The 288,358-nt window shown below is 36.7% G+C and overlaps 1 protein-coding gene across 1 annotated transcript; it reads right to left on the bottom strand.

Moving 5' to 3' along the window:
* Positions 1 to 146,550: 146,550 nt before the first annotated feature.
* Positions 146,551 to 287,991, bottom strand: LOC146441689 (ATP-binding cassette sub-family A member 13-like). The gene is made up of 44 exons (XM_085052185.1): positions 287,889 to 287,991; positions 285,954 to 286,072; positions 284,490 to 284,662; positions 283,257 to 283,333; positions 282,911 to 283,032; positions 279,928 to 280,122; positions 277,970 to 278,134; positions 272,198 to 272,375; positions 269,809 to 269,948; positions 265,050 to 265,163; positions 264,320 to 264,410; positions 258,659 to 258,835; positions 256,354 to 256,654; positions 255,502 to 255,616; positions 253,956 to 254,285; positions 252,961 to 253,030; positions 251,799 to 251,933; positions 250,276 to 250,413; positions 247,542 to 247,728; positions 246,461 to 246,679; positions 245,015 to 245,211; positions 244,112 to 244,269; positions 243,481 to 243,711; positions 237,826 to 237,916; positions 219,182 to 219,428; positions 218,198 to 218,287; positions 217,540 to 217,612; positions 215,886 to 216,004; positions 214,834 to 214,921; positions 208,367 to 208,475; positions 198,573 to 198,627; positions 197,995 to 198,172; positions 195,287 to 195,402; positions 191,175 to 191,331; positions 189,998 to 190,251; positions 189,446 to 189,638; positions 188,065 to 188,174; positions 177,992 to 178,142; positions 167,845 to 167,979; positions 165,455 to 165,558; positions 162,800 to 162,892; positions 150,451 to 150,556; positions 149,506 to 149,643; positions 146,551 to 147,983 (listed from the first exon to the last, which is right to left on the bottom strand). The coding sequence occupies exons 2-44, from the start codon at positions 286,011 to 286,013 to the stop codon at positions 147,894 to 147,896; spliced, it is 6,270 nt and encodes a 2,089-aa protein (XP_084908311.1). The 5' UTR covers positions 286,014 to 286,072; positions 287,889 to 287,991; the 3' UTR covers positions 146,551 to 147,893.
* Between the last annotated feature and the right edge of the window lie 367 nt (positions 287,992 to 288,358).

Genomic DNA, 288,358 nt, shown 5'->3' with positions numbered 1-288,358 from the left:
GGTTTATGTTTTTTTTTCCAGGACAGGAAAGGTCATGAGAAACACTTTTTTCTCATCTGCCTCCTCCTTACTAGAGGCAGCAATATAAAAAGTGAGAATAATCTGTGAAAAGTCTTGTGATTAAAAACAAAAGTAAGTTTTTATGCCTCCCACAACTTAGAAACAAAATATGGGAGCCTGTGACGAGCTAATTTAGTTTTAGTTTGTCTCAACAGCAATTGTCAGAGGCATGTGGGGGGAGAGTTGCACACGTGCCACTCGCAGGATTCAAGATGGGAGAAGGCCCTGTCTCTGGGGAGACTTTGCCTGGCAACCATTTCATGTCTAACCTGGGACAGGCAGTCACCAGGGGACCACCAGAGACCTTGTACCCTCCAGAGACATTCTCCTATCCAATGGTGAAAGGTTTCTGCCAATGGACTGCAGTAGAACTCTGGACTGGACCAAGGGCCTCCTGTCAGCAGGCAGACCAAGGGAGGGGCTGCGGACATAAAAAGTAACTATAAAAAGTAACTGTGTCACTGGCTCTGGACTTGGTGACTCTGGGGCTTTTAGAATCTTGGCTCTTTTTAGTTGGGTCTTTGGAGCTACATCTTTTTGCTTGGGGCTTTTTTGAGTCGGGGCTTGTTTTTGAGTCTTGTCCTTTTGGTCTTTTGAGTCTTGTGTATCTACTTTGGCTCCAGCCTGCTGAGGTCCGCTTCTTGCCCTGGCTCCAGCCTGCTTTTTGCCCTTTTTGCCCTGGCTCCAGCCTGCCTTTTGGTTCCTCTGCCCCTCGCTGGCCCTTGCTCGCCCTCACATCTGTCCTGCCTCCCTGTGTCCCGATTGACACCCTGCCAGCTTTATCCCTGCGTTCCTGCCTGAGCCACCTGGGTCCAACCCTTTCTGCCTCCGAGCCGTCACGATCCCCGCTGTGACTCTGTCCAGGGTCCTGCATCTCTCCAGGGTCCTGAACCTCTCCACGGTCCTGCAACTCTCGCCCGATCCCCATTCCCCGCGTGTCCCCTGCCTGTGGGGCTGTGTCTGTGGGGATGTATCTGTGGGGTTGTGTCTGTGGGGCTGTGTCTGTGGGGCTGTGTCTGTGAGGCTGTGTCTGTGAGGCTGTGTCTGTGGGGCTGCCTCTGTGGGGCTGTGCCTCTGTGGGGCTGTGCCTCTCCTGGAGCTGAGCAGGCTCCCTGGCAGGCAACATGCACACACCATGCCCTCTGCCGCTGGGACATTGACTTCAGTCCCCAGCCCTCTGGTGATAACGCCTGCCTTTTTCTGTCTCCTCTCTCTCTCTCTCTCTCCCTCCTTATCCTTTTTCATTTTCCTTCCTCCTTTTCTGTTCTTTCTAGCCGTCTTTACTAGGGCAATTACTTCTTTCTTGCTTTGTGTTCATTACCAATAAACGGTTCTCAGATACAGTGTTGTCTCAGCTGACTTAATTTTGTCCCAGATCATCTGTTTTTAAAAGAACTCTCCGCAGTTCACCACAGTGGAAAGCGACAGAGCCAAAGGAGAGAGATCGAAGTGCTTCACAACTATGACAGACTTTATTCTCCTTTACATCTAATATCTGCTAATTCTGGTTGAGAACAGACACAACTTAGGCATAGTCACAGTTGCATTTGGGATCTTCTAATGCTTAACACATGCTGCCTACAGCTGGAGAACTGGCATACCAGTGTAGATTTCTTTCATAACTTCTTTGCCCAGAATAAGGTAGTGTTTTAGTAACCAAAATACCCCCCAAATACCCAAACAAGACTACCACCCCCCACCAAACCCCAGCAAACCATTTGATTTGCTCACCTTTATTTCAGATGAAATACTATCATGTAAAGTAAATGTTTCCAACACATACTCTAGAATCAGCCTGACTTTGGTCAGTCAAGTGTCTTTTTGAAGACAAATTATCTTTTATATTAAAAAAGATTAGAAATTTCTACACAACCCTTCTGAACAAATATCATTACAGCAACCTTTATCAAAAATCAGCAATTACTTAAAGATCCATTAAATACTCCAAATTACTAGACTGTATGCTAACAATTTTGAAACCTAAGACATATTTTGGTGTATGTAAACTGAAGTAATTTTAACCCATGAATAAGTGACCTAATTAGCTCACTGGAAAACATTAAATGTTTGGAAAATTTTGAAACTGGCACACTTTTAGCAAAGGTGGTACAGTAAAGACATGCAACACAAGATCATAGGGATGACGGTCATTTGCTTCCTCTTGAACTTAAATTGTTAGCTATGAATAGGTATACTTTAAAAGAATCTGAGAAAACAAATTTCCCAAACACTTATTATTACCAAATATCAATATCCACAGTTTGTACTCTCATACAGACCAGCATCATTATCTGTGTTAGAAGTGGATGTAAGGGAGCAGTGGCTGCATCTTTCTGTACCACTGTGCTTGTAATGCAAAGAAGGATGACAATATTTTGGGTAAACCACTGGAAATGTCAATGCTTTTTGAAAGTTATCTGAGCATGTTTATTTTGGAAAATATCTGTAGCTGTATAGACATATAAATTACTAAAAAGATGTGGAGCAGGACTCTTACAATGACTGCTGGGCAGCTACTCAAAGCAGTCTTGACTGAGGACCATATACTACAGCTATACCTAAATGTTATTTATAATATCTAACATAAAATTAAATTGCTTTTTTCTTTATGAGCCAACATTTTCTGAAAGCATAAGAAAGGATGTAGCAAGACTGCAAGAATGCAGAATGAAGTTTAGAAAAATGTAGAGTAAATCCTGCCTGTGGTCTCCTCACTGGCTTTCAAAACTATCTAGGTGCTGAGGGGGACTGTCTTGCCCTCTCCTAAGGATCTGAATATCGTGGTGTATGTAACATCCAGGAGCAGGATGTAATATTCCTGGAATCTCCTAGAAAATCCATAATGTGAAGCAACTCTGATCTGCCTCTTACACTATGATTTAACCAGTCATAATGAGACCCCTGACCTTGGTTTGAGTTTCTGTATTTCACTGAAGTGTAAATAATTACTAGGAATAATAATAATAAGCAACTTGCTTATTGCTTCTCATGACAAAGAAAGAATTTGAATTTAGGTGAAAAAATAATATGCCAGCAGCCCATAGGAGTGTAATACACATCTCACTTTCAAATTTTAAGACATGATTGCTTACACTGCCTTATTTATAAAATCAACTATTAATCAGTATTTGAAGTGACTAATGTAGGAGCAGAAAAGAATGCTTATTTGTAGAAGTGTCTTGCAAATTTAAGATTTACCAACAATTCAGAATCGTGAACACAAGGAAAATTAGTGAGCAGCCATGATGAGCTATCTCTGTATGGACTGACAATTACATAGAGGTTTCAGCAGATGTTCCTGAGCTCTTAAAAATATTTTATGAGGTAGCACAACTCGTTTTGGTTTTTTTGTTGTTCTCTTTCTCCAAAACTGGGCAGAACGCTGTTCATAAACCCCATATTTTAACTATAAACATGGCATGTTCTCGGTACGAATTGGAGGAATTACAATGATCAATTACCTTGGAGTAATCTACATCCTGAAGCCCAACAGATAGCATTAATCTTGACTGGTTGGCTCAGTTAGAGACTGTGACTCCAAAACTTATTACCTTCCCTCCCTTCAAGGAGGGATGAAGTCATTTTGCATCAATTTTGAGCTTATGGCATAAGTTTTCTGTATAGCCAGTGAGATTTGGCAGCTGTTTTATGCTTTTTTTCTCCTCTTGAAGAAGAATAGTTATAAGACAGTCATGTAATTAATTTAGAATACACCAAGGAAGCTGGAGAGGAAACCTGTGAATTGAGAAGGCAAAACTATACTTCTGTAAAACAGTTTAAAATGCTGCAGCTGGGGCTTTAAAATCTTTCTCTCTGAGGTGTGACACATTTAGATCTTCAAAACTAAGGAAGTGTATTATTACATTTTGCTGATTTTTATGGCACCTAATCACAGCACTCTGACACTCTGGCATGGTGGGTAAACAACACAGAGATATTTCTTCCTTTCCACAGTTCCTTAACAGCTTCAGCATCCATGAGAAAATATCTCAATGAATATTGGTAGGACAGGATCTGTCTAAATTCTAGGATCTCTATAGAGAGGCAGGACAGGCTCCTGTCAAACATGGCATGAGCTAGGAATAGCACATTCTGTATATGGGCAAAGGATGAGGACTTGATGACTCATTTCCAAGAGCCTCTGGCTAGTATGGTGCTGTTGATTGGATAGTATGATCTGTCTTCACTGTTTATTCCTTAGGCTTTTGATAATGATATATACCAGTAGGACTTTCTAAGTGGAATTTGTTATGCCTGTCTTCCTCAAGAAAGATATAGCAGTTCTCATACATTAATGATGTAAGGAAAATAAGGAAAGCCTGAAGATGTATATTAGGTGAACTACCGTCATTGCACATTAGATAGTTCATGAGAGGTGGGCAAAGTTTAGATCTCAGAAAAAGAAAAAAAAATCTGAGTACTCCAGATTCACAGGTTAGGTAGCAACTGGTGTGCATTTAATTAATACCTAGCTGCTGGAACTGGCTGTGGTTAGAGGCATTAAAGAACATGGCACTAAAAATATCTTTTTAAGCTCTCAACATCTTTTAGTAGAATAATTCTGTCAATGTCTATCAGTTGCAGTTATTCCGATCACAATGTTTCCGGCTACATGAACTCTGTGTCTAGGCTTGACAGGCTTCTTTGAATAATTGCCAATTTACACATTTCATCATTATTATTTCCATCATTGTAAATTCTAGCATAGAGGTGACGTGCAGAGCTGCTGTTATTGTTTTCAAGCTTTTTTCCCCCATAACTTGTCAAATGTGGCCTGATTTTGCAAAAAAGCTGGATGTCATACATAGCCTCTGAGGTTTGAAAACTCCTTCTAGGCATCCAGTTGCATCCTACTGAACATGGCTTAGCCAGCCGCAGATTGACCTAGAAGCAAATTACTATAAATCATAGCATAGTAAACCACTGAAGATGTTAATTGATAGCTGGGTAATTGTAAAACATCATCTAAGTTTAGATACAGAATTAATCTCTAAACATAACTTGGATAGTCTCCTAGAAAAAAAACCAAACCAAAACAAACAAACAAAAAATAAAAAGGGATTCAAGACACCTTGATATGACATTGAGAATATCTACTATATATTTATAAAACAAATTATTTATATCTCATGTAAAACAATTAAGGCATCCAGGATGAATTGTAACACAGCAGTACATCTTATACTCATATTTAGCTTTTCCCTGACTTATTGCCCTCCTAAAGACAATGTTTTATTTCCCCTTATACATGTATGGTGCCATTCCTGCATGTTTGTTCTCTCCTTCATTGCAACCAACTTCTTGCAGCCTAAGCATCAAGTGATAACTACCTGAGGCAGAGATTTTCAGTCTCCTCCGTTACCAAGTTCTGTGGCTGCTCTCATAAACTTCCCTATTGTGTGCACCCCAGATAATTTCTCTGGGTTTCACTGATTTATGTAAATAAGTCAGACACTAAAATTAACCATCATTCATGTATTATTCTGTACATATACCTGCATAAATACATATTCCTAGGCCTAAAATATATCAGTTACTTCATTAATATAACTGACAGCATAACGGAGATCCATCACTCATTTTGAGCTCATTGATTTAGCTTGCCTCAATTTAAAGTAATTATTTTTGCCCTTTCTGTTCTACCCTGGTATTATCTATTCATTGGAGAGAACCTTGTACATTTGTTAGTATTGGAAATGTGTACCCTTTCCATGTAATTTCCATTTGCTGCATATACACCAGAAAAAGACCTTCTCTGCTTTTTCTCTTCCTTTTCTTCTTCTACTGGGTTTTGATCCTGCCTCTTCCTGTCAGTTTTAGGGCTTAATGGACCCTTCATCTCTGAAAAGCAGACTAGATAAAGCCATGAGTAACCAAGTGTGAGATGACCCCTGATCCTGCTTTGAGCAGGTGTTTAAATGAGATGACTTCAAGAGATCCCTTCCACCCTGAGTTATCCTGTGATCCTATGATCTGAGTCACTTCAGTCCTTCATGCAAAGCAAGTCATCCTTTTCCAATTATAGCATTCAAGAACACATGAGCCAAATGGCAGTAGCAGCAGGGTCTGGAGGAGGTCTCCTCTGTGTCTCTTGCCAGATGGGCTCTCTGCACCTTGTGGAATTGCAGTGTGATGTGCAACTATGCTAGGATACAGGATGTCATTCTTGATCTCGTTTTGATATATCTCCTGTCTCATTCAGGGCCCTGCACAAAGAGGCCTCTCTGCACCTTTTTTGTCTTCCCATTATGAGGCATGTGACTCTATCCACAGTCCAAGGCTTACTCTGGAGACAAAAATTATTGTCTAAGCTTAAGATTTCTTATTGTGCTCAAAAGTACACTATGTGCTAGAGACTGTGATGTAGCCTTAGAGTAAATCCTATATGTGCATTTCTATAGAATTCAACAACACCCAGCATGGTAAAGGCAGACTTGATGCAATCTTCAGGGACAAACATGATTTCTGTGAAGCATTCAACACTACGTTGTGCCTTAACTCCCTCAGAAGAGAGTGTTCTGGAATAAATTTGTCTTCTGTCTAGGAAGAGAATACAGACATGTAAATTTTTTAATGAGCATAGACACACACTGTGTCTACCATCATCCTGCGAAGCTCTGCTCTGTGCCAACTACACAGAGGAAGAGAGGTGCCCTCCGCCTCCTCAACCCATACCCCAGGCCTCTTGTATTCCCCAGTGTTTTCTAGGAGACTGGCATGTCCTTTTCTCCTCACCCTTATGCTATGAAGAGCCATGTCACCCAGGCAGCATGCTCTTTAGTCTCTTAGAAGACCCATCCCTTATACACCCTTATACAGAAAAGGGGTCCTTTCTCTTCTTTCCTCAGACATGAGCTGAAAATCAAATGGGAAAAGGGAACCAAAACAAGGGAACAATCCATCCAATCCCTGTAGTTACAGTTAAAGATTCCATATGTGTCCTGGTGACTGCAGCTACTTTATCGTATGACACAATGCCTAAAAATACTTTTCTTAACTGCCACAGTTCAATTTCATTAGTTACCAGTACTTAGAAATCTCTAGGAAAATTTCTTTACTATAAAGCTGAAAAGTCTTCAATCATTCTCATATTTTACAGACCACTGTTTTACAATTCTAAGGTTCTAACTTTAAAATACTGGCCTACAGGACTTCGACACTAACACTTTTAAGACCCGCTGGAAACTCTAAAAGGAGCAACACTTTCACAAGTAAAAAGGGTGTTACCAAAATGCTGTATTTTTATAATACTTTATGACCAACTTAAAAGCTGACTGTGCTAGAAGAACTGTGCACTATAGCATATCTTTTGCCTTTGGCAGGAGAACTGGAACTTCTACATCAAAGAGTGGAACCTCAATAGATTTGGTTACACTTAGATAATGATCATCTTAGTGATTCAATGGCTGCTCTACTTCAACGATGACCAAACATCTGGTCCCTTTGTTCTATTCTTTTATTTTTTCAGAAGGTGAGTTGAAAGAACCACTTCCTCCACTTTTAGAAACTCCCCCTGTTTGGGTTGTGGGGTATTTTTCTTGTTTGGTTTTGGGATTTTGTGTTTTTTGCTTTTTTTTTTTTTTTAGGGTGAAAGAATTAGCTGATTAGTAACCTACTGATTTTCAGGTAAACCTTTATGAGATATATTTCCCAGAGTAGATCTGTTAGAATTTGTTTAAGTAAATTGAACATCTGCACATCAGAAAGTAAATAAGCCCTGAGTTAACACTTTCTTGTAAAAATCAAGGCAAGCATTGTTACAAAGAAGCTCTCATTACCTTTTTTACTTGGTAAGAATAATTATTTAAAGGAAATCATCTTGGGAGGAAGCAGTTCTTCAAACATCTATTCATATCTACTTCACATACTCATTTTTTCAGCTCAGGTTAGCCTAACACAATTCAAAAGTTTTAGTCTACTGTTAAATATTAGTTCTATAAAATGACATCAAATATACTCCAGAATTATTGTTTTTATTGTGTTATTAATACAGTTCATCTTCCCAGGTCCCATATACAGACACACGTTGTCCAGTCCATATGCATGCCAACTGAGAAAGCCAAAAAAACCCCATATTTTCTTTTCACAGTCTAGCATAAAGCAATACTTTTGCTTCTTTGATTAACATAATGTTATAGTAACATCTTATAGTCAAAGAAAAGCTCCTATATGTAAGGTTTTTTCCACCCTCAATGGGCTGAGTCCGGAGAAGCGGGGGACCACTGCCGGATGGGCAGTGCAGGACAGGTGGAGTTCCTGAGAAAGACGGAGCGCTTGGAAATCGGTTCGCGTCCAAACAAGAAATGCATTCTGTTTGGTCAGCGTTCCAGAGAGTTTAGTAGGAAGTAAAGGGGAGGAATGACAGGATGGAGGGAGACTGGAAACAGCAACAAAATGGCCCCGAATCTCTTCAGGTGCTGGCTTTTAAGGGAGGAGGTAGAAGGGAGGAGAAACTCGAGGGAACAAATGAGGGCAGTGAGATTAGGAAGTGGCATCAGTCTCATACAATCAGGTATAGGGGAAGGAGGGATAACTCTTTCAAGTAACAAATCAGGGAACAACAGGGGTACAGACAAAGGTGAACAATCTAGAACATAACCATAAATGCAACAGGGGAGGGGAGAAGAGCAGAACCAATCAGTGGCAGTCTGGATGAATTCATGACTCTGGGAGCAAGGCAGCTTGGGAGAGTCACTTTTCACTCCCATGACTCTGTCCCTGGGTCACTGTCTGCCCATGGGTCAGGGGCGCTCAAGTGCGCCAGGGCGACTGCAACACCTATAAATCTTATACATGTTTAATAAATATTGCAAATTACATGTCTTGCACATGAACTATGTAGCATGTGTGCTTTCAGACATGGCTGTGTAGCTTGCTTGTTAAAGTGATTCAGGGAATAGACTGGAAGATATTGTAAACATCCTTGTTGCTATGCACTGGTTTTCTTTTCATAAAAACTGTAAGTGCTTGTGTCTGAAGAGATAAGACCACCAGTGTGCATCACTGGAATCTCCTTCCAGGAAGACCCTGAGTATTGTCAGAAAGTTAGGAATTTGGGAAAAGTCTCTGGGTGCATGATGTGGGATGTAGTTCCTGTTCTCCCTCTGGTTAAAAATTTAGAAGAGGAAAATGTTTCTACATTTTAGCATGCTTTTCCTGACCTCTGGTCGTACTGCTTAAAAGAAATCAAAATAATTGACTAAGGATAGGGAGTAGGTGTGTGGCTGTAAATCTTAATTAGATTTGATCCTGTCCACGAACTGAAATGGTCACCTTGGTCTGAAATCAGATAAAAGATGAGTTTTTCCTGCTTAAACAGTATAAATTTTTGAGAAGTTCTTCCTGGGGATATTTCCTTAGAAATTCAATCAGATGTACTTAATCACTGATTCAGATGTACTTAATAAGGCAGAGAGAATATGGTTTTTATAAGAGCATGAATGACAGGACAAGGGGGAATGGATTCAAACTAAAAAGGAGTAAATTTAGATTGGGTATTAAGAGGATGTTCTTTGTTATGAGGGTGGTAAGGGACTTGAACAGGTTGCCCAGAGAAACTGTGGATGCCCCATCCCTGTGGGTGCTCAAGGCCAAGCCTGGATGAAGCTCTAAGCAACCTGGCCTAGTGGAAGGTGTCCCTGCACATGAGAGAGAGGTAGGAACTAGATGATCTTTAAAGTTCCTTCCAATCCAAACATTCTATGATCTCTGAAAAAAATTATTTGTAAATATATATTGTTTATTTGTAAGTGTGTTAAAAAAAGGCAACCTCCAGGTTTTGTTTTCTTGGAAGAAAAACTGAAATGCAGAATTATAAGAACTGATCTGTGAGTGATGAAGTCTTACCAGGGTTGCTATTGAACTTGTGTCCAGCTACTGAAATCAATAGGAAAAAAAATCTTTTATTTGCACATAGCAGCAAATAGTCCAAGGGTTAGGAATCGTTTGCAGAACTCAACAACCTTTCAAATAAGGATACAAACCTGTAATGTGATTGAAGAAAAGGTTCAATAATGTTAAAGATCCTTTGCCCAGGGTTATCAGATCTAATGGGGGTGATCAGATCTAATAAATGCTAATAGTTCAAAGTCTAGCTGGGCCTGAAGAGTCCAAGAAATTTCCATAATGAAACAAGAGACATCCCTAGACCTACGCTACAGTTGCTGCTCATGTATCTAGCTCAAAATTTCAGCTAAATTCCATGTAAAAGACAACCCCATAAACAATCTGAACTAAGAGAAAATAGTTAAAATCTGATAAATGTAGATAATTTACGGTAACTGTAATAGGTTTGCATGGCTAAGCTTTGGTAGTGGGGTGGGCTACAAGGATGGCTTCTGTGAGAAGCTGCCAGAAACTTCTTCCATGTCCAGCAGAGCCAATCCCTGGCAACTCCAAAGACAGATGTGCTTCTGGTCAAGGCTGGACCAAATAGAAATGGTGGTAACGTCTCTGTGATAATATATTTATGAAGAAGATTAAAAAAAAATATTGCACAATTGAAATTGCAGAGAGAGACCAGAGTGAGAACATGTGAGATAAACAGCTCTGCAGACACCAAGGTCAGTGCAGAAGGAGGAGGAGGAGGTGCTCCAGGTGCCAGAGCAGAGATTCCCCTGCAGACTGTGGTGCAGACCATGGTGAAGCAGCCCATGGAGATCCATGGGAATGCAGAGATCCACCTGCCGCCCATGGAGGAGACCCATGCCAGAGCAAGAGGATCACTGAGAGGAGTCTGTGATCCTACAGAAGACCTCTAAGAGAGGAGCCCTGTTTCCACACTGGAGCAGCCTGTGCTTGAAAGACTGCACCCTGTGAAGAGTGATCCATGCTGCAGCAGTTTGGGGAGGACTGTTGCCTGCAGGATGGACTCACATTGCCGCAGTTTGCAGAGAGCTCTCACTCATGAGATGGACTCACATTGGAGGAGTTCATGGAGAGCTGTCTCCTGTGGGAGGGACCCCACTATGCAGCAGGGGAATGACTCCTCTCCCTAAGCAGTGGGAGAAACGACATATGATGATCTGACCATACCCCCCATTCCCTGTCTCTCTGTGCCACTGGGGGAGGAGGTAAAGATGGGAAGGAGGAAGGAGTGGGTGGAAGGTGTTAATAAGGTTTTATTTTATTTCTCACGATCCTGCTCTGATTTTGTGAGTAATAAATTTAATTAATATCTCTAATTCAAGCCTGTTTTCCTGTGATGGTATTTGGTGGGTGATCTCTCCCGGTCCTTAGCCCATGAACCTTTTGTTGTCCTTTTTCTCCCACGCCCAGCTGCAAAGGAGAGTGATAGAGAGGCTTTGATGTGTGCCTGTAATCCAGCAAGGATCAACCCACCATAATAACAAACAAACAAACTCAAAAGAAAAATTTAGTAACTTTTTTCGGCCTTGATTGTCTGTGGGCTGTTGATGGGGTAGGACTTTCCACTGTGATTCAAATGACAAATTAGATTCCATGGAACAGTTCCTCCTAATATTATGATTTTAAATTTGTAGCTTAACTTCTCATCAACCTTCTCAAGATGCTCTTGTGCCCTGCTCATATGCAAAAGGCAGGAATTAAAAGCCATGTGTTTGGTCAAACCCACAGAATTCTTCACACTCCTACATTATACATGGTTTCCTCCAATATATGTCCAGGTGGCTGCATCAGTATGCAGCACAGAAGGATTGGTAGGAGTGACAGAAAAGATCATTCTCTCTTTCACACTTTCTTTCAGCCCAAGAACCAAAGCAGTGCAGGTTACTGCAGGCTGCCTCCACAGGGATTTCTGCATCTTGCCCCCACTCCAGGAACTGCAGAAGTTCTGACACACCATCTTGCAAAATAGTTACTTAAGCTAATTGTCAGGGTAAATCAAGAGAAAGCTGATGCATCACAGAAGGAATTAAAGTTACTTATATATCTTATAACACTTTTTTGTGTTCAGTAGTCATTGATATCCTAGTCCTTATATAACAAAATTAAGGTTGGTCCTTATTCAGGTATACAGCTATGGTTTATTTCAAGACATGACAGAGTAATTTGAATTTGTTTCCTAAAATTATTTTCCTATTTTCCAGGTGTAAGTAATTCAAGAAACTCTGCTACTTGGTTTTTAGCATGCACAATGTACATTTCTTTTGCTCTTCTTGAAGAAGGGAACTGAAAAATAGCTTACATCCACTGTCATCCCTTGCTTGGTATAATTTAGCACTGTTTCACATGCATGACATATTCCATTTTTGCTTCCTTTTTTGGAATACATCAACAAAAATATTCATGTGTATAACAAATATCAGGTACTGCTGTCATGCAATTTCTTACAGATATGAAAACCAGAATTTTGAAAAAAACCCCACAAACTCCCCCTAAATTTAAAGCATATTTTAACACTCTTGCCTCCTCATCTGAAAGTTTAAAGTCTCTCAAGACTACCACACTAGGGGTAAAATATTTCTTCTATTAAACCTGATACAAGGGGCAAAACAACAAAGAGCTCTTCACAATGCACTTCTATCCCTAACTGAAGTTTAAATACATATGTATAATCATGAATTATCCTGAGACAGTGAACAGTAATACTTACACGTGCCAAGAAGCAAAACCTTCCTCTCACGTGCCCCTTTTTATTGAAAAGCAGTTTGTAGTAATTAGCACTTGAAAATTACAAATGTCAATCATTAGATTTCAGCCTAAATTATTTTGGTAGGTGAGGTTATTCTAGTCCTGTGGGGTCAACAACAGCCGGTGAAAATCATTTAGTAAAAGAACATTCTGTCTCTGATCCCTGAAGGAAACCCTAAAGGGAAAAAAGCAACATCCAAAATGTAGGCACCAAATGCAACGAGAATAACAATTCTCTCTTACGAATTAATGTTTCTGGGACTTCTGAATATTAATATACTAAAGAAACAGTGTTTATTAATAAAATCTGGTCACCAACTCTTTTTTACTTATGTATTTAAGAAAGCTAATGCTATCTCTTTGTTATCACTCAGTACAGGGAAGTGCCAATGACAGTTCCAGACGGCTGTTGCTTCTTGACTTGTATTCTACTGCATGAAGCCAAAGCAGGTCAGGAAAAAATCAGGAAAGAAAAAAAAGGTCAGCCAAGCAAGAAGCAATTTTGGTACCTCTGAAGTAATTTTCCATTGTGAAAATCTAAACTTGTCCCAGTCAACATTTCCCTTCTTTGAAATGAAGCTGGTGTTGGCAGACATGAATAAAAGGTCAACAGAAACCACAAGTCCAGAAAAATCAAAGATATTGCAGCCTGGAGTGAAGCAGGCCACGTAAAGATGAAAAAGCATAGGCTACCATAGTTGGAGTTCCCACTCCTAGTTCTTTAGTCCAAAGTAAGAAATAACTTTACTGATTGTGCCACTAGAGATTGTTTCTTTATCTCCATGGAGTCAACTGCACAGTACCACTCTTACCTGCATAAAGGAGGAAAAACAACCTCATTCAACCAGCTTACACTTTATTGCACAACCTAATAATCAGTAGGCTTAAATATGAGGAATGTTGACAATTGCTTGTCTCAGTAAGCCTGAAAGAACAATCTGGGGGACTCAATACGGCACAAAACAGCAGAGCTTCTAAAACCAGCCATGAGAAATACTAGTCATAGACATAAATGGAATTTTTGTGAACTGGGTAGCCCAAGTTATCTGTTCCCATATCTTATCACAATAGATCACATTTTCAAATCTGACTTTGGCTCTTCTGTGCTTTTCTTAGACTCATGCATCTGTGAATATTTAGAAGATTATTTAAGTAGAAGTTTGAGAGCTTGAATTTCTGTTTAAAATATTTTCTTGATTAGTAAGTTTTAATATGTGAGTTGTGGAAATGTTGAATTTTGCATGACATCATTTCTGTAACTCCAAGATAGACAGGACTTATTTGAAGTTGAAAAGACTGTTATTTCATTTGGGAAAAGATAAATACCCAAGAAAGTGCTGAGCTATCAAAACAATTCTGAGATACAAATTACATCCTGAGCTAATCATTCGCATTCACTGCCAAAAGCATCTTCCTTCCTTGCTTGCTTACAGTATTAGAAGTAGCAGCTGCTGTTGAAATCTCCCCTGGAGATTGTTAGGATCTCCATGAGGAAGAGCTTTACACTGGAGGCCAATTTCAATAAATAACAACTGCAACTTTATTGTTCGTGATAATTTTTAGATAACGATCCAAAAAGTAGGTACCTATTTTCATACATGTCAGCTGATGGATATCTTTCAAAGTACTTTGTAACTACCCACCTAGGGAGGCAAATCCTTATGCTTCTGCATTAATGGAGGCTCCATGTCTCCTGCTCTCGCAGCTTAGTACATAAGGTGCTCCCTGCAAGACATAAGGTGTAAATTGATAAGGCATTATCCTTACAGTGATATTGCTGAGGTCAAATACCATTCTAGATGACTTTCAGAGATCTTTGGTTCCCAGAAAAGTAAATTAACAACTTTTTTAACTCTGGTCAATTTATGTCATTGTTTATGAAAACACATTGCCTTTCCCAAGTCCACAAACCCTGTGAAAATAGATTGCTACGCAATGAATATAATCCTTGTACTGCAGGGGTTGAAGAAATGACTTTTATTACTGTAAGATCTTGAAACCAACCTTCACTCACTGAATTAAATGGGAAACACATTTTAGATACAATAATAGCACAAAAAATAAAGGAAGTGCTGAGGTTTCCACTGAAGGCTGTTTTATGGCATCATGGTTGATCTCTAAATTCAGACACTTGATCAACAATTTTGGAAAATGCTGCTCATATTTAATTTGGTGCAATTAAGGTCAGAGCTACTCTAACCATTGTTTGCTTTAAGCAGAATCTCTAAATAAAATTCTCTATAATAAATTAAATATTGACAAAGAAGAAAGTATTTCTGAGCAGGCATCAGTAATAATAAGAAAAGTGTGTTTAAACAATAAAATTAAAGTGTGCCCAAAAGAACAGCTTGAAGGAATGTGTTGTCTTTTAAAACGAGGTTATTTATTGAAGTTCCTTTGCCTTCTCTATTGACCCTTATTTTCTCATATTGGCAAGTTTAATGAAGACTAATGACCAGTTCAACATTTCTTATGCTACTGATTTAAAATTTTAAAAAGGACAAAAAAATTGGTGTCACCAAACTATTATCTTGGGAAACCACACTGTATTCTAAGAACAGTTTATAGTTTTATCAATTTTTAATAAAGTAATTATTAATATATTGGTTTTTTTCTTGCTTGTACCTTGATTATTATGTATTCTACCTGGTCATCAAGTCTTAAATTAGTGTATTGAGAAGAGGTAATAAAAATCTCTGAATTATGGACTACTTATGAAAATGTAGCATACTAATACTATTATATAAAGGGAAAATATTCATTACTGGCATTTTGGCGTACTATTCAACGCATGGAGTAACTTTTCACTTTTGTATTTATTCTTAGTACTATATTTTGTAATAAAAAATAGAAAAAAAATATACCATTATGAATATAATTACAGTGAAATATTTAAAAAAAACCAAATATAATCAGTTACCTAAACCTAGATATTAAAGCACTGGAGAATCTATTGCAGATATGAGATGGAAAAAATAACTTTTTCTTTTCCAGTTACTATATATTTTCTTTTACATGAGAAATGTTTGGATGAGATGGTGAGCATCTGAAACTTCTCTTAGGGTATGAATTCAGTTCAGTTCAGTTAGTGTTGCCCTCTTATGCCATGCATCTCATGAAGGAGAACAGAAGTGTCCATCTGGGAATTAAGCTATTCTATTCAGATCACTGTCCATTGGCATTCAAAATTTTCTACTCCACTTTCACCCTCCTAGTATGTTATTTGAAAAATGTAGTGTCAGGAGTCAGGTGTTGATGAAGAACAACCTAAGTGCTCTGCCTGGGTTCTTTGCTTATACTGACTTAGTGAAAATATTCACTTTCCATCCAGACAATCCCTGCTTAGTTGTTAGCATAGCCTTCCCCATATTAATAACATCTTGTTTGAGTCTGCTGCTCGGCTCACAGTAGTCAAAACCTGGATCAAAGCCAAATGAAGTTAACAGATTTACTCTGGTGTAAATCCAGTGCAAAATAAATTATTTTTGCATGCAGATTGACTTGTCTTGCTTTTCAGATTTCTTTGCCCATGCATGTAAAGCAAACCACTTTATATGCTACTCAAGGATAAAAAACTATCATGCAGAAATTGAAATTTACATCCAATTTCTTTTTGCCCAGTAGATCCTGTGTAGAAGAAAGTAAAACATAAACAGTTGGTATTTCTTCCCAGATAGATATTTAACTCTATTTCTTCTATGTCTGAAATTGTTTTTGCATCTACTCCTCCATGTGTCACCTTACTTGAAATTTTAGCTATATTTTTGTTACAAATATAATGTCTTATCATGCAGAATAATAGGTCAACTTCTGTGTTTTCGCAAGTTGTGCTTTTGCAGTAAACAATGTCATCTGATACAAGAAATTAAAAGAAAACAAATGCTTTCCAATCTCCTGCATAACTGTTTCACACAAATCTGACCTGTGAAGTCTTGGGATCCAAAAAACCTGAAATAGTGTCACTTTTCAGATTCCACTTCATGACAGTCTATGCATTTCTCTTACCAGTTATCTTGAAGCCAAGTATGGTACAGAATATGCAGTTTCCATAGACATTGTAACTTATTGTACATGATATGACACAAAAAAAGTAGGATAAAGCAGAAGGACTGAGAAAAAATAGCATTTTATATCTGATTTAATAAAAATGTCCTTGCTTTTCTGCCTGTAGCTGATCTACTTAAAATCAGAGATGATATATTATAAAATAGAGAAGAAATTTCAGACTGCAAAAAAAGTTGGATGTTGTGAAAATAAAGAAACAAGAAGAAGAAAAAAGTGAAGCTAACAAACCCTTACAACTTGAAACTGAGAACTGAAAATTCCAATTGTGCCAATTTCCAATAACTAGTTTTGCAAACTTATCAGTGTAAGACAGGTGATGCAACACTTAAATAGCCTGGACAGTTGCTCAAACAATGTAAAGAGAAAGTTATTGATACCAAATGAAGGTTCTGCAGACCATTTCCCTGATGCTAATGCCTGTTTATGCTATTGCACTGATTGTTCAGTGCTACTCTTGCTCACTGCTATCAGGCTCGCAGCGTTCCTGTAGTTCTTTCATATCGCTGTAGAAGATCATCAACAGCACTGTGCAACACTGCTGCTAATGAGGCCTGCTTCACATAAAATAAAATGAAGTTGTTTGTAGTTCAGATCAGTTCCTCTATTCAACCTCTTGTGCACCACCATGAAAAAAACAAATTGAAAAACCCAGCTGGGATGAGAAGAACAGAGATGGCAGGGTGGCAACAGATGACTGACAAAGATGAGGAGACAGGTGTGAATTGCTTTAATCCAGAATCGCTTCAAAGGAAATGGTTCTGCTCTCCTAGACTGCAAGAAATGGTAAATGACACAAAACCTCTGAAGCATAAGAAAAGAGAAAGTCAGGACTGGGGAGATCAGAGGCAGAGTGGATTTGTAAACGGAAATAGTAAGTTTTGTGAGGAGGTAAAGCAATATCAGGAGTACAGAGCACTGTTCTTTCACAGTTCATCTGCTGCATGTGACTCAGGGAGAAGAGCAAAGTCTGCAGCAACTCTGCAGAAGGAGTGTGGGATGAGTAAGCAGCTTATACAACTCAGAGGAGCAGATGCAAATTAGGTCTGCAGGACAAATAAAAAAATAGCCAGTCAAAGATCATAACCATAAATCACAGAGCAAGCCAAAGATTACAGCGTTAGTGGTTAGAATTAAACTCAACACAATGTGTAAAGGCAATAAGGCAAGGAAAATATAATTCCAGGAAGTGAGAAGAGAAATGCTGAGCCACTTGCTGGATATTTATTCTTGACACTAAACAAGGGCACTAATGAGGCCATATTTGAAATGTTGCATTGATTTTCTGTCTGATTCATTATCCTATAGATAAATGTGACTTTATGGAAAGAGTACAGCTTTGGCAGACAGCTGGCTACATACATATCTGCGAAGTAAACACCAAGAAAGGGGCTGCAGCCTATTGCATGAATATCCACACTTTAACCCTTTGCTTGCTTTCTGGACTGTACTGGCCAGGAGTTTGGCTCACTAATTAAGGCCTGACTTGACATATCATGGCTGTGGGACTTTGCCTCTGTTTCACTGAGCAAACTGGTACAGAACCGGGAGAGAGTCCATAACTTAAAACAATGTAGAACAGAAATGCAAAAATGTAGAAGTGAAATACTTCAGGCAGTGATTCTCATTGTCCTTTCTGAGGATCCATTTCAGCTTCTACTCATGCCAACTTATTTGCTCTCTCCCAGTCTACATCTACCCCGATTTCCTGCGCAGTCTTCTATGTACAAGTTCCTTTCTGAGACCCCAGGTTCCTGTGAATCCTTTACAAATCTTGCAAACAAATCCATGGGAAGCGTGTCGTTAGCCTTGATGCATCAGAAGTGAAGATGCTCGAGCATCTGACAACCATGCTGTGAATACATGTACTGGCATAAATTCCTGAGCTACTGGTCCCATAGTCATCAAGAAATGACTGCAAAATGTACAGATATGCTTTTAGAGAAAGAAATGGTTTTGGAAGGATACCTTTTAAGTTCTGTGCTTGCACCATGTATAAGAAGCCTGACAGGAACTAACTAGAGAAACTTTGCAATTGTATCAAATGACAGACCATAATAAATAGATTACCTTTATGATCTCGACACATAAAGAAAGGACATATAAAAGTTTATGAATGGACATATTAAAATATCAGTTCTCTCTTCAGTATATATACATAAATAATATTTCATATATATCGTTATTCTGAGAAAAAAGAAAAAACAAACTGTTTTTTGAAAATGTGACAGTCTGTGTGATAGCACTGTAATATAGATCTTAAGCAAATGACAGGGACTAGCTGTAGTAATACTGAAATGGATAAAATGTTTGTCCATGGACCATTCAACAGTGGACAGGTGTTTTTAAATGCCTTGTGACACTGAGGGTAGGAATAATGTGGAAGGGACAAAAAAAAAAGAAAAAAAACCTAAAACCACACTCTGGAAGCTCTGCTTAGGAATTCTTCAGCACAAAATAAAGACCAATGACATTTGATTTTATGAAAACTGCTTTCATGAAGGCAACTACACATTCCAGGTAAATTCTAATTAAATTCCACTTACACATGCGTGAACTAATTCCCTGTACCAGGATGAATATGACGAAAATATATTCTGATGATTCCATGCCTGAAATGGTTGGTTTTCTATGGCTGTCCCTGAATTCACTGTCCATATCTGGATGATCCATATAGGAATGGCATAGAACTTTTATTAGTAGAAGATGAATTGAGTCTCTTTAATAAGAATATTAGTGATTTCTAGAAAAGAAAAGCTAATGCAGAAGACACCTTAAAAAATTTGAGATTCCCATTTTTTACTACACAACAGCTCCTCTGGTAATTTAATGTGAATCTTGTTAATCCTTGAGAAGCTGACAAACCATGAAATTCAGCATTATTGCCATGGTAAAGCCGTGAAATCCTTCATCTGCTACCATGATCTATGCAAGCCAGGGTAAGGAAGCCAAGAGTATAAATAGTAGAGAGTTATTTGAATCCCTGCCAGATTCATTCCGGCATGCACACATAGGAGAAGACCAAGTTTATTCACATTGTGTCCCCAAAGGATGTGTCATAAGGTCCCTGCACACAGTTTTTAGCTAACTTTCTGTATGGCTCTCACAGATGATGGTAGGCAAATTGATTGTTTCAGTCAAGCACCAGCTGAGGTTTCTGGATCAAATGAACCATTTGAAGCTGCCATCTACCTCCTTGGCCCCAAAGTGTTTAACAGAGCAACATACCTGGCATATAGCCACACTTTTTGTGGGTACAATTCACATCTGTAAAATAATGTCTGATAATAAGTTACCATGCAAATTATACTACCTGTGGTCAAAACAAGGAAGACCTCAGTTTCCAGCTCCCCTGCTTCCACCTCCACAGCATCAGAAGCAGTAGGGTGATGTGGGCTGTGTGATAACTCACTCCCACCACCTGTGCTTTTAAATAGGGCCATTTCATAGAAGTTAAAAGGACTAGAAGGGTATAGTGTAGCGCAAACTGACAATCTTAATTTCTTTTACATTCTTACCATAAATTTGGTGGAAAAGAGAAAGAATCTCCTAAAGGAAAAGAAAAAGCCTCTATTAAAAAATACATGATTCTTTGAAAGAGATTTATATAGAAATACATTTCTAAAATAGAATGTTTTATCTGCTTTTCCTCAAGAATGAAAGACCTGGCTCAACTTTTGTAGTTTTTTCTTCTTCACAAGAGAAATCCTACATATGCGCTAGTTTTTATACAAGAATTCCTTTGAGGCTAACAAATTCTGAAAGCTTCATGACCTTTCTGCAGAAGTTTGATTTTTCACCTATGACATTCATAAGCAAATGCAGGCTTCTGCTCTGAAAGAGATATAATCAAAGATGGCTGTTGTGGTTTAACCCCAGCCAGCAACCAAGTACCACATAGCCTCTCACTCACTCACTCCCCCACCAACAGGATCAGAATCAGAAAAGTGTTAAATTTGTGGGTTGGGATAAAGACAGTTTAATAGGGAAAGAAACAGCCACGTAAGAAAGCAAAGCAAAATGAGGAATTAATTAACTGCTTCCCATGGGCAGACTGGTGTTCAGCCATCTCCAGGAAAGCAAGGCTCTATCACATGTAGTAGTGACTTGGGAAAATAAATGTCATAACTCTGAATGTGCCCCCCACACCCCCACTTTATATACTGAGCATGATGTCATATGGTCTGGAATATCCTTTGGGCCAGCTGCAGTCACCTGTCCCAGGGTGTCTCCTCCCAGTTGCCCACACACCCCCAGCTCCCTCATGGCATGGCCATATGAAAAGCAGAAAATATTTTGGGTCTGTGTAAAACCTGCTCAGCAATAACAAAAACATCTCTAAATTATCAACACTGTTTCCAGCACAAATCCAAAACCCAGCCCAAAACTGCCACTGTGAAAAAAATTCTACCCCAGCCAAAAGCAGCACAATGGCCCACAGTGTTACTAGCTTTTTTATTTTAAAATCACAGATATCATGGATAGTTTTTCAGGAGGGATAGTGGTTCTTTGTCAGGTAATGGGGGTTTAAACTTTAATTCGTTTATGTGCATAAGAGGGCCTATATCTTCACTTGCAGTGTGCTGCAGGGCTATGAAGCAGTATTACTAAGCATATTACAACAGCCACGAGTCACGTAAATATATTTAAGTTCACAAGCTAAACCAGCTGAACATAAGTTTTATCTGGTAGAAATAAAAACACCACCTGGCTCTTTCTCACTGTTAAATGCATTGCAGGAATAGACATATCATAAGATATCTGACAAACCCATTTTTGCAGCTTTTGAATTTATTGCTTGGTGTCCTTTATTCCATTACGAAGTGGTTTAAAGGCATATGACTAAAGGCATATGATAAAGCAACATCTGAAGTATTATTATACTTCAATCAAGAAGAATACAGAGGTTTGACATTTGCTGGTCTAAACTACAATACTGATTTAATAGTGAAGTCCTGCCCCAATTTAAGACTAGGTAATCCTTGGGGTAGCTTGTGATTCTCTGCCTGCCTGCAACCACATTTCCCACTCTTTATGAGCTACCAGCAGCCTTTCTCATTTATTTAATTCCATTCATGACCCCAGAAGAGGTCACTGGTCACAGACTGACTGCCACCCTTTGGGCCCCACATACTACTCTCCAGCTTCCCTAAGACCATTAGATTGGCTAGTGTTAGAAATGAGGAATCCATTATCAACAGCATGTGCAATCCCTGCTTGCCAGGGAAATAAACAAGGAAGCAAGTCCTCTTCAGTGTGAGTGACCTGCAACAATAAAAGGCGCATAAAAATAGGTTTTCCTGAAAACAAAGAAAGAAAAGTTACAGCTAACTATCTCATCTAGTAATTAAATTAGAGAAAGGGAGGTGGAGGGGATGGAATCCTAACTATTGCTCTTCCTTAATTCAAAGTTAGTTTAGACATCTGCATGACTTATTCATATCAGACCAAAGAGGCTAAACTAATGTCAATTCCCAAAATTCAGATACTACACAAATGTACATTTTTATTTAACTCTTTTTGAAAAAGGTGCTATGACATTTTATAACCACAAACTGGGTGATTTCAGTATCTGCTTGCTTGTATCAATCCTAGATATCTCTGATCCCAAGATGCTGGTGGTGTTGAGAACATTAGCTTTCACAAAAAACCACTAATTTTTAATTTTTTTTTTTATAATTAGTATTTTACAAATATGTACAGATACTTAGATTAACTTTTTTTCATTTAATTTAAGAATAATAGCACAAATTCTAAACCAAGCACATCTCCACAGCTCCAAGTGATTAAAATTAGTCATGCAATGCCAGAAGGACTAATTTATCAGTACAACTACTTCAGCCACACTAGAACAGCTAATGCTTTTTCTAATATGCTATTACTGTTATAAAAATGCAAGCCACTCATTAACTGTCTGTAAAAATTTTTATGGATTTATTGCTTAATTAGGTTTGTATCTTTATTTGACAGGGGTTATTAAATACAGCATATACTTCTCTCAAGTCCATGTAAAAGTCCAAGTCAGTTTTTATGGGAGTCTACATTAAAGCAGAATTCATTGAAAAATAAAATCTCTTAATTCACTGCAAGGAGTCCATTTTTATGGCATATTATAACAAATAGCTATTTATTTACATGCTTTCAAAATTTTTTTCCGAATCTTTTTTCTGGTTAAAAAAAGCTGTGTCTCCGAACACTAAATGATGCTTTTTCTCCCTCAAATACCCATCTGCTCCTTCTCTGTGCTGCTGTGCTAAGTAGTAATGTTGAATTTATGGTACCCTCCACATGGAAAGACAGTGGGCACCATGAATGTAACAATCCCGTTTCTCTTCTGCCCAGAGAAGCTGTGGATGCCCCATCCCTGGAAGTGTTCGAGGCCAGGCTGGATAGGGCTTTGAGCAAACTAGTCTGTGAAACGTGAAATGTCTCCCTTCCCATGGCAGGTGAGTTGGAACAGGGTTATCTGTAAGGTCCCTTCCAACCCAAACCATTCTATAATTCTTTGATTCTTCAGAGCCAATCAGAAAGGGAACACTCTTTATCAGCTGGTGTCTAATCCAACCTCTGACTTCGGAGGCTAGACCTTATGGCCCAAAAGAAATATTTTCTTAAATACATACAAAAGAGGAGAAAGAATCATCCAGACAACCATCTGGAGAAGAGCAAAACTATCCCTAATTAGTTGTGCTGTCTTTTTCTTGTGTGGAATTTAAATATGTCTTGATAATTGAACGTCAAGCAGAATTAATAGTTAGACATGGAACCCAATTCTGCCTGTCATGCTCAACACGTATTATTACACTGAAGTAAACAGTGCAGATTTAACCTCCAATAATGGCAGTCTTGTCCCACCTGGGCAAATTACCACTTGCTATGTGAGACAAGACCCTATTATTCAATCTGTCCAAAGAGCCTGCAGCTAGTTTAGTGTCAAACCAGTGTTTTGCCATGGGAGAGTTGCTGGCATTTCTCACTCAACAGACATGCCTGCAATGTGAGCAGGCACGAGACAGAGGTCTCATAAGCATTTCCAAGTCTCATAGAATTATCCTGGCCAATATGATATTTCTGGCTGGTAAAATAGTGTACTTCTCACATGAAATTTATTGACCCTGGCATGTAGAAGGAGAAACATGGATAATAAAGTTACTGAGGATATGAAAACTATGAGGCAGAAACACGAGGATTAATGACAAACTGGCAAGTCTTCAAAGTGCTCTGAGGTCTCTGGTGCTTAGAATGAAATCCAGTCCTGCTGAGGGCACAACAAAATGCTTATGCCTCACTGCAGCTTTGGTTAGAAAGCTTAAAACAGTTTCTTATGCTTCCCTTAGCATGGACATGAATTTCCAACTTCAATGCATAGTCTGAAAAGACTTTCTTTTAAAGATGAGTGAGAAAAAAGAACTAAAGAAACAAATTTAAATAATTTTGCACTTTAAAAAAACTCACTGAAAGTGCTTTGAAATTTCCAGCCTAAAAGAAAAGGCTTATATAAAGCCAACAAAAGTAATGAGCAGTTTCAGGGCAAAACAAATATGCAGAGTTTTCATCACAGATCTAATATTTAGGAATAAGAATAGCTAAAAAGAGGAATGAATTGTCATAACTACACCAAACAAATACTTGTGGGCTGCTGACAAAATAAGGTAATAAGGATGAAAACTCATCAAATTTTAAGCTGATTGGTTTTTGAATTTCTTTACTTAGAGAGAGGCCTTTGGGAAGCAGAAGCATCAAGAAAATTGCTATTAATGTGAACACATTGGAGCTTGCAAAGCACTAAGGAAGCAAGAATGAAAGAAGTCATATATTTCACGTCAGAAACTGTAAGTAAATGGAAAGATGGATAAAAATTTGCTGGTCACAATAACTTCAGAAGAACCTGCGACTGGCTAACAATAGGCAAACTCACCTACAACAGGACAAAAATGTTTCCATTTTTGTCCTGCTGGACTGAGTGTTATAAATTGGTACTTGATTGAAATTGTGACACTTGGATAGACTGTTTCTCGCCTTGGAAATCAGGTTTTGAGCAATATTTTCACTAATCTTTTACTAACATTTTTCCAAATGTAATCCAGAGCAATATGACAACAGTCTGTTAGGGTCTAAGCTGTATTCTGTCTCCACACAGAAAGGATGCCGGAATTACAAATGCAAAACCTGGCGGTTTCACACTGTTGTAAGCTCCCCTCCTCAATGCTTCTGTCTCTCTTCTACAATTGTACATAGTGGGCAAGATATTTTTTTCTCCCCCATCAGAGCCACTGTTCTCTCCATACCTGCCATGCTCTGTTTTCTCTTATCCACCTCTGACACAGACAAGAAAGCATAAAGAAAGGCGAGGTGTTGGACAACACATGGACAGCAGCACCCCTGTATGCACATGGGGTTTAGGGACAGAGATTATTGCCTATCCTTCCTCCTTTAGCATGAGATGTGCTGTAATATAAACTGTTATTTACATTTAGTGAGATTACTCTAGCATTAATAGCATGAATTTACTGATATGAATATTGGTTGTCATGGAAGTATGAAGGTGTTGCATATTGTATAAAGATGGCAAAAAGATAGTAAAAGTTAGTATAAAGATGGTAAAAAACGTGAAGAGCCTAGAGTTGTTACTCTTAAAGGAGACTAACCAACACTTTGATTTTATCAGTAATTTTTTCATATTTTTTTATAATTTTATGTGAAGCCCTTTGAAGATACAATAGATGTCAGAGCCTAAAAATCCACCATGTCAACTAAGTTTACATTTCTGAAAATAAATTTCCAAATGCTTTGTTTTCTTTATATTTCAGTTTCATTCGAAATCTTGAATTTCTCAATGTTGCTTGGTAATTATAAATGCTTTTACACAGAAGTTTTTAAGGTTTTGTCCTGTATAAGGACATTAGAAAGGGATAATACCTAGAGCTTTCTTCTATCAGAAGTGTCCACTGATAGGGCATGGACTTGTAAGTCTATATCCATAGGACAGGATCACATCAAAATGAGCATCCTAATAAAATAAGATTTTAGACAACTTTAACGAGAGAATGGTAGCAATTTCTGAATAGGTGGAGCTTGCTTACTACCCATTCAATCACAGAAACACTGAACAATTTTCAAACCACATCTTAGATGCTTATGAAGGTATTCCTCATGTTATTTGAAGCACAGAGGGGAAAAACATATATATGGGAATGATTAGTGACATTAGCATGTCTAGTTACAATGTCCACAAGCAACTAGTTATTCCTTAGAACCTGTTTGTTGGTACATACATAGCACAATTTTTATTTTTAATTTGAAGAATTACGGTTTTATATGACATCAGCCCATCACAATTTCTCAGGTAGATATATAAAACTGTGTGGCAATATTTCTAGTTCTTGACTGGACAAATGTAAATATAAAGCTGATGAAACACTGAAACCTTTAAATGGAGAAAACTGATAAATGACAGTACAAACTAAAAAAAAAAAAGTCTCTTCCCCATTGAGTTCATGGTTTGAGGCAAGATTCCTTGAAAAATGAGACTATCGCAAAATTTATTGACTAACCTAGTGTTTTAAATTTAATTTTGTCTCATCATATTCATATAAAGTATTTCTTCATATCTTAACAGCAACAATGAGGCTAGGTGCTTTTGTGACTTATCCAGCTGTCTAAACTCCAGCATAGAGAACAAGGTCTTTGGAGCCCTTGTGATCCACATGTTTTATATTTGTTCAGTATGCACGAGTTTAAAATAAAACATCAATTGCACATGAAAGTTTAATATTTACCCTCCATGGTCTTATCATTGTTCAAAATTTATTGGGAGGCGTATATAACTTTGGAACAAATATTCCTAAAGCACATGGAACATTTTTTTGAATTCTCCCAGAGCAGTTTTTATGTTAGGAGCTCAACACTGATTTATTCTTTCAAAGATACCCTTTCTGACCTGTCAGACCCCAGCACTCTGCTTTCAAAACTCCCTCAGGATCTATCCTACACGTTTGACCCAGCTTATTTGGGAAGCCATAATGTTTTATGCTCAACTCCTAGAGCTCTTTAAGCCAGAAGGGACCTCTCTGGCTGTTTCATCTGTCTGCCTACATAACACAAGCACGGAATCCTCCACCCATAATTTCTGCCTTAAGCCCATCACTTTCGTCTGAATGGTAGCTTCCCTTTTATAGAAGACACATAATCCTGAAAGCCAAAATAGACTGTAAAAGCAGGCATTTGTCAATGGTGGTTATAGTTCCCAGCTCCCTTAGGCCTTGGGCAAATTATTTGATCAGAGGATCCCAGAACTGCAGCTGTTCTCTAAGAACAACTTTATTTTCTGTCACATACTACAAAATCTGGAATTTGCTGTTCCTTATCTAACACTGCTTGAATACTTTCTACTGGATACAGTTTAATTCATCTCACAGCAGGCAAATAAATGCCTTTGTACCTCTTTGTACCTTTTGAATCCACCCCTCATGGTGGGTTCTCAATATTGTGGCAGGAAGTAATGTATATCAAGAACCTTCCTTCACAATACCCAGCACATTCTTACAGGACAGAAAGCCTCCCCTGATCTTCAAATATTCCCGTCAGACTCAGGGTGGAAAGGGATGGATAACTAGCAGCTGTGACCAGTATATTTATGCGGTGTATCTCCATACTGTATGATTACGGGTTTACTTTTTCTTTTGCTGGCTGGAATCAGCCTTTGTTTTGCTGTATGAAGCATGTCAGAATGACTGGAAAGAGCAATGCCACCAGGGAAAAGTGGTGGAATTGCAGTTAGGTAAGTGTGACTGGTTTGTCTATACTGTCAAGGAGCTGCGGCTGCAACAGACAGGTTTTACTCTGCCATGTACTGAGTGCTCTAGCTATTCTCCCAGCTTACTTTTAGACATGTTAATCACCACCACAGCCTTCAAAAGGATAATGGCTGTCCTATAACTTCACCTTCCTTTTTTCCTCTCATGAGGTTATTTATTTGATTATGCCATTTAGCATTTGATCCATTTATAGACTAAGGGTACATGTCTTTGCTGCGTAATAGGAGCAGAGAGAACACAGAGCAGTCTAGAGAAGATTTTGCACTTGCAAGAATGTGAGCACATGTAAGCCAGATAATGTGAATCTTACTTACTCCATAGGTTGGGTTTATCTCATAGCTTTTGTACAGCATACTGCAGCCACACCTGTGACTCTCCCACTCCATCTCTATAGACTTGTAAGGTATCAAAGACAGTACTGTGTAAGAGATTTCTCTCCAGTTTGTATTTCTCATTGACTTTATGCACAAATTTTCCTTCTAGAAAGGACAATTGTTTTCTATAAGGATGACTGTATAATGATAAGGATGATAAACATGTATTGCATAAATTTCATCCATTTTGTCATGAACTAAGGCCATCTGCAATTCATAAAACTGTACAAGATTCAACCTGGAAGAAAGACCTTCCTGTACTATGTTCCTTAAATGTATCCAGCAAGCCCCTATCTCCAAAGAGCTCATGGATAAAACAAGTTATAAATCTAAAAACAGCAGGAATAAGAACTGCTATGAAATAGAGGACCAGTGGGTAAAATAGTGAAGTGTGCTTGTAATATGTGCACAAGTAGATGTGATGTTAGGCTCCACTAATTAATTACTTCATTTTGAAATACTTCTAGGTTTTTTTATCAAAGAGCTATATCTTTAAAGAATGTTCCTTGTTGGGTGTTAAAAACCCATAAGGAGTAAAAAATAACGTCATCTACAAGATAAGCACTTTTATCCCTCATTAAAGAGAAGGAAGGTGAACATACAAGAGTAGAACAGATGTCTATTTTATTCTGTGCCTTAGAAAGGTTCTTTGATAAATGATACAACCAGGAACACCATATCTTAGTGTTTACATTGCCTGTTATAAGTCCTGCACTGATATTATCATTCCTTGCTTACAGCTGTTGACATGTTTACACATTTCATTGTGATATTCTGGACAATCTCTCAAAAAGCAAACTGAAGAGCTTAAACAAACACACTTCAGAGTCAAGGAAATTAGAGAACATTTTCTGGTTGTGTTTTGGGGGCTTGGGTGTTACTTTTCTGCAGGAGAAATCATCTGCTTTTTGTCAGATATGTAATGAGCAGATTCACAGTAAGAATAAGATAAAAATCTTTCTAATCTAACAACTAAAGGATACCCTCGGTAATAGCTGAACAACTTTTAATGAATTCATTAGCATAGAACAAAAGGAAATAATAGCCTCATTTAGCAATTTCACACATTATTTCTATGCAGTTTCAGCAACCTTTTAAAATGTGTGAAAATGAAAATAAGCAAATCTTGGATTTTTAGTAATATATTAATAATCCACATTACATTAAAAAGTATTAAAATCTTTTTCAAAGATGCATCCAGCTAGTTTCTAGGTGTGTTACTGAATAAATCAACTGTGATAGAAGGGGAGTCCCAAAGAGTCCAACGTTGGCATTTGGAATGCATTTTTTAAAGTCCAATTTTGTACTTGAAATGGCTCTTTTTAGGTCATGACATGGATGGTATAGAAAGGTTCTGTTAAGATAGAAGACTAAGGCCCTCTTGCGATTAGAATAGAGAATGTAATGATGGTGCAATGGTATTTCATTTAAGGGAATCAGGTACTCTAGGCTAAATAATGCTGTATTGCGAGGATACCACTCACCCATTCAAGTTTGTCTAAGCAGAGAACTACAGAATCCCATTCCACTTACTTCACATAGCAATGAGGTGTGAGTGGAAAATTCTGCCATTTGTATCATACAGCAAATGCATTTCACTGCCACTTACTTTGTTTATCTTTCTCAAATTCTGTCACACATTTCCTTTTTGCTTTTAATGGAGTACTTATGAGAGGTAGGACTGCAGTTATCTTGAGTAGAGCATGAAAGTACTTTTCCTTTCAAGTGTCTTGAGATGTGCCATTTTGTTGATGTTATAAAGGAAGTCCCAGTTTGTTCCTGATAACCTTATTAGCAACATCCTATCAGTAGACACAATTATTTGTGATCTTTCCCCAGCCCTCAAGCTGGGAGCATCAATGTCATGATTTTCCTAAATGCAGCAGCCAGTCACTATGATCAATAAAGAAAAAAGAAAAATCGACTGTCTGTGAACAGCATATCTGAGCAATCTATGCCAAGGTTTAGAAGGTAAATAGAAGATAAAGTAGCAGGATTATGACAAAGAAGACCAGAAAATGTTTACACTTCACCTTTTACTCTGCTCCATGAGCTATAAAAGGTCAGCAGCCTGTTTAAATGGGGGAAGCACTTCTGTTCTGTGGATATCCATGAAATGTTGCAGACACCTAAAGTTCCTTTTTCCTATCAGTAAGCTGCTATTTTCCTTTTCCAATAAAGGACAAAATATCTAAAATTTTAGATTTAATTAGAATTTAAACTCTAGGGGAAAACATGCTTCTCCTTTTGAATATGTGCTAATTAGGGCTGACATTTCAGTAGAAATTATAAATGGTTTTGTATATGCACACATTTATACATATAAAATATACAAATATGCACTCCAGACACAGGCACTATGCAAATCAAATTATGTTCTCATATAAGTATTCACGGATGAACACAACTTTGCTTTGCTCAACTAAAAATATTACAGAGATAAAGGTGTAAAAAGTGAAGGAGTGTATGTAATCATCTGGTAGCCAACACACTTCCATTTTTCCATAATTCAAAGATTAAAAAATACCCCAAGATTATTTTTTCCTCCAGAAGTAGCAATATTATTGGCCTGTCTTTAATGCAGAAGCTTCTCAACACAAGGAAGCTATAAAGGATGTATTTACTCTTCCAAAGGAGTACAAAGGTCAGAGAGATAGTAACTTCATTTGAATCAGACAGTGGCTAGGAAATGTGATCTTAGACTGGCCTTAAGTGAAGCAAGCTGCCATTTATAAAACCACCCATGCTTCACTGAGGTGTGTGCTTGTACGTAACAAGCAAGGCATAAAATTAAGTGACAAACATTATTTTTTTCCTAACAACATAATTATTGTCTCATCTACTCTCTGGCATCCAGTGACAGGACCCAAGGGAATGGCATGAAGCTGTGTCAGGGGAAGTTTAGATTGAATATCAGGAAAAGGTTCTTCCCCCAGAGGGTGGCTGGACACTGGAACAGCTCCCCAGGGAAGTGGTCACAGCACCAGCCTGACAGAGTTCAAGAAGAGTTTGGACAATGCTGTCAGACACAAGGTGTGACTCTTGGGGTGTGCTGTGCAGGACCAGGAGTTGGACTTTGATAATCCTTGTGAGTCCCTTCCAACTCAGGATATTCTATGATTCTATGGTTCTATAAATTGTGTCCCTTTTATGAACTCCTGTTTTTTCCTATGCTGGACTGGCATTTGAAAGATTTTCATGAAGAAAGTTTTCCAGGGGAAAGTATTAGCCTTTTTTAACCTTTCCTAAGCTTAAATTGTGTTTCAGAAGTGATTATTCTGAAAGGCAAGTTTCTATGAGAAAAACAAACTTTTACCACATTTGACCTTAGGATAATGGATGTGAAGGGTGGAAATAAGAAAAATTACTATGGCATACTGCTGCCACCGAAATAAACAGTGGTTTTAGCTCTGACACTGCAAGAGGAAATTCAGACTACTTCCACTGACTTTGGAAAATCTCACCCAAAGTGCAGATTCCTGTAAAACAAACCAGAGGTCAAATAAGTGAGAAGATACTAATTCCCTTGTGCCACTGAAAGACTTCAATGCAATTTTGAAGCAAATTGCTACTCATGAATCAGGCAGATTAATTATATGTGTGTGTACACACTGAACTTACTGGCTGGAGAAAAAGAACTAACAAATTACTTGAAACACATTCGTTTCCTTTGTGTCTGTGTGAAATACAGGTCTTCATTGGAACTAAAATTTTGGGTGTAAACTGCCAGAATTCTTCACGTAAATTATTCACAGCTGCTAATTTCACTGGCTCCAATACCAAGAACAAATGACACTCTTGAAATACCCAATATGAGCCAAAAGAGTGGCATTTCCAGCAACATAATCACTGACAGTTGTCTAAATACTGTTTGGCCTATACCCTTAATACCATTCCCACCAGAACATCCTCTGAGAGGGAGTGATGCCAACTTTGACTGGTCAGCTTACCTGGCTGGTGACAAATCACAGCAGTTCTGCACCATTTGAGGATTTGCATTCAACTCCATTTTTAGCAGCCTTATCCAGAAGGCCAATGCTGACATCCAACATGTGCAATGAAGCAAAGGATAAACGGATGGTATGACTGGACTGAGTGATGAGTAGAGGTCAATTTGTACTGATGGACAGTATTTGTGCAGCCACTGGAAGCTTGTCTCCATCTCATTCACCTCAGGGAATGGTAATAGATGGCTGGAGGAAAAAAATTAAATTCTCAAAACAAAGTTCCTAGAAACAGTGAAAAGGACAGTCTTTTCCTCCAGTAGTTACTTTTTTCTGTGTTTCCTACAGTTCTTAAGATTTATGTTCAGAGTGTACTTCCAAACATTCCCACAAGCAGTGCTTCTGATTTGCTCTCCTGCTATCGTTAGAAAGGAGTGCCAGTTTGCAGCCATGTCATAGCAGAGGCCACAAATGGGGGTTTGGCCAGTAATTGGTCTTTTTATTACTATTTTTTTAACACCAGGTATACTTCAGGTCAAGAACAGAAGCCTATCTTACCCTGTCATCTCTTCAAGATCGTCTCCTGGTGAAGTAAAGTCTTGAAGTCAGTAATAAAACTCACACTTATCGTAATGGGACTGTGATTTCACTATCAGTGCTGAAAGCAACAGAACTAAATACCCTTTACTAAGGTTTCCCATCAACTCATCAGCACAGGAGTGTTAATCAGCGCAGATAAGTATTCAAATGGAGCTGGCTGCCTAGCTGGATCAAATCTGAATGTTAATACTCTGCAGGAAAAAAAAATATAATAGGTTAAGTTTATACACTTGTGTCTAGATTAAATTAGGTAAAACACTATGATGAGATATTTAATAGCAATTGAAACCCCACTCCTATGGGGTGCAAGGATAACAAAGATTGGTGAGGTGATTCTGCTGTACAGATATATGTGATAAAGGAATTCAGGTGAAATGCATATATTCCTTATTAGAGCACATATTAATTTCTATGTTTTTGGGGGGAAATACTAACTGTATTTTGGGGGGAAAATACTAACTCTACTGGATGTCAAAAAAACTAACTAAATAAAAATGAAACAGAAGCAACTGCTCAGTGAACTTTCAAAGACTGATTTGCACAGTATTTATATTTGGCAGATCACCAGACAGCTACAGCCATCAACAAATACTGAGAAACTGCCAACATCAAGCTTAAAGAATTAAGCCCAAATGCACAAAACTGTTCTTTGAAGGTTTATTAAACTTTAAATAAGTTCACTGGAAATTAGAAATCCCATTTATTCTGAGCCTTTTTGTGTCATGTTCCCAGGCAAATGCAACGCTCAATCTTTTAAAGGCAGATTTACTAAACAGCCCTGCTTCTCAAATTTAGTTGCACAAATCTCACTGTACCATGTGTCCTTGCAGCAATCCTGACTGTATTTGGCCCTGAAGAGCCCACCTACTCTTAAATGCAGCTGCATATCAGGGAGTTTGAACATGCTTTGTATCTCACAGCATCAGTCCTTCTCTAGCTGTCTCTCTATAACTTGACCATCTCTAGATCTTTGTAAGCTCACTCAGTGAAATGGATAACCTCAAACAAGAGTTAATATCCTCTGTTGAATCTGTTTGTGTATATTTATGATGTGTTGTCCTGTGTTCCTCCTCAAGAGAAAAAAAACCCAACATTGAAAAGCTAACTGGTTTATGAATCTAACATGCTGAAATGAAAGCCTGTCGTGGCAGGTCTCATCAAAGAATGCTCATCCCACTGAAGTGAGAAAGAGTATGCCCTGAACTACAAGAAGAAAATCATAAAGGGTGTGTTTTAGGTCTGTGCAGAAAGCATCTCTTCCTGCTGAGTTACAGCTGGGTTTACCTTAAGGCAGGGCTACCTGCAGATAACCTGTGTTCAGCCTGATAAAGCACCAGCAATACTGAAGGTTGTTGCACAGCTGAAGAACCTCCTGTGCTTCTGTTCTCTTTCCTGTGAACTGTCAGGCTGCAGTTGCAGGGCACTCGTGCTGCATTTCATGAATGAAAAGAGAGCACACAGAATTAACCTGGCAGAGCTAGAGGTGGCATCTTGCTTCCTACTGATCAGACTTCAGTAGAACTACCAGATCTCCATCAAAGCACTCAGTGCCCTCAGTAAAAGTTAATTGCAAATCCTTGTAAAATGTGCAGATTATATCCCAATGCTATTGCAATGGACTTGTTTTGGCATTTAAAATTAATGACAATTTATCATGTTCAGTGCCAGAAAAATTTAGTATTACCTTGGTAAGAGTTAGAGGCCTTCTCAGAGCCACTAATTGCTACATCTTCAGTGTTTATTGTTTACTCCCTTGAAATTTTTTTTCAGCATCTTCTAAACAGATCTTGAGATCTGATTGAACTGCAAAATATTCTTTTCTGCATGTTCAGTCATTGAGAAGTCCCTCCTTTTACTCCAGATAAAATCTCGTCTCTGTATAAGTCAGTGTCAAAATTAATGTTAAGTTAATTTTGACTTTGAATTTCATTGCAAGTTTAATTATGCACAGAATGCTGGCATTTATAAAATATGATGTAAACTGCAGAGCTAAAAAGATTTTGCACGAGGGAAAAACAAAACACAAATTATCAGAAAGCAAATACAGTGCTTTGGAAGTTTATTTGTTTGATCACTATCACCCAGAATTTATTTAATCCCTTGCACCTTTATATATGTTGGTTATGCTGAAAAAATTAAGACTGTTGGCTGCTTCTCAAATGAAAAGGGAATGTTCCAGTATCCATTTTCAGCCAACCTGGTCTGGGTCTCTTGTTGATACAGAGGTTATCCAGGACTGTAAAATCTGGTTCACTGAAGTAATATTCATGTAAATGGGAATCAGTTGAATCTGACTGGAGAAAATATTTAAAAAATGTGCAGTTTGGTACTATGAATTTCAGTAATGGCAAAGTAATACTGAAATACTTTCCTTAAGAAAAAAAAAAGTTGAATCTCATTAGCAAAATTAAGACTCTGTTAAGACGTGTCTGCATAGTGTAACCAACATTTAATCTGTATTACCAGATATATGAACAACTTCACCTACAAAAATTACCCTCTAAGGTGCTGCTCCACCAAGCAGTTCAGATGTATAAGTGTATTAGAAATTTTAGACTTGTTGGCCTCAAGCTATTGTTTTCAATAAATTAGATAGAAACAGATAGCAGTTTCATCTTTCACTGACCTTCTACACTGTTTCTTGCCCTCTCTTGCAACATCAGAAGATGAGCCTTCAGCTGGTTGCTGCAAATCATCCAGCTTTCTGCATTCATGTTCAGAAGAATTCTTAAATGTCATACCTTTCATCAACCAGGGCATCACCACATTTTATTTCGGTGATTATAACAGTTACGAACCAGGACATGTTAGTAAAGGCCTTCAGATCATTTAGAAAGTGAGTAATTTGAAGGAAATCTATAATAAGGTTTATATTATTATTATTATTATTATTATAAAAATAATATAATAAATATAATAAAATAATTATAAAATATAATTATAAATAAATTGTTAATTATTTATTGATAAATAAATTATAATAAAACCTTATTATAATAAGGTTTATTACATTATTATTGTTACTCCACTCAATGAAGGATTTTATTAATTTAATTATTAAATTCCCTTATTTTGCATGTGTTTGGGGTGCAGAAATCAGATTCTGTTTGAAAACAAGTAAGTAATAATGTAAGTGAAGTGACAAAGCAGAAATAAAAACAAAGTATTTCTAGTCAAAATAGGCAATTTTATCAGGTTATTAGACCTATGGTTCTTATTACAGGTTAGATTTCTAACCACCATTATAGTCTTTATAGTGAGATGGGCTTGTTTCATTGTTCTGTACTCTGGCTATAATGGTTTACAATTTTCTTTTTAAATGGAGTCTCAGATTTTATCAACATGTACAATCATTACTCTCCTGATTTCATACTTTTTTTCCTAAGGGCTTCCAGCACAGTCATATAGCTTTCTATGAAGCTCAAACTTCTTAATTAGATTCATATTTAGAAAAACTTTTTTGCTTTTTCACCTTTATAACAGTGTTATGATTTCATAAAGATAGAATATGCTGATACAAAAATAAAAGATGGAAATTAGCCTGTTAGATGCTGATACTGGCAAAGAGAAGGTATCTTTTATAGATATTAAATACTTAACTTTTCCTCTCATTCTCATTAAATGGCCTACATCTTCTGCAAAAATTTTAATAAATAAAACGGGAAATATGTAACTTCAATGTTTTATAGCTGTGCATTACCACAAATGATTATTTTTATACACTACTTAATCAATTAATTATTAATAAAACTACTGTTAAATGGTGTTGCTACTTTGAGAGATGAGATGGAAAGTGAGAGAAGGTATGAAATTAAATGAAACCTATGAAGCAACCCTTAGAGTACACATGGAATCAAAATGCAGGGTGAAAAAAGCACTGTGAACAAACTAAAAAAATTGAAGGTATTCAGCCAAAGATAAGGATAGACACTGTTTGACATATGAAAACAAAAAGGACATTAAATACAATTAGAAAAAGGGAAACAGTTTTTGAAGGGACTCACTTTGATGTCTAGAAGGTGCTGCTGAAGGACTAGTACTTTTATGTTATTTGAAATATGTTTGAGAAACTACAAATTGACATTTTCATCTCCACTCCATCTCATAGATTTCTTCCTGTTGGTTCATATATCTGCACCTTTTTCCTTCCTTTTGGTTTCCCTCCTATTTCCTTTTGGCCTTGGAAACATTAATGAATGCAAATGCTTCAAAGAGGAGCACCCAGCACCAGACACTTCAGTATGATCACCCCTTGACAGAACAAGTTTTTCCTTTTCTCCCCTCAAAATCATAATGGACATCCTAGCCCTCAGGCAATCTAGTCCACCACAATAGTGTGCACAGAGGTTGTATACAATATATTAAAATGTATTAAATATATTAAATATATATTCAATTTGGTGTTTAAAAATCACAAAATGTTATTATTAAGTTAACTTATGTCATGCACCAGCATGTGAGTTCTGCCTGTCTTCCGTCCTGTGGAAGAGTAGGTTTTTCTGCTTGGTCAACAACTTTGCAGAGAGTTGTAAGATTTCTAACCTTTCGTCAAATTTGATTAAAAATAGCAAATAGCTCCCAAAGTTTTTGGAAAGAGAGGGAATATTCATGAAACAGGCTAGTGGACATCCTGCCAGCACTACCACAATAAATATTACTCCTCTAGGAAACGAGGTTAAAAGTACAAAAGGACATGAAATATTACAGAGAGAAATCTCCCCCGGGTTTTCCTGCACCTGGTTTAAGGTTGTATTGCTGACTTTGTTTAATGGATGGGGAACATGGAGCTGAAGAGAAAAACTCCTCACACACCCAGTTATCAGTCAGAATAACCTTAATGCTGAGTATGGCATTTTTTTCTTTACAGCTGCAATTTCTATTCCTGTTGGGTTAATTTGTTGTTTGGAAATGTCTTTTGCATGAACGAGCATTTTGCTAGTAGAGAATGATTGTGCCCTAGAGCTCTGCCTCTCTGCATTTCATCATGTTATGTAACTACTTCATGTCTATAAAAGCTATCTTCCTGTGCACTGTGTACATCCCTCATCCCCACACAGACACAACTCCCTCCTTTTCTGACAGCTTTTTACCATTTGCACCATGCTTCCTTCCCTCTTTTCCATTTAAGCCAGAAACTAGACTTGCATTATCCTTCTAGTCTTGACACCCCTTCAGAAGGTGGGCAGGCCTACTTAGAAAATTTCCTTGAATTCATTAGGTTGTTCTGTTGCTTCTATTGCCTTATAAAGAGAAAGAGATTTTTTTGGCAAGACAAGTATTTTGTGGACTAGAGATGAGCCATGAAGTTAATGAGCAAAGACAGCATTAGGTTCAGCACTTATTTTAAGGCACTATAGATAAAACAATGGTCATCCTTCAGAACTTCAAGAAAATATAGAAAAAAAACCTATTTTTCTTTCTCTCAAATTTAGAAGCCAAGATGTCAGAAAAGTGGATGTAAGAAGTTGATAAAATATACCATTCAAAAGCAAGGGGAGATGCATATTCATTAAGAAAATGGCATTGCCTGAAACAATCTAGGAACTGCACCATGATTCTCCTTACATTATTGTCTCACAAATACATAAAGGCAGTTAATGAATGGATTAGCTGTCTGGTTTCAGGACATTTTTAACCACTAACTATTTGCTAATAACTCTCTACTGGAAGAGATAACATTGCCAGTGGCATAAATCAAAGTCTAGTTAGGAAGAATACTTCCAATATGTTACCCTTTATGTGAAACTAAAAATTTTACTCTGCTTTCCTTAGACTAAAGCTTGGTATTCAGCTGCAAAACAGAAACACAATCCATAATAAATGTATTGGACTGCAAACTTCCTATTTATGAGGACAACTTTGACCAACGTGATGAGAAGGAACAGCACCTGGGGCTTTTGCCACAGTTAGATTTCTTTTCAGCCAAGGGAGAAGAATGTGGAAGCAAAAACAATACTGTTCTGTGAGTTTAATTCCTAAGAGATGATTTTTTTCTTTCACAAACAGGGGTGGTGTTTGGATAAGAAAGGTAGTTTGCAGTAGCAGACTGGTAATGTATGGCTGAAACAGTATCTCCTCTGGGATGCGGAAGGCAGAATGCAATTTTAAGAGATTCTTACAGGTGGCCTTAGGAAGAAAGCTCCTCTTAGCTCCTGGGATTTAAACAGTCTTACACACAAATCTAAGTCTTTCATTTGTGTGCTTTCCAGGGGATAGAGCAGTCATACACACTGATGTTTTCCCATGCCTTTTGTAATTGGTCATTAAGACAGCAAATTTGTTTATTTCCCTCCTTCCCCTCCACAGCCATAGATAGGTCACAGTCTGAGGAAAATGTACAGGGTGTGAAGACATCCACTTATATGAGATTTTGCCTGCGCAGGGGAAAAAAATCTGAGCTTTATGTAATCCATACAGGGAGCAAAAGTCTTTTGCTTTATGAATAATATTTGTGAAGAACTCTAAAGTCTCCTGAATTAACTGGCAGTCTTATGACACTATGTCTCTGCAGGAAAGCTTCATCATGAAAATCCTGAAAGTAAAGTCTATGTGGAACACCAGTTGAGAGGGAAGAGGTTTATTGAAATGGAGATGGGCACACCTCAGCTGTCAGACTAGATCAGGACTGCAGCTAGTCCAGGAACATGCCTGCAGGGATAATCAACATTGGTGGCCTCCCATCACTCCCCCGACAACTATCCCTAGAAGATACCTCTTGGCAATGTGCAGCAGTTCCTGTTTGTCCTAGAACCCAGCTGTCATTATTTTTGAAGGCACTCAATTGCAAAGAATCCCAACAGGCTCCTTTTGTCATGCTGGCACTGCAGCCCAAGCACTGGCCTTCAAGCATCAAGATGCCTCCTAGCTGTGTCATTAGGAGTTCTTCTCATGCTTTCAGAATGAATAATTTTAAGGTCAAGAAAACAAGAATAAAGAGTTAAAATGTTTTCCTCTTCTCTGGCATTTTAGTGACTGCATCTTTACTTCTCTGTCTCCTCCTGGTCTCCCCAGTCCAGGACAGACACCACTGTGTGGGGTGAGAAGCCAGGGCACAGGAGGACCAGAGGCCAGGCTGAGCAAGCTGCCTCTGCTCATGAGGGGAGTGAGACAGGTTGCTCAGAAAAGCTATGGATGCCCCATCCCTGGAAGTGTTCAAAGGTGAATGGAGGTTTGAGCAACCTAGACTAGTGGGAGGTGTCCCTAAATGACCTTTAGGGTCCATTTCAACCCAAACCATTTTATGATGCTATGATTTTATGTCAGTAAGAGATATTTTTTTCCAACCTCATTTGTAATATCAGGAAATTACTTCTGATGCTAATAGTCACATAATACTAATCTTTGCTTTGTGACAATATTTCTAGATGAAGCTAAAGAAGGTTATTAGCCCCTTTCCAAAGCTCTCCTGTGAAAAGAAGCTTTTGAGGCAGTAGATTGGGACTGATGCGTAACCTAATGCGATTAATGTGCTCTGCTCTGGATGCATTAGTGAGCGTGGCACAAAGGGCAATGTGTGCTGAAATCTTGTGAACTATCAGTCAGATTTGTTCAAGTTTCTCACTTCTATGGCACTGCCTGAAATTGTCACGCTTCAGTCAGGCATGGTAAAGGCTAAGGGAGTTGTGCTGTAATGTTTTGAAGAGCTGACATGAGTAATGGCCTTCAATATAATGGCATGAGGTAGAGCACTTGCAGCTCTCTGTGATGTGATGTTATGGTATTGCTCTGCATTTCATTTATCCACGGCTAGCCAGGCTGTTTACTGGGAGCATTGCACTGCTGGCTCTTGACTTGAGAACCTCACAAGAACCCATTTTCACGTATATAAGCTTGTGCCATACATTATCATGCAATATGTAAAGTATTGGTCACAGGTTTACGCACAGAGTCTTTCTAACGAAAGCCCTGGGATCGCATTGCTATTTCTCTTTTTATTTTATTAAAGAAAACAAATAGAAGGCCCTCTTCATGAACTCAAATGAGCTAAAACTGCATTTTTCTCATTGTGCAAGAAGTAAACAGTATCCTAATAAAGATCCTTTCATCTAGTTATCAAACAAGTAATGCTTAGTACGTCTGACCATTGTATTTCACAAGGATGATTCAAAATAGAAGAGTCTCAGTGGAAAAAGCCAACTATAGAAAGGCCAATTTTCAATAAACGTTCAGTGGAAATTTGAATCTCTTGCAAAATCAATGAGTTTGAAAAATATTTAACAGAGGGTTAGAATTAGGTTTCTGTAAAAAAAATCTAGGGGTGACTATAAAAATTATGATGAAAATGGGATTTTGATATTAGGGTAAAATGTTATATAGCTTTGGTTTTAACTGTTATGACTCATGCCTGAGCTCTCTTTTACAGATCAGCTGCTCAGCATGCTACAAGCACCAAGAGCATGATTCTGATGCATTTATTTTTCTAATTGTAATCCACACATTATAATTGATTCCTCTTCTTTTTAACCAACTCCCCTGCAGGTTTCACAGATTCCCACACAGTTTATACTTAAATATCTTGTTTGATTTATTTGCCAATGGTCGTTACACATTCAGTTAAAGTAGAATAAAATAAATAGAATAGAATAGAATAGAATAGAACAGAAGTGATCTCTTGTATTGTTTATACTGGCATCATGTTGATTTTATTTTTGCATTTCTAATGAAGCTATAATACAATGAATAAATGTCTTTTTTGCTCTCTTAAATTTCTTATATCCTTAAATATAGGTATTCTTAATAAGGCCCATTATTTAATATAGCAATAACCTCTTTTGTCTAAAAATATTACTGACCCAATGGTGCTATGATAGAATTTTGTAGCTTTAAACAATACATGGCAAAATTAAATCAATAAGTTAATTCAGAAAATCCTCATTAAATATTTAATATGTCATAAAAGAGCTGATAGAAGGTGAATATGAGGAAAATGTGATAAATGAACTTGAGAATATATCTCAAGATTTTTTAGGGGAGAGAGGTTGATATATTTTAAGCTTTATGAAATTTGTTCTCTCATTTTGCACTGCAATCAAACCAACTCCTTAAGAAAAATATTTCTACCCTCTCACTATGTCAAAACTACTATTTTCCAAAGCTTAATATTTTCTAAATACTAATACTTAAATTCTTAGATATCTAATAAAGAAGGCATCGGTTTCATCTATTAGATGTACTTAAGATAAGTCTCAGTTTTAATTCCTTCCTTTATTGAGAGCAGATACCACAGATTCAAACTTGGTTATTCCATATGTCAAGGCAGTGTTCATGTAATTCAGCTGTTTTGTCTTTAAACTTTGACCAGAGACAGCATCTTAAATCCTAGAAACTTTTATCTTTTAAATGGCTAGGGTTTTTTTCACAGTTAATTTTGACTGCAATAATTCAGCATTCAATGGAAAAAGACGCTAAAATTTCAAAATAAATATTTTTTAGTAGTGTAACTAGTCAGGGTTCATTTGGGTTTCTTTTGGTTTGTTTTTTCCCCCTGTTCCTTTGTGCAATTCTGTGGTCATGTGCATAGTGTCCCATAATGATATGTTGGGGTTTGTTCTCAATAATGACCAAAAGAAATGTTGTCTAATACATAATTTATATGGCTTTTTGTTTAGCCCTGGATCTATTTCAGGAACCCTTCATTCCTGGGGTGAATGTACACATCAGGCATAGATTTTCAGTTTCTGAAATGCAACACTACCATGCCTAGGGCAGTCTCAGGAGTTGTAAAGCATTCTTTGAAGATGAAAGCATTTTCCAGCTCAAGAAAGGATCAGACGTTTTCTTAACAAATTTGAAAATCACATTCCTTTGACTGTTTGACTGCTATTATCAAAGCCTACCTCTTGAAATGTGTTACAGCACATGACTCATGACATGCTTGCCATCTGGGCCCAAGAAATTTAAATAAATGATTGAATTTACTAACACACATTTAAAAATTTGAAGGAAAAAAGTTTTCTGAATATTTATCCAGATTACAGTTAGTAGGATTTATCTGAAGGGAGCTTTTTGAGGCATGTTTGCTCATTTCTTGTTTTAGAAATTACTATCTCAAAGAGAAATTTTTTGCTGAACTTGCATTACACTATCTCCTCAGTTGAAGAGTGAAATTTCTGGTCAATTGAGAGGACAGTGCTTATTGTATCTGTATGATGGTAAAAAAAAAGATCTCAGTTCCCAAAAATCCCAGGAAGGACCTGTGGCCATTGTGCTGTAGAACTGGCTTTATACAATGTTCTGTGTTGGAATAGATCCTTGTTATGCTAACAATTAAGTATGAATTGATAGCAACATCAAGAAGAAAAACTTAGAAGAAAAGCTTCACTGGATTCTCACTCAAGACATAAAAACACCCTAATCTCTTGGTGCTTATCTATTTCACAGTTTGGAAGAGGCTCTGTCTGTGCAGTTTGGTGGGGCAGAAGAACTGGAAAAGTCTCATTTACAGATTGATGTGGAACTAAAAAATAACACAGAAACACTAAGACCTTTGCAAGTGGAATTCAGAGAAATGTTTGGCTTCATTTGGCTTCTGTGGAGTAGAAAATGATGATAACAGAAAACTAATAAAAAACCAAACAAAACTAACCCAGCTTTCCCTCCAGCAAAAAGAAGGAGAACCTCTAGCTTGTGTCCTTGCAAAGTTTGCATGTTCTCATACAAAGACTACTTCATACTTTAAAAACTGCTCCCCTAACAAACAAATTACATACTGTTATGCTTTTGCTGTTGTTAACATTCTCAAAGCAATGTAGACACAGATAATTTTCTTTTCCTGCAGCTTTTGTTTCTCCATGACATTTGTGGATGATTGTTTACTAAATCTCTCTGAGAAGATATAAAAACATCCCAAGAACCATATAGTGCTTCAACACTCCTTTCAGACATATTAGTTTCAAATGCCATAAAATTCCCCTATAGTTAGTATTCAGATGTCCTTGCCTCTGTTAACATTCCTTGATGGCCTGGTGTCCTGACCTTGCAATGTTTTGTCTGATAATTTTCAGCTCTTCTCTCTTTCAATCTTAATTGCCTCTGCTCTGTGAGTTTTCTTGCACACCACTTCTTATAGCACTCGAGGCAGAACTGGCAGAGATGTCACTGCTACACAATAGGGGTTTCAGCTGCTTCTAATTTGCTCTCTCATATACACAAGTGTTTTCCAGAGGCACTATTTCTCGCAATTATGCAAAAATATGACTTGTCTAGTGGAAATAAGGGAATGACAGACATGAATTTCCAACACTAGAAAAGATAACTTTTAATAGAAAAATAATTAATCCCTTCATACTATGTAACATCTTATTTCTATATTCCAATTATAATGTTAAAAGCAATCAAGGCTCAGCAGTCATTTTACATTTAAAATAGAATTATGAAGTAATAGTTGATGTTCTCTTGAGCTGAGCTTTGGGATACATGGACACTGATGGCTGTCTTATCTCCAAGTTATGGCACTTACAGATCCAAATGAAACAATTGTCTCACTGAACTAATAAAAAAACAAACCCTTTTAAGAAAATGCAGGATCTCCTGGTGGGGGGGAAAAAAATCTCAGAAAACTATTAAATTAGAGTAATGTTCAATTCTTAGTCCCTCTAACTGTGTATTATGTTACCATGTCTATTAAGAGTATAGCATTTTATTTTTCAGAGTATTTTTAATTGCATTTGGTTGACATTAAAGGTGTTATTGGTAGATATCTTCAACAATTTGATAATCAGCAAAAATCACTGATTTTTCCTCCTGTTTTTATTTTGTACAGAAATGGGCGGGGTTTTTTCCACACCATTATTAATTTTAAAAAAGGAAAACCAGGCTCCTTGTTACAAAGTTGTGTATCAAATATAGCAATATTTTCTTCCATAGTTATTATTTGCATCTCTAATCTATACATTACAACAATCAAAACTACTATTGCCATCAATAATAACACTGTTTACAATATATTGGATTTAAGAACATTGCTGAAATCTCATAAATAAATCAGATTGCCAGGAAAGCTCTAAAGAGAAAATCAGAACACACTGCATAAGAGTAGCTGCCAGTTTAATGTTGAAATGTGGATGGGGTATGAAAACCTTAGGCCAGAGAGATAAGATCAGGACAGGCCAGGAACCATAGCCAGAATACTGAGTATTCCATCAAAGGAGAGGTTTGTTAGGCATGTAATCAGGTCTGGGCTCTGGGAAAACTGAGAGAGTCTACATGAGCTACTGGGAGGATTAGTTGAAGCCAAATGTCATGTCAGGCTAAAGGTTGGAGAGCCAGAGGAACTAAGGAGTAGAGAATATTTTTGGAAGAAAAACAAGGCCACAAACAAGAGGCAGTGCAGGGCCCTTGGACAGGTGCAAGGAATTGTAATAAGGTCAGAGCTGGAATCCAAGCTAAGACCAGAGCACAGAAACCACTACGAACAGGAATCTGACAAAACTGCAGCACTTGAAAGAGTAGAATTCCATAAGTTCTAGCTAAAAAGTGAAGGGAATTATCCCTGTACTAAAAAAACACCATGGAAACAGACTGGCAGACTATTTCCAAGGTGGGCCTGAGTTGACAACCACGGCTCTGAAGTCTTTACTTCCAAAAAACTAAGGAGCAGCCATTATATTTTTGTTGAAATTGCCATTTTTTGCTCCACTTCTTGTAAAAGGATGCAGATATTCATTGCCATTCAGTTAGCAAATACTCTTCTAAATATACCTAGTTACTAACATATGTAAACTTTCTTCAATGCACAGGCATTCTTTAGGATGAAAATGATCTCACCTTTTTAATAGCACTTCAAGGAGCTCCAACTTTCAGAAACCTTCAACAAGAGACACAAAAGGGCAAGTCAAAAAAATGGATGATTAATACATAGTCTCCATTAACATTTGTAGCCCAGCTCTTTCCAAGTTCTGAAAAGATTATTAAACCAACAGAAAATAACAAGCAGCAAATCAACTGAAGCTGGGTTGCATACTCATTTTGTTTTTTGCTTTATCTATGAGCATCACTGTGGCAATTCCAACTCTCTGAGTACTTTTGAAACCCTTCTATTTTGTTAACCCCTCCCTGGAGGTGGCATGTGCCTGAGATGTAGTAACCAGCTGGGGAAGAGGTGCTGTGTGTCGTGACCATGCCAGAGAGTTGAATGATGCTAATCTCTCTCCTTTATCCACCACCAATTTTCAGTTGATTTTAAGGAATTCAGTGTCATTGATCCTGGTTGAACTTGGCCAGCAGGCATAAGCATCCCTGCAGGAGAAGGGGAAGACTGAAAAGCTGGCAGATGGACAATGCAATTCCATATGCCACATTTCCTTAGAAAAACAGGCCAAAAAGTATTCCAAACCCACATCATATATGTTAAACATGCAAACAAAATCTACTTTTCACAGGCTTAATGTAGCTTGCTGTATTAATTAAAAACACATAACAAAGCACCACCCCCCCAAAATTCCAAAATAATGCTTCTTGCCCTCTTCCCTTTATTCCACTTTAGCTGTCATAACCCGCTCTCCTTGGGATAACATTTTGTACACATCAAAAGAAAAATTTCTCTTCAATTCCATCTTGGGCCAGCACCTGCAGCAGGTCTAACAGTAGCTGCACAACAGGAAAACAGCGATTGAGTGGAAGAAAACAACTGCAATTGCAGAATATCTGTGTATTTGTTTTCAACATTTTATGTAAGACTCATGCAATACAGAGAATCATTTGCACACATAGCCTTCTATTTCTAGACTCCTGATGGGGAAACTCCTTGACATTTCTTGCAATGCAATGCACCATTTGTCCTATCCTATAATTATCAATGGTGCTATGCACATCCTCTTTGAGACACAGGTTGATGTGGGCAGAGAAGGTTTGTCACACACATACAAAAAGCCACATTTGTTTACAAACGATAATGGCATAAGATAATTTTCTTTATCCTATTCATAATGATTGCTTCTTTTCTAAATTAAGAGCAGAGTAAAAGGGAAATACTTGAGAGTTCATTCCTTAGGTTAGCAGAAAGTTTACATTATGCTGTTAATTTATCTAAGTGATATTCAAAATGGCTATCTATCTGCAGGATTGTATGATTTTTCTAACCATAAAAAGAGACCTGTGGTTCTATCCTAAGCTGTGGAAAAGTCATCAGAAGCAGACAGACATTATTTGCCCTGATATCATCCCCATCTGTTATTTGCTCAAATATTACTACAGCTTGGAGGATATAGGACAATCTGCCAGATTTCAAGAGAAAATGACTGCCACAAACAATTTCAAAGATTGTGTTTTTCCAACTGGCAAGTTCAATACTTTCCTTTAGAAAATAAATAAAATTTTGTTCATGATAGAGAAAAGTCAAATATATAGACAAAGAATATCCTGAAATAAAGTTTCAAAGAAGTTTGTACAAAAATCCAAATGAACAAAAAAATTCTCCTCTAAGAAAAAAAATGTTCAAACACACTTTTTTTTCCAGGTGGCAGGTACATTTTTCTAGAACTCATGCAGTAAAAAACTGGTAAAACCCAGAGATGTCTAGTATGTCAATCTGCAGAAATGCTGCTATAACAAAATTCCAGGTTGCTGCTATAGCTTGGTTGCTTCTAGTTTTATGAGTGCAGAGTCAAACTGAGTCCTGTCTTGTTTATGCCTCCCATACACAGGAGCTATGCCCCACTAAAGAACACAAACATGCAACATTCAAGCTGCTCTCCACTGTCTGCAAGATGATTCTGCACACTCAAAGTGCAAACTACAGTTCCTCTCCTCCCAAGTAGCACCAGTGTGCTTTCAGAAGTAGAACCACTGGTGTGCTGTGGAGTTCCCTTACCTGTTATCAGAGTCTTAGCCTACTTTGGAAGAAAGGTGGGTATGCAGATGCTGCTTTGCAACTAGAACATTGTACAGAGGTCACAGAACCACTGTTTATCAGGACATGAGGCAAGTATGCCTAAACAGGTGATGTTAGTGGAGAAAAGTGAAGGGGGAAAGAAGTGGGTTATAGTGTCTTTTGTGCCCCTTAATAATGTCCAAATCTGGAGATACAAGCTCATCAAATCTGTCTTTAAATACTTTATTGTCAAGATATTTATCTCATACTTGGTATTCATATCCCAGTCTGACCCCACTTTTTCGTAAACTGTGAAGGCAGATAGAGGAGGATTTCACATAGTGTTTGTGTATGTGCATTATATATTTTGCATGAATAATGGCAGAATCGTTGGAGTGCTGTCTGGGATTTGGCCCATTCCAGGGAGTGCTCTCTCAGCATGCAAACAACCCTCCCCTATTGTCTATGCCACAGAGAGACAACATTCCAAACTGTGACAGGAATTCTTTCTCTTCTCTTGTACATAAGAGAGTTGAATAAGGCAGAGTCTGCCCAAAAGTGTGTTACCATCTATTAAACAACAAGTTGGTGTAAGAGCCACTGGCATCCTGGCACTTTCAGGAAAGGTTTAATTAAGGCTGCTATAATCATGTACGGAGTGATCATTTCTCCACACCTTGAATTCTGATTGATGAAGCATGTTAGCCACCAACCAGCTTCCACAATCTTAGTCCCTCATGGCCAAAAATAGGTCTCCATAGGCTTCATGCAGTTGTGTATCTCAGGACTTAGTTCCACCTCAACTAAGATTAACCCCTAGTCTTTTTGAAAATACCAGTGGCTAGAACCTCTGGGACCACTGTTTTCTTTAAAAGAATTGATGGCTAAAATGGGATATGATAACGATAACGATTATTTTGTGTTGATTATGTCCTCTCAAAATTTTACAACAGTGACTGCGTACTCATCCCAAAGAAGTCACCCTGAAAAGAAGCCACCCTGCCAATGTCAGGAATTTAACCTGCAGGATAAAAAATGTAGAGTTAGTCCTGCAGTGTCTCAGAATCCTTTATATGCCTGGATAAGATTTTACAAGCCACTTTGTTAAATTATTGGTATTACACTTTCCTATTCAAAGTGAGTAAATGTCAATAATGTAGAGACAAAACATTATAAGGGAGTAGACTGAAAGGGCTTCTAATGGGACCGAGGCTGTCACTCATCATACAAAATCAGTTGTTCAGCTGAAAGTAGTTTTCAATCTAGCAAGTGTCTCTGAGATTAGAGAGATGACTTCTATCCACTGGGATAAACCTCATAGCACTGAGATGTATTTCTATTTCTTGTTCTGCTCACATTCTCATCTCTTATTAAGATTCCTTCAGGGTCTGGATAAAATAGATATAATAGCAAACTAAGCTATATTTGCACTCTGGAAAAAAACTGTCCCCTCATAATGTCAATTCTTCCATGTTTGAACTTTCCAGCTTTTTCCTCACTCTGCTGTCTAGTCCTTCATCTGCCTACTCTTTCCCTTGTAGATCCTTACAAATGTTACCTCGTATCTGACAGATGCTTCATTAATCTCCCAGAAGGAAAGCAGGGAAAATCAGAAGCATTTATAAAGAAGTGGTCTAGATGCATTGTTTTAGCTGTGAAAATATTCCATAACCAAACATTCCACACATCACTAAAAAAAACAAACTTCAATGACATTTCCTGGAACAGAGAGGAGAGTGGCTAAAACAGGCAGTCCATTATTTGGGAAATCTATTTCCGAGCAAGGTCAGAGAGTTTTTCCCCCAGTCTTGTCCAAAGACCTCAAAATTAAATGGAATTAATACCTACTGAACAACAAGGCCTTTAAGCAATGTAGAGCCCAGGCTCTATTATGGACTTAGCTATCATTTAGCACATGTATAATGTGTAAATGCCATCACACAATGTAGATTTATGAAAAGTCTAAATCACTCTGTGAAAACAGTTTTATGACACTCATCAGTAGCTTATTGGCAATTTGTTTCTATTAAGCACATGTTAATGGAGAACAGTAGACACCTGGTTCCTTGAAAACAGATGTATTTATCCACAAATATCTGAAAGGCATCTACCAAGCTTAGGTAAGTGCTAGTAATAAATGAAATTAATTTCTCATATTCCTGCAGCAGTCCTGAGAAATTAGGGATCACAAGACCAAGCTTTTAGAAATGCACATTTTTAAAGTGCCTGCACACTCTTGAATCAAACTGGCCTAATCATGCAATTATTTCAGTAAAACTCTGGCCCTATAAAGGTACAACCGAGCCCTAATGATAGTGATTTTTCATTTGCTATATTCACTTGTCATCAAACTTGGCAATTTTCTGGAAGCAATATATTTTCAGGAAACAATATATTTGTTCAATCAAATATAAACTCCTAAACTTCCATTGGCACTAAAAGGGGGTTGTCAACAACTAAGCTAACTTTGGCATTATAAACGGTTTTAGTGTTTATACCATTATCACTCTGTAAATGAGTGAAAATAGCTGTTCTGTGATCCCAGGAGTTACTAAAAAGAAAAATAAAATTAATGAAGAATATGCAGATAATTGGGACCCATTGTTTTATCTACGTTTAGCATTTAACATCACCGTATACACTACAATAGATGACTTTTTTTGCTGACTTGGGTCTCAAAATTGCATGATGAGCAAATAATAAAATAAGAAGTCATCATCTTCCCAGTAGGACAGAGGAGAGAAAATAATATCGAAAACATCTTGTAGGTTGAGATAAGGCAGTTTACTAAAGTAAAAGCAAAAGTTTCAGAAAAAAAATAGTTTTATTCTCTGCTTGCCATTAACAGGCCATGTCCACCACTTCCCAGGAAGCAGGGCTTCAGCACATGTTGCTCCAGAAAGCAAACATTTTAAATAAAAAATGCTTCTCTTTTCCTTAGTGATTAGATCTAAGCTGACATCATAGAGTACGAAATATCCCTTTGGTTAATTTGGGTCAGCTGGCCTTGTTGTGTCCTTTCCCAGGATCTTGCCCACCCCCAGCCCCTGATGGAGGGAATGTTGAGAGACAGTGCTGATGCTGTGCCAGCCCTGCTCAGCAGTAGCCAAAGCACTGCTGTGTTAACACTTTTATAGATACCAATGCAAAACACAGTACTGTGAGGGCTGCTGGGAGAAAATGAACTCCTTCTCAGTCAGAACCAATACATAATGTCGAAAAAATGATAAATGCCTATCAGTTTTTTCTTCATTATTTGTAATAAAGTCATTCTGTCTGAGACATCACAGTCAAAACTATCTGGCTAATTTATCACCCACTGAACCAGGATCAAGGAACCATATAACTGTCTGTCTGGGCTCCTCATGGAGCTTATTCCATATTGTATGGACACACTAGCACATACAAAATCACAGTTGCAGACTTCATTTTAAAAATCCTGGAGGAGGATTTTCTTCCCTCTCCTCAAGGGTACTCATTAAGGAAGACTGAGACTGGTTTTAGTCTTCCCAAGGAAATAAACCTTAGCTCTTTTCTCTACCTGCAAAGAGGCAAATTAGTACCTCCTTCAGCCCAACAGGGTGAAATAATAATCCAATTGAAGGTTATATTAGATTTTGTGGCGTTTTTTCTCCAAAAGTACTCTTCCAATATGTGGCAAATGGCTGAAAACTGAACGAGAAAGACAATGCAATAGAAGACTTAGCTCCATGGAGACAGAGAAATCCTCTTGCCAAAACATACAGTTTCTGCAAATTTTCTCATGACCTAATTTGTTCATAATATCTTCTTGCAGAAGAAGAGTGAAACATTTTTTACTGTTTCCTGATTCAGTGCTGCAACTTATAGACTACAGCATACTAACAGAAATGCAGATCAGATTCCTGCTCCAGTGGCCATTCTTCCTACTCCAGTAGAATCAATTCAAGCCAAAAAAAAAAAAAAAAAAAGGAAAGATAATACCCTAGCCTTGGGCTTTTATGTTATCTCACACCATATATCTCTGTATACCATGATATACCAAGTGAGCTGACCAGTGGAGATAGATTCTTCTGCTTGAGTCACACATTTCAGAGTGGCTGTGTTATCCAACTTTCACATTTAGCATTGTCCTCCATGCCTGACCCAAAGGCTATAGAGTGCTCCCTCTCTCAACAGGTGCAAAGACAAGAGAGTTATGCTCTAATTTTACTACACCCCATAAAATCTTCCCAGAATTTAATCTGTGAGCATCCAGAATTTTCTGTCAAAGTAATAAAATGAAACATTATTTTTCAGTTGCAAAGTGATTGTGGTTCCATTTGGACAGGAGAGGGAAAGGAAACAGCTGCTTAAAAGCATTTGATTGCTGTCTATCCCATTATATGAAAAAGAAAAGGGCTAATGACTTCTTCTAAGCTGCAATATTTGTATTGATTATTAGTTTCTGGATGGGTTATTGAACTCCACTGACATTGAACTGTGTTGCAGCAACATAGAGCTAGGAAATTAGGATTCATGGGTGTTAGAAACTGTTCTGATGTAACTCATCATGTTCCTAGCAAATACAGTTTTACATATAGTTGGAGAGCTTTTAACAGTCACTTTCTCTTGGTAGTCATTAATGAAATTGAGGACAGGCCCTCAATAAAACAGAATTTTCTGTCTAAAGGAAAAAAGAAATGTTTTGCATGAAGTTGCATTGGTGACCATTTCTGACCTGCTCTAGTTCTGAAAGGATTACCAGAAATGTGAAATTACAATGCCAAACAGAGCTCCTTGAGAGTTCAGAAAGGCAAAAGAAAAAAATTTAATCACAAGGTTTAAATATGCCAGTATCTCCAAAAGACACCATTTTGACAGTGCTGTCTCAAAGAGTAAACAAAAGTGATTAAAACTAGAGCAAATTGATAAACATGCTCCCATTTTTGTCTGAGTGTGTGTGTGTGTGTGTGTGTGTGTGTGTGTGTGTGTGTGTGTGTCCTTCTGGTTGAATTAGTAGGACTCTTAATTCTAACACTTGACAAGCAATTTTTCTTGTCGAGAAAATGTTAGTTTGAATATAGCATTAAACTGGTGGCTGGAAGCTGTATTTTCAACAACCCTCACCTAGCTAGAGAGAGGTTCCATACTTCCTAAGGCTAATTTGACTTTTTCTTTGCTAGCAACCTCATAGATTCTGGGCCCTTATGGAAGATAGGAGTGAATAAAAATGGGCACTTTCCCATCAAAATCCCAAAGCTAACCCTGGATAAATCCAGAGGATTAAGAGAACAGCATTCCACTTCTACAATATCTTTTTCCCCAAAAGGAAAAATGATACAGACCAACTGAAGGTTTAAAAATGCTAGGCTGAATATGCATAATAGAAAATCCCATAAGGATGCCAGCTGTGCATTTATGGATGGATGAAAAGTACAGGCTGTGAGTTGTGCAGTCATTTTCTTAGAGATATTAAGATCTGCTGCTAAAGAGCAGGAAAATGCAGTTACAGAGCCCACAGCTGACAAGCTTTATTGATGAAGGGCTTGTTTTTGTTCAGAGGCTTGTTTTCCAGACATCTGAAGAAGCAGAAAGGAGGGAAGAGATTGACATGATGGGTGAGTTAGAGTGGAACAAAATCATATCAGGGGTTTTGTTTTAGAGGGGGTGGATGGCGGTGAAGAAATAACCAAGTTTATGATCATGAGGAGAGCACGAGTCAGTAGAACTGCCTGAGCTCTTTCTGGGTCAGTGTGGGGGCCAGAGCAGGCTGCATGTCAGGCAGCAAAGGGATCCACAGGGAGCTGGGTGTTATAACTGTTGCTGGATGAAGTTGTGATAGATATGTCAATGTGATGAAATGATTTAATTCTAGTTGTGTTTTGAGCCAAGACAGAGGGGAGGGAGGCAAAAATTTCAGTACAGTCCCTTCTTGCATTCACACAAGCTCTTGGGGCAATCACATCACACATCACAGCTTCCATTCCCTCTGCCATTCCCTCTGCTGGCTGAGACACTGGCTGCACTCCCTCGGGAAACTATAGCAGCACATTCTGTGGTAAACAGGGTGTCAAAAACAAGGCCTTGGAGAAATGAAGGAAATCTTCACTGCTGTGTTAGACCTGTTCTCTTCCTGTCAAAAAATTGTTTCCTTGGATACTTCAAAAACTCAGGGGAGCAGATAGCAGCTGGTTAGATTTTAGCTGAGTGCAACTCAGTGTGAACAGCTGGAAGGACAGGAGAAACCCTAAGCTGGGAGAGTCTTACATCCCCTGGACAAAGAACTCCTCATTCTGTGCCTCACATTTTCCCCCTCGAAAGTGAGCTCACTTTGCTCTCCTGCTCAGTGTCTGTCAGAACTTTAGATTTAATTTAGCCTATAATAGCTCAAGGAAGGCTTCAAAGTATTTGGGAAGCATTCATTGATTAACCCAAAACCAAAATGTCACACTATTTAATTCATAATCCATGGACAGACCTGTCTGTTACTGGTGTAATTTAAATTTTCATTTAGTGTGACAGCACTTGGTCATACTCTCATTAAATTTACTTTCAATTAGGATGTTATTATAATTAAATTCCATCAGAAGTATTGGATCTCAGCTGAAGGCAGTGAGGGATTTATACAGCTTTATTTTTCCAATATTAGAAGGAAAAAAAATCTAAATAATTCACTTCACTTCTTTGCTTAAAAAAATAACAAATGAATAGTTTTGGCACAGGCACACATCACATCTCTAGGGAAGTACACATACACACAGAAATCATCATTGACTGAGGCTGCTGACAGTTCAGAAAGTACTGGCTGAATCTCATTTGACATCTTCACATCCATATTTGCTTCCTTCTCAGGTTTAACCACCTGGGGTAGCTTTTCAGCAGAAAGGTAAAATAAGAAGGTTAGTTAATATACTACTGGTGGCCACTGTTTGTTTTGCCTTGTGAACAATTTTTTGGATAACCGAAATATGCCTAAGTGGGGTGTCACTCAGGTACAGAATTATTACTTGGTCTTTCACTGTTTCATTTTGATTATGATATTCTTTCAGAGTACATTTTGTTTTAATCATTAATGGTCTGGTACAACAAATTCTGCTCATTAATACCTAGCAATTTCTGGAATTAATATAATCAGCTGGCTCTTGCGGGGACAGGTGATCTGATTATCCAGAGAATCTCACTGCTGCAGAATCATCAGAGATTAAAAAATTCTCATTAAATTAGCATGGACTTTTAATTACTCTTTTGTTTTTGGCTATATTACATGGATGTTGCTGTTGAACCCCTAGCGGAGTGAAGAACCAGGCCAGATCAAATGTGGCAAAATTCTGATTTTATTATTTAATTCTGAAAACTTATATAGACGTTCAAAGGTCGTCTGGATTGGGTCAATTCAAAACCTCCCCCTAAGCCAATTGGCCAGGCTTGAACAGCCTATCTTTCCAGAGACTGTTTCAATAACATCCAAACTTTATCTATTTATAAAAAACACAGGAAAAAGAAGAGAAAATTCCCATGGGAAAGAGTCTGTGCTTGCCACACGTGGACACAGGCAATTTTCCTACTGTGGGATTCAAACAAATGTGTCTTTAACCACCAGGATATGCCCTTTACCAAAGCGAAGTGGAGCCTGCTTAATATGATATAACTTGTTAAAAAATGAGCATAAGACAAGAAAAACTGTAATTTTTAAGTAAGTACCAGGATTTCAGTATGGTGTTCCCATATGCCCATATGCAAGATCTCAATATTATTCTCATACATTTATCTTCCAGAAATATGAGGGACTGATTTTAAAAGGTATAATGGGAACAGTATTGTAAAATGAACCACACCCATCTTTTTTCTGTTACAAAGCACTGCCAGGAGAAAACACAAATGTAATGTGACTGCAAAATTATTAACAAAGCAAATTTCTAACTCACTACAGGATGAAACACAGAAGATCTTTTCAAATAATATAAATTATATGTATGTGGTATCTATGGCATCTTTGAATTGATTAATTTGGAAAAAAAACCCATAAGTAAGGAACAGCAAGGTAAGTCATGAAGCAACAACCTAGTGCCAATGATATATAGCCTCCTGTAAATTGGAATGGTGTTTTCATGATCCAGTGGAAACTTTCAGGGTTAGGTTTTTATGTGAAGGAAGTAGAAGTATTTTCCCCTCAATATCATCCTGCTATGTTCAATAATTTGTTAAATTTTGTGATTTTGTCCAACACGTGAAAATTATTGCCACCAAGTTTTTTAAATACAGGGTTTTTTGGAAGGTGTGTCTAATATGGTGTGGAAGGTATTCTATAAGTCAAAAAAATTATATTGGTCTTTTTTACTGCATAGAATCAAAGACACTATGTTTTTGTTAGATAGAATATTCTCATTGCTTGCTAGAATTGCTTTTTTAGTAATCCATCTGTAAGACTAATTTTTAATAAAATTATGACTCTGTTTTTATGGTAAATAAGTGCTTGTATAAATTTGATGTAAATATAAAGACTTATTTTTTAGGAAATTTACTGCAGATTCCAAAGGTCTGGTTAAGAAATGCTTCATGTCTGAAAATGTACAGCAGATTAAGTATAGAAAGTGTATTTAAGTTACAGTTCTTTAGAGTGCCCCAACAATATCTCAGTCACCAGGCCACCAAAAAAAAAAAAATGTATAGCAGGTAACAGCCAAACCAAACCGTTCTCCACTTTTTTTTTTGGTTTTCACTAACTAAGAAACTCAAACCTGGCTTTTATTTTACAAATAATTGGTATAGGCTTAGATTGTACTTAGAATAACAGATTCACGTAAAATGGAATAAAATACTGAAACATATTTGCTAAGTCCTATTCAAATTAAGCTCCTCTGGTAGATGTGGAGATGTGTGAGCTGCATGTGCCAATGAGAAACCTCAAGTTTTTTTGGCAGACCCCACTTCTGCATGCTGTCTGAAAATACAGACCTACAGATTCACAGAATCAATCATCACACTGCCAAAGACCCTTTTCTCTCACCCAACTTTTGAAATCAAAAAGAACAAATTTGACACAGGAAAGAAATCACACTTCAGTCATAAGTCATATATTTTTTCCTAATTCAAAGGTTTGTTTATAGCTTTAATAAGATTTATCAGAATATGGTGGTATAAGAATATATGGCATATTTATTTGCTATACTAATACTAGAGTTTCATAGCCATAAATATCACACTTACTATTGACGATCCTAATTATACATTCTGATGATACTTCTTTAAGGTAAAAGTGATAACTATTTTGGTCTACTTTGTCATTTGGACATTCACCTAGAGGCTAGCTCTAAGTAATAGCAGATTTAGCAGATTCTTTTCATTGCTTGTGGAAAAATATGGATATTTGATCAGATAAAACCACTTTTCTTTCTGTATCCAAAGAATTTGTAGTGGGACTTACAATGTGCCAAAGATAATTTTATACCATTCATATTTGATAGTGTGTTAGCTTGAGTGGGAAAGGAAAACATCTGCTGGTTGCCAAAGTCCATTCCCTTTGAACCATACTTGGATAAAACTCACAGCCGAAGCAGTTTACATAATGAGAAAAAAACACTATTGTCTTGCACATAGAACAGTTTTTTGTACCTTTCATAGTTTGTGTTGTGCTTAAAACTGAAGCAGATATTAGATTTCTCTCTGAAAATCAAGCTCTTACTGTTTTAATATTAATTTTGTAATTGTAAGTTAATATTCCATATATGTGAAAAATAATAGCATAGGATGCCAACACAGGTGCCTGAACACTGTGTATGGCTCAACATCACAGGAAAGTCAGCTCTCTCCAAACGGAGCAAAACCCCTGCCTACAACACAGTCTGTCTGTGGGACACTCTTTCAGTAAGCATTGAAGATCATGGAAGCTTAGGACTATTTGTTTATCTTCTTGATGAATAAATTGAGGACCTTCATTACTGTGCACTGCTTGTGTCACTTTGTGACTGCTGTGTCCCCATCTCAGACCTGCCTGCACTTGGACTGCACCTGCCTGACCCAAACCTTGATGACTGTAACACCCTGAAAGATCAGCCCATAGCTGTGAAGTGCTTCAGGGTGAAACAACACAGACCACCACAGTGTTGGCAGCTCTAAAAGAAAGGGACTAGAAAGAAAAAGTGATCAAGAAGCCACATCAAATGAGAAAATTATACTCCAGGATTCAGCATTTTAGATCCCATATGATAAACAATGAATGGTTATAAACTGATATCAATGTAATCTATTTTGTGAAATCAGCTTTAGCCATTGTGAATTAAATGTATTTTGATTCTACTGGGTTTGGCATTTCCATTTATGAATTTGGGTTTGCATAAACTGCTTGTGGTCCTGTAACTGTGGTCAACATAGGTCACATTACCACTGTTATAAGTTAATTTTTTTTTTCTTTAAAAATAACTGAAATGTTGAAACAAATCATTAGGTAGACTAAAAAGGTGTGGCTTCTGAATAGTGGATTTTTAAAATTTATTTCCTATATGAACTCACAAGGTTTTATCCCATTTCTTTATGAATTATGACTTAAATATTTCTTAAAGAACATTGCAGTTATTCATGCTAATGTGCATGCAGGGTGGGACAACACTGGGAAAATATACACCCACTCCTTCAGTGTTATTCCACCTTGTCTATTAGCTTTGTCTCAACTCACCAGCACAGCAACAGGAATAATTGCTGGACATCTCAGTTTCATTTTTTAGCCAACACTGCCTCTTACACAGAACTGGAGACAAAGGCAAAGGATGAACCTGCTTTTACAAAAGTGCTGATGGGACCATTTTCTCCCCAGAATATATACATGCCATTCTTGCTCATAAACTGAAAGAACAAAAGCATTCTGATGAGATATGGTAAAGGAAATGTATGCATTTTCAACTGATTTCCTTGGGCTCTTTAACTTCATGACTTTAGACACAAGGGCTGAAGCCCAGTGACCTTGGGGCTGAAGCCCAGTGTCCTAGGTCTTGACAATGGCACTGAATTTTTTAGAAATGGGCAGGAGAGCTTGATTCATTACTTCCTCCTTACCGTGTTTTTTTTCATGGATACCTGAGTGACCCTCTGATAGTTATTGCTGATAAATGGTGAAAGCACATTTGATCTTTATGAGAGGAATTACCCTGTTATTACAGGTCAGGTCTTCTACACTCTGCTCCTGATGTGGAGTCCTCCTTAGAATCCCCACTTATGGACAGTTACTTTCCTGAAAGATATCTCATTGCTTTTTCTCCAAAAATATAGAAACCAGGGCAGACAGCTTTTGTTTGTCAGCAGGCCCTCTGCAAGAAAATTAAGTAACAAAGGGGCCTTAAGTAGTTGTTAATTTTATATTTCTAACAATATATTCTTAAATTCCAGCTAATATAAACAAATTAATTTCCCTAGACCTACCTTTCATTTGCAAATAGGAAATCCCTTATTAGTTATCTGTGGTAATATATTTATATGTTCAGTTAGAAACATTTACTCCATTCTCAGAAGTATTAATAGGACTGAGTGTTATTAAACTTGATATTAATTTCATACATTTCATCAAGTAGTGCCTTTAGACTATGTGGTTTGGCCTCTTCCCTACTCCCACATTTTCTTCCATTATGTTGCCAATAAAGATGGCTACAGACAGCAGCAAAATTATACTAGAGAGAGCCATAATATGATATAGAGATTCTTACCTTTAAATAATTCAGGTACTGCTGACTGTGAACAAAATTCATAGCCATCTGTCAGCAAGTAAATTTAATTTAGTTAAACATGGCAATCCCTTTCTACTAGACAGCTGGCCACATAAACCATGCCACCACACTTTGGAAAATCTCAGCAGAAAGATCACTAAGTGAATGAACATGGAGTTTTATCCCTATCCTCAACCAAACAAGAATGCATACATTTCGATTTTTATGTGTATATATTTACATATAGGTAATTTATATATATGCATATTGAACAAAAATATTTTCTCATATTTTAGGAGCATATACTTTGTGGAAAATATGGTTTAATAATAATGACCTAGTTTCTTCTTATGTCAATATCTCAAACTGCATACTTCAAACATAACTAGATCAATAAAAATGTCAAAACTTTGCATCCCCCTAAAATTACCAGAACTTTTAAATTTTCCATTCAAAACCAAGTTTTTTGTATAGTACTGTGGGACCTTCACAAACCAATTGGTGGAATTGTAGACACTATAATACCACATTCAGTTCATGCTTGCTTTTGGCAGTTTAACTTAGCAGGAAGAGGATGACCCTCCCTCTGCAAGGAACTGATCAAAACTGTTAGAACCTATGTAAGTATAATTGGATGGATACAACACAAATATTGACTAAAATAAAAATTTATTTATCCTAGCAACCTTTCAAGATACCTTTTAAATTTACACCAAATTTGTTATCACCCTTGTGCCTTGAAATCTCTGATCTGCAGAAGCAGAGCAATCTGTACCCAGTGGATAAAACAGGGTACTTTCCTGAATGCATAAAAGTAACAAATGCATAAAATGTACTGAATGCAAAAAATGCATCTAAACAGAGAGAACAAAAATCTTTGTTGCTGGTGGTTGATGAGAAGAGAAACTCATGTCACTGTTATAAATCACCATGATCACCAGAGCAACCTCTTCTCTTTAACAATATCAGCTTCATGTTTGTACTAAGGGATTTGGTAAATACCCATGCTTAACTTGAAAAAAATGCCTTCCTTCTAGCAGCTAAAAGCCCTGAAGTTCACTGAATCATAAAGTCACAGAATGGTTTGTATTGGAAAGGACCTTAGAGATTATCTAGTTCCAAGCCGCCTGCCACCAGCAGGGACAACTTCCACTAGACCAATGCTAAATGCCCCATCCAACCTGACCTTGAACACTTCTAGAAACACTTCCAGGGATGGGGCAAAGTTTTTGCAGTTGACTAAAAGTTCATGTCATTAAATCAGCTTCTGTTTTCACACATAGCCTGATGAATTTCATTACTCATACCACTCACTTTGGAGTAATCTGTAAAATATTGAAAGATAATGGTGTAAGTTTTAACTAGCCAGCTCTTTATCAGGTGCAGTTAAAGGAAGACACAGACAGATCAGCCTGACAGGCTCTTACATGAAAGTAGCAAAGGAGGGAGGAAAAGAGCACACTGAAACTAGATTTCTTATTTCCTTTGACTTCTCAAGTTATGATCAATAAACATCTATGTTTGGCCTTGATCTTTACAAGGAAATAGACCTTGAACTGAACAGCAACATAAGTAAAAGTATGTTAGGATCATTGTCATTAGGAGGTGTTTTAAGGTGAAAAATATTTAAGTTGTTGATGCTGACTGGTAACAGATTATTTCATGTATGCGGGTGAATGCACATGTGGATAAAAGAGAAGTGCCATGATCCCACTCTGTCAATTGATATGAGACAAAAACCATCAACCATGAGGCTGCTCATTCATTCTGCTTCTGCACAGGGACTATTTAGACTTGGAGGTCAGGGGCTTTAATTCTGGAAAAAAAGAGCAGGTGTGAAAAAGAAGGGTTCCCAAAAAAAGGGAATAGTTTTGGAAAGATGAAGGTCCATATCTTTCAGATTTTGGAGATCAGATTTTTGGTGGGAATCAAGGTCAATAAGCATCCATGACCTTGCCCAGTACCACCCAGAACAGGTGACTGAACAGTGACAGAGCAAGAGCTAGCATGACTTTCTGTCCATCCTGCCTGGACTTCACTCTTCTCTGTGAGGAAGGAAACTCAAGACATGGGAATAAAGCCCAGGGTAAAGTGAGGGAATGAGTGTGGAATGAACAAGCAGGATAAGAGATCTAATTCTGCTGATCCTTAAATAAACACCAGCATGCAGGCCCACTATGAGTTGCAATTTACTTTGTTTCATTGGCAATAGAAGAAAAATAATTTCTATAATTCATTTCTGGAAATGGCTTTTTATTACCCCAAGATGATGTAACTTCTGGTGTAGGGAGGAAAAAATAAATTGCAGACATAACTTGTTAGAAAATGTGACGCTTTGAGACTGACCCTCTCCTTCCTCACCCCTAAATGGCAAATTAATTAGATTAACAAGGAAAGACCTTGGAATAGAAGTGCAGAAGGCATAAAAATGAAGCTTGCACTGAGCTACTTTTTTAAAATTGTTGTTACACTCTTTTTGTAATGGGAAATTGTTTTTGCCTGGCTGTGCTTCAAGTGCTTTGGGGAATAAGATGGATTTCTCAGCAGAAAAAAATCTCAAGTGCTGCACCATAAAGTCACTTGGTAGCAACCAAAATTTGCATTGTTTCTGGAGCAACCACAGAAGCCTCCACAACCCAGAACAGGTTTCTGAGCAGGGCATATACTGCCTGCATGCAGCCACCTAACCCAGGGCTCTGAGCCATCTCTGATAGATCCCAATTCCCATCATTTGCTATGTAGGTAATGAATAACACCAAAGTTAGATACCTAATAAACCTGACACGGATAGCTTGGAAAACTCTGTGCTTCCCTCCTGCCCCTTAGAAACAGTAGGACATGGTTCACCTTTCCTCACAGGCACTGTGACCAAGGTCCAAACTACAGATATCCCAGCAGAACAAGGAAAGGAGCTTCCCTTCCCTAGTCTGACTCCCATCCATGTACGCCAGCTCAAGAACTAACCCCATCCACAGAAAGAGTATATGGAAGGATTTATTTAGCCATCTTGGCCCATCTGTGCTGATTTTAGAGCTTGTGTAGGAGATTTAAATAGCACAGTTGCCTCAAACACTCTCAAGGCCACAGAACAGCAGGAACTGGAGATAAGCACAGAAGAGAGGAATTGGAAAGAGCAAGGTGGTAATTCCAGACCAAGTGGAGCTGAGGTTTGGTTAGCACCTCCTAGTTAATGCATCTGGACAAAAAATCCCACTGTGGCAAACTGTGGGAAATGAAGCAACTGCTTACACACATGCCATCCCAAGTTATGGGAACATCTGAAACCACCCTGTGCATACTTGGAACTTGGACAGGATAAAGGTGCTGCCTCCAGAAGAAGGACTCTGAGACCCCCAGAACCAAGAAGAGTGCCAACTGATTCTACAGATGTTGACATCTTTCTGCTTAATCGGTCTCTCTTTAACTGTCTCTCCCCTGCCTCCCTTTGTTTCCCATTTCTTTCTATCTCTCTCTATGTCACATTTACTGTCAAATAAAATCCATACAATTCACTTTGGCATATGGTCTCCTTTCGCACCTTAATTCAGGCAGAGACACCTCTCAATAATTGGATCATAAAAGCTTGGGGCATCAGCAGCATGCCCCATATAAATATTTTGGCTACAGAAATATACCAAGTGGATAAACTTTGTAACTTTACACCTCCTAACACATGTAGGGTATAAAATTAGGACCTGTAACTGCAACTGCTATATGATCAAACCCAGCAAAATTAAATAAAGAAAAAGCCATGGTTTTCCTCAGCATTTATCTCTCACAAGAGGAGAGAACATGAACTGAATTCCTTTCTGAGGATAAACAATCTTGACAGTCAAGTTTTACTGAGGATAATTCTTTATGCTGTTAAAATAATGTGAATTCTTTCATGGATAAGTAGAAAAACAGTGGTTCCTTTGTTAAATTATTTTGATAGAGATTTCATTCACTTAATTCCCTGTGTCTTGCAAGCATAAGAAAGCAATTGCTACACATAAGTCATAGCCTGAGAGGCAAAAATTGCTGTGTCCTTCTGTCAGGTATACAGGTAGTTCAGGACAGTCTTATACACATCAACAAATAGCTATAAATGTGCTTTCCTGCCCACACTCTGTAAAACTAGGCCATAGACCTTCAGAGACAAGAAGGGTGATTATGGTTTAGAAACACTGCATTTAGAGTATAAAGAACAGAAGAGGTTTAGTGCTTGGTGCAAATTTCACGAGGATAAGAGGGTCACGTCCAAAAATCCGAGGTAACTCTTTGGAGCTTGCTGAATCTCCTCCCCACACATTGATGGGCAGATGCTGACATGAGTGTTTGCTGGGGATGTTGCTGAAGCTCTTCCAGTGGGAGCAAACATGGGCAAGGAAACCAGCCAATGCTCCATGAGACCCTGGTGATCGCTGAAGTGAATGTATGGAATAGGAAAGGCCTGGAATAGTTTACATTTCCAAAGCCTTGTTTAGGCATCATAGCAATAAAGCATTTAAAATTTGAGAAGGCAAAGGTTAAAAGGTACTTCTATTTAGCATGCAGGCATATCTGAGACCACTGTGTCCCTATTGTGCTACTGTGACATTCTCAGGCAGTGTAGTTTGGTTTGATTTAACACACACCACCTTTTCCAGGTAAGTCCACTTCACCTTTTTTTTCTAAAATTGCAAGGGTAAGCTCATAGGGCATACACAGAAAAACAGTGTGCTCAACCTTCATTGTAAGGCAGAAAATATTTTTCACCAATAACAGAATTCTAGTTAAGACTCCATGTTTTCCCTGAGGTTTTCCTTAGGAGCAGAGGAAACTGTCAAAATATTTATTAAAAAACCTCAACAAACCCACCACATTTTAGTGCTTTTTAAGTAGTAATTCCTGCCAGCCTTTTATCTTAAGCTCTTTCAGCTCTCAGTATGTAAAGCCAGTCATAGGCTTGGAACACAAATTTCTGTGTGTATACAAGCTCTTTGTATAAAATGCAGATAAGCATTGTTGCAGCTGTATGCCTACGCTTATTTAAAAAAAAATCCTCAAACTGCTTTAGCATTCACTAGTCAACTCATATATTAATGTAAGTATACATGAGATTGTATGTATACTTTTATAAAAGATTACTTACAATGTTGGTACTGAAATAGGCATAGAAAAACTATATTAGAGATGAGACACTATATTAAGAGCCTTAAAAGTGTTTTTCATTTAGCATTAGAGATGGAAAAATTAATATTCTAAAAGTTATTACAGGAATATTTTATAACAGACATTAATAAATTTACTCCATAGCATTGCCTTCCAAGAATAAGTGGATTTATGCAAAACTAAAATAAAAACTTCCCCTCCTTTTTGATTAACTTAAGGAACAAGAAAAGCATTTATGCACCTGCACTTGTCTTGAACAGAGCTTGCCTGGGGCTTTAATAATTTAAATTTCAAAGCACAAAGCTTAATTTTCAGTAAAAACAAATGAAAAATATTTAGAATGACATAACTTACCAAGAACTTGATGATTAAATCATGCCTACCTCTTCTGGGGCCTTTGGAACAATGCTCAGTCTTGGGAAACATCAAAGGAGGGAGTTAGACCTTTTTTCAGATTTATCAAGCAATTCATGGAAGTTTCATATCCCTGGACATTGCTGTTACTTTTAGTTGGAAAACAGAAAGTAAATCAATGTGGTTGAAAATTTCCCTACAGGATAAGAACAAAGAGGATGCCTAGTAAGCAGAACATTTAGTACTTTCAAAGAGATCATGAAGAATGGGCATCAGACTGAAAGGACCTCGGGCCTTGCTCTTCTAGAACAGCATTGTCAATGCCTCCTCATCATGCTAGGTGAGAAATACACAATACATGACTCTCTTACTCCTAGCATTGGACTTATTATGCAGCCAGGCTAGCCTATCTTTTTCTTTTTTTTTTAAATGAATCACGATGAATATAATGTCCTTTTCTATATATTTACCAAGTCCAAGGTTACTTGTAAAATAAAAAAACAACCAAAACCAACCAACCCAAACAAATAGAAAACAAAAAAAGCCCAAAACAACAGTGTTCCTTTACACTGTAAGTTGTGCAGCTCTGAGCCAAATCAAGGTGCAGGTCAAGCAATCTATTTTTCAGTGAAAATCCCTATCCACAGCTCTAAGGTTTTCTATAGGAAAAAAAAATCAATTCTTGACTATAGCCCAAGATTCTACTCAATAACTTGTGCTGGGTACTGTAACCTGAGACATTATTATTAAGAAAATGTGGCTGTTGCTTTCACAGGTTGCAGATCCTCTGTGAGGAGATGTTAGATAAAGTGCACAAATGAAAAAATGAAAAAAAGGATTTTAGAATTTTCAGTTAGAAGTTAGAAGACATCTGACTGGTTTAAATTAACAAAACTGTGCTTGTGATGCTGGGCCTGACATCAGCTGAGGATTGAAGCTGTGAAAAGGAGAGATGTTTTTCCTGCACTGTGGACTGCTGAAATAATATTCCCACTGTGTCTATCCAGTTTTGTGACATTATAATGTCCATGCCCTGATGCTGCAGCATAAAAATTGAATGGCTTTTTAACTACAAAATTAATTGGACTTTCGTCTCACATAGTACATCCTCATTAATACTAAATAGGTTAATTATGATAAAAATATTACCATAAATAATATAGGGATTAAAAATTTAACACCTATAAAAGTATTGCCATTTTTCATAAAATCTAATGTATAAAGCTTTCCTAATCACCATTTGGATTGCCCAGAAAATTCCATGCACAGTAGCCCAAGGTTTGCTCTGTCACTGTTTTTCACATTGAAAGCTCCTGTTACACTAATTTAGGTTCTAAGAATGTGAACAACTTTACTTGTCATAGCTCTGCACCTGGGAATTACATAAGCATTGAGGAGGTCCCACTTTAGGAACTGGCTCTATAGCAGATTCCCAATCTTTAAGTAAGTGCTATGTCTCCAAGTCAGAATACAGGTTTCAACCCTGAATCTAGTCCAAGTCTAACTGTATGAGTGACTACATGCATAAGAAAAGATTTTTTTTTTTTTTTACATAAACATCAGATATTGTCTGACTGATACCTTGCCACTTACTGGGAAAAACCTGAGACAAATGAGCCCAGTTATTGGTTTGGATGCATGGGTAAAATTGTACATCCCATTTATTCCTCATCTTGTCATTGCCTGTGAAAAAATAGCAATTAATTTTTCTTCCAGTCATCATCTGCCTTCACTATTTAGAAATAAACTGAGAGCTGAGAAGGTAATGGGGAGGGATCTAGATGTGCCCTGTTCTCATACTCTCCCCTAAGCATCCTTTTCTGTCTGCTATCATTGGGTGCAGCATTCTGTATACCTTTGGTCTATCTAGCTTGACTTTAAACTGAAAAGGTGTAAGTTTAGATTAGATATTAGGAATAATTTTTTACTCTCAAGGTGGTGAAGCATTGGAACAGACTGCCCAGTGAAGTCGTGAATGTTCCCTTCCTAGAAATGTTCACGGCCGAGTTGGATGGGGCTTTGAGCAACCCAGTCTACTGGAAGTTGTTCCTGTCCAATTCAGGGGAGTGGGAACTAGAAAATCTTTAAGATCACTTCCAACTCAGAAATCCTATGGTTCTGTGGTTCTAGTACAAAGCTCAATGGCTGAAAAGCATAAACTAAATATTGCCTTTACAAGCAAGGAAAGAAATGAAGGGGGAAAAAGGACTTGAAAAATGAAGATCTGGGACCTTGTGCCACTCGGGATAAAAGGAAAACAAACCTGACAGAAATCAGAAATTAATTTTCCTCTCTATTGTACACAACATAGAGCTATTAGTTATAACAACATAGTTTTCCAGCAGTACATTCACACAAAACCAGCAGGACTGGAGCGCGAGATAACACATGCACAAAATCCATTAGCAATTTGTAAGAGCTGAACCATGCTGACAGACTAATTCCTCTGAACAGCAGTTCTGGGCTGAGCTGTGCAGCACTAGCCACAGCACTTCACTGCACAGCCCTGGCAGGCCTGGCACTGCCTGCCATGAGCACCTCTAGAAATGTCAGTAAATAACACCCTGTTTTCCACTGCTGCTGACAGAATGCCCAAAGAGCTCCGGGGGAACAGGTCCTGTGTGTATTACACAGGCATACAGAGAAATTTAAGGTGCCTAAGGGCAAGGGAGGCAATGAATCCCTCTCTCTTTCCTTCTCTCTGGAGGGAATAATGCTCTTCACCTAGTGGCTTTGTCCCCACTGAAGGGAACACCAAAGGCTGGAGACAGATGTCCTGAGCTTCCTGCAGCTGGGACAGCAGTCTGCCCTCCCTGCTCCACAGCATGCTGGAGTAGGGAATAACAAGGCTGCAGGGCCCATGAGTCAAATATCCTTTTTGTGCTTTTGACAGAAACTCAACATAATTTTCTGACAAAAAATAACATACACTCGAGCCAGCTGAAATATACTGGTAATATCTCTGCAGGTCTACATTACGAAAACAGTATAAATTCCTTGTAGACATCTGACAAGCAGTTTAGCTGAACATCTCCAGTTCCTGGTAATGAGTTTGAAGGAAAACCCCCAGATCTCAGAAACTGGGGAAATTGACATGGTGGCCAACACTTTCACAATCAAGGCACACTTTGTGTGCTTTGCTATCAGGCAGTCAAGCTGTGATAAGGGATTTTGATTTCATGATGTGCCGAGCATGTCTGAAATTCAAGCTCCTCCATGGTACTTTAGGCTGGTCAGTAAGAACCAGAAGGCCCTAAAGTCAACCTAAACATAATTAATATCAAATTTTCACCTCTTTATCTTAGCTCCTACCTAATTCATACAACTACCACTTGCAGTACATACACTTAGAGACAAGAAAAATGAATTTAAAATACAGCAGCATAATCTTTCTGTTTTGCTTTATTAGCCTCATAAATTAATACTATTTTTTTACTATTCTAATATAAAAATCCAAAGGCTTTCTGTTACAAAGAGAGCTGGCTTTTCAAATCACAGATTATACTCCAATTAATAAGGAATTACTATATTCTGATAAAATATGTGATGCACAATATGTAATAAAAGAGGCTTATTAAAAGGATAAGAGCAATACCATACAATCTGTCACAGTATTTTCCATTATTCCAAAAGAGTTGTTTTAGCTATTTCTTCAATATTTAAAGCAAACCTTCAGAGACAGGCAAAAAGAATGTGACGACAGTTACACTGTTCTTGTTTGTGCAGACACATTAATTCATTATTGCTGAATTGTGGTGACCAATGGATTTGTAACACTACATATTTGCTTTCAATAAAGGAAAATTGGAACATTTCATTTAAGTGTCCTATATGTCCAAATAATTTTTCAAATACTGTGACAAGATGTAGGCTCTGGATACAGAGTCTAAGACAAGAACAATGTTTTAAATGCAAAAGACTAATAAAATTTTCTGTAACCTTGATATCACTGTAGTTAAATCTTCAATGAATGATGCAGCCACCATGTAAGACAGAGTAAAACAAAGATCTCATACTGGTGTGTGTGACAGAAAAAGAAAAAAAGGAACAAAGAAAAAAAACTGACATGCTTTACAAAGGGATATCCAAACCCTTAATAATGTTTCTATCAAATCTTTGAGCTTTTTCCCCCAAAATCTCAGATGTAGCTGTGTTCTCTGCAGCTGGGATATGAAGAAGGAACAGAAGACAGAGTTTGGGAACAGATACAAGACATGTTCCTTTTGTCACATGCAATGTAGGATTTGGGAGCAAATACTTCTACCACCACCAACAGAAGAAGAGCTATATTAAAAGAAAAAAGCAGGTTACGTTACATGTCTCATTTTGTCAAATTGTCTGTATTGAAAATTAGTAAAATGAACTTGGAGGGCCAAAAAGATATTTCATTCAAGTTTTTTTTTTTTTTTTGTTTGTTTTGTTTGTTTAAGATCTCTGAGGAAATTATTTCTTCATAAAATGTCATAAATAACTTTTCAACTCAATGGTACATTCACTTCATTATTTATTTTGTTTCAGCTTCAATTTTAATTCTGGTTTTGTAGTTCCTTTTTCTTCTCTTTCTCTCTCTTCTGGATAAGACTTTACTTTTATCTATCAAATATTCATCCAGGTTAGGAAAACAGCTTCTCAAGTTTACTCTATTTACTGTTGAAAATATTTGTTTCACTTTTAATTTCAGGGTACCAGAAAAAGTGGGAAATAAACCTCTTGTGAAAGAGACATTTCTCCACATTTTCTCACTAAATCTTTAAACAATGTAGTGTAAAAAAAGTATCTGTGCTCAGACAAGAATTTTTTAGCCATTTTCTCACCATTTCATAACTTATAGCTGAGGAAAACACTACCATGTATATAGCAGAGCAAATGAGCTGTAACTCTTGTCTAGCAATTCAAGGATATCTATTTCATCTATAGGGAATGCAGACAACATTTTGAAGTCCTCAGAATTCAGAGTATAGCAGTGTAAATACAAATAGCAGGCAGGTGTCCACTGCACAGTTTTTGGAGAAGGTCATGAGCATAAACAGACATGATGCTTACCTGTGCACAACTGCTGAAGTAGAAAGGGGACTTTTTTCCTATGGACTGTATTTAGTTTGTGTGGAAAGTTTTTGGTAATGGGAGCCCTGAAGCTGAGGTTCCCCTGCAGCCTGTGGTGATGGCCATGGGGAGGCAGCTGTGTCCCTGCAGCCCTTGGAGGTCCACAGGGGAGCAGAGATCCACCTGCAGCACCTGGAGAACCCCATGCCAGAGTAGGGGCGTGCCCAAAGGAGGCTGTGATCCTGTGGGAAGCCCATGCTGGAGCAGACTACTGGAAAGACCTGTTGACCCACAGAGAGAAGAGCTGGGCTGGAGCAAGTTTTCTGGTAAAGCTTTTGACCCTGCAGGAGATCCATGCTGGAGCAGCCTGTTCCTGAAGGACTGCACCCCATGGAAGGGACCCTGCTGGAGCAGTTCATTGGGATTTATTTTCACAGCTTCATTTGGGTTTTCTATTTTGTCTCAGTAATATGTTTTATATCCTAATAAACCAACCTTTAATAATTAGAAGCATTTTGGTGTGTTTGGTTGGCTCACTTTAGAAAAGCATTAGTTTCAAGTCAAGACAAGAGCTGACTCCTGGCCCCTTTAAACAAACAAACAACCTCAGTCCATCTCCAGGGAGAGAGATATATACTAAAGAGGGGCTTGTGGTTGTTTAGAACAAAACTAGAATTGAATGGAATATGTTACCTAGGCAACAAAACATCTGAGCAGAGGTAAATAATAGAAAAAGCTGGCCAGCAGGGAATGAGTCTGGTGACAATGTCAGAGAGAGAAGCAAGACTTCCCCTGTAATAGAAAGAGAATAAAACAGAATAGTCCAGAACTGAGGAAGCCTTTTAGAAAAAAAACCCTGCTAATTTTACCTAGAGATAAAAAGGTATAAAACTTACTTAACCATGTTGATTTACAGCTTGGTCTCTAGTGGTGTGAGGCCACTTTTGAAGGATACTCTTCCCTGTGCTTGTTTTCAGCAACTCACAGCCCTTCTAGCATACTCACCAGTGTTACACAGAGCTTCTAATAAAGAGGGAGAGGTGTGCAGAAATAGCATCATCTAAATGTTTGGGGTTTTTTAATTGTGTTTCTGATAAAGTCAATGCCAAAGTTAGCACTGACTTTAATTAGGAGAAGATATCAGTACTTTAAGACCAAATTCAAAGTACTAAGCTCTGGGGAAGGGTTCTATTTAGGAAGGCTGTCTTTGCCATTATTGATTTAGGCCATGGCTGAGAATAAATTCCTTCCTGTAATATGCTTTTATATTATCAAGAGGGGTTAAATTAACACTACTTTCAACTTTTGAATATTTTCTTACTTCATACCTTTCAAATGAGTACAAAAAAGCAGTTTTAAAAAAACAACAACAAAGCATCTCATTATGGAGTAAAAAAGGAGTTTCTATGACTAAGAAATGAAAAGATTTCATACATCAAGTCACTTGCACATATAATGAGACTGACGAAAATAAAAAGACAAAATTTATTTTATCTTGCCATTGAAGCTAAAGATCTATTTGAATAGAGGAGTGATGACATATTTAGTGTCACATCTGTTTATCTGCATGTGGTAATCTAAGGAGCCTGTCAGTGCTGTGTGTCAAGACTTTCTACGTGTGTGCTCGTGGGTGTGTGGGCGAGATGTGTGTATATATACAATAAAAATGATAACGGGAACAAAAGGAGAGAATCGGAGAGCTTCAGATACGTAACATGGATAATGTGAGTGACAAAGAATAGGATAAACAAAGGCTAGAGAAATCAAATTGACATCATTTTTCTATTTACCACATTAAAAAATAACCCATTTTCATGTGAGAGTGAGATTAGACATGGAGACAGATAAAAAAACAGCCTGTCAGTTAATGGCATAGCCAGGTAAGTTAAGACCTTATGAATTTTAATAAGTTTGTTGGCCCTGTACAAATTCTTTTTAAGATAGTGACAAACTTTCTGAAAGGAAATAAGATGACATTTTTCATACTGATTATATTGCTTAGGATTATGCCAACCCACCCCTTCCTCAAGCCCCCTCACAAAGCCCCACTCAAAACAAAATGAAATCTGGAATTATTGTGCATATAAAGAATATTCATCATTAGCAGGTAGGCAGAGATTACACATGACTCTTTTGTCCTTTATGTCCACTGATGGTACTTGTTGTTAGGCTAGAGAGACCTTTCTGAGGTGGTGCACAGAGGCAGCTGAAAGGCTGTTAGTCACACTGAGCTCTTTGGTTCAATTTTTTGCAATAGTAGTATGGAAGAAAAATTGGTGCTGTGTCAGCTCACTGAATGTAAATCATACTGAAAGAAGGAAAATGTTGTTATAATGCAGCCCTTGGGAACAGAGAAGGTCAGAGATGAAGCAAAAAAAAATCTAACAAGTATGTGATGAGCAAACTTTTGAATCTTATGCAATCCAAATCTGGCCTCCCTAATAAGTAACTCCTTCTGTACTGTGCCATTCTTGGAGAGTCCAGCTGGCCTGACTCTGCAGACAGCAAGGACATTTAGTTATTGGGGAGACTCTTTTTTCCCCCCATGTCTCACTTTTCCAAGAGAGGGCTTGGGCTTGGAGAAGGTGAAGAAGAAGGGGTTGATGGACAAAAGCAAAATCATGAAGATCTGCCTTTCTTTTTTTTTTTTTTTCTTTTTTTTTCTTTTTTTTTTTTTTTTAATTGGACAGATGGTATCTTTGCGAATGAATTTCCCTGTTACTTTTTGACCCAATGACAGAAAACTAAATTAATTCCTTAGCCATTTCCAATCCTACACGTTTCCTATTCAGGAAAGCAACTAAGGGTCAAAATCTGGATACTAAACTCAGCTCAAAGCTTGTTAAATTCAGCATAGCACTTTCTGTTGAATCAGAGCTCTCCATATCTGCCTTGCATGACATCACTAAATAAGTATTAAAAACTAAATGCAATAAATATGCCGAAGAAACAGTAGTCTAAGTATCTACTTTATTGTTTGTGAATGTTATGTCATTCTTAAGGTCTTGACCTCAATGGGAAACCTGCTTTCAAGGAAATGTGTGTGATAAAGGATATTGAATGAAGTGATTGCAAATACGTTATTCATTTCTAGTCATTACTGATGACCTTATGTGTAACTTGTGAGTGACAGAGCATAGCACAGCTATGAATGATTGTTGTGAGGTCATCAATCAAGGGCAGGAATTAATTCTGCATCTACAAGTGCCTCATTGCAAGTCTTGTGTAGTATAACCATGCTCTTTCAATATTTATGATTTTTGTAATTCAGTATTTTTTTAAATTTAAGTATAGTGCCTTGAGCAATGGAAGACAAAAATATGTCAACAGGTTTTAATCTAAAAATGTCTTTTTACCCAGAACCCTGAGACATCAGAGTATTGTTGGGCTTTTCTGGGAAGGGACAGATTATGCCTATAGCAAGTCGTATTTATGTTAATAGGAGTTGTGTCATTGAATTTTCAATAAGGACAGTGTCTCTGAATTTAGAATAATCCATGTATTTGGAAGCAGCTTTTTTTTTTAAAGTAATGAAAAGAAGATCTTATTTTTAATTTCCAGAGGAAACACTATTAATGAATTAAAATTATTATAGTATTTGATAATTTTAATATACTAATATAAAACTTAATGTACTAACTTAAATACTTTCACAGCGCACCACAGCAGTAAATTAACTCCATCTTAAGAAGTACATGTGTATCTCTTGAGTATTAAGAAAAATCTGCTCTAATATTAATAATGAATTCCTAATGGAAGAAACATGTTTGCCCTTGAAAACTGCCTCAACCACAGATGCAGATTTGTCTGTACTAAGTATTCAGAGAAGTTATTAAAAATAAAAAAAGGCTCAATTGGTTAGATAAATAAGTAGATAGACAGACAGACAGAAAGAAACATTCAGAATTAATGCAATTAATTATCACTATGGAAGCAAGTTGAATCCCCTGCAAATAGAAAGACTTCAAAAACTTAATTATATTACCTAAAATAAGCCATACTGCTAAGCATACAGAATTAGACTGTTTCAATCAAGTTGCACAAATATGAGTACTCTAGGTAAGAATCAATGTGGCTAGTGGCAATATATTGAAGCCTAGTTCTGACTAAAAGTGTTTAAGGAGCATCCAATACAGATCCACTAATCAAGTACAAGTATTTTATTTTCAATATATTTTCCTGAGAGTCTTCCTAAAGACAAGCCTCCAAGTAAACTGTATTTTGATCAAATTTTCCTTAAAATGCAATGGATGTCCTCTATAATCTAACCTGAACTGGATAGTATGCAAGAAGGCTTTAAGGTCCAGCCTGTTTAAAGTCTGGTTCCACAATGAGGCATTGTGCAGATCTTTCTTCTGACAGTGTTACTCTGATGCCCTTGTGGAACTCGTATACATCTCAGGAATTTTTTCAACTGAAGCTACAGATTCAAATAGGTCATAATATCCTGCACAGATTTCAAGTTACAAATTCCTGGAAAAGCAAAACACAGACTGTCTGAGGCTTTATTAGGGAACTTGAAATTAAGAACAACTTACCAAAAGATTTTCAAATGAACTTAAGCCAAATAATGTAGAGACAGGAAAGCATTTCCCTTTCATACTGGTAGCTGTGCAAAGCAGTGTTCATCTGAAATGAGAACTTGCTTGGAAACAGACATTCCAAAAATCGTAACGAGAGACAATACTCAGCCAAGCACTGGTGAAGAGAAGCTGCTGCAAACCAAGCACCTTGAATTACCAGCTGTGGGCCCAGCTGACCACTGCAGTGCCAAGAGCAAACTTCCCCTCACCTTTTACATGACCAAGGTTAGACACAGAACGACTCCTTACTGGGATTATTAAAAAAAATAAAAGTTTGGCTTTATATCTTGGCACTTTTCTGGATAAACCGAAATATATCAACCTAAAAATAGGCAAAAAACCCCTAAGAAAACTCATTTCAGTATTTCAGTACATATAGGGCTGCTACAAAGAGGACAGAAGCACTCTCTTCCTTCACAGGGAGTCAGTCAGAGAGGGCAGACAAGGGGCAACAGGTACAAGTTGCATGAGGAGAAGTTTCATCTTGGTTTAAGAAAGAAGATTTCAAAGAGAGCAATCACCCACTGGAGCAACATTCCCAGGGACATGGTGGAGTCCCCTTCAGGAGGCTGTCAAGATGCAACTGGACAGGCTGCCAGACAAGCTTCTCGTGGCTTCCTTTCCCACAAAAAGTTGGACTAGATGATCTTTTAAGGTCCTTCCAACCTGAGCTGAAACATTTTATGATTTTATCACTATTTCAGCTCATCAGACAGAACTTTTTCAGCCAATTTGCCTCAACATTTAAGAACAGACATAATTCCCCAAAGTCTGTAGCTTTTCAGGAAACTATATGATCACTGTAATTGGGGTTAAATACTGACCAAAACCCCCACTCTCTATCTCCCTATGATGTTGGAGGGAAGGAGGGAGGGACTGGGGAAAAAATAAAAGTGGCTTTACAGGCTTATTTTACTTCTTATTACCTTGCTCTGAGTTTTTTAGTAATAAGTTCACTTAATATCTTTAAATCAAGCCTGTTTTGCCCTTGGAGCATTTTGTCTCGGTGCTTATCTCCACTCATGAACCCTCCACTGAACTTTCTCTCCTCTGTCTAGCTGTGGAGAGGAGTGAGCAAGAGGCTTCTGTGGGTACTTGGTATTTGGCCAGGATCAAACCTTGCAACTAGGGCATTCTATGATTCTATCAGTAAATTAAAAATCATAAAAAATTCAACAACAGATGATGAGATCTCATGAGAAATATACTTAGGCAAAACAAGTAGTCATTTCAAATACCATCCTGTTGCAAAGAAGAATCTAAAAGAAATTAAAAAGCAAAAAGCAGACAAATTCCTGGATTGGATTACTCAGAAGATAGGAAATAATTACAGCAGCAGCATGTAAAACTGATTCTCTTCCTGAAGAAGTTTATGAAAGATTCTCTTCAAAATCAACTTTAAATTAAAGAAAAATCAATGTGAACTTTCTTAACCAGGTTCCTGCACAAGTTCCCTGTAACATCATTGGGATCACTCCTCTCTGCCCTGCTGCAAGTAGCTAGAATGATTTAGGTAGATCAGCTTGCCAATTAGGATTGTGGCTTGGCTTATAGTAACCAGACTTGTCTGGAAATGTTTCATTAGCACTCATTTAATTCTCCATATATATTTTTAGATGGAAAAGAAAAAACTGACATTGCCAAAAAGACGTATTTTAAAGTAGGCAAAAAAATCACCCTGAAATAACAAAATTCCCTGTAAAACAAAAGCACAGCTGTAACAGTGAGCAAGAATATTTACCAAAACATCCTTGTAATTTGTATATCTTTTTTATCTCCTCTTTAATGCTTTCTTTCATGTTTTTACTATTATTTTTTAAGAACAATACATAGAGTGATTTCTATATCTGTTGCATTTCATTTTATTGAAAACTAATTGTTTTGTTTCTCTGTATTTACAGAGAGCCAAGCATCCATTCAAATTCAAATCTTGGCACAACTTATTATCAACTAGCAAATGCATATTGTACTGCATCTCTCAATAGACAGACTTTTCAGTGTCAATTCAAAGAGAAGACTGTGGCCTTTCCTCACTGAAACCCTAATGAGAAAAATCTTTTCTTTATATGCCACTGTAACAGCTGCAGCAACAGCAGCAGTGAAGATGTGCATTCATTCATACTCCACCTTCAAAACTTTGAGATTTCAATTGTTCAGAAGCTTCACAGAGAGTTCTTGTGTTTGGATTAATCTGTGGAGACCATCTCTGTGGACGAAAAGCAATCTCATCTTGAAATCCAGAGGGTGCCACAACATAAAGGGTAAGCAAACAAACAAATTGAAAACAGAATAAAGAGAGGAAAAGATGTAAACTTCTGGAGATAAATCTGGCATTACACCAAAGGACTGAGTTTCAACATGAAATAGATCTACACAGTGAAGTAGAGATTGCTTTTTTTAACAATGTCCTCCAATTTTCAGGTTGAATATACCTTCTGGAAAGTAAATTCCTCTTCCTACCCTTTTGCTACACTGAAGAACTCTACATTGTTCAACTGTAGTTAAATTAAAATGGGTCAGGCCTATATATAGCAAACTGTGGCTCTATATATAATGCCCATGTGGTCAAAATATACATACAGTTTTCTTATATTCTTATGAAATATAAATAAGGGCTAATAACAAAATATCTATGGCCAGATATTCAAATAGAATAACACATAGACCTCCACCAAATTCAATATGAGACAAGATGGGGAGCTACTCTGGCTTCTCAGGGTTCAGTAGAAACAGAAGGTAGGAGTAGTGAGTGGAATTCACTACAGAAGTTACTATGACTACATCTCAGTAATGGATGTTGTGCACAATATTACATAGCTCTTAATATTTTCTCATGTTAAAAACAAAACAAAACCAAAAACCAAAAAACAAACAAATAAAAAAACCCACCAAAAAACCCCAAACCAAAACAAAACCAAAAACAATTACCCCAAACCCCACACTTATAAGCAAACTCAACCACCCCCACCCACCCCCAAACAACAAAGCCAGGAAGATACTTTTTGTTCTAGTACAAAAACATCCAAAGATTCTGAAATTACTAAAGTCCTCTCTATAAAATCTAGGCTTGAGGTTTTTTAGTTTCTGCATTGAAAATCTCAATCAGAAGTGGTACTAACTTGTGTACTCACATACAACCTTTCTCCGACTTGTAACTGAATTTCCAGATGTGAACTCTGGGGGTTAACAGCCTTCCTTGGCTTTTTTGGAAAGCTGAGCAAATTGCTCAGAGTGCAAGCTTCATTTGGAAGTCAGTTGCTTGTGTAGGAACACAGTGGCCATGACTTTGCACAGCTACTGAATAAGTCAACATACACAACTGAGGCTATAAAGTTCAGGACTAATGCCTTTTACCTGTACCACTTCTGCTTCATATGAATATTCTAGAATACTAACTTCTTTTTAAGGCATGCTTCAAATAAAACTATAACAATAGTCCCAGACATTCCTGTTTACACGCAAACTTCGTCAATTTTGTCTTCTACATGCATGAGTGCTGTTGATACTCAATAAAATCGGCAGTATTAAAGCACCTTGATACCCTTCTAATACAAATATTTACTTATTTGACAGAGGCAAAGGTAGAAAAACAAACAGCACCCTTACAAAAGATGGTACATCCATTACACATGGAGACATGTGATTAGAGTACAGGTATTCTGTTGTTCAGTGTTTTGCTCTTAACCAACAGTCCCTCCTATCACTCTCCGTGATCCACTAATTTTTAGTATAATTTAATCATTCCAAAGTACTCATACAATTAGAGACTTTTAATTTCATTATTACTGACGGAATTTGGACTAATTAATAATTCCCAAAAGAACACTTAGCATAATCTACATTTTGACAATAGAGCATGAAAATTAAAAGAACAAATGTATGCACATTTCCAGCTGCCTTTGAATTATGATGGTGACATTAATAATTTGTTATATTCATTGCTCAGCATTTATCGAAACTGCTCATAGAGCAAGATAAACATAATTAAAATTAATGAAACCTAAAAAATACACAGAGGATCAGAAGTCAATGTCAATTGTATTTGCTGCTTCCAGACCACTCTGAAGTTGAAGGTTTGCTTTTGAGTTTTATGTGATTGATAGCTGACTGGTGTATGATTAATTGACACAAGTCAGATTTCTTATTTTACTGATACTGAAATGCTAGTAAGAGGTTACAAAAATGAAAGCAATTATTTATGAAACAATTCTGTGGTAACTTTGCATGTACTCCAAAGTAGTTCTTGTAGTGATGGAACTTATAAAACTTTAATATCTTGCAATGAAATTCTCCTGACTGTTCTGACAATACTAGGCCTTCAATTTTAGTTTAAAGCAGAAAAGTTGGCATGTATCTAATACATGTCCATTTTAGCTGTATGTTTATTATGTGGTCTCTACCTAAAATCAACCTTTGGTCCCTGTCTTAGATATTTCAAACTTTTTTTTCTACATTGCCTTCTGTAACTTCAGCAAAATCTTTCGATAGAGGCTTTGAGTCCCAAGCTTAGAACAATAAGCTTTAAACTTCTGCTTTGCACATAGCTGTGAAATAGAAGGTTGTCATCCAAGAGTTTGCAGCCCAATAGTATTTTCTCAGGCTATAAAATGTATCATAAGGCTTTGACTTCACTTGAATTAATTTTTTCCAGGGATGGGTTTGTTAAGTGCTATGGAAACCTTATACTGTTTACAGGCAAGTCTTATATTTATGAAAAACATTAGTTGCAAATAATGCATCATAAGATTTAAACATAATTATGCAGTGGAACTATGTCAAATCACTTTAACTGAGGATATAGCCTGAATTCATTGTTGGAGGCAAAGAATCATGGCTACTGGAGTTTCACTACCAAGTCTGACAGTACTTTGCCTTATATCTACCTACTGTCTGGAGAAGCAATTGAGCTGTTACCTAAAACACACCTCAGTGAATATAAGAAATATTTGGCTGATGTGAAATAGTTTACCTCTCTCCCTATGTTGTCCTTAACAAACACCAGGATATCGATGAACAAGGTTCTATAGAGTATCTAGCCCAGCAAATGCTTAATTGTACATTCTTCTGCAAAAAGCATGTCCAGGTAATTTTTCAGTTTGTATGAAGATATATGGCTACTCATTGGTAATTCAGAAGGTGTTATCCAGCAGGACCTACGTCCCTTTATGCCACATCAAGAGCTTTAACTGATATTTTTCATTAAAATATTTTGTTGCAATTTCAAGTCTTTTGTTGCAACTTCAAAGATCTAATGATGTCACAATAAAAAGACACCATATTTAAAACTTCAACTGCCCACAGAGGCTTCTAAAATAATGAATCTTGAATAGTTTTCATCTTGTTCCCCACTAGAACTTCTGATTTCTTCATATGAAATTACACAAGCAAAATTAAACATTTTTTTCCTCAACTGACCTCAGCAACCAAGCAGCAAACAAAGAGGATTATGTATCTCATGTGTTTCTTGGCTGATAAAATCCACCAAGCTGTAGTACACCATCCTGGCTGGCAACTTGAGATGATATGAACACTCCCAAGCCTGTTCACTGGTAGTGGAGGTCACCAATTCAATGCTATCTACTCTACACTGTTTTCTGAGATGTGCACTTGCCTTTTGGACTCCGTGTCGCCTGTGGTTTGAGAGCATCACACTGACCCTAACTCATGCCTGACCTGAGTTAGGCTAGCCCTGCATGATGCCCAGCAATCAAGTTGTTTTCTGTTTTCATCACTGTGTGGTAGAAACAGCAAATAAAATGGAGAATATCTCCACCAGGGACTTCAGAAGTCTAGCTGACCTGGATGTAAGTGACCACATTCTAAATGGAAATAGTTACAAGAGACTTAAAGTACCCCAAACTTCAATTTGACATTAACTTGGATTCAGTTTGTATAGTATTTATGAAGAATGCAGAGAGAGAGAATTTTTTTGAAAGATAAATATGCATACTCATATATACGTAGAAAAATAACTAACTACTGCTAAGCAAAGCTTTGGAAGATAGAAAACAAGGATGTAAAGAAGAAATTATATCAGTATAGCAGAGCTTTGGTTTTTATCTCTCATTTTCAAAGTTTTCAACTGGGATGTCCTTTTCAGACTGTTTTGTCTCTCGGCATGTATGTATGGCAGAATTTTATATAGCTGTGCAAAAGAACTATGAAGTCAGAAAAAGTGGCTCCAAAAATAATCCACAAGTGCCTCCAAAAAAAGATTATCTTCCCATTTAGGAAATGAGTACATTAAGAATCATTTAAACTATGGCCTATTATTAAATTCGACTTTCATCTGAAGGGCTTGATTGCTCTCATTGGCAACTTTTGAAATTACAATCCCGTGTACAAAATTACATTTGCAGAAGACTTGCTGTTTTATTTTTGAATACTTCCTTCCCCAAAGCTGAGTACAAATCAAAAGTGCTTTTTACCCAAATTCTGCTTTTTTTTTCTTTTTTATGAGTAAGCATAAAACAACAACGCATGCAGATAAATCCAGAAACTTCACATGTAGCCTTCTAAAATTTGGCTTACAAGTACAGACAAGTAACATGTATTGATCTACATCAACACTGTATTTCTCTTGGCTGTTAGCTGGTATTTCTGTCTTGAAATCTCACAGATTTATCACATCAAACTGTGTGAGAAAGAGACTTACTTCTGTTGAAGGATGGTTCAAAACCAGCTGACATGCAGTCCTATGAGACCTGTGATGTTCATGGCAAGTATCACTCTCAAGATGAATGGAAATGTAACTTCAATCAACCTGTGTACCCAGCTTCAATAAAGATATCACCATAGTTCAGATCACTGAATAAATAGAGGTAATTTCTGTGATTCTACAGCTCCATACAATTCACTTATTTCTCACAAATTTATGTAGCCTTGACTCAAATTGTCAATAATTATTTTGCTTAATTGCCCAATGTAAAGGATTGTCTTCATCTGGCTACCAGAACTTTCATAGCCAATGCCATGCTGGTTTTTTCTAATCAATGATGAAGTTGTGCAATCCTAGATTTCAGTGAAATGGAAATTATCTTCTGGAAGCTGCTTTGCCTCATTTTTTCAAGCCAGTGAAGAGACTAATTACTCTATCTTATTAACTGCATACCTTCACAAATGATTTTGTAAGCCCTCACATTGACAAGCTTGCTTTTCAAACTGGTTTCCCTGCAGCACTACTCATCCTGTAAAACATCATCTGCTTCACGCCACCTGAAATCCTACAATTCTGAGTACAGCCCCTGACTGATTATAGAACCTGCTGGAAAAACAAATCCTAACAAAAATCTTAACAAAAATAAAGCAATGAATGTCTCCTAGATTCATAAATATTCAACAAACTCAAAAAGAAAAATAAAAGCAAATTCTGTCATTGTTACTCTAAAGGTTTTCAAATGAAAAGAAACACCAGAGAGAATGAGGGTAGAGAGGAGAGAGGAAGGGACAGATGAAGAATGGAGGCTGTGGATGAGAAGAGAAAGGCAAAAAGAGAAAGAAAAATTGTGCAGATAAAACTTGATCCAATGTTCTCCTTCTTGAGCTGGGGTTCTCTGATCCTCTACTTGTTTTTAAATGCTTTTTAAATGCTTTGTGAGAACAAATACTGCTGTGCTCGTTAGAATGGCATTTTGTTTGTTAGTGATTCAGATGTTGTGCCAGAACGTCAAGGTACACAGAGACAGCAGCATTCAGACGGCACTTCTCTTGACAAAGCAGTCACAGACAGATGCTTTTCTTGATGTTTTACTGTCAATCAATATAATGAATGAGCTAACCATCAATGGTTTCTAGAGTAAGCCTTAATGCATATTAAGCCACTAACACAAGTACAAAGAGGACACTTAGTTCTGAATTAGGTCATCCAGTCGTCTTGTTTTCAAAATAACTTTGAGGGAAAAAAATACTAATTTCATTGCCTAGAGATGCAGAGATGCTTGAAACAGAATACCTGTTGTTATGAGTGCATGTATAAATTAGGAGTGATCTGCTCTGAAGGTGTTACTTATTGAGCTACTAAAAAAACCAGCCTAACTTCTGCCAGAGGCAATGCATTACCCACAACAGAGCTGAATATGGGATTCTGTGCTTTGCTCATTCCCTCTAATGCTTCATCCTGTGCATATCACCTCTCAGAACTTACACCACAAAACGTGTGGTTTCTTTGCATGTATTGAACCTCACGCAGCAAGAGAGTGACCAGCATTTTTTGTGGTGCTCAGAGGAGAAAAATACTTCAGTGGAGAGGTATACTTCTGTAACCAAGACCCTGAACAATTCTACAGTGTTTTTGTCAAAGGACCCCTAGCTGTTTCCCCAAGTGAAGTCTTTTTTCCTGTGTTGATGACTGGTGAGTGATCTCTCCAGATCCAAAGGTCATATGTCGTATGTCAACACACAAACCTTTCATTGCATTTTCCTCCCCCTCTCTAGTTGAGGAGGGGAGACAGAGCAGCTTTAGTGGGCACCTGGCATCTAGCCTAAGAGCATAAAACTGAAATTAAAATACTACTATACTGTTTTTTGCAACAAAATTTGGATTTGTAGGTTAAACATCGAGACCTCTGTATGTGGCAATAGATGAGACTGCTCAGGATTCAGTCAAATATGAAAAGAAAAATCAGCAAATACTTCAAAATCTTTCCGCACATTGGTATTGTTTCTTTTTTGTGTTGTGTCGTGGGTTTTTTGGTTTTTTTTAATTTATTTTCAGAAAAAAATGCAGTTTTCTGTGACAATACTTCCAAACACAAAATAACTGCTTTATTTAAGAGTCAAAATCTGACTGGACGCAGTCCTGAGCAATCTGCTGTAGCTGACACTGCCTGAATGGAGAAAGTGACCTGGACCAGATGATCTCCAGAGTTTTTTTCCAACCCCAGTGATTCTGTGAGTCTATAAATCTATTTTCTATTTTTCCAACAACTGCTGCAGAAACAGTCCAATAAAGTCCACTTGAACCAGCCTCTCATTACGAGCCAAAGAAGAATGTCATTAGGTCTTGTTTCGTGCAGCTAGACTCCATGTTCTTAAAAGACAAATCAGGAATAACTAGCACATTTTGGCTGCAGGCTATCACACCAACGAGTCTCAAATAAAAAACGGCAGGAAGAAAAAAACAATATACATACCAAGGATTTGTAGCCCTGATGTGTCCATATGCAAACTTTAAGGATTAGTTTACAACCTCAAACTTCCTCCTGGAGAGGTCTGTCAACTTTGAAGAGAGTTTTCTATTCTGAGTGTTGTGAAGAGCTGGGAAGAAATGAAAAATTTTCCAAAACACACAGAATTTTTCTACAAAGAGGATTATGTTTTCTCTAAATGTTTTCAATTATGAAAGGTAGTCTTGCAACTCCTGTTAACAAAAGAAAGCTGCTTTTTCCTGTGCCACTTCAACTTATCCAGTGCCAGACCTCATAAAAACACAAATTCAGCTGTGCCAGGTGAACTAGCTATGAAAAATATACGATGTAAGGTCAGGACTCTCTATGAGAAACTTTGCCTTTGTCAGGCAGTCAACAGAATTTAAAATTTTTTACAAAAACTCTTCTTCCCACCCTTTTAAGTAATAAAGGACTTAAAATGCTTTATTTTTTTATAATCAGCATCATGCGATAACAGTGATAAATTCAATCTCTCCTTTGAAGATATACACTGCAACAGTAAATCCAGAATGTGACGAAGCATTAATCACTTAACAGTAGAATATATAATGTTCTTTGGCTAGTGACTTTTTTACCCAATTTTATACTACAAGTACTACATGCTTATCATTGCAGTATGCAATATTGTTACAGTAGCTGAGATGCAAAAACTAGGAATATAAACTAATTAGTATATATCAAGATTATTAAGAAATCAAAAGCTTTTTATATTTAATTAATATTTTTAAAATTATTTAAATGTCACAGGATATACATTATAAAATATATTAACTTGAAGAGAGGCATAATTTAAGAAAAAATTCCTATTTTGTGGTAGTGGAAAACTAAATGCTTAGGTTAAAATAATATTAGTTAACAAAGTCAGGGTTTTTTTACTCTGATGATACTCACAAGGGAAGTCTAACTTTCTCAAAAAGTGAATCTGTGTGGGTGTGTGTGCATACATGAGAGAGGAATATTGAGTAAAGTAATCACTACCTTGGGAAACGTATTTCATTAATTAGCATACAAGTAATTAAAATAAATAGCCTAGATTATTTCATGTTTCTGACTTATAAGCTAGTGCTTGATTAGACTGTCATGGAAACTGTCATATGTGATCTGATTAGTACTTAACAATGACTTGCTTTAAGAATACATAGTCTTATATACAATAAAAAAATCATAGCACCAGAGGAGAAAATTAGAGATAATTATCTCATTTTTTGATGAGAGTGAATTGAAATATTAGGCATTAAGTCTTCCTGAAAAGAAGTCATGACTACTTGATTTTAAATTCACACAGCTAAAATTATTATTACTGGCATCCAATCTCACACTGATTACTCTAAAAAAATTACTTACTGCCAAAGTTAATTTCTAGAGGTTCTGCTAAATGAGAGCCTTGAAGTTTGGCTCATTTTCTGCTGCCAACTATGCAAAACTTATATATTTGACCTTTTGCCCTCCCAAGACATACCTGTTACAGACACAATGCTCTCTCAAAACTAGGTTATCTGCTGTGCACCTACTGGCTCCGGAGTCAGTGTGTGATACAAGGGGCACTGACATGGAAATAGATACCCAAGGAAAGGGCAGTCTGCCTGCAGCCAGTCAGTCCACTCCACTAAAAGTCTCACCAAATCCATGCAAAGTATTTGGAGCTTTCTCCTGATGTTTTTCTTTTAGTAGTGGAAGGCTAAATGGGGAGGGAGACCAAGGACAATTGTATGATTCTGAGGTCAGAAGCAGCATCCATGAGTTGAGTGGCTGGGAATGACAGGTCTTCAACAACCCTGGCACTCCTATCCAGTTTGACACAGACAAGCCAGTTAAGAGGATAATTCTCCCTCACTCTCAGGCAGCTGCCGAAGGAGAATTAGCTCCATTCACTCCTGTTACATATTGCACTGACTGCCACAGCATGGCTCATCTGGAGCAGCATCAGAAAAAAAGGCACCAGATCTTAAGGAGAGGCTGAATCCTTTTCCATAGTGGTAGCACCAGGGACCCCAGCCCAGGCCAGTTAAAGCCCAGTCTGCAAGGTGGACAAACTCTAGGCTAGCTTGACCAAGGCAGAAGTCCATCTCGTAGAAGGAAAGCACACCTGACCTCAGCAGAGATGATTGTGGTCACATTAATGGCACAGCAATACTCCCAATGAGGACAGCTGGGAGGTGCCATACCCACTTACTGTAGCTGTCCAGAGAGTGAGGAAAGGAGAAGAGGAGTCTTAGAGGGTGGTAGGCTTATAGGAATGGGATGGATTCTCTCAAGCTAGTATATATATCTTTTTACAGATTTCAAGCATGAAAGCACACTTCTATGTTGTGCTCTGCAAAGATGTGTGTGTGGTTGCCTACTAAGTAGAAAAAAAAATAATGCCACAGGGTGAACAAGTGCCAGCACAAGCAACAGGGTATAATGTTCCCAGCATGGAGCAAAGTTGATCAGCAGCAAGACCAGGATACAAAAGAGGACTTGCTGAACTTGAATATTCTCCATTAAATAAATTTCTCCATTGAACTTTATTGTCTTACAGTCAACTTTATCTCAATCACGATATGTCTGAAAAACTCAAAACTTAGCAAGTTCTGTCACTGCCCTGCTGAGTGAAAATGAGAAATTTCTTTTATATTTTTCCTTAGCTTCACTGCCTTTGCCCATGGCACTGGCAAAATTTGCCTGCTCTCTGTTTTGGGCATATTGAGTCCAATTGAGAACTACATTATTCATGATTCCCATATTTGAAGGACTTCTTGTACCGACAAATATTCTTAGCTCTATTTTTATAGAGTTCCATTTTTAATGTATACAATTCTCTTTCTTCTTCATTTCCTGGGTGATTTTGATTTATAGGCACTGTGGGTTAACCATAAAAAAAAGTTTTGATTTCCTGAGATCTCTCTTTGAAAATGAAATGGCTTTTTTGAGGAGTAAAACTTGGCATAGAGCAGAGAAAAAAGTGGAGCACGTATAAATAAAAACACCCTTGTAGCCATAGAAGGATGATGATGAGGGTTATCAAAACTATATACGACCTTTATTCCCTCTGCTTCTGGCAATTTCTGAAAACCAGAAAACTTTGCTGCAGTAACAGCTGAAAACCCAAAGGCATATATATAACTATTATAGTGTTTCCATACTGAAATGTTCTAAAGCTAGAAAAGCTTTCATTGAGCCGAAATTTTAGAATTAAATCTAAGAAAAAAATAATGTCCACATACTGAAGGTCTTAAAGGAACAAAACAGGCATTGACAATTAATGAACTACAATTTGGGCAGATGTCATCTTTAACTCCATGCGGGCATGGCACAATAAACCAATGGTTATAATCGTGAGATAACTCAAAATAAAAATCAATTTTGGTATTACATGTGATTGGAGCAGAGTACATGCAATGATAATTTCAAAAGCCTGCTGAGACAGGAGGATATTGTCTGAGCTTTTTAACCTTCTTAAATGTTTCACAACTCATCCAGTAAGTTTCTCTAAATTTTTTACTAGTTTTACTTTCACCTTCAATTAGGCCATTCCAATCAAAAGTAAAATTAGAATGCTGAGTCTAAGCAGCTTCTAACACATTTGAAAACTTAAAGCCAGAATACATAGAATGGTCTTCATCAAACTTTGTTTTCCACATTACAAAAATGAGTATGTTATCCTTGATGACCTGGAAATGATCTCTACCGGAACTTCTTATTTTAAAAGACTATATTCTTTTTTATGAATTATTGATCTATTAATTGTACATTCCCTTCTTTAGTGTTGAACTGCAGGTATATTCTGGGGCATAACTTTATTAAATGTTCATTTACCTGTCTTTCTGGGGTGCTAAGTTTGTTATTTTCTAAACAGTGTTTTTATGTTTGAATTTTCTAAGCAGAATAGAAAAGCTGTGAGTGAATGAGGAAATGCTCCACTTCCACTTTTGCTCTCCATTCCACGGGGATATTATGACCAGCAAGGCAAAAGGAAAGAAAAAAACACCATTTCAGCTGGGAAAGTCCCTTTCATTCATTCTGTCTCTTCTAAGAGTTAAAAATGAAGTATATAAACAAAGCTTTGGGACTTACATTGTTGTGTGTCTCAGTTACTATCTTCTGAGAGGAAAAATGGAAAATTAGACAGCATTCATTTTACTATGTTTAGATAGAATTACATAAACTAGAAAGAAACTATAAGCAAGGTGTACTTTATCTATCTAAGGACTGCTGGATCTGTGATTTCCATATACTTTTTGGGTGAACTACCTGTTGAATATAAAGTTTGTTTCCTTGTTTGCAGAAAACAGTAAGCAAGGGTTTGGAAGAAATCAAAATCAAACACCCTATGTTGCAAAATAGAAAATAATGCAGGAAGAAACTAAAGAAAACAGAGGACAAAGATAAACCTAAATTGTATGAGCTACAGCAGAAAAAATACTGCAGACATGAACTGGAAGGAAGAAGACAACTTTTCATAGTGCAATAGAAACAAAAGTCATCAGTCACACAGATAAGTCAAAACAGCAACACCAAGTTAATAACTAATCATTGAAAACCTAGACTGAGCAAAGTCCCAACAGGCCTACTCTGAATCCAAATGACCACAGTTTACAGAAATAGGTGTAGAAAAAATACAGGACTCTTGGCCTTCCAGGAAATTGTTGCATACTTATGTATCATCCTTGTAAAAATGAGAAATTTCACAGTTGGTTTCTTGCATTTTCTCCCCATGCCATTTGACCACTCCTACTTACAATTTTCTCCAATTCCACCAATCATTGTCCTGAAGTTGGTAGGATTTTGTGAAGAAGCATAATTTATACTTCTGCAAATGAAATGGATTTAGTTTTCTTGGTAAATGTAGAATGAAAATGCAAACCTAAATCCTCTGTTATACTGTAAAAATTTATCAATTATTTATGGCTAACTTTAAGGAAAATTATTAGACAGAGCTATAATGACATCTTATATCTGCAGGTATTAATGTGATGCCATTTTGGCAGCATTTGAGCTCCACCTATTTTTCACATCAGTCACATATTGTTCTCTTCTCTGGTAAAAAAAGACTCTCACATTACACTACAAAAAAGTGCATAAAATTGTAATTGGGAAAAAATTATATCCCTTAAGCATAGTTCCACTATATTAAATAAAGGAGCATAGCATGCTGTCCACATCCTAACATGTGCTATATAAATTGTCCAAAATAACTTATGAGCTTCTCTTACTGAGCCAGAGGGAATATGGAAGCACAGGACGTTTTATGCATATGTGGAAGCAACATCCTTGAAAGAAACCATGCTGGCAACTGATCAGGGAAATTGGCTGTAAGATGTGAGGGGAAAAAGGCAACAAAAAGGGAGCCTTTCCTTCAGATTGGCTTCAGCACTCACAGTCTGCAGCTATGTGTCCCTTTGTGTTCACAGGAGAGCTGGTGAGGCATCCTGCTTTTCTGCTGGCAGTGAAAAAAAACTTGCTCTATATGGCAGATCAAAACCACACACATATTTGTGGGCCATAGTGAAGATAAAAAACAACCAGCCTTGAAATGAAACAGGAGTAATTAGTCTATTAAAAATAATAATGAATTTTAATTATACTGCTGTAAATGGCGTGTGTCTTTCAAGTTTGGGGGAGGCTTTTGCGATCTCAGTGGAATCTATAAGTTTTTCTTTCCCCAAATATAAGTATAGGAGTCTAGAGGATTGTGTTTGGTTTTGCACTGTGTAGGACTCATCCTTTTTATTTGTCAAGTTTAAAGAGAACATTTTATTTTTCTTAGCAGTACAGAGAAGTGTAATCAGGATTTCCCTGCACAGTTTCCAATTCAGTTGAATGAAAGGAAGGTTCTCTGCCAGTGGGAAAGGATCAGGGAGTGCATTCAGATGATCCCAGCCTCCACAGCCTTATTCTACAGTTATTCCTACTGAAGACCCTTTCCCAAGGATGCTAAACCAGACAGATCTCTGTTTTGAAAATCTAAATCCTTGCATCACACATATATTTAGTATCAGCTTACACTGAACGCAGCACACCAGGCTTTGTGGTAACATAGTCAATGAAGAAGTTATTTGTTTTCAATTTCACAGGAGTCAACTTTGTAAAGAACAAATAAAGTATTAAAAACTGGTTTTATTCATTTACACATTAAGGTAAAAAAAGCCCAACAAACAAAAAACACAAGTGCAGCTGCTTTAGGACATGGGGTTTTTTCCTTGATATTAGAACAGGTAAAGAAACAAACTTTCTTCAAACAGAGCAGAATATAAAATTCATTTTTACTACTGCATTGAATAGGTCCTCACAGAGGAAGTTATAAGGGTTACAACATGAGCAGCTCCTTATTCTGCTTTTCACAGAGATTTGTAAACATCATCAAGAGGGAAGCATTCTAGTATCTGCACTGATCCTCATTAAGATCTTTGAAACACACAATCAAACTGCCCTGCAAGCCATGAAAACATCAGTTGTGAAAATATAAACTAAAATTATCTTAGCCCAGTTTGGGTTATTCTTTTTCCAGGTTAATATTTGGTTCTGCAATTCATTTTCTCCCTTTCCTCTGCTTTGCAATTACAGTTCTGCAGTCAGTTCTACATGACAGAAATTCTTCATATGCCATGCATATTTGGGGAAGGTGCTGAAACTGGACTCTACAACTCATCTGCAGATGGGGTCAAGTCTGCAAGGTGGTTCAGCAATAAAAAAGACTAAATCCTCTTCCTCAGGAGCTACTTTCTCCCTGTTAACTAGACAGAACACCCACAGTGAATATACACTGAACTGTAGTACTTCACCTGTGGAAGGCTGATGCAAACAGTCTATTTACTTACTAAAAGGCCTATTTTTCTTCATTAAATATATGTATTTATAGACTCTGCTTAATATTTTTTAGTGATTATTTTTCAAGTTAGAATTATAATTTGGGGTGCATAATTTTGGGTGCTAAATTCGGGTAGGAAAAGAAGCAGGGCTATGGAAAATCAGGATGCAAAGGAGAAAATGCCACTAGAGGTCCCATTAATTCCTTTTGTTTTATCCAAATCTCTAGTGGAAAGTTTCCTTTATGTACAAGATATCACTAGTCTTACCAACACATCAACATTTGAGCAACTAAAATTAAAATCAGATAAGATTCGGTTATATTTGCCCTCATGGAACTGCTACTCAGCTCAATATGATACAAACAAAATTGACACTGAATTTTTATGGAGGCACAATGGAGACTCTGTACCTTCAGCTACCCCTTTACCTGTAACACAGATTCACAAAACATCAAAATTACAGCAAAATGCAATTTCCTCTGAACAGCAGCCTATGAAAGAAGAAAAGAATTTGATTACGGGAGACAAAGAGATGAGGTGTCAGTTCCCATTTTGAAATGAGCTATCAAGAGGCACCACTTAAGGAAAGAGATTGAATAAGCATATTTCAGTTCTAACAGGTTTACTCCCTGCGATGTCACTAGACAATAATTATAATGCACTGTAAGTGATCCAGGGAGGGCCTGCACAAATAGAAAAAACCCACAATTTAAAAGGGGCAGGAGTTAACGCCTGCTTCACTTTGTAATTTGTGTTAGTAGAGGGCTTCCTAACTTGTGTTTTACATAGCTCAGACACCTGAAAATTAAACACTGTACAAGCAGGATTAGATCATGCCAGGTTTAATTTGCAAATGACCTGTCTTTGCTTTGCTTTATTTTTACCATTAAAAATGAATAGTATTATACATTGGTTTTCTTTTACCACTTCATAGTACAGTTTTTATAGTGACAGACGTGCCATTCTGGCAAGCTGCAAATGTGGCTCAGCACTTTCATCACTAAGACCCATTTCAAGGGGTTTACAGCATAGCTTGGAATTAAAATCTTTCTGTATAGGGGAGTCAATCTCAAATTGGAAGGAAAGAACCCAAATGCAAAAGAAGAAAAAATATTTTTACCAAGCTTTCAGAACTACATAGGACAGAACAGAGTGGATGGCAGCTTTCTCTAAAATATTTCAAAACATCTTCATTTCCTGTGCTGTCATGAAATCAAAGCCTTCTGATCAGGAAGAAACATCCAACCAGTGATTTTCTCTTGAACTCATGCACTGGACTCCTGTACTTGTTATAGGTTAACATTCACTTGTACAAAAATGTGACCCTTGTCATTAGCAAGTAACTCAACAAGTGGGTTAGAAAACTAGGTTTCTTCCCCCTTTCTCCTTCCTGCTGAGAACTGTACCTCTTCTGTCTGTAATTTATGGGAGAGCACAATGACCACTTTAACTCATAGTTGGAATTATCTTTTACTAAACATGCATAACTTTTTTTAGTGAAAAACAGATGAGAACTTCTTCAGTGTAATATTATAAGACAGAAGAAGAAATTGTGCCCATTTATGCCTCTACTTTTGATTTATGTTTCATTTTGTGCTTTTGAACAGTCACATGCACTTCAAATTGCAATCGCTTTGCTATGTTACCTTTCAGTTTTCCTGTTATGCACAGACAAAGCAATCCAAGTGATAGGATTTCTCACGCTTAGAATACCTTATGTGACTAAACAACAAGTGAGCAGAGCAATGTAAGCTAACAGTCTGTCAGAAAATAGTCTTCTAGCTAAAACCCTTTTGAAATATTAGAGCACTACAGTTAATTATATGGAATTTTCAAATTTTGAAGCCAAAAATTAGATTAAGACTTCCTGAAAAATTAAAATAATAAAATTACTTAAATCTATTAAAATAATGATGTCTCTGAGGAAACAGAGAATAAAATCCTGAGCAACATGGTCTGACCTCACAACTGTCCCTGCTTTGAACAAGTTGTATTAGAGACCATCTGAAGTCCCTTCCAACCTGAGTATTTCTATAGTTCTGTTGTAGAAGACACCATCATTCAAAATACCAAGCCGAATTTCACTTAGATAGACAAGAAGGTATGGAATCAAAAATTGCAAACTGAAAATGCAAGGGAGAGAAGTTATTCGAGCAGAACCCTGTATGATCCTCACAGAAATAAAAATCAGACCACAATACAACTTGTGCCAGTTAAAATCATCAGGGGAGAAACCTCGATGGCCACACAGTTGCTCTGCACTGAAATCTTGGCACAACTGATACAAGAAAGAATTGCAAGAATAATAATAATGGAGCTGATGGGCAAATCTCAGAAGGCACAGTACATTGGATAAGTTCCAATGTAATATAGCCTCTAGCAAGAGGAGAGGAGAAATGTCAGAGAAAGATAGATATAATTGAAAACTAACATTCAGTTTCGTAGAAATGTTTTTGGCAATGATATTCATTTCCAGATAGCTGACAATTTCTTATTTAAAGCAAACAGAAGACTTTCTTAGAGAAATGAAAAGGTACTTTTAGAGGTATTTTAAAAAATATTTTGTGTTCCTTTACACAAGATGGCAACAATAATGGATCTTTATCTGAGAAGAACAAATAACCACTGTGCAACCATACTCCTAGTTAGAACAATCAATTTTTGTCCTAACCAGAAAGATGTGTCCCTCTTCACAAACATACATTCAAAACAAGACAAAGTTTCAGAGAAAACAGCATTTCTGTCCACTTTTTCTACACTGGGCTTCAAACAGTACTTTTCAGAGGACCACACATTAACTGCTGTGGGTTTAAGCATTCGCAGCTTGATCTCAGTTGATTTCTATTAAAATTTATTTCCAGTTTCTTCTTGAAGTTCTGGGATGTTTTCATTTTTTTATGCTGACCTAGTGGTTTGTCTTCAGTAGATTTTTATCACATTAACTCATAGTGAATTTTCCCACAAAAATCTGGCATAAACAATATTGTTTCAGCACTACAAAAGAAACAGGGTTTTATTTGAATACATTTGAATATTTGAAACATGACCATTGCTGTTTTCAAAGGATTTTTTAAAAATTACTTGTAACTGAACAAAGATAAAAGATCGAAGAGCATCATGGCATCTGAGTCTTGATTTCTTTCTTTAGTCTCTAGACTAGAAGAAAATATCAGTAACATTATAGTCTTTTATATAACACTTACAAATGATAAGCACGAATTTTTCCATTTTTCCCTTTTGCTTCTTTTTGCTTTGAGACTCTCATCAAATGCACTGATTGGCTTTATTTTGAGAACTAGAACAAAACTGATATAACTATAAAAATTTCATGCATGTATTTCCTCTTTATAGGATGGAACTTTCCATCCTAAAATATTTCAGTTTAGCATTTTTGAGATCATTTTTCACTCCCTTTATTATTCAGTTGTTTGTTTGGACCCATTCCCCTTGATATGGAAAACAAACTGTTCAAGTAGGGAGAACAGCATCAGTCTGGTATTCAGACAGTGATTTTCTTGCTCTGTTTAAAGCACAGGACAGTCATGTCCTTAAGCATTGCCTTATTTCAATCTTACATCAGTTTTGGGAAATTTATTGTCAAACCAGCAGATGTGGAGTGGAGTGGTAACTGAGAAAAGGGGCAAAAGGATGCTTCTGAATATGTACCTCCTTGCTCCTGAGGAGAGGAAAAAGTGGGAATCTGCTCATTGCTACCAGGGAATGTGAGGTCTTTGCTTTCTGTCCTTGTCTCTGTGATGACACTCAGCTACAGACTGAGTTATCCAGATCTGCTGACACTGCAGGACATTTAAAATGAGTTCTGCTGAAGAATAATGCTGTATTTCTACCAGGAAAGCAATATTAAATCTGCACTTTTTCATGTTCTTAAACTTTTCTTTGGTCATGTTGAGACCACTAGGCAAAAAAAAAAAATCAGGCTAATTTCCTGGCAATGATAAAAAATTTACATGTTTTGTCACCTATAAATTCCAGAGCAATTAACTAAAACCATAAATATGTCACTATTTGATTGAATAAAAATTATTCAATTTGATAAGTCTAGGAAAATTTTGAAGCAATTTGTAACCATTTGGAAAAAAGCAAGAAATGTGTGACAACTAGCACAATAATAAACAATACATTTCAAGCCAAACTATTTACTTCTTTTGCAGGCAGTGGAGAAACCATAAATCTCAACTAAAGCTTTTGAAATTGCCTCAAGGTGGCTTTCTAAAAAAATAATTTGGTTGATGAAATTTCTGGATTGTGGGAGTAAAACTTCACAAAGCAGTTGAAGTGTAAGACAGCCCAGGCAAATGGGCTGAGGCAGAAGTACAGAGGGAGAGGGATGGAGGGAGCCTTCTGCTTCACTAAGCTTTGGAATGGCTTCAAGCATGGAGGGTTTGTTTCAGGCCAAATGTAAAGCACTATATTTGCATAACCAAAAGAGAACTGAAAAAATAATCAGAAGACAGAAAAATATTGCCATCAGTATTTTTGAAAAACAAAATAAATGTACAAGTTATTACAATCCTGAAACATTCAAACTACAGGAAACAAAAGGAAAAAATTTTTTAAAATTACCATCCCTATCACAAATATAATAATCCATCATAAAGCAAATGTACAAAACATTTCCATACAATTGTGCAGAAACAGGAGAAATAAGATTAAACTAGTAGGAGAAATTCAATATAAATAAAAATAAGTACTTTGTACAACAGGCAGTGACCTTCTGGAACTTGCTGCCACAGGAGACTGAGAAGGCACCTGCCAGCTGCACCTTCAAGGGAGGATGAGAGAAATATATGGATCCACAACCAGATAATGAAAGGACCAAACTCTCTTACGGATTGCAGAGTCAGGCATGTAAACTCTAACAGGTCTGGCTTCTAGTGCAGTGTAAGGGCACAGAAAGCAGCAATGCTCATGTGTGCTCCCCGAGCAGAATTTTTTGATGCAGTGAGACATTTCTTACCTTCTCAGTGTATGTGGGACAAGAAATACTTAGTGAAACATCCTCTCCTTCCAATTACACATTCTTACAGTAAAATCCGTAAAACATTAGAATAGACACTTCTGATAATTAGGTAAGTAAATTATATAAATAAAATAAAAGAGGTACAGTTAATTCTGCTTTAAAACTACACTATCTCTCAAGGTGTGTTTAAAATCTTCAGTTCAGAACCAGAAATACCTTAGGTTGTATTTCACCAAACAAGCGCCCAGGGTGACTATTTCTATTGTTTACCAGCCAGTCAATTTAGCAAATATTTTACAAGTTCAGGATCTGGTTGCACTTTATAAAGCTAGGATCCTTGGATCTTCCATTATCTTGCTGTTCAGATTTCTGCTGCTGCAAAATTAGCATTTGCTTAAATTGCAAGCTTGCGTTATGAACAGAAGTATAGTTTTATTCTAAACTATATTTGACATTGAAGATAAAAGGAGATTACAGAGAAATCTACAGATACATAGCCTGAATTAGAACACCATTTTCTGTTCACTTCAAAAGTTCACTCAAGTATGGGAAGAGGTAGGTAAAGGTATTTCAGAAATATTCTTTTATTTTCTATCTCTGAGATACTTTAACAGACCCAATGGGGTTAAGAAAAAATAAAGGTAACAAGCAGCTATTAAACAGGTAACCTTTTCTCAGAAGTGTCTATGCTCACTGCTGGCATGGTAAAAGAGCATTACTGAAATAGTAACTGAATGATGAGACATTTAATAGGAGGGGGACATATTTATACAAGTTTTTCACAACTTTTGTTTGAAGTTTATTGTTACAGTCTATACGTTTATGAGATATGATGAAAGACTTGTTAAATAAGCAATTCTATCAGGAGAGTAGAAACATTCATGATGCAGGTTATCTTGATATCTTGAAGAGAACAGGGGACACTAGAGAAATATGATGCAAGTCAAGAGACTCTAGTTGTTTCCAGCCAAACCATAACAGCTGGCAGCAGCTATAACCACTGTAAAGGCAGAATTTGCTAGTGCTATAATCCATTTGTATATAGCAAAATGAGGGAGGATTGGCAGAGTTGATACATTCAGAATACTTAGTTCTAAGAAAATGTATAAAATAGCTCTATACATTGCAAGAGTAACATATTTTAGATGTGAATATAGAATATTAATTAAAATCTAAAAGATTAGCAAAAGCAGTGTGATTCTTGAAAGGTCTTGCAAGTAAAGGGAGGAGGCAGTAGATGAATTCATGCCATCCTTTTTCAGTGCAGAAATTCCAATATGTTTAGGGAAATTGGCCTGATGACTCAATGAATAGCACATTTCCTACTTTAAAAGGCAGTGAATATGTAACTCATTGATGTATCAGGCTCCCTGAAGTATTTTACATATATTTTATTAAAATCCCCTTAAGAAAAAGTAAAATGTCAACATAATTAGCTACTCTACTATTGATCACTAATCTCCACTGGCCCTATGCTCCCTAGAAGATATTTTCACCAAAGATTGAGTTGGGGTGGAGTATTATTTTTTTACATTCTGAATACTGCACGTCTGGATGAGCTCTCTGTCCCTTTGAAGCCAAGAATAGCCATAGATTTACTGTTTGCAATTTTAGATACCTTAAGACTCAGACAGAGTATTGATTACCAGCTTAGCACAGGATATTTAATATGATGCTGTATGTTTATCAGTAACTAATCTCCTAAAATTTTTACTACCAACTGCAATTAAAGTAATATATTAATTTACTGACACTTCTCCACTTCTGTTTTTCAGAAAATTCTCTATGGGGTAATTTTAAAGAATTAGCTTCTTTTAAAAGGTAAAAAAAGTTTTAAAGCAGAGAAAAAAAAACAACCAAAAAAAACCCCCTAAACCCAAATAACTTCCAAATTTATAATTACCACAGCAATACTGCAAATTTTTTGGGTTGTCAAAGTCAAAACCAGAAGGATTATGTCAGTTATATTAAGTACCTGGGCTCCTATATGGCAAATGCAATTTTACTGCAGATAAATGTGTACCTGCTTCAGCATAGATACAGAATCTTAATAAATCTATCTGCAAAGATTCAAGAGAGAAAATATAAATTACACTAAATGGAAGAATGATACAGAATAATTACTTAAAAAGGGCCTCCAGCATCTCAACCAAGTATGTAATCTATTTCATTTTCCCTGCCTACAATTCCCCTCAGAGTTTCAAATGTTTGTGATATTTATCTTCACTTCTTCTAAACACTTTCTACCGATATTTGGGAAAAATGCAATTCACACATTTCTAAGGGCTGAACACCTCATGGGTGAACAAAGATTCCACCTGAAAATATTTAATTATTCATCAAGTACACTTTTCTTCACTTTAGGAAAGAATTCAAAATGTTAACAAGGATAGGAAAAATTGCAAGCATAATGGATACATTTTCCTCACCAGTGCATTCTGAACAAGACCTGAGAAATCAGTGGAATTTGGAGTCAGCAAAGCTTTGTAGGGCAGAGCACAGCAGAGACACAAATGCCTAAGAATTTCCCACTATACATTGAATGGCTACATTGCTTATAACAGAGCAGAAATTCATTTCAGTCCAGTGCAGTGTCGAGCAGATTTGTCAGAAAAGCAGTAACTTCTTGAGCTAAAATGCTAAGTAGTGGCTTCTGACACTGCCCTTAACTTAAACAACAATGAAAGGGATCACAGTTAGCACATTCTACCTCATGAATGTGATGGTAATTCATGAAAAAACAGAGCCTTCCTCAAGTTGTTCAGTCCAAAGAGTTAAGATGCTAAGGTAAAACTGTCAATTTATCATATTTTGACAGATATCACAAGTGGCTGTTGCAGCAGCACTCAAATATCTTTATGAGAGTTTTCTTTTTATTTAATGAGAGATGAAAAATGCAAATACTTGCTGAGTGGCATTCCCATCATTTATCATTGGTGCTTCTTTCAGCAATGTGACAGGACCTCCAATGCCCAGAGACAAGATGAAGAGTTATTTATTGAGATAAAGAGTGTGCTGCAAGATAGAATTACAGTGAAATATGACTTTAATGAACATTCACTAGGCATTTGAGAATAGATGGTATTGCTAGAACAACAAAATGTCAAAGGTTTAATATCAAAAATATTTGAACCATTCATAACAGAGTGCTTTTTCTACCCGTACAATCACAGAAGTGCAGAAAAAGGAAATATTTTTCAGGTGTGCAAAATAGCATCCAGTATCTGGGTCTCTTGGCCATTATTATTACTCACTGCTATCAGGGTAAAGACAAACACTTTGAAGTAGAATTGAAAATCAATTGTTAGTCTGAGAGACATGATAACCATGGGCACATAATAATTACAAGGGAAGAAAATCTGGGGAGAGCAGACCTGCATCCTTAAGAAAGCTGAAAATATTTATGTCCTCAACTCATTTGCATTCTTAGTAATCATCAGTGTTAATAATGACAGAGACCTTTGTGACTTAAAGGAAGTAATAAAGTAAAATATAAGGCCCAATGGAATTGTCTCTTTCTCTCCATATACTTTCCTCCCCCAAGTTTGCTGCTTAATAGGTTTGGTTATTGCTCTAAGAAGCAATATTATGCATAAAACTAATTCAGCTTTGGTTTGCTTGTGCCATTTGCTCTTTACAAAACATTGTATTTCCAGGGAGGGGGACCCTCAGCTTGGCAGAACTAAATAAGTAATCTTTTCTCCTGTAAATATTTGTTCAGTTACCTAAACATATTACTTCATTTCCCAGTAGATTTGGCTTCTTTTTCTTCCTCACTTTCATTTTGTATCAGACCAAATCCAAAGTTTCAACTGTGTGGCACTGCCAGTTCAATATTAAGAGCAGTGATTTTGTGATTCAATATCATCTGCGTTATAACTATTGTCAGTACTTACTGGTCTTTTGTAAGAACCTTTCTGTGTATATTTCAATAATCTCTTCACCCATCTCTACTAAAGGCACATATCCATATCATAACGCCTTTCAAATAAAGAACTATTAGCAATGCCATTCCTCAGTTAAAAAATATGATATCAGGTGGAGAAACAAGAGGCTATAAGTCTGTGCCAGACTTCTCAAGTGACTATGAGAACATCACCTGTGATGCACAGGGATCTTGTGACTAAGGCCATTCCATAGCTGTGCCAGTCCTACCAGCCTTCTGTGATTTTCGTGCAAGGGGTTTTCTTTATGCTTACTCCACTTCTCTACTGTTAAACACAGGTATAGCTGACCTGCCTTTAAAAACTACAGATGAGCAGTGCAGTGTAAATGCCCAAGCAAATTATTTTAATTCTCAGTTTCTTCCAGTATTTGCTTTGCTAGAGTTTTACCAATTCTTTATCTACGTGGTTGTCCATCATACATGGGCAGCTGACAGGCAGTTTTCTCAGAAATGAGCAAAAAACCTCATGGGTATCTGCTTCTTTCAGAAAAAAGAAATACAGCCCAGGCAAAATTCATTTATGTTGATAGAAAGAGTGCTCTTTACAGAAGGAGGTTGTGTGAGTATTGTTTATGATACAAACTCAGTTGAAGAAGTATAAGGGAAGCATACCTTTTTGAATTGGGGTGGCTATTTAAGACACATTTTTAGGTTTTTGAATTTTAAAACAGTTTTATAAAGACAGACAAACAGAGCACCCATAAAACATCTGAGCTGCATGTTTGTTTTTGGGTTCTCATGAGGGATTGTCCTTTGGTGGCACTTGTGACCTGCATGAGGGAACAGGACACAGAGACACTAATTTTGTGGTGATTGATGTCACTATAGCAGTCCACCCACGACAATATATTTTAAATAGATCTGGTAAATCTATTAACCGACATTTAGGTTATTTTTAAGTCTAGGTTAGATTTAAGCCAGTCTATATTAATGGAGATTTCCTGTTAATGGAACTGAGCTGCCTTGCCTCGTGTAGACTCCACAGACCTAGTGGGCAATACCTTGAGGATTTCCCAATCACTTATGCAGGGTCTTTTAGGAGTTCTCCATTGATGGAAATCTTTTCGCCAGGGGCAACAACACAGATCCTGTCTAATAACCCTCTTAGTGAATTGAAAGTCTTGTGCATTTCAGTTTCTGATATACACTGTTTTCTCTCCTGCTTTCCAGCCCCTTCAAGTCTCTTCAGAAGAAGTCAGGTTCTTTCGTCTGGAAAAAAGAGAAACACCTGCCCATGTTACATAAAGAAAAAGTCTCAAGCATTTGTAAATACAACAGGACCTTGATTATTGACTCTACTTCCAGAACTCAGACGATATGATACCTTGTGGAAAATCACAGGTCACTAATTCCCACTCAGAAAATACTCTAGTCATTAATGGGAGAGTCTAACTCAAGAGCTATGTTTTAAATTAGGTAATTTGTCATGGCATGTGAGTATTTTTATTAAAGCCTAGCTCCCATTGTTAAATTACTCAGGTCAAAAGTCAGGATTTCTTTAATTTAAAACTATGTTTTCCCAGCAAAACTGCAGAACAAGTTATAGCAACCACATCTATATTGTTCTTGTTTTTTAAATAGCAATCTTTTATGATTCAAATAATGTCATCATTTATGCAAATGCTATAAGGATTTTAGATCTCATGGGCCTGAAGCAACAATCACACATTCTATACACAGCTCATAGAACAGAATACTTTAAGAGAAAATATAACTATTATTTTTATGATTTCAGCAAGCAGTGGAGCTCTGTGAAATAAGTGATGTTATCTACCCTTAATAACATCTTCATTTCCTTTGTAAAATTATATCCCTTTTCAAATATTACTGCTGAGAAACAATGTCAAGTGGATTTGATAATAAAAATGGGCTCATAGTATATGATCTTCTGTCATATACTTTCTGTGTACCAAAGCCAAGAGTAAATCTAAAGGGAAATGAGTGACTAGTTTGGGATAGGGGGAAATGTGTCTATTTTTTTGAGGAGAGAGAGGAAAAATATTTAATCAAAACTACAATAATTTTCATTTATATACTCACATGATTATATATTCATTCTTAAAAAAAAAAAATCAGAGAGTGTGTATTGTTTACCTGGGAACAATCCTGTTGATGCCTGACTAACCACTAGAGCATAATGAGGGAAAGATGTTTCTGACAAGAGAAGATAATTACTAGAGAGAAATTCGAATGAAGATAACATGATATTAAAAAATCCCATCTAATAGAAGTAAAGTTTATTTGTTTTCATTGTAATTCTATAATAAAATTAAATATTATCTATTTTAATTGCAACTCTCCTTTGAAAATAAAATATAAATCCCTTTTATTGGTTTCCTTGTTTGTTACATCCCAGCAATTGATTTCCCTACTGAGAGATGCTCATTTCACATACAAAAACATCTTTCCTAACTTCAAACACTCTTCACATCCAGTCTTTTTTTCTGGTCCAAATATTGCTGTTATTAGGGCAGAAACAGATCAAAGGGCAAACAACACTTGAGAAAACCTCATAAAGCCCAATCAGAAAAAACATCTGTGAATGTAATCTTATTTGCTTTATACATCTAACATCAACATTCGTTTAATTTCATTCTGTACACAAGATCAGTAGCCTTGAGTGGAAAGATCAGACAATATTCAATTCCTAATCCTAGTCATGAACTAGACTGGCTTTTTCTCTCTGTCATCTATAACCTCAAAAACCCCAGTTTCCCCATACTAACTTGGTTAGACTATGAAAATAATCCAATTAACAATACTGTCAAGGGGAAAAGATGTTGAAACCTGGTTCAGTTTCGGCTTTGTTGGTTTTTTTTATTTTTTGTTTTTATTTAGGTTTCTTTTTAATCAAAAGACTAATCATTAATTTCTGACAAAGACCCAATATAACTTTGCAAATTCATTAAGCAAGGAAAAAAACTGTTACCTTTAAAAGCATGACCACAACATTTGGTTGACACTTTCTGTAATTTCTAGCACATTGTCAAACTGGGTGACCTTCCACAAGCATTAAAGCAAGACGGGCTTCTCCCATAAAACAGCTATTAAGTATCTTTTCACTGAAATTCTATTTCAATATTATCAGTACTGAATACAATTAAAATAATTCTTACAGTCAGAACCTATATGTCATCAAAAGGTAGAACTTTTATCTAAAATATTATTTGGATGATTCATGAGAACAAGGCTATCCTACATATAATTACCAAGGTGAATCTATTTCACCCTAAAGTTCTTAAGTATTTTTTGAGATAATTGAGTTTGCAGTTAGCTTCAGTCTTGATCTCACTGAAAAATTGCCATAATTGTTTAGACCTAGTTAGATAAAGGATAGGTTAATTTTTTTTTAAATTTTGAAATATTATCCAAAATATCTAAAAAATAGTTTCAACATTTTTAAAGGTAATATCGAATTTCTATCCTCTCCTATATTCAAAACAATTTTTCCTACTTTTGGTTTAAATACATTAAAAGATTAATACTAGAGATTAATTCCCCATCAATGATTTAGAAGAAATGCTTCTGGAGTAAAAGAAGGCCAAAGAGGAAGGATATATTTAATTTGAACTCTTAGTGAACTAGACTGCTGGCCTTTAAAGACAGGAACTTTGTAAAGTGAACTTTTAAACTGAAGACTGGAGCAAAGCTAAGATGTATAAAAGAGTGTTTCTTTTACAGAGAACACCATACAAATTGTGTAACTCATGAAGTATAAGAAACAGTCCTATTGGAAATGACAGAATGCCATTTAAATTGGATGCTGGGAGAACCAAAACACGTGCTTTTACAGCATCACTAAAGTCTAGTAATTAAGACAGCAGAAAATGAAAGTTGAGAATGAATAAGCATGCTAGAAACTTGGTGAAATAAAAGAACTGTCACTCAGGAATAATCAAGGAACAAGAAATTGGAGGGAGTGGGCTGTGCTGGTGATGCAACCCTGTATCTCTGAAAGGCTGGTCCTATCATGACAGGAGGAGAGAGTGTATTTTTGTGCTGCTTTATGCATCTACTCACAGCTGAGGTTGAAATGAGAAAGTTCAGAGAATGACTACAAGGAACAGAGTGACTGCTGGGTCAGGAAGCAGTAAATTGGGACTCTAAATTGAATAAGAAACAACAGAGTTTTGTGCAATCAGAAGAGGCAGGAACCATGGTACAGAATAAGCCAACTTCTTGTGCCCTGTTCAAGGACGAGAAGTGAGAGGAAGCCAGCAGCCAGCTTCAAATCCAACAGAAAGATGAAATGTTTCATGCAATAGGATGCTAGAGAGAATATGCAGGCTCAGGTGCACAGAAATAAATTAATAACAGCTACTGTATAGATACAGATAACAATGACTTAAGCAATCTAGGAGACTATTAAAAGAAGCATGCCTGCCTTATCTTACTTTTGCTCTATGAGATACTCATGACCACTGTTAGAAACAGAGTAGAGAGGGACATGATCCTTTGGCACAGTTTAGTAAAGCTGGTTTTCCAGTTGTGATCTGAGGAATATTTTATTCATGATTAGGTACCTCTCATGTGTCACTGATCACTCACCTCACAGAGGGCCCAAACCTGAAGGAATAAAAAGTTAAGCCCTATGAAGCTCACTTCTAAACTAAAATTCAAGTATGCCTGCAAATATACATAAATACATTACTATAAAAAAATTGGTCCCAGAAGGAACAGATGTGCCCACAGTGGGTAGGAAATAAATTTGTGCACCACCAGCATGTGCAATTTTTTTAACAGAGTCATATTCTATCAGGAATTTGATCAGTTTCTATTCCTCTGAAAGGTATTCCTCTGCTCCTTGAGAGCAAAGAGGATAAAAAACACAACCAGACAGAAATAAATGTCACTTTCATTTGTACCAAAATTAATTTATTGTCATTAGATACAACAGAACTAGAGTATAGAACCAAAAGACTGTACTTGTCTTCACTCCTCCTGAGCCTATCTAACCTACAGCCAATTTAGCAAAATCAGTGTTTATTACAGTATTGGACATTCCATACAGTAAGTCACATTTCTAGATCTTTGAAGATTATAAAGGAAATTTGATCCTCTGAAAACTATATGAATCAGAAGAATGTTGCTGAAATCTACTCATTTTTGTTAAACACCATTGGAATATATTAGCTTTATGCAACATTATTTGTCTCTCATTTTAGCATTAAATACAGACAGCACTGATACAGCAATTATCCCGTCAGAGACTGAATTTTTAATTTTACTGACTATATAAGCAACTTTCATTACGGACTCACCAAGACAGATGTCAAGCATGCTTTTTTAAATCTCTAGGTCCTGTATACTTAGGCAAACACTATTAGCTATAAGGTTTTCAAAAGCACTAAATGGTGACACCAAATATTATTGTGGTCACAAGTTAAAATCTTTTGTGGTTTAACCCCAGCCAGCAACCAAGGCTCACTCACTCCCCTACCAGTGGGACTGGGGAGAAAATGAGAGAGGGAAAAGTTTGAGAACTTGTGGGTTGAGATAAAGACAGTTTAACAAGAAAATCAAAAGCTGTGCACACAAGCAAAACAAAATAAGGAATTAATTCACTGCTTCCCATGGGCAGGGCATGTAGTCACAAATCACAAGGTGTCATTTTTCAACCTGGCAAGAAAATATGTACATGACAATAAAAATATTCGGTGGTCAAAGGGTGAGAGAAACTGACATATCTGAACTTTCTGGTCCTGAGACTCCATTAGAAAGTACATACCTGCCCTAATCCTGAAAGCTACAGAAAGGCTATGAAATTTTAAAAGGGTCATCTGAAGACATCAAGCTACATGAGCAATATGCCTTTCCTCACTACATGTATTTCCGATACTGTTCCTCTTCTTTGAGTTTCCAATACCAGCAAAGAATATTCTTTACTGTCCCTGAGACACTGAGAGGTGTACTCGTGTTTCCTGAATAGCTGTCTTCAATATTCCAGTCACTGAAGCATAAAAAACAAAAAACCAAAAAAACCTAAACAAACAAACAGGCCCTCCCCCTTCCCCCCTCCAAAAATAAGGAAAATTAAACCAATACCTTCTAAAAACTAAACCAACCACGGAGCTATCAAATAATCAATCCTTCCACATCATGACTGCAGACACTTTGTGTCAAGTGTCTCATTTACCTGAAACACCAAACCATACTCCCCATCTCAGTTTTAATTTGACTCCACCAATTTTTCCTTACGTGCTCATTAGTTCTCCCAGGTAAATCTAAACTTCTACAGTCATAGGAATGAAGACATGAAAACAACTCTCCTACTTATTATTTTCTCAAACTTTTCCTGAGTCCTTCCTTATAGGCTTCCTCAAATCTCCTTTTCATCTGTCATTCATAATTACTGAGACTGATACAAGTGTGGTGCCCTTCTCAATTTCAAAGAAAAATAATAACTCCAGCATAATAAATGACAAGTTTTCCATCACAGGGCCAGCTATCCATATACCCCTGTGTTTGTATGTTTTGATCATTATAAACCACAGTTAGCATTGGTTTAACACCTATTCCCTTAGAAAACTGTCTTTCTGAAGACACTGCTGAAAGCCAAGAGAAACTGGTAGAACACCATGAATGGGAGGATTAAGAGAGCACTGAATTATAAACTGCACTAATAATGCTATAAATCAAAATAATGCAATGCTGGCTTCTGACACTGAGGTATTAAAAGGACTAAATTCCCTCTAAGTCACTATAATGGGGCAAATGCATCAACATAATCTTGCTGCTACTGTACAATCAGCCACAGAATTAACTGCAAACAATTTACTTCTCCAACTCTTCTAACTCCTCAGTAATATAAAGGCCCTGTGTTTTCACCCTTTTCAGATTCAGTTCTTGACTGCTGTTATACAGATGACTTATTCTCTCTCTTTCTAAAACACAATCTTTTATTTATATGCAAGAGACTCTATTACAACAACTTGGAACAAAGCCTGATTTTGTCAAGTGGTTGATTTAAAGGATTTGCATTTCTAAACATTCTGTATGCATTTTAATGCACTTAAATAAGAAAACCATCTGTGCATTTCTTCCTTTATTTGAAACTATGCTTGGCAAACAATCATTACAATTATAAGTAGCATACCATTAAGCATATGGTTAAATGACAATGTATTTGCTTATTTCAAGATCGATTCACTTGAAAGCATTGCTTTCATTAATATTAAAATTCATAAATCAAAGTTTTATTATAGCGAAAGACATACACCTATAAAATAATGCTGCTTTGCCTCAGGAGAAAATACATGACCATTATGTGTAGAGGTTTAGAGCTGTACATAAAGTTAGGTTCTTGGCACAGTTCAACATCCCACTTGGCCTCCTGCGTAAGGAAACATTTGTTAAATTCTGACAATCTCAGACACTGGGCCTGGAAAATATTTACCACTTCCATATGAATTTAAGGAGACCCCATCTGAGCTGCAATTTGTATTACTGTACTTCTTGCCAGCCCATAATGAAATGTCACTGTCCCCAAAAGAAAGATACTGTATGAATATATGCATATGAATGAATATATCCCACTTCCTCGCAATCATCTTTGACTTCCAGGATATAAGAGAAATAACAGGCAGAAGATCAGGCCTTATTAAAAAAAAAAAAAAGAACCCATATACAAAACTAAGCAATTCAGAGGTCCTCTTTAGCATTTACTCCTTCTCACTTTTGCTATGGAAGATGGTAAAATTTGCCTGTGAATGCACATAAAAAGCATAACTCTGCATTATCTTTCAAGTCTTGAAAAAAAATCTGCTTTAATTTGAATTAAAAATGTGATTCCATGAAGGTGTTTGACCTGCACATTCAATCTGGGATGTGATATTTAGACTACATTCTTTCTTTCTCTAGTATCACTCCCAGGCTAATATGTTAAAAAGTTGGATGAAAAACTGAATGTTTCCAACACATTATCTCAGCAATAGATTTACTCAGCAGAATTAACATGAAAACATATGGAAGTAAGAGAGGAAAATGGATACATGACTATGTGGTCTCAATTACATGTATAGGGTAGTGTTATATTTCCTTAATTATGCTCTTCACATGTAAAAATTAAAATAAATTAACAGAAGTATATGCAGACTTATTACGTTTGGGCAGAGATGAATGAACTCCTCTGTTGAACAGCTCGTTCTCTTATCAGTGAGGGTGTGTAGTCACAAACCACAAGGTGTCAACTTCAACCTGGCAAGAAAATATTTACGGTGAAAATAAAAACATTAGGTGGTCAAAGGGTGAGAAAAAGGGATATACCTGAGCTTTTTAGTCCTGAAACTCCACTTAGAATGTATATACCTGTCACAATCCTGAAAGCTGGAGGAAGACTATGGAGTTTTGAAAGCTGCCACAGGATAACGCGCAGCTGATGTAAATCAGAGGTAATGCTTTGCATATTTAGGATTTACAGCCTAGTGTGGTGAAGGGCAGTTGCAGTTTTCCATCAACTCAATGAACAGGAACAACATAGGGCACAAACAGATCTTCCCTCAAGAGGAGAGGTTTTGTACACAGAGAACAAGAGAAAACCTTTTCCAAGATCAATGCATGAGACCTTGGGTGAGCCTGCTCAGCTCACTCAAGTAAATTGATGCAACTTTTTTCTTTTTACTTTGTCTCTCTGTGCTTTTCATCAGAACAAGCTTTTCTGTCATCTTCACTCCTGTTCTGGCCAACCTTTCAAACTTACCAAACCATATGGAAAATCGATTTTTTATTTGTGACAGGATGAAGCCAGGGTATTGACTAAATCATTCTTCTCCTTTCTTGCCCTCTGAAAATGTATTTATTTTTATCAATGGAATACTCTCAGTAGGAGAGCCCAAAAAGCCACCCTCAGGCTTTGCTATAACTACCAGATTAGAGCCTTACTCTCATGTGCAAACCATGGGTTCAGACCACTTATCAAATCCACTAGACAGCCTAACTCAAACAAAAGTCCACTATGATGTTTGATTAGAGATCTACCCTATTAACCCCTGTAGAAGGACAATAAATTAATTCTTCAATATTTGGCCCGTTTTCCAGGTAAATTTTTTTCTCTAAATCCATTGTAACCTAACAATTGTTCTATGCTGCTTTTCACTGCCCTGTGTATTTTTTTTTTCCATGGCCTTCTTCATAAAACCTTAGAAGAAATACTATCTTAGTTCTGGAGCCTTGATGGTTTTCATTTGTGCTAAATTACTAAATTCTTCTGCTTCACTGGTCACAAAATCATTCACAGTACTGCATACGCAAGTAGTGTCAGATGGCATATTTCTGCTGGTCTCTCAAGTAAATAGACTGGAGAAGCATCCACGTAATTTTATGCTTTATCATTCCTTCCATCTTCTAATTCCCTCCTCTGATGTTTTAATTTCTTACTTAAGTGAATTCTGGGTTTTATGCCTAAAAAATTATCTTGTCTATGTGTTTCAATAGGTCTAATTTTAGTTCTCCACTAATGCATTCTTCTTTTTATAGCATTCAGTATTTTGCTTAAATTCATTTCATGATTTATGTCTTCTTCTGTTGTTGCTTACACTTTTCACATAGTTTTTGACTTTTATTCTTGTCTAAATTGGTCTAGTGATTTTATACTATATTTAGTCAGGATTGTTTCTTATGTTTAATAGATATTTATACAAAATGGAATATTTTTTACTGAGTCCTTCATGTTTCACTCAAGTTCATTTCAGTCCAGTAGGAACTTTCAGATGCTGGTTGTCCTTACTATAACAAATAATTATTGTGTAAAATTTTAAGTCTTAAGTAAAGGAATAATACTATTGCCTTAAATCTAAGAAATGTCCTAGAGGTCCCATCTCCCCCACCCAAATTCTGTTTTCTTAGTGTAGATCATTTCACTTTCTATTGTAAACTAACTTAAACTTTTATTCAACATTTATTGTTTCATCATCTCCAAGAGCGATAAATATCAATGTTCTGCCCTTTGGATGAGCCAGGCAGGACAAGGAGCCTTTAGGACTGTCTCTGACACAATCTCAACTCCCTAATCTAGAATGCAGGCAGCAGGAGATTTGCAACAATTCAGAAATTTCTGTCTTCCGTGCCACAGGCATGACTATGAGGAACTCGGACCCAACAAAGATGCTCCATGTCCAGAATTATTCTTCTCTGCACAGCTAGAGTAAAAGGTTTCTAAATGAACAATGGATCTGGCTTTGAGGGAAAATTTTATGTAAACTGTAAATTATAACAGTTTAGACTCCTTCAGGCTAATCTCTGATGTTGGCCATTAGTCCTTTTCTTCTGTAATGCGAGCCATAATAGTTTCATTCACTTTGCTTTTTTAATTATACATATCTAATGAATATTACGAGGCATTGTTTCCTTGTTGTATTTTGTCTTTCTGAAATACTGCGTGACCTGAACTCAAGACCCAAATGATGGATCTTTAATGATCTGTAGGTAATGAGCCTCATAACTTCCTCTTGCCAAATAAGCTTTTATTTCAGACAATTTTATTACTCCTTAGCAATATAAACACAAGTGTGCCTCTTTTGTTTATGAGAGCTTCCATTCTTGGTGTTTTATCCATCCCTCACCCATTTCATTTCTACAGATATCACAGCTTTTGCAGTCTAAATACCCAACTAGAACACCCTTTAGGATCCCCTGTACAAGGAACAATGCAACTGGCCACTCACTGCTGACTCACCCAGGGCATTCAAAAGCACAGGGAATGTGGGTGATGTTATAAAGGGCTTGAAATAATCTTGCACTGAAATGAGAACATCAGCATCTGGTCTTAGTTGGTGTAAGGGTTTCTCTGCTCCCACAGAAGCACAAGAACCTTCATTTACCTCTGCACTTTGTGCACTTCTGAAGGACTTTCCTTTGCGTGTCTCAGGCTGGGGTAGGCCAGTACCCCACCAAGGTCTCCTCCTTGCGGATAGTTTATTCCCTTTCCCATCCAAAGGATATATTGGTAACACAGGTCTTGGCACGTTGGCTTCATCTTATCACCTTCCATTAACTGGGAAAAATTTGTGATTAGGCCAGGCAGAGTATAAAAAACAAATAGAAGTCTCCAGCTGAGTCTAAGGCTGAACAGCATAGAGAGGATGAAACATTAAGCATTTTTGTTGATAGACAATTTCTCTCAAGGCTGATAGCTGTGTGAATATTCATCAGGAAATCAGTGTTCCAGCCCCAGTGTGAGTCATAGGGCTGGATATAATTCTATTATACTTGCAACAGGACTCACTCAGGCTGTTAATGATGACAGATGTTGGATCCAGGCGTCAGAGTAGAACATGTGGGCTCCTATAATCATGGAATAGAATATTAGAATAGTCAAGGTTGGAAGAGACCTTTAAGATCATCAGGTCCAACCACCAACCCAGCACTGCAACCCCTAAACCACTAAACCACATCATCCAGTGCCAGATCCAGATGCCTCTTAAATGCTTCCAGGGATGCTGACTCCGCCACCTCCTTGGGAAACCTATTCCAATGCCTGACCATCCTAACAGTGAATTTTTTTTCGAGAGAGTGATTTTCTCTTTCATTTCAACATAAATTAATGACACGTATGCAAATTCTGGTCTAAGCTGCCATATTCTATCTCACCTGCTCGGGCATGTTAGCTTTTGTTGTTAACTTCTCCCACAGTCAGCTGTACTACTGACAAAATATAGTATCCACACTAACAGAACTTGCCTTAGAATTATTCTTTGCAGCTATTCAGTATGTTCCTATGCTATCATGAAAAAGAATTACAGGGTATGCTCATAGCTTCCCAAAAGGACAGAGAAGCTAATAACAGGATACTTCTCTAAGCTTTATAAGCAGATCTTTGAAAACAATAAAAGTCTTCCACAGTTCAATCCCAGAAACAGTCTTCACTGAATATATCGGTCTGCAGAAACAAGAATATTTGCAACAGCCCCCACTGTCTTTTCAAGAGAAGATTGCAGTACTGACTTTCCTAAGCATCAATATATGAATAATACAGAAAAAAAGGGAGCAACAAATGTAGAAATACTGCTGACTTGCTATTGCCAGATGTCAGATTTGTTCTACCTGGTAGGGAACAAAGAAAACAAGCAGAAAAATGTCTTTGATATATCTTGATTGTTTAACAGTTTGTTCCTGTCAGCAACTTCTTAGAAACTTCATTGCAGTAAAGAAGCTGTACCCCAGAGATAGATGGCAATATGTTTATGTGCTTGGGAATCACAAAGATTTTTGTTCTGTAGCTATGTACTGTCATCCATTAGAGGAACTGCAGGACTGTCACCCTACAGTTTGCTCTGCTTACACCTGCAGCCCTGATTCCAGAATGCTCTGCAGACTCTCCAACACAGCTTTCTTCTTTCATCTATGCTGCTGTAGGAAGGAATAGTAGTATGGCAAAAATTTACACCAAAATGCACTATTCATTCTGATACCAATACCCATGAATAGAACTGCTGCCTCTTTTTGGACAATGAATATCTGTTAAATTAAAATTGTACCTGGGTTTATACGTGCTACATGAGAATTTTTTTACAAAAAAAAGCCCACTGACTGAAAATTGTAGCAAATCATGATAAAGTGAAATCAAAGAGAAGACAGGAAGACCATGCATGGCTTGAGGTAGAATTGTTTATCTAGCAGCAAAATTGGTCAGAAATTTTGGTCACAAACGAAACTGGGACTTTTCATACCATCATCATTGATGAATCCATCCAGTTTTACATATTTATCAGACAGTAATAAACCATGCGTATGCATGCAAGACCTTTTATTAAAGTACTCTTTCTAATATAAATAGAATGCTTGCATATTTAGATAGAAATCTACAGGTGTATAGAGAAAGGCTAACTTTATCTGTGGGGGAGGAATATCTACTTATTTTGTTTTTTCTTCTTGTACAAAAAATGGAGAAATACAGAACTATAAGACCCAGACAGCAGGACAGCAGGATGCACAGATGCTATCTTCCTTTACAAGTTCACTAGAATTCAAACTACGCTACCTCTTCTGAACACCCCTCTTTACTATCTACTGCTCAATAAATAAGTTTAGTAAAGAAGAAACTCATTCTTAGACATGAGGTAGGTGAACAAGTTCCTGGATATATTATCAGGTAGGGCAACAAGAAGAAAACTTTGTACATTCTTTTATCTGATCAGATGAGAACATGTTTTTCCTTATCTCCAACATCAGTGTTATTGCTCCATTCCACATGACGTCAGGAACAAATACTGGAGGCTGAAGTGTTAGATTCATCTAATCATCTGAATTCAGAGTCACCTCTTCTAGTAGATTTCTTCAATTCATATGGGTAGGAATCAGATTTAGCCATCTCAACCTCACCTTATTCTAAAGTTTTGTAAAATAAACCTGAAATATTCACTTTGAGGATGATCCTCTATGCAAGGTAAACATACAGCTGAATATCACCACTGTCCTGAAAACACTTCTGTTATATTTTTATTGTACATTTCACATGGCTTTTAATATATTATATCAACCCCTGGAAGTGCTCAAGGCCAGGCAGGGTGGGGCTTTGAGTAACCTGGTCTGGTGGAAGTTGTCACTGCCAACAGCAGGGAGGGTGGAACTAGATGATTTTTAGGTCCCTTCCCTTTCAGATATTTATAGACAAAGATTTAAGAGACATCAGTCATCATCTCCATCATTCCTCATTTTGTACCTAAGGTTAAGGTGGACCTGTTCGGGGCAGCAATGGTCCCTATGCATTGTATTTCTTGCAGCACACACATGCATATATACATATTGATTTCCTATCTTTAAATATGTAGGTGTCCAGGTTTCTTTTATTCAGTACTCTCAAATCTGATTTCAAAGTAGTTTATTGCAGAGCTTTGTGTCCTCTCCTACCGCTTACAACAGGATTAGTACAGAAATATGAGTAATCTTTTACACCCACTCATCCCTCTGCAATCCCTTTTCTTCAGTGAATATTATCACTGGCACTTCCTTTTTCAAGGAGATTATTGTCAAACATCACTGTCAGACCTCAGTTAAAAAAAAACTTTGCAATTTGTGCTACCACAAAATAGTATATTCTGACATATTTTTAGTGAGATAAAAATGGGACATAATTTTTTATAGATGCCAGGAGAAAAAGAGCTTTCATTGAAAAGTTTAAAAAAATTCTGTAACACATACCCTGAATGATTGATGAATAGTGTCTTCAAGGACATAAATCTAGAATTAATAATAATTTTATTCAAGCTTTCCAGTTCACTTTTATGACATAGTTTCAAACCAACAACTAGTGAAGTGCAACAACTATTCTGAGTACTTGCAGACATCACCTACTGGGAGATGTAGTGATTTCAATTAACGTTGTCTCATGAGGAATAGAACATTCTTTTGACTGAACAGCCTCCTATGAGAATCTCATAAAAGATAACCCACTAAAACAATTAAGTACGGATAAAAAGCACTTAAATTATCTAAAAAAAATTTAAAATTATTAGATTTATTGTTTCTTACATGTAAAAATGAAGCCCTGGCCTGGATAATTTCACAGTATCAGAGAATGTCAATAGGTTGGAAGGCCCCATAAAGATCATTTAGTCCAAAATTCCCTGCCATGGACAGGCACACCTCCCACTAGACCAGGTTGCTCAAGGCCTCATCCAGCCTTGTTTTGAACTCTGCCAGGGTGGGGACATCTACAAGCTTCCAGGCTAACTTGTTCCAGTGTCACACCACCCACACAGAATTTCTTCCTTATCTAACTTAATTTCTCTTCTTTTAATTTGTACCCATTACACCCTGTCCTATCACTCCAGCTCCTGATGAAGAGTCTTTCTCCAGCTTCCCTGTAAGCTCCTTTCAGCTACTGGAAGGTTGCTATGAAGTCTCCATGCAACCTTCTCTTCTCCAGGCTGAGCAGCCCCAGCTTTCTCAGCCTGTTTCCATAGGGAAGGTGCTCCAATGCTCTTGTCAACTTCATGGCACTTCTAAAAACTTCCTCCAGCAGTTTCATGTCTTTCTCATGTTGGGAGCATTTTTTCAACTTTTTTAGCTTTGCATAGAAAACTTTGCTTAACATTACATACCTTTCTGTGTAATATTTTTCATAAGCTCTGTTAAACAAGTCACAAGTGACCACTTTAATATTTCCACTCTATCCCTGATCACATATGGGAGAACCATCCCCCCATAGTTTCTGCTAACAATTCAATGTTCAGTATTTGTTTCTGGGCCAGTGGTACCTGGCATTACACCTGCAATAAGGCACTTCAACACAACTTGGCCACTGGCAAGATTAGGAACCAAGAAGGACAGTAGCTTAAGATGCCTTTCTGCTGCTTTCAGTGCAGCAAACATTGAAAATCCCATACTTCCCCATAACGTCTGTGTTTGCTATATGACAGCCCTCAGAGGTTGTCTGCCTTAAATCCATCAGCAAATCATGAAGTTGTCCAAAAGAAGAAGTTAGGCAGTCATTACAAGCTGCTCACTCCCTCCCAGGAGAAACCAAAGAATCATAAAAGAAGCTTCTCACATTCACTTTTCAAGCTGTAGAAAGCTATGATCTGACTTGCAGATGGAGGACGGAGAATATAATAAAACCCCCAACAACTTCCATATAAATTCAGAAATCCGCAGAAGTGTAAAATACTATTTCTCCAGAGGATGCAAAAGGAAATCCTAGAGATATGAATCTGTTCAGTTCTGCATGAAGGGGCATGCTCTCACTGAAAACAAAACAGTGGTGGGAAAATAGGATTAATAGTTACTGAAAGTTTTCAAAGCACTGAAGTCAGATCTAGCTTAATGGAAATGTCAAACCATCCAATTGAAAGAGAAAGGGGCAAGTTGAAAACATGAGCCATATTCAGCTGCCAATTTTTAAGTTCCCTCTGATAAAAGTGGAATTTTCTTTATGTGCCCTTGGGAAGTTGGTGATAGTTGTTGAAACACATGCTCTTTCCTGTGTAACTCACTTATGCAGAAACACAATATATGAAAACACTCTGAAAAAATCCTACTCCTTCACCAAGATTCTTTTAAATTTAAAAGTTTTGTTAATTCATCAAAGTTAAACTGAGGCTCTCCAAAGTCCTAACCACCCTTCAAAATCTGAAAAACCAACAGTGACATTTGTTCCTGCTCAGAATAAGCTCTCTGGAGCAACAATCTGTCTCACGCCCCATAAAGTCTATGTTAATAATGATCATAATTGCCAACAAAAAAGCACAGGGGCTGTGCATTACTGACTTGCAGGCTTGCAACTCCTTTTATGAAAGATTAAGGTGCTGTTCAAACTGTTTCTTTGCATATAAATGATTCCTCCCTCCCTCCCCCTTTGATGTGGAAGTTTGAGTCCTCTTTGGTTTCACAATTTCAAAACTCAAAATCGAGTTTAGAGAAACTCCAGAAAACAATGGTGTAAATCTTCAAGGCCATCATCTCCACAGTAGACATATACCAAGAGAAATAAAAATTAGAGAAACCTGCAACGAGTTGATGCATGTATAATGGTTGCAGTTTGCTCATGCCCTTTAACTACTTCACTGAAAGAAAGAAAAGTTCCTGTAAAAATGGAAATTACTTCTTTCTTTTTGCTTCTTAATGCACTGGAACCTCTGCATCTAAGGCATCAGTCTACGAGCAAAGACTCAATTGAATAACAAAATGTCAGTTCAAGAACATAAACCTGAGATTATTTAGAGGGTTGTTTTGAACAGTCAGACCTCTACTATGTCTGAGTTCAAAGCTGGTTTGGCTGCAGTGTTTATTACTGTGAAATTGAAGCAGGTGGTATCTTCAGACAGGGATAAAAATATACAAAAAGTGTTGATATCTACAAATTGGAAAAGATATTTGTCATATAACATCTCCTGCTACATGATCCCAACAGACATGCAAGTCTGAAACTATTTCAGAGGTGGTAATGGTAAAAAACATCATCCTGAAAGATGATTATTAAGAACATTTTATTTATGTTCTATATATCACTCATTATGCCTGATTTGAGCACTAATGGAGATATCCATCTCTTTTCTCTAGCTGCATAGTCCTAGTCCTATTTTCAATCCTTTTTAACACAAAGAATTTTCTCTGGTTTTTAGGGCAAATTAATGTCTGGTTTTCAAATTCCTGCATTCCCAATGTGTTTGTTTATTTTGCTTTCCCTCCTTTTTATGAAGGACTCTTACAGAAGGCAGTAGCTGCAGAAGGCCATCCTAATGATTTGTATAATGGCAGCACACCATTTCAATGGTACCAGGGCTGATTTCGACCTGTTGCTTTATGTTATGTTTTGGCACCCAACTTGTACAGGCTGAGTCCAATTGCCCTGTCTACAAGTCCATCTATCCACTAGGCTGCCCAAGGTGGGTCTGTTGCCCGTGCAGGTATAACACATCTGAACCTGGAGATGTGCTGTTTTGGGTGAGGAAAATGCAGTGGCTCAGCAGCGGCTTCCTGAGGAGATGTGCACTTGTATATTCAGGCAATCAGGCTGGGCCACACTGCTTTAGATGCAGCCCAAGACACGACTGGCCTTCTGGGCTGTGAGTGCACATGGCTGGGTCATGTCCAGCCTCTCACCCACAAGCACCCCCAAGTCCTTCTCAGCAGGGCTGCTCTTGATCCCCTAGGGAACTTACTGATACTTAGGAACTTACCCACCACACATGTCAGGAGTGTCTTGGATTGCCTACAGCTCACCATGCTGATTTTCCAGTTGATATCAGGGTGGTTGAAGTCCCCCAGCAGGACCAGAGCCTACAAGAGTGATGCTTCCTGTAGCTGGAGCAGGACAGCTTTGTTAAGAGGCTCCCCTTTATCAGGCAGCCTGCATTGGACAACAATCACAAGTTTCCCTTTGTTCCAGCAACACTTGATTCTCATTCACAAGTTTTCAACCTGCTCATGGCCAGTCTTCAGACGTATCCTCCCACCTGCCGAGGCCCACAGCTCAGAAGAAACTCACCACTGTTTGCACTGGAATTTCTTTAGTTGTCCCCTTTGTGTTTTGAAAGATAACACTGACACACTGATTGATATTGTACATTTTTGCTTGTTTTGCATTCATTTGAGAAAGGCAGTAAATGTCTGATTTTGTTTTGGTTTTGTACATTTTGTATTGAAAGAGAAAGAGCTGTCATTTTCAAGAAGAAGATGCACAATGGGGACACAATTTCTATTTTTAAAAAAGACAAAAAATATACCCTTCTTTTATACCATTATTTTCAACTGCTGGTTTAGGAAGTCAGCCTTGATGATGCAATAATAAACAAAACCTTCAAGCTTAAAAGGTGTCTTCATCTTGTGTTGAACAAAGCACAAACTGAATTTTAGAACAAAAGAGATGGGGCTATGCAGTTGTATTGGCAACACTAATTTCCAAGCTGCCTTCTAGCACCAAGACCAAGAGAATACTTGAAAGGATTGAGCAGAGGATTATTGTTTGATCCCTGTTTAAAGCTCAGAATTTGCACTGTGCTCCATTCTCTGGTGGTAAACATCTCAGCTTTCCTAGGCAAAGCCAGACGCTTTGCCTTACGATTCCAAACAAATGCCCTCTTGGAGATTAGCTTGCAGGGAGCAAGATGCAGCTTAGAGGATGTCAAAATATGGAAGGAAAACAAAGAACAGTGGAAACACCATCTTCACCTTTATGCCATGGTTTCTCTCTCTCTTTTTTTTTTCTCTATTATAAACATTATTTCAGCCAGAAGTACCACAGAGTTGAACATATAGTGTGACAATAATAACCAGTCTGTTTACTTAACTTTCCTGCATTTGAAAATAAGGAACATGTAACGAGGCTGGGAAGGACCATCTGAGATATGAGATTTATACCTAACTCTGTGTGTTTAGGAGCTGTTTGTTTTTGTAAGTTTTCTACTGTTCATAATATATCTCCATTTCTTCCATGATATCTTTCACCTCCCTTTTGTATTCATCAGGAAATTAAATGCTTTCTCTCTCAAAATTGGTGTGAAGTGAGGGGGAAGAAATGGGGAGCAGATCATCCTTGCATGATATTATACTGCTTTTTTTTTCATAAAATATTTCTTTAGTGCTTCAATTTCAAATATTAGGGGAGACAGCAAAAAACTATACTATTTACTATTCTCAGACCAATTCGATGACAATAATTTTCAGAGGAGCACCATTAGTTACAAAAAAAATAGAACACTAATGAGAAGTTAGGCCTATATAATTTTCATATACTGTACATAAGCAATTTTTTTGAAAACCACACAAATGATCTTTCCTTTTTCCTGCTTATTTTTACCAGTGGTTCATTATGTTTGGGGTTTTATGTATTTTAATTTTACACATTAAAATTAAAGCTTTGCTTTACACATATTTGAGATCTGGATGAAAACAATGCTACATCATTGCCTTAGGAATTAGTATTAACAAGAGTAGTTAATCAATTAATTGCTTTTAGTTGATGATTAAAATGGTTTCTATAGTTTATTCTAGCAATTACTTATACTGCAATTTGACCTATGCATATTAAATTAAGATTTCAGGACTTAACATTTAAGAATGATGAGAAAAAGGATCCAGTGAATATTTTCTACCTTCCATGTTATTGCTTAAAATGGAAATACATGAATTGGTCAAAGATGACTGCACTTCTCCCTTGCCCATAAAAATTAGTCTGATTATTAACTTCAGGTTACTTTTCAGCATTGTCATACTGAGTCAAAAACCTAAAAGCTGTCTGTTCTCTCTAGCAATATACAAACAGTTTTGATTCATGTACACAAGCATGCACATCCATGCATACATCCCTTGTAAACTCTATTGCTAACTGGAAGACAGAAGGGAAAGAAAAGACTTTAAAGACTGCGTTCAGCCTTAAATTTAAACACACAAATTCTCTCAGCAGCTGTAGCTATTAATTGAATAACACTATTCACAGCAGTCAAAAAAAGTGCAGTTCTTCACTGGACATTCCAGAGACATTCCTTGTAGGAAAGACAGAATTGGCTTGTGACAAAAGGAGACAGCTTGCAGTGAGCAGAAATGGCAAAGGCACAAGCAGGGTCTTCAGTAGCTTTCAGAGGCTCTAATAATTAAAATTATTTCATAAGAAGCATACTTTCTTATCCCCAAACGTGCTCGGTCTGAAAATTCTATACTTATTGAGGAGATAGGCTTCATCTCTTGTCCATGAACAAAATAGGATTCCTATAATAATTCAATTTCATGACATACAGAGAAAAAATATTAGCCTGGACAGAAAAATTGCTTGTATCAAAGGACTTTCAAAGCTAACATAACCCTCTCTACAATGGATACAAACTTCACTGTCAACCTGAAGTGACAATCACTGTAATTGAAGAGACACAGGTTAGAATCAATGATTGAACTTTAAAGTGCTAATCAGAGCTATGGTATTGATCGATTTGGAACAATTTTAACCTTACTTATCAAATTCTCTGGACTGACAATTAGTAAAATGTAAAATAATTAGTTCAGGAAGAACCAAAGGGTATTGATCAGAAACCAGAAGGGGAAGCAGAGAAGAAAAGACAGAACACATGAATTTTGGAATGAAAATTATTTCTTAGGTGATGGAAACACAAGTTCAACACTGCCTAAATATGGACAATAAAGAAAAGCTTAATTAGAAAAAAATCTTTATTAAGTTTAGATGACTGCTTTAACAGAATAGTGCCAATGGGTATTATTCACACTGAATAATGTATTCAAAACTAATAAATGTTTCTGGCTGAACATAAATTATCCAAAAAGAGTGTATATGTACAGGTAATATCTAGATATTTTTAGATTCAGAAGCCTTTGGAGCTCTGCAGTGATATTGTCTGTGAATTTGTGGATATCTTTGACCACCTGTAGTTCACTGCTCCTATTGGGCAAACACCGTGCTTCCAACATATTTCCCTGTGCAAAGGAAACTCTGGGGGCCCAAGATCCATCCCAGAAAAATTTATTGCCATTTTGCATTACTGAAGTAGCTCAAAGCAACTGCAAGCATAAAGAGAGGGAACTGTCTTGATTTCCACTACCCCAAGAAAAGGTCTAAGTATGTTAAGCAAACATCTACCAGAGACAAGACAAACAAGTAATAGCATCTGAATGCACATGGAGAGAAACTTAAATTAGAACCACTGAACCAGTTCAAGTAGTGAATGAGCAGACTAGGACACTTTCTGTCAAACTGATGTATGTCCACTCAACACAGTGCCCTGACTGATGCTGTTCTTTGAAACAATATGTTGTGAATACAAATAATCCCTAAATAGCAGCAGGTCTGGATTCCAGCACAGATTCTGAGTGCTTACAAACTGGAGAATGAGGTTTAAAAATACAGCCTTAAACCCGAATTAACACCCATGAGTCATCCCTGTCTGTCCTAGCTAAAAACAGAAGCCACCAGCAGCCTTGAGGAAAAGACTTTCAAAATCTGCAGCAGCACTACCACACAATATGAATGACATCTTCTTAATAAGACTCATTTTACAGAGGACCAGACCAACACAGCTACACTTTTGTCATCATATCTATTGGAAAGTGACTGATTAAGAAGAGAGGAACAAATGGTGTCCAGTGAGCTACACTCTGATGATTTCTTCTTGTTGCAGTTTCAGACTATTGACTGCAGGACATATTGCCCTTGTTTGTCTCTCTGAAATGCAAACAGGCTCCAAACCACTCAAAGCTTCTTCCACTTTCAACTCTATTTTTTGCTGGCTTTGTAAGATAAAGCTCTTCATGGAAATGACAGAGCCTTTAGTACATGCATCAGTTATTCTCTGGCTGCATCAGTAGAATCATCCCTGACCTACTTTCCTTTCTCTTTTCCATCTGCACTTTTGATTATGTCCCTATTTTCAGGACTGCCACTTGATGCCTTCCATTTAGTTTTTGAAAATGTCTCATATATGGGAACTATCCTCTGCTACTGACCTTTCCGGATTCAATTCCTTTGAGATTCCCCTACCTGTTATTACAAATAATCATTCTGCTTTAGGTTAGTGATTAATAGCAAACCCAGAACAGGACAGCCCTGTAACAGACTATCAAACAGAAATAAAAAATATACAACTGTCAAGTCTGAAGATTTAGATATCAAGCCACAACTGAAATAATTCCCTTTAATATCCTCTTTCAAAGAGAAAGGAGGGGACTACAGCTCAGCCAAATGGAATACTGTGGGCAGGTTGTTCAGGTTCACCTCTGATGCTGCAGAATGTTCTGAAGCATCTGTGAGAGACATTAGCCAAAAGAACAGGAACTAGTGGTAGAGGCTGAGTGCTACTTTTCATAAACTGATGGTAGATACACTTTCAGAATGCATGCTCTCCCCTTTTTTTTTTTTAAATATCATTGAAATATATGAAACCACAGAATTCCTTTTTCAGAGTTCAAAAATATGTGCTCAAAAAAACCCATTTGACAAAGTCAATGAAGGTAAATAGACACCACAGACAGAACTTGTTTAATCAAATTTCCCTTTCCAGTCTAAATTAATCATTCATGCTTCCTTTAGAGATGACAGAGACATTCTACACCTTGCCAGAGGTTGATTAATCCTACCTGTTTTATGATGGGAAGCAAGCATCTGGAGAGACAATTTACTACAGAGAAAAATAGCGTGACTAAAAGAATCTTACTCCTAATTTGCATATTCAGAAAATAAGGCAAATAAAAGAGAGAGAGCCATAGATTATACTGGCTGAAAGAACAAACAAACAAAGAAAGCCCCAAAGCAGCAATACACATGGGAAAAATAAATAACTTTAAGAGTATTCTTGGGATATGGCCTAGCCAATAACAGCATCCCAATTTTCATTTACATATTCATTTAAGAAATGCAAAATTCTCAGCTGTTATAAACTATCATTTTCCCATTTAAGTCAATAAGACCACATTAATTTACACTAGTAGGATGTTTGCTTAAGAAAATTTACAATCAAAGGAAAAATTAGAGCAGATGGGAGGCAGAAACTAAGGGACTCTGTGAATTTAACTAGAGAACATGAAGAAACAATGTCTTTATTCTTTGAAAAAGAGTCTTATGGACCTCATTCAGAAAATGCTGAAGGAGCAGGGACAAATGTTTCGACATCATTCGAATCACTGTCACATGAAAGAACTCAGGGTATAAACTGAACCCTAAGGAAGCTTTAGGACTTCAAACCAGGAAAAAATACTTTCTTTCAGGGGACCACTTAGAATATAAGTTTATACTTGACAAAATCTACACAGACTTTTCTTCAGCTGATTCCATAACCTGTAATCTATCTGTCCTTTTTGAACCCTGACATGGCTGTGCCACTGTGCTTTCATGGGACACGCTGGAATTGTATGTTGCTGTTTCAATACCAGGAATATTCATTCCAGAGCAATTGTACACTTTGGTAGGATGCACCTTAAATCTGAAGGAGGCAAAGTTCTACACTGCCAAATAATCTTTACATGCAAATTACTGTGCAAACATTTTGGATCTCAACCTGAGTTTATAAAAATGTGTACAGTATGAACTATTTTACTTGAAGAACATAAGAGGGTATGAATATGTGTATCAGGAAATAGAAATAGTTCCAGGAACAACTGCTGGCACTCTTGAAGTGCTTATAACTGCATTTACAAGAATAAAGCACTGTCACCTGTGTCTACAACTAGCTATGGTTTCATGTATACAAACAAGGCTTCATGTGAAAATTTGCTTTGAAAGGCATATAAGAAAGTTAAAATATTAAGAGCGCTTTGCTCCCCTGGGGACATAGTCAGCTTTCTTCCATCTTAGCTGTAAATTACAACAGTCAGCATGTCAAATATTCTTCAGATATACCAGCTCTGCATATCTGACAAACAAGTGTGTTTGTCATCAGCACATTATACCAGACCTTTCAAGGCATCACTGAAATATGGAGAAGTTCTAGTGGTATGCATGCATACATGTCTGGGGCACAGATGTGAGCATAGTTACACAAGCAATTTTCCGGTCTAACTCTGAAAAACTCAATAGACTTGGTATTTGAAATAAATTTTAGGTTTGCTCAGTGTTATTATTCAGAAACTTTGCTGATGATGCTACAATCAGATGGACTTAGGCTGTGCTATATTTCTCAGCCTTTGAATTTAAGCCATTGTGGACCCTCTCCTTTAAATCCCTCAATACAAAAGGTAAAGACTTTTGCATATCTCTATACTTTTTAATATATTACAGAATCACAGAAGCAGCTGAGTTGGAAGTGACCCACAATGATCATCGAGTGCAGTTCCTGGCCCTACACAGCACCATCTCCAAAAGTCACATCATGTGCCTGAGAGCATTGAATTATGTCAGGTTGTGCTGTGACCACTTCCCTGGGGAGCTGTTCCAGTGCCCAACCATACTCTATGTGAAGAAACATTTTCTAATATCCAACCTAAACCTCCCCTTACACACCTTCAGGACTCATTACATCTTCCCTCTTTCTTGTGCTCACTACATACACACAACTCTCTCTTCCACAAAGAAAACCCCCAACCTACAGTACTGCTCACACTAAGCTCCCCATACCCTATGACAAGGGTTTCACCTAGAGAAAGAGAGGAGTGGTGACCTCTGCAGATCATTAAATGCCTCAGAAATGAGCAGCAAAGAGAAACAGTGTTCTCAGACCTCTCCCTTTTCAGATTCCTGAAAACACTTTATATTGTCTTTAGTTTTCTTTAAACTTTCCCAGACTAAAGACATCAACATAAGTTACTCAAAACTGGGTGTCAAACTGCTGTGCCTTCACAGGCTTTCATTGGATTGCCCCTCCTACTATCAGTTCTGTCTTCCTGAGTCTTCACATCTCTGTTTCTTTGGCAAAAAAGACAAGACAATACAATGTTTGTCTCTGTGTACAGATAAAAGCTTCCCACTTCCACTTCTGCCCAATGGTGATGTTACTGCTCAAGACACACTTTTAAGATGAAAAACCTGTAGAAAGCCAGCGCACACGTCAGAATTTCTGTTCTGTTGCTGACTACAAAATACAAAGCATAACAAGCACCCAACTGCATACAGCAATTCTGCAGTTACAGAGACAGCTTCCCTTGCAATGTCATCTATCACAATAGTACTTTATGGATCTGATTAAATCCAGCCAATTTCTGTATATTCTTAACATGACAACAGCTCCACAAAGTATTTGTTAAATGTCCAGGATTAATTGCCATTGGTTCTTGCATATGCAAAGAATTAAACTTACAACAACCTGTTATTAACCAACTTAGGTAGTATTTTACTGGAAAATCCAGAGTAGAAAAGAGCTCAATGCCTAAGAATTACTCAGAGATCATGCCAAAAAAAACCCCAAAAAACACAGTAAAACTTGCCAGATGTAGAATAGGATTTTATGCAAGATAACAAAGTATTGAAGAAATGGTTTAAAATAAGAGAATTATTATTCTTCTCTCTTGTTCACTCTCATTATTTGGAGGTGGACTTATAAATGGACTGAAATAAAGATGCTTTCGCCTCCTGGTATCTATCAGGTTTCTTGAGAACATATAAAAGTACCTAAATTGACAAGAACACTAGCTGAAGGTTTGCCAATATATGTATTTGTCAGAACAGCTAGCAGGAGAAATAGGATATTCATCGATATTCTACCTCACAACTTTGTGGCCCAACCTGGTTCACATGGTTCCTTCTCTCTTTTCCATGATCGACTTTCAGGTGACTTTTTCATAACCAGATGCTTAGGCAAAAAGGAATCAGCAATTTCCATTATAGGTGCATCCCCTCCGAATCAGAGGTAGCAAAGAGGTAGAAATATTTCTGTTGGTGCAAAAGTAGAGAAGACAAGTACAGAATGAACTTATAAATAAAATATTATTCTGTAGCATCTCTTTCCTTGCCTTAGTATTCTCAAAGTTTCTAAATACACTGGCAATATTGGGATAAGGCCTTAAAAGTATTATGTTTAAAACTAATAATTTATCATCAGAATATAGCAAAAAAAAAAAAAAAAAAAAAAGTTGCTTTCTCACATTGAACCACTTCAACAGGAAGAAATTATCCAGTTTATTAGAACAGTGGAGATCTGAGGAACACACAGACAACCCTCAATGCCAGAGGCACAGTTGCTGCCAGCAGAGTTTTAATGAAAACATTTCCTGAGATTTTTCGCTCCTTAACATTGAGAGTTTCTTTAACTTCATTTAAAGGAATAAATGAGGAAAATACGACTTTGCCTTAGTGTCTCTTCTTTCCTAAGTACAGCTGTAAAGAGAAAATAAAGAGCAATGTTCAAAAATTAGCCCAGAGGGAGGATGATTAGCTGAGTGAAAAAAATTACCACAACTAAAGCTAAGCTGAACTCATTCAGTTTAAACCAAGAGACTTTCTTTGTCATGTTGTGGGTATGCAGCCTCACACCACTGGTGCACTTCATAAGAAAAATTATGCTTTCAGGTAGTGCTATAGAATTTGCTAAAATTTAGATTTTTTCGGTTTATCTTTGAGCTCTGATATAAAAAAACTAGTAATACCCATTTGCAGCTAGTGGTATGTTACCATTGGAAATACTTCTGTGAAAAGCTATCCTATGTTCACGAGGGGAGAGCTGTTTGCAGCATCTCTTGTGTTTCTCCCATAAGAAATTCTGTTAAGATATTACTGCTGAAAGGACTACTCATCAAGTATACTTGCACTCTTGCAAATCCTGATAATTCCTGGGGCTTATTCAAGGAGGATTATGGGATTCTGAAAGGACTTGATTTTTTTTTCCTGTCCAAGTAATTCAGAGATGTGCAGCATCAAATAGAGGAACAACATATATGATGTTGGATTCACTTGTGTTCTATCAAAGCATAGAGCAGTGCCAGATTTTGTTCTGTAAAAACAGCATTACTTTGTCTTTACATGACAAGAAAAGTTACCCTATACATAAATATCACAATTTACATTATAGCTTCAACTTAAACTAGCAAGAGGAGAAACAGGACTATTTGCTCCATTTCATTTAACAGTTCCACAAAAGCATACTGTATATGACATTTAACATACTCTTGTTTTCTTTTTGAATTATTTTCAATTCAAAAGCTCATCTTATCAAGGCAGTAGGAGGATTGTACAAGAAAAAATAATGGAATCAAGTAAGAGGAAAAAACAGCTTGCATTAGGTTGGAAAAATTCACCATTAGTAATTGAGCAAAGAGATGCAGCATCTTAGAACGAAGGCTCAGATCCAACCTTATGAATTCTCTTCATGCTTTTCTGCAGATTCCCTGTGGGATTTATCATAAACAGCCTAATACTGCTAGACTTTAATGCATGTACTGTCAGCATTCTGAAAATAACAGAGCTTCTGTGCCTCACAAAGACATGAGAGGTGAATGCTGGGTGATAACGTGCTGAATCCTGGATATTCTTTTACATCTCCTGTTTCCCTTATTCCTACATTTAAACAGACCTATTCTGGCTATAATTACTCTGGAAACAGCAAGTAACACCCAGAGGCTGCAGTTAACATCAGCTTTGCACTTCTATGATACACTAAGCATGAAAAGATTAGAGCACATGCCGTAGACCACTTTGCCAGTTCAAGAGAGATTTGCACCCCAACTAAAGCCTTCTCAAGTAAAACTTTTCCACATTTAAGTCCTGTCTTTTTCCCTTGGCCAGGGCAGGCTGTAGGGCAACTTTATTCTTGTGCAGGTTCCCCATTGAAGCATTTCCCTCCAGCTGCATTCAATAGTCTTTTGTAATAAATATCTTACCCGTTCCTGGCTCTCATTGGTTCCTGCATTACCATGACCATATAACTAGAAATGGTATGCTTCTAAAAAGGGTCTTTATCTGAATAAGTCTGGTTGTCTCCAGTAACAATTATACCTGAAAGTCCATTGGTGCACTTATGCTCAGTTGTTATCTGTGTTTCCACTCAGTTCTGAAGACCAGAGCAAAGAATGGGAAGCCAAGGGGTGTCGCTGTTGAGCCGCTAGCAAAGAACCCAGTTCTCAGTGGCAAGAAGGAAAAAAGCCTTTATTGTTTTGATTTCAATATATATATAGTTTTTTCAGAGGTCGCCCCAATTGGTCAGCCTGAGACTTCCCCCTAGGCCTGACTGGCCAGGCCTGAGCTGTCCAAATCTTGGGATACTGTTTTAAAAAACATCCAAACTTTATCTTTGTTTATGAAACACAAAAAGAATTCTCATGGGGAAGACCTGTGCTAGCCACAAAGGGGATATGCTGAATTTAGTGTACTGATGTGATACCTTGAGGGCTCCTGAAATCACCTTCTGGCCAATCATAGCTGTGCAATAACTCTTGGTTTTGAGATTTTTGAGTATTGAATGACTTCCAGCCAGAAATTTATTAAAAACCAGAAAATTAAAAGTTGCTCAATGAACTATCAAAATATAACTATCAATGCTTATCAAAATATAACTTCACCCACCCACACTTCTTTCAAGAACATACTAAAAGAAGTGGAAAAAAGTCCTAAATCTTTCAAGGGTCTGAAAGAGGGTGAAATATTTTGTAACATACTGTTTGCCCCAAAGTCTTCCCAAGACTGGATGAAAACATGGACAGATATGTTTACTTTAGTGAGACACCAATATAGGAGCCTATCTATACCAAATTCCATATATTAGCAACAGACAGATAGAGAGATGGGCTGAATCATTCCTGAGATGTGCTTATCTCTTCATACTAATTATAAGACGCTTTTAGATGACCATGCCTCCAACTCACATTTTGCAGCTGAATATGTCAAATTAGCTTAGATGAATCTGAGACAGAGTAAGGCAAGATGTCAAATTTTCTAATATCACCAGATTAGTACACAATCAAACAGCAGGTAGAAATCCATATCAAATATCTCTGATGTGCGTGGTCATGTGGAGCATATGCTCTGCTCCTGTTAATGAGCACCCTTTTGGTCAAATTATTTAAAGCTGTACCAGCTGTGGAACACTTAAGCATGTGTAAGGTTTATTCACTCTTTTCTGTGCACTAAAGATTACACAAAACTTCTTGGTTATGTAGTGAAGAGAGCACCTCTTTTTAAGGATGTGTTAACATACAGTTTAAATCTGCTTTGAAATAGCATGTGAGAATCGAATATAAACAACAGGGGAAAAAAGAAAATACACAACAAAAAGAAAGGATTACTCCATCAGTCAACAAGAAAAAGCAGGTATTTACCTTGCTGAATTGTCACACTGCTTTTTGCTCTTGCATTAGGCTAAGCAGTCTCAAATTCATTATTTGAGGGCTGCAAATTTCAATAAAACAAAAAAGACAGAAAAGCTAAATGTATACATTTCTTTTTCAGTACTACTGCTCAAGTTATCTTGAAGGGCAGCCCATGTTTGACCCTCTAGCCATCTCCTACCTACTGAGTTAAAAAGCCCTAGACTGACTTTCAAGACACAGTTATAATCCTAACTATTGTGCATTAAAGGCAGTGCTCTTTATGGTTAGTTCATAATGCATTCCACTTCACAGGAACTTCAATTTAAAGAGTAGCTGGGCAAAAGCAGCTCCCGGGGCAAGACATCCTTCTTTATTATTGTTTGGCCTATGGGTTCTGTCTGAAAAACCAACCAAACAAAAAATCCTGTCCTCAGTCTTAAACTATGATTTACTCAGAAAGAGTTTTTGTTAACAAACAAACCTATTTCTAGTTTATGACTAGGAGCTGCTTCCACTGAAATAGCTGCTAAAACTCCTGCTGACTTGAAACATGCAGCATCTTGCCCTTCAGAAGAACACAATGCCATCCAGTTTCACTGACTCTGTGGAAGGCCAACCTGAGTTTCAAAAGGACCAATTTCACTTTTTTCATTACATTCATGTGCCCATGAATGAGAAGGTGACTGAAAACAAGCAGCATGGATTTACTAAGTGTAAATGATGTCTGACCAGCCTGGCTGCCTCTTATCATAAATACACTGGAGTTTTGGAGGAAACAATAATGCATTTTATTTACCCTGACTTTGGCAAGACTAAATACATGCAATATTCTATCACAATATCTTTTTTACAAGTTAGGAACTTGTAGTCTCTATGGGTGAAATAATCGATCAATAAAAAATATCTAAGTGATCAGGCTTGGAGTGCCATGGTTAATGCATGATATGGTGCCTGAAAGCCATAAACAAATTGTTGTGGTTGTTGTGGTTTAAGAATGATGTTCCCCAACTTAGTGCTGCTACCGAAACTGCTCCAGCACTTGCTCTTCATTCCCCCTCCAGCTGGAAGCACAAAAGTCAAAGACAACAGGTGGAGATAAGAACAATTTACTGACAAGAAAATTAAAAATAAATTTAAAAAAAAGTAACAGCAATGATACTAATAGCAAAAGTGTAAAAAGAGAGGGTGATTTACATGCAAAATGCTCACCAAGCCCAGGACAATGAAAACTAATGGTGGACAGACCCTCTGCCTTCCATGCTTTCCCCACAACTGGACAGGACCACCCTTGCTTCCTGAAAAAGAGAGATTCCTTTCCCTGGGCCCTGGCAATGATGTAAGATGGTATAGAATAACATTAGGGTATTGGCCATGCCCACCCATCTCCAGGTTGTGGCTATGGGATGTGGTGCTGAAAGGAAAGCAGTGAAAACGTGAATTGACTCTAGTGCTGAATCACAGCCCTTGTGTGGACACTGCCATGGGCAAAGGAGCAGCCTGGGGCAACACCAACCTGGCCAAAATTGTTGAGCTCAGCTGAACTGAGCCGAAAGGAGTGCCGTGGAATGGAAAGCAGCAGCAGCTGCAGGGCTGACCTCCAGCACAGCAGAGCAGTAGAAACAGCAGCTTAGGCACCTGAGCAGAGCCCAGTGGAGTGGTGATGTGATCCAATAGGATGAGTAGCTTTTGGAGAGCTTGTTTGTCATTGATTTTTCAGTGTTTTGGGTTAAGGGGGTGGAAAACACTATCCATGGGAGCCCCCTTGCCATCTTGCCTTTGTTCTTGACTGTCACATGGGTTGCACATGGGAATGGTCACCATATTTCCTTCGCCTAGGGAAGCCACTGGACATGACCTACGGGGACTGTACGCCATCTCATTTTTGTTCCTGGTGGTGAATACCTCTTTTGGGGTAAAATATCTTCTCTCTTCGCATACTTCTGGTATTACAGTTTCTACTGTGCATTTCTTATTCTACTGCTTTCTGTTTTCAGTAAATTATACCTCAACCCATTGTCTCTGTTTTTGTCCCTCCCACACCAGGAGTGGGGTGAACAGGAAGTGGCTTACTTGGAGTTTAATTTCCTGCTGGTGTTAAACCACCATAGTGGGAAAGATATGGCTTCAATGAGGAGGGTATCCTAGTATCTAGAGTGGCCATCCAGGAAAAAAATCCAGGCTCTTGATAGCAGTGTGTACTGCAAGGAAGAGACCAAACAGGCACAAATTTAAATAAGAGAGGCTCAGACCGCATATAAGGAAAAGTTTTTTCACAGTGAGGACACTCAGTTGTTAAAACAAGGTGTCCAAGAGAGGCTTTTCATATTCCATTCCTGGAGGTTTTCAAGTCCTGAACAGTCTTAAGTAACCTGGCCTGACCTACCTGGCTCTGCTCTGACCAGGAGATGTCCTGAGATCTTTTTCAACATAAATTAGATCTTGAAATATGAATGCAGTAAAACAAGGATAGACAAAGCAGGATAGGAGGAATTGCATGTCAAAATAAAGTGAAGCTGAAGCAGTGAAAACATAACCAAGAAGGTATTTAATAGACATTCTTTAGAAGTCAGGCATACAAGTCTCATCTTCATAGGCCTTGTTTGAAAAGTTTCACTCTTGCATACATGAAAGGCTTCCTGCTCCCAAGTCTTCCTTCTTCCATCACTAGGGATGCACCTTTGACAATCAGAGGATTATAGAGAGTCTAGCAGCTGTGATTCTTACTGACAAATTGAGTCCTCTGACTGATATGCACAAATGAGTAATTTTATCACAAGTTCCTCATTATAGTAGGGACTGTCTTTCCAAATATTTCATGACACAATCCCTTAATAACTATTCTGCAAGACCCCTGAATAGGACAGGCAGCTAATCAATTACACAAAAAGCTACTATAAGAAAAAACAACTTTAAGGGATTAGACCTGAGCAGTGCTTCCAAGCATTACCTTGTTGAGGTTTGATCTCTGTTAACTCAATTCACACATGCAAGTGTGAAATTGCTGTCACAAAGGAACTCACCTTTAATTCCTCAGTGCTTCGCTTTGTAATCATAAAACTGTTTCAAACGTGGAAAGAAAGTCACAGAATGAATCATGTTGGAAAGGACCACAATGGAACATCTGGTCCCACTTCCCTGCTCAAGCAGGGTCATTCTAGAACACATGGCACAGAATTGCATCCAGATGATTCTTGAGTATCTCCAGTAAGGGAGACTCCACAATCTCTCTGGGCAATCTGTTCCTTTAATCTCCACAGCCTCCTCTGGGCAATCTGTGCTCAGTTACCTGCAGAGTAAAGAAATTCTTCCTCATGTTCAGGTGGAACTTCCTGTGCATCAATTTCTACCTGTTGCCTCTGGTCCTATTTCTTGGCACCACAGAGCAGATACTGGATCCATCCTCTTGACACCCTCCCTTCTGATACTTACAGACATGGAGGAGGTCCCCTCTCAGTCATCTCTTCTTAAGGCTCAACAGTCCAAGTTCCCTCAGCCTCTTCTTGGAAAAGAGATGGTCCAGTTCCCTATTCATATTTGTAGTCCTCTGCTGGAGCTGCTCCACGAGCTCCTTGTCTATCTTGTACTGAGGAGCCCAGAACTGGATACAGCACTTCCCAGGGAGCTGGGAAGAGGGGCAGGATCACTGCTCTTGACCTGTTGGCAGTGTGCATCCCCAGTGCATGCCAAGCTGGACTGTGCTGCAGCCAGTGAAGGTCCCAAGCAAAGGGGTAGCCCTTGGGGTCATCCCTGCTCATGTCTGTCACACAGTGGAGGACAGACAGACAATGCTATCAGACTTAACCCTGCAAGGATTCATGCAGGCTCAGTCAGGCTTCACAGAATTGTTGTGACTGCCATCTCTCTTAAAATGTTTTGTTCATAGAGAACAGCAATAACCCTCTTGAAATGGACACAGGAGAGTGCCTCCATGACTGTCAGAATTGGTACTTTTCAGAGAGAATAGAAAATTACTCTTTTCTTAGTGATCTTGTCCGATCATGAAGGCAAGATACTTGAAAAACACTTTGACAAGTAAAACGTTTTCATATCATGCAAGTATCTTCATGTTATTGGATCTTTTTTGCTATTTTCCTGCATTTTCCCTTTGATATGCTGAGATGGTTTTGTTTCTAGTCTCTCAAAAGTTTATTTCTCCTTTTTAAACCACTTCCACATACAAACTCCTATTAAAAAAAACCTCCACAATATTCTGTTTACTATAGAAACATGTAACTTTTTAAATTGAAATTGTAATGGCTTACCCCCAAAAGCTCTTTCAAGCTCCCACTCCACCTTTCTTCAATTCATTTTCAAGTTTTTTCAATTATTGTGTCTTGAAATTATGATCAATAAAATTTTCCTATAAAAAGTTAGAATGGCACTTCTAAGGTTTCTTTCCTTTTATGATAACAACAAGAAAAATACTCTTGTAAAAGTAGAATAGTTCATTCAATCATCACTGAGATCAGGGTGTTTTCTATGTTGCATGTTCCAATACTGTTCATTTAGTTGTTTAGTATCATACGCTTGACAAAGATTTTATAGGTGCAGAAAAAAATATTTCCATCATCTACACAGCATAAGTGTTAAGCAGATGGCAAAGTTTCACAGATGCCAGGTAGCTGTTGCAAAATTAAAAATCATGGGGGATTTCCACACGATACACTGTTGAGTAGCTTTGGCACAGTTCAGAATATAAGATAAGGGTATTTGAAGAGAAAAGGTAAGTGCCTGGGTGGAGTATGTAGGTACCTAGAATGCAGGTGTTTTAGTTGGAGGCCAATTATGCCATCTGAATGTCTCCACAATGTTACAAAAGTGTTTCAAAACACTGCTAACCTCAGGAAGGTATTTCTGTTTCAAGACATGTTTAGGCGTGAGGACGACTATTTCATGAAATAAGAGTAATAAAAACAAAGAAACATCTCATGCCCTTTTTCCAACTAATACACATGTAGAACCACAAAAAAGCATCTTGTCCACAACTATTGCCAAATATTTAAGAGAGGGGTTGATGCATCTTTTAAAGGTATGAAGTTATTTTTTTAATCTCTAAAACTTTAAGCACAGGCGAGCAAAAATAAGTAAGAGCAAATCCATATTCATGTCTTCTATGAAGACTTGAACTCTTCATACTTGTTGATGCCTAAATGCATGAAAGCCCTCACTTGTGCAAATCCCTAACAATTTCAGTAGTGAGACAGAGGAAGCTCACAGGAGGAGAGCCAGGCATCTGTTCTTCTAACCTGGGCAGTCCCTGGCACTGTACCATTTAAGGCTGACTGAAACCCAGGGGTAGATTTAAAGTCTTCAGAATGTGATCTTTGACAGCATCATCAGGCAGTAATTATCAAATGCATCACTCAAGCCCATCTGAAGAGCCTTTTCTGGGCACAGTCTGTAGGCAGCAGACTGTGCCCAGCAAGTTTATACATGAGCATGCGCTTAATCATCAAAATTCAAGTTGGTCAGTTTAGCATTAATTAAGTTCCACATTTCATTGTAGCAGATGTACATGCATTGCCACTGGTCAGCGAGGGCAGCGAAGAGTTTTGGGTTTGCTCTGATGTGCTGGGTGAGGAGCCTGGAAGAATTTACCCTCCTAGTTACTCACACACCTTCAGGGTAACTCCTCCCACTCTTACTGGAATAACTGGAGAGAGGGAAGAAGAGGCTATTGGGAGCTCTGATTTCACTTACTAAACCACTGAAATAAAATGGAAAATACGGTTTCACTTCCTAATGGAAGGCTGCCCACTACAATCTATGGAAAAAATAAACACAAAATCACAGTCTATGAACACTGATGTGACTTTAAGCTATTTGAAAGTAACAATACTCTATCACTTCCTTTCTGCAAATTTATAAAATACATCCATTTTCAACCACAGCCAGACTGCTGATGAGTTAAACACAAAGGAAACTTTTACCTTCAAACAACTATAAACATAACATTGCAGACATCTTCTTTTTTGAGAAGACTGGTTTTTAAAATGATGCATGAAAATATTTTTTAAAAAAACCTAACACTCTGTGTTGTCATTTTCATTTGCAATCATTAAAGTTAACTCAAATTTTGAAGCTCTTCACTGATGGTTAAATGTTATGTCATACTAACTAGATGAGGTTGAGGAACTTTGTGATGAACAGCAACAGATCAAGAGTGTTGGCAATAATCTTTAGCAGAAGTGGGAAAAAAGCCCCACTAATGATCCTGCTAGAATTGAAACTTTTTCTTTAGTAGAAACACTTCAGACTGTGCCTTATTTGATGTCAAAATCAGAGTTCAGGAGAAATTGCTAGTTGCTTTTTATTATCAAAGTAATTGGTACATATTGTTTACAGAATATTTATCAATGCTCCCATTTTACAGTGCACCATCATGAGAGAGAGCAAATACAAAATATAATATACATTACTAGCAATTTTGAAGCGATGTTTTGGCACTAGATAAATAATAGGCTATTACATAACAGCAAAAATAGGTGTAATATATCAAAATCCCTGCCTACGCTTACAAACCTTCATAGCTACAGGAAAAACACAGCACCCAGACCTGACTCACTCAGAGGTCCAGCTGGGGAGGTAAATCTATTCTTTGTGCAGCTGAAACACTTCACCCCCACTTTGCAGAAGTTTTTCACTCGATATGTGCATCTGCACTTGGGCCTTGGACATCTCATTCTGCTTGGGTATCCTGGCAGAGCTAAGAGGCTAAAAAAAGAGCATAAGACACCTGAAGTATGATGCAAAGAACCCCAAAGCTTGACTGTTTTCCATGACAAATAGTGCAAATCTGCAGTAATGGATGACATAGAATCTGAAACCCAAGGTAGTTCCAAGCTTTATATTGTGGGTACTGCACAGACAAAATATGCTTTTGACACTGTGGACAGCTTAAACACTACACCCCCCTTATCCTGGGACTGGCACAGATGAGGCACAATTTCCATGAGCTGAGCAGACCAGAAAGGGCTCTGCATTTCAAATGAGAAGCAGTGCTGTATCTCCAGGATGCTGTGTGCTGAACACAAGCCTCTCACTCACTTCCATTCACTCCCTTCATATATCAGGGGGACAGCAAGGAAAGAAAAAAATTTAAAATACATGCCCAACTATTGCCTCAAACAACAAGACAGCACTTAGAATACTTACTTTGTTAAAGTGAGCCTCTTCCTTAAGTAAAAAGCTATCCATTTGCCAGCTTGTCACAAGCAGCTGCCAGAGGAAGTCAGTACTCCTGACAGTAAATATTCAAGCAGAACTAAACTAATCCTGTCTACAGTTACCTATATGCATATAAAAGAAATCAAGAACTATTCCTTTCCCTTTCAATGAGTCAAAAGAAGGGGCACTGGACTGGATCCTTGAAGTCTGTTGCAAAACTTTATTCAATATCATGTAGAGGTAAAAAGGCTGAGTTGTGTACTTTGTTTGACCATAGATGAACTGCCTGGTTTTAATAAGTGCTAAACACCTGCAGCTTTTATACAAGTGGAGACTGTCTTTGACAATAGATGCATAATTATCAAAACAGCAGCATATCTGGAATATCAATATGATGAGCTAAAACCCTGCCCAATTTTAAAAAGCCACGTTCACTTAGTCAATGCTCAGTAAGTACATAAAAGGATTACACTAAACATGGTGTTATTTACCCAATAGATCCATTTCATTTATTGCTTCTGTGGCTCCTTAGCCCAAGAAGGGAAGTAATGAATTGAGGGCACATGAGCATGCCAAATTTCTCAATTTCCACGACTTTTAATAAAAAGAAATTTGATCTTCTCGCAACTTTTGTTTTCAGAGTTTTCCAATCTTCAACTTTATGTAAATACAGAATTACTGCAGAGGTAGCAACTGTTATGAGTTCATACCAGGCTAACTGAAAACTCTTCTGTTTTTCTTTTATAATCAGAACATCTGAAAGTAAAATGTAGTTCTTTTTTTCTTATATGAGACATATATAATTTAAAAAGCCCTGCACTTATGAAAAATATGTAATTAAAATTATAATGAAAACACATAAAGAAAATGTATTCTCTGGCTTTAAAAAAAGTATGAGAGTCTGTAAGTATATTCAAGTAGGGAGCCATTCATTATTACCCTGGATAATATACAAATATTGAGACCTATTTCATCTAAGGCTTTTCATCCAATGATTTCAATCATTTCCTTTGGAAAACTGCAGGGAAGATAAAATCTGTTTTATAGCAAAAACATACACAGTATACAAGTATTTATAGAGGCTGCCTCCGAGAATAGCTGGAATTCCAGAAACTCTCACAAAATGGAAAAGAAACCAAAAATATTGAAAAAACATTTTTAAACGTTGCAAGAGAAAGGCCAACATAGTCAACATTGAAATCTTGAAGTGGCTATGCCTGTGTACATAAGTTAATTAAAGGAAACAGGCACTGAGTTTCTTCTCACTCCACCTTTAGAAGAAGCAACTGCATATTGCACATTGTCCTGCCTCTTGCTCACAGTGGTATGAAGTGCAAACAAAGCATCTCTCGGCAACCTGGAGGAGACAGAGGTCCAGCTCTCTGTACTGGGAACCTCCTGCTGCACACACTCTGCCTGTAAGAGCATTCCTCTAGCAAGGACTGCAGCCACCTGCCCATCCACGGGTCCCCCTAAGCCTTAGGGGCAGGTGTCACCTCACACTGGCCTCAGACTGCGCATGAGTTGGCAGATGTCCCAGACCAAGCATCTCCAAACTTAGCCTGCCCTTCGTTTACCCAAAGAAATGCTTAAAGATTCCTAGAAACATAAAGAAGAATAGAAAAGAGCATTTAAATTATTTACCACCCTGATGCTTGTGATTCTACATGAAAAATTGCCTTTTTCAGCATTGTAGAATTGTATTTAAAATTCATTGTACTGGCAGTGTTGTTCATAAAACCCAGAAGGAGTCAGCCAGTAATATCCAACACACTAACATGAGAATATTCCCCCAAATGTCTTTGACTTTCCAAAGTTACTGGCAGATTGTTATTGAGAAGAACATGCAAGAGGGCTAATGCACTTGGGTAAAATATCTATTTATAGGCTCAGGGTCAGTTCTGTGAATAATCACAATGAAATGCTGTGCTCACCAGAATTTATTACTTTATTCCAGAAAAAGTGAATGTGAGTGGGCAAGGGGAACACTAGGGGAATATTCTCTCATCTGCAATAGAACTTATTGCATACTATTTCTTTCTTTCTTTTTCCTTTTTTTTTTTTTTTCCCTTAGGACAGAAAGATTTAGGTCAGGAAATATTGTTCATGGAAAACAGCTAGTTCATTTGCAAATCCTCCTTGGAATGCACATGCTCTTGGCAGGTTAACATTTGCCTAAAGGGGTCTCTGATGAGGAGAAACAAGGACTTCTGGTTCCATCAGAGCCAACCCCTTAGCAGTAGCCTAGATCAACACGCAGCCTTCAGAGACATGAAAACAAAAGCATCCCCTCAAAACAATAAACAAAATGGGGGGAAAAAAGAATACTGGTAGCGTGTGTATGTGGGGGAGAGCAACAATAACAAAACCACCACACAGAAACAAAACTGCTAAACCCCATGCAAGAAATCACGTCAGTTTCAATTATGGTTTGTGTTTTGTTGGGGGATTTTTAATGGTGAAGTATTTTTATTTACCTGCATGGTAGGGCAAACTTCCTCTCTCAGGATTCAACCTCCAAGTGAGCAGTTGCTCTTCGAGAACTTTTACCTTCTTGCTCCCTCTAGTGCTCCAAGAAAACCTGCACAATTTTACATAGTCCTGACTAGAGTGTTTTTCTCATTTCCTTTCCCATCACGAGCAACCAAAGCAACTTGATAGGAAAGGACCAAGAATGAATTTACTATGGCAGTAATAAATGTAAACCTTCACTTGGCACTCTGCTATGTAATCCAAACTGTTGTAACATCCTTTCCGTTGCTCAGATTAGTATGGCTAATCTTTTGCAGACAAAGCAATATTCGGATTTGAGAAAAGAAGTTCAAATATGCACATTACTACAACTGCTTTTGTACGCTTTTTGACATTGACGGCATAGACCCAAGTTGTGATAATCAATTAAACATTCCTATTACCAAAGGAAAAAAATTGGTCTGCACGTTTTACTTAGTAGCTTGTCTGCTTCATGGTGCAGATCCATAAAGCTAGCCACTCCCCACTTCAAGCGAACAAGTCAAACAAATTTCTAAGCTTAAAGGAAAAGCCTACTTCCACTTGCTGTCACCATCAACATTCACAGCCCTACAGACTGCTTGAGATGGCAACAAGCCTGAACCACTAGATTTTACATGAGAAACAGCGCAGCTACATTTGCACAGGACAGCAAGTAACAAATTCATACTATTCCCCAAACACAGCTCAACACACTGACTGCCCATAACTGCAATCAACCTAATACAGTGCTGCTCCCAGGCACCTCAGTGGAACAAGTTAAAGTCTGAAATGCCAAGTTAGCAAGACAAGACAGTGTTAATTAACTTCCTGAGGAGTAGAAGTACTTACAGTATAGGCATCTGTAGAATCTGCTGTGCTAAATGTTATTCTGTGATCCAAACATGGGCAGAGCCTAGAAAACTAGTACTTCTAGTGTTTCCAGACTGACTTTTGCCAGTGGCAAGCTTGAAACATCCCCAGGGCAATAAAACATAATGAGACCAAGTCCTCTTCTGCTGCCCCTGCAAAATCCTCCTGCCACTGTTTAAATTAGAGATGGGAAAGAGCAAAGTCCTCGCTTCTCATAGTTTTCAAAGACATTTTTTAAAGCTATTTTTGCTACTCACAGGAATACCATGGATCAGAAAGGTGTTGAAAGGAAACCTTTTCTTCTCTTTTTTTTTTTTTAAATTATATCTAAAAATTACTGTGTCAAACTTGCCATAGACAACAGAGGTCTTAATATATAAATGTTATTTCGAGTTCCCACGTCAAATCAACTGCCACAGTCTTTAATGATACATCAAGGGGCCAGCATTTTTTGCTTGCATGACTTCAACTGAAATTCTGTCTCCTTCACTATGCTATGAGCCTAAGTCTTCAAAGGACGACTTATGCCAACTGCTATGTAGAAGGAAAAATTATAACAATGAATACTGGAGAAGGTTTTACCTACATGACTAATGCTGATACAATGACAGATGCTTTTGAAATACAGGTGTACTTTTTGAGAAATCAGCTCAAAACATTTTAAATGGTCCACATAATTCAGTCTTAACAAACAAAGTCATATTCCCTTCTTCAGAAAATCAATTCAATGTGAATCGAGAAAATGAGTCATCCTTGTTTTCTCCAAGTCTTTAATGTTTCTGGCTGCTCAGAGTTTGGTTTCAGATCAAAGCAAGATAAAAGTGAATTAAAGATTCTTCTAATCTGTTATTCATATCTGATTAAAATATATTTCCTTTTACCTATTGCATAATGTGTCATATATTTTGTTTTATTGTGTTTTGGCAAGAAAATGGAATACAATATGTTTGATGAAAATGAATTTTTATTCAAATTTAGTAAATACTTTATCTGCACTCATGTCAAAACACATAAAATCTCTAAAGAGGTAAATAAATAAGATGGAACAATCATCAACATATCTGCCACCAAAATAAATGTTTATATTTAGTTGATCAAATTTGTATGGTAAAAAATAATAAAAATTTCAAAAGCATCTAAGGGATTAATTGTCATTTAGGAAACTGAAAAAAAAATATAGCCGTAACATAATTTTAAAAGATCTGCTGTTTTGTTTTAAAAATTTCACAGCCGTAAGTACTTTCTCCATCCACCCCAAATCAACACAAAACAAACAAACAAATAAGAAAAGAACCCCCAAAAACCAGGAAGAAGAATAACAAAAAACCCCAAAGAAGAATGGCTTGTATTTCCCTGGTTTCTTATCAAAGACTATTTACTATTTTTAGTAAAAGACAACTGTTGATGCTTTTGAGTAAATAAATTTCCACAATTGCAGTCAAGAAGGCCCTATAAAAACAGCATACTTCAATAGATGGAAAGTCCAGTAAGGGTTTTTCTTTTTTCCAAACAAAAGATTAGGGAAAAACCTCTATTATATCCTGCACAGGCGCAGTACTGTCTTTGCAATGCCACTAATTGACATAAATACTTCTGCTGGAAGAAACTGGATGGAAGGACAGGTCCTTCCTTGTTCTCATGTTCTCTGGTATATTGCCATTGTTCAGAGGCATTTCTCAGTCTATTTTACACCTAGTGTAGTGCCTTTTCTGGGCAGGTATTGTCTTTGAGATGGCTCTTGCTATCTGACTTTGCCTTCATAACATAATTGACTTGGACTGCTGCACCCACTCTGGGCTTCGTTAATGCCAAAGGGCAACATCTAAATGTACTATTTTCTTTTATGTCACTTTGTATTATTGTGATCTCAATCAGTGTCATAACTGCTTTATATGCTGCTTGGCAACACAGGCAGGAACTTCAGCTACTGGGGTCACCTTGCAGCATTTTCTGTATGTCTCCATGTCCCAGTCAGTTCAGAAGGAAAGGGTGGACCTGAGGACACTAGTCAGACTGGCAACTGCAGTCCCACCTATATCAGTATCAGAAGATTCAAATATTGAATGGAAAAAAATAATTCTATAGGCGATTTCCCAGCTCTGTTTGGACCCACTGAAAAAGCCCTAAAATCTGACCATAGCTTTGGAGACACTTTTACTGTTTGGACTCTTGGTTGTGTGAACAAGGACCTCTCAATGAGACATCCACATTTTTCACTACTTTCAAAATTACATGGAGAAAGGCTGGTAGTCAAATTCATATTTTACCCCAGCACATGAAACCAACTAAAATTTTAAATTACAGAGTCAACAAAAATTAATTGCCAAATGCCCTCCATAAATTTTACAATTTATGAAGCATGTTTGAATGCCAGTACTGACTAGGCGCATAGAGCAAATCTCACTCTCACTCCTGAATATTGAATATTGGCTCAAATAGACTCAAAACTTGCTTTCTTGAATATTATCTATTGTTTTAAACAGTTGCTGTTCTTGTGAACACAGCTACTAGGAAACAGTCTTTAATAAATGTATTTTGGAAATACTACAGAAGTGTCTGTTTTCTTTCATGTATTCCTGAACTAGGTATTTTTCACCTGACACCTACCGATGCACTCTTTGATGGAAGACATGGAACTGTTGGAGCAAGTCCAGAGGAGACCCATGAAGTTGGTAAGAGTACTAGAGGACCTCCCCCTAAAAGGCAGGCTGAGAAAGTTGTGGCTCTGCAGACTGGAGAAGAGAAGGTTGTGTGGAGACCTCATAGCAACCTTCCAGTAGCTGAAGGGGGCCTACAAGGGGTCTACTCTTCATCAGAAACTGGAGTGATGGACCAAAGGGAATGGTTTCAGACTGAAAGAATAGGTTTAGATTAGGTATTAGGAAGAAATTCTTTACTGTGTGGGTGGTGGGCACCAGAGTAGGTTGCCCAAAGAAGCCATAGATGCCCCATCCCTGCAGGTTTTCAAGTGTGGCTTGAGTGTGGCTCTGAGCCACCTGGTCTAGTGGAAGGTGTCCCTGTCCATGGCAGGGGGGCTGGACAATATTTAAGGTCCCTTCCAAACCATTTTATGATTCTAAGATGCCAGATAAGTGCAAGTGTGAGATCTGGTACTGAGCAGGGTAGAAGCAAGACATCATCAATGTCTTTGTACTCTCTGAGAGTACTAAATTTATTTAGAGAAAATTCTCTGATGATTTAGCAGGAGTGAAACAGAAAAAGTCCCAACTGTTCAGTACTCCCTAAAATGACAATTTAAGGGAAGCTTTTTGCATCCAACATCTGGCAACCAGTATAGTGAGCAAAAGGCAAAACATCTACCAGGGAAACATTTTCTTCAGATGCTGAGGCTATTTCAGCTGGTATTTATTTAAAGACCTGTGTAACACAGTACCAAAAAACCATGAAGTGAGCTGTCACTTGATGGCAAGGGGTAAATGCCAAAGCCTGAAAACAATGATTGATAAGAATCTACTAGAAGAAGAATAATCTTGAGCAAAGTCCTAGCAAATGCATACTTGGTGCAGACTAAATCTCATCCTTCCTGAAAACTTATGGCAGTTTCTCTGCTCCATCTGTATATGTGCAGACACAGGTATTTATAAGGGAGTAAGGCTCACAATGAGAAACTTTTCAGTTCTTCCTGCAGTCAATACCTCAAAGCAGTTAAAAAGAGGACTCTTCACACTTTGTAGAAACATGCACCCTTCAGGTACTGAGTCACAGAGTCTGCTGTTAGTCTCCATCCCTAAATTCAGACACAAAGCAGATCTTCAGTGCTCCCGCTATTCTCAGGTGAAGGTTATGGGTTAAAGCTAACCTGTGCATTTCACAACTAGAAATATATAACTATGGACACCTTCATTTGCACTTTGATTTAAGGTAGAAGTCTATATAGTATACGCAAAGAACAACTCAATTTCTAAAATATTTCTGTAAAGACTATTTTCAAAATTTACTTTAATATTTTATACATAGAAATACTTAAATACTTCTATGTTATCCATTTGCTGGACATCCAGAAAATCTGTTTTTGACTGCACAGCTCGCAAAGACCTCCCAATATAATTTAATGCATTAACTTTTATTACCAGTTCATCTAAAACGTGGGTAGTAAAAAAAACAAAGAGACTAATAAATGACCAGCATGTAAACAGTCTCAGCTCTGGGCCATAAATAAGCACTTTCAGCATGTAGCTGGCCACTGACAAGTGCCATTTCTAATAATCACTAAGTTAAATTTGAAAGGGAAAATAAACCCCAAAAATACAACACTTCAGCATGCTGTGCATGACCTTGATTCTTACCTTTCACATACTGACAGCACTCTCTTAGCTAGATTCGACCTATTTTGTATTCACACATTGCTAACAGAATTATTTATAATACTAGACTTCTAAGAAAACATTGCCAGGTTGTCCTTAGTAGACAATTATTATTAGCTACAAAGTATTAGATGACCACAACTCCTCAGCTAGATCATTACATGCATATTCCATTTGATTCAGCATAAATGTCACATGCTCCATCACTCTCACCCTTAGCTATAATTATTAAAGTGTTAAGAACCAGTTCTCAATAAAGTCTGAGGAAAAAACCACCTTGGGTCTGGTTATTGCATATAGTCAGGTAAGTAGAGCAAGAATTAAGAGTGATATAAAAATGGTATATAGAATAAAGTTTGCATTTCTCTGTTTCAGCAAAAGATAAAGTAGAAAGTGTTTCTGATACTTTTCTTGAATTACATGCATTACACTTTATTATTAACCAGCATTTATTGCCTCAGTGGAAGGGTGACAGACTCCTGTTTGATCTTACCTTATACCACAGCATGTTAGAGGATCCTACCTTTTCCTGCTGGGCACCTCACAGCCAGTTAATCCCAAAACACTTCTTTAAATTGCCCATGGCATGAACAGGCAGCAAAATTAAGTATGTATGGTGTTCATGGCTGGAATAAATCAGCATCACATGGGAATCTCACCTATTGACTTTTGCTTATGTAGCTTGTATTTCCTTTTATCTCCATTAGTATTTCGTGGAAAGCAGATATGAACCTCGGTTCTTTGATCAGCCTAAGCTGAAGATGTGCATACACCTCTGCAGTGCAGACTCTGATCATGGTTTTTTCAGGGCCTTTGTGAAAGGAGTCAGAATTTATCCCAGCACATAGTTTCAAGTAGCCATAGGCATGAGGGCACTGCTGGAGCAATGTTCACCATGATAGAAAAATTTCATAAAGAAGAAAGATGCTTTGATTTCTTTCAGTGATCCATACCATTATTCAGCATGGAGAATTAATCTGCTAAACCATTCAGCAGTACCTGGCCTGTTGATAGCAGCAAATTGCTGCTTTCTGTGCAAGGATGAGACAGCAGTGATTTCTGCTCTGTACCTGCTGCCCACCCCCATCACACCTGCAACAGCATCAGCTCTACTTGTAATGTAAGGATCTAAAACACAACTCAGGAAGCATTTTCTCTTTAGCTGTTGTAGGTCTGAGCTAGTCAGCTCTCCATCACTTCAAGTAGGATATTTTTGCTGCTAGCTTTGATCTCCCTATTCTTGAGCAAGAAAAACTGAAAATGCTGACATAAAAAGATTAGGTCATATTAAACTGAATCAAAGAAAGTGTCAGCTTTACTGCTTACTAGGAGAAGACCAGGAAAGCAATATTCTTACCTAAGCTGAGTTTGAACAGATCTAGGACTTGAGAAGTTCCAATAAGAGTCAGATTCAACTTCCAAATTTATGAGATTTCAGACCCCAGTGATTCAAATTTCACAAGGGCAAGAAAGCTCAAAAGGCACCCAATTCCTTTGCTGAAAATCATATTATACATCTTGCACTACCCTGGGCAAAATTTATCATCTGTGGTCATGACTGAACCAAACTGGAGAAATAAGTTCTTTCTTTCCAGAAGAAAAATCTGTACAGAAATTTAATATGCAGCTATATTCAGCCATATTCAAAGTGATAACCTGTGAGTTTTCCCATCCTGCTCACTGCTACCATCACCACTAAACCTCCACTGAATTTGTGATACTTTGATTAAAGGTTCAGACCCATTATTTATTTTTGGTCACATCGTTCTATAACTGTACAAAAATTAAAAGAGGGCCTGAAACAATCTGCTCAAAGGTTGGCCAAAGCCCTTCTTTTGACTTAGGCAGTAGAATAGTCCCTTAAAAGTATGAATATCATCTTCCCAGTTTTGGTGTTGAGCAATTCAGATATTCGATTGCTTTTGTAATTTTGAGCTTAATTCTAATTTATCATTCAGGGTGAAGGGCTTACTTTCATAGTCAGAGAAAGTTTCAGCTGAAATAAAATGAAACTTTCCTAACAAGAATCAGACAAGAGAAGTATTGCTCAAAATCCTTAGCTGTTTGATTCCAAATCAAACACGTATCTCTTCCAAAAAAAGAGATATTTCTTCATGAATTATTAATTCAAGGATTCTTTCATCATTAATGCATAATTGACCTTTTCTATCCAGATTCGTAGTTTAGTGATTTATTTTGATAAATAAATAAATAAATAAATAAAATCTTCAAAATACTTTTGTTGAAACTTGCATACTTTTAGAAATGCTGCAAGTGTAAGAAAGGGAAAATATCCTCAGAGAGAGAGCCTAGTACACTGGCACTCAATTAGATTTTGACCTTCCTCACCCATAAAGGATTGGTAGACAGACATTGTTTGCTACTTGCCTGAATTAAATTGGGTCTCCTGAGATGCATATGAAGTAATTTAAAAAAAGAAAAACACTGTTAACTGAATTTACTCAACCATCAATCTGAAGCAAACCTTATTTACTGTATTCATCTATTAAACTAATATAATCTTTCACATTTTAATCAGAAAAAAGTGACATTTAATTAGTGTTACACAGCCAAGCCTTGAAGAAGCTCCCCTATCTGAGCACTCAGCTAGGCTACCATTTTTCAGTCTCACCACAGTGAGTCTTGTACGCTTTTATGCTTCCCTTGGTTGAAGCAAACTGCAGGACTGTTTTATTAATTCAACTGCCTGACACTCTTCCTCAGCAGGAATAAGCACTCATTTCATAATTTCATAAAAATCACCTTTTTATACACCTTTTGGCCAACCGCCTTACACTGCAAGGACTAGCACCATCTCCTTTCCCAAATCCCTAAATTTCCTTGAGTATATTTCATTTTTTGTTAAGGATTTATGATAGTTGAGACAGAGATATTAGTTTATAAAAACAAAAAAAAAAAAACACCAAAGAAAATAAATCAGTCATAATATCAACAATCTACAGATCTAGACATACCAACAAAATAAAAAAGCCAAAATCTGTGTGCATCTGACTGCCATACCTCTCCTTCTATTTTTTTTTTTCAGCTAAGCAAGAGCTATAGAAATGTTCTTCTGCTGAGTAGTTTCAGACTATGACTCAAAGATCCTTGGCTGTTTCTTGAACACTCAGTTTCTTCCATCCTGAGGTGCTGAAGTTAAACAGTCTTCAATGAAGGCATATTTTTGTTTCTGCCCAAGTTTCCCACATCTGCCTTCTTTTTACTTTCATGTCCACTATTTGTCTCACACTCTTCTTTGTAAAATTGACCTTTTTTTTTTTTTTCCCTAATTGGAGACCTCAGAAACCTTCCACCCCCAGCCTTATGCAGAAAGTAAAGACAACTGTTTTCACATCAAATATGGCCATCCCATTGTGCTATGGCATTTCTACCACAGTGGTGGCTGGTGGGGTTTAATGGTTCTTAGGTGCTTTGGGTCTTGAGGAGCTTGGCAGAGTTCTGATATTAGGCAGCAGGCTGTATACACCAAGCCACTCTCACAATAAAAACACTCATAAGCTCGCTCACTCTAACCCATATGTACATCCAGACAAAGCCTGTAAATCATCAGGGGTTTATTTATTTTTCAAGGACTTAATTTCAGTTTTATAAAAATAGGCAACCTGAATTTCTGATTTTAAAAGAGCATAATGGGCCAAAGCAGCACAAGCAAATAAAGCCTCAATAAACAGTCTTCTGAGTCAGCTTGCAAAGCCTAAAACACAAATATATATTTTTTAATATTTCATCATTGTACAGCAGGGAATTATAGCAGCAGCACAGCAACACTGGCCATTTAAAATCATATTGTTCCATCTCCAAGTGAACTTACCTCTTCCCTGCCCACCCAAAATCATATTGCAGCAATTAACTTCTAAGTCATGGTTCTACAATTTCAGCTATTTGACAGCGTAGTCCAATAAAAGTGGCATGAGCTAATTTGATAGGAGCCTCAAAGACTTGTTTTGGATGAGGCAGCCACTTACCAAAAAAAAAAAAAAAAATCATGTTTTTTTTCTCCAAGCACAATATGCAAGGAGTTTTTTTTCATTAAATGTTCACTTATTTTACCCAAGTATAGGCTGAAGACTGTGGCCTTATCTGAAGTATGCAGCATCATAATATATTTATTGAGAAGTTTATTGATTACTGTCTCAATGTTTATCTTATCTTCCTTTAACAATCCCATTAAATAGCATTTTGACATTCTTTTTGAAAAAAATGAAAAGGAAATAAAAAGATGAGAAAAACAAAATAGGTCATTAAAAAGGTACTTGAGAATAGTTCCAGCAGCAACATGCAGGCTTAGGGGAAAGCTCATTGTCAAGTATGATTTATGAAAATTTGTTAAATTTACTTAAGATAACTAGGAGGCAGACTAGGCTAGAACACTAATAACCTCTTTAACATAAAGCCTTATGGAATACAGTGCATCCTTTTTACAATAAAAAGGCTAATTTAGCTTGTCACAACACAGAACTAAATTAATAGGGAAGTCGAAAGGCTCTCAATTTGTGTGATTATATAAAAATATTGGGTGATAGTCAAGCTATTGCTACCATTCAATTGTTTTTCTTGCCTTATCATGTAAAAATTAGATATTGCATGCATGTAGTCATACTGTATGTATGAAAGTACTGTAGTCAAACAAATGCAGAGCCACCACAAAAACCAAAAACCAACTATGCACTGACATTTCCGATCAGCCTTTTTTTTTTCTCTGCAATAATGAAGCCATTTGTATTTCACAATTCCAGTTAAATTAAAAAAGCATTACTTTCTAACAGATTTTTGATCCACATGTAATCAGTTTCTTGATTAACCAAGAACTGGTACCATTCCTTCTGTCCTACAGATGAAAACTCACCTCTACTTCTACTATTTGTTTCTCATACTCAAATTTTTCACAGCTGAAAAGTTATTGCATGTAATTTGTGTGTATCTATATGCAAACACACACACACACACATATGTTATGTAGAAGCTGTATCCCGTTCTGAGCCTAGACTGGGAGATGATCATGATGAACAACAGGAGATCCTTGTAAGGAATGGGAGACTCCTTGTTGCTGTGTAGCAAAATTAATGAATACCTGTAAGACATGATAAAAAGTAGGATTTTCAAAATAACAGTAATTGAATCCAGACTTTAGGGACATAGGTAACGATTTATTTAGCTGCTCTCCTAAGTTTTTTGACAAAATAATTAACAACTTACATTGAGGGAATAGTTCTAAAAATATGTTTAGACTCTAAACATATGAGTTTATGTCTAAAATAAATAAAATATGTTTAACTCTAGACATAATCTCTCTTTCCCTTTCCACCTAGAACTGGGGTTGATAAATGACAAAAATTATGGTAAAATGAGTTACTGAGACATGAAAGTTACATGTTATTGCTGCACAAGTTAATGGGAAGCAATTGTTTTAATTGTCTTTGAATGACATACCTCAAGAATCTGAGTCAGTTGTTTCTGCCAATATATATTACAGATGAGGGTCCAAATATTTCAAGGTAAAAGCATACTGCTGATTTAACAATTAATGTGCCGCCTTGATTTGTTTTGGCTTTTTTTAAAAAACAGGTCTTACTACGGAAAGGCTTGTTTCATTTTAAATTACACAACTATTTCACAGCAAGGAATGTAAAGGGGAAAAATGGCTATTCTTTATTCAAATGATCCTCTTCATATGCAAACAAACTTAGGGTGTATTATAAGTGTATTTGTTACTGTGAAGAAATATTTTTCTGTTTAAAACTGACACTCAGTCAAGGAGAGAAAGCAGTGGCAGGTGACCAAGGTGATGCATCACAATGAATAATGGAGAGGAAGTAAACCTGAGTGAACAATGCCTGAAGAAACAGGCTGAAATTATCTTATATGCAGCCATTCAGTGATGGATCATTTACAAGTAGTTAGTAGACCAGTACAGAGGAGAACACTTCAATAATGATTTGCACATGGGAAAAAGGAACAAGTGCACACAATCAATCATAGAAAATTAATATTTTGACTAGATGTGGCTCTTGGTTTGTAGAATGAATAACAAGCTGCATATAAACGTGCTGTAACACATCACAATCACCCAGAAATCCCATGCTTGCCATCAATGTGCTCTTCCTTTTCTCACAATAGGATTACACAGTCTTTAGCAGTCAGATCTCTTCTGTCTGCTTGTGCACTTAAAATTCTCAAAGGAAAATGTTTTGAAAGTCTAAGGTTTATCATGATTTACAGAAACTGGTTCAGCCTTTTCAAGGACATTCATAAGATCCCAAATTTTGGATAGTGGAGGCGGCAGTTCACAGTCCCACCTTGTCATCCTGCACAGCTCCAGATGCATCTAAGCACATATTATGCTTGTGCACACTACAAGTATGTGACTTGCTGTGATGCTTTTACTATTCTCACCTTCAGTGTAAAAACAGTGTGGGTCATGGAATTACTGTGTGACCTGAGATGGCCTGGAACAGCTGGAGTATTGCATATATTCAGGTAACCCAGCAAATGACAGCATATTTTACCATATCAATAACCACTATACACAGCATGTTTAGACAAAAAAAAAAGTATGGGGGCTGGGAAGAGAAGAAAGAAAAATAATTAAATACCTGCTCTAATGTGGTTTGGCTAATGGAGTAGTGTTTGATTTGAAGAAACACTTTGTGATTCTCTAGGACTCTGAAGAGCTCTGCTAAGCATCCCTGACTTCGTGGTACGTGGTACTCAAGCAGGTTAAGATGTTGTCCCTGAAAACAAGCAAAAATTACAAAACAGACAAAAGTGAATGTACATTGTGATGAAGCTACAGTTGCTTATAATCATCCTAACATATTTTGTCTATGTTCATAGCAAAAAGAGCAGCTCATACTCAGCACAAATTTTGTGTGTGTTCTGAGGTGACAATTTATAAATCCCACAAAATATATGCAAATTTAAGACAATTTTAATCCAACTTGCTAGTGCTGCTACAGTGCAGCCTGGGAAAAGGCTGAGCATATACAGACCCACACCTGTCTGAGCTCGGAACAGACACACAAAGAGGTTCATATATAAGATAGACATTGCTTTCCATTACTCTATTCCTAAACACAGTAAAAGTCTTTGAGAGTTTTTATTGAAATGTAATTGCTACAGATCTTTTATAGGGCTTTGTATTAAATCAAAGAATCTCAGTAAAGGCTGAGACTTATCAACTCTGGACCTTATCAGAAAACAATCAAAGAAAATACTCTCAGTGACTACATTGTCATCCTACCTCAGGTGAACACAAATTTGAGTTCACCTTCACCAATGATAAAAGCAAAAGGAAATTTCCACTCAGAGAAAAGGCCTTTCCATTTACATTGCCAAAATGCCTGTTTGGAGTTCATTTAATCAACATCACAAGTCCAATTTTTATGAAACACTTAACAGAAAAATAAAATGGATATTCATGTGTACTTTTCTCAAAAAGATCAATATGTCCAAACGTAAAAATTCAAACATGTGTGTACTGTTCTTACCAGCCCCAAATTAATCCTGCCATATACTACAACAAGGAGTTTTAGCTGTACCTTAAACTCTGTTCCAGGAAAATGCAGTTGCAGACAGTCCAAAATCATTGTCTGATAACTTATTTCTTTGTTAAGCCAAACCTTAACAGAATAACCATCTCCAAACCTGGGAATGAGACACAGAAACATAAATCCATGAAGACAACCTGAAGACAAGAAGAACATTTTTTTCATTGATTTACCTATTATTATATCAAATATCATGTATGCCTACTGAATTATGACTGTAATTTTACTATTATGCTTTTGAACAACAGAATTTCAACGAGAAAGTTGTAAAATTAATGCTAACAGAGACCAAAACCATGTTATGCCTAATTTTAGTTACTACAGGGTGTTTCACAATCCTACATACCTGAATTTACATTAAGTAAACTATGCTTTAATTCTTATATTGCTTTGAGTGATCAGCACAAAGCTATGAAGATTATGAATCACATATACAGAAAAAGAAAAAAATACTTTAACTTTTCTAATGAGAAAAATGGGCATGTAGCACTATTTTTCAACCATTAATAAAACTGCACATTCAAAAGCAGATTTCAGCAGTGTGAGTACAATGGTGTTTTACAGATATGCAAAGGGGAGTGTGGGAATATTTAGGGAGATGGCAAGGTTAACAAATTTTCTTTGCCTCTATGACCATGCAAACTCTCTCAGTATAATTTAGGTAATGAACTTCTCTTTCTCAACACAAATGCGATAAAAGTTAAGTACAGGCAATCTAACCAACACTATATATTTTATTACCTTTACTCACTGTTGATAATTATTTGGGAAAGTTGCAATAAACCAGTGAACACTGAAATGACAACCATGTTCTTATACACATTTCTTAAGCAATGGAAGTTGTGCTGCACCAGTCCCCAAACTGGGATGCACGGGCAGAGCTCAGCAGAGACATGGGGCAAAAAAGGACAGTGCTGTGCCCTTTCCCTCCTCTGCAGCTACAGGTACTCCTCCCTTTGGGTTCTTCTTGGTTAATAGCTAGGGAAAGACACCAGCAGGAGCCACATCAGCAGAGCTTCCCACTGCCACTGCTGTTCCCTGTTGCCTGTGAACAATGGAAAGGCAAAGCTGAAAGGGAGCTTGAACAGCACTGTCCATGTCTCTCCAGAAACCTGTCACTTCCTCTGTCATCCCACTGACCACGACACCCGCATCCTTCATTCTAGCATGACTCCCTTTTCTTCATTCTACAGTGTCACAATTATTCATTGCCAAATCCTTTATTGAAGTGGTTTGGCTCCTAGTGATTACCTCTGTAGTATTCCCTCGTGCCAAAACCCTCCTCTCTCCTGTCTTTCCTGTGTACAACTCAAGATTCAGGGCAGCAGCTGGGTTAATTTGGTCTGACTGGTGAGAGGCACATTTTCATGTCATCAAAGCAGAGGATATTATCACAGCACACTCTAAAATGTTGTCCTATTCCAGTACATAAAAAACTGTCTACAGATTATCAAACAAAAGGTAATAAAAAATATAGAGTCATTTTGAGATACATGTCCAGTTTAACCAGTGCATGAGTGATTCCCAAAAAAATATTCCACATGAAATATCACATATTCCTCACCTGTAATAATTATATAGCAATGTAAGGGCATTGACTTTTATTTTGCATTGGATCAGAACCTCTACTGTTATAAACTAGTCAATTGATTTCAGAGCACTACAAGTTTCCACAATGAAAAAAAAAGACTGCAGATTTTATTTTATTAAGAATTTCACGAGTTCAAAATATAATTTCCAAGAATCTCAAACAAAAATCCTATTTTTTCATGTAGCATAAAACAGTGGCAGCTTCTGCATAAAAATGAAAAACCCCATTACAGATAAATTAGCACAGGGCTTTTTAGTCTTTGGTTGGTTTGTGGGGTTTTTTGTGGGTTGCTTTTTTGTTTTTGGGCTTTTATCTTTGATTAGGTTTTGTTTTGTTTCTTTTTTATTGTAGTAAATGCAACCCCTGAACCTCTTGAAATGGAGTAAGAAACTCCCTGATGCAGTGTCCTTTCTGTTGGTTCCTTGAGGATGTTTCATCAACTAAACTGTATTGAGTCCAAACTGCAGGGTACTAAATATTTACTGGACAGTATAGCCTGACAGATGAGCAGTGCTGATACATCAAAGAGATCCAGAATTAGGTGGAACCCAAAGCAGTGTCTGGCAGATTTGCTTTGCAATGATTTACTGAGACATAAATAGATCTCTAATTAAATGTTTTAAATGCATAGCATCATCCTTGAAAAAAATACATGTGACAATAAAAAAAGTTGTTACAAAGATGGATATAGTTAACAAGGGTATTCAATTTAGTTGACAGCTAACCTAAGGCAACATTTTACAAGAGATCATTGATTCTGATCAGTTTTCTGGCATTTCTCTACAACCACCATTTAATTACAGTTTGAAAAATGCTGGCTTATGGAGACATTCAACAGTCTCATAAAATGAAATTGCTGTATGCAATGAAGATTCCAAAGAAAATGAATCAAAATTCTGATTAGCAAAGACAGAGGAGTCTGTGCAACTTTGGTTTCGTTCTAAATTGTGAAGGACATAAATGCCAGCATGGCACCAATAAAAAGCTCTAAAATATTTTCTTCTTTTGGCTAGTCAAATTATGATGCTTCTATACCTTGATTTTATACTTTGCTTTAGTGCAAGACTCCCCATATAGAGTAAGCTGATCAACAATAAACGTTTCCCCCGGCTATAATCAGCAAGCTGCTTTCGGCAGTGCACTGAGGCAATGGAAATTGAATTGACCATTTTTTCACTCTCTTTCCGTCTCTGATTCAGACAATATAATTAATTCAGAAACCCAAAGTGGAATTACAGAGAAAAGCACAATCTGGTTTGATTAGCTCTGTTAGGATCAAACCTTTAGCACCTGATAGTTCAAGACCTAAAGAGGAATACATTATCATTAAAATGACCTAAGCTGAGCCAGCACACTCATTCAGCAGCCATCTGCTGCAAAAGAATCATCACCTCTTCAAAGCTATCCAACACAGAACATATTTTCCACTGCCATGTTACTTTAACAACACCTGAATTTCTATTTGTGTATAAACAAACACACAAAAATACATATTCTGACAAAATAAAATATTTGTCTTCTTTCTATCCTTCCTCTTCTTCCTCAGTCAAACTAGTAGTTCATGCTCGACTGTCACCTCATTAGTGCTTCTGGGAGTATAACTTATTGGTTGTTTTTTCTGTTAAAATGCCAACATGAGACTGAAACTAAAATATAAATTCCCAAATTGACTGTAAACTAATTAACTTGAGTATTTAACAACAGCATCAGCTGCAGAAGCAGGAGCTTAGCAAGAAGTATAAGAACTTCACACTTTTAATTTACATAGGTCCTCAAGGTATCTGAGAGGCTCAGATAACCAGGAAGCAAAGGTATCATAAAATGGTAGCAAGGAATGGAACTACTTCCATACCAGGAATTACTAAATAGGCTAAAACTTTTCATCACGAAAGAAAGATGATGAGGTGGTAGAAAGGTATTTTTAGGGAGACCAGAATCATGACTAAGCAATGAAAGTAAGAAATAATTCTTGACTCACATATTTTTCATGCAAGAGCAGGGAACATTGAGTTAAATTATAGGGAAAGCAATGCCAAGTCAGTAAGATGAAGTAATCTTCCTTTCAGTACATAGGAGAACTCTACAACTCATTGACACAGGATGTGCTATATGTCAGAACTTGATATGAGTTGAGCAAGAGACCAGAAAAATTCATGGTGGGGATCCACTAACACCACCTCTGACTTGGGAAGCCTCTCAAAATGAAACGGCTGAAGGTGGTTGAATAATGTGGTAAAGTAACTTCATGTGCCTATCTTGTTCCTGTACTTTTCCCACTTGACCACTTCCAGAGAGAGAGAATACTGTGCTAACAGGTGTTTGATCTGACCTCAGGCTCCTTTTGGTATAAATATCACAAAGAGGAGGTGAGCCTCAGTCAATCACCCAAATGGTTCCTCAGTTCCCAGAGCATTTTGCAGCCCCACAGCCACCAGTACAAAAATGGATTATGTAATTCTGCTTCAGATATGTGTCTACACAAGCTCCAGTCACTCACTGGAAGAAAGTGTAACCGAATCCATACTGAAGAGCAAATCCCTCGCGTGCTTTCCTGGTGCTCTTTTAACTTTGCAAAGGCAATGGAAATGGATTTAGTGTCCCAAAGGCTGAAAATTCTCATTAATATCAAGGAGAGGAGCTGCCACTTGGAGCAGAGAAGCTTCTCAATGTTCCCTTCTGCCCATTCCTTGGAGGTCCTGGTTCATAGGTTTGAATGGGAACAAGAGACCTTGTTGAAACACAGTATCTTGTGAAACACAGCTGAACCTGCACTTGGCCACTAGGAGTCCCTAGAGGAATTAACCCAATGGGTTTAAGCTTGACCCATGAAAACATGTATTATGGGAGGGGTAAAAAAGAAAGCACATTATCAGCAGACTTTAATTTGCTTTAAAAAAACCCAAAAAAAAACAACTGTGCTTTCATTTAAAAGCCTTAGGAGTTTGCTTGATTGCAAATGAGCAAACCCAAACCTTGAAACCACTGTTTTAAGTTATGGCAGATCCAGAATAAACAGCTCATCAAAATACACTCTTCCCAAAACCTACTTACCAACTCTCTCCCAGTAAAATTGTCTGAATGTAACCTCAGGAAATTAAAAACATTGCCCCATTTCCTAACTTTGAGAATTAAGAACAGCATCTAATCACCCATATGCTTTTTTTCCCCACTAATCAAAGAGTACATTTCCTGGAGAATGTTGTGCTATATATACATACATCAAAAAATTACAGCTCACAGAAAGTTTACTGATGGAAATATAATGTGCATACTTTGTGTATGCGCTACTTTGATCAAAAGATTGCTTCAAAATGACATTATTGGATAACAAAATAAAAATAGTAAAGAGAACATTGGCACTTAATGTCTGCAAGGAACTGCATCTTTTAGAATATATGCCATAAATAAAAGAGAGGGAATAATTTGCTACTGTGCTGTTTATCCCTCTGCTTTGGTTTACATTCATTTGCAGGCAGATATGGTTCTACTTTCCCTAAGTGAATAGAATCCTGAAATCATTTAAGCTGAAATAGGCCTCATCTAGGCAAGATAACTTAGTTACACAAGTATAATTGCTGAAGCATGGGATACACATCCAGGTCATTCTCCTCACAGACTTAGACACAAGTACAATTTACAAACAGAACCTTGAACAACATTAAAAACAAAACACTTTGAAAAACTTCGAGAAAAAGGAAATTAAATTGAAATAAAATAATTAAAACCAAGACATCACAGTTTACGATAATTTTAAATCACACAATGTATTTAATTATTTCATCTATTAAGATACAACCAAAGACAATACCAAGGAAGGAAAAAAAGATTATTAATTTCTAAATACTTGGATTTTTAAAGAAGTAAACTAAAATCAAATACAAATACCTGTCACTTGTAAAAAGTTATTTCCTTCTGCATTTATTCAGAACTTTAGCATTGCTGAACAGATAAACTTGATTAGATGTAAACAAACAGACACAAATAAATTATAAAATATCTGTTCCATGTACTATTCATAGTTTGTTTCATAATTTTTTAAGTGATCATGATTTTTCCAGGGTAACAATAGAAACATGAAAACAGCTATTGAAATGATGACTAACACTTGTTCAGGTATATTGCACATGCACTATTTGTTCACACACACTTCAGGCTTTCATATCAAACCATCTAAAGATAATTTCTGTATTCAATAATATAATTGCCATAACAGTGACAGCCCCACATTATGAGCAGGGCAGAGTAAAACTTTGCCTTGCTCTTTATGCACTTGTAAATTCTTAGATGTGATTTCATTCAAAAATCTTGTTAATTCTTTATACATGTGCACACACAAAATTTCTCTGTTTTTCAGCTTGTTTATCTGCACATACTGGCAAGTATCAGGGATTTTTTATTCTTGCATTATTTATATATTTTATTCCCAGAGTATCAAGAGCAGCACTGCTCTAACCCTGTGCAAAGCCGATGGTAGAGCATATAAAGAAGCAAAACTGTTTTCTCAAAGCACCTTCTGGGGCTCAACAGTAAAAAAGACAGGAATAAGTAACATTATCATTGTGTTGGTATGGCTGGGTTTGGGTGTACTCTTTTTTAATAACATGATAATTACAGTATTACACACTAAAATATCTATTAAAAAGACCTTATCAACACCTCAAGGTCAAACTTTAAGCTAAAAAGTGTTTGAGGCAAGATGTAAAATTAAAATTTAATCCACAGTTATATTTGCATTATGTAATAAACTTTAATTACATCATCACATAACACTTTTTCATGAAATCCCTATCATGAATGCCTTACAAGATACATTGGATGTACCTGCTCAGACAAGTGGCTTTATTTACTGCAATGCCTAGAAAAGGTTGCAAATAAAACAGCAGAATGATGAGAAAAGCAAAGAAAAACAGAAGAAAGTGCTTCATGATTCCAGAATGCCCAGGGGACCCAAATCTTACCCTTTCATCATCATACATCTGTGTGGTCTGTGGTAACTCATTTAGACCACACCTTTCTTTACTGCTTTCCTTGTCTTATCCAGGGCCCACCTTGGGATGAAGGACTCCAGTTAATAGGAGGAATTCACAGTACCTTCTGGAACACCCACAGCTACAGCTGAAGTTAACAGGAGTTTTACTTTGAATGCAAAGTTGAACAAATGGAAAATATTTAGTCATAAACTGCTCAGAAGAACTACCCAAGCCCTTTTAACTTTAGCACCAATCTTTGGTTACTCCTCTATAAAATGGGAACAATTATTTCAAACCAAGTTTCCAGAATTGTCATGGAAAATAATGATGTAGATGTTTATGAAGCCCTGCTCCAATAAATGCTAATACTGCATTTAAAAACAGCTTTTAAAAATTTCTAGTAAAACACATACTAGAGGAAAAGTATGAAATCTTAATTATCTGCTGCTTATTTAATGAACAGAGATACAAAGTAGCATCCTGTGGAAAACATAGTAAAAAATGACCAAAAAAAGCATTATAACACACATGCATAGAAGGGCTGAATTAACGTTGTACAAAATTTTATGAGAGTCAAAAGATATTGCTCATTTCTGAACTCTCAATCTGTGTGTTTTTTAAGTTTCAAATACTCTTTTTTTCAATCTTTTCTCTGCAAAGACAAACTAAGAGCTGTATTACATGATTACACATCCACTGCCTTAATACATTTTTCATACAGAAGAGGAAGATGTTTTCTAGTCAAGAATGAAAATTATATTAATTTCTGTATTTTTATAGCATGTAAGAAACTTATTGCTAGTATATCAATGAATATGATAACACTGTGTCCACTGAAGTTTGAAATATTGATAGGATTTTTTATTTTAATCCTCTCTTTTCCATTTAAGAAATCTACATGTGTGAGTTTGAGAAAAGCAATAAAATGTTCTCAATCAACCTTTAAAAAAAAGGTGAAGTATAAATAGTCTGCCAACATATTTTCCATTCTAACGCAGCTATAGCAAATTAATTAATTGTTGGGTAATTTAATCAGATGGATTGCTGATAAAATTTGAGCAAAGACTTCATGTCCAGCACCTGACAAATTGGTATGAGTTTTTCTGATAAGAGAAGTCTGTCCAGATGGCCCTAGAATGAAGGATAATATTCAAAATGTTGTTCCCAGAGAATTGGCCAGCTGTATCTAACATGAAAATGCTTCTGTGAATTTTTTAAAAAAGCATTAAGTATAATGGAGAATACTGAAGAGAGCATTTAAATGTAATCCATTCACAATTTAGAGTAATTGACTCTGTTGGCAGGAGTTGTCTGAAATTAGGCTTTAATAGGCACAACTGTTAACACATCAATCTCAGACAAACTACATCTAGAACTAAGATGCTAACTTTTTGAAAATTGTTCTTCAGTTTGTTCTTCTTCCTAACACATTTCTTGATATTATTTAGAAATTTGCCACCTACAACAAAATGCCTTTTTAAAGTCTTACCTCTATTATTCTGCTGATAAACATCTACAGGCACTTTAAATCTGTTTAAACATACATAAATATAGTCAAGGCTCAGAAGCTGGGAGCAGAAACCCAAACACTGACATTTGTAGGGAGAAGATATTTTTGGTTAAGCATTTTGTAACAGGTTTTCAGAAGGGTTGGAAAAATGGAACAAGTCTCACATGTTAGAAGCAGCATCACTTTTTATATCCCTATGAAGTTTTTATATTTCACATTAGCATCTTCCTGGAGTTCACCCATACCCTTCATAGCAGAATTTTGTCCTGCCATCTGACAAAGCTGTACTCAGTCCAAGATTATGATCTTTCACATCTGCCAAGGGCTGAAATTGTAGCCAGAGAAAAAGTGTTGAATCCTTGAACTTCTCACCATAGCAAAGAAGAAAATTTAACAGGGCCCCAAGGAAGACTCATTAAACCTTCATCACATATCCATCAAAAAGGTTATCATAATTAGAACTCTATAGGCTGGAATGGCACTAAAGAATAAATAAATAAAACAACTCTGAGGACTTCCATCAAGACAGACAGAATTCAACAAGTAGGGAAGAAAGAATGTCATTTTAGATGGCCTATATTTAGAAGAGGAAAAAAATTCTTGAGACATACTAATAAAATCACATGTAATATCAAAATATGCTTCTATTATTATTTCTTACAATACTGGATTAATTCTATCACAATTAAAAGCTGCATGAAATTATTCTTAAGTGTTCATATAGGGGTTAGATTTCTCCCCTTGCAATCTTCAAAGCCAGAGCAGGACATTGTTGCTGATTTTAAAGTATTTGTTCAATTTGATTTGTAGAAACAAATTGGAAGCAGACTAAAGGATATCAAGAGCTGCTTATTTATAAGAACAATTTTTAAAAAACAAGCTGTAAAATCTAACAAATTAACCATGATAATATATTATATCACCCCATTAATTTATTTTAGTACCATTCTTCCCTGTTAATATAAACGTGTATATTACTAGCCAAATGCATTCACACACACAGCATGACAAAACACCATCCAAACATACAAATTTTTAGGGTATCAGTAATTAAATCAGATGCCACAAAATCAGTTTTGTTTACATTTTCCTTCACTTATATTTCCTCATGAAATTTTTTCTTTATAAACAAAATGTAGGAGGTGATAGGTTTTGTGAGATACTGCATGGGTCAAATACTAGACAGTGCTAATTGCAAGAAAACACTGAAACACTAGGAAAATACTGGTGACTATATCAGTGGATATGGCTGATAAGGAAAAATTCTTCTGCAGGCAGATGTTTCCTAATAGCAGCTTATATTTACTAATCCTTATGGTCTCCACTTTAGAAGAAAGAGTGTTTTCCTCTTTATGGCAATGAGAATGATAGGGCTATTAAATCATAGGGAGAGAAGGAAAATGGAAAGGAAGGAATCACTCAAAACTCTTCCAAGTCCTGGACGTTTTTCAGGGTTTTCACAGGTGAAACAGAAAGTGAGAAAATGAAAACTTGAAAATAATTTAAAGCTTAATTATTTCAATGGGTTTCTTTGGAATTCTGCTTCTCTACCCCTTCCCCATATCATGTAGATACAGGAATCCTCCATATGGTACATGGTAGCATACCAGCAAATTGTCTTCAAATAGATTTGGAACAGTAATTAAACAGAAGGTACAGTGGTTTTTAATCTCCTGACAATTACTTTATGTGTTAGATGTGTGATAGCCTAGTGTGTGATAACCTATGATAAAGGATGTTATTGGCATGTGTTGGAGGGAAGTTTGGAAGCTAGACTAAGAAACAAAATAAAAGGAGTACAGGAACAGTCTTTGACTTCTCCCCAGCACTTGTCAAACGGTTTCCAAAGAAAACATGGAAATGTCTTTTCTGCAAACTTTAACAGCTGTGTGTATATGACGTTCTAAGACTGTGCTCTCTAAAGTGGTTTTGTTCTTGCTAGCCAAGGAAATATATCAGGCAGTCAAAGAAAATTCAGACAACTGCATGATTCTAATTCAATCCTTTGATTAAGCTCGTGGCTATTTTTCTTAGTAAAGTGTTCTAAAGTTTTAAGAAAATTCAATAGGTTCCTGAACAGTCAGTGTAGAAACTATGGAGGCCAAGTCAATCAATAAGCTAGGACTTAAATAGATTTTAATCCTGCCTTAAACAAAAAATCTTAGTGCAGCTTGAGCTACACAGTTTGTATAGAAAGTCTCAGCAATATTGGTCTTCAGTGCACATCTTATCCCACGTGATGTTACTGACATACATTAAAGAACTGCCATGGAACACAAACCTGCTGATAGTATGAAATATCTTTAACAGAGAAGGTGTGCTTTTTACAAAGTTGCAATGATTTTAAACAAAAAATTGCTATGAATATGACTGCCAAATATTCTTAGTATGACCTTGCTTTAGAGAATTTAAAAGAAGCACTCATGCAGCCTTGATTCCAGAATGGCTGATCTGTGACTATCTCAATAAGTACTAATAGTACTAATCGTATCTCAATAAGGAGTAATATGAAAACACTTCCAGCATGATGATTTTGTATTGATTTGCTAACTGTGATCTGAAAGAGGTTTATCTAGAGAGGCAGTGCAGCAAATTGAGAAATAACTGTCTTATTTATATGAATATGGTGCATACTTATGAGTATGCTTTTGATGTCATGTTTCTGTAAGAGGGAAGATGAAAAGATGCTGCTAAAGGAAACATCAAAAGTGGCAAAACAATGACAAAGCCACTGAGAAGATAAAGGGGAAGGTAGCCTTTGTGGATTGTCTGATTTTTCCCTCTCAAGGTCAAGCTGAGAAGACAGAGATGTACTCACTCCAGAGGATCTGAAACATAAAAAGGGAAGACTCACATTCACCTCCGCTAACTTTATACACTCCACTGAAGTGCCTAAGTAATCCTATTTTTTTCTTATTGGGGAGGGACACATCTTCAAAAAGCAGTTTTGTCTGTTCAAGATCTGCACTGTTCTCTACATACAGCTGTTTCTCATCAAAAGACATAAAGGACTCACTAATCTACTCCACTCACTCATCTACTCCAGCTAGTGAGACAACAGGCCATTCTGTGCTATGAAATTTGGGAAGAGAAGAAATGACAAAGGCAAACACCTAGATATGAAAGAAGCAGAAACTGCTGAAGACCAGTTGACTTCTCACGTCTCCAGAAAATAGGGCAAATGTACCCTGAAATATGTGGAGACGTGAAAAGAAGTCTACAATCACACAGAACTGTCAGAAATAGAGAAGATATCAATTCTTTTCAACATCCAGTTTGTAATGTCTGTAGCTTAAAGTTTTTCTTCGTGAAAAATACTTGAAAGGAAAGAGCTAATGAGAGCGGGGCCCGTCTTACTAATGTAGCTGTGAAACAAGGGCCTATTGTTCTACCCAAAGGGAAGTGCAGAAAGCCAACAGTTGTCAAGGGACAAGAAGCTATCCAAGACACCCAGCTTCTGCCTCATAAACATGGCAGACAGCATTTCCAAAGCATTTCTGTAGAGCTTATTCTCAATGTCAAGTGTATCTGCACTTAAGAGAGCTAAGTGCTGAACTAGTACAAAGCGGTGTAGCTTTGCTACTTGTAAATGAGCTGTATCATCTTACACAGCTGACTGTCTTGCATGTCCTAACAATTACATTTACAACTGAATGTAAATGTTCTATCTATAAGTTGCAGCAACTTTCCCCTCAGCTGATGATCCTCTTTCTTTTATGGTGGTTTGAACCCATTCTCTAAATTAAACATCCTCATTAATAGGTATTAAATTAACTCATGACCAGAGTTCAAACAGAAAAGAGGCTTATGCACACCAGGAAAAGGATACAGAAAACAGCATAAATATCTGCAATTGTCCGTGAATTTTGTAGGAAACAGAGAGGGTTCAAAACAGATATTCTTACTGGCTGCTGACCTGTTAAAAAAGCTTCATCTTGTTACTGGAAGTCCTCAGAAGGAACCAAATTGTATTTCATTGCCATGATGAATTCTCATAGCATATTCTTTAGGCTGAGTGCAGAAGTGCTTCATTCTAGATGTTGATCTGTCTCTTTCAATTACCAAAGCAGACTACAAAGCATTTTAGCGATGTCACATGTCAATTTAGCTTGCTAAATTATCCTAATTGGCTCTTTTTTTAACTTCAGTGATGGAAGGAAAAAGATGATGTTCTTAGCAGTCATAAGTGCTTATGATTTAGCACTACTAAAGCATCTAGCCAGCCCTTAGTTTGAATGCAGATGCAGAAGGTTTGATGTTGATGTATACCTGTTTTTAATGTGCTGGGGAGAACCAAGACACTTGAAAGCTCCATTGACCATAATAGCAAGCCGTGTGCAGAGAGCTTCACATTCTTCCATGCTACAAAATAAAGCAGAGGAAAATAAATAAATAAATAATAGCAAAACCAGATAATATTGTTTATATGTAACTTACATTAAAGCAGAAGGAATCCAAACAGCTGCAACAATAGGTACAAAAAAACCCTTTGAATTTAAAGGGTAACAGTCAAAGTTGTAACCCTAGTCAGTGTATACCAAAAGTTATTACCACACGACAGATAGAAGAGAGCCTTAAGCTATGATTTATATTTTTAGTCCATAGCTAATTGGACAATTCTGGTCAGAATATAAAGGTATTATTACCACAGGCAAATGCCTTATAAGCAGTCTCAGAAATGCTACTGAATGCAAGAGGCATGAACTCTGTTATTCCCTTTAATACATGCTTATGATTATTCTGAGCTAAAGGATAAAGGAAGAGCAATGAAGTAAGCTCACTCAGCTTGCTTTTTGCATAGCACATACCCTTGAAAAAAGTTACCCTCAGCCTGACTGCAGGATAGAAGAAGATCCAAAACACTACAATCCAAACAGAATTAAGGACGTGAAAATGCAGCTGAACAGAAAAACAGGGTTATCCTAGATGTGGCTGCTTCAGATGATAAATAACAGTTTTGATTTGTAAAGTTTATGGCAGATGGGCTGCTATCCTCTGTATTATACAGAATTGTATGAGCAGCTCTTCCAAAGAAGCCCTTTAGACATAGAGAATCAGTCAGGATGTACCCATCATCTCAAAGAGGAACCAAAGATGTTTGGTGTTCCTACAATTCACTGTGTGCCTTCCCCAACCCTTCTGTGTCAGCAAAACAAGAGATGTCTTGTGTGCCTCAGACATGGGCCAGTCCAAATCAAAGTGCTCTGACTGAATGAGCATTGCCAATTAAGTACCCTCACTAGGAACAATTTCTTTAAACTTTGACAGGGCTGGGGTGAGAACTGCCAAACTGCTGAGAGCGACAGGGAGAGGGCTAACATGCCTTCCCACAAACCAAGAATTTCACTGAGTAACTCCTAATACTCCCCTTGGCATAACACTCCTCAGTTGTGGCAAAATTACACAAATTTAGGGCTGTAAGGACAGTTGATAAAGCCTCACTCCTCCCCCATTAAAACAGAAGTTTTGTCTCTAAAATGTAAGTAAAAAATTGTTTCTGAAAAGTAAGTAAATAGCCCTCAAAACCCGATTTTTTTACAGAAAATCATCTCTATACCTCACACATGTATTTGCTGACATGTATGGATGTTCATACGTAAAATTCCTGTACTTACACAAGTAAATAATCTCAAAGAAAGCCCAGATGGCCTTCAAAAATAGTACAAATAGTATAAAATAATTTCTTCTTCCTTCATCCTGGCTCAGCAATGTGAACACTATCACTGTACTTATATGGGCTTCATTTGTAAAGCTAAATGTATAGATGGTAAAATTCAATGGACTTTGGTTGGTTGGTTGGTTTTTTTAGAGCATATTAGTAATGAGACCACAGGTCTCTTCTGTTTAGCTGGTGTTTGACAACTATAGGTTCTTAATCTGGACTGCAAAGTTAAAGCACACTGTTTCCTGAAAATCACTGAGCTGAATTCACAATGCATAGCCCATGCTCCCTAAATGAGTGTGCTGAGAAGCACTTGGCCATCAAACACAGGTACATAATTTTTAAAATTCAGCTTCCATAAACAAACATTAGAAATTTTTGGAGCATTTTTCCATCAATAATGTACTGGGATAACAAATATATTTTAAGAATATGTAAAAAGAAGTTGAAAATAGAAGACGTTGAGGGAAGTTTTGCCACATTACTTTATTAATTCATCTATACTTCAAATCTCATTTGGCCAAATGTTTCATTGCTGTTTTTACTTTTGAGTTTTGTCCTCTCTGGACATGTTTTCATGACCTCTCACTCATTAAAGATACTCTAGATATAATTATACATACTATATATATATATATGTTTCACCTAAGGGAATATTTAATTTATTCCATTTCACTATAGAGGTTATGAAACAGTATTGATGTTTCTTCCATTAAACCAATATACCAATGAGCATATCAGAGAACTGACAAGATATTTAATGTAGATGGACTCTTCTAAGAGGATGGGATCACTCCTACCATTTTGAGTAGTGCATAAGAGGATAGCTGACTCATCCATCTTTAGGATGCCATGGCTCACTCTTTTCATACACTGATGCAAAGCAGAAACTTAATAAAATCAGAAGGTTTTTCACTCACACCTCCCATTGTAAGGATTTTTAAGGTGGTCAGCTGTAAAAAGGTAACCTGATGTTCCAAGCAAAAAAGAGACACTACAATACTGTATTAAAAGACCATAGAAAAAGAAGATTCAATTACATCATCTTTTCTGTGCCTGAAGCCCCTTAAGCAACACTCTATTCTTTAAAAATTAAATATGACAAATATTTGGGATTTAAACAGGTTCCTTTTTTATGGATAGGAAGGATTGGCCATAAAATTTCAAGACTTATTCTCTGTTTCACACCAGAGTGAGCATGTCCTCAGAATGTACTCTTCTGCAGCACAGGAATGTGCAGGCTGCTGGGATAAGGGTCTTACCTGTGGGATGTCAGCACCGCTGCACAGCCATCCTGAACTTCCTTCAGGATGGTTTTCCAAAGGTAGCGTTTAGAGCAGGGATCCATCCCAGAGCTGGGTTCATCCTACAGCAAAAATGAAAGTGATGACACAGCACTGTGGGAAAAGCATACCACAGCTTCTGCTCAGCATGAACAACTAACGGAATTCACAATAAAATAAAATACTTTTCTCTTTAAATGCTACGTTTTCAGAAGATCACTTAAGTGACACCCTGATCCCTGCTTTGCTTTAAGACATACAGTTCAATGTCTAAATTTATGGAAGACATATTTTAGTAAAGAAGTATATATATATTAAAAAAATGTTTAAATATCATCTATGTGTATTTCTAAATGTTTGTAATAGATATAAAAAACATTTCCATATCATATATGTGTACTTATTAAAATTTATAATCATATGTCCATTTAATAATCTATATATGTATCCTCTTTTTGACAGGAGATACTTGCAGGTGGTTTCTTCCACTTTCTGGGGAGGTTTGGTAACTGTTTCTGATCTGCATGCACATCTGTCATGAGCACAAACAAGTGGAGAAGTCCTGTAGCTCCTGGATGCCTACACTGCCCATCCCATATCCAGGTGTCTGATAAGATGTTTAGATTTGACATTCTCTACCCCTTGCTCCCACAGTCTTGCTGATAAAATCTACGTTTCCCTTTCCTATCTATTCCTTCTTTCCTCACTAAATCAAATTTTTGCTTCATCCACTCATGGAAGCAAAAATAATGGTATCTGATTGAGAAATCCAGTATCTGTCACTAAAAAACTAGGAAGAAGGGAACTCTTCCAGTTGCTTTTTGTCCAGTGGAATTCCATGAGGGGTGTCAGCACCTCCTAGAGTGGTATGGCCTTCACCAGAGTATTATCAGCAAGGAATCCCAGCTGCAAATTGGAAGTAAAGTTTTCAAGAAACAATAAATACAAAACATCCAGTTTCATGCTGATTTTAGTGCTTCACTACCAATGTCAGAGGTGAAAAAATTTGGTTGAATCTCCCATTATCTGTGGATTGCTAACAAAGAAAACTTAAAAAGCAATAAACATAAGCAACCCACAATGTTGCTCAAATTAATAGCTATGATCTTGGATGCAATTTAGAAGCAGATTCAGTAGTTTATATCGGTGTCTTTGCCTTCCAACAAAATAATAAATTTTTTAAAAGTGCCTTTTAAAATACTGAAAAACTCCTTTAAAATCTGCTAGCTTTCTAAAGCCAGCCAAATGTTTTAAAGAATTTGATGTGTTTAGATATTTTTCTTTCCTCTTGTTCCTTCCATGTGCAATAGTCTGTGCCCTGCAGCAAGAAGTAGGCTGAAATGGATACTTGCAGTAGTATGCTGCCATAAAGACATTCAAAAACAGTTGGAGCATTTCCTAGGATCAAGAAAAAGCACTGATTTAAGATTATCTCCTCCTTTTAGTGGCTGAACCAGGGTCAGTTTAAGCATAAAATGAAAATAAAATATTTCAGCTTAGAAGTGAGGCAATGATAAGCAGTTAGAAGGAGCAAAATGTGTTTAATCTTCTGAAACACGAACCCCAGAGAATATCAGTTTTGTCTGGTTTGATTTAGCCTGTGATCTCTTACTGGAAGCCCTGGTTTCCCCCTCAGCTCTGAGAAACAGCTTTCCTCCCCCTGACTATTTTGAAAGGTTGATTCCACTGCTGAACTGGTTTAGCTCTTCTCAGCCAAGTTTTAAGAAGGGGGTGTTCAGTATTCTCTAGTGAAACAATAAGCAATGATAAGAAAGAGAGTATTGAGTCATAATGGTGCTTCTCTGAAAGCTTTGTAGTTCCCTGACCTTCAATACTAAAGGCATTGTTTAAACTGAAGAGGCCAGTTTCAGGCCTAAACGAGCAGTCGTGTGCAAGCACCAAAACAACATGGGATAAGTAATTCAAATTAATATAATTAATAAATATTACTTGATTGTGTGATTTGTGAATCCAACAAAAATGTGAGAACTAGCCAGATTTATGAAACAAGTCCAACCTAGCAAGAATTAGGAGTGTCCTAAACAATTAAATTGGGTCAATTAAATGTGCATTTGGGCCATGGAATGCTTAAATTGTATTTGTATTTAGGGTTTTTGGGTTTTTTTCTGCTCACCCAATTGCTCCAAGGAAGAACAAAAAGGAAAAAAAAATCACTTTCTATTTTTGCAAGCACTGAAGAATAAAATTAAAGCCATTCACATAGCAGAACAAAGAGGACAGTTGTACATCAGTGTATCAATTACTCCCTGACTGACGAGGAAACTACCTGATTTTCTTTCGAGTAACATACAAGGCAACAAAATTCAATGTAACCCATTTATCATAAGCACAGCATTGCTTTTACTCACCAGTAAAAGTATTTGGGGTTTACCAACTAAAGCCACAGCAGTAGAGAGCTTCCTCTTTGTGCCTGCACTGTAGGTCCTCACCAGTTTGTCAGCATGGGCATTGAGGTGTAACCGGTTAACAAGGTCCTCTGCAACCTGTGGTTTGCAAATTTGAAGGCAAACAAAAATGAGCCAGACTAGGTAGCATTTGTGCTTAGATTGAGAGAATATTCTGTTTGTGCATATTAAGCAAATGTACATGTTGTTTCCTTATTTATCCCCCCTTGCTGCACAGTATTTCTTTTGATTCTGAAATACAGCTAAAAAGCTGCTCTGGGACCCCCCAGCTCTTCAAAAATGATACTGATTTTCTCATGTAGAAAATCTGGCTTTGTCACTGCTTAGCACAGTCATTAGTATTCGGTTTGTGTCCATGGGTCAATGATCTAAAACATCTCTCATATCAAATTATTCTCCACTATTTATTTGATCAAATATCTTAGTAACTGAAAATTCAAGAGAAAAAATTCTCCATGGGCCACAAAAAAAGGATGAAAATGTCAGAAAAGCAAGTCACAGTCTCAAATATAGAGTTTTAAAGACAAAAGGTAACAGGCTTAAATTAATATACCTTTGTAATAGCAGAGAGGGGTAAATTGACCCTAGCTGGATTGGGTTTAATTGCTTTAACAAGAATGTATGATCGGAGCAAGCTGGGAAGGCATGAGAGCACAGCTTGAGACAATGTTCCTGCTGTCCCCTATGGCCTTTCTTCTTTACCCTGTCAGAAAGAGCCCTGACATACAAGGCTCCCTCAAATACCTGTGCTAGAGAATATTAAATGTAGCAATAATCTTAATACACCTAAATCAGCTATTACTGCTGGACCATCCAGGGACATGTCATTCAAAACTCTGAGGGATGTAGCAGCAACTTTTCTGCTTGCTACTGCCAAATGCACTCTGCAAAGTAGCAGGTGATCAGTTTAGGCTCCTGGGGGGGCTGTGTCATCAAGGAGTGATCAACTTTGTAACAGAGCAAGTGCGTCTTCAACCTGTAAGTAGGACAGCTGGAAGATGCTTGTAAAACAAGGAGTTCCATGGTACTGGGCTCTTACTGCCCAGTATTAACCCCCAGAGCACCCCCAGCTGTATGGTTCATTATATTTGTTTCCTCTGAGTTACCTTCAACAAAAGGCAAGGAAGGACTGGAAGGCTTAGTCACATCCGATGGACAGTCTCCAATTAATTTAAAAATCCAATAGGAAAAAAGTATCAATAAAAAATATTGTGGATTAATATTCACTATCTGCCGCAGACAAACTGCCACAAGCATAATAATAATTTTCATATGAGAGTTTAATGCAAACACCTTTGAAAATGATCAAGATATTCATGACCCTTTTAGAAAAAAATTTCAGGCGATGCTTATAAAAGTAAGAGACATTTCTGAGAGCAAGTTGTCTGTAAGCAGAAAAAATGCTGCAGTGGTGAGAATCTACAGAATTCCAGTGACAACCCTTGCACTAATATTCCTAGTAATTTGTGTTTGGGGTATCTGCATGTATAACCTGCCGGCAATTCACGTTCTCATAAAAAGCCACATTACAGAAATATTCCTCTGTCTACATTAGATGAAGAAAGTTTTTTTAAAAAACTCCTAATCAACAATTGTTATACTTCCCACAGGTAATTGTATACTGAAAAGTTCAAGTCTTCTGCTATATCAAAGTTAATTCACAGTAATTTACTTCCAATTAGAGATTATTGCTGTGGCTTTAAAAATGGTTAATCACCTGAGCTATATTCTAAAACATAATAGCTGAGCTTTGTTTTGTTATGTGGCTTTTTTCACTTCAAAATATAGGTCTTGTTATACACCACAGCAACACACAAAGGGAAGTCCTCTGAAGTATATGGTAGACAGTTTATCCTGTCTACAAAATTGACTTGACTCCTACCACTGGGAATGTATGAATGTTAGTGACTACAGGGTTATCCCCCTACACATTCACCAACAATCACATAAATTACACAGAAAAGCTCATAAAAATTTAAGACGAGTGTCAGAGACTGAAATAGTTCATGCCTCAAACACTGATATAAAATTTTGCCCATTATAACAAAAACTGTATAAAGAAGCTGCAATCAAAGAAGCTTCCCTGAAGATACCTGACTAGAGCTTTGGACTGTAAATTAAGCTGCTGAGATAAGATACTATTTTCAGTCAGGCCTAGGGAGAATCAAACAAGGCTGAGGGAAAGCAATGCACACACGAGAGAGCCAAATGCCACAGAGATTCTTCCCTGGCTCGATTTGGGGTTGGGGAGACTATGGCCCACAGAAGCCAGGTTTACACAGACTCCCCCCCAAAACAGGGGGCTAGGGGAGGAGGTTTTGGGTGTGACCTCTGGTCAGAGGCAGTGAACACCCATCCTCCCTTACACAAACTGGCCCAGCTGTGAAGCTCCTAACCCCACTGGCCACATCTATGGGAAATTGACATGAAAGGCAGCTGAGGGGGTGTCACAATCCATCAAATACCCCCCAAAGTCCTCCCCATGGGCCTTGCACCACAGGACTGCATGTGATGCAACAGATCCAGAGTCTGCTGCAAGAGACTGACCCCTCCCCCAGGGGGACATGCCTGGACATTGCCACCTGGCCTGAGTGTATGTTAACCCATGGAATTCTACACTTTTCAGGAAGATCATCTGTGGCAGGACATTCCCCCCCCTCTCCCTCTAACCACGTGGCTGGTCCATAAGATAACTCAGGCTGGGTCTGACACCCAGCAAGGGGTTATCTCTTGGTGCCCAAACATCAGGGGCCTCCAACCGAAAAACCACATCTTGGTATGGAGAGCATATGTAGAAAGACATGAAGAATAAGTATGTGACTGAAAGACACACTTTTACTCTATAAAAGACGCACGAAATATCACAGAAACAGAAGTCTCCTACACACATTCTGGAAACATGCAAAGGCTTCTCCCAGGAGTCTGGATGCAGGCTCTGCTGTTTACCTTCCTGGGAACTGAGTGAAAGGATTCTGAGGTATACTTCAGCACCAAATTGGCATTGGTAAGATACATTTGTTCCTAACTTGTATTATTTCTTGTTAGCTGTAATAACAGGTACCTTTCGCATGCTGAATTCTCTCTACTAGTAGTTACTTTTCTTTTATTTTATTCCTGTGTAGTATGTAGTTTTGTCTTAAGTCTTATGTCTGTTATTTTCTGTGTCTAATAAATGATAATTTATGTCATATTAGACCTAATCGGCCATTATTAAAGAACTTGTGAATGAGACCAGGCCTTGGGGTGCTGGCACCCCAGTAAGAGCTACTGCCTGCTGCCAAAGGCCTGGGCAAAAGGCAGAGATTTATCTGAGCTCCTGTCTCCATTTGTAACACCATCACCACCAAGAAGACCTGCTGGAGAGGATCAACACAACATCGTTGGGATCCACTAATGGTGATATTTTCTTTATTCTGTCTCTGTCACCCTTCTTCTGTTCCCCCCACCTCTTTTCCTACTTCTCCCTTTCTCTCTTTTCCTCTCCCTCTCTCTCACATTTACTAACAAATAAAACCCATACTATTGACTTGCATATGGTCTCATTTGCACCTTAATTCAGGCAGAGGCATTTCTAACAACCTTAATCATTGGATCATGACAACCATAAAGTGAAAAATACGTAATCTCAAGTTTACACCAAACTTAACATACATTTTAAACTACAGTAAGCTTCAAGCTTTATTAAACAATAAGCAAAAGAGGACTATGCATCACAGCTGAAATGTAGTCAAAACTATCCTTTAGCTTTGACTAGAACTACCTTTTCTAAGACTGCTTTGAAGTGTCATCTAAAGTCAGCAAAATGCCATTCTTTTAAAGAGGCAATGAATCCTGCATGGGGAAGAATTTAGAACACCAAGGAATAATGCCAGAGAGAGAAGAAACCATTCAAGTTAGCTGGGTCTTCTTGTAGTCTGCAACCCCCAAGGAGACTCAGTCATGTGTCAGCTGTGAACATAAAGCTCTTTCTAGGGAGCAGCATTAAAAAGAACTGACTTCTCAAGATTTGCAATTCCACACATAGAATTCTCCTCTCTCTGATGTGCACTCAAGCATTCAGCATGACTACACCATCTCCTGTTTCATACAAGGAGATAAGCCCAGCAAACCTCCTGCTATAGAAATTTTTCAAGACAAGGTTTAAAAGGTAAACAGGTAAAAAGAGATGGGTGGGAATAGTTTCTTAGCACTGACTTTGCTGCTGCTTTAAATGTGGAGAGCTTCCAAGATAAACCTTGCAGAGCATCATAGTGCACAACACAATCTGGCCTGATATCTAGATACACTTCTTTGGCGAAAAACGTATGAGTTTAGAACTGATTTGGAGCTGAATCACATCAGCAACATAAAGGCAGAAGGAAGGGCCAACTTTCTTATTCCTAAATATTTTCCAGTTGCACCTAAAAAGTCTCCTACTCCCGCTACCCTCCTCAACTCTTATGTTTCAAAAGAGCACTGCAGACTATGGTTCAACAAATATCAGAATGCAGAGTTCAATCTTCTTTCAAGAGATCACCCCAAAATGTTTTCTCTTTTCTTTAATGCATATCATAATATTTCCAGTAATGTCTCAGCTTCATCAATAATACCTAAACACCAACAAAACAATAATTTGAATGAGATTAGAAATATTAAATGTTAGGTATGTATTACATATTAGCTATAGTGCAGAGGAGCCTGAATATCTTCATTATAACTTCATTTATCTGTATAGCCAGTGGTTTGTATCATAGTACACTGTCAAATAAATATGAAAATCCCTCTTAAACTACTTTAAATGAAAGTCAGAACTGAACATGTGACCAATCTTCAGATATAGATACACACATTTGTGCCAGAGAATTACAGTTCTAATTGTTTCCTTCCTGTAGTGAATGTGAGATATACACAAGAACCTTCTCTCACTGTCATATTCACCATGATGCTCTATTTCAATAATGTTTCAGTAACTTTAAGCACTGAAGAGTGAGGAAATACATCAATTTATTTAGCAAGTTGATAACATTGAGGCCAAATTAAAAGACACAGAGTTATATGCAAATATATACATTGTAAGCACACTTGAACCATAAAAATATTTAATGTCTATTCATGGCTGTAATAATGTATTTAAACTCTTTCCTTCCTTCCCCAACTGGCAGTCAAAATTATAACAGAATTCACATATATCAGCTGTTTCCCTATTTTCCAATATTCCTTAAAACTATTTACTTTTTTTTCCTCATAAATTCTAACATATTTAACAAAAGATTTTCCCCAAAATTATTTTGAACTAGTTCACCTAGATTTGGAACAGGCCTTGGAATGAGCCCTTCAATCTGTAGCATCTAAACAAAATCCTCCAATATTTTGAGGAGTTCCTAAAAACTATGTTTTTAGAGGCTATAAGGTAACTCGACTTTTCAGTCAGTGTGACTTCCAGAAAAATTTGGTGGAGTTAGTGAAGACTCAATCTATTAAAAGACTAGAAATAACATAACAAGTCTACCCTGATTTGAAAGGCTGTGTATCACTAATACACTATGTATCCATTGATGAGTTTTGCATCATTTCTGACACACTAAATACAATACATAACTTCTTGCTATTTATTTAAACAAATCATTATAAAGCAAATCTGACCCAATACTGGAAATGTGTATCATACCCGGTATAAATTATAATAAACAGGGATTGAATTCCAGAGTCATCTGAAAAATAATTTTGTATGTCTAAAGCAGTAATTCAAAGTGTCAGGTTCTGAGTAAGTGAATGTAGTGCAGTTTGAACATCTTAAATAGCAATCATTTGTCCATTCCACACTGAACAGTATTTATTTGGCTTCTGAGTAAACTCAGAATTGTTAGATTTCTTACATTTGGAAAGTGCGTACCCATGGTCAAACTTCTGGGGGACAATATTTTTTATCCCAAAATCTCATAAAACTGTACACACTAATTCTGTTTGGGGTCCAAAAAGGAAAGTAAACATTCAAAGAATAAATTAATTTACAGACTATTATTTCTAGCACCTATGGAATATAACATGTAAGGAGATAATTGAGATTCTAGAATCAGAGCAAAAATCTTCCTGGAGAGTTAATGTATAGAGAAAGAATACTGACATTCCAAAAATTTGCTGCAGAATACCTGATAAAGCCTCTTTTGAGATTTGCAAGAGAAGTTTTAATGGTAATGAGGGATGCCATTTAATGCTGTGCTAACAAGTCTTATTTTTTGACAGGCCGAGTGCTGTATTTTGGAACAAATTGAGATCTAGGAAGTTGATATATTAAAAAACCAAAAATAAGAATTAAAACTACTATGCTAAATCAGTATCTAACCCAAAAGCTTTACTCTAATTTTTTCAATTTTGCAGCAAAGAGAAACTTTCAGAGCAGATTTGTGGAGTATAACAAAACTTCACATTACATGTGAAGCTTAACATTGATAGTAAATGACCCATTTTTCTGCTCCTTTCCCATTCATTTAATTACTGTTTTGCAACATTAAGTGCACTCAACTTTATGTCAGGCACTTAACTCCTGCTGCTGATAAATCTGTCTAGCAAACGATTTGGTCATTGAGGTTAGTGCCTCAATAGACAACTTCAGCAGCAACACAACCTGTTAGGCACCTGCCTGCTCACATATTTCTTAAAAAGCAAAGTGAATGTATGCTTCTTTCCTTATCAAACTAATGTACTCTCTAGAATATATGTGTCTGTGCATATTAGTGTAAACAGTCATTGGTAAACATTCAGAGGCAGGCTTGGAGTGCTGTGTCATAGGCAGGAGGCAATGATGAGAAAATAACAGCTTATGTTTCCATACAGCTGCTCCTCTAAAGCATTCCAAAGCCTTCTTTTCTTTATAGGCAGCTAAAACACTTACTTTCCCCCGGCACCAGCCATTTCTGAGTCGCAGCACAGCAGCTGTTGAGCACTTGACAGCAGTGCCACACAGTCGGGAGGGCCTGCTGACAAAAACATTTGTTTTCCTCTGAGATAGCCACATTTCAGTTTTTGATGGAGGGAGACCAGAGCAGCTAAATATTATTTGCCAGAGTGTTTTGATGCCTTGATCGCAAGCATATGGCAAAAAACTCTGCTCTGCAATCTACGCAGACAAAAAATTAAGACAACTGAATGGAACGATGATCCCTCTTTCACAAATGTAATGCTAAGGCACAGAAGGCAGATTATAAAGAATAGTCTAAGCCTACACCTAGATCATCTGAGGTCCAGGAAGGTGAACATTTCTCTCAGAGCACCACAGTAACATAACTCATATCTAAATGAATGATTTTCATCCATTTGAAGAGGGACATGTGTGTGACTTACCACACCACTTGAGAAATTCTTCCCCAAATGGTCTTGAGAACAGACATTGCAGTAGCTGTCTATTAATCGCCCACAGAATAGCTGGATCTGAACATTAAGTGGAAGCTCTTAGGTACTCCAGTTATTCCTAATACTTCTGCATTGAAATGGAATTCACTAATGTCAGGTATTTCAGAGAAAGCACTATTCTTACTGTCTACAGAGAAAGTAAAAGCCAGGCTACCCTTCTGGCCTCTCACCAAATGCAGACAGGAGCCAGCATTTGCAGTGGCATTCATTCACATACACACAAGCAAGGGGACAACCCAAAAGCACAGCACAGAAATCTGTGGGTACCATCCTGTATTTCACAATCTGGAAACCTTTCCAGGCACCTGAGAAAAGCTCTGTGCCACTTGGGACTGTTTGCTATGAAATCAAGTCACATAAGCACACCACAGATCTCTCTATTCTCAAGGCTCCACACAGCTACTGTTCCTCATCCTCCAAAATAGCTGCTGCTGGGAGGCCAGATGACTTGAGGGAGTCACAAATCCAGCAGTGACAGCAGGATCCATGTGCAGACACACACAGGCACACCCTCCTGGTGTTGGCAGGGCATTCCAGACAGCGTAGGATTCAATCATTAACAGTCCATTGTAATGCATGGATCAGTTCACGTTTCCCAAAGCCTCTCTCTTGTTGTTTGCAGATGAGGTATTACCAATAAGAAGGTGTCTGCCAGTGCCTCCTGAACAGCTTTATGCTCACACCTGTGAGTACTAAAATAAAACTAAGAGTCTGCAATCCAGGAGCCAGGAAGGTAGCACAGCACTAAAAACCCTACTCAGCTCTCACTCAAAGACACCTCTGTTGGGAAACCTTGAGATTTATTAGAAAGAAAATCTTAAAAGTCATGTTTAAAGCATTTTAAGAGCACTAGTGCATAATTAAACAGCACAACTTTGATCTCCATTTTGAATTAAACGAAGGACCAAAAGCAGTTAATAACATAATAAAATGTATAGCAATCTTTTAAATGACTACAAAACTCTAGAGAAGATGTTATCAATATCATGTCAATTAAAGTGCCATGACAGTAGGTGTTAGCAATGACAGACTTTTAGGCTAACTGTTATGGAGGAGCTGCCAGTTCATGGAGAAAACAGATACTTATAGTGGAGGGCTTTAGTGCAATAACAACCATCCCTTAATATATTTAGTCTGGATCGAGGGAAACATATACAAGTTTTCAGTTCTCTGCTAGAAGTCTGAAGTAAAAATTAATACCAATAAGTTATGAAGGGTAAACAATCAAACAAAAGACTGTATGATAATTTCTAAGCAGTCTGCAAGAATTGTATTTTTAAAACAGTTAAAAGTCCAGGCTTTGTCCTGGGCAATGGACACTACCCAAGACAAATAGCAAAGACTTGCAAGAATCACGTATTATTCCCAGCTTTCATCCAGAAACACCTGAATGATCAGCTTAAGAGAGTAAAAATTCAAAATATTGCCTGTCCTGATGAATATTCGATGTCCCTTACAGGAATTATACTTTTACCTGAAATAGCACCTATCTGTGCAGGAAAAAGAATACAGGCTGCAGAGAACCAGGAGGCAGCCCTCTCCCATACAATCAAGGAACTGGTTGCAAACCACTTATCAGACTCTGAGGCAACAGCCAGAAAAATGCTTGGTAGTAGAAAAACAAAAAACAAAAAAACAAAACAAAACAAAAAAAAAGGAGCTATTTCAGTTCATGCAGTTTTGCTTCTGGAAAAATGAAAAGGAAACAACAGGCACTATTTGGGAGGTTATGAGGGCAGTGCTAGAGCAACAGCTTCTACTTGGGACCAATCTATACAGCAGGAATTGACAGATACCAATTCCATATCACACCACAATTTTCTCATGTTAATAGAGATGCAATTAAGCAGAAAAGACCGAGCTGTTTAAGTCTGGTCATACCGTAAAATTCCATCTGCTGATACAGAAAATCCTCACATTTTACACTATATCCATTTCATAGTTAATTTTTGGAGTTGTCTGATTGGTTGCCTCATTACAGAAAAAAGAGCTTAGTCTGGTGATCTACTCAGCCACACCTGTATCTGTAAATCCAAAAGCTGCCAGGGATATTCCTAGATATTGTCAACTTCTTTGTTAGTAAGCTCTCAAAGCATTTTCTGACATGGCTTTGGCCTCTTTTCCTTGGACAACCCCAGGCCTTGTGTGGCAGCTGAAGCATTTAAGGGACTGCTCCCAGCATGCAGCTTGATTGCAGCTATCCTCTTGTGAAGTTTGAGACAGCAGAGTGCTGACAGCTCCTATCTCAGCCCCCAAGTGTATAGTTTTGGGTTTTTTTTATACAGAATCATACAACAATGTTTAGTTCCTTCAGAGTTTACTTGTATCTCTGAAGAAAAGAGGGTTTCAGAGGTACATGACTCAAAATATGTTGTGTTCTGTCCGAGTTTTTTAAGTGCAATAGTGAAGGCATTGAACCATTCATAAATTTAATTTCCTTTAGGGTTTTTGTGCCTGAGATTTCATTTGCAATAATGTTATTTTACTATCTGCAGGGATCTTATTGTGTTTTGAACTGGCATAACATACAGAAAAAATCCACGTTATTTAAATAAAATAGTGGTAATGAAAAACCTTATTACTAAAGTCGTTAAGATGAAATATTAGATAGTTTCTTGTGTTAAAAAGGTACAATTGTTCTATAAACCCCACAGTCCAACATGGCAATAGTTCCCTCTGCAAATCTGTTTTGGATAGTTACCTTGTGGATATCTTGCTTTGGAATTCCACGTAGTGTGCAGTAATAATAAAGATGCTCCCACCCTGTTAAAAGTTCATCAAGGGCATCTTGCTGTGGACAATACCCAATGAGAATACCTTCAGAGCTAGCAGACAGTATATCCATTTCAGACCTGTTTAAAGGAAAAGAAAAAGATTTGAATGTTGCTTAACAAATCCCATGGCCCTGGGTTCCACCCTTGGGATACAAGAAAAGCACACATAGCCTTAAGTGCGCAGGTGAAGGAGTCTGAGTCACTTTGCCATGGTTCCTTGGTGCAGCACCACTTTCACACAATGCACACTTTTTGTCCCTTTTGGGTTAGCACAGCCACCAGCACGTCACTGTTGTAAGTGTGTGTGTGCCAAGGTCAGCAGACCAGCACAGGAGAAAGAAAGGTACATGAGAATTAGTGCTCACCAGGTTTACTTCTCTTTTCTCTTTGGTAGTACCTGCCCTAAGGAAACACGTTTAAAACCATATGGTGCTCCTATTGGATGTTGTACCATATCTAATATTATATGCATATCAATCGTGTTGAGTATTGAAGAGGCAGGACTTGAGACAAAGGGAAATGTTGCTGTGTATTCTTTGTGTACCTATGCCCACACATATGGCTGCATTCCCTAAATATCAAGAGTAATGCAAAACACAGGATATTATAGGCTAGTAACTTAAAAGACAATACAGGAAAAAGTATAATATTATCCTGATTTAAGAGACTTTGGCCTTCACTTTGTAGCTCTACAGCATTACTTGAAATTGCATTCATTGCTAAGAAGCAAGCTTGATTGCAAGGGTGTCTCATTACCCATAATGACACTAAATCTATCCTATTTATTCCAACATCAATTCAACGCTCAATGATGCTGATTTACATGTACAGAAAGACCTGTCAAAATGAAGACACTTAATGATAAAAAAATCTGAGCTTTGAAAGAAAAAAGTTTTCAAAAGATTCTGAGTAACAGAATGATTTTCCTCTTAGTGGTTTTCTACATTTCTGATTAAAAGAACTAAATATATGATTAATCATTTAGACACAAAGTAAATGCATTAACTGCAGGATCTACAAATACCAGCTCTAGAGAAAATATAAATATGTATCTCCTGTTAACAAGATTCAGGAGTCTGGGGAGAAAAAATTCTGCATTTTACATAATGAAGCACGGCATCAAAATATATTTTAATGCTAAACTAACATGATTATGACAAACCTGCTGTGGACTAATTAGAATGGTCCTTTGCTCTCAATAGCAAAGATATAAAATCATTATATCTTGGTTGGTTTGGATGGTGCCACAGAAGTTAACTGCCTTTAGATACCTCTCTAAACAAAGAGTTAGCAAAAAGTAGAAGGGTGATAGTGGAAAGAGGATACCAGAAGTGTTCTTTTTCATTAATTTATATCCACTTATAGGATATTGTAAATTGAGTATATGCAGAATTTTTACTGGCTCAGCTTTCAGCCATACCTATGGCAAATTGAATCCTTTTTCTATGGTCATCTTTACCATAAGATATGGATTGGTTAATCCTGATCTTTTTGCATAACCAGTGAGAAGCAGTGGATTCCTTATTTAGTTAATTCTAAAATAGCAAAATACTATTCACGGTGAAATGTTATCTAGATGCTGTTGAACATAGAAATGTGTCTGAGGTTTGTTTTGCTAGGAAGGCTCATGTACAAGGTTTTCGTTTGGTGCAGCTGCTGTCTTTTGTGAAACAAGAGACTGGGCTTTTGGTAATATGCCAAGTTCAGTCACAAGAGAACAAATCCCACTCAGGGGTAATTTCAGGGACATTTACTCAGCAAGAACCCTGTAGCTGGATAGAAACATCTTGTCTGGAATGGATCCCCACCATGAGGAACAAAAAGTTAAATATGGACAGCTGCACAAAAACAACAGACATCTTATGTTCTTCAGTCAGAACTATATTAGAGCATCATTACTCTGTTTGCATCAGGGAATAAAAAGTGTCTGCAGTGCTAATTGCACACACAGGGATCTGGTGCTGTGCCTATGTAAAGCACTGAGTCTTAGGTGAACAGTATCCCACCTACTGACCTTTAGCTTTCATAAAGTGCAGGCACAGTGAGAATGCATCATTTAATATTCTTACTCAGTTTGGTCCCTATCTTGCCACTTTGTCCATTAGTGCTGACCCTGAACACTTCGAGATTTCCCATTAACAGAGATTCTACCGCATTCACTAAAGAACTCATAGACCTTTCCACCTCACTCCTCCCCCCAATCTCTGTATCTGCCAAATCAAAAACAATCCAACCAGAAGAAAAGAAGAAAAGCCATATGAGGATTCTGGTGTCTTATTCAGATTTTTTTTTTTTAATGCGCAGTATAATGCCTGTTCTTCCCTCAGCAATATCACCGAGTAGATTTCCAAATCAAAATTCTGGAATTTATCCTTCAGTTTTGTTTAGCCAGGTCCTAAGCTTTTTCTGAAGATATAAACTATATATATAAACAATAGATGGAAGAAAAAGACATATTTTTAATTACATTATGTATTGTATAACAGAAAAAAAGCTTCCATCATAGGAAATTTATTTTTGTTAAAATTCAGTTAATCTCTCAGATTTCATTTTTATGGGTCTAAATTAAATGAACATTTCAAATAGAGATGGCATGATACCAGAAATCCTTTTCAGTAAATTATGTACTGTAAATGCTTTTCCCTTTTCTTTCTTTAATTTCTGGTTCCATTCATTAAACTAATTATAATCCTCTTCTTCCTTAACAAAGAGCATCATATATGCTATTATCATAATCAAATTAGAAATATACTTTTTAATATTATCTGAAATATAGATTTAGCATGCAGCAAAATGCTGGGGTTTTTTTTTCTCAAGCTAGAGAAAAACAGCCATTTGTTTTCTGCCCTATTATTATCAGCATGCCAGAATTTTTCATTAGATTAGGCACATTAAAAACAGACATACAGGAGGAAAATATCAGCTCATTTTATAAATAAAGAACCTATAAGTACAGATTCCAAGCCCTCTCAAGCTTTTGTCCATAGCATAGTAGACACAATGAAATCTAGTGTAATATCTAAAAACTATACAGAAGAAAACAGGCTTTTACACTAATAAATAACTTTCTGCATCTGTATGAAAACACTGCATAGTTGTTATCCTTAAATTCTGTCAGCAATTTCGGTTACATCATCTGATCAAATAAAGACATAGAACATGTTTTGTCTTTCATTTTTCTCCTTCATTTTTAGACTACTTCCTTATGCTCAATCAATACTTCCCCTCGCTAGTTAAGTTTTCCTTTAAAGTGAACAGCTGCAACAAATGACATCACCAGAATATTTCCAGAAGTCTTTATACGTTAAATATAGTTTTAAAGTTGCAGAATTGCATTTCTAGAACTCCTTTGGAAATGGTCAACAGAACATCTGGCATCCTCAAGAAAAATAGCAGTCTAGCACTTGAAGCATGGAAGATTTTGTACTCCATCCCTGTCGAAGTACTTTGGTGAGAATCATGATATTTTGGTTCAAGACATCCTGAAAAAAACATCCAAGACTAAATAAGACTTTCCTCAGTTTGGAGTGCTCATCTCACAGTTTTCTACTATTGAGGAAAGAAACTTGCCAGATTTTCAAGGTGTTGGGATCATAAACTAAATTCAGGGTATATAAAATTTTTGATTCAAAGTTTCTCCTCCACTGATCATTTCAACACTTTTTACCTTAATCTATTTATTCTTTGTGCTTAAAGAAATCCCTGCAATCTGATTACAGCCCTGAAGGTTATATGGGAGTGGCATGGGGCACTCCAGGCAGGAAGCCTTTGCTGACATTGGAAAGAAACATAATTATTGGGATGAGTGAATATGAACTTGGATGAAACCTGTTGCCTTCCGTATAAACTTGACCTGCAGTTTCCAGAAGGCCAGACTGGCTATAGCAAAACTAGATTTGGTTGTTTGTTACACTGGTTACCAGCAATGTTGCTTGTAAGTGGTTGTGGGCTGGCATTCAAAGGTAAACCTCAGTGTTGGGTTTCCAGAGACAGCCCAGTACCCTTAATACCAGTCTTACAGCTGGTTTTGGAAAAATTGTTTCACTCTTGACTCCACTGTGCACTTTGTTTCACTTTTATATGCTTTTTTCTACTGTTTTTGAATGCAATTAGGTGCAGTGATATATATGGTACTTACAATACCACATATATACATATATATCTGCTTCTGCAGAGAGATATATTTCATTTTGACTAATTAATGGAATTTAAATTTACAAATTGCAAAAGTACTCAGACATTTCATTGTACTCATAACTGCAGATTCAATTCCGTGCATACTAATGCACAATTAACATTATAAAAAAATCAAGGTTAAAATATAATTAATGTAAGTGTAGCTTCATTATAATTAGAGTAATTATACTGATATACAGTATAAAAACAGCCATTTCAGCTATTATATTGATGTAAATTTATTCTTCCTTTCAAGTTAAACTATTTGAATTAAATTTTTAATTATTTATCAAGCTGAATATCATACCTGTCAAAAGAGTCCAAGTTCTAGCTATAAAGAAATATTTTACTTTTCCCTCTTTGTAGAGTTCTTTGGTCCTATGACTTTGTAATACAACAGCTGACATGACTGACACTTAATTCAAATAGGATGGGGAGTTGCTGTCATGGAGGATCTCTATGTAGAAGGAAGATGGAAATTCTTGGGAGATAAATTAATTACATGAGGAAGACTGCCAAATGCTTCAGTCCTTGATGGGGCAAATTATGAACATGATGATACCTGGGTTTTTTTGGGGTTTTTTTTGTGTATGCACCCTACTACAGTCTAAGTATGAATTTAATGTCAGTTCTATTCAGCAAAGTACAACAGGAAAGATTGCAAAATAGAGGGCACAAAAAAAGGAAACAAACCACTGCTTACATTATTCATTATTTTACATTGACCTTGACATAACATCCTTAAGAGGATTTTGACACTTTCTCTTCAAAGCTGTGTTTAGCTCTCCTCACTTGAGGGAGGTTTTATGACAGAGTCACTGAAAAGGCTTTAAACACAAGCATAGAAAGGGGAAGAAAACAAAGCTTGGCCAATGTACACACACACACAAAAGTGGAACAGATGTACAGTATCTGCTGATATATTAGCCCAGCAGACATTCAAAGACTATGAAGACTTGCTTAGTTCTCCTTTGTTTTACCACTTTGTTAAGTGTCAGCTTTCCTTTGTACATATTTAACGCAGACCTTACTTCTTCAAGCTGTTTGACAGAAGAAGTAACTACAAAAATGTTTACAGTTTCAAACACTTCCTTTCATTTAGACAGCTCCCATATTGGTGGCAATCTAGTTTTGGCAGTAGAGCCAAGAATGAGATAACTTCAGTCCATTTTTGCTACAGCCATAGAGAACAAGAACGAAGAACTCTTCTAAATGTCAAGCAGACCATGCAATTAATTATTAAACATATTTAAGCTTCACAACGCTTTGAAAAGCCTGTCAGTCTCTTAATGTGTTATAACACCATACTTTATAAATACAAGTAAAGAAATGTTACTAAAATAATTTACTTTCTAGTAATTATCCTTTTTACTTTTGATATTTCTGCCCCTTATGAACGGCACAGCTGGTACTTTGTTATCACTATTTTATTTCCAAGTCTTCTGAAGTAACTGCTTCAATGCTGCTTGCTCCTTTGGCAGTCTTTAATATCGGGGTGGTGAATATCTCTAATATGGAGACACACTCTCTAGAAGCTAATTACTTTTCTCTCTCATTTGCACAGATATGTCACTGATAACAGCAATGTTAATGAGGTACACAAAATAATAAAAAGGTAAAATCCCCTGTGAATGGCATTATCTTCACAAGATTGGCTGTGGTTGGTGATAAATTCTTGGTTTTTCTCTTACTGGCATATTTTTATTCCATAACAGTTACAGCCAGAATAGGTCTGCAAAGGATTGATATAAGTTGCCTAAAAATATTTTCTGCAGAGGAATATGAAAATTAAAAAAATCATGGTTTTGGTAGACTGCTTAGCTTGTATACTATTAATGTGCATTTTTCATACAAATTGTAGGATACAAAGTTCAGGCAGATAGTGCATTTAAAATATCTAATTAATTTGTAGTGTATCAAAAAGAGAAAACCCTAATGAAAACAGATCAGAAGCCTTCCCTTCCCTTCCCCAAAAGCATTTCCTCATCAAGAAGGACAGGGAACACCAATTTGCAGAAAAGATGAAGTTGGCTTCAGTATTTAACAAACATTCCTGCTTCATGACAGCTTGACTTATGAATCCCAGTCATTCTGAAAACAAACATACATAATATCTAGCTTCTATGGATTTTATTAGCTTTTGGTATGAAAACAGACATAGTTCTCTCTAAGATTCTTAGGATTAAGCTCCATTTTTTTGGTGATTTTAAGCATTCAGCAAACAACCAATCTAGAGGCCAACAAATCTTTTAAAATTACTTGAAGATGTTGTGAAACTGCTCTTATGCCCTGTTAAAAAGGCATTTACTTCTCAGAAGTATATTTTTCTTAATTTCTTTGAGACTCAAGCAGCAGTTCCCTGAAAACAAGTTGATTATTGGTGTGTGAGGCCTTTTCTATATAACCTCATGCAATTCCAAGATGTTTTAGGTTGATCTTTTAGAAATTCTACTTAGCATTTACATTTGAAAAGTAACATGTACATTTGAAAAAACTCATCTTCCATTTCTAGAATTCATGTTGTTCCAAGGTGCAGTAGCTGTCCAATAAAATGTTAGTGCTCTTGCCTCAAAAAGACACTTCTGACTTCATTTTAAATTCAGCTATTAGGAATCAGGAAAATGTACGTATGGATTTGTTTGGAGGGTTTGGTTTCTTTGCTTGCTTGTTTTTAACCCAAGAACTTTCAAGCATAGTTACTGAAGGAAACAGTAACTGTTATGAATTAAGGATTTTCTGCATGGAGTAAATCCAGCTAAGTTTTCCAGTGTTTGTAATAATGATTTTGGATATTCTTTTAATTATTTGATCATGAAGAATGCACCATGAAGGTTGATTTAGATTAGATGTTAGGAAGAAATTCTTTACTGTGAGGTGTTGAGTCACAGGAACAGGTTGCCCTGAGAATTCATGGATGCTGCATCCCTGGAAATGTTCTAAGGTGCATTTGTGGCTTTGTTTAAGCTGGTCTAGTGGAAGGAGTCCCTGCCCATGAAGGGAGGTTGGAAATAGATGTTCTTTAAGGTCTGTTCCAACCCAAAACATTTTATGGTTCTGTGAAGGATCCATCAGCTTACAGTATCTGGTATTTTCACAGTGACAGAGGATGAAAGATGTGCTCTTTCCAGTCAAACCCAAAATATTTGGGATCTACATCTAAGCTGCTGCCCAATTATTCATCAGGAATAGCTATCAGAGGTAATGCTTTTATGGAATCTCCTTCATGACATAAACAGTCTAGTTCTGCTGACCAAAAATTGTGCTGCAACTGTGACCAGCAGCTGCTTTCTTCTGCTCACTGAACTCTCTGTGCCAGGAAGACCAGGCTTCTGAGTACCCTACCAGAGTAAGAAAAGAAGACTTCTTACCGTAATATCCCCTTTCCTTCCTTTATCTGAGTCATAAATGCAAATCTATCCATTTACAAGTCCCTGGGATGAGTAATTTTAGTCATTCTTCAGCTGCTGAGGAAGAATTCTCCAGATTTGTTGTGGTTACCATTTCAACTATGGAAGAGCCAACGACCTCACCACTCAGTGATTTTCAGGAGTAAAGTCACAGGGCACCATGATCTGCTCAACAACAGTTTCCAATATATGAAGCAAGGAACAAACTCAAGAGGGACATAAATTTCTTCTCAGAGTCTCAAAGTTGTTTGTTTCTCTAAGTTTAGTTACTGTATAAAAGCACCACTTGCTTAAGATTGCCTTCTTGAACTAGTGCTAAGTTCTGAAAACTTGGGACTATGGGTTTTATACACACTCCAGCCATGGCAAACACAGAAAAGTCCATTAACTCAGTTGACACCACTATAATACAAGGTGATAATTATTGTTGTCAAGGGTATTTGGTACACTGAAATTCAATTGTCTAAGGCTTTCTCTCAAGCCTCCTAAATGTGTCAAATTTCATTATTTATGTTTTAGTATATGGTAAATAACATTGCATCTTAATATGTGCTTTCATGTTGGATTTGTAAAACACAGTATGGGAAATGAAAGTGACACACATAATGTCCAGGGAGAGCATTTAGCCTATTGTCAAAAGCCAGTAGAACACTAAAGTTGACCTCAAAAGAATTTTTATCTGTTTAGCAAAAGGTACGTAGCAACATGACTAATAAAAGGAATATGGGCACTGTTAAACTGTTATGCAAATTTTTTTTTTACAAAAATTATCTTAGGGGATTCTAAAAAAATAAATAATATTCAGCAAACATAGCACAAGTGCCCATATATGTAATAATGAATCATACTCTTATAACTTTATATTTGCTTTCAAGTAGATTTTAAAATTTTGGAATTATCACACCAGATCAAATCATTTGCCCAAATACAGACCTGGTACCATATTGTACAGAGACAGCCATATGCAATCCAGGAATGCACAGGTGGAACCAAAGGCAAGTCCAATTAAGATCTACAGCAAAATACTTCTCAAAATCTAAGCAAAACTTGGGATCTTAAATACTGCCCTAATGGTAATTTTTTTTTTTTTAAAGATAGATTATTTTATTTCTCTAAATCTTAAATCCTCTTCAGACTCATAAATTTCTGACCTTCACCATATCCTGGTACAAAGTCTGTCACCAGTTCCAAAGAATAACAAATGTTAGTTTTTACTTAATTTTAAATCACTTTTGCTATTTTTATTTTTGTTTAATCTCTGAAAAATTTTGTCTACTGTTTAAGACAGAAAATTCTTAAAATTAAAATGTCTGGAAAATTATAAAGTAAAATAACCATCTAAAAGTCTTTCCAGCCATTGTAAAATCTCAGTCATACCACTTCTTATTCTCTTAAGAAAAATTTTTCCAAGATCTGTTTTTTTTCTAAATCCCTCCTTTTTTATGATTAACATTTTTTCTATTTTGCTATGAAAGGTAATGAAAAAACACACTGAAGTAAAATTATGTTTGATAGTGGTGATGCTGTCCATTTCAAAAGAGCAAATTTTCCAGAAAACTGAATTTTGCAATGACTGAAGCTACTTAGTCTTTAAAGTTAAATCTGATCATCATTATCTTTGTAAAGAAGTGAGGAAATACTGACTATGACAGCATTAAATTTCTAAACCGAAGAAATTTTACTTGCCATTTTGAAAATTAAAAAATGCTTCCTTTAAAAATTTCTTAATTAAACTCTTGACCTGTTCTTGTCAAAAAAATATTTTGAAACGTACATCATTAGAAAAAGAGAAGAGCCCAGAATCCATTTATATATGTGTTTATATATATTTACTACTGACTAAAAAAACCCAAAACTTTACTTCCCATCCAGTTTTGTTGGGAAAATGGTAAGTATTGGTTACATCTAACCCAAAGTCCTTTATTCATTTATCACTTCATCAGAATGATAAATCTCACCAACCTCTTATCCTAATTGCATATCATATTGATCAAGTAATTAATTAATGACTCTGAAGTACAGAAGTGTAAGAAAATATTTTAAAGTTACCCACTTGAAGCACTGCTCATCTGCCTAATACTGAAAAACTTTCAGTGCACCACTCATATGGGGGATATATATCCAAGAATCTCAACATATTTTAAGATTTTTTTTTAAGTTTTAACAAGATGAATGCTAAGTCTTCTTCGAGTTTATCTTTTGCTACCAGACAAGTTTATTCTCAATTAACAGAGCTGTCAAACAGAATTAAATAATGCTAAAATGCTTTTCCACAGAGAATTAACAGCAACAAAGCAATATACATTTAAAAGGGAACAAAACAGGTCCCTGGAGTATAAAGGACTGAAGACATACTGAGTCTTTGATCATGTGCATTATCAATTAGCACTATTCTGATCAAACCCTGTGTTATTTACCCTGTAGGAGTCCTGATAACAGCACGTCCTGCAGATGGGATGATAGCTCCAGTCAGCATCTTAAATGTTGTGCTTTTCCCAGCTCCATTTGTTCCCAGGAGTCCAAAACACTATAAGAGATATTAAAAAAAAAGAAGAAAAAGCAATCAATATGCTATGCTGAAAAAAAAAAAGAAATATTACCCATTAAAATTTCTTCCCTTTCCACATTTCCTATCATATGTCTGTAAGAAACTGTATATGGATATAATTTGTGCGCAAATTCCCTTTCCCACAGAAAATCAGTTTAAAAAAACCCACAAAGATCATATTTTAGTTACCCCCAATTACTAAAAGTGACTTATTTAGGATTCTAGCCCTCCACTTAAAACCCTGCCCAACAATTAAACCATTAGTTATCCATATTATTCGTAAATGCTACATTTGAAAGAGAGGATTTTAGGTCCTGTCCTGCTTCCAAACCCTATCAGTCCATAGAGTCAATATTTCCCAGCTTATCATGAGCTGTTTCACTCTGTACACATGAACACCAAACATCCAAGAGACACACTCATTTTGAACACCTATTCCAGGCCCCTAGCTGCAATAACTTTATGCTTAAGCTAGGATAGGATTCATATTATATCTACACATAGCTCTTTATGATTTTCAAATAATTTTTTCATGAACTTTCTTATTGAGAGATAAGCTTTAATCAGCAATAACATCTTCTTGGTTACCTCAGTTACCCAAGAGCTGATCAGTAAGTAGCAGGACATCCCTGGACCTGTGCTGCCATGTACAAGTTTCTCAGATCTTTCAATTTTATATTAGCAACCAAGAAACAACTTTTCTTACTCAGTAGTTAAGAAATTCATATCTGTAATTCCCCAAACCATCAAAATAATGAAAAAACCCCAAACACAAACATAAATTTGTTCAGCGCTAAATTTCAATTTATTTAAATGGGGGGGTATATATTATATTAAAATATACTGTGATGATTCCAGCATGGGAACTAAAAGTGTGCTGTGGTGACAAATTTAGGATTCAGTCCATAGTTTGCCGTTCAGTTCGGTATTCTGTTTTCTCTTTGAACACTGAACTGCTATGCTATCTTACTTGCTTTTTATGTTAGCCTACAATGGAGTAACTTGCTAAAGATAAGAAAGAATTAAAAACTCCAGACTCTAATGAATGTTTGACCCAAAAAATAAGTGAACAGTTGCTTCTTCAGCACCACCACAGTTTCTCCTTTTTATTGATTTTCAGCAATTACTACAACTGAAATTTTTCTGCTGCTATCTACAGATCTTTCACTGTAGACACACTGACTATGTCTCAACAATTACTGAGAATAAAGTTTTACTTCATAAAAGGGGAAAGAAAGAGACCTCTTTACCTCTCCCCTTGGTATGCCCAAGCTTATGTTTTCCACAGCTGTGCTCTTCTTACTGAAACCTCCATAACATTTCCTGAGGTTGTACAGAAGTAGGACATCATTACCAGTTCTTCCACCAAAGAGTCTCTGCCGTTCCATTTCTACATCAACATCTTCTGAAGGGCTTTCCATGCTGTTAACTGAACAATGACCCCTGCAACAGAAGATGATAATAAATGATACATGAGAAATTGGTCACTGCTGCACTCTGTACTGGGTGTGGGGGTGTGGGGGGGGGTGTGGGGGGTGGTTTTGGGGTGTGGGGTGGTGGGGTTTTGTGGGTTGGTTTGGAGATCTTATTTTCCTGGTTGCAATCCCATAGTGCTTGGTAAGCAATTCTCATCAGAATTCAAGGGGAAAAAAACTACTTGTATTTTTTCCATAGTTTGTATTAATTCAGGCACACCACATTATGAGAAGTATTTCTCTTCAGGTGTTCAAAGGAACACACCATTTTCTTTCTTTAAAAATTAGTTCACAGTCCACCGTGGCAGAATTCAAACGGTAACGCACCTTTGTTTCTGGAGGAGATCCCAATGAAGGAAAAGACGTAAAAGAAGTAGTAGTGTTCCCTGCAGGGCCATTTCCACAAAAATCCAGCCGAGGAAATCCATCTCAAAAGGGCTCACATATGAATCTATTCCAAAGTTCCTGGTGAGGTCAAATTTGATCTGATTGTATGAAAGCTGTATCAAACCCTGGCCTAGGCAGAATTGTGGGAATATGATGAATGCCCATTTGAGGATATTGTAGATGTTCTGGAAACTCTGAATTAAGATGCAGCAAGGATGGAGAAGAATTAAAAAAAAGGGGAAAAAAAGATTAGTTTTCTCCGACAGCATAATGAGCACAGTTGAAAAGCTGGATACAGCATTCAAATCTCACTCAAGGTAAACTGAATTCTATAGTGCATATTGTGAACTATTCTGGGGACAGAATTCATATATTGCATTTTAGACTTTCTACAGGCATTCTAATCTTAGTTGAGGTTCACAGAAGGTATCAAAACAGCTGGCCATTTTCCTTCTATTTCCTTAACATTTTAATATTTGAATACTATCTAATCTACATCACAATTTAAACCCAAGTGAATACTGAATCTGCTTACACACTGGCATGACATGTAATCCAGATTTGACTTCAAACATCAAGTTTTTGACCTGTACACGATTGGAGAGTCATACTTATTCTGGAACTCCTCTCCGTCAAGTTGTTTAAATACCATTATGACTAATTAAAATTACATGCATGGAGTGAGAATGCACTGTATGAATTACTATTCATACAGGGCATTAGTGATCCTAGGAATATGCAGCTTATCTCTTATGTCAATATTATTCATACACATTTTACAATGCATATAATCTATTTAATGGACCAGAACAGCTCCCATTATGTGCCAATTACAACCTAATGGTCTAGAAAATGTCAAAGTTTCAATTAACACTGTTTTTCCATTATTAAAGCATGCCTTTTAGACAAGTTAAAATTCAAGATGGTAACAGTCAGAACAGTACATTATAGGACAGAAAAATCATGAATATTTAAAAACCGTATGTTTTTCTTCTGGAAAAAATCTTATCTGTACAAATATATAAACACATATATGCATTCTCAAATATATACATGCATGTATGTGGGTATACACATCTCAGTTAGGAAAAAGATAAACCAGAGATTTTATACTGACCTGCACTTTGGAAATTATAGCTAACAAGCGAGGTAAGAGAGTCACCAGCATGGTACACAGGCCAAACACAAAATTTAAGGAGATGTAAGAAATAAAAGCTACATCTGAACTTGAGAAGAATCTGGATGTAAGATACATCCAAGGTAAAGTTGCATATCTGAAAGTTTAAAGAAATGAAACTGTCACAAATAAGTTATGTTTTCACCTCACCCCCACCCAAAAGTCAGTTATCACAGTAGAAAAAAACCCACAATTATTCTTCCTTATTTTTTGGATAGGGAAACAACTCTTCTGAACAATTGATTTAAAAAAAGAACAAATTTGGGATACACATTTTCAACCAATTAGCTTATACTTCCATAGATGTATACATATTTACTGCGATGTTACACACAGATATGATCCATTTTTGCATATATCAGCTGCAGATATTTACTTGGACTGTTCCAGACAGCTGGCAATGCTGATTTCTGAACGATTGAAAACCCATGCACCTTGACAGGCCTCTTACACAGAGACAGAATTAAAACCAAATATTTAAAACTCACATCGTGGATGCTGAGCAGTTATCTTTTTTGAATGGCTTTCATAGAAATTAAAAAAAGAACAAAAGAAGAAGGAAGTAGTGAGAAAAAGAGGGAAAGAAAATGAAGAAAAAACCATTAATCTTTGAACTGGAACTAATATTTGTGCCAGTGATATGTGAGAACAGAAAAATCCCACAGACCATGTTATTGCCTAAACCAGGTTGTCAGTTAGTAGAATAATAGCTATTAAAAATGAGTGCATAGCACAATGAGCATGTCCATGGCTACATCTCCTTCCACGAGAATCTTTAAAGGAAGGAGGAAGGCACCCTCTGTTCTGACAAGTCAGATGATGCCTATCCAAAATGGAGAAGTCATGTGTGTTTATAAAGAGGTGTTTATAAAGCCTAAAACAATGCCCCGGTAATCTGATGAGTATGCATGTCACACAAAGAAAATTTATTTTCCATTCAAAGTAGTGCAAGATATATCTATCAAACAAACAATATAGAGACTGCAGGAGCAGAGGTATTAGCATAAATTATTATATGATGATAAGTATATATATTTTGTATATATAAATGCTTCTTATATGCAACTAGCCAAAAATCTGTGAATTGACTTCTTCGTTGCCTTAAAGTGTAGTTTAGATTACAAGTCATAGAAGTCCCTTTTGAATTCAGTATTCTGTACTTAATCTTTTTCACTGGAGAATGCCAAAATCTTTTACCTTAAAAAACAAACTTGCAAATCCTGCTGGGAAGTAATAATGATGTTATCCTCAGTTTACAGGAATATAAAGGTCAAATGACTCAATTTTTGGGTCTCAAATGAAGACTGTAAGTATTCAAGATCACACTATACTTCTCAGCATCCTGTTGCCAGTCTTAATCACACAATCTTTTCTTCCCTTCACCCACATACCAAAATCACTGTTCTCAGAACTGCTCTGAATTACAATATCATAAATACAAGTCCATCCTTGTGTGAGCTGTTTCCAAGCTCAGGAAAGAGACATGATTTACAGTGCTATTACTCTGCTGTAAATGAAAGCAAAATTTGATTTGTTTGCTTATAGCTGCTAAGAAATGAGTAAGACTTTCAGAATACTAAAGCTATATGATGTTCAAATGCAGCCTTTAAAGTAGCTGCCAATCACACCTATATTTCTACCCTCTTTCTTTTCCTTCAGCTGCAGTTGCAATTTAGTATTTTCTAAGTATAAAAGGCAGAACATTTTGAACAAAACTGTTTAAGTATTTGGACTAGGAACACCTCTGCTTTCATCAAAAGAGAAGAAAATGTAGTTTAGTTAAGAGATGTTACACTTTTAACGGAAATCACTTTTAAAGTAGAGCACTAAGAAACTTGATTATCCTTTCAAGCACACCCTCTTCTCTTTGACTTTTTTGTATAACTGGGTTATTTTTGTCTTTATTCTAGGTCAGAAAATCCACACAAGTGTAGACTGAAGAGACAAAAACATTTTAAAAGGAAAAAAATGTAAATGATGCTGGCCTGCAGATGAATGAGAATTACATGCACAGTGCTGGGAAAGAATAAAATGGCCACAATAAGCTTCATCACATTTACAGTGTAGTTAGGCTGAATAAAGAGTAGCTTAAGAAGAGTGGCCACTCTGAAGTTTTTCAGCGTCCTTGAGACATGTTGTTGGATCTTTAATATATGTTAATACACATTGAATGCATAGATTTTCTTGTTAAAAGTCACTGCAACATCTCTTACGTCAGCCAAAGCTGAAGAGTACAGGAGGGATTATACTGAGCTGATTAAGCTGCATTTGCAGTCAACAAAAAAAGACAGTCCAGCTTTTCAGTCAATGATTTTTTTTCTGAAATACTCAAAGTTTAACTCTATATTTTGGTTAAAACAATCCCAAAATAACCAGCATTTGATAATACACTGTGGGCAGGGCCAAAGCCCATAGCACACCACAAAAACCATGGCATTACTTCAGTAGACATACAGATCTGTACTGTGTGCTTCATTTGCTGTTTGGCTAAGATTTCTATAGCTGCCTCTGCCTCACTAGGGTCACAGCAACTGGATCACAAGATGGATTCAATGGTTGTAAAGGTAATAAATTAAAAGGTGTTAGAGTTCATAGTGTAAAATCTTTGCACTAAGGCTGGTAAGAATTTGTGTCTTCAACTTGAAAGAATCACTTGAAGTGAAGAAAGGAAGTGAGTGGTACACGAGAGTGATACAGAGGAGAAAAGTATAATTTGGATGTTTCATACAAGTTATTTACAAAATCCTGGCATCATGACCTCTAGAATATGTCTAGATGGAGTACCTCTAGGTTTCTAATAGAGTATCTCTAGTTTGGCCATTCACATCCAGGAAAGATGAGCTCAAACTGGAGTTGTAAGGAAAAATGATAAATACAACTATCTAAGGAATTTGGATGGTTTTACAAGAGAGGACTTGGCTTGTGTCAGCTTGCAAAAGGCATTTGATGAAAGACAATTTTGAAGTATGGTTCTGAATAAACTAAGGCTAGAATTTCCAACACCTAGCTTTGAGGATACCAAAACAGTGTGAGTTGCTGGATGGTTCACAAAACCTTGAAATCAGTTTCAAGATGCAATGTAGCAAACTGGGGGGTTTTCTTGAAGGTTTATCTGAGACTCTTCCTGGAATAGAACATGTCCTGATCTTGCAGAAGGTCCTTTCTTCCTTCCTTATCATTCTCTCATGAAGCAGCTATATTTCATTATCTAAACATCTGTCATGTAAGATATGCATTCTCCCCTGCAAGGGTAGCAACATTTAGTTGCTTGAAATAAGGACTGAACTTCACTGAAGCCTTTTCCTTTAACAATGCATCTTCAGAATTTCTCACATCATCTTAGACAGCACATGGGAGGAGTAAAAGGAACAGAATTCACCATTCATTTGATTGATGCCAGGGTTCAACAGCCTTATTTTTATAGAGATATCAATCCTCTGTTTAATCAGTTATTTTAACTTTCTATAATTGCATTGGTTTTATGGCTGATTAGTTGAAGGTTTTTTCCCATGTAAAACTAAGCAAGAGGGTAGAATGGCAGAACTTTCCTCTCTCACAGTAGTATTTAGAGACAAATTTCCAACCAGCCCAGTACTTCACACTGAAGAGAATTCTCATGGGAAATATAAACTCCTGGAGCTATGTAGAATTACAGAAAATGGTTAGAGCTGTAATAAAAGATGTTTCTCACCTTCTTGATGATATTCTGCACAGCTAAGCACTGAAATTCTGACCTATGCTATTATTCCCTCATTTTCTGGAAGATAACATAAAATCAATTTCTAACACCAAACTACTGTTGTACAGGCTGAGTATCTTCTGAGACATTTTCACTCCTTTTTTATTTTTTAATGTGTGAGTAAATCTCCCCCAGCTTTTTGTGTTTAACTTTCAAACTCACGTTGCAGCCTGTTCTCACTGTATTTTGCTGAATCATAATTGTTTACAGAGACAGAAAAACATGCATCCAGCAGCAGGTGCAAACTACATCTAAAGATTTACGTTTCTTTCTTAGAAGCTGTAATTCCATAGTAGCATTTCCAATCACATACCCAAAGAGTATCAGCAGGAGAACAGTGGCTGCCAAGTTCTTTCGGAAAGTAAAGGCTGATAGCTGGAAGGCACTAATAACGCCAACACACAGGGTGACTGGAACCATGTAAAACATCTAGAAACAGAAGGAAAAAGCATTGAGCAGGTGAGCATCTCCTAGTGGTCTCTACCTAATTTGCATAGAAGGGTTATACAAATTAACTTTTCCATCCTTGCAAAGTAATTATACTATAAATTAGGAAGAAATAGGCAGAAGAGCTTGGAGATTCAATAGTCCACAGTTGCTGCCAAACTGCCCCTACACATGAAACAGCCTGACAGGATAAAATCTGAGTACACAATATTTCCCTTAATCCTATTTCTATTGACCTTTTCAGCACATCCATTTAACAAGCCAACTCTTCCAGATAATGGGTCCATGTGGAGCTATTGCTCCAAAACATCAAATTATACTGTGAATACAGAGGCTTGGTTTCAGAAATAGCAGTTTCATTGATTGGTACTTCAGTCATAGGAGAATAGTAAGGATGCAATTTTAAAAGAGACTTTAATGAAGGACCATGTGTGCTGATGAAGCAAATGATAACTTTTATTGGAAATGGACACAATATGTAGAAGCATTACAGCCATTAGGCAATGGGGAAAGCAGTTTCTTTGTTTAGTCTCTTGATGCAATGGCAAGCAAATACTTAATGGTGGCAGGGTGGGATTGGTACAGGATTCACATCCAAGTATTCAAGAGAGAGGGGTTCTGCTTGCCACTATCAATGTCAGGATGTGAAAATCTGTGCCCAGATCCATTCCCAGTGTCTGCCTACTCTGTGCACTGAACCTCAGCTCACTGGGGCATGGACTGCCTGCATTTCTGCTTATATAATATTTAGCTTTGTCCTAATATAACTGAGATTCTGAGATACAACTGCAATAGAGGCAACAAATAAAGGTCTAGCTAAATATTCAGTGTAGAAGAACAACATATTTTTAAAATAAGATTTTCATACTGAAGTACAATGAAAACCTGTTCCAAATTACACCAGAGGCTATCACGACTTTGCTACTGGGAAAACATACTTTTTTTTTTTTTAAGAAAAGGGCAATGGAGTAAAATGTAGATGGATTCTATGTTCTCATCTTATTCACAGTGTATCTTTTCTTTGCCAAATACAAATATAATAACATACCACCCACAGATTTATGTTTCAGTTATCCTGAAACTGTTTAAAAATATTGTAGAGAAGTCACAAAGGATTTGAGTCCCAATATGTTTCAACAGACCTGGGGCTTCTGTGTAGAAATAAATATATAACTTTAAAATCAAATTCTACTAGAAATCTTACCCTGAAATCATGATGTATTGCAGAAGTTTTTCATGTACAACAAAACAACTTTAATTTTGCTCTCTAGTGATGCAAGCTTAATCTGAACAAAATGTCTCTATTTCTCTTTAAACTTTCTTAGCACTTACACTTTTCCATTTGTTGAACATAGTAATGAATACCATTCACACCTATAAATACAGTAAGAACAGCCTGATTCTCATGTGAGCAATTTCATAAATCAAATACTTCTGAAGGCCTAGTAAAGATTCCTCTACTAGTAGTACAGGACACAGCCTTTAATACTTAAAATATGTAGAGGGATTTAAAATTTGACAGTTCATATATTCATGTGTTCAGTGTCCCTAAATGATCTGCAGCACAATTAGCATTTAAAGCAGTGTCTGTTCTTTCTCAGATCATGATTGATCATGCAGTACTGTGTTGAATTTGTGAGAACATTTTGAGAGATTGGCAGAAAATAATGAGGAGTTGACTTTGCTCACAAGGAGAAACCCAATGATGAAGGACTGAGTTTTAAACCAAGCCTTCTTATCTGAAACAGCAGCAAAAAGAAATACCATGATTGACTGGCCAAGTAAATAACATTTGAAAAAATGTGCTCTTACCTCAAGATTGCTCAAGTGTAAAAATTCTGATTTCAAGCATGGATGGGTGAAGATCTAATGTTTCAGAATTAGAATAATCTAAATGAAAACAGAATGTTCCAAAAATTTCTGTTCCTGACCAGAGTATCATAGAATCCAACCTGAGGGTTGTAAAGGACCTTAAGAACATCAGGTCCAGCCATTAATCCAGCACTGCCAAGTCCACTACTAAACCATGTCCTTCAGTGCCATGTCTACATGTCTTTTAAATAACTCCAGGGATGGTGACTCCACCACTTCCTTGGGCTGCCTGTTCCAGTGCTTGCCACAAATAAAAGGTACCAATTATAAGTTTCTCTCATATTATCCACAACAATACACAGCATAATTATCCCTTAAAGTAACTGACTAGTATTTTCATTTTTTCCACTAATCAGAAATGTTATGCCAGTGCACAGGGAAATTCCTGATATGAGCTGCTGTGTGGAAGATTCTCCCTGCCTAGGCTGATTAGCCAACTTCCTTTTATTTGTAAAATAGTTTACATAGCTAAAGCTAGCAAATCATTCACAAATCAGCTTTGGGAAGCAAGGAACGCAGTGCTCTCCCTGTATTAAAGTAGGAATGGTGCCTCAATGTTTGTCAGCATGTCAGCTGAGGGCTGTCGCTCTGCACCATCCAAATCTTATCTATGTATCTTGTGACCATATCTCCTCCTGCTCATTTGTGACAAACTAACCTAAAATTTACACCTGAACAGATGCTGCCCCACAGAACACATACCATATCACAGCAGAAGTTGGCAAGCCAGTAAGTTTTGTAACCCAGGCCTGTGATGTGCTGCAGGCGTTTTGTCCCAGATACTCTGTCTTTCACTATGGCGCTTCCAATGGATGCAGTAAGGATAGAGAAACCCAGCATGATACACAGGGCTACACCACACTGACGAACATTCTCCATTCTACAGTAAAAAGCAAAATCGTGTAATGGAAAGTTACAAAACTATAGGTGAGTTGCAGAGCACAGAATGTGTCTTAAAATGAAGATTATGCAAATATTTCCCCCTTACAGAAAACTAAAATTTAAACCCTTGAATATCATTTAAAGCAGTTACCCTGTTTAAAACTGTCATGACAAAATCAGCATAACTTCAGTATTTTTCTCTACAAAATACTGCAAACACTTTTGGTATAAACCATGGACTTGAAAGACAGTCTACAGTAAAAAATGCTTCACTAAGTACAACTGAATCGTGTCTGTCAACTGACAGCATCTATTGCAGGAAACATATATTGTTATTTAATTTATAGTTTCAATTGTCTGCTGATTGCTGCTGATAAACATTTTGAGAGTTTGCTCACATTTTGTCCTCATCCAACAAGGCTCCTCCATATGGTTGGCTGTAGAGTGTTATCCCTGTGAGAAGAAAAATAAATCATGAAATATAAAATATTATTACAGACTTCAAGTTCTAGAGTACACTGTTAACATTTGGTACACATATGAATAAAAAGGCTAAATACTTCGTAATCAACAGAAGGAGGTCAACCACCAAGCTGCAAAACCAAACACTGTCTCCCATTCAGTGATTTCCAGAGTTTGGATCCACTAAACACTAATGAATAAAAATAAGTAATAGTTGCTTTTCAGCATTCTGGAGTTCAGAAATTGGTTCAACAATGCTATATATTTTGATGCCAAATCTACGTCACAGAAGTGACCAAATACAAAACCCGATGTAAAATTTGTTCATATACATAATCTTCTGAGGTAAGGTAGATTGCTCTACAATTGATACATTTGGTTTAGATTTTAGATTCGATCTTTTAGCATTTTTCAGATTACTGACGTTTTGCAGAGAAAAACTATTTAGCTAAATTCACAAAAGAAAAAAAAATCACACTATCAGTTGAAACTGTAGAGCTTTAAATTGAAAATATGCCCAGTTTAGGAGACCAAGAAAAATCCTGAGCAGGAAAGCTTTCTTAGGTTGATTTTCGTTCTTGGTGTAACCAACCTGCAGTGATCTAGCAAAATTAACTTTGGAATTGGAAAGTAGTTTATTAAGAAAAACTGCGTCTTTTTGCTTTTTTTTTTCTTTTCAAGCAAAAGAAGAAAAATTTGGGGGTGGGAGAAGTGCAAAACTGTCAGTGCAAAAGTTGCTGTTCCACTGGACTTGATGCTGTGCATGGCAGATGTGCCAGTTGCACTGGTTTTGTGCTGGATGCAATTAATTTTCTTCACAGTACTTGGTATGGGGGTAGGTTTTGGATTTGTGCTGGAAACAGTGTTGATAACACAGGGATGTTTTAGCTAATGCTGAGCAGCACTTAGAGCCCAGATGTTTTCTGCTCCTCACCAACTCCACCAGTGAGGAGAATGGAGGGCACAGGGAGTTGGGAGGGGTCACAGTGGGACAGCTAACTCCAATTGACCAAAGGGACATGGACCATATGGCACCATGCTCAGCATGTAAAATGGGGGAAGAATGAGGAATGGGAGGGATGTTTGGAGTGATGACATTCACCTTCCTGAGTCAGTGTTAGGTGTGATGGGACCCTGCTCTCCTGGGAATAGCTGAACACCTGACTGCCCACAGGAAACAGTGAATTAACTCCTTGCTTTCCTTCTGTCTGTGGCTTTTTTTTTTTTTTAACTTGTTACACTGTCTTTATCTCAGCCCATGATTTTTATCACTTCTAGTATTCTCTCTCACATGCCACTGGGGAAGAGTGAGCAAGTGACTGTGTGAGTGGGCCCTAAGTTAAATCATGACATCAGCACTATTTGATTACTGTCTAAATAAATCTATGCTGTTACAAATTCAAACAAAAAAATAAGCTTCATCCTAACAGCAATTGTAATTTTCCCAGTATCTTTGGTAAAGATATAAATTGTTGGTAACCTTAGATTGACTCTGTAGGACACCACCTAATTGAACACACTTTGTCATATTTTGTTAGAGTCCAGCTGTATAAAGACAAAAAATATCTTCATTCTAGTAACAGGTGCAATTTGACTAAGCACACATTTATTTTGCCCCTTTAAATTTTTATGCCTCATCTTCAAGCCAAAGTAATCTGAACATCACTAAGTCACTGCATGGTAAAAAGCTGAAAAACAGAGGACGATGATTAACTCACACAGAAAACTTGTACAAGGTAAACATCTTTCAAATAACAGCTAAATGCAGTACACTGAAGCCCAATGGTAGTTAGAAAAACAAAAGAAGATTCAAGCCAATAAGGTTTTGATGTATCCCTAGTAGATACTTCTGCTATTTGTAGAAGTCTTTCATGTCATGTGCCTTGAGGGTCTGTTTAAAATTTTCCTTTGTTTTTCTTTTAAAGCATTAATTTTTTAAACAATTGCTGCTATTTGTTCTGAAGCAAAACTGGCATATCAAAGAAAATGTTTTTTTCCCACTGGAACCACTGAATTTACATTTATGTAAAGGAGAAGTAGCATGACAGAAAAAAAACTTAGTTCCCAGAAAGTTTTTCTGGGCTTTTCTATTCCTTGAATAAAAGTGGGCATATTAGAAGGAATAATCATACAATCATAGAATATGCAGAATTGGAAGGGACCTACAAGGATCATCAGATCCAACTCCTGACCCTACAAAGGACACCCCAAGAGTCACACCATGTGCCTGAGAATATTGTTTAAACACTTCTTGAACTCTGTCGGTCTTGGTGCTGTGACCCCTTGCTGGGGAGCCTGTTTAGTGCCCACCCAACTTCTGGATGAAAAACCTTTTCCTGATATCCAACCTAAAGCTCCCCTGGCTCAACTTCAGGCCGTTTCCTTAAGTCCTGTCACTGGTCACAAGAGTGAAGGGATCAGTACCTCCCCCTCCACTTCCTCTCATATAATGTTGAAGACTGCAGTGACATCTCCCTTCTATTTCCTCTTCTCCAGGCTGAGCAAACCAAGTGACTCAATGTGCTTCTCATACGGCTTTCCCTCCAAACCCTTCACCATCTTTGTGGCCCTCCTTTGGATGCTCTCTAATAGCTTAATGTGGTTTTTATATTGTGGCACCCAAAACTGCACACAACATTTAAGGTGAGGTCACTCCAGTGTAGAGCAGGACAATTCCCTCCCTTGCCCAGTGGCAAGATCTCAGGGGGAAACTAATAAAACTTTCAGGTTACTGTATTGATATTAAGCAAAAGTCTACCGCAGTTGACTTGGGTTCCATAAATAGAAATACATTGCTGTAACTCTAGCACAGAATAATTAGAAACTGTGAAAATGAGATAATTGCCAAAGAAAATAAAGCCCCATTACATTAAATAGCATAATGCTCCATGCAGTATTGTATCATACAATACCAATCAAAAAGCAAATTACACTGAATTAATTTTCTTCTATGGAAGAGTCGCCAAAACGAATCACACTTCTTAAAAGTAGCAAACATTTTTGAGAGTCAATTTCCATTCAAACCATGTAGATGAAACAAAGGATTACATTTTTTTTTAAATTTACACTCACAACTGAAATTAAATTTCACAAGCTTGTGGATTACAAGTAAGAAAAGTATGACAGTGCTAAACTAAGTTCAGTTGTATTTAGAATTCAAAATTCTATCAATGCATTAAATATAATACTTGCCTTTCATTCAGTATTTTAAGTTTCTTCAGTTAGTCTGGAGCATGACAATCTCTGAATTTGCTGCTTTTTTAGTATAATGATTTCTTCCCTTCACCCCATTATCAAAAAATAGATTATTAATTTATATAAAGCCAATAAACTGACTTGCAATTCACAGAGGAAAAAAGGTTACCCGGAACTTAAGAAATAAGTTATAAATTATCTTCCAATACCTAAAAAACCCAACAGAATTAATAATATATGGTATTTTCCATTATTTTTTTTATTTAAAAAACCCTTCCATGTAATTTTATAACCTATCCCTTCCTAAATCTCTTCTAACCACTTAAACCATCTTTTTTAACACATATCTCTGTCCCAATACAGCAGTTAACATGATGTAAAATGTACTTATTGATACTTTCTTGCCTTTATATGTCTTTTTACTATGTAAAGCTGCTATAATGAGGCTCATTAAGTTGAAAACTATCCACCATCTTTGAGAACTTAAAAACTATAAATGACAGATAAATTAAGAAGTTCTAAATTATAAAGCTCCTATTAAACAGATGCTTCTGGTGTTTATCACCAGAAGGATTTTTTTAAGGATTGTACTTGCAAGCCTTGTGGGAACAGCCCTTAGGACAAATTTACCATGTCAGTATTCACAAGAGAAAAGCAAAGACAGGCAATAACACCAAATCCGATATGATTCGGCATTAACTCTGTCTGCTCCTTTTCATAAATTTCTCAGTATAAAAATTATTTCTTCCACATCTACAGACTGACATTATATTCTCCTGACTTAATCACAACCAAAATTTTCTCTGTTGTCCTAAAACCTCCTTTGTCTAAGTCCTCAGCTTGCAGTTGGTCACATTATTTTTACAGCTGACATTTAGGCTTCTTTATGGGCAGAGGTGAAAAATTGTAATAGACACCCATTCCAGCCTTTCCAAAACCATGCAAAAACAATTCAAGAACTGGAAAAACTGTGACCATGGTGAATCTTGTACTTTAATGGTCTATTCAGACAGTACAAGGACACCATGATGAAAGACTTTCTTAGACCGTTTAACTTTCTGCAATATAAAAATGGGGAGTTTCCAAAATGAGAGGCACTATTTCCCTTGTTTGAAAGGGATGAAGTGGAAGGCATCTCAAAGGAAGCAACATGTCTGTATACATGCTAGTTGATATATGTATGCTTCTATAGTTCTGAAAAGGAATGAATCTAGATGTTAATCCCAACAGAGAGCACAGCAGCCAGTAATTTTGGTAATATACTTTCTTAGCTTTTTTCCAGCTAAGAAATTTCTCTTTCTTTTCTCAGTTGTTTTGCTTACAGTCAACTACATTTTTTGGTGTGTCTTTTCTTTTTTTCCTCATTTTTGTCTTTCATTTAAGGAGAAGACTCAGTTGTCATCTCTTGTATTCCTCAATGAAAGACTTTGCTTTATGCAACTGAGAACAAGGGCATTTTTACCAATCCTGCAAATCACATTACTATGGAAAAAAAGAGTGGGGAAGTAGTGAGAGCTTTACAGTTTAACTATAAATTTCAGGAATAACAGAGCTGGAGCCTGGGTGAGGGAGTATATTTACATTAGAAATTACATTACTCATAGCTAATAGTAGAAGAGGCAGTAAACAATTCATTGTACCCTCTTCAGCTTCTCTGTGATTTCCCCTTTGAATTCTCCCTTCCAGGTGGAACAATCCTACCCCTTTCCTCACATTGTTCTTGATTAAACTAATTTTAGATTCTAATTTGTTAAAAAGGCATTCCTAACCTAGTGAGATAAATTTTTCATAAAACGTTAGAAGGATTGCAACATTTCCTACAATAAAATATTATACTTTTCCATTCTGGATAGGAAAGCTCACAATTTGGTATAGCTTTAGAGAGTTGGATGTTTCTGTCCTGTGCATGATAGTCCAGTCCATCCCACCTGGGCGCAACTTTCCACATAAACACATTTCAAAGTCTCTGGTTTTCCAGTAAATATGAGGAAAGTGATATGAACCCAGCAGTACTTTTTCAGTATCAGCTGGAGTAACCTAGAAGAAAAAATGTTAAATGTCTTCAAGCTTGTATGACATCACTGTAGGTTAGTAAGAGGTGTCCTTATGTATATTTGGTGGTTCTGCACTGTATTTTGGGTGTGTCTGAACCTGTCTCTTGGCACCACTTCACAAACTGGCTCTTATGTCAAGCTGAGTCTTGTGTACATAGATCAGTTTAGATCTGTGCTACTAAATCTAAATATCATAATTGTTGCAGACTTGAACAGAAGACCAGTCTAAGTTTCTTTATTCCAAACATTTCATTTTAGATTAGAATAAATAAAAAAACATGTAAGAAAAATGGAGGTAGATATATATTTCTATTTATATGAGACATTACTATTAACTGAAAATTACAATTTATATTTTATGGAGAATTTCACAGGCAGCACCATCATTAATTGTCTCTATTTTACTTTTCCCCACTAAGTAGACATGGTTAAGGTTCCATCTAAAGCCCATTTCAGAGTTTCCTTTGTAAAAAGGTCTAAAGTTATAATTTGCAAAGCATTCAGGAAACTATACAGCCACTTTCCACCAAAATTCAGCTGAAAATTACTCCCTTTATCCCTTCCACTCCTTTGAAGAGCTGAATTTGAAATAAATGAGGATGCTACATGAAAGCTTACAATGATCCTAGTATGAAAGATTTTTTAAAAAATCAATGACTTCAATAGGAATCCTCAGATGGGGCAGCTACATCACAAAAAGCCTTTCTATATTGAGACATTTCTGTTCTTTGAATAATGATGTAAGAAATTTTTTTGACCACTCTACTTTACAGACATCATTATAGATGACTACCAGTCCTTTTTTCTTTATATAGCCTTACCTTAAGAGAGAGGTTATAGTCCTTCTCCTATACTCCAGCATGATAAACACATTTTGACTCAATGTTACAAAATTAGGTGTTAAAAGTAACAGTTTTATTTTATTAAAATTTCTACGTTAAGCTTAAGCAAAAAATATGGTCTTTTTAGTTTTTTATTCCTCTTACTTCATTAGTCCATTTTTGTTTGCTCACAATTACATTACTTAATTGTAGGAATGATGCATTTCAGAAAGAGATTAGAAAACATCATTCATATAAGCTTTGATACCAGTCAGAAGTGAAGGGTTTGGACAAAAATCCAGTACATATCACTTTCTTTGTTGAAGAATTTTACTCACCATTTTTTTTTAATTATTAACATGTACATTTTCATTATCTGCCACTGAATTTATAACCCGCTAGAAAACAGAATGTATTTCATTTCCTCCACAGTAAGACAGATTACTTTTTCCCCACAATGGAATAACAGACTTCCATGACCGTGAAAGTAGAGGTGGATATCCACATGATAGAGAAGATGAGATATTTTTATACAAGAAGTATTACTGAACTGCTTTTCCAAAAGAGACATCTGATCTATTATCTATGATAAATGACATAAATAGATGGGGCCAATTTCTGTTGCTCCATCTAATTACATGTACCTCCAGCTGGGCAAATACGCATTTTCTTCAACAACCATACCACTCTTCACAGGAAAATTACAAGAAGCAAACATCGCAACTTTCCAAGCATCTTCACAGAGAAATTTACCAATAATCACATATTGGTAAGAGAGAGGTGAGGGAACGAGGGCTGGCAGGGAAGAGAAATCTCTCCACTTGCAGAGAAATGGTTTGAAGATCAGATTGCACAGTAGCAAAAAGGAAGTATTTTTTATCATTAAATAAATATAATTTCCTGCCCCTGCATGCTGAAGGGTCAGTTACTTGGATTGATAGAACAAAAAGAAATGATGAATTTTTTTCAATGTTTTTTGAACAGATAGTAAACCCTAGGGATTTAAACCAATGCAAGGCAGCATATATTCTCTATACTCTTGGGTAAAATTTCTTCCTTCAAACTTTCATAACAAATCGTGTCTATATTCCCTGTATCCTCTTGACTGCAGAAAAGACTTCAGACAAAAACAATTAGCCTCCTTCTTGGCTTCTTATTACCAAAACCTATTAGAAACTTGGACCAGTACTACTGATCTCATATGAAAGTTACTGGATCTGTCCCTGTGAGCAAAGCAGGTAGAACTGAGCTTGTGGTCATTAATGATTCTTCCCTCCTCCAAAGATCTTGGGAGAATTCCAACTGGGTTCATGTCCAAGAAATACAAACAGGACATAACTGCACAGTGAAAGGGTTTCTTAGCTTTTTGTATGAGCATATAAAAACTTGTTGGCCTTGTTGACCTTGTTCAAGATTGTTTCGATATCATAGTTGCTGCTATTGTGTTTACCTCCATGGCAGTGCTCTACTCTATTGCAGTAAGCTTCTTGCAGTAAAGCGAGATTTTTTTTTTTTTTTAGTAAAGGAAGAAAAGACTTTGTCCTTACTGTCCCTTTTAAAGGGTCAAATTATTTTCATGTCACTTAAAAGTAATACCAAAGCGCTGGTTCTGTTGACAGGAAAAAAGTTGTTTCGTGAAATAACATGGCATTAATGCAAGTCAGAATTACAAAGCCACATTTCTGCAACATCTTAACAAGCTTCCTCACAGCAATTTCCAACAATATTCCTGAACTGACCTTGCATAAAAGCAGAGTTCTTAAGAAGGAAAAAAATTAAAAAAATAATAGTTTTCAATGTTGGAACATAGTATGTGGTCTCTACTGATTTACAGGACTGCATATAAAAATTTTAATTTAAAAAGTATATGAATTCTTCTCCAATAGAACAGTATCCTTAAATAAGAGAAAGCTAAAAGTCAGAGCTCAAGTGGCATATATAGCACTGGAAACTGTTCAAGGTTTCTAGAAATAAAATATACATATGTATGGGTCTCTACACAAAAAATACACACATATATATGTGTGTACACTCTTGCACACACAAATACAGATATGTGTACACAAACAAGTACATACATACAGATAGGTAGGTAACCCAACCTCTCTTCCCAAGATTCTGTGACAGTTTCCTCTGCATTATGCCTCAAGAGCATGATCAGTCCATCTTTACTGCACTTCTCCAATAGATGAGCACATAAATAAACTACTTTTTAGTTCTTGAGCTCTACTTCTGCAGACAGCTAACGTATTCTGCCACAAGATTATATAATGAGCCTTTATTTGTATAGAGGTCAGTCCAAGACTTCAAGTATTTCTTAAGCACTGTTTTGCTTGCTGTGTTTCTCTGCCATACAATATCAAAAAATAAAACATTTCCACAATGCTTAGGACAACTATCATTTTCTCTGACTGGAAGCAGGACAGCAAACCCTGATTCTCCATGATATATATGAAAGTAAGGGTACACAAACATTTAAGTTCCAGAATGGGATATCTAATCGTACAGAAAAAATGTTAGCATCAGTACAACTATGAAGCTCAGGAAAAGATTAAAAATTGATTTCTATTAAAAATTCTCATTAAAATACCTAAATTCATTTCATTCAAAATTTCTGCATAAACACATTCCTTTGACTTGTTCTCATAATTCATTTAGAAAAATAAACCCCAAGCATCTTGAAAGCAAGCCATCACTCTCTTTTTCTTTGACATTCCAGAATATTTTCTTAATTAATTTCTATTTTCAGATTCTCAGGATTCCTTCCCCATTTTCACTGATTTAGTCCTCTTTCTTCATTATAAAAATATTGAAAATAATTTTACCATTACAGACAACCATTCTAACTTTACAAAAACTCTTAAAAATTGGTGATAATCTCTTATGAACTTCTCTAAACCAAATTCCTCTTTAACAGAATCTGAAGAATGAAGGGAACTGGAATGAATAGAAGTTAACCCAAACTTCTGAAGTTAATCAAGCCCAGATTTCAAACTAAATTTCCACATTCTAAAAGTTCATCTGTGTTAACCTCTGAGTCTTTGGCTGCAGTGATTTTTTAGAGGTCAGTTCATAAAATTTTTACTTTAAAAATTTTTTATAATTTCAGGGATGTCTGAATCAGAGAATTTAATGTATTTGAGCCAGATAGATTAATTTCTGTTTTATTATGTACAATGATAAGATATAGTAGGCTCTCCTGTTCTTTGAGTAACAGGATGCTATGAAACAACACATTGCAGTGTGAATTTAGAGGCTAATCTGGATTTATGCTGGATATTTATATAAGGAGACAAAGTAAAGTGCCAAAGTTATAAATCCATACTCTGCTGTGTCTTAGTAGTCCCATTTAAGCAAGCCCTAGCAGTAGTTTCACAGGGACTAACATCCCAAACCAATTTATACTTACTTATTCCACAGGAATGTCTTTGTAAGGAATTCATATGGCATGGTAAGCTTTAAATTCAAATTTTACCTTACTGTGTACTACATTCTTCACGCAAACTTTCTGTGTAATTAAAATTTTCATTTTTCAATCCTCCCAAGAAATGGGACACTGAAATCCTACTGTAAACGAAGAAAAATTCTCATACCTAAAATTATTTTAGTTTATTTAAAAACTACTTTCCAAAATATATGAAAAAATACAAAGACTATTACCATACTGTCTCAAATCCACATTAGGGGGCAAATTCAGCCAGAGAATGAAGTTATTGAGTTCATTTAAGTAGGATGGCAGTGAATGGAAACCTTTTTGGTTATACCACACCTGGAAGAAAGAAAGGAAATTGTGAATCAAAAACTAGTTCAACTTGGATGCTGGTCTGAAAGTTTATATACCTTTAAGGATTACATAAAAGATATTTAATTCTCCTGTTACAACACCTATTTTTAGAAGAAAGTCAACTAGCCAGAGCAGAATCAGTTGATTTACACAGGTCTTTGAACAGCATACAGCAGCCTTTTCGTTGTCTGTTGCTAGAGATATATGCCTGTGTTTATTACTAAATTGGGATTCTCTGATTTAACAAACACTGTGTCCCCCTTCCTTTACACACATTTGGTTGAACAAATCGAGGAAGAACAATGTGAAAATAGCATCTGCCAGCTTAATTGAAAATACAAAAAGATAAGTAAAACTACTTTTAAAATTGAAAAAATCATTGACATTCCAAGGAGACTTCTCTAAATGATATCTGCATGTGACATATAGCATAAAATATCTAGGAACAGAATATGGTGAAAAGAGGGGAAAAACAAGAATCAAGGAGGCACCGTTTACAAGGTATGAAACTATTCCATAGACAAAGCTGTCTCCATCTTCAACAAGCATCAGTGGTTTGTTAAGCAAGGAGGAAATTGATATAAACTCTAAGGCAGACAAGGCAAACCAGTCTCTCTGAGGAACACAGGGAAGCAATTCTGTTGTAACATATACTTAATCCTCAGATCATGCAGAATTGTCCTGACTTGATCATTTACACTTCCACTTGCCAGAACCATTGCTGAGAGTTTGATATGTCCCAAAATCAAATTTAATGAGGTTTGAGTTTTCCTCTGCAGTTAGAAATCGATTCTATCACCCATTACTGTTAATCACAATGGTTTTGAACCTACATTATCCATACTGAAAACTAGGTCAGATTATTACGTATGTTTATTTTCAGTTTCAATGACATTTAAAACTATCTGATTACTATCCATTTCTCACATCATAGCAACCCTTCTTCTCCCCTTTTTTTTAAACATTTGAAAAACTCCTAACCTTTCCCTCTTTGAAATCAGCTGTTTGTACTCTGCATTTTGTACATTCTAGGCTGGGCAATTCTCACTGTGTGTCTGGGTTCTGAATCATACTGGTGAGTGAACAGGATTTAATATATGTCTTTATTGCGTTAACACTCCTCATCTAGGATTTCCATTTTCTTAGATAATATCTAAAATTACCATCTATACAGTTACTTCTTGGCAACTTCCCTAAAAATTTTCTTACTATTGCTTTGATGCTGTTTTTATTTACTTGTAGATAATTTTCCTTTTTTTTCCCCTATACTATCAAACTACAAACCTTACTTAGAAACAAAGTTCCAGATTTTGACTGGGTTTTTTGATGCTTTCTGCTCTATATTTACCCATGCAGCTCTAATCTTCATTTCTGTTTCTCTTTCTTAATAATTATTTTCTTCTGGTTCATTCTCTTGACTACCTACTAGTTTGGATCTCCACATTTTTTGAGGTGAGGTTTACAGTATTCTAACGCTCCATTTTATTTCCTCCCATCTATCCTAGATTGTGATTCCAAGAACCACTCTGTGTTCCCTGTCATTTCTTCTCTGCCTCTCACCCTTGAATCTTCTTTGCCATCAGTTCTTTCAGTCATTATTTAAAAATTAGCAGCTTTGATCTGCCACTGCTCATGCCTACATTACCTTTCATTTTCTATTCCTCTTTATGTCTTCTTTACAGAGCTGCTTGAAATCTCAACAGCATCATAGCAATCATCTACGTTGAAAGAGACCTTTAACACCATCAAGTCCAACCCAACAGTACCACTGCAACTCTAGAACACTAAACCACATCAGCCAGTGTCAGATCCAGGCACGTCTTAAACACCTCCAGGGATGATGACTCCACCAAATCCTGGGAAAGTTACACCAAAGCCTGACCACCCTAACAGTGAATTTTTTTCTAATGTCTAATCTGAATCTCCCCTGTTTCAGCTTCAGGCCATTTCTTCTTGTCCTCTCACTGCATGTATGGCAGAAGAGACTGGCCACCACTTCACTACAACCTCCTTTCATGGAGTTGTAGAGAGGAATGTGGTCACCCCTGAGCCTCCTGTTCTTCAGACTAATCAAACCCAGCTCTCTCAGCCATTCTCCATAAGAAATGTTCTCTAGAAAATTCACAAGCCTTGTTGCCTTTCTCTGGATACCCTTCAGCAGCTCAATGTAATTTTTAAGTGAGGGGCCAAGAATTGAACACAGTACTTGAGGTACGGCCTCACCAACGCTGAGTACAGGGGGATGATCACTGCCCTGGTCCTGGCTACACTATTCTTGATACAGGACAAGATGTCATTACCTGGGCACACAATGGCTAACATTCAGCTGGCTGTCAACCAGTACTCACAGGTCTCTTTCTGCTGAACAGCTCTCAAACCACTCCTCCATCAGCCTGTAGTGCTGCATAGGGTTGCTGGCATACAAGTGCCAGACACAGCATTTCACCTTATAGAACCTCATGCAGTTGTCCTCAGCCCAATGACTGGGTCTGTCCAAGTCTCTCTGCATAGCCTTCCTACCTTCAAACAGATCAACATTCCCACACAGTTTAGTGTCATCTGCAAACTTACTGTGGGTGCACTCAATCCCCACATGCAGATATCAACAAGGGTGTTCAATAGGACCAGCCCCAAAACTGAGCCCTGGGCAACACCACTAGTGACAGGCCACCAACTGGATTTAGCACCACAACTCTCTTGCCCAGCCATACAGTCAGTTTTTTAGCCATCAAAGAGCCACCCGACCAAGCCATGAAAAGCCAGTTTTTCAAGGAGGATGCTGTAGGAGATGATGTCGAATGCTTTATTGAAGTCTAGGTAGACAACATCCACAGCCTTTACCTCATCTATTAAGCAGGTCACTTTGTCATAGAAAGTCAGGTTGCTCAACCAGGATTTGCCTTTCATAAATCCATGTTAGGTGGACCTGACCCCCTGGTTGTCTTCTGTGTACTATGTAATGACACTCAAATATCTCACACTCTCATTTTCCCACATTTAAAGAAAAAAAACCAGAACAAACCCCAAAGTCTTTCCCTCTTTGCAAAATCATATGGAATTCCTTTGTTCTTCTCAAATTCAGTTCCCACAAATTATTACACAATCTAGATCTCTCATTCACTAATCAACAGGAGTGGTCTTTAAAGAATTATAGTGAAAGAGAACCTAAGATTCCTGAGGAAAACTGAAAATCTCCTGTGCAAATAGCAAGCAGAGCAAAAAGATAGAAACAAATATCAAGGGTAACCTGTCTTTTTCACACCCCCATACACCCATCTCTTATTCTATCTTTTTTAAAAAATTTGTGCCAAATAGAAAGTTATACATACATAATGAAACTCCACTGCAATTGTGTCCATTGTATTGAAAAAAAAAGACAATTAAAAATATAATAAAGCAAAATTCTGACAACACATCCTCATTTAATTCAGGTAGGGAAAAGGTCACAAATGTTCAGAGAACCCCTTTGAAATATAGTAACATGACCAATATTCAAATGAATATACAAAAAACACAATAGAGCATTGTGTGTAAGAATACATTTCAATATCCAACATGTTAATTGGAATTATTCCTTCAAGCTGCATTATGTAGCTGAATCATGTCACCAGGAAATAACAAAATTGAAAATGGATATGTAGTTTATTATAATCCGAAAAAAGAGACATTTGAGGTTGTTCACTTCACCAGAAGATATATATAAGGTTTTTCTTCTAAAGATTTGTGTCTTATTCAAAATTGCTTACAAAGGTAAAATATAAAAAAAGCAAATATATTTCAGCTGTAGCTGAAAATTCTTTCATATTCCTTCTGTGCCACACAGGTAATTATTTACAGAGGGCAGAAATGAGCTGAAGAACAGAAAAATATATACTTCAATATAACTTATTTTTATTTTATTTTATATTCTATCTATGGTTAGAAAAGTTCTTTTCCAAGGAAAAACACAATCCCTCACCACATGAGATAGAAGTTCTGTGAAGACGTGTTTTACGTTATTATATAATATTTTACTTGCCATTAATATTCCAGAATAAAGCCAGACTGACATTTCAACTAACATATGGCCTATAAAGAAAAAAGGATGAGAAGGAGCAGAGAAATCCCTAAGCATTCCTGAACCAGATTCATGATTGATATCATCTCTCATATTGGAGAGATGTAATTTTTTCCTCTGGACACTTATACAACTACTGTACTGTAAAGCCTCAAGTCTCAATCTCTGGGATTGGAAGAATGTACTCTTCCAAATGACACGTGAACAGTACAATTTGCCTTTCAGCAGCATTTAAAATTACCACATGTTCTTCCTATATTTCCTTATGCTATAAAAACAGCAACTATGAAACCATTATGGAACAATTTTTGCCCATATTACCAAAGGAAGCCAAAGAATATACAGTCATAAAAATACAAAAAATTTGAGAAGTTGTGCTTTTGCTACACAGCACTGATGATCAATGAATCCCAATAATCCATGTTTTTAATCAGCCACACTTGTCATGTAGTAGATATATTCTGTCTGTTGTGTTCACAAGAGACATCCTTTGTTTGTATGCATATACCACATATACACATGTGTATACAGCACAGTATAATTAGGTGCAGTAAAATAGGCACTAAATAATTTTTTTTTAATTTGAACAAGAAAAATTGTTGGCTTTTTGAGTAGAAGATAAAAATGTACAAAGACTCAGAAATTTTCTCAAATGAAGTGAATCATACAGTAATTCCCTTCATATGCAAATTTCTCATTTTCTTTCTTACAGCCTATGTAAATGGTACATTCACTGTCTCAAGAACAAGCCTGAAAGGTCAAAGTAAAAATCCGGTCATTAATTGCTGAAAGGTTAATGCAACAATTTGACATTGCATCTCTTGAAAGACACTTCCAGGAGATACTTTAGATAACACAGTGCCCTTTATAAATATACTCCACTATTTGCTTTGGGTCTGAAATATGAAGCTTACTTACTAAGAGTATAACCATAATTTATCCCTGTCCTGATGGCAGGTGGAGCTCTATAGCAAAGACATTTAAAAAAAAAGGACCTGACAAAGACCACAGTGCAAGCATGTAAAAACCAGAGTCTAAAATGATTAAAGATACACGGGAAAAAATGACAGTCCAAAAAAAAAAATCTTACTGAAAACCTTCAAGTTTCTAATGAAGGATTGATGGAACTAGAGTTCAAAGCTATAAAATATATGGGACTGGAAAAGAGATTACAAATGACCAAAATGAAAATCTATGCTCAGATTTGTATATAAAATAGGGAGACTTCTAATAAATTACATGGAATAGGCATTAGAAACAGAAAGTGATTTTGCAAAATTAAACATGAAATTACTTTGGATTGGAGAATATCTGTATTTTTTTCTTACACTTTGTCCCAAAATGGATTTTTAGATTTTATTGACACTGTTCCTAATATTCTTTTTTTATAAGGGCAAATAAAATCTATATTTCCATAAAACAATTTAAAAACAGAAGAACCTTTCTTTCATATCCTAATCGGGAATCTGGAAAATGCACAGCTTCCTCTCAACAAATCTTTTTTTCCTCAAATACAAAAATAGATAGCACTCACTGACATGCATCAATACTTTTCCAAGACATCTGTTCCTCTGCTCATAACACATCTACATTTGAATGGATCCCAAAAGTCACAGAAGGATTATTCTAAGCACAACTGAAATAAACGGCTTTTCCTCAAGGCCTTTTGGTATGCAGTGGAGAGGTATAGTGAAAACTTGGGAAGAGACCTGGAGGCTAACAAGCACTTATCCATGCAGGGGATTTTATTTCCCTTGGAATGCTTTAGAAATATCTTTTTGAGAAAAGGATAGCATGTTTGTTATGCAGAAGGAGCTGCTTCTAGAAGATGTCCTTACTCTTAGGGGGAGGGTGGTAAGAGAAATGAAGCAAAGCAAAGTATCCCTTGTAGGCATGAAAAAAACATCAATAGCAACCCACTATTGTGATGTTCAATGCACTTTGGCCAATTCTGACATTGTTTTTTTGTAGAAAACAAAAAAAAAATTTTGCTGAGTATTTAAAAACAAATTTTAAACTTAGATTCTAAAATTAGTTCACTAGAAAAAAAAAAAGCTACAAAAGCTATATCATTTGACTCATTTAAAACTGTTTCTCAAACACAGGAGGATACTTCAAGAATTACAAACAAAGAATTAGACTACAAGAGACAGAGGATTTTCTTCCAATTACTCAGTGCAAGGATTTTATGTAGTGATTTATTATTTGCTAAGTGCTGTGGTGTCTGAAGCCTGAAAAAGTAATCAATACATACATACAGATGTGCAAACATACATGCAACCTTACCTTAGCCAGAGGCTGAGATTTGGTGTTATTCAATTTTTTATCTTGAAGTTCAAATGTTTTCATCCTTCCGAAAGACCAACCACCATATCTGATAGTAGAAATTAAAGTAACAAAAAGTTATCTGCCTTAAACTTTGCAGTTTACTTGCAAAGGTAAAGTAGAGATAGCTAGACTAATGTTTTATTTTTCAACTGAAAGTAACATTTCACTCATAAACTCCTTCCCTGTTAAAAAGGAGGGGGACAATGTAGTCTTTTATCTGGTGAATGTTATTGGCTCTTTTCCATCAAAGATATTCCCTTAGATAAGGTTTTTTGCTTTCTGAAAGCTGAAATCTCTGAGTAACAGGAAAGGGTCATGGGCAAGTGAGGTATTATTGACTTCCAGAAGCATCTTAAAAAGCTTTATTTCTTCCTATTCCACTTGTATTCTAGCTCAAATCTTCCATCCAAAGATGCTTACCTCTATTTATATCAAATCAGATGCACCTTCTTTTAAAATATAAATGCCTAACACTTTCTTCTCCTTGATAAAATCATACATGGTCTAATATTTCCACTTACATTATCAGCAGTGGTTGATTTGTAAAGGCACATAAGTAAACTTCAAAATACAGCAGATAACCTCTGTTGCTGATATCACAGAATATGAATTATTGCCAGGGGCATACCAGCTCTTTTTACTTCAAAGAATATATTAATTGGAGCATATCCACCTCTATTTGATTGAGTCTCTGAAGAGTGGAAATTATATTGTTCACCTGGTTTAGATATGCATCTCTGAGATGCTGAAATAACTCAAGATGTGGAAGAAAATCAAGAGTATGTCTAGAGGCAATCACCATGCAACTACTGGAGGAAGTTCTGAGATGAGGCCATTGAGGGGGTTTCATGTCACCTTGAATTGTAGTCTGACTCTACACCTTGATAACAATCACCAGATAAAGACAACTACCTTTGTATTCTCAGTGACAAATGTCTATGCTTTAGATCAGGAAGGACTGTGGGATTTATAAACAAAGGATAAACAAAAGCTAGACATTTTAAGATTACCTTGTTTTGTTGGAAGGCCTCACTAAATACTCTTCCACAGGGAAACCTGAAAGATTATACAAAATATGTCCTTTCTTATTCTTCACATAGGGAGCAGAGGTATTGAAACTTGGGCACATCTGAAAAACAGTATAAATAAGTAAAGAATTTTTTTAAAAGAGTGGTACTACATATGGTCTTTTTTTTATTATTTTTATGTAGATTTTACAGCATTTCTTTTAAACTGGATTTGCCTTTCTTAGCTTTTACACTATTTCAATAAATTATGTATGGTTTTATGTTTATAAGGCAACTCAAATGATTGTGCCACCTACATATTAGAAATCCCTTTGATTTCTCTTGCAGCCCTGTCAGTCAGTTTTGTTTTGAAAACATCAAAACTTGTATATAAGTTTAGGAATGTTTACAGCAATGAAAAAGGCAAGGCTGCTATTTATTTGTTTTTCCTGAGAAGAAACACAAAATAGGCATCAGACAAATGTGAGATGAAAGCAAAATTCTAATTAATGTTATAGGCTTCTAAAATTTTCACTGATGGGCTGCAGAGAAGAATAAAGGAAGATGTCTTCTAATGATTCAGTGGGACATTCTCACAATCAAAGAAAAGGTGACAGATATTAGATTTCATTATCTCAGAAGCCTTACAAAGTACTTTATGTTGATCAACTGAAAAATTTTAATGTTCATTTGATGTCTCAACCCTACAGAAATTAAAAATTCACTTTCAATGATTGCTCTTACATAGCTCACAGATACAAGTTTTGCCTCGACTGTCAAGTGACTTCTTTCAGTTTTCATGGTTAATAGGCCTCTCCCTGTGTAAGTTCCGATTTTGTGTTTTATTCAACTGTCTTGTATTGTAAGTATAAATCTCATTGGTATGAGAGGCAAACTTATTCCTTTCCCTGAAAAGTAAAAAACTAGTTTCCTCCTTCCATTTTTTCCAAAACTGTATTTTTATATTTCATATGCAACTCTTACTCTAAACAATTATATACTTTAAAACAAAGTAAACTTTTTTTGTAGGAGGTTCCCTTTTCTGGAAATACATTTTTCACCTCAGACACAGTTTCACATTCTCGTTTACTACTCAGAGCAAGTCAGCAGGAAAGGTCGTAAGTCAAGAAGGTCAGTAACTCATTACATTTTTCAAAATCCTTCAGTTCTTGAAGCCTGTTTTATTTTCGAATCCAAAACCCAAAACATAAACAAACTCTAACAATTAAATCTCCATCATGTGTAGATTCCCTGGTGGGTTCTGTCAGCTAGGCTCACCTGCCCTTCCCTTTGAAAGCAGGTAGTCTTCCAGATGATATGGAAGTGTTATGTTTTAACCTTGTTTTACATGACAGTTTTTCTTAATCAGAGCCCTTAACATTTTTAAACTAATTTGCATCTGTTGAAAATAATTCAGCTGTCTCTGATCCTGTTATTTCAGATCAATCTATAGCCATTTCTAGTGCACATATTTGTGCATATATATATATAAAAGAAAATTATGTTCAATTTCATTAGCTGAAAGAGAAGTAAATCTCCGATCGTAACAAAGCCAGACCTGTGAGGATTTATTTCCTCAAAAACAGCAGTCAAGGAATTAGAAGTAATATGCACACACATATTTTTTACATGCATAAGTAAATAAAAAATTACATACCTCCTGTTCAGACATGCATCTGCATGAATCCAGGGGTGATGTAGATTCCATCTGCCAGCATGAATTATTTTTTCTAATGGGAATAAACATAATAAAAGTGTAACTACCAAATGAAAGAAATGTATTACTTAACAGAAGAAATCCAGAGACTAATAAGCAGATCTGGCATGTTGAACACCTTAGAATTTGATCACAGAGGCAGCTGTGTCTAAAGTGAAACAAATTTTACTCATTTGTGTCAAAGCTGATTTACTAAAAATATTTATATAGGCATCAAATGAGCTGTAGGTCTCATATTTGCAGCAATTATTTAAGCATGGTCACCACTGCAATCCTAAATTTGGAAGTCTAGAATGCTTCATAACAAATATTTTCCTTATTGTCTATTCATCCTTCATATGCACACTAGACTTGGTCAAAATCATCCTGAAATTAATCAGAAAATTACGACTGACTTTTAAGCTGTATGGATAAGACCTTTAGCAGTAAAGTCCACTTATGTTCTTTATCTGGATGCCAGCTCCTTTATCAGAACAGATTTGTCACTAACCTCATGCTGCCAAAAAAAGCTTAAGATAATCCATTACACAAAAAGAAAAAAAAAATTGAAATGTTCGATACTTATAATTTAGGAAATAGTTACATTATTCACAATTACCCATGTTGTGAATGTGTACATGAGTGGTCCCAGTCAGAGAAATATCCCAGTAGAACCTGAGAAAGGTTTCCTATGTTACCATCTTCAGTGCTGTTCAAAGTGGTCCATGGGGTAAGGAGTGAAGGGGTAAGAGAAATAAAAAAAGGAAAGAAATAAAGACATGTTAATATGTCTAGCTCTATTAATCATCAGGTTCAGGCTCCTATGTATTTTCATTAAAGGACTATAAGATGCATGCATAGGTAACATACCAAAATATATCTCAAAAATCTCTGAGAACATGTAAAGAAAATTCATTACAATTATTGCAAAACAAATCTCAACATCTACCAATGGGCATCATTCTCTTTATAAATATGTGCTCCTAGCAGTTAGCGTGGCTAATGTGTTTTTATGCTTATAAAACAAATTTGTATCATATTTACAAATTCAAACAGCATCTTGTTATGTTTATCTGTGCATTTGTGCAGCAGAGAAAGTGATCTATATGTGCGATATGCGCTCTATGTAGAATAATTCTATAGATACTGTACATTAAAAACAAATAAAGAAATAATCTGGTTAGTTTCAAAGCTGAACATATAGAAATTAGGTTAAATAAATAGGCAGCTGGCTTTGTTAATACTGTGTGGCATTTTCAATCCAAGAATTATTTTGAGAAAATAGCTTCAGACCCAAGCAATTTGTTAAAATGAAAAATGCAAGGGCTTGTTCAAATACACTCATGCATTTACATATAAATGGTCATGGATGGTATTGATCTTAAACTTTACCCTTTCCTCCAGAAAATTCTTCACACACAGCTTTTCTTTCCCTCATAATAATCTATAAAATTGTACTAAACGTCTGAAAAAAGCCCCATGTAACTTCTGTTAAAAGTAACCTATCATTCTGTCTGGAATATGAATAGTCTTTAAAATATGAGAACTCAAGGGTAAAGGTCCCAGAACCCTGGATATTGATGATGATGGATGAGCCCTTTACCTAAAGAACGATTCTGCATTGTCATAAAGTCTTGGTGTCAGCTTGAGAGAAGGATAATCGATAGCCAGCGGCTTCACAGTAAACAGGGCCATTGCCAGTGCAACAAAGAGGATGGGCAGCAGCACATTTGACAGGCTTCCTCTCCAGTCTCGCCTCGTGTGGTGAAACCTCTTCATCAGAAGGGCGACAGTCTGTGTGAGAACAAGGCGGGCTCCACGCACACTCGAGGCCCCCACAAGTGAAATATCTAAGTGAGACAAAGAAAACAACTTCCTGACAAACAAGGAAAATCAAAATGAACTTTCATGTGCTTGTCATATATAGAACAGTCTTTTAGATCTAATAAAACCAAACCACATAAGCCTAGCATTTTCTCCTGGATGGAATAGTATAGCCCCATACCATATTACTTCCAAGTATAACCAATTAACTAATTTACTCTTCCTATGAGGGAAAACAAATAATCAGTTAACACATCTCTATGGCTTCCCATGCACAGCTAATGGCTTACTGAATATTTATTTTCCCTAGGTATTCCCTATGGTCCTAAACTGGTAGAACCATTCCTAGTGCACTGCCACCTTTGTTCCTGGACAAATTACTCTGACAAACATGTCTTGTATTAGCACTAAGGTCTTGATCTATCTTGACTGGAATCAGTGGCAACTTTTCCACAGAAATTTCAATGGATCATCTTCACAGCATGTAATAGAGCTTCACAGTTGCTAGACACATGGATTCTCATAAAAGCATTCACTTCATTTATCTGCTCTTATGGGACTGATAAAATTTTCATATTTGTTATCGATTCAGTTTTCATAGCTCACAGGCTGTCCTTTAGATTTGCATGGGAGTGTGTCCACAGCTTATTAAGATCTCACCAATCAATCAGTTTCCTGACAGATAGACTCTCCCTTGATTTTATTCTATCGTCCTTTGTTAGACATTTGTGAATCATAACAATCACTTTGCCTCCATTTTAGCCCCTAATGACTTCTAGGTATGTTCAGGTTCTTATAAAATTTTCTTGCTCGTGGCCTTGCCCAGCTGAATGTCCTTCAAACTCGTTCCTTCCTCAGAGCATAGCAGTGTCTGGCAGATTTACTACCACAGATATTTGCACTGTAGCAAGACTGAATAGCCTGCTTATCATAGTGCTCAAAGTCATGCTATATTTTATGAATCCCTGTGATTTGCCTCTTGTTACCTTCCCTTCTACATTTGGGGATCACTAACCAGCATTTCAATGTTCCATGTTTAAACAACTACATTTATGGAAGTTCTCAAATAACCTCAAATTAATTGTCCTTCTCTTAAAATAGCTTTTTTTTCTGAGTTACCTGAATTTTAATGCCAGACCCTTTGCATTATTCCAACACATCAGTTTTAGCCAAAACATGAGGAAAACAGGGAGAAAAACTAGTCAGAAAATAAGCCAAATTTCTGACCATGGCCATTGAGCAAAACAGCTCAAATTCTGCACTCATTACTCCAGGTAAATACAGGTTAATCACCTTCAGTCCCTGGAAAGGTCACAAATCAACTTCTCCAGAAAACAACACCCAGGATATGAAAAACAAGAACTTAGTGGGAATAAACATCTGTAAGTTTGAACTGTGTCACCTGAGACCTCAGCATAAGTACAGCACTGGTTTGGTGAATGAAGAAAGAGCAGTGTATGCTGATAATTTTGATTTAACAAAGCCTGTGACATGGTGTCCCCTACTAGAATGGGGTGTGGAGGACCTCGAGGACCATTGGCCGGACTGACAGGCACCACTCTGAAGGCTGGGAGCAGTGATACCAGATCCAGCTGAGGAGCAGCTGGTTGGTAGGAGTGTCCCTCGGGGGCAACAGTGAGGAAAACGCTAACAGTACTTTTTAACAGAGACATGTGTGCATACCTGCACCTGGAGGGGATCCACCCTGTTTGGAGGCATCTTTATGGCAGGCACTAGGGACAAGGAGAACATCCTGGCTGCAGGAGCAGCTCTCTGGCAGCACCTAAGGACCCTAGTGGCATCAAGGAGCAAATTCTCTGCTCAGGGAAAGGACAAGGTGCAACAGAGAGCTGGTACCTGGGAAATTCTGACATCATGTATCAGGAAAATAAATTTCACTGTGAAGAAGACAACCCATACTCAGCACCGGACTGGACATGGCACTAAGTAACCTGCTCTTGACCTGCTTGACCTGCATTCAACTACAATATTCTCTGATTTTAACGGACTATAATTAAGTCTAATTAATTTTGGGTTTATTTTGGGGGAAGGGCAAGGGGGGAAATTCCAGTATTTATTCCTGTAATTCCACAACTGAAGATAATCTCTTTTTAACCCAGAAAATCCCATAAAACAGAAATTCTTTCTTTAAGCAGTTCTAGTCACAGCCATAGCTTGCTAATTTGAGAGCTAACATAATGGTATTTAAGGGTTTGAACTTTTGTGGAGAGAAAAAGTACCTTCAGAATTCAGATTCTGGTTCAGCATTCAAATGCCCTGATCAAGAAGGGTTACATTTTAGACTTGGAATTGTTTGTCCTGTAAATTAGAGTAGGAGGAGGAGACACTCTTGTTAAAAATTTTTTTAAGAAACTTCTTATGAATGTATTACATTCTTCATATTATTATGGTAAGAATTTTAATAGTTATTGCAATACAGAAATTCAGACACTCAGAGGCAGAAAAATTTTCAAGGTATAAGTGTTTTTAGAATGAAACACATCCAGTTAGTGCTTCCAGCTCAGCATCCCTGAAATTGTAAATTATACCATCTCTCATTTATCAAAGTAGTGAAATGACAGAAAAGAAGCACAGAATTAGATATTTTCTCTAGTCACTGACCTGTTTATAGATCATAAGCATGAAATATGAAGGAAAGAAATATCAAAATATTTGACCCTTTGAATCTCTGAAAGGCAACTATGACATCTACTTTCTGGGGACAGAAGGGAAATCAGAGCTGCCATCAATTCCTTTTTTTTTTTTTTTGACAAACAAAACAGAGAGAAATTATAACAAATTAATTCAGATTGCCAAGGAGGGGAAATTGTAACCATGAATATAAAAAATTGTCCATTTTGTCTGATATCCTGACTCTTACTCAATATTCATAATGCCAATGAGCCAAAACACATCCCAGGAAGATGCAATAAACCATTATAGTAGAAGTACGTTCGACTGACTCAGGCACTTTTTTTTCAAAGTGATTTATCTTTTCTAATACCCCCTATGCTTATTATTTAAAATTCTAATTAAAATGGGTGCCAAATATCTTTCTGAATTATCTTAAATTTCCATCTTTGTGACCTTGACTTTTGTCATTTCTTTGTGTTTCATGTACAAAATGAAATTCTTGTTTATCTGTTTTGAATTTATTCTATTTGATGATACTGGATGGACTCTTAAATCTTGCTTTAGGAGACAGGTTATAGAAGTTTTCAATCCATCTTCTGCATAAATAATCTCAACCTTTTTGTCTCCTCTTATAAATATCTTTATAGCCCTAATCAACCTCACCAGTTGTCTCAAGTTCTCTTCTATTAACACTGTATTGGTCTCAAGATCTATTATGTTCAATGCAGCTGTCTATCAGATGTGGAAACACTGCTGATTCATACAACAGTATTATGCATTCTTGTACTGATCCTCTTGTTTTCTTTATGCATCATACCACTTAGTCTGACTGCAGCCACACTGTGAAAAGTAGCCTGCATTGGGCTTTCCATAATTGACTCAAAATGGCTTGCAAGATTCCCAAGGTGCTAAATCACTATTTCAACTCGAACATACAGAATTAATTTTTGCTTCATAAAGCTTGTAAGTAATTTACCACCTACATTTGGCATGTATGTCAGGATGCATAAAAACAGCATACATTTACAAGAAAACACTTCTGATTATCACTGAGAATCATAAAGGCTAGAAGACAAGACCAGCTGACCTCTCTGTTATGAAGTCAATTTTTATGCATAAAGCTTGTGAAAATATCCTCATCAATAATTTAGATCACAGAATTAAAAATCTGACCCAACTGTTAGAAGCTGTCTTGCTTGACTTACGATTGCAATTATCCACCAGAAGTGCAATTATGTTCACAATTAACTCGTACTTCCCAATTCATGCAGACTCTCCTTTGTATTATGGACAAGATTTTTGCTGCTTTCCAATACATACAGGTTAACATTAAGTACTGGGAAACAGAACAAGTCTTAAAACCTAGAAACTAAGATTTTCAAAATCCTTGCCTATAAGACTACTCCAGAATTAGGAGCAAAAACAATTATTGTAAAAGTCTCTGACTTGGTATTAGATGGTCCTTTTCTCACTTCTAGAATACAATGTAATTCTAATCTTTTTTCATGGTGCATAAGGAAATATGGGCTAGGCAATGAATACGTTAACAGCCAGGAGTACACATTTTCAATTCCACTTCTGTCACTTTGGCATTTAGACAAGTCATTTAGAGGAGGTCCAGATTTCAGGAAGATAATCCTGGAACTGAAAAACCCTGGCAAAACAGTTGAGATAGCTCATATGAAACTGGTTGCATTCAGAGGCAATAAATATTTATTGGCTTATGAGAAGTTTTGTGCCAAGAAGTAGCTCTAAGCTGAGCAAGTGAACAGACATCATTCTGCATTTCAGCACACACCATACTGGCCCAGAGGCAGTGCTAGCCCACCAATCTGTGCACAGCTTTCCGTTAGAAGATATAAAAATGTCCTTCCTCTTCTTGCACATTTTTAGTATAATATTAACTTTGTTTCCAGGAAGATGTTGAAGACTGATTCTCATGTGACAAATTTGGGTAAAAGGCATGTTGATGGTGTAAAGTATGAAGGGAATGCCTCTGGTCTCTGTTTCATATTATGACTGATTCTTTCTTATATGTAATAGGGTAATGAGCTCTCTCTATCCAGAGCTAGTCAGAAAAATATTTCTTTTTGGGGAAATTTCACAAGAGAAGTTCCTTTGTGGCATTTTTAGATATAAATCCTCCTATGCCTCCCCTCAAAGTATTTTTAATTTTAGACATTGTGAACATTTCTTCTAAAAAGTTGATTCAAATTGTTTCCATCTTAAAAATTTCCCATCTTATAGTTTCTCTCTATTCCATACATATAGATTAATCCAATTAAGTAACATTCTTGAGGGGAAAATCTGTGGGGTTTTAATTAAAAATTTAGCTTTACATTCTGAGCCCCAGAAACCAAAATGGGATTCTGCATGGGCCTGAAGACCTTTGAGACAGAGTACTAGAGATCTAGGCAACTGTAGAGTTCATCAGTGGAATTAATATTTTACAGACCAAGCATTTGTGCTTGTCACACCCCAGTCTTGTAATGAACCCCCTTCACAACTCAGATCTCCCAAGGCCTTTTCCTCAAGCCAGATAATTGACTGATTGGATTATTTCCTTCCTTTATCTAAGATATTATTCTTGTTCAAGATCTGACACGCTTAATATTTTATCGCACTGAAGACCACTGAAAGGATAGCATGAGCTATGCACCTGATTCTTATTGAAAAATCAATAAAGAACCAGCACAACCAGAAAAATGTCCTGTATACTCTCACTGAAGAAACTCCAACACCCAAATCTCATAGTCTAAAAATCTGTCCCTAGAAAATGACCAGTGAACTCATAAAGTAGCCTCTTTAGGCTCTTTATTTATTTATTTATTTTTACTTCCTAGAATAAGGTGTATGAACAAAAGTTCATTTGTATGCAAGAAGCTTATGAAAAGAATGGGGTAAATTTCTTTCAAACTTCTCACTGTATTTAGAAGAAATGCATTTTAATGTCAGGCCTAAACAGAGTAGGAATGATCTACTCACAGCAATATGTAAGATACTGAAGAACTGTCAGGACACAATTGCACTTAAATCTTAGGAGAAACACTTCACAATACCCTCAACATTCAACAGGTTGGGAAGAGATATATCTGACTCTCACTGGTTAAATGAAAGACAACTGTGTAAAGTGGTCTTGTGCAGAAGGAAAAGTGTAAAACATCCAGGTGTTAGAGAATAAAAAGCCTTCATCCATAAAATAATTTTCTTTACTTTTTCTTGCTGCATTGTTATCAAAGCAGTGACAGAGGTGCATCCAAGCAAGACTGTTTGATCCAGGACATCACTCTTTACATCCAAGATTTTCATTTATGTTTGTTGCAGGGGGTAAACACATTTTACAGATTACACGAGGCACATAACTAAATGGCAATGGAAAATACATGTCTAGAGAAGGGCAACGAACCTGATGAAGGGCCTGGAGCACAGTTCTTACACAAAGTGGCTAACGGAGCTGCAGTTGCTTAGCCTGCAGAAAAGGAGGCTCAGGGGTGACCTTATCACTTTCTACCATTGCCTGAAAGGAGGCTGTAATGAGGTGCTTTCAGTTTCTTCTCCCAAGAAACCAGTGACAGGACAAGAGGACACACAACACAGGATAAGTCTTAAACTGCACTTGGGGAGGCTTAGGTTGGACATTAGGAAGAATTTCTTCACAGAAAGTGTGGTGCAACATTGGAATGGACTACCCAGGGAGGTGTTGGAGTCACCATCCCTGGATCTGTTTAAGGAAAGACTGGATGTGCCACTCAGTGCCATGGTCTAGCTGACAGGGTGGTGTTAGGTCATAGGTTGTATTCAATGATCTCAGAAGTCTTTTCCTACCTAAATGATTCTGTGATTGTGATTCTGTAAATTTATTAACAAAAAAATGAGCTCCAGTCTTTATTTTGTTGGGGAGGATGAACTGTTAAAATGAGGAATTTGCAGCTCATAGTTACACATGAAATATGACTCATACCAACATTTCAAGCACCAATCTAGAATACTCTGCTCCTCTTGGACCTTAACCCTACCTTCCATGGAATAGTTTTGGCATAGCTAACTAGCAGACTGGGAAATAATTAAAATCAGGACTAGTTTTTGAGTACTGAATAACCCAACCAAGATAGTACATTAGAACAGCTCTCAAAATACCCAGAATAGAATACATTACCTAGATTCTCAAGAGCTTATTAAATGCAGCAGATGACTATTCCTGTCCCCCAAGCTCTCCAACTTTTGTAGAGTTTACTAAGTGAACTTGACCAAAGCCCATATCTGAATCATATTTTCTACAGCCAACCAGCATCAGACTATGCTGCTGAGAAGATCTACAGAATAGTCAGATTTCAAGCACGAAAAAGAATCCAACTCAAGGTCTTTATTTTCTCTCCAGGCATAACATAGCCTCATTCATATTATGAACATCATCCTTTAATTTCAAGAACTTGCATTTCCTAAAAGTTAGAATATACTAGAGGTATGAATATTAGACAAAGAGGTGAGCACAACTGAATGCAAGCAAAATATTTCTTAATGATTAAAGTTAAAATTTTGATTTGCGTTATCTCTTCCTTTACATGTTCACAGACAACCACAACTACTTAAAGCCAAGATTATAATTCTATTATATGAAATATGTATTTAGGTATCTGAAATGTCCATTCAAGAAAGAAAGACAGCCAGCCTCTTTAGCTAACATGTAACTGATACTGAAGTGCCTACAGAATTTCCTGATTGTTTTAACCCTCTATTTAATGAAAAAATGCTGAGTCTCATACTACTGCAAAAACCCATTAATCTTTGTCATCACTCATGTCAAAATAACAGAAAATCTTCTAAAAGTAAAAATGCCACACCATTCAACAGTACTGCATGTGTGGTAGTAGACAAAAACTTTGAAACAGATGCGCATCACAGCCACTCTCTATTTTAAGTGTAAATTTGGCGAAGAAAGTCCAAATGGCATTTAGCAAGTAAATAAAATATTTAGAAAGACAGTGAACTGAGACCTCTGCTTTTAATTTATGGACCTGTTTTATACTCTTGCCTTCCCAAACCTATTTGTCTGTTTTATCTATTCATTGCATTCAGTCTTAAACTAGACTGCAAGCTGTCAAAGGTAGTGAGGACCTGGGTTTTTTATTCTTTCTATTAGTCTGTAGGGTGTCTGGAACAACAGGGCATGACTTTAGATTGGGTTTCCGAGGCACCGCAGCGCATATAATAAACAATAATAGCTACCACAGCAGCTCAGAAAAAAAAACACCCTCACTGCTGCTCAAGTGTGAGCTGATGCCAAAACACCCCTTGTTAGTTTTACTAGTACGGAAATGGGCAGGCATGTAGCCATAACAGAAACTTGACTGAGTGTATATTTATTTCAGAATGTAGCACTTCCAGGTTATGAAAGCACTGTCATTATTTTCAATGAAGGGAATTAATTGTCTAGTGCAAAATATTCTGTTTCCTTGCCTTCTTCAGCACACAAATTGTACACAAGCATAAACAGGAAAAAATGGAGCTGCCTTCATATCCATCACCCTACAGACACCATGGAGAGCCAAATACGGTTGCTACACTGACGGCCAAGCTAATCTGATAAATGGCCACCTAAGCTAATCTGGGCCTGGTGGAAGAGGAGGACACACTGCTTAATACACTGTCCCTATAATCCATAAACAGAGGGTTTCAATTGTTTCTACAGCTGTGATGCCTAAAACAATCTCTGTTGTTATATTTCCATGCTTTTTTTCTGCTTTCTCTTGATTTATATCTCTTCTCTACATTCCAGTTGGGATTTCCACTATCTGAAACCATACTGAGAAAGAAGTTGGAATTAACCACCTAGTATTTTTTTTTTTTTTTTTTTAGATTTAACAATTGTGCTAATTTCAGTTTCCAGGAGATAATTTTCCAAATAGATATCCTTCTATTGCAGTACTACCTCCCCTACACTGATGCATCTGCAATGAACTGCCACATGGAAGAGAATGAAAATGAAGGAAGAGTTGAAGAGGAAGCACAGAATGGTGGCTTCTATTATGCACCTTCTGTCTCTACTCTTTGAATGTACAAAAGTAGAGGAGGAGCACAGTCTCAGAATTGGAAAAAAAAAAATCCCAACTGGTTTCATACATATCTATATATCTATGTCAGACTTGGCCAAGAGAAAGAATACATTTGTCCACGCATGGGCAAACAACCATCAGATACATCTTGTGCACTAGAATATACCATCCTATTACAATAAGCAGGACACTTGCTGAGATTGGTTCCTTTTCTTTCTAGAAGTGTAAATCAATACTCAGAAAGCTGTCAGATTTCAAGCCAGACTCAAGTTACAACCTTTCAAGACTAAATCCAATGCAGACAATAAGGGTATAATCCACGATATTTTGCGGTGAAAAATAGGTGAAAGGGCAGGACAGCAATAAAATCAATGTTTGCTTGACCACTCCCCATAACATTACATGTGAGACTTGAGACTAAATATCTTAGCATTTTCAAGCTAGATAGATTAAACATAGCAAGGGTAGAAAAAACTATATATTCAAACCAGGTTTTCTCAAACACTTCCCACTGGTAGCTTGCTTCCCAGAAAGGGGACTTTTAAACAGCAGCTTTCCATCTTTGTACTGCAGATGACTCCTGTCATGCAGCTGCTCAGTTTGCAGTGAGTGGCCTTTGAAGATAATGTACACAGCACTCTGGAACAAGCCTCTTGGAACTGCTCAGAGAAAACTTGGACATCAAATGGAGGAAACACCTTCAGTAGGGCCCAGATTTCACCACAACAGATAAGGACATTCTGATCTGCTTGAACTTTTAGAATTTGTGCAAGTATTAACTTAATACAAACAAAATACTTGGTCTAATAACATTCTTGATTATGGAAGCTGCAATATTTTAGACTCTTTTACTACTGGAGCTATTCTATTAATAATAAAATCATATCAAAGTTTGTGCAGGGAAACAATTCAAAACTGAGTTCTGCAGGAGACATGTTTTATTCAGACCTGAAGCTATAGCAAACAATTGAAAAATGTGTTTGAATAATCTCTTTCCTCAGGCATTCTGGTATCTCATAAATAGTGGTATTAAACAGCTTCAAGGATCTTGATTAACAGAACCAACTGCTCCATTTTTTCTAAAGTCTCCAAAGAATATGGTAACCTAAATAAACTGGAAAATAGATCAAGAGACAAATAGAAAGAGAAAAAAATTATACACCTAAAAATTTCTACCTATACAAAAGGTCTACCATCGTGAAGTCCCACTTATATTTCAAATGAGGAATTGACTAGCAATAGTGTAATATACAACATGTATCAAGATACTACCTGGTGACCTATATAAGTTTATGAACAGTTGGTGAAAAAAGTTCAGTCCAAAGTGCTTCACATACTGCCCTTCATACTGAAGATACTGTGCATGCTGTCCCTGTAACTCCTAAACAAATGCTTTGTTAGTTTTGAAGGGGGAAAAAAAAAAAAAGAAAAAAAAAGTAGTACTGCAGAATGTTGCTAGTATTGAGAAAACAGATGTGTGAATACTGCTAATGTCTTTGTGGGCTTTTGCTGCACAAAAAAAAAAAAAAAAATCTTTTTACTAACAGAGTAGAGACAAAAATTTCACCAAAGGAGACACTTTTGAGAAAGCACGTGACAGTTGAAAAGCTAGTTTTCATGAGGCATCAGCCTCAAAGAGATCCTTACTAGCACAATTAGGAAGTGCCACACACCTTCTACATACATATGATATTTACTCAATAGATGTGGCAAGATGTTAGGAAGATTCCATGAAGCAGCTCCCCTAAGTAATGTTCTGCTTCAGAATGAAAAGAGTATCTTTGCTTAAAAAAATTGGTCATTTAGATTACTTCCATAATTGAAGTTAAAGAATCTGTATTTGCTGGTGCAACACCATTAATAAAGCAAAACTGTTTTAAAATATTTGTATGCATGTGTGTACATACACACATGCTTTCTCCATCTGTAAAAATATATATACACAGACGCAGATACACCTGGGAAAAAAAGATCTCCAGAATACACACCTGACTTTTAAGCTGAAGCAAGGCAGGAAACTATCAGAATTCACTTTTCATATAGAGCTATAGAACTTTTCCTGAAGACTAGCTATTAGCAACAAATATTTTCTGATACCGTATGAATGATTTTGTGTTAATTATCTAAGAGTGAAAATTCTCTCCAACACATAGGTTCCATATTATGAGGGAGAGAAATAACAGTTTATCTAGAACATGAGATGTAAATGCTATCTTTGGAAAAATCCAATCACTGAACAGCAAAAAGAGCATAATCTAAAAGAATGTCACTGTTTAAATTAGGAAGAAAGTATTGGTACATATGTAACAAACATCACACTAGTGTTACATCAGGCAACCATTGGTATATAAATTTCAGTTGCTTTTTGGAGAACAGATTATCACATAAACCACAGACTGAATACAGATTTCTGAAGATGTTGCAAACATGAAAAAAGTGGAATACCTATGAAAAGTACATTCAGGTCATTCTCAAAAGCAGCAAATGAACACAGGAATACTGTCTGCCAGATCTCATTTATCCTCTGAGGAAGAGTTCTACTTCTCTTACATAGTTTTCTTTCTTTCCTACTTTTTTAAAATTACTTAGAAATCATTATAACATGCAATGGAAGACAATAAGTCCTTGAGAATGGAGGCTTCTGAATACTTCTTTAAAAGACTGGATTTTAAAAAATAACATGAAATATCAGAAAGCCTGTCAAAACATTTTTCTACTTTGTAGCCATTGTAATAGCCTCAACAAAATACAGAAACTAAAAGAAAAAAAACAGGAAATTCTGGAGTGCAAAGGAAAGGTTGGAGGGAGAGACACACACACAGAAGGGAGCAGTAGCAAGCATGGGAAAAAAGTCTCTGTATGAAGAAATACTCTGTCAAGAAGAAAGTAAAGAAGGGCTTGTAGGCAAGACAGGAGAGCTACACAAATTAGATTATTTGATCACTCATTTTTCAAGATATTAAGATGGTTCACATTCTACCAATCACCTTTGGATAAATAAAGCATTCCTACTGCACCCACAACTATCTGTATTCTTTATCCCTCTGCTCAAAGAAATATCTGAACATAGTGGATGTGCTTCCAAACTGTTTCCTTTCTAAAGCAAGCACTGCTAATAACTAATATCCAAACAATTCAGATTATGATAAAGGCAAGGAAACACACTGTCAGAAAAAAGCAGGTTCACAATATTGTCATACTCTCATATGTGCACATCAGGCAGCAAGATCTGCAAGATGTTAACGACAAATAAAATTTTCTGATTAGAAGGCCCTTCAGATACATAAAAACTCAATATATTGTCATCACCATCAGAAGTTGCATGCATACCAGTTCTGGTGACATGCAGTTTAAATAAAGTGTCCCTGATGATTCTACGTCTTCTATCCTAGGCAGGATAGAAGAGGCATCTAAGATGGAGCTATGCAACACCTTTCCTCAAGTGTTTTGAGATTGTAGTCTGAAGACTACTATTTCCAATTTCTAACCTACTGAAGTCTGAATCTGTATCTATAACATAATGTACTGTTTCAACAAATATTCCACTTGAAATGAGATTCATATGTTTTAACAAGTAAAAATACCAAATTACAGGAAAGAAGCGACTAAGTCACTTTCATAAAGTGACTTAGATGAAACCAGCTCAATTCCACCTAGAGAATACTTGCATGAGCAATTAATTTGATTTTCAAAATACAACTTTCAAAACAGATTGTTGTTTTGTTCTCTGGTTCTGTACAACTTACAGAAATCCAAAGTCTTTTTTTCAACCGAGCCCCTTTTTGGCAGGTGCTTTACTATTTTCTTTTCTAGAGCTGAAGATAACAAAAGGTCTCTGTGACGAAGGCTGGCAGGGTTAACTTCTTTCATCTCTCAGAAGTAAGGAAATGGATGGGAGGACAAGGAGGTTGGGAGCATGGATGAGATTCCTGGCATTGTAAGAGTTGCATCCTTTACTAGAAAACAGTTGTATTTCCATTGTCTTTCTGGCAGCCTCCTAATGTCTGAGCCTACCTAAGTGAGAGTCCAAGATGTCCGCACTGTGGCTGAAAAGTGGAAATGAACCAGGCAGCAATCCTGAAGAAAACTGGTAGAAAAAATATTTGGAGAGATGAAAGTAGTTGGGAAAAAAAGTGAAACATTGGAGGAAAGAAGAAGAAACTTTCAGAAGGATAGGAGTTACAGTTACACACTTACTGAGTAAAAAAATTAATACATAAACCTTAAACATCTCAAATGATCTTATTTTTGCAATCAGCTATCTTTTTGTGACAATTAATAGGTAACATCATGAAGATGCTCCATCCTTATTCTATTCTTCAGAGAATCCTGAAAGGATGAAGAAAGCAAGATTCAGGTTTGAGGAATATAAAGCTAAATATTTGAAGAGGCAAAATTAAGTTTTCAACACATGCAAGAATCATGAGATTTCCTGCAAGAAAATAACTAAAACAACAGTAAAAACGCTGAATGAAAATACAATGCATCAAAGATTTTTAGACCATCTACTTTGACACTTCTTTTTCAGGGTTTAGTGCTGAATTTAAGTGGTAGTGATAACTGTACTGTTAGACTGCCAGAGGACTGAAATTTATGCTTGATCTTCTCCTTAATGGTAGATAGGAAAAATTCAAAAAATTTAACACCAGTCTTCATGCCAGCAACCACTTCTTCGAAACAGAGACATTGATGGTTCTTGTCCACAATTTTCTCCTCAGAAATTGAGTTACATTTTGCAAGGTGGAGTATTGAAATAATTCTTAGGTCCTTTAATGTGAATATCACAGGGAATTGAAAGAAGTAAGCTCCATTTAAAAACTGATGTTAAAATATAACTTCAAGGATATTACAAAAAATTTCTGTCAACCCTTTTTTTTTGTACTTACAATGAACTCAATTTGTCATAGTGGATTAAAGGATACTCTTTAAGAACAGAAGAAACCACTTGATCACCTACCAAAAGACCTCAAATTCCACTCTGCTGCCCATGTGCAGAAATCAATAACACCCTTTACTGTAGCATATTTTCTGCAAAGGCCCCAGCCTTGTATCAAATGCACCAGGAGAAGAAACACATTTTCCTGGGTAGAATAACTCCAACTGCTATTTAACTTCTAGGAGAAGTGCCTGTCCTTAGATACCAACTATTTGTTTACTTTTTTCTTCCTTTATTTCATTTATTTCTCCTGCCCAAATAAAAGAACTATATCTTAACAGACAATATTCTCTATGCATTATAAAAAATTTAGGCTTTAGAAGCAAACCACTTCTCTATTTTGTTTTTGAAAACTATGTTAAAGGAGCCCTGATGGTGCCTTTATAAGGGCACCAACAATAATTCTTCTCCGTCTGCTTTCCCAATTCTCAGTTTCTCTTTAAAGACATTCAAACTTTAAAATTACCTCTTTACATTGTTTTGTAGAGTTAAACTTAAATATAAATCACCTTAGCTCTCTTGAAATGCTTTTCCCCCAGGATTAGCAGATAACTCAAAATCAGTTTTCCAGGATATTACTCCCCATTACACAGACATGCTCAGCATTTGGCTTCATTAAAACACACTTTATTTACAAGGGATTCAGCTTTTCAAGTGATCTAGCTCAGTCCTTAGGACTGGGCTTACTCATCACCTTTCAGCAGTTGCCTCCTTTTTCATCAGCAAAGTTATGTTTACTTCAGTATCACTGATGAAGATAATTAAAAGGCAGAGTTGAAACCCAACTGAAGTTCACAAAAGCACTTCAGTTTGATGTTTCACTATTAATGACTACTTTTTGTCAGCTACAATTTCTTAATTAAATAAGCTTTTAGATGTGCTTTGTGATTACCATATATTGTTGATCTTGCAAATCCTAACAGGAGCAGTGTAATATTCGGCCCAATATGGTCCAAAATGGCTAACACCAGCTCTTTCAAAGAAAAGGTTAAACAATGTTAAAAATTAGTTATGCATGAACTTGCTTCCACACAGACACTTTCAGAGGCTAACTTATCCAGGAAGTTCAAAGGCGTATAAGCTTTAATAGTACTTCTGTTACTATAGCTATTCATATTATATATCCACTAATAACCATTCTTTGGCTTTTTAAAATATATTACCACACTCTTAGTCTCTGTAATATTATATGACAACAAATTTCAAATCTTATATATTACTGTGTGGAAAAATATAATGTATCCATTTTGAATTGTCACAGTTTAGTTTCACTATACCTCAGGGGTTCCAACTGTATTTTACTGCCAGAAGGGACTAGATCCAAAGTTGGTATCTCCCAGAAATTTCTAAGACAATAAATGCTACAAAATGAATTAATTTGGCTCTTCAGCAAAACATCTGAGTAACTTAATTCAACAATATTGGTCCCTGAATGAGCCAGTGAGACCACTCACTAGGCTATTACCTGCTTTTGCATATGTTCAGATTATTTTGTCATTTATCTGTGGTTAGCTTGTCACCCCTTGGACTTGCTCTTAGCTCTTCTGATTATTTCTGTACGTTTTCTGCCTGCTGTGGTTTATGATAATTTTACTGGCCTCCACAGAGTTGGTTTCTCCATTTTCTCAAGGCTATTTGGCTTCAACGGTCTTGTCAAGCAGTCATTGGAAGCTCAGTCTAACCATTTTTCTGCATGCTCTGTATACATCTACAAAACAATAACCATCTACTGTGTATTCCAGCTGTGTAGAAATTAATTATGCATGACTGTATTATAAACATGCATGTTTTACGTCTGCACACAGTCATCCCTGACTTAAAATTTTAACTCTTGTCACAAAAAGGTGAGTTTTATTCTAAGGTTTTTCATTGAAATAAAATTAAAAATTTTGATAAAGCCTTCCACAAAGGAAATTAACAACTAGATATTACAGTGTACTTTGCATCTTTAAATTTATCAATATTAAAACTGTTGCAATAATTTAGTTAATGGACTGATACTTACCTCTAACATTTCTATTTAGAAATGTTCAAATAATTCTGAGTTTATTTTACATTATTTTCGTAAATTATTTTGTTGCTGACTTTAAGCAGCAGCCAAGCACCAAACAGCTGCTCACCCACACTCCCCCTCCTCCAGCAGGATGGGGAACAGAATAGGAAAATAAAAAGTGAGAAAAATTGTGCATCAGGATAAAGGCAGTTTAAGCAGTAAAGGAAAAAGAAAGAAAAAGAAATCCAAAACAGACAAAGCAACTAAAAACAAACAAACAAAAAGACCAACCCAGGTAATGCAAAAGCAATCACTCACCACCTCCCACAAGTAGACATGCTCAACCACTGGTTGCAACAGCTATCTCCTCAAAAAAAAATCCTCCCATCAGATTTGATTGTCAAGCATGGCACTATGTGACACTGAGTAACAGTGGTCAATTTAGTTCATCTCTCCAGGTCATGTGCCCTCTCCCCCTCTTTCTCATCCTCAGTTTACTCACAGCAGGGAAACATGAAAAAGAACCTTGGCACTGCAAATACTGCTTAGTCATAGACAAAACACTGGTGTGTTATCAACACATTTTCAGTCACAAATCCAAAACACAGCACCATGAAGAAGCACCACAGGCTGCTATGAAGGAATTTACCTCAATTCCAGTCAGAAACAGTATATTAAGACACTGTGAAACATGACTAGAAATTATCAAAGCTCTGACTTCAGTGAGCTGCTGTCATATTTTGCTGAAATTGTGTCTCTTGCCTGGTTTTGGCATCAGTCATCAGCCTAAATCATGTACTGGTTTCCTGCAGTTTCATTTAAGAAGAGACATACACACCTCTCTGCTATGCCTCCTAGTTTGGGACACATGAGACAACATTTTGGTTTCTGCACAATCCTGACACCTCAAGGGCTCAGCAGCAGTAAAGGGTAGCCAACACTCCTGCTTGAGCTCAGATCTGTCCTTTGTCAAAGCATCTCTCTAGTCCAAATTCTTTTACAAATCAAATAGCAGCATCCTGTGATCTCCTCAATAATCCCAGCTGCTTGCTCTAGGGGGTTTTGAAAATTCATTTGATTACTTTGACAACAGAAAGTTTGACTGCCTTTGAATCTGCCTTCAAAGACAAAGTTATACAGGTCAAGCTATTGCCCATGGAGTATTCTGGTTAACTTTGACAATGATGGATACCTTTCATGACCATTTCCCATATCCCTTATGCCTACACTTCACAACTGTTCTTAATGATGGATGACAGACATCTGCAATGAATGACAATTTTCCAGTACTCTCATCCCCAAAGAAATGGAATTATCATCACATTTTCTTGCTATAATTCATCAAGCTGAAAAAATATAGACTCTCTGATTACTCAATTCTTTATTAATGTAATAACTTGAAAAAATACTACTTTATATATTTTGAAATGCAGATGGGAAAGTATATCAAGTTCTTAGGTAGAATATACTGTCTTCATTAATTTAGAAACTATAAATCTTACATTTTAATGAAAACGCAATGTGGAGAAGACAGACTGTTTTGATTTGAAACTAGTTAAGATGTCCTAGCTGAGTCTTGAAGAAATAAACTGCTATAAAATAAGGGACATTCAAAACTGTGTTTTGAATGGAAGTCTCATTCTCACCACTGACAGAAGTGGCAATTTTACTTGCTTAGTGAGGTTCTGTTTAAGTTTTATACAGTTTAGTTTTTTACATCTTCACTGAATCAGCAGGGACTGGAACAGCCCAGCAAAAAGACCCTCTGGAAAAAGTCATCTATTCAAGCTTGCACTTTGTGAGAAAAGGTCTCACCTTAGGCTACAATTATTGGCAATGATTATTTATTACTGGTAGATCAAATTGAATTTATTTTAACAAATAATGCAAGCTTGGCTGAAAATTGTTATTACTGTAATATTAAAGGTCCACAGACCAGGACTTCCCTGTGCCTGTGCTCTACAGAAACAAAACGAAAGGTACTGCACATAGAAAAAGTTGTGTGCTATCTAACCAAAAAAACTATAATCTAGATGTCGATCTTCAAATAGAAAGAAACATAAGTATAGAAGCAGAAAAATTATAGAAATAATGAGAAAATATTCATCAGCTTGATGGGCACTGACATTAGAGAACCTGAGTCTTGGATTTTGTAATGGCATCACATTAGTGATTATTAGTGATTCTTCTTATAAAAAGACTTTTTAAGAGAGAAAAAAAATCCTGAGTTTTCAGAAATGTAACAAAGACCTCCTCCAAGGCTTGCAGGGCAGAAAAAGAGAGAGCATAAAGGGGACATTTTTATAACATGTAAGGGAACCTAAAATAGCATGCCACTTAAGAAAACAAATGATCTTCTACTATAGGGGGAACCAGATTTTTTTTTTTCTTTTGAATTGCAAAAGGATGAACTTGAATGTAGCTTCCTAATAGCTTATAGATTTTATATCTGTGCCATATCTCAGCAATATTTATCCATTTTCAGTATGAGACAAAGAGGATAATTAGTTTCCAGGCACTGGTATGAAGCAGTAAGTTAATGTTGCTGCAGTGAGAGAATGCCCGTGTGTGTGTGTGTACACAGAAGGGTGGGAAGACTGTGAAATTATAGAGGTAAATCACAGCAGATATATAAAAAACTACTACCCAATGCAGACACACAAAAAAGGAATTACCAGATGGTAGAAGGCAGTATTCTCCGTTCGTGTCTGCATTCCTCAACTTTGGGAACTTTGTGCATGCTTACATTTGCATTTTTGGTCTTTACAAATCTATTTACTTCAGAAGGCACACAATTTTTTACTCACAGACTGATTCAGCACCATTTGTAGGGTCCAGGTGTGCTGCCCGTGGAACACAGGGCATCTTCTCTGAGTCCTGCAGCAGCTTCAGAAACACCTTTCATGAAATTAGAAAAAAGTAATTTACAATCCATTTTCTAAAACTATTTTTATATATCTATATATCTATATCTCCTAAACCATCCAGACTGTCAGAAATTACTACTGACTGCTGTAACCACCGTGTTGGAATATGACTATAAAATTAGTCATGTTCTCCAGTAAAGATCTTGGGGATAAGGGAAACTAAATAAATTCCAATAGATGCAAAAGCACCTATGCAAAGCATTGCTCACCCATGAACACTACTATCTGCAAAGATTTTTCAGTAGACTGTTTGCCCTTGATTGACTTTTTATGCTCCTAATCCATGGTATATGTTGGAACTCAGTTACTGCAGTTTTTACCAAGGAACCAGTGGCAGCTTCAACTCTCTTCTGATGATTCAGCTGGAAATCTAGAGGCACAACTAAAACTCTTACTGAAGAATTCTAATTGAACAAGTACAGCTAAATCTATTGTACAAAATCCTACAGAACTGAGGACCTAGAGATTCCAAGGAATTCATTCTGTCTGGGGACACTCATGAAAAGTTCCTAGATTTGTGCAAGCATGTGAACGATAATGTCACTGAAAGACATTTAAAGGACAAGGCAACCATCAGAGACAGCCAAGGTGAACAAAGTCTTGTAAAACTAATATTACAGAGAGTACTGGGCAACAATGTGTGTTTTGCAGCAAAACAACATGCATACCCCAAATTGGGTAGAGATGATAGGATCCTCTTACCTAAAATCATCATGAGAAAAAACTGAAATTGTTTTTTTTATAAAAGAAACAATCTAAAAATATGCACTAGATTGAAATTGAAAGGATTAAATTTCCTTAAGTAGGGGAACACATGTCAGTAGTGAAATAGATAAAATTATAAAAATCCAACAGAATTCACCAACTTCATAATCATGAGATGTATTTAAATGGTACATACACTTTGCCAAACAGATTTGCGTTCAACCTACTATTTCTTGCTTAATCCTGTTTCACAGTTCTAGCCACATAAAACCCTTTCAATTTCATAGACATGTATTTCACTTATAAGTACTTCAGCCTTGCAGGAATTTGGAACAGCTTTCACAGTGAGCCTTATTCATACACTCCCCACTTCTTGTAAGCTCAAACTGAAAACAAAGTTAAAATTTTCTTATCTGAATCTGAACTGCAATTTAAATACTGATCTAAGAACGTCGGATAAAAAGAAAGAAAACAAAAATTAACAGTAAATACAGGTACCATGAGCATCTCTAATTAAACAGAAAAAGTACAACCAAGTTTTGCTTTGTTTGTTGAAAGTTTTCTTTTGCTCTTTCCTCTCTGTTTGGGTTGAGCTGCAAGATAGATTATACCCACAGTGCAACTTTCATAAATCATTAAGAAACCATTTATTTCTTCCGACAAAAGAACCTGATATCAGCTATAACAAAAAATTCCTTGTTTCCAAGGAGTTCACACAATAGACAATAAAAACCAGTCAATGTGAAGTACTTTATAGCTGTTGAAAGATATTTCTTGACTTTCTAAGGTCTGACTGATACATAAACCATATTTAGTTTAGTCAATATAATTGCCATTTAACAGTGTTTATTGATTGCATTTGTTACATGCCAACTTTCAGGGAATACTTTTGGCCATTAACAACTGCAAGGCCAGAAATTTCCAGCCTGATATTTCCGTGTTAGACCCTGGAGGCAGATCCTGACAGCCTAAAGCCACATTCTAATTTGTTTTCTTGGAGCTGCTTCCTGATGGTTCTGCACACCAATTCTGTCAAGCAAACCAACTGAATCACAGACAGTCCTGTGTTGGAAGGGATCTAGTTTCAACCCCTCTGCCATGGACAAGGACACCTTGTCCACTAGACCAGATTCCTCAGAGCTCCATGCAGCCTTGTCTTGAACAATTCCAAGGATGGGACATCCACAGCTTCTCTGGACAACCTGATCCAGTGCCTCACCACCCTCACAGAATAAAATTTCTTCCTGATATCTAATTTAAACCTACTCCCCCTTGTCCTGTCACTTCATGCTCTTGTAAAAAGTCCCTCTCTATCTGTCCCTTCTCTCGATATATCCCTTCAGGTACTAGAAGACCACAATTAGATCACCTCAAAGCCTTTTCTTCAGGCTGAATAATCCCAATTCTCTCATCCTTTCCTCACAGGAGAGATGCTCCATCCCTCTATTCACTGTGGTGGTTTCCTCTGGACTCACTCCAACAGGCCCATGTCCTTTGTGTGCTGAGGACCCCAGAGCTGATGCAGCACTGCAGCTGGGGTCTCACCAGAGCAGAGGGACAGAATCCCCTCCCTTGCCCTGCTGCCCACACTGCTTTGGGTGCACTGTTTGGCTCTCTGGGCTGTGAGTGCACATGGCTGGGTCATGTCCAGCCTCTCATCCATCAGCACCCCCAAGTCTTTCTCAGCAGGGCTGCATTGGATCTGTTCATCCTCAGCCTGGGTTGGTACCATAGGCTGCCTTGACCCAGGTGCAGCACCTGGTACTTGGTCTTGTTAAACCTCATGATATTCCCATGGGCCTAATTCTTGAGCCTGTCTAGGTCACTCCAGATGGCATCCTGTCCTTCAGGTGTGTCAAGTATTTGGTGAAACCACAAAGTAACTGCACCTCTGTGGTGAGGACAAAGGCTATGCTACAAAATGTTGCCTTCATATGATTATTTCAGTGTCAAAAGAGCTGTAGACACACATTTTCTTCTTTAATCTCATTACGTCACTGTACAGAGGATGTACCTATACCTTAAAAAAAAAGAGATAAAAACCCCACCAAATGCTTTTCTAATACATCCTGTGTCTACTGTAGCTTCATTGATATTGATTCTCATACAGCCATAAAGGCAGAAGGCCACCTGCATTGTCCAGTCATCCCCATAGCATCCAGTTTTCAAACATCCCGTTAGTAATGGGATACATTAGGGACCACATTATACTGAAGAAATTACAATTTACTTAATGTTGCACCAGATATTGTGGACAGAAGTAGTATTAGCCTAACAAGGTTATTAGCAGAGTAAGTACCCTCCAAAACACACAGATATAGAAAAGTCAGGACTAGGCATCATGACAAAGAGATAGTATGTTCTTGCTATACCTAAAACAAAGTATCTTCTAGAGCTCAGCAGAGCATCCTTTCCTCACATGCCATAGCAATTCCTGTTTGCTCAGTTGGTCAGAGTAGGGCATTACTAAAACCAAGGTGGTGTGTTCAATCCCTGTATGGGCCATTCATTTAAGAGCTGGACTCGATAACCCTTATGTGTCCCTTCCAACTCAGAATATTCCGTGACATTCTGCTTAATTTCTGCTTTGACTAGCAAGTCTATATCTGACCAAGGACTTGTCCAGACAGCTGTTGAGAAGAACTGTTCACCTAGTGCTTCTTTCAAACCACCAAGTTCTTAATAGGTATAGGAAGTGCTTTTTGTCCTCAAGGAGACAAGTCAGGCCAAATGACAATACTACAGTGAAATAGATTAATGGGATTGTCTCAACACTAGAAGTTCTTAAAGCATCCTGCATCTCACTAGAAGATGCATATCATTTAAGGCAGAAATATATCAAGGATGTATATGGCTTTCCAGAGAAAGTTTTGAGGCAAACTCTCAATTCATTTCAAGGAAGATAATTTAAGAGCAGTACTAAACAAATTTTGAAACCTCTTATTTTGAAAAATTGTTACAATCATTTTGTTCTCACCTCAAAGCAAAGCAAGAAAGCAAAAAGCTTTGAAATCTCCAGAGCTGCCAGAAAGTGAAACAGCATCCTCCAGAGAACTCTTAGCATATGCTTAATTTAATTAACCTTAACTACCCTTAACTACCCTTCTATCCTCCTTTTGGTTCAACTAACACTTTGAATTATAAAGGATTATAAAATACACAAATAAAAATAGTTGGAAACAATATCTAAAGCCTAAATTGGAGCAAATATAATATTAGTGAGATTTAAAAGTGTCAGAAACCGATTTGTTAGAACTTCAATATGCCTTTGAAATACGAATGGAAGTCCATTTTCCCTTGATGAATATGATTTTTAGAGAGTTTGAGTGTCCCTCAGACTGAAAAGGAATAATGGTGAGCTTATAAGAGAACAAAAAGAAAGGATAAAATAAAATTTATAACACATTCCTTCCTTTAAAGTCAGGGTTCTTTGTTTTCAGATTGAATTTCTCGAATAGATTAAATAGTGCTATTATGTGCTATCCTTTTAGTTCCCAATGCAAAGAGGCTTTTGATAAGAGAATGGAGAATTGAAGTTTTAAGGACAACTAATGATGAGATGCAGAGGTGACAGAAATCAACCCAAATTAATGCGTTAAATTTCCAAGCTGAAGAATGATACCTTAATATCTAATACCACATTTAAGGATGTTTTCAAAACATTCACAAAACAGCTAAAAGAAGGCTCTCAACTGAGCAATAGATTCAGCACACTGAGGAATCTTCCTCATATCCATGACAACTTCACATTTACTTTATACATGTCAGTTCTGGAAAGTCCCGTGTTATCCCACAGGGATGTAATTCAAAAATATTCTCATTATCTACATTACCTCCAAATCTATAATGTTTGGCAGTGAACAATATTATTCCTTACAGCATGCTAATCACATTATATAAGAAAATAAAAAAAATTTCAATGAATCTTTTACTTTCTTCATAGAATTGTATAGCAGGAATTTAGTTTACTACACAACATTATATAAAATGTTTATTAAACTTTTAAACTATGTAAAATTACATTAGCCTTCTATCATCACTTGAAGAAGTGGAAAAAAAATAATTTCTAAAGCATCTATAGTACAGTACTTGGACAGTGGTGGTCTAGGGAATCTTGTTATTTAGAAGTTATAGATGGGGTAAAAAGAGTCCAAGGCAAATAATCTCTTGCTGGCATGGCTGTTTACACAAAGCTAAATTCAGAATGATGAAGGTGCATATCAGAGTCTCTTCCTGTGATCCATTTAGCACATACATGGATCTATATACCAGGATATATATGTGTGTATATATGGTAATGTATACATATACCAAAGTGTCTCTCTCTCGGTATACACTGAAAATATTCTTTAGATATTTCACCACACAGTTTGCCTAAGTCTTAAGCTTTAGAACTTGTAAATTGGAAAGTATCCTTAGCAACTTTTTTTCTATCCAAAGAGCCACCTGAACTGAACAACCAGACTTGAACGTTCAAAAATTGTTCCAATGCTACAGGTTTAGGACAGCACTTCTTCTCGGTAAATCAATGACACATTAAATTTAATGCAGAAAAAAAACATTTAAGAGTTACACAGTTCATCAGTCTTCACATCAGATTCTTAAAATAAAAAATACCTCATAGCACATTGGGTGCTGAAATTAACAGCGGAGCAAAACTATATAGATTTTGCAGGGTTGGGGTTTTTTGTTTGCTTGCTATCTTGTTTTTTAGGAAACATGCTTATCACAAATCATTTGCAGTCAGAAAAATACAGTAAAGATTATCTGGAATCTGTTACAGGACTCTCTGACCAAGAAAATGTCATTATGCAGAAAAACTACAAGTACCTCTTCCAAAGTTGTGTCAGAAATTCCATAGCCAGTCACATGTAGATGCTGAAGGCTTTGATCTAAAGCTTGAAACAGACCTTTAAAGGAGGTCTTATCTGCCTTTTCTGGAATCACATAGGTCAGCTCAGTCCCACTGTTCTCCTTCAAGAAGGCTTCTGGAATGTGGGTCTGTACCAGAGATGTGACCTGAACAATGTGCTTAGGGTCCTGGATTTCAAACACAGAGGGCTGTGAGGAAAGAAAGATAATCATGCACAAAAGAATTAAATATTACCAGAAGTATTGAATTTGACAGTAGAATTCATACAGGAAAATTTCCTTTGATGAAACTGTATCACACCTGGGATACAGAGATTACCTCCCAGGAATAAAGAACGGTGAGACAAAGACCTCTTCAGCTAAATACTGACATTCATCATTTTCAAAGATGTCATTGTGTTCATCTAAATAACAACAATTATACCACTCACCCAAAACAACCAAGAAAGTCAATAAAAACATGTTTTTCTGGGTCTCTAATAATCTATATCACATATTACTTCCTGGCAGGGAAATATTTCCTTTAAAATATACCCAGCTACTGCTTGGCAGGCACTCTTAAGTTCTGACCAGCACATTTTTAATATACCTTTTTTATGAGCGTTAGACTGTGTCCCTGGCCATACGTCTCCCTCAGATCAGAGGGAGAACCACAGCACCTCAGCTGGCCTCGTTGCAGGATGGCAATGCGGTCACTGAGCACCTCGGCCTCATCAAGATGGTGAGTGGTAAAGATCAGTGTGCAACCTGCATGAGAAAGATTGGTACATGTCTACAAAACCTGGTTTCTAGAGAAACACCTCACAAGGGTTCTTTAGCCTTCAGAGAAAATGTTTTCAGGTCTCTTCAAAACATAATTACAGGACTCAAACAAAATCTGCTGTCAGATTTACAATTTCAGTTAGATTCAGGCCTAAACTTGCTTTGCTCCTGTTTTATGCATAGCAAGCAGTATTAAGGTTTTAGAACTTCCAGCTGTTTTAAAAGCTTAAGAAATTCCTTAAAATGACATAAGAGCAGTGTCTGTTTCAATGCATCATTCAGTGTGAGTTATTAAAGTTAATTGAGTGCTCACTGGCTGAAGAGTTTACTTCCCACAAACAATTTTAAAATTAGTGTAGCAGAATGACTGATGAGTCTATTTTCATAAGAAGTACACAAGCATCTATATACAGGTATATGCAAAATGGGAAATGGGAAGCAGAAAGTAATTTTGAGAAGCTGGAGATAGGGGATAAACTTCAGGACAGGACTTAGAACTAAGCTCAATATTTTTTTAGATTGGGCATCTTTCTGTACAATAGCAGATAATTCTTGTAATGCCATTTTACTTACCTTAAAGTCACCAAGTTCAACTTAATGTTTCCTCAGAAATTAATGGATTTATCTTCTAATAGTATTTTGAGTGCACTTTGACTAGCCAAATTAAATTTATTGAAAAAAAAATCCAGAAAGGAAAATAAGAAGCAAATTATGTGCATAAACTTGGTACCAGCTTTGTACTTCAGAAGAACATCCCAGATACTACGGCGAGAACATGGATCTACTCCAGTGGTGGGCTCATCCAGAACAACTGTCTTGGAGTTTCCAATAAAGGAGATGGCAATTGACAGCCTCCTTTTCATTCCCCCAGAAAGGGCTCCAACAGGTTTGTACTGATGTTGGGATAAAGCCACATCTTCCAGAGCCCTGAAATGGGAGTACAGAAACAGGACCAATCTTGAAAATGTTTTTGAAGTCACATCATGTCCACTCAGAAAACTATGAAAAGTCACTGTAAATGGAAAGTGAAAAGTTTACTACCTCTGATAAATTATATATTTTGGTGGCAAAAACAAACAGGAAAACAAGTATCTCTTTACCTAGAAAGCATAAATGCTCATCATCGCCTGATGCACAGATTCTGAATAAGTATTGTACAGAAAACTTTTATATAAAAGCTAATTAAAGAAATACCAGTTTATCCACCAACTGCAGCAAACTGCAGATTATAGCTCCCTCAAACAATGATAAAGACTTTTTGTTTCATAACTCAAACTGTGGTGCAGGTTTTGCCAACCCTTCACGGAGTTTAGCATGAATCACAAGGTGAACAGAAACTATTTACACTGCCTCACTGTTTGAAAACATAGTTTTTATTCCTAAAGTAGAGAGAATGCAGTTTGCTATTAATGAACCAGATCTCAGCTTGTACAGTTTAGTAGTTAGTTTAATATACACTAGACAAAAATAAGACCTAGTCCTATATCAAAGAAGTATCAGCACAAAAACACTAGTAAATGTTTTTCACCTGACAAGTGGGAAATCCTCTGAGATTATGTCAGAGCTCTGACTTGTTTTTCCTTTTGGTTTGTTCATTTTTAAACCTCTTCATTTATTAAAAACATGTCAAGGCTGGATTTAGCAAAGGGAAATAAGGTGACCTATTTAAAAAGTTTGTAACAAGCACTGCCTTTACCTGGCTTTTCTGGTTTTCTAGCCTTCCTTCTGCTGCAGGTGAGGGAATATAGGATAACGAATATATAAAGTGTTGTTGATTTATCTAAAAACTCAGAGCAAGCACAGCAGTTTACTTTCTATCTGCCTCTCCAGCAAGGATGGAGACAAGGCAAACAGCAATGAGGCAGAACTCCTGCAGCTGCTACAAGGTTAACCACCTCCCCTTCAGTCAAAACATCATTATTTGATGGTTCTTTATACCAGGTTTTTAAACACTGACAGTTCCACTACAAATATATTCAAGGAAGAGTTAGAAACTAGAAAATCTATTTTCAAGTCACAATTTCAGAACATGAAACGTCATAAAAACTTCCAAAACCCTGCAGTTTCCATTGGCTTCTGCTTGCAAGTTTTGCATTTTCTCTTTCTTATTTGAGTGGCTTGCAATAGTCATTACCAATTTTCTTGACATATTTCAGCAAATGGAAGGAAAGCTTACCCACTGACTTGCTCATTCAACTGTTCTTTGGTCCATCCAGGTGCTTTCACTGACCCGTAAAGCAGGAGATGCTCTCGCACCGTCAGTGTGTTGAACAGGACATCGTACTGTGGGCAAACACCCAGCTCTGTCCTGATGGCAGCCAGCTCCGTCCGTATGTCCTTCCCATTAACAATAATCGTGCCAGAGCTCGGTGGATACAGACCAGTCAACAGGGATCTGATATAAGAAAAAGATTAAAAAAAGAAAAATCAGCAAGATTGTGTGCAATTCGCTCATCATTTGGATACCCAGAGGCATGTAGTAACACCTTTAGAGCAACACCAATTTGGTGTTGGTCAACTACAGTTGTATAAATATCACTAAAGTTTGGGTTTAGCTATTTTTTGCTTTTGGTGGCTTTTTGGGGGGTTATTTTTGATTCATTGGTTGATGGGTTTTTTTGTTTTGTTTCTTGAACATGAACTCAACAGTTGTTCATTTCCCTTCTTCCAGAACAAAATCCATTTTTTTTTCCCAACCAAATCTAACAGGTGATTGTTTCATTTTTCACATGGGTTTTCTGTGAGGAGTATTTTCCAGTTGGGTCCCCTCCTGCATCACTGGCTTGGTGAAAGTTGATCATAGCCAACAGAAAGATAGAAACAAACTTCTTACTTAAGATACCTTTAAACACCATTTTCAGTTCTGGTCAACTGCCAAGAAAGAAGTCCCCTGCAACCTCTAGGGACAAAAACACCTTAAAACTTAAAAAAGTTTCCATATGATGAGTTCATATAGGGTGCCAGAAAAGAAAACTCTGGCACTATAGGTTCAGTGCACAACCAGACATGACCAGCTCCTATTTAAGCTGTTCCTGAGCTGTTACATCATGGCTTAAGTGGCACAGACAACTCAGCTCTCTATTTATTACATTGGGTTTGTCATAGATATACAACCTTCACTTTCCATGTGTTGTTGAGAGTTTATCAAATATATATATTTGGGGGAAAAAAATCATAGCAAATACTTCAAAATTATGAATTGAAAAAGCATAGCAGAGATCAGAGGGGATAGTAATAGCACTAAAAGTCAGACTTACATAACTGTTGTCTTGCCAGCTCCATTAGGTCCCAAGAGCGCTGTTATCTGGCCTCTATGGAAAGTGAGGTTGAGATCTTTAACAGCAGCCTTCTGACCATCCACGTGTTCTTTGGTGAGGGACAGCAGCACAACACCAACAGTGGCTCCTTCAGTGCAAGGGCCTTTCCAGCTATGAGATGCTGGGTCTGGGTGGGGAAGAGCAGCACAATAAGCAGGTTGCTGAATCGAAACATGTGTCAGTGTATAAAGGGAATAACAAAATAACTTAACCCCTGCTACCATTTACCAAAGCCTAGAACAGATGTTCAAGCTGTCCAAACTGACACAAACTAAACTGAAATGCAATATTCCCTGCCAATTAATATTTGCTATGAATTTGACCCATTTTAATTTTAAAAAGCAATTTAAAACAGTTATGCCAAGTTACATGCATGTCTACGTATGTCTTGATAAAATAATAAAACTAACCGTGAGGTAACAGCATCAGGAAAATGCGATGCCATATGACACCATTAAAGTTGCCTTCCTTTCCATGTCAGGTTGGCACTGCTTTCCAAGCATGAGCACAGTCAACCAGCAGCTTCATTATATTATTAATGTGTAATATTTTATTGACTCATTACAACTGAGAAATCTGCCAGTGGGTTGGGTTTTTTCTTTTTCAGCACAGGTAAGCCAAATTGGAATGTTAGTCCAAAGAAACAAACTTTAATGAATGAGAATTATGAGGAGAGAATTATCCTTATGAATATACATTTATATAAAATATTTATGGTTTATAGTTATATTGTATGGAATACTATTATGTAAATAATATGTAAGCCTTACAAGAACAGAGAACTATGCTATACATAAAAAACTTGAATTATATAAATAAAATTATAGATTAAAAATTACATAATTATTTCAAATATTTCAAAGGTTTGTTTATTCTATGAATGAAAAAGTTGTTTATCTCCTTTCACAATCAATTTTAAGGTTCTGGCAAAAATTCTTTCTAAACATGAGGTCATCCTAGCAAGATAATACCAGCAATTGTGACACTACTAAGGTCTTCCTATCCAGAAATCTCTCTTCCAGTTACCTCCTTTGTCTTTTGGTCTGCAGACTAAAACCACCAACAAACATTCTTCACGCCCTTTCCGCTGTTTCCTAAATTTGCATCCTGGAAATTAACAAGAAAGCATTCAAGTGCAGAGTGGGCCTCAGAGAATGTAACTCAGGAAAAACTCAGACAAAGAGCTCTAAGTTACTTGCAAGCACTAAACTGATCACCCTGCAGCTTTTCCAAAGGGGAGTTCCAAGTGGATGCACAGCACCCTGGTCTCTGCCAGCCCTGATGGAGGTGTAGTTCCAGGTGGTAGGACCTACACTCCAGCCTCTCCTTCATACACCTCTGATTTCCTAATTGCTCTCTACACCCCTGGAATTAACCCTTACCTGGGCTGTATGGAATAAATACAGAAATTGTTTGAAAGCAAGAAACTTTGCTGTACCAAGATAATTCTTCACGGATGTATTTATCCCATTGTCAGTACAATGGCGCACAATTCTTACAAAAGACAGCAAGTTCCTTTGCTGCATGACAGCTTTAGCATTCACACACAAGCAAATTGCATGACATTCTCCACGAGGAGAAGTGAGCCACCAAGTGCAGGCAATCACATAGATGGCTTGAGATGGAAATCACTCTAATAACTGGTCAAGCAGAGAAGCTTATTTCTTTGTTTTCTGCAGATTTTGTGGTGAAACTGGGGGAAACACTGGAAATCTTCATTTTATGTAAGGACTAAAGACAATCATATTAACAAAATGGAGCTCTTCCAAATTGCAGAAATTCAGACAAAATTCATACAAATAGTTTCTCCATAAGTGTTTAAATTAACCTCAGGAAATTTTGAAGCCTGCTCTAATCTAGGAGACACCTGCACATGAAACTGCTGAGTTGTTCATCTTCTTCACCTTTGTTACAGACAACTGGATCATTTCCAAGCCACTGTAACTTTCAAAAAAAGTCACATCTTGTTGTTCTAAAGTCCAAGATAAAATATAGGTGAAGGTGACTTAATCCTTTATTTCCAAAATCTAAACTAAATGTAAGACAGTCCTTAAAGAGAATATAGAGGGGAAGAAAAGTAAAAAAAAAAAAAAAAATCTGAATTAATTGTAAATAAGTGAACATACATGGAAGAGTTGTGAAAGTACCTGGAGGCAGATAAAAATGAGTTACAATAACTGCTTTTCAAACAAAAGGCTAAGAAGCAGAGACAGAAGGAATGGTAATTATAGAAGAAGGAAATTAAAAACAGAAGGGAAAGAAATGAACAAAGTTAATTTCTCCACTGAAACAAGAAGTAAATTTTTAAAAAAGTTATGAAAGCCCAATATGTTTCAGATTCAGTAGGAGCATAAAAGGCCTCAGTGAACTCCAGAATATCCAAACAAAGCAAAGACACAATACACTGGGAAAGGATGAACCCAAGAGATACTTATTTGACATCTATTAAAGAGTTTTCTCAAATATTTCTCTAGAATAGTTTTCACTGAATTAATCAAGCATTACAGGGGGTAGCACAATGTAACAGTATATACTAAATAATGGAAAACAGAAAGGGACAAGATCTAAACCTAAAATATAGGACCAAGCAATGATAAAGCAGATTGGCCACTACTAGAATACCATTCAAAAAAACCAAAAAAAAAGCCATTGTTCAAATTCTCTTACTACAAACCTTTTTCTTGGAAGTTTTCATTGAAGAAAAACATATTAGAATTCAGATAATGTCTCTTGCTTCTCTCTGGACCACACACGTTCTTCCAGTAGGAAACAGTAAAGGGAAAGTACCATCGGTTCTTTAATCCAAATTTTCCTATATTAGAATTATGATATAAACTGTTGAAAAATTTATAGTAATTTTGCATCTGTTTGTAGACTAATAATGCCCTATCATTTCTTATGAACAGCTGGTTAGACAATTTAATTAGCCCAAATTTTTGGCTCCGCTTGAAAATTTTAATAAAGTGTAAAACTCATTTGGTCATAAACCAGGTCCTGATATAAAATAATGAAACCTTAGTAATGCTTTCCCCTATTTCCAAATCAGCTTCAAAGTGTAACAGAAGCATAGACTTAACATAATCTTGTAACCTATAGGAAAGAAAATGCACCAAATGGCCTGCTGAGACAAAGAGTCTAATTTTTATTATAAAAATAATCCATTGCAGTAGTTTTTCCATTAACATCTGCACAGTGCAAACCAATCAGCCACCATAGCAAACACATCTAGTGGCACATAAATAGAAGGGGCAAAACCACAATCCTATATACGACCTAATCTTTGGCATTGCCTCATCTTTTCAGGCACCACTTGCCCATTACACAACTCAGACACTCTGGAGTGTCCTTACATTGACACTGAAGGGCAAGTGTCAATTTAAGATAAGGTTTTTAAAATTCTGTTGCACATTTCACCCACCTATATCTTTCAAGGTAAAATTAATTTTTAATTAAAAAAAAATACCAAGTAGCCAGAAGACAAAGTGACATATGCAAATCAGAGGAAAGGTAGATCATCAGAGGAAAGGTAAAACATACAGTGAGGCATAAGGCTGTAATTTAAAATACATCAACCAACTCAATAAGATTTATAAAACTTGGTTCATGAAAAAAATTTTAAAAACACACCACTACTTTCTCAAAATATGCTTGAAAATCAATTAGTTTTCTTCATACCATGGACTGTGGACTGACTGGGCGCAAGATACAATTACCAGGCTCTCTGAAGTCTTTATGATTTGAAAATATGCTGTTGTTCATGGGTTTAGCCCAAGTACTGACTCAGAAAATTCACCATTTTTACAGGAAATTTTACAGCAACTAGACTAAGCTCTATTATTGTGAAGATCCAATAAATTCCTAATTCTAAAAAATATTAGTTCTACCCATAAGAAAAGAAAAGATATTTTATGCCCGTCTACAAACTCTAGTCCCTGTGTTAGCTCTTGTCAATGTTTATGTATTTAGGAAGACATTGTTTCTCAGTCCCTACAGAAAAATCAGACAGTTTTGCACAACAGAACCTTAACTCAGAAAAAGACATATTTTTGTTTTAATTGTATAAAACCAAGGAAGACAATGCCACAATAACTGTTTCCTGGGGTGTCTGATTTGTTTACATTGTAGAGATATTAACGAAGGAATAATATTAAATAACTTATTCAAAACCATGAAATAAGAGCAAGTCCATGATCTTACCAGGAATAATATTGCTGAAATACCAGCCACCTACAGAATATAAAATGGAGTCAAAGAACATCATCCAGCACATCCATCCAAAGGTCATGTATCCTCCTTGTGCCACTGACTGGTGCACATTATTCCACTGAATCCCTGGTAGTAATAATAATGATTTTTTAAAGGTCAAAGCAAATATGTGCGGCATTAAAGATCACAAGCACAGCAACAACCCACACTTCTGGGTATTTAAGCACAAAAGAAGTCATAGTTAATAACAGTAATCCTAATGAACGGAAATGAATTTCTATGCCGCTACAAGCCTGTGTTTAGAACAGCAGGTGACATTGCTGCTGGGAAAATGAAGAGAAGCTGTTGCAGAAAGGGCTGTTTATGAAGTTTTAGCTGGCCCTTTATTTGGCAAAAGAAAAAGCACTTCAACACTGACAAAACGGGGTACTGACCAATGAATCAGGCTCTAAGCCACTCTGCTCATATAAAGAAAAGGATTACACAAAGTTTAATGTCATTTCTATATTGCTAAATCTGAAAATTCAAATCTGTGAATTCTACCTGAGAAGCATTCAGCAGTAAACAGGAGTGAGCTCACTGAATAACAGCTTCATAAAATTATTACATTGTAGAAGACATAAAAGGAAAAAAGAAGGTGCAAACACTAGTACTACAGAAAGCTACTGTACTGCTAAATGGAAAACAAAAGCAACAAAGTTGAAAGTTTATTAAACATATTGCTTTTTTTTTTTTTACTGAGAACACTACTTTGTTTGCAGTACAGTGGGTCATGATATTGCTTCTACAATTCTTTTTCTACAATTGTCAAGGAAAGTAGTTTTTCCCAAAACACATTTTGCCCTTCCTTCAGTAGAGTCATTTTGATGAAGTGTCTAGTGGGAAATTCAAGTCATATTTCCTGCAATTGTCTCTTCCACTTTTACCAACTGTTGTACCATTGTGATACTTTTTCAGTAGTTAGAAACATCCACTGTCATCAATATTGATCTTTCCATAATAGTAAAAAAATGGATTGCATCCCTTTAAATACCTGAACTTAATCTATCCTATTAACTCATTAGAGACTTTTTCAGAACAAATTGCAAAACATTTCCAACTGTAGTTTTTGAAATAATATTTACAAAGCTTTTCTCCAAACCAAAGAGCTTACCTATTTCTTGGCCCTCAAAATATGTAATGAAAAATATTCCTTGCCCAAAGGCGGTTGTAGAAAGAAGACACTACAACACCAGAGGAGAAAGAGGATGTGAATATCAAATTAAAACATGTTGTTAACAAGTTCCATGAAATAGAATAACTTGTGATACTAAAAGCAAGCACAAACTACATAGACCTTTTTTTGTCCACATAGGCTAATAGTTGGTATTTCTGTTTATGTTTTAACCATACTCCCCCACAAACCTCAGTAGTATTTGCTCCACCGATCTAGCTATTAATACTGGAAATTGCTTTATATCTGACTGACTGAAGCTGAAAAAAAATGAGCATTTTTTTAACAGGGTATTAATTATTCCACCATCTTAATTTAGTGAGTTATTTTGAAACAGTGAAGCCATAATGTGTGAAATATGGTTTTCATTATATGATGATGATGATATTTGATGTCACATTCAGGGATATAGTATGTTAGGACATTACAAAGACATAAAGCAGCCTATGGAATACATAAACCAGGAAAGGACCCAAAATAACCTACACCAAATAAACATATACCTCAGATTATATGCCTGGACAAATTTCTAATCTATTCTCCAATTATACATAACAGAAAATCAATAACTAGTTTTCCTTCAAACAAATAATGACTTTGAGAATTGGCATGACATCAGCTGATCTTGAAAATACACTTATGTTACAAATATTTTGAGGCCAAGACATTAAGATAACACATGAACAGGAGGAATGCAACTTCCTGATATTTTCTGTATGTTTACAAAATTTCCCTGACAGTTTACTTTCCATTCCTTTCTACATTCTAAATATTTTATCAACTGGAGATTTATCAGTGTGATTTATTTCCAATGATCACAAAAACAAACAGAAACATGAGAAAAAGTAAGTACATTATGGCCTAAAGTTTTGAAACTATAGAAATTCACAGCATAGTTGGAGGAGAAAAATTAGAAAAGGAAAAGAAATATTTACCATTATAATCTGGCTGATGAAACTCAGCTGGTTCTGCAAGACCAACAAAACTATGTAGGGTAAAAAGCTGATCATATAGACAAGGCTGGCACACAGAGCTGCTGTATCGGCACTGCTAAAAAACACTCCCAAAAAATAGCTTAACATGATAACAGTAACTCCAAATTCCAGGAGAAAAAGGAAGATAAGGAAGCCATTGCTATAAGCAAAGATACCACTTGCTTTTAAAATGATGGCCAGAGCACAGCTGCTTACTGTGAGCACAATGACATTCTCCAAAAACCAAGCAAAGAAATGAATGGCTGGATACACTCCCATTGTCTTCATATACTGCAAGACAACACAGCAAAGAGAGCTAAAGTTAGGAAAAAAACTTCCTTTTTGTTTTTCTTTTTCAGAAAATACATGTTGTCACCAAGAGACTACCAGCTTCCCAAAGGACATCATCTTCCCCTTAAATTTCTTTCTGCTTTTTCCTGTTCCTGTGCTCTTGCCTGGATCAGACACATTGTTGGGCAGGGCAGTCTCTGAGATCATCACACACAAACACAAGGAGTCACAGTGCTCAGCACAGCTCTCTTTTGCGTAGGGTTTCAGGACCAGATGTCAGATTACTGGTTCTTCCAGTGAGGATTTTTCCTTTATATACTCTAAAAAGTACTGAGAATATCCACAGCAATGTATAAGCAAACATTTTTTTTCCCAGCCTGCTGCTCTTCTGAAAGAGACATACAGTTTGTAACCTTTATGTATTACCAGGCAAATACTAATTTAGCCAAGTAAGAAGTAGAATCCCTCTTTTTCTATAAAAATGCTTTTGGCTCCAGTCTAATAAAATCTCTGAAGCATTTGTCATAAGATCATTAAAATTATTATTAAATTTATTTAATATTTTGAAGCATTAAAAAAGTTATCTTACAACAGAAAGATTAGAGAAATTAGAGAACTCCTCAATAATCCCCCAATTTAAAAATCTCACTGAAGCGGTAATTCTAGTGATACAGTAAAACCAGTGTAATTCTTTAAAAAAGTGTATCTATCCATATAGAAAACATATCACAAGGACCCTGTCCTTCTATAGGCTTAGCACCGGTGAAGACCAGTCATTGACATAAGTAAATAAATGTTGGGTTTGGATTTTTGTATGTCATCTCCCTTATATTTCTGATAATTTCATGGTACATGAAAAATACTTAATTTGGTTTACGTAGTTTTATCATTAGAGACTGTATAGAGAAGAATATGAAAAATAATCCAAAACATAAAACATTCTAATCATAAGGCCTTCCCAAATAACACTTTCCAGCTTCAACTTCTGTGGATCTTTTTCTTGTTGTTTTTTGTCTCATGGACAATATTTGCATACTGATGCTCAAACAATGTTGTGAATCTGAGTTGGCAGCTAGAACTAGAACCTACTGCCCAGAGGAAACAAGTGAAAACAAAGCCATCTGGATCATGAGTACATAAAAGTACCTCACAAGTTTTGCATTTCAGTGCACTTTAATGAATAAATTTCCTTTTCAGAGGTTCATCTGCCTCTTACCTCTTCAAGATGAATTTCTCTTTCATAAACCAGCTTGCGAACCATAGCAGCAACTGAAACCATCCATGTTAACATCATCATAAGTGGGAAAAAAAACCCTATGTTGTTCAAGAATCTATGAAAGAACATGCATGAAGAGCTGTCAGCCCCCACATGTAAGTCATTTTCTAGCAAAATGTTAATAGGTTAATGCTGGAACTGTTCTCAAAGCATGCATGAAATAAGATCTGACATGATAAATGAGATTTATTCCTGTTCTGCTAAGAATTATTTATTTTTTATGTAACAAGCTAAATTTATATATTGGTACAATATTATTATTATATGTATTAGTATTTTAAACAATACAACTGATACAATTACTCTTTAGGACTCCATTCAAAGTCAAACAAAATTCAGATTTGTGTTGACGGCAAAGTAATATTTGTGAGGATTAACACGACCCAGTCAATTTTCACTCCACTTTAACAAATTTATTACCACTGACTAATTTTAAAATTTAATAGGACACCTAAGGATTTAAAAGGGATCTCTTAGTATAATCTAAGTTAATTGCGCACTATGTTGACACAGCCTCTGTCCAGCAGACTTCACCATGGTATGGCTGCAAACAGTTTGTAAGGGGCCATCTGCCAGATGACCAACAAACATTGTATAATGTGTTATGTTAAACACAGCTTTCAGATAATATTTGCTATGGTGTAATACTCTGGTGTTGGATGTACTTGTTTAATCCTGTGCAGAGATATACATTCACCCACTTAAAAATGGGAACTCAGTAGGATCCCAAGTTCTCTAGCACTAATCTAACAAGGATAACACATTGAACTAAAAAGCTGAAAGTTTACTTACAGATCACTGGTATGACAAGGGTAAGGCATGGCTTGCACCTGAATTGCTGTCTCTGAGGTGTCTGTCCCAGTCTGTGCTGAAATAATTGCCCTTTCAATCATGTCTTGAAGAGGAATAAAGACATGGTTGTATTTAAACCCATCAGCTGGCAACTTGTGGGGATGGGATTTCCATTTGGGGTTTTTAATCAAATCTGTTCTCATGCTGTAGAGAACACTGGTTCTAATTGTATATGAAATGTGTCTTGGAAGGAGATTGCTAGAATTTTGCTTCTTGTCCTTTGGTGTAAGGAAGATGATACCTGACACAAGAAGAAAGGAAGCTTCATAACTAAACTTATATAATTTATGCTATTTCCATAGCTAACTCACAGCTAATTACCGTATGATATAGGATACACTCGTCTGTCAGGGCAGTCTCTAAACTTTCTTGATCCCCAGACCAAAAATGGCAGGTTTCAGAGACATTTTCTATGTTCATGAATATGAAATGTAAAAGATTATTCACTTGATAAATGGGTTTGTAAAAATCATTTTTATCTGAGGTTGTCTTTTTTTTTAATGCAGTTCTCTCTTTAAATCTGGATTTAACCCTTTTTGGGGGATTGATATCAGTTCCACAGTAAAAGCAGCAGCTATAAAAATTGTCCATCAGAGGATAGCAACTTCCCAAAGAAGATGACAAAGTAAACAGCACCAACCCACTAAAATTTACCCTGATGTTAATTTTCAAACCAATTACAAAACTTCTGGTTTAGCACAGCAGATTTTGCATGTTGGTTTTCTCCAGCTCTGTAAAAAGAAGAAACAACCTAAACAGATGAAATTTTGACATGTAGTTGTAAAGATGAAGCCAAATACAGGAAACTGGTTGTCTTCTCTTTTTGGGTGACCCAGAATTTTTAGAACTTCTGGATGAATGTGAAATGTTGCCCTTCTTATCTTACCTACCGTCTGGGTCTCTGAAAGATAATAAAATATAGAATACTTTACTGCAAAGTTTATTTCATTCAACTGGCCAATCTCATTTTCCCATTTATGCAAAGAGCTGATTTTCTAACACATTCCATGAGGCTCTGAAGACCACAACCAAACCAAGGAAAATCCCATTCCAATTTAACATATTTCATATTTTCTGTAGGAATGTATGCCTACATTAGAGCAATATGTCCATTGACATATTGGACACATTAGGTCCCTTAAAATGCCATCTTCTCTCTCTCTAATAATTGAAGATATTATAAGGCCAGAGTACTAAACAATACCCATAAGAAATGTCTTGGCTTATATTCGCATACAACCCTTTCCTAGGTAAGCGGATCTAGATTTTGATAATTCAATTTTCTGAGAGCCAAGACTTATCTTTCCATTTCTTTCCTTGAAAGGACAAACAGTTTGCCTTTTCCAAAGTACTCCTGAGCAATTTTCCTTATCTCAAGGTATGGCCTGTTAGTTTTATATTGATAGAGGGTGGCCGTTGCCAGGGTACTGTGAAGATCACAAAACAAGCATAGGATTCCAAACTGAGCAGTTTACTTCTCTACAAGTGCTTTCTCATGTCTTCTGTTGTACACTCATGGGCATAAGGGAGGCAATAAAAACCAAAACAACAGTGGGAAAATGTTGTGGAACACTTTACATAGACTTAAAAGGGCCTCTCTTTTGGAAAGGCTACATGCAATGTACAGCATTTTCTGCAAGACAAGTGTGTATGTTAAGGAAAAAATTCTTGCCTTTTAAACTCTTTTGTAAAATTGATTGATTCTCAGCAATAAGCATATAATAGAGGAATAAGAGAGAAAGTGTAATCCCAGGGAAGAAAAGACATTCCTTAAGAATTTATTTGCTCTGAATAAACAACCTAATTTCTCTGAGGTGTTGGTTTAAGAAAAAATTTTACAAAAATGCCTTTCTTTCCTCCTTTCTGAAAAGTCAAGAAGATAAAAAATAAATTTTGATAGGATGTAAGCTAGATTAAATAGATGATATTGTCATCTTAAGTTTCCTCAGTATTCCACATTTTTTCATCTTTTTCTTCTTCAAATATTTATGGCCATTCTTTTAAATATTTTGTTAGAAATAAGAGACTCCAAGGATTCATTTGGCCATTCTGCAGTTAAAACAATATACTTAGTCTTTCCATCTTACATTAGAGCATTCAAATGTGCTTTATTTTGACTGCATTATATGTGATTTAATGCATGCTTTGAAACTCTGTAACCTTAACCTACATTATCAATAAACACACGCAACAACTACAAAGATTGAAATTTTCTGAAAAAATATATTTTACATAAGGTACTTACTAGCTAAGAGATTATTTTCCTGCATGAGTTCATGAGCCTTCTCCTCCAATTTCTCAATAGAGTCAAAAGGTTGGAAACGGTCCAGTAACACACAGGAAGAGATATTTACTACAAGGTGTGTCAACAGGTCAATCTGTTTACTTGCTGAGCTGTTAAGCATCTTGTTCATCATAGTTTCTAAGACGAGGAAACAAATTGGACTTCCTTAGTTTTAATGATCAGAACAGATAGGTGTGTTATCACTTGCACCTCCTACATGAGTAAATGCTCTTTGTATTAAAAAAAAAACCACAAAGTTTAAAAAACAGACATTTTAGTGTGAACTTGTGGAAGTGCAGTTCATGTTTCAGTGACTTTTACAAGCCCTCGGCTACCCTTCCCTTCAATTTCAGATGAACAAAAACATTACAAATTCTAGCAAAGTTCTAGAAAGAGACCACACACTTGGAGCTGTAGGACTTCTAACATTTTCTTACATTTCCATAACTACTTCAACAAATACAAGGGAATTACTGTACTTCATACATTACAATAGATATTACTCTCATTTAGTAATGTATTATCCAGTTCTTTTCTCCTTGACTCCATGAATATATCAACCATGCTATATACAGCATAAGCATTTTGACAGAAATCCTACGTTTAAAAGCATTTGAAAAAAGCCTAGCATTCTTTGCATTTTCACTTTATCTATAGATCCAGAATGATCATATACCTCAGCCAAAACCTGGTTTCCAAAAAAACTCAACCTTTGGATGAATTCAGATCTTCATCCATTGGTAGAGAATGTAGGGATAATGCTCTATCCTTATGTTTGAGAGAATAGCCAGAAGGACAGCATGATCTAGAAACAACTCCTCTGGATTTAAAAAAACATATGAATTTCCCAGGTAATAAACAATGCTATAAAACATCCAACATAATTTTCCATCTTAAACTTTTCAAGAATCACTTGAAGACAGGGTCTTTAAAAAGAATGTATGATGACCTCCTTTGACAACAGTGGTGACAGACAAATTCTGGATCATAGATGTTACTCAGCATCAGCACAGGAAATATTACAATAGGAAGGCAGGTAAGTGGAAAACATGTGAAGCAGTCTGAAGAAGAGGTATGATGAACAGTGAGAAAGGGTAAAGTGTACAAGAGAAAAAGTAGAGGAACTGACAGTCTAGAATTCAAAAGATAGGCAAACAATGACAGGGTGAATTCATAGGTTGAAAGAAAGCAAAAATCAAATAGAGACTATATGTCTTATTTATGACTATCCTTGAGGAGGACAATAAAGGAAACACCTATGCTGCTCTTTTTTTACAGCATTAGAGAGAACAGAATATTCCTAACATTCAGCCCAAGCAACAGGTTTAAGTTTTCATATATATTTTTATATGTGCGAATGTAATTATATATAGCCCTATCTGCATTCTCCCTTTTGAAGACAGGCTGAGATGGTTGGGGTTGGTTGACCTGGAGAAGAGAAGGCTCCAAACAGACCTTATAGCACCCTGGTCCAGCAGATGGCCCCATGGCAGAGGGGTTGGAACCAGATCCTTAAGCCCTCCTACTGAAAACATTCTATCATTCAGTGATGTATACACACACAAGACGTTAATTTGAAATCAATAATTAACTAAAAAAAGCTTCTCTCTTGAGTTAAACTGTTGAATATTTTAGCACAAGAAATAACATCTATATTGCTGCTTGGAGTGCGGCCTAAATACCTAAATCTTTCTGGAAGAAAATATTTTCTTTCACAATAAGCATGAACTTCTGTACTCCGTTGTAGAAATAACACATATATGAAAAAATGCAACCTACGTGAAAGTTTTAAAACCAAAATCTATAGAGTGAATGACCTTGGTTTTTTTCCATTTAAAGATGTGGCAATTTTGAATTAAAAACTTGGCAAATCTGTGTTCACTATTATCTTCATATTTTGTTAAAAACCAAGTCAGCCCTCATCTTCTATTCAGCTTGTTTAATCTATCGTTAAGTAACTGAGAGGAAATATAAATGGTTTATGTAAAACCATTGGGTAGTAGTGCTATTTAAGTAAAAATAAAAAGTTGCTGGAAGAATAAATTGGAATAAAACAGGAATAAATAAATTTAGGTCAGAAGTAGAAGAAAGTTTCTAGGTACCCGATTTGGGTGGTGGCACATTTTTCAGTGATGACATGGCAGGAAACAAATAGCTGCATTCTAAATACACACAAAACTATTTCATTACAATGGGGGCAGCAGAGAGGTAGCACAAAGGAAAGCTGCTTGTTTTGGGTTTTTTATCACCCTGGCTATTACATATTGAGTCAAATGTAGCCCTCTGTAAGGGAGAGTCCTTGATAGTGAAAGAAAAACTTCCCATCTGGGAGAAATCACAGAAGGACAAGAGTGAGACTCAGCGAGAAAGAATTTAAAAGAGGAACCTGCAGCAACATTTCCTCCCAGTGTCTCCTGAAGGTTTGTAAGAACGGCACCCAGCAAAGGGCTCACAAGTTGTAGTGGGACAGGGTTTATATGAGATCAGTAGGAAATTATTGTAAGTTGCTAAGCTGCAAAGCAAACACAGAGGAAAACAATTGCCTTGCCCACACACAGCTATCTTAGAAAGGGCTTAAAAAGAAAACCACAAGCTTTTCAGCACTCAGCTAAATATTTACCTTGCTCCACATCAGTAAATATCACACAGTAACCCTCTTAAAGTTTTACAAATTGATAACTGTCCGAGGTTTTGCAGCACAATGATTTTATAGAGCCATTGGAAGAGTTCTACGTTTATCCACTCTGTCCATGTCACTTTACAGCAGGAGTAGCAGGGAGAATAACATCACTAAGTCTGTTAGCACTTTTTATAGCATTGTAGAGAAATAAAAAGAGATACAAACACAAGCACCCTGTATTTGAGGGTAATTAGAAGTCAGCTGAACGAGTGTGTAGATGTAATAAAAGAAGGAATATTTGCTTTGGTTAGAAGACATAATCACAAAAATCAGATTTTAGAAAACTGGAACTTTAGATAAAATAAAAAAAGATTGCAAGTGGTAAAACCAGTAACATTTGTAGATATATTCAAGGCATTAACTGGATGCAAGCAAGGTAACTACAGGACTAAACAGCTGATGCAAAATTAATGAAATTAAAAAAAAACCCCCACAATCAGACAAAAGCAGATTTACAGTTAAGTTACACATGATTATGGACTAATAAAATGAACAAAAATACACAAACTAAGATAAAAATAAGAGTGTGTATTATTTTTCAAGAGGTGAAATGACCAAGTGAATCTATACAAAGACGTATTATCAAAGTGTAAATGCTCTGGCACTTTGGACAGATGAGTTTCACAAAGGCATAAATTCTCTTGTGATCTATAGCCCATATTGATTCTCAGTTTTTGTACAATATTAATTTTATCAACTGTTTTCCTTTAGAATAAGGACATTCTAGTTCCATAAGCCACTCAAATCATATTCTGTCTTGACCAAACTATTAACCATTTATTACATATTATCAAATGTCCTTAGTTCTATTACAAAGCTAATGCTTGAGAAATACAGGTAGAGATTTCTGTGATGTTGTCTGCATCAGTAAAGATGGATCTGATAATTCCAGAGACCATGATATCTATTTAATGGAATATTGTTTGTCCATAACCTATCATGTAGTTCTCAGTGTTAAGTGCACACAAACAAAATCCAGCTATTACTCAGCTAATAGATTGAGATAGCTACATTTCCAGCAGTCTCTGCATTTTAAGAGTCTTGCTCTTTCCTCCATCCTATAGTTGCAACATTGTGATTCTGTGGCCTTGTTTTTTACTATATTATGATCCATCTTCACCTCAAGGGGTGAGCTATGCTTAAGCCAAGCTAGCCAGCAGTTCACTGGTGGAGAAAATTATCTGTAGAGAAAGCAGATGCAAATTTGAGTCCCTTGCCTAAGGAGGACACAGAGCCCAAACTCTTTCCAATTTGAATTCCAGACGCCATTTGCCATTTTTCTCAGTGCAAGTGCACACAGCCAGTCCTAGTCTTCAAACAAAGGCTTCAAACCAAGGCCAATTTCAAATAGATCTCACAACCTGTCTGCAAAAGAAAAGCCACACCAGCTCACACCATGACTGCATCAGCTCAGGGCAGTAGTACATCTTAAGACTGAGAACACAATTAATTTACAAGCTCTCAGGGGTGTCCATGGATTTTGTCCATCTCCTGCCTAGAGGCAGATACTAAAAACCAACAAAAGCCGTACTTCAGGTACATTTATATGTTTTAGCTGTAGTCTCAATTCTTTGACTGTAAATCAGACTTAATAACCTGTATTTCCGTAAAGTCCACTTTTTCAAAGAAATGAGAGTCACGACGTCCCTCTGTGGGGGTACCTGAGAGCTCATCACTGTCCCCCTCCAGAAAGTGACTTGAACAGATTTGTGTCTGGCTCATAATTATCCTAACACTCAGATCTGAAACCACACAAATCTGTCCTTTCTACCACAATCCTCCTCAGGGAAATACCCGGCTCCCTTTGTCTTTGATGTCACACTGTCTGTTATTGCATTTAATCCCACTTTTCTCTCTCTCTGATCCTCAAAAGCATGAACTTTTCTTAAATTACATTGGACTCTGCTCTGGTATAGACTTTTACTTCTGGCACATGCTGGCAAGCATTTTAATGATCATGCACCTGCCTTACTGACACCTGGACACACTGAATTTTTTTTCAATTATCAAATTCTATAAAATCATTAAGTAACTTAAATTTACAACATAATCCTTTCTCGTCTCCTACCTAAATCCTTCAACATCCCAAATTAAACAAAATAATAATTTCCTTTCTTCTTGGGAACCATTCCCAAAAACCATTCCCCTTGGTCTTTCTATCTAACCTGGAGGCTCTCTATTTGACTGCCAGGGCTCAGTACCAATGCAGAAAGGGGGCAGCCAGGGATTGCTCTGACCCAGGGGGAGGCTGCTGGAAGCCCGCTGCAGACAAATTAATCAGGGCCACTCCTTTCCCACCACTTCACATGAAGTTGTACCCCTGGGCATGGACCTGGGCCCACACTGCTTTCCACAGGGTGATGGTTCTGCCCTCAGCCTCATGCCCATTGCCCCACTGGGTTATCCCAGAGCCAGGACTGACCCTGGTTGCTTCCTATTGACAATGTAGCTCCCTGGCTATAACCTTCTCTCAGGCTTATCTGAGGCTTGAGGACATCACATGCAACTGATTCTCAATAAACAGAGAAAAAAAAAAAAAAAAAAAAAGGAGTTTTAGATCAAACACACAGTATCCAGTCTCATTTTCTATTTATTTCCTTTAAAATTTACTACAAAAATACACTTCTATCTAATGAAACTGTGGCTACTAGGTTTACATCTCCTTTCACTCCTTTTAAGTACAGATTTTATGTTTGTGATACTCTGATGACATTTTGCCTCTTCTGATTTGCCACCAAAATTGTTTCAATATTTGAAATAAAAATTATCTAGTCACTCAAAACAAAGAAGACAATTAGAAACATTTGAGACTAACTCAAGAGGTTAAAGTCTCTTATTACTTAAGTATCACCAAAGTAGGTAAAACATTTGATTTCAACTAAATGTAGTTCTAAGTTGAAGTCTAACAAGGCTAATCACTACATGTACTTTTATGTACGTACCATATGCTTGCATTTCTTTAAGGAGTTTTTCCATGTTGATATCCAAATTACTTTCTATGAAATGCTTTACGAAATTGTTTTGCAGTGCTTCCTAAAATGAAAAGTGATAGATGTTACATCAGGTTTATCTTCTCTAAATACAAAAGGAAAATAAATAAACAAAGGAAATACAAAATATACATATGCATTAGTGTTCAATTTCATTATCAAGATGTCCTGCATAACACTGGAGAAGTCATTTAGTCTCTCCACGTCTTCAGTCTTCCCCTCTCAACAGGTTGTCACAACACATTTCAAAGAAATGGCAGGGGTATGGGGAAGGGATTTAGGAGAGGTGAAAGGGGAAGACACAAATATATAGAACGGAAAAAAACCCAGTGACAAGAACCCCTTTCTTCCTTTATAGTCAATATTTCCCTCATCAGTTTTTTTATGTCAGTTTCACGTTTTGCTGGCGAGCATGAGTAATGAACAAGCAAGATCCAAAACCATTTTATTTCCCCTATTGTTCAGGGATACCAGAGTGGTACTGGGGATAGTGAGGCAACATAGTGTTTAAGTATTTTCATGTCAGAAGTTTCTCAGCTAGTTCATAACCTAAATCTAATCTGCCTCTTTTTCAGTCCTTTTTAAACCTGATGTCAGATATATGGGTGGTTTTTATAGAAATACAGTCTAGATCACACAGCAAAAATTTGGAAAATAGAAAGATCTCCCACAGTTCACCAACCTGCAGTCGGGAGACTGTGAGAACATTTCTACTAGTTTTGAAAACCTCAGACATCCTAAGCCATGTCTCAGAATAAGTCTTCAAGTTCTCCACAAAACTAAAAGTGAAATTAGCCTGGGAAAAAGAATACATGGAAACAAATGAAGAAAAAACATGCACAGTAAATCTTAAGAAACAGAAAAAACTTCATACTTTACATCTTCTGCAACTCCTTTCCATTTTGTTTTGATAGCAGTAAAAACATACATGTTTTCTTTTTTTACTTAAGAAATTAAAAGTATTTTTTTCAATACCAATCAAATCAAAGTATTCCTGTGCTCTGTATATTTCCCACCTGAAGTACCATAAAGACTTCTTTCTTTTATAGTGTCTCTTTCATACAGAGTATCATGGGAGTGCTTCAGAAAGACAGAAAAAGACATAGAGTTAGGACATATTGAAAAGAAAGCTTTTGAATTTGTGGGTCTTTTATTCAAACTACTTTGACTGAACACATAATAAAAATGAAACTTGGAAGCACAGTTTGGACAATAAATTCAACTGATCAATCAATCAGTTTCAAAATACTCTCACAGGGAAAGACTTGAGTAAAGCAAAATATTTTCTGTCCCAGTCAAACACAGGTTACAATTTCTCTCTTAGTAAACAACCAGCAATTTTTTTTCTAGCCTGTTTTAAACAGATCACAAGTATACTCAATAATAGAAAATATTGCAGTATCTTTTGTTTAAATTGGTGTTATAAGTCACAGAAGTGCTTTTAAGAACAATCCAGCCTGGTTGTTATGGTAAAAATTGTGACATTTTTCAACAAAGAGTGTCTGCAGTGAGTTGTAAACTCCAATTTGGAACTACGCTATTTGCAATAATTCCTATTGAAAGTATACAAGTTCTGCCATAGTATTTTAAGTGCCTTTTTCAAAATCCCACTCTTAGCACAACATGAGAAAACAATTTGTTGTGGTTCTTTCTTCCTCTTTGTAACAGAGACGGCCCCAAAGAGACCTTCCATGTAATTGTGTTTCCCTGAAAAACATTATACATTTAACTTCTAAGAAAATCCCTATTCCACTTCAAAGAGTGATCATTCATTAGGATCAAAGAGAAAATTATCCTAAATGTTAAACTAAATCTGCTGTCAAGTAGACTAAAGAAGTTCTGCTAAGAAGCAACACAGAAACCTTATGGATTGAATCTGCAGACCAGGCAAAATGGTGACAAGATGAAGGAGACCAGGAAGGCTGCAGGGTTGGCAAACAGCTAGTCTGGGAGATTGGTCTCTCCCTTGGACAGAGCAAGCAAAGGTCATCAGAACACAAGGAAATCAAACTTTCAGACACCACTAGAAACTATTATATCAAGCAGCTTGTAAGGTCTGGGCTCAGTAGAGTTTAGGGCTTCTTGACTTGATTCTGAACAGCACGAAGGAATAATTTTTGTGCTGAAATTGCTTTCAAAGAGCTACAGTAATTGTAACGTGCTTGTATTCAACCTCCTTTTACAAAAAATAAAAATCCCAAATTACTACAGCAGCGTGGATTTTTGGAAAAGATGAGCTTTCTATAATGTAGGCACTTATTTGAAAGAAATTAAAAGCAGCAAAGTGGTAAGTTGTATGCAGAAGGTACAGGGTCTAAGGCAGCATAGAGGAAACCCTATGAAATCAGGAAACTGAATAAATACCAACTGCCTATTATAAACAGATTTGAGAAAGACCACGTATGCACACACACAACAAACCAGGAAGCCACTAGAAAACTTCCTTTCAAAGGAAGGTTACATCCAATAAAGAAAAAAAAAAAAAAAACAAACAAACCCTAGAAAAAATATCACAAAAGGAGGAGTTAGTTTAAAAGTGGTTTTGCTTTTTCATTCATGGTAGTAGGCATTTGAGAAGTTCCTGTGTCAGAAGCCTTCCACATGCAGAACACTTTGGAGAATCTGTCTATAATCAAAGACGCAGTAAAAAATAAAGTCATACAACTTAACAAAATTCAAAATAAACAGTTTCCAGGAAAAGATAATGTCCAGCCAATAATTTTAAAAGCACACAAGGATTAAATAGCTGAACTACTCACTGTAGTGTAACCTCCTGATTAAAATTCCCTTGTTATGAGGGAAGTGGAAAATAAATGCAAAGCTATTTATAATGATGCTAAGGGAACCAGAGGATTGCAGACTAATAATTCTGGATTCTAAGCAAGTTTTAATTTTTTGTATACTAATAAATTACAATAAAGAGCAGTAGTATATAGAGAATATAAATAAATACAGCTGGGACATAAAAACATGGAATTTTAAAATAGAAGGTGCTGCTGTTTGAAAGTGGAAGGACAAGCAAGTGAAGTGGTTGATGCAGAACAACTCACCACAGGCACAAAAAGTACTAGGAGCTCATATAACCCAAGAAGCAAGTGGAAAATATACAGCCACAAGCTGGACCCCAAAGTTCTTGGAAATATCAGAAAGTTCTTCCAACATGATTGAATATAAGACCAACTATGAGAATCTTCTGAAATCTTCCATAAGATCAGTATATCAGTGGCAAAAAATGTAGTTGTGAAAGCAAAAATCAAAACATCACATGTCGCCTTTGACCTCCTGGATGCCAGTTGGCACTGAACCCTTTTACTGTCAGTCAACACCACAGCCTGTCTCTGTGACTGTCACCATTGTTCTACACAGTAGAATTGCTGACTTCTCTGAAACTAAAACCCAGCAACCTCACAATTCAGCAAAGAATGCTCAATTACACAGTCTCAAAACTAAACAGTCCATGTAGAAAACTTAGAGAATATGGCAGAGTATATGAACATCAGTGTTCTTTGACTCTGTAATTGTCTACTTTTTTCTTTTAGTACACAGATGACATATGGCCACACTGTCTAAAGACAGCTAGAACTGCTCCAATTTAAGTAGGAGATTAGGCTTGTAAGGTCAGCAGGGTTGGGGGTTAGGAGCTATCTTTGAGATGCCGAGGATCATATTTTACTTTTAAATTTTGTTTCTGTTTAAGCAACAGCTGAACGATTTCTGTAATAAAACCAAAGAAGTAAACTTCCCACTAGTTTCATATATACGCATAAACAGATACCAATTCATAACTGCTTGTTAGATTTACAGGATTAGGGAAAGGGGCATGAGTGTATTTACACAGATTTCTGAATAAACTGTTGGAACTTTTGTGAACCTAAGAATATATAATGAGAATGAGACCTTGTGTTAGAGGCATCTACTGGAATCTTTGTATTGTTCTAGTGCATTAAACCCCACCCCAAAAAAACAACCAATCAACCAACAAACAAAAAAACCAACCCACAAGCAAACTTCTTTCTGAACTGTACTATTCAGTCCAGATTTCACTAAAAGGTCTATGGGGGAATACACTGTATGTGAAGATATTGATCTTTCTTACAGTTGCTTTTAACAATGGAAGTTTGGCATATTAATTTGCAAACTAATGTGAAAATGTTTTAGGTGCCATATTCTAAATGTCATGGCATCATAGAATATAATTTCAAGAAGATATATAATATTTATAATTTCTTACAATTCATTTTTATAGAGTTTCCATCTGTAAACATCAGGAGCAGCTTCATTTTTAACTGACAAAAAATTTTTAAATTAATTATACTGAACTCCAAGGAGATAGCCTGTTCCCCAAATTAAGTTATTTAACTGCAAAATATGAAATTTCTCAATATTTGTTCAAATTCAGAACAGAAACTACAATGTTGCCTAGTATCTGCTGTCTAGAATTGGCTTTTTGGGTTAGATTTCTTACTATCTTTTTAGCACACAGGTCAGAATATCATAAAGTTCTCCATTAACAGAGAATATAGTTATCATTATATTTGAAGTAACTATGGTCTTCTTGTGTACCACTTACAAGCAACATTTTTTTCCCCCAATTTTAGATTAGTCCAAATTGTCATTCTCACAATAACTAACATTGCAGGGTAAAAGCCATGTATTTAGAAATTCAATGCAAAATTTGCACTTCTAGATATCTAATGTGTACTTGAAACAAGTCATCAACCCTTCTCTTACAGAACTGCCTCTAAGCTAGGCATGAAGAAACATGTCATTGTCGATAATCACACTCAGGATAGAACACCAACCATAGCAGAACTGCAGAGACAGTAAAACTCTTGAATACCATCAACATCCACACATACAGCACCTCAGTTACCACTGGTCAACTACTCAACTCCTCAGTTACCACTGGTCAACACACTCAACTACCGGTGTTAGAAACAATCAGGAAGGATGCACTGTAGATTTCTTAATTTATTTTTTTTCTTACATTCAGCTCAGTGACTCTGTAAGAACAAGCTTTTTTCCCTGGGACACCCCTTCTCACATGTCGCTATGCTGCCCCATTACAGTTCCCATCATAAGAAATGTTGAAGGCAAAAGCTTGCCTAGAATACATGTACCCTATGCCTCAAATTAGCATGATTCATATGACACTTCTGCTAATGTGTTCTTTTTAATCTTTCTACACAAGTTTAAAGGACTTTGAGCAAAACTCTGCTTTTCGCACTGAGTTGGAACCACTGTAACAAGGATGATAAAAGTTAAGACAAGTATTAAGTTTAAAGTGGGAAACAGGTAAGACCTCAGGGGGCAGGTTGGATCTATTTTTCTGAAAGGCAATTATCCAGTTGCTTCTGCCTACCCTGAAAGAAGTACACCTTTAAAACAAAGCACAAAGACAAAATCAATACACAGAAATAGTGGGGCTTTTTGATACTCACCTTCTCCATCACGAGGTCAATCATGTTGATGTTTGAATTGTACAGTATCTTCCCATGTAATAAAGGTTTCAGGAAAGTCCACAGCAAAGCCCCATTTGGAGCCTGCAAAATCTCCTGATAAAGTTTCAAGCAAAAAGGAGCTGCAAAAACAAAGACAGACACGAGTTTAAGATGGACAACACAGGTGAGATTGGATTTTTTTTAATTCAAAGAAAAACTTGAGTCTTATTTTAGTCTACCACAGCACCATGCCAACTCCTGTTAGCAGTGTTTTAGTAACACCATCCAACTGCCACTAAGCAATCACTACAGGCCACTATAGAAATTGTTTAACCACAGTTTATGACAGTGTTGAGGATGAAGAACTCTAAACATTTAATAGGAAAAAAAAAAAAAAAATCAGAATCCAAACAACTCCTCACATTTCTGAAAAGCAGCCTGTGAATCCCATCTGCCCTAAAAGTTACATTGGTGCATTTTGGAGCAGAAGCACATATGCAAAACCTCTGCCCACAAAAGGGAATTCAGATGGAAGAGTCACCTCAAAAGAAAAAATATCTCCTTCCACCCCTTCCATTGTTCTACAGCTTTGGATTCCTAGATAAGAAATCCTATATAAGATTCCCATATTAAAAAGACAGGAATATACAAAATCGTTCACAAATACAGACTTTTCTATTTGTATCGTCTTATAGGAACCTAATAAAAAGACAGACAAAAACATTGTCATAACACTTCTTGAGTTGAAAAATCTAATCATCTTTTCCCTTCCTTAATAACAAAATACATTCCTACATCACATGGGACTATTAATACATTAGGGTTTATGTCTTTCAGAACTAGGATCTAAGGAATAGTTTTCAAGATATCCCACTCACTGCATCTGTACTCATGTAAAGGCAATAATTTTTCTATGGGGAACATTTAGATTTTTATGCCAAATTCATGTTTTTGAGGGGTTTTATTATTTATTATGAGTGGTTTCAAAATATCCCATTTTGAGTGATGTGAAGAAATATCAAATAATGTCATTAATTCCTCAAGGAAGACAAATATTTTTACATAATGGAAAACTAGGCCAAAAACATTTAAACTCCTGACAAAAGTCAAGGAAAGAAGTGTCAGAAATTATTCATTAGGAAAGGCCAGCTCTTTGTCCAAATCTTTACTTTCTTGAATGAAACAATCATTAGTAAACACAATCATTGCTAAACAATAGCAAAAAATTAAGAGGCTAAACATTGGCCAGTCAGAAATGTCAATAGGCTAAGGACACAGAAGACTTGTTAATCTGAGTTTGATGTGGTCTTCAGAAAATCATTAGGAAGTGTTTGGTATACACAAAATACATACAAATTAATCACTGTGAAAGAGCATGAATCAAGTTTCTGTGGCCTCAATTTTTTTTTTTTCATTTTCCATTGCCCCGTATACAAATTTGTAAAATATGGGCAACAGTATTAATTCACTCATGGGAATGCTGGAACTAACTGATGCCTTAAATATTTCAGAGTCCTGTGGTAAATGGTCTCACAGCACACCAGAGTTTAAAAAAAAAAAAAAAAAATCAAGAAATAGTGCTTCTGGCCTAAACAGATTTTAAAGAGAATAGGTTCCATACAATCTGTCTATTCAGACATCCTGCTGACTTCATTCTTCCAGCAGGAAAGCAGAGCTGCCTGCTTACCACTACATCCCACACACATGAGAAGGCCAAGGCAGAGCTCTGGCTCCTTCCCAAGGGTCCCAGCCAAGCCAGGAGCAGTTTCTGGCTGTAGAAACCAATAGATGACAGAGGCTCCCCTAGTGACACACTATCACTGTATTCTTCTTTTGCACAGGGCCACCTGTGGCACTAACAATGTTATTAACAATATTAAAATTAATCAGGGTAAGTCAAATGTGTATTGAGGAAAGAGAGCAAAGGTGAAATTATATGAGAGCTAAGGGATTTTTCTGAGCACTTGACAAACAGAATACGAATATCAACCATTAAAAACCTCATTCTATCCAGAAGGTTTGCAAATTTTACTGCTCAATAATACCATAGTTTTGTGTTCACAGAAGAAAGGCAAGCAGCAGTACATTCTCAATCTTGTATCTCAAAGATATATTTTTAATACCAAGTGCTGTAAAAATGTTAATAAAAATGTCTCAAAGGCAGGACTACTCTAATTTAGCATTTGCAAAGATAGAAAAAACAGAATCATTTCTGTCTCAACCACAATTACCTCTTAGCCACTAAACTTTTATTGATCAACACCTTGTGCTCAAAGATGATAGTGTCAACTGAGATGTCAGTGGGCATATAAACATTTCCATTTAAGTGGGAAAAATTTCTCTTAACTCTGAATGCATACTGCAACTTGTGATTCGTATTTTTCCTTACTTGAGTCTTCAGGAATGCCATATTTTGCCATATCATCCTCCAAAAGTCCCATGATTCTGGGCATGTCTATGAACAGGTTTGCATTGCTGAAAAATGAAGATTCCTCTTTACACACTGCCTTGATTATGGACTCCAGGGATCCAGCAGATGAACTCCTGAACTGCCCACCATGAAAAAACTGGAACAAATGAACAAAAATAAGGATGAATCGAAGTTGCTTGAAGTAGCTTCAGGGATTAGCCCTGGTGTTCTGTCAATATTGACATCTAAGGAGATTGACAAAATTAGGCTGTTGAAACAACCTATACGGATGAGGACCTGCTGTGCTCATTTCTGTTCTTCTGATTACCATCGTTATGAGGGAAGGTAAAGTAGTTTTAGTTGTCAGAATACTCAGTGAAAGACAGTAGTACAAGGTACTACCATGAACTTTGAAAAATACAATGTAGCAGTTAGGCAGAAGAGGAATGAAAACATCAAGACAACTGGACTATAGATACCATGAGTCAAATGACATTTTTCACAAACTGTGATCTTTTGGTAGATTATTTCTGTGTCACAAAAGCAGCAGAAACAACCAAAACTATTTTGCTATGAATGTTTGCTGGGAAGACATTTACTAACAAGAAAAACATAATATTCACATGCGCATGCCTTAAAAGCCAAATTTCCAAGTACATCTTTTAACTTGTTAAATGTGTTTATAGTTTTTGCACATCTTGAGTCATAAGCAAATGGCAATAATAAATGCTAGCATGACTAGCATACTTCTAACGAGGAGAGAGAGCAATCTGACTGCTTTTGTGTCTTAAGCACCATCATTCACTACATTCAAAAAGAAAGAAGAACAACAATAGTCTCATCTTCTGTGCAGCTCCACTTTTCAAATAATGTGCTCGATTGTAAGTGATAACTCATGGAAGGCTGTACAGGTGCACAGCACTAAGAGGATACAACTGCAAGGCATTGTGCTCCTGTGGTACAACTGGAGGGTGCACTGGCTCGTCTGATACTCATTGCTATTGCAGATGCTTCTCAAGAAAGGCATAACTAGATTCTCAGACATCATTTGAAGACTCCACAACTGGCAAATAGAAAAAACACTCTGATATGTCAAACACACACATCCTGCATTGAAAAAAATTAGCATTTTATCGTTGGAATTTTTTTCCAAACAGAAGAGTCAATTTTCAAAGTAGCACAGCACTTTACATAAAGACATAATCACAGACAGTTTAGAAATTGCGCTGTTAGAAACAGTTTATCCTGATCAATGCATTTACTGAAGTGCCAGGTGTTTCTTTAGTAATCCAGGAGGAATATTAGTAAGTGCCATTTCAAACTCAGTGTTAGCTGCTCCCAAAATCTTACTTTTAGAATACAGTTTCAGCATAGGGCATAGTAAATAAATAATACCCATATTTCATAATACAATCATCTACAAGCCTTGAATGAATCTGCTGGCATGGACTTCACTGGAGAAATAAATTTTATTTATGCACAATGCTGTATAAAATTGGTTATGAATCTTTATTAGTGACTATTTGCACTAGATGGATAAATGAGGCTTATTTCAGTCAAAGAGCACAAACTTGCTAATTAATTCCAGTTCCAATCAAAATAACTTGAAATTCAAATAATGAATATTTATGGAGTGAGCTGCCACTAACAGGCTGAATCTACTTACTGTCTTTCAACTAAATATCCACTGACTCAAAAAGATATGTTTCTTAAAATTTGGCTTTGATAAAGTATGGGAAATATATAGGATGGATGTCACCAAAAAAAGTTATCTTTGATCCAGTTGTTCTAGTTTAAACTGTATAATGTAGGGCTGTAATCAAGACTGATGAATCCCAACAACCAACTTCCTACAAACAAAGAAATCAGTCAAGCAAGTCACTGTAACAAATTCATGGAAGAGAAAGACTGGTATGGAAGATTTAAGGGTTATTGGGAATTTCAAATGAAGGCAAAAACCTCATAGCATAGGAGCTTCTGACCTAACTGAACAGTTGTATGCCTAAAAAAATATTATCAATCAAAAATTCACATGGAATAGAAATACCAGCTACTCAAAAGAAGAAACTTAAAAGCCATACTGGGCTACAGCTTGCACATAAAACTAAAATACATTCAGAATTATTACATTAGAGAAGGAAAGAGAAAAAAAATACAATTTTCCTGGAAAACTACAAGGACGTGAAAGATAATTCAAAATTTGATGCAACCAAAGGACTAAAGGAAACAAATTCAGAGAATTAGATATTCCTAATTCTGAGAAAAAACATAAACAGAACAAAGTCTTTATTGTCCTGAAATTGACAGAATCAGGGGGATAATAGCAAAACTGTTGATTTGACCAAACAGTTTTTCAGAAGCCTAGCAAATTTAGATAGCACTATTCGAAAAGCAGAAAAATCTGCTCAAGAAGGAGTAGTATAATGATCCAGGAAATAATGGATAACTGATTCTGATGTTTAATAGGGAAAAATACACAGTAATTTTTAAAGTGGAGAACATTAAAGACAAAAAAAAATTTAAAAGGAGAATTTAATGCATTCTCAAATTATCATTCCTGACCAACAGAACATATTTACATGGGAGGGCAATTCCTTTTTCCCCAAAAAAGATACGTGCTGTGTCAAATTGAGGTGCACTCTAACCATCAATTAACGTTCATGTTCTAGAAAATATTAATCAGCATTAATCTAATAGCTGATTAATATTGGTGGGTAAAAAATGGCATTAAGAAGATATTGCAGGGAGCCTGTTAACAGGCAAGAAAGCACTAGATTACAGAAAAGCTATTAGTGTTATTCCTGTGAGCCCTGAAAGAAGCAAATTGTCTAAATTTGCCAATCATTTAATACCAGAAGGCATTGCAGGAGAAAATAAGATCAGAATGCAATGTGGCAAGAAACTAATTACCTAATTCAAAGCAAATTGAATAGAAGGATAACCAGTGCAAAATGTTATTTATCAACTGAAATCATGAGATTTTGTTATAAAACGGAGCTCACCTGAGTATATCACTCATCCTTGATTGTGTGAGAGACCAATGTGTGCAGTTCATGAAAAAGTTGAATGCAAGTTTAGGAAAGTCATTTTAGTAGGTATAGACAAGAATGAGAGAGCTTCAAGAGTCATCAGTCATAATTTCCCTCAAAGACTGCACACATTTTTCTTCCAAACATTCAGGATTAGCCTTAACCCAGCATGCAAAAACAACGTTAGACTGGTTTAAGCAACTGAGAGCCTGTTATAAAAGAAAAAACTAAAGCAAAAAACAGATACTAAAATAAGTCTATTCAACCTGTCAAAACAGCAAAGGACTGCAACTGGCCTTCCACAAACATATGGGCAAGGCAGAGAAGTTAAAAATGCTAGAGAACATTTTTGATACAAGAATACACATACTAGCCACAAATAAACTTAAGTCAGAATTTTATATACTTATAACCCCAACAGGCTGTTCTGCAATGACAGAGAATTCGTTCAAGTTAGTGGAAGGATAACAGAGTGAGGCCACTTCTCACAATTAACAGCATTCAGAAACTCAGAAAGTCCCCTGCAGCTTATCTGTTGATGAGTGACAAGCATTCAAAAAATAGGTATGGAAATATAATTTCAAACAGCAAAAATCATGATTGAAATCAGCAGTGTTTTTCCTCAGGGAGTTATCCATTCACTCAGTGTTTTTAACAGTACAATGTGGCACCACATTTCAATTGCTGCTGATGGGTAGATACCGAGTTTTTACATAATCTTTTATTACAATATGTGTAGCTTCTCAATTCAACTTCCTGTTTACAGATATATTAAATTTAATTCTTCCTTTTCATTTTTTCTTTCAGACAGAAATCCATGTGCATAGTTGAAAATTATTTTATTACTTCTTTCGTTATAGAAGTAATTTTTTAAAAAAATTTAAATATTTAATTTTTTAAAATACATTTTTTAATCAACTTCAAAATTGACAATGTCTTCCTGATAAAGGTCAATATATTTTTACAATAAAAATATTTACATTCTTCATCTGATAATCTTACTACGTCACTGAACTACTTTGTTCTTGGTAATCATGAAAAAACATTCAAAAGGATGGACTGTCACAGAAACAGAAGAAAACATTTAAGGGGGGGAGGTGTATAAGCAACATCTACAATTTAGGGGAGAAGTTATTCAAAAGCACGAGTTTGGCCATCACAGAAAAGCAGCAAAAAAGAATCAATAGTTAAAACTATTATTGGAAAGTATAAAAAAACAAGTTAAACATGAAAAAGGGCACTTTTACTAGTCTTAAAAACAAAATTAAAAAATTACAGAGACAGAGGAGCCCTTGAAATCAAAAATTGTATTTATTAACAAAATAAATAGGCACTGGTTATTTTAATCCTCCACAAATTATTAGGTGACCAAAAAAATCCAGCAATTCCAGAAGAAAAAGGGACTTAGCAAAATATCAGAAAACAAATATTGTGTCAAAAAGAGTGATCAAAAAATGTTAGAACTAAGAAAGAATGAAAATTCCAAGGTTAAATCTATGGTATATTACAGAATAATAGGGGGAGCCATAGACCAAAGCTTAAAACTGTGTGCAGATGGCCCTCTGCTGTTCCATTTGTTCCTTTGCAAACTTACTTTGTAATGGCACCTTTTGCGAGGTTCTTCTGTCAAATAATGAACTTTGGGATTTAAGTCCAAAAAGAATATTTCATTTTTCGGAAGGAAAGTCTGACAGAAAAAGAGTTAGTTTAAGGAAAGTAGAAAAGATGTAAGTATCTGATGAAAGGCACCGTTCATTGCAGCAGCCAAAGAGATACCCCAAAAAGAGAAGCTCAAAAGCAAAACTAATATATGCACCAGAACAGTATTTTTCAACATATCATTTTCAACATCTTCTAATCTGTGTGACAGAGACATCACTAAGGAAAATAGTACTTCAGGCAGTGTTTACTTTGTACTCTAGCAATAACATTCTAGCAGATTGTTAGAGTTTATTGATCCCATTCACCATTGCAGGATCTTTTAGAGGTTTACAAGTTTAAACCAGATTCTATCCTCAGGTTTCCACTAAGGACAGCTAAGGCAGAAGATAATGCCAGGGGGTCAGCAGGTCTTCCTATGGAATTAGAGCTTACTTAGAAATATAAATCTTTTTGATTATTCATGTAACACTAGATCCATCACTGTGCTAAGCTGTAGCAACTGCCCATTAAAGGCAAGAACAAAAGAAATACCCTCACTCACACCTCATGTTATTTTATTTTTTTTAATGTCAGGCAGAACTATCACACAAACCCCTTAGGTGACATCAACAGAAACACATGGCAGATAGAAGAACTGCATAGGTTGTCTTGAAACAATACACTTTAAAAAAGCAAAGCTATTTCTTGTAAAAAAATAATAATCTGCTCATAATTTTTTTTTTTTTGAAGTATACTATTAGCAGAAGAGGCCTGGCTAGCAATCCCCAAACACAAATAATAGATGGTAATGTTAGTCAGCTGGCAAACACTGAAGTAACTTAGGCAATGATCTCATAAGTTAATGAAAAAAAAATGACAGAAACAACACATCAATAGTCTCAGAATTACCAGAAATCTTGAAAGAGACCAAATGAATCTTCCTAGGGTTTATGAACTCTTCCCTAAGTTCCAAGCTTTCTGGGAAATCATTTTTATTAGTGTGCCTCATTGCTAAGCACATATCCCTACCTAAGCACCTCACACTGGGAGTTAATTTTGCGTATTGAAATCCTACACATACCTGCTGTAATGCAGACATGTCAAGCACACCAATATTTTGAATTCCTTGGAGGAATACTGGAAGCTTTTCCATGACATGGTGGACTCTATTGAGAAGTGAGCTGATACTGGAGATCACATCCAGTAGCAAATTTAATACATTACCTATCTCAGGAGGTATCTGGACCTTGGAAAAGAAGGGGGAAAAAAAAAATCATAACAATAAATTCCAGTTAGAAACAAAATTTGAACTTTCAATGGAACACTCAAAATTATTCAGCCTTTTTCTAAAACTCATTATACAATGTTCCTACAAACCATGTTTAACAAAACTCCTTTTGATATAACTCCCCAGTTACTCTCAAATTAAGCTGAAGAGAATTTCTCTGTAATGTAATGTTAGATGGGTTTATGACAAATCATGAATTAAAATTCAGAGAACATGTTTACACCTGCCAAGCTGAAGAGAGCTCTCCAACCCAAGATGCTAATAGGATCTGCAACATTCTATCCCCTTAGAATTCAGTGTAAATGGAAACTTTTCCTTCACCAGGTTAAATATGTTCTATGCAACAATTTCATATTTTCAAAATAATTTATAAGTTAAATTAAATCTGGCAACAACTTTTATTACTTAGTATGACCCCTAAAGTAAGTAACTTTCCTGCCACACTCTTCCTGCATTTGAATTTTTCATACTCAAAATAATTGTGTGCATTTGATTCCCTTCTTGACCTAAGTTCAATTGGCTGTTTGCTATTTCCACCATGCAAATTCATCATTACGGATGTTCTCTCTGCTCCCTTTGCTTTTGTGGATAAATTAGAAGGTACCATAATACAAACTGATTCATTGTTACCTGCCTATGCAAAATAATAAAACCACTATAATCTCATTATGTAGTTTCAGTTCCTTCCTCTGATTACTTTATACCCCTTTATTTGTGCTCATAATATATAACGTCTGTTCTTGATTTTCTTCTCAGACTTCACCTGCTTCTACATAGTAAAAAAAAAGATCTTATTCAGCTAAAAAAGTAGCAGAACTTCCATTATACTTTAGGATAAGCTGACAACATTTTTTATTCTTTGCTAGGACTTAATTATGGTTCAGTGGGGTTTGGTAGAAACACCCATCAGAATAAGCACTGGTTTATTTTCTTTTTTTTTCCTTCTAGGTTTGCAGATAATTCAGGAAGTAAAAATCTTTTCTTTTCTCTCTGGTATCTTTACCTATCCTGGGAAATTTTCTTGTTTTTAAAATTCTATTTTTAACCTGCTTAACTGAGCGTGTAGCATCCAGAATACGACCAGATACCTATGGCTTTAGAACAAGCTATTTTTCCTCACGATGTTATAACTCTGTTTCAGCTATTCATGTTTACATTTTATGTTCTGGTAATCAATTACCCCCAAAAGAAATGAAATAAATGTCTTCCATCCTATCAGTAATTATGCTCTTACAAGTAAAACCACTATCTCACTGAAAACCTGTACTAAATCCCAGATTATCAACAGTTGTACAGATAATATAATTGTTCTACAGACTTTTGCATCCAGAGCTATGAATTCTTCCTAGAAAATAATTTTGCCATTCTTGTGATGTGAGCTCCTATGCTGGTTTTAGTTCAAATTATGTCAGTTCAGTCTTCTACACTTACAAAGAATGAAGTGACTAACTGCATGAACTCCAAACTCTGCTAAAGAGCAATAAAACTATGTCTTTGACCTCCTGTGTTTTCTGTAAATCTTTCATAATTAACTTCTCAGTGATAACTTTCCTGAGGAAGCAAGAAATGGAATGCAGTAGCATCTATCAGCCCCATTTTTCAACAGTTACATTTTGTGGAGCTAAATAAAGACAAAAAATGTCATATGTCTACTGTTTGCTTTCATGGAGAAAGAACATCTGAAGAAATAATAGAATTATTAATCTATAAACCTGTGTGTTTCATACTATCTCCAAAAGAAAACATCTTACCTTGTAAATTATGTGACGTATGTTCAAATTTTGTATAATCGATACAAACATGGTATACAAGTCCAGTGCTGGTAAAGAGCATAATTCTTCTGCTACCAGGGAAGTTTTAGTGTTTTCAGGCAGCTTTAGCAGCAGGCTAAGTACTTCTTCATCACATCTTCCAGTTAAAGCTACCACAAAGGCACTGTAAAAAACCTATCACAATGTGTGTGTATTAAAATATTTTCTCCCTGAAATGCATCACCTTTTTTATAGTCAATAAGGTGAACATTTGTGCCACAGTAACATGACAATTTGCAGGCCCCAACAGACCTGAAAAAATAGACCATACAGCTTTATATCAGATTGGTATGTTCTTACTTTATACTCCATGTACATAGCGTATTTCTTACAAGGATTTGCTTTTATTTTTCACAGATCGATCATTCATTCTTGAGCTTTCCTTCCATAAGCAGGAATATTTACAATGCTGAGCATAATTCTTCTAGCAGATATACACCTCTGCTGCAGAAACACCTGAAGATCAAAATCTAGGTGTATGAATCACTAAAATCAAACAATATGGTCCTTCCTTCTTTCAAAGGACACGCAAATTGAACGCTTGGGGTTGCCTATATAGTATAATGTTCACTCTGAGCCAGCTCACATTTCCCAGTTAAACACTGCTTTGAAGTGTTATTTAATAGCAGATGAAGGGACTAATGCCTAAGCAGACCTTGGGTGAGACTATAATAAAGCCATCTTGGATAATGGCAAGTGCTTGAAGTCCAGATATCTCAGGAGTTCTTGGCTACCCATTTTCAACAAGTCCAGAAAAATTACAACTTTTTGTAGGAGCCTATAGGAGATAAAGTACAAGGCTCCATTGCACTGCTTAGGACAGAACTTGCCTCGACTGAATTCATCTCCTTCTGGTAACAGTACCCAGACAGGGAGAGAATCTGAAAGACAGTCAGGATATACAACTTAACTCTTTCATTCCTATGAACATTTTATTTTCCAACTTAATAATTTGAGCCTTGATTTTTATTCTGGAACACAGTTTTGCCTCAGTGATTCTAAAAGATTTCCTATATATTTAAATATTCACTTTTTTGTGTGCATTCGAGGAACAGAATATGAATATAATTCTGCAAGCAGCATAAGATGATTTGGAATTCTTGCTGGTGAGGAAATTTGACTGTGATACAATTTGAAATTTATTTCCTTGTGCCTCACATGAATATCACCATTTCAGTGCAGTTTTAACCCATTCTGTGTTTCATCCCCAAGGTTAAGTTCCTTTGAACTTCCCTTGCAGCTTTCTGAGTACCAGAGTTAATCCAAACTCCTGCACTCAGTAAATGAATGCTTATAGTCTTCATGTTACAGATTTTAAGCAATTTCAAATATCTTCATCACATGGCAAGGAGTGTGGCCAGCACATACCATTGTGGCAGAAATTATCAGTAAGTGTGACAAGCACAAAAAATTCCCAGGCTTATTCTTACCATTCCAGAGGCAAGCACAGTAGTAGCACACAATCACAGAAATATAGGGCAGCAATGGGCTTACAGCTATCATTAGGGTTATCAGACAGTGGCTGTATAGACAGTAAATATAATGGACATGCCTAAAATATAGCTCTAAAAAGTACTTGTGCAGCTTTCACAATCAGTAAGAGGCACAGGCTTTCTAATGCTCCAGTTGGACTGGGGGAGGATTTAAGCATTAAGCAAACAAAAAATTTTGTATGGTTATTCAAATGTGAGACATGTATATTTCTAAGCTCTACATATGACTGGCAAAAAGTGAGGATGGAAAGTAATTTGACAGTTCAGTCAATTAGCATTATTATTCCAAAGGATCAAAGGTGCACTGAATCCCATTTAACTGAATCGCTTTCAGATGACTTCTCTCATTACCATTTAGTGGTATCACAATAACAAGTTAACAATAAAGGCAGTTACACTGCCACAGAAGCAGAAGAACAAATCATCTCTAAGTAGTTATGATGGTCTGAATTGCTCTTTTAATGCTGCACTTTTCACATACAGATCTTGCCACCGTTTCTGCAAGTGGAGCATCACTGACACCCAGTGGCTGCTGACTCAGTTGATCAGTTTACAACAACTGTACCTCCAGCTCTTAACAGTCATGCAGACAGTCGCTGGAGAGAGAACCTGTTAGTCAGGTGGCATTTCTCATGACTTCAACTGATCACTGGGATCACAAGAAACAGCAATGGTAACAAACTGTGGCTAGCACAGGTTTTTCCCATGAGAAATTTTCTTGTGTTTTATTAAAGATAAAGTTTGGATGTTGTTGGAACAGTGTCCCAGAACTTGGACAGTGCAGGCCTGGCCAATCAGGCCTGGGGGAAGGCTTCTGACTGACCAGTCTGGGTGACTTTTGAGAACTCTATATATGTGATGAAATCAAAACAATAAAGGTCATTCCTTCTTGCCACTGAGAACTGGTGCTTTCATTACTCTGCTAGCTGCTCAACAGCGACAACAAACGGTCTTTCACTCAGAAAACTTACAATTCTCAAGAGTCAACTACTCAAAGCGAAAGTAAAGCAAGATAGTGGTAAGATAATGTAAGAACAGTGAGAAACACACAAAGGAATTTAAAAAATATATCCATAAGACAGCTACATACTTCAAAGAGCAGAGGTGGTAAGGCACAAAATGATATCTCCAGAAACTCTCATCTTTTCTATAATACCAAGACAGCAAAGTTCCAGTTCTGTTTAAGCACAAGAGAGTAAAATACTGCTGAAGGTAATGAAGCAGTGCCATTTAGACCAGAGGAATAGTGCTACTATAAATTGATCCCTTGATGCATTGCATTATAATTGAAGTCCTAAAACTCACAAAGCATTTCACATGGAAGTGATAAGTGAAAATATAAGATTCCACACAATTATTTGTTTTGCTTCAGCTGGCACATCACGATATAGGTTGATTCATTAATTTGACACTTCTTTTTGATCTTTTACCTCTGAATGAGAGATGCTGGCTTCCAAGAGGGCATTGACTGTCTCTTCAGAAATATTGACAGAAGAACCAATGTCCAACCTCAGTTGAGTAATATTCTGCACAAAATCTTTGACTTTCATATCTGGAAGAGAAGGATAATAGTACCAACAGCACCAATTTGATTAACTAGATTTCCTATAGATTGTAACCTTTTCATCCAATTCACTGTGAGCAACAATATCGCCTCAAATCAGTAGTCTCCATAAGCAGTGTTCCTTTGAACTTGAAAGAACAAAGAAACAGCCATTGTCCTACAAAATTACACAACAGTGATTTATAAAAAAGGTGAAGAAAACTGAAACCCACCATTCATGAGATTAAAATTGCTGAGGAAAGCTGCCGCTGGATTTTCCGACAATTGTAGCTCCAAATTTTCAGTCACCCTGGAATGACAGCCTTAGTTTCACAAGTTATCAGAACTAAGTTAATGGCATTTCAATGTATGAAGACTAACGTGAATAATGAAACAGCCACAAAATGAGGCAATAGGGACCTGTTATGCTCTGTGTGCACACACTGTGCATGCAGTAAGCGCCCTTACAGACCTTCTCAAGCTGTTTTATATGGTGCAGTAGTCACCATATTTTATGCCTAAATGAGACTGTAAATGTAGAGATCTTCCTTCCCATAATGTCTAAGGGCTCTAGCAAACAGTAGCTCATGGAGAAGGACAGGTCTAGCAAAATCTCACTTCCATGTTTCTTCGTGAACACACATTTTTAAAACCTAGAGATACAAATCACTGCAGTTCAGCATGAACAATGTCTATCTCATTATCATTTAAGTAATAAAGAGTATGCACACATCTGATATGATTTTTTCTCTTCAAAACTGGACATGGGTCAATGGTCCTCAGGAGCAGCATCTAGGCTCAAGTTCTTCTGTATTATTACTATACTTCACAGACACAATTCAAGCCCCTTATGAAAACAACAGTCAAACGAATATAGCAACAATTATTGCAATGTCTACTTCTAGCTGATTGCAGGTCTGAAACACTCAGTAGTAGCAGTTTTACTTGAAATCTAAAGTTTTTCCTCAAGCAAATAACAACTATCAGAAATTATGTGGAGCTTAATCCCATCAGTTTACCAACACCGTACTGTATTTCTGACTTTTTGAATGGCTGAACCGATCTGAATGCTTAATAATTCACAAAAGATATTCAACTATTGAGAGGACCAGCTATATCAAAAGAGTTATAAATAAACAATTTAAATATAAAAATTTTGACTTAACCGATGTCACAGGAAATTGAAAATTTTCTTAGTTGTGATCCAAAGCATTCAGCTGGTAGAGCAGCATGATCTGCTGCAAATGCTCAGCAAAAAATCTACAGGCTTTTAGAAATATCAGAGTTTTTCTAAATTACTTAAATAATTTGAACATTTTATCCACTCAGTTTTCAGTTAAATGAACAAAGCTTAAGAAGACAGTATTTCTCCTGTAATTACTTAATTTAGAACACAGACATATGCACAGAATGTCATCACCAATGATGAAGAACTGTTTGGGCTACCAAAATGTAAAAGGCTTTACATTTGCAGTCGTCTCTGGATGTTCCCCAACATTAGCTGGCATTCACAGCTGTCACTGTTGGTACTCTGCAAAGCTCCCACAAAACTTTCCAAAGTATTGGAAAGTTTTTGGTTGACATATGCCATACTCTCACAATCCCCCTCGTTGAAAGCAGGCAAGTATCTTCCAACATCCTGCAAAACATGGTGATCACATGGTTAGTAAATTCATGAAATTGTGTTACAGCTTGAAGTAGCAGCTCTTGGTGACTAGATGATTCATATTTTAAAATGAGAATATAGGTAAGGTAATACCCTCTTATGCATCGTAAGATTAATTGAAACTGGATGAAAGGTTTTCAAGAACCAAGGAAAAAAATTCAAATATTTGAGTTTTGGAAACAATCAAATTGGGAATTTGAACTAACCTGTCAAGATTCATCCACTAACAGAAATGCCAACATTTAAATTTGTTTCAAAATGAAAATGAAATGAGCTTTTTTTTTTTTTTTTAGGCTGACAATTTTTATCTTTTGTAAAAAAAATGTTTTTAACATCAGTTGAAATGAAAACATCAGTTTGCAGTCAACTAATCAAAATATTTGACTTCTCATACCCAAAGTTTTTTCATTCATTGTGCTCTGTATAGTATGCACTTTTATATTTTTCCTGAATATTTACATATTTGATTTTAAAAGGCTTTTTTAATATTTGCAGAAGTAGATCCTAGAAGGGTGGTGACTACAGAAAAACATTTGGTCTGCAAAAGTCTGCTTTGAGATATGAGTGATGTCACTTTTCATCTGTTTACTTTAACACATTGCTGTTCATATAAGGAAAATGTCCAGGTAGACAAAGCAGCAGAGTTATTTAATAAAGAGAAGGCAAATTCTCTACTGAAAAGCATGACTTTAGTATTCTGTCTGTGTGCACACATATGTGTTATCCAAAGGCCTGCTTCCAGCTCTGGATGAGTCTCTATACGCCAAATATTACTCTCACTTGCTGGCAATTTCAGGTTAGAGAAAAACAGACTGAACCCAACTGGTAATCACAACTGCTATTTTAACTGGAACTCTTCTGGCCAAGAAGTTTATTTGTATCTAGTTTAATTTAAAAAATGTCCCTGTGAAGATTTAAAAGTTTAAATGTACTATAACTCCTTAAGTTAACAGAATGACAATATTTAAAGAAATTTAAAATGAGCTGCTGTTTGATACTGACAATCCAATTACTCTAGTTATAAGACTAATAATTCTAAGTCATGTTTACAGCTTGTAAAGCTCACCAATATTTACTTAAGGAATTTCTTCTGGGTATCACTATCAAAATCATCAGAGCAATACCTGTACAAACCTCAGCTTTTCATAGCCACTGTGGGGACTTGTCATACACACAGTGGGGGGAAAAAAAGGAAATTTTCACTGGTTTCCAGCGTTTAATGCATCCTGTAAGGCACACTTGTAGGCAAGGGAATCATTCAGACCTGATAATGATCTTGAGCCACAGCAATCCCTTCAAAGACAGCAAGAAGTAAGTGACCCATTAATCCATCTTTACACTTTGTAATGGCACAGAAAATGTTGCCAAAGACAACAGGTTCTTCTGTAAGAGAAAATGTCCAGATTTAATCCGTTAAAAAAAAATCCAAAAACTTTTAATCAAATTAAAAATTAGCCAACTAATAAGGTACAGAAAAGTTTTTAAAAGCAAGGAAAGTCTGATGCGGTAAGGCACAGAGAAATATTTCTAGCTAAATTTCTGTATCATTTCAGAGGACGAGAAAGGCTGGTTTGATTAAATTTCAGTTACTCTTCTCCATGCTTTCCTGATCAACAATAAGAACATATGTACCTGCTATAGAACCAGAGAAGAAAATTTCCTATTTGCTCTTCACAAGCAAGAAGCCTAACTGTGAGAAGCTGTTATATTAACCACATCTACCTTCTCTTCAGGCAGGTTCCCCTGATCCTATTCCCCTGTAGAAACACCAGGGTGTTACCAACCCTCCAGTGAGTAGTAACTTTCAAACCCAAACTGCAGTGGGAGGGAAACAGCATTATATTAGCATTTTCCATATCTTGGGACAATGAGCTCATACAGAGTGAAAATATTATCACCTGATCATCCAAGGAGGCAATTTCCTTCAGCCCCCACCCATATCCTTGGGAAAAAGCTCCCTTCTGCTGCCTGTAGTGAGTTTGTACATGGGATAGTAGTGAAGGAGTTTGACTTGACTGCTGAATTCTGATTAATGGCAGAATCAAGGTAATTTTTTCAATCATACTTTTTTTTCCTTAAGTTTGGTTCATAAGTCAAGAAGGAAGAATAATAAACATTCACCACTGCTCCTAAAACAATCAAACCTTGATCATGCTCATAGAAGTAATACAATAGAACCCAGCAACTCAAACCAAATCAAGCAGTTTTCATCTTTTCTCAATAGGTTCCATAATGTATTCTGTAACAAGTGAAACATTACGAAACATCCCCACAGACAGAGTATTGAAATGACATTGACAAAAATTTAGTTCCCTAGTCTCAGTTCTCTCAATAAATAGACTACTCTTCAGAGGTCAAGGACAGTACCCAGGTACCTGGTTACACATTTTCAGTATCACTTATTCTGGCTCAACATCGCCATTGTTTTATTCTTTATAACTACATCACAGGAGAATGGTGAAGATTATCAGAATTGGGTTGAAATCACATCTTACGCTCTTTTTGGAAAATAATTTGGCATTAAGACCACAGATCTCATCCCTTGCTCTAGAATGGTAGGTTAATGCCTCTTAACTGCTCTTTGCAACCAATTCTGGGCATGGTTGGCTAAAATATGAGGTTTGAAAAGCACTGGGGTTTTTTTTCCAAAGAAAACATAATATGAAATTATACTCAGGTCAATATAGAACTTTTCTTAAATTGCACAGCTTGGCAGCCTATGCATAAGGAATAAAACAAAGTAACACATTAAAATTTGCACAATTTGTTGAAGGTGAAGTTTTTCAGCTACAAGTAGCCAATTCACTAGCTGGACCTGGAGAGAAGTGGGAAGTGCTACTTCCTTTAAATACTTGCCCCATTTTTCCTTACTGTTGGCTACATGCTGCCCTGTGGAAACTTTGGCTCATTAGAAAAAAACCCTGTGACTTGACTCAGCTCACTAGCTGAAGAGGAGCATTAAGATCTGCTTTCACTGGGATTTTAAATCAACACGAATACTCCAGAAAGAAATCATCACTTTGCACAATCTTCATCAGAGTTTTTCCTGTGCCTCTGTTGGTAAAATTTCCAAGCATCAGAATGCTTGCCTTGCTTGGTAACACCTAATTTAGCTTACTTGTACAAGTTTGCTTAAAGTCTTAACTTTACACTACTAATACATACAGTGACTCACAGAATCACCACTGTGGTAACCAACCTGAGATGATTTTGAGAACACTGAAAAAGGTAAATTGCAATTTCTGCAATAGTATGACACTATCAGGGTATAAATGTTCCTGAAGAATCTTGCAGATTTTAGATGCTCTGTAGAAACATTAGTAAGAAAACATTAGCATTACAATGTTACAGCACAAAAATGTCAACAAGTGACAATGCACAAATGCAGTTTTCAATGAACCGCACAAGGATTTTAACATTACTGGTTATTACATTTGTTTGAACTATTTCAAAATCAAAATATAATACTTCCACATTAAAAAAAAATACCCTAGGAGTGTTAGAAAGTTCACAAAATAAGCAAAATCATAATGGCTTCAAAAAATACTGAGAGCCCACAGAATATGCTGAGTTGATGGCAAAGAGCAGAATACTCCAAATCTCCGATAACAGAAATAAACCACTTTTCTAGTACTTGTTTTTGATATTTTTCAACAGGTAAGGTTAATA

This window comes from Lichenostomus cassidix, chromosome 2 (genome assembly GCF_008360975.1).
Source record: "Lichenostomus cassidix isolate B80296 chromosome 2, HeHo_3.0, whole genome shotgun sequence".
In the NCBI taxonomy this organism is placed as follows: domain Eukaryota; kingdom Metazoa; phylum Chordata; class Aves; order Passeriformes; family Meliphagidae; genus Lichenostomus; species Lichenostomus cassidix.
Note: the sequence above shows the minus strand (reverse complement) of the source record. Positions and strands in the feature narration are given on the sequence as shown.

What these genes read in the sequence shown, in the direction of transcription:
- LOC146441689 (XM_085052185.1), bottom strand. Translation starts at nt 286,013, where the DNA reads ATGGGTCACTTACTTCTTGCTGTCTTTGAAGGGATTGCTGTGGCTCAA. An exon ending in TCACAGTCTCCCGACTGCAG is followed by an intron (nt 264,411 to 265,049) that starts GTTGGTGAACTG and finishes TTTTCATTTTAG; the next exon opens with GAAGCACTGCAAAACAATTT. An exon ending in AGGCCTTCCAACAAAACAAG is followed by an intron (nt 214,922 to 215,885) that starts GTAATCTTAAAA and finishes TTCTACTATCAG; the next exon opens with ATATGGTGGTTGGTCTTTCG.